The 277,959-nt window shown below is 51.2% G+C and overlaps 13 protein-coding genes and 1 long non-coding RNA gene across 40 annotated transcripts in view; 7 read left to right on the plus strand and 7 right to left on the minus strand.

Moving 5' to 3' along the window:
* Positions 1-2,584: 2,584 nt before the first annotated feature.
* On the plus strand, positions 2,585-27,327 carry ADGRD2 (adhesion G protein-coupled receptor D2). Of its 3 annotated transcripts, none has more exons than XM_077189232.1 (27): positions 2,746-2,876; positions 3,176-3,269; positions 5,103-5,180; positions 5,281-5,341; positions 5,918-6,148; positions 6,291-6,944; positions 7,090-7,188; positions 7,659-7,744; positions 8,109-8,390; positions 8,608-8,719; positions 9,114-9,248; positions 9,555-9,666; positions 10,186-10,291; positions 10,938-10,993; positions 11,851-11,977; positions 12,051-12,181; positions 12,811-12,913; positions 13,125-13,278; positions 14,054-14,187; positions 14,744-14,859; positions 15,774-15,894; positions 19,297-19,338; positions 19,527-19,580; positions 19,902-20,043; positions 20,356-20,414; positions 22,509-22,539; positions 25,776-27,327. In XM_077189232.1, the coding sequence occupies exons 3-27, from the start codon at positions 5,133-5,135 to the stop codon at positions 25,781-25,783; spliced, it is 3,204 nt and encodes a 1,067-aa protein (XP_077045347.1). In that variant the 5' UTR covers positions 2,746-2,876; positions 3,176-3,269; positions 5,103-5,132; the 3' UTR covers positions 25,784-27,327. The 3 variants fall into 3 exon arrangements, with proteins under 3 accessions (XP_077045345.1, XP_077045347.1, XP_077045346.1); XM_077189231.1 differs by lacking the exon at positions 2,746-2,876 and adding an exon at positions 2,888-3,028; XM_077189230.1 differs by lacking the exon at positions 3,176-3,269 and having other exon boundaries at positions 2,585-2,876; positions 12,078-12,181.
* Positions 27,328-28,800: 1,473 nt separating this feature from the next.
* Positions 28,801-44,861, minus strand: NR5A1 (nuclear receptor subfamily 5 group A member 1). Its single transcript, XM_054646422.2, has 6 exons — positions 44,760-44,861; positions 44,215-44,356; positions 40,107-40,747; positions 32,788-32,907; positions 32,143-32,290; positions 28,801-29,048 (listed from the first exon to the last, which is right to left on the minus strand). The coding sequence occupies exons 1-6, from the start codon at positions 44,859-44,861 to the stop codon at positions 28,801-28,803; spliced, it is 1,401 nt and encodes a 466-aa protein (XP_054502397.1).
* Positions 44,862-51,165: 6,304 nt separating this feature from the next.
* On the minus strand, positions 51,166-123,284 carry NR6A1 (nuclear receptor subfamily 6 group A member 1). Of its 3 annotated transcripts, none has more exons than XM_077188911.1 (10): positions 123,076-123,284; positions 111,020-111,079; positions 68,736-68,966; positions 65,682-65,737; positions 64,172-64,329; positions 63,146-63,370; positions 62,501-62,755; positions 59,080-59,201; positions 57,527-57,679; positions 51,166-56,606 (listed from the first exon to the last, which is right to left on the minus strand). In XM_077188911.1, the coding sequence occupies exons 1-10, from the start codon at positions 123,140-123,142 to the stop codon at positions 56,518-56,520; spliced, it is 1,416 nt and encodes a 471-aa protein (XP_077045026.1). In that variant the 5' UTR covers positions 123,143-123,284; the 3' UTR covers positions 51,166-56,517. The 3 variants fall into 3 exon arrangements, with proteins under 3 accessions (XP_077045026.1, XP_054502652.1, XP_077045027.1); XM_054646677.2 differs by having other exon boundaries at positions 63,146-63,373; positions 123,076-123,283; XM_077188912.1 differs by lacking the exons at positions 111,020-111,079; positions 123,076-123,284 and adding an exon at positions 75,416-75,552 and having other exon boundaries at positions 63,146-63,373.
* OLFML2A (olfactomedin like 2A) lies at positions 92,960-131,294 on the plus strand. 2 transcript variants are annotated; one of them, XM_077188910.1, is made up of 8 exons: positions 92,960-93,120; positions 127,644-127,907; positions 128,023-128,130; positions 128,244-128,429; positions 128,643-128,904; positions 129,012-129,245; positions 129,398-129,583; positions 129,815-131,294. In XM_077188910.1, exons 2-8 carry the CDS (start codon positions 127,671-127,673, stop codon positions 130,414-130,416), a joined length of 1,815 nt encoding a protein of 604 aa, XP_077045025.1. In that variant the 5' UTR covers positions 92,960-93,120; positions 127,644-127,670; the 3' UTR covers positions 130,417-131,294. The 2 variants fall into 2 exon arrangements, with proteins under 2 accessions (XP_077045025.1, XP_077045024.1); XM_077188909.1 differs by lacking the exon at positions 92,960-93,120 and adding an exon at positions 123,813-123,973.
* Positions 131,295-137,149: 5,855 nt separating this feature from the next.
* RPL35 (ribosomal protein L35) lies at positions 137,150-138,924 on the minus strand. The gene is made up of 4 exons (XM_054646295.2): positions 138,792-138,924; positions 138,374-138,510; positions 137,966-138,047; positions 137,150-137,356 (listed from the first exon to the last, which is right to left on the minus strand). The coding sequence occupies exons 1-4, from the start codon at positions 138,792-138,794 to the stop codon at positions 137,207-137,209; spliced, it is 372 nt and encodes a 123-aa protein (XP_054502270.1). The 5' UTR covers positions 138,795-138,924; the 3' UTR covers positions 137,150-137,206.
* Positions 138,925-138,936: 12 nt separating this feature from the next.
* On the plus strand, positions 138,937-177,267 carry SCAI (suppressor of cancer cell invasion). Of its 6 annotated transcripts, none has more exons than XM_077189253.1 (19): positions 138,937-139,088; positions 147,324-147,385; positions 148,634-148,740; positions 150,394-150,525; positions 156,408-156,503; positions 157,111-157,197; positions 157,737-157,835; positions 158,486-158,582; positions 159,343-159,441; positions 160,060-160,212; positions 161,041-161,142; positions 161,696-161,797; positions 162,423-162,501; positions 164,555-164,654; positions 165,116-165,197; positions 169,611-169,683; positions 170,219-170,392; positions 170,472-170,572; positions 171,634-177,267. In XM_077189253.1, exons 4-19 carry the CDS (start codon positions 150,419-150,421, stop codon positions 171,781-171,783), a joined length of 1,701 nt encoding a protein of 566 aa, XP_077045368.1. In that variant the 5' UTR covers positions 138,937-139,088; positions 147,324-147,385; positions 148,634-148,740; positions 150,394-150,418; the 3' UTR covers positions 171,784-177,267. The 6 variants fall into 6 exon arrangements, with proteins under 6 accessions (XP_077045368.1, XP_077045369.1, XP_077045366.1 ...); XM_077189254.1 differs by lacking the exon at positions 138,937-139,088 and adding an exon at positions 139,425-139,565 and having other exon boundaries at positions 148,634-148,804; XM_077189251.1 differs by lacking the exon at positions 138,937-139,088 and adding an exon at positions 139,425-139,565.
* A 389-nt stretch (positions 177,268-177,656) lies between these two features.
* GOLGA1 (golgin A1) lies at positions 177,657-193,795 on the plus strand. 4 transcript variants are annotated; one of them, XM_054646193.2, is made up of 23 exons: positions 177,657-177,812; positions 178,164-178,472; positions 179,876-179,966; positions 181,276-181,350; positions 181,839-181,936; positions 182,389-182,421; positions 182,938-183,066; positions 183,335-183,492; positions 183,868-183,979; positions 184,103-184,198; positions 184,418-184,543; positions 185,371-185,466; positions 185,905-186,000; positions 186,258-186,410; positions 186,636-186,731; positions 187,450-187,539; positions 188,340-188,442; positions 188,714-188,871; positions 189,033-189,194; positions 189,682-189,741; positions 190,275-190,439; positions 190,622-190,708; positions 191,532-193,795. In XM_054646193.2, exons 2-23 carry the CDS (start codon positions 178,338-178,340, stop codon positions 191,610-191,612), a joined length of 2,400 nt encoding a protein of 799 aa, XP_054502168.2. In that variant the 5' UTR covers positions 177,657-177,812; positions 178,164-178,337; the 3' UTR covers positions 191,613-193,795. The 4 variants fall into 4 exon arrangements, with proteins under 4 accessions (XP_054502168.2, XP_054502166.2, XP_054502171.2 ...); XM_054646191.2 differs by having other exon boundaries at positions 177,658-177,812; positions 183,323-183,492; XM_054646196.2 differs by lacking the exon at positions 181,276-181,350 and having other exon boundaries at positions 177,658-177,812; positions 183,323-183,492.
* Positions 193,796-194,455: 660 nt separating this feature from the next.
* Positions 194,456-197,409, minus strand: ARPC5L (actin related protein 2/3 complex subunit 5 like). Its single transcript, XM_077189016.1, is given in 3 exon segments — positions 194,456-195,023; positions 196,578-196,754; positions 197,000-197,409. Coding segments are annotated over 3 exon segments (582 nt in total). The 5' UTR covers positions 197,342-197,409; the 3' UTR covers positions 194,456-194,960.
* A 56-nt stretch (positions 197,410-197,465) lies between these two features.
* PPP6C (protein phosphatase 6 catalytic subunit) lies at positions 197,466-200,723 on the minus strand. The gene is given in 7 exon segments (XM_054646198.2): positions 197,466-198,272; positions 198,944-199,153; positions 199,254-199,333; positions 199,729-199,870; positions 200,222-200,287; positions 200,378-200,557; positions 200,559-200,723. Coding segments are annotated over 7 exon segments (1,050 nt in total). The 5' UTR covers positions 200,682-200,723; the 3' UTR covers positions 197,466-198,023.
* Positions 200,724-200,762: 39 nt separating this feature from the next.
* Positions 200,763-203,062, plus strand: RABEPK (Rab9 effector protein with kelch motifs). Its single transcript, XM_054646394.2, has 7 exons — positions 200,763-200,875; positions 201,013-201,149; positions 201,257-201,409; positions 201,501-201,662; positions 201,889-202,038; positions 202,219-202,368; positions 202,538-203,062. The coding sequence occupies exons 1-7, from the start codon at positions 200,817-200,819 to the stop codon at positions 202,798-202,800; spliced, it is 1,074 nt and encodes a 357-aa protein (XP_054502369.1). The 5' UTR covers positions 200,763-200,816; the 3' UTR covers positions 202,801-203,062.
* A 490-nt stretch (positions 203,063-203,552) lies between these two features.
* On the minus strand, positions 203,553-207,567 carry HSPA5 (heat shock protein family A (Hsp70) member 5). Of its 2 annotated transcripts, none has more exons than XM_054646381.2 (9): positions 207,413-207,567; positions 207,082-207,220; positions 206,654-206,885; positions 206,294-206,431; positions 205,933-206,045; positions 205,464-205,854; positions 204,970-205,207; positions 204,612-204,779; positions 203,553-204,427 (listed from the first exon to the last, which is right to left on the minus strand). In XM_054646381.2, exons 2-9 carry the CDS (start codon positions 207,195-207,197, stop codon positions 203,868-203,870), a joined length of 1,956 nt encoding a protein of 651 aa, XP_054502356.1. In that variant the 5' UTR covers positions 207,198-207,220; positions 207,413-207,567; the 3' UTR covers positions 203,553-203,867. The 2 variants fall into 2 exon arrangements, with proteins under 2 accessions (XP_054502356.1, XP_054502357.1); XM_054646382.2 differs by having other exon boundaries at positions 207,402-207,520.
* Positions 207,568-207,620: 53 nt separating this feature from the next.
* Positions 207,621-236,370, plus strand: GAPVD1 (GTPase activating protein and VPS9 domains 1). Of its 9 annotated transcripts, none has more exons than XM_077189006.1 (28): positions 207,621-207,716; positions 208,392-208,440; positions 214,042-214,238; positions 214,558-215,401; positions 216,448-216,534; positions 217,653-217,787; positions 217,894-218,083; positions 218,996-219,076; positions 219,876-220,036; positions 220,815-220,944; positions 221,703-221,828; positions 222,656-222,829; positions 223,145-223,285; positions 223,890-224,024; positions 224,580-224,699; positions 225,149-225,226; positions 225,362-225,735; positions 226,240-226,327; positions 226,703-226,783; positions 227,438-227,560; positions 228,037-228,166; positions 228,525-228,634; positions 229,259-229,418; positions 229,718-229,905; positions 230,573-230,786; positions 231,338-231,410; positions 231,795-231,992; positions 232,681-236,370. In XM_077189006.1, the coding sequence occupies exons 3-28, from the start codon at positions 214,054-214,056 to the stop codon at positions 232,819-232,821; spliced, it is 4,467 nt and encodes a 1,488-aa protein (XP_077045121.1). In that variant the 5' UTR covers positions 207,621-207,716; positions 208,392-208,440; positions 214,042-214,053; the 3' UTR covers positions 232,822-236,370. The 9 variants fall into 9 exon arrangements, with proteins under 9 accessions (XP_077045121.1, XP_077045122.1, XP_077045125.1 ...); XM_077189007.1 differs by having other exon boundaries at positions 207,648-207,666; XM_077189010.1 differs by having other exon boundaries at positions 207,702-207,716; positions 208,392-208,449.
* A 3,534-nt stretch (positions 236,371-239,904) lies between these two features.
* On the plus strand, positions 239,905-248,312 carry LOC129128820 (uncharacterized). Of its 2 annotated transcripts, none has more exons than XR_013184920.1 (3): positions 239,905-240,392; positions 244,783-245,016; positions 247,644-248,312. It is a non-coding gene; the product is annotated as an uncharacterized LOC129128820 (long non-coding RNA). The 2 variants fall into 2 exon arrangements; XR_008535343.2 differs by having other exon boundaries at positions 239,909-240,392; positions 244,786-245,016.
* Positions 248,313-248,453: 141 nt separating this feature from the next.
* The window catches only part of MAPKAP1 (MAPK associated protein 1), an 80,181-nt gene continuing 50,675 nt past the window's right edge, over positions 248,454-277,959 (minus strand). For 3 of the 4 annotated variants that reach the window (XM_054646388.2, XM_054646386.2, XM_054646384.2), the window contains 5 exons: positions 269,276-269,383; positions 264,521-264,661; positions 259,945-260,082; positions 250,801-250,898; positions 248,454-249,038 (listed from right to left, as the gene is read on the minus strand). In XM_054646388.2, coding sequence (XP_054502363.1) covers positions 248,913-249,038; positions 250,801-250,898; positions 259,945-260,082; positions 264,521-264,661; positions 269,276-269,383 — 611 coding nt within the window. In that variant the 3' untranslated portion in view covers positions 248,454-248,912. The remainder of the gene's footprint in view (positions 249,039-250,800; positions 250,899-259,944; positions 260,083-264,520; positions 264,662-269,275; positions 269,384-277,959) is intronic. The other variant, XM_054646389.2, reaches the window with a different exon arrangement.

Consider the following 277,959-nt stretch of genomic DNA (forward strand, 5'->3'; position numbering starts at 1 on the left):
CAGCCCTGAGTCTGGAAGGGAGCAGCTGTTAGAAAGGAATTCATTTGGTCAGCAAGTCTCAAACTTTTTTTCTCCTGGTGCAGGTATTCTTCCAACACACAGGAATCAGGAAAGCCAGAGGAAAATTAGGAAAATCTTTTCCTTGCTATCAGCTCCATGTCCCCAGGATGCAAGTTAGGACTGAGGAGAGATGTGCATGCTCTGTGTGAGGAGGTGGTTGGTACAGGCAGGCTCTTGAGACCTCCATGGGCCACTCTGTCCCCTTGGGGAGGATTTGCTCTGCCTGTGACCTGTGCCCTCTCCCCTCAGCTTCCTGGGGACATATCCATCACCTGCCAGGCCCTTGATGGGAAGCCTGTAGCATCGGGAAGTTTGGGAAACCCTGATGTGACAGACTTGAAAGGAGAAGGGGAGAGGAAAATGAGAGAAATAGACAAATAGTGGCATTGCAAAAGATGTGTGTGTCTGGCCATAAAATCACATCAGTGCAGACCTCCAGTGTGCAGGGTGAGGAACTTGTTTGGGTGCCTGAAGAAAGCTGTGGATGGGAAATGGCAGCTGCCATCCCAGGTCCCAGCTGGGCACTTGATGGCTGCTCCCTGGCCAGTCAGAGGTGGCTGTGCAGGTACAGACCTGTTTTCTAGGCTGGGGAAGTGTGGGGGCCAGGTGCTGACCCTGTGCTGTGTCCAGAGGGGCTGCGAGAGCTGTCTGGATTTTTCCAGGCACTGCTGCTTCTGCCAGCTTGGTCCATGTGAGAGTGGCAGTGTGTGTAAGAGCCTGCTTGGAGTGTCAGGGATGGGATGTCCTGCCCTGAGGGCTCCCTGGGAGCAGGAGCAGGAGCTGTGCCATGGCCTGAGCACTGCAGTGCTGGGTTAATTGCTTCCTGAGTGCTGATGAATCTCCCTTTGTGGAGAACCCGCAGCAACACAGGCCAGCAGCAGCTTGTGAAACATTCAGATGTGTGAAATGGTAAAATAATTGTGCTATGGCAGTGGTGTGACACACTTTCACAGCCCCAGTGCTGGGGAGGGAGGTAAGTCTGCACCTCTTCTACTGAATCAGCCCTTGGGAAACCCTGCCTTGGGTCAAAACTGGTGCTGATGAAACTTTGGGTGACGCTAAACCAAGTGAGGAGGAGTTGGGTTAGAGACACTGTCAGTTCTGAGCAGCAAACAGCAGGACAGAAAGAGACTGGAGGAGAATAATTTGTACAACTGGGCTAGGGGAATGCTGTTTTGAAGGATAACTCTGCAAGGGACAGACTTGCACATGACTGAGTGATCTCTGACACGCTCTGTGCTTTGTTCCATTTCTCAGTGCATCTTGCTCAGACACATGGCTTCGACTCCACTTGGCAAATATTTGATTTATAAAGATTAACATGTTGCTCGCCCATGTGCTGGGAAGGCTTGTGTGAAAGATGTGCCTTGAGGGTGGCAGCTCAGGGTTTACTCACTGCTAAGGAAACGTCCCCTAAAATGCACCTGAGCTGATTTTTTAAATTGACTGAGTGTAAACAGAACTGCAACCTATTCTAAACCAAGCTAACCCAAAGTGACAGCATCACCCAAATGGCACAAAACAACTTGCCCTTTGCTCAGCTGCTTGTTAGAGAGATTTACCAGCATTAAAAGTGCTTTGGGATTTTGCCATCCAACCATCCCAAGGTCGTATGTCTGCTTGCCAAGGTCTTCATGTGCTGGACAGACACCTCTTAACTCTAGGAACTCTGTCATCTCTGATTTATGTTAAGGTGTATGAATGAAGGTGATTCCAGAAGCTGAGTTGCCCTAAGGAGACAGCTGACTGCCTTTGTGGGAATTAGTGCTGATACGGGGAGGAGCTGCCAGCACTGATGGACACGAATCTGCTCCATGGCAGGGAGCAAACAGCTGGCAGTGCCCATGTGGGCACAGAAATCATCTGGAGAGCTGGGAGGTCCAAAGGAACCACTCTTCCTGGGCTGTGCTCTCTGGAGCCTTTTCAGTGTGATTCTAGGTGGAGCCAATGAGATTCCAACTGTTGGTTCCCACTTGCTGGCTGTGACCTTTCCTTTGAAATGCCAGTGGTGCCTTCTTGCCAGGGTCTCTAGAGACATCCTGGATGCCAGCCAAAGCATCAAGTCTTATTTGAAAATTCAGTGTATACTTATGGAAATCAGTTAGTGTTTAAATCCAGGCAACTGGTGTAGGTGAGGTTGGAAACCTGGGTGGCATTCAGTGATCACAGGAAACTTCCCTTCACCTCCCTGCATGTGCACAGAGGAAGGTTTATTTGAATATGCAGAGAAGAGTGAGGCTGAGGGCTTGATCCCTTTTCTGATGCTACCAGAAAACCGTACTTTGTGCTCTTACAAAAGGTGATTCATTCTCTCTAAGACACAGGCACAAAGACCACAATTTTGCTGAGTGCTGGGAAACTCTAACTCTCATTAAACCTAATCCAGCCCTAAATTTGAAATCATTTTGCAGTTTCCCTCGAAGTTCTTTGGCCTAAAGCTGGGCTCTGCCTCGTGCCCTTTGCTCTCTCCATTCCCAGGGGAAGCAGGATCCAGTTTTGGCCAAGCCTCGGTGGGCAGCAGAGCCTCCTGCAGGGCTGCCATGCTGCTGGCCGGCCCTTGGCGCTCTGTGCCACGCTGCCAGGGATGCCAGGCCACTTCCAACTGGCACCTAAGCTCCAGAGCAGCTGCCTCCAAGGTCCATTCTTCTGTAGGAGATTTATTGCCAAGAGCAGAGGCGTTGGGATGGGAAAACTGCCTTCATTCCCAGACGAAGACCCTGAAGAACAAAAGCCAGTTGCTGGTGAATCCATGGTGTGATTCAAGCATTTCCTGGGACAGGAGGAGTGGGAACTGTGTGCCTGTTGCTGTAGCAAAGGTGAGTGGGCATCAACCAAAGGAGCAGCTCTGGCTGGTGAGCTGGGGAGTGCCACAGCCATGGGGGTGACCTGGACCCTCCGGCCTTGGCATTCCCCCCGGGGCAGCTGCAGGCTCTGGTGGGAGGAAACACCGGGATGCTGAAGCTGCTGGGTGAGGACATTGCACCAGGAGCCCTCTGGACATCTCTAGAGCTGCCCCTCTTCAGCTGCACTCCTGGGCTGTTTGGGGCTCTCTCTGCCGTGAGGATCCCGAGTCACTCCCCCACTCCCTGATTTCTTTGCCATGATCATGCGCCAGGTTTTCTGGGAAGGTTTACTGGACATTTCTATGGAGCAGTGACCGCCAGGGAAGAAGATCCCGGCGCTGCTGGCACAGCGGAGCAGGGAGGGCTGTGAGTGCTTTGATGTCGGCGATGGGGTGGGCTGGAGGGGCGTCCTGGGGGCCGTGTGGGGTGAGGACGGGGGCAGTGGGGTGCGGGTGCCCAGCAGCGCTCCGGGAACTCGGAGTCACCGTCCCGCTGCCCAGCGGGCCCTGAGCGGGGAGCGGCGGCACCTGCGGTGTGCGGGGCCCGGCGGGGCTGCGAGGGGCGGCGTGCGGGAGATGTGCGGAAAGGGATGCGGAGAGGGTGCGGAGAGGGATGCGGAGCGGGTGCGGAGCGGGTGCGGAGCGGGTGCGGAGCCGTGGTCCCTCGGAGCGGAGCGGACCGGCCGCGGTTCCCGCTCTCCGCCGCTCCGGACACCGCAGCTCCGTGCCCCGCCCGGCTCTCGCCCTTGTCCCGCCGTGGCCGTGCAGGAGCTCGGCCCTGCCCGGGCTCCCCAGGGCGGCCCCAGACCCGGGGTGCCCTGAGCCACCGGGCTCTCCCTGCTGGGACACCGGGCTCTCCCCGCATGGACACCGGGCTCTCCCTGCTGGGACACCGGGCTCTCCCTGCATGGACACCGGGCTCTCCCCGCAGGGACACCGGGTTCTCCCCGCAGGGACACCGGGCTCTCCCTGCTGGGACACCGGGCTCTCCCCGCAGGGACACCGGGCTCTCCCCGCAGGGACACCGGGCTCTCCCCGCAGGGACACCGGGCTCTCCCTGCTGGGACACCGGGCTCTCCCTGCATGGACACCGGGCTCTCCCCGCAGGGACACCGGGCTCTCCCTGCTGGGACACCGGGCGCTCCCTGCATGGACACCGGGCTCTCCCTGCTGGGACACCGGGCTCTCCCCGCAGGGACACCGGGCGCTCCCCACTGCCCCGTTTTTCTGCCCAAAGCGGGTCCCAGGTTTCGTCCGCACCGTCTCCAGGGCCCTCCTTGGAGAAGAGGACACCTGAGGCTACGGGTGCGGGCTGAGGAGAGGGAGATCGGCAATGCCATGGCTCCCTCTCACCCATCAGATTTATACTTTTCCCTGGAGGGCCAAGAGCTGTGCTGGGTGTTTCCAAAGTCTCCGCTGAACTTTGGAAGTCTGTGAGCCCAGAGCCCGGGCTGCAGAGCGGATCTCCCAAGTCCCTTAGCAGCAAAGTGCTTAAAAGCGCTTTTACAGCGCCAGGGGAGAGCCCGCGGGGAGCAGAGATCACTCACAGCCGGCGGTGCCGGTGCCGGAGCTCCGGGGCTTGTTTGCATTGGCGTTGCCGGTTTCCATCCTGTGTCTTTACGTGCCTCATCTATGATTTTACTGGGCTTTTTACTGTCTGCACTCGGAGTTTGCTCCCCCTGGGGCAGAGGTGGGGAGATGTGGGATCGCTGCCGAGCCCTGAGCTCCCCGGGATGGCTCCGTGGTGCTGGGCTCTGTGTTTGGGCTCACCGAGGCTGGATTTGCTGCTCTGCAGGGTCTGCTCTGCTGCTCTGGGCCTGCAGGTTTTAAAGGCAACAAGAAAAGCTGACGGTGATGCAACACAGTTTAATGATGCCATTTATGGTGGCTTTTTTATTTAGTTAATGCAGATGAAGAGGCTCTGCGGTCTTGCCTGTTCCTTGATATCGCACATCTCTATGTTTTATGCTTAATTATTTTATATGCTGCAAACAAATGTTAAACTGAGACCTTAAGGTCTTCGAGAAGATCTGGGAATTCTTTGGATAAGATACTATTGAGGACAGGTATTTCAGAGGGAGTAATTTTCTCCTTTTTGTTTTGAGGCTTTCTGAGGAAAGCAGCATTGCCAGGGAATGCCATTTCTGCAGAGTGCTTCTGTCTCCATGATGCATCTCCAGTAATACTTTATTTATTCTAGCAAAGGGTGAAACCTTCCCAGCTGGTCAGCATGTTTAGGAGAGACTTGAGACATGATTCTTGCTTCTTCAGCTTTCTGGTGAGTATTACTGGGTTGTTTTTTTTTTTTTATTCTGGGTATTTGGGGTTTTATTTTATTCTGGGTTTCCCTGCATGTTACAACACGTCCTCTCCACCAGGTCAGTCTGTCCAGGAGTCTCCTTGCCTTTGCAACCCTTGCCAAGAACCAGACTTCTAAAGGTTAGTGTTTTTATCAGCACTCTCTATGTGTTTTACAAGCAATATCCAGCACAGAGAAACAAAAGGTGTCTTGGTGGTGCAAACAAAGGTAAAGAAACTTTTTCTGTTACCCTGTTTTGTGCCTAAAATGCTGTTTGCAGAGCTGGTATTTGCCAGGCTGTTTGCTCAGCTGCTGCTCTGTGCCCCACTGCAACTGCAAATCAAACAGATTATTTTGTGCCTGAAAATTGCATCTGCAAGTGCAGAAGCTGAGATGAGCTTTTTGGGGATAAAGCAAGTGAAGTTGTTTTTGCATAGTTGCTTTGAACAAGCTTTTCTGAGGGCCATCTCCAGGCATAGCAGAGTGAGCTTTTCCCTTGTGCTGAGCATGGTCTGTGTGTCCCACAGGCGTGTGCCCAGCCACAGCACCCCTCAGTTCAGGTCCCATGTGGTCTGAGCTCTGTCACACTGTGCCCAAGGGCTGAATGGGGACCTGAGCTCCTGCCAGCAGCTCTCCCAAGGTGCACGAGGCAGTGACTTTAACTGTGGGCTGGAGAGGTTTCTGTTTCCCCAGGCTGCGTGTGTGTCTTCCTCCAGGTTTTGCTCCTGTCACAATTGAGACCCCAGGACACACATATGAATATGTGGGCGCTGCTCTGGACTGGTGGCAAGCTGACAGGTACTGTGAGCAGCACTTTGCCCAGCTGCTCCTTGAGCCCCAGGACAGTGAACGAGGCTCCTTCAGCAAACTGCTGCAGTCCCACCACATCAGAGGCTCTGTCTGGCTAAAGGAAAGGGACAGTGTGCTGCACAAAACAAAGAGGAGACGTGAGTATAAGTGCACATGGGCTATTGAGAGGTGCTTTCATACTGAAAAATATGACTGGAGAAATTGTCCCTTGGTTTTTTTTATTGTCACTTTATTGGCCTATGCTTCTTCCTTTCTGCTGACTGAAATTTCTCCTTCTAGGTGGCCACACTGTCCCAGTCCTGGTATTCAGAGACAAAACAGACACCAAATATGTGAAGGTTCTCTCTGACTTCCCGGCCCTGCCTGCTGTCACAGCCTGTGCCCACCTGCAGTGGGACACCAGGAGCCAGGAGATCGCCACCATCTTCTCCTACGCCGTGCCTGCTTTCATCAACGAGTTCCAGCTGCGTGGCTTTGTGGATGAGGAGGGCTTTGTTCGGTTTGCTCTCATTGTGCACGGGCACCATTCCCCCTACCTGCCCGTGTTCCGTGCTGATGGGCAGTGGCATCACTTCTGTGTGACCTGGCAGCAGGACAACGGGACCTGGGCCATCTATGCTGATGGGAAGAGGAGGGCAGCAGCCAGTGGTTTGTGCTCCGTGGGACCCTGTGCCCCCCAGGCCATCTCTGGCCAGGGCACCTTCATCATTGGGCAGGACCAGGATTCCCTGGGGGGCACCTTCAGGGCAAAGGAGTCCTTCAGTGGGAACATCACTGACTTGCACATCTGGCACAAAGTCCTCAGCACCGAGCACATTGAGAAAGTTCGCTCCTGCTGGGTGGTAGAGCAGGACCTGGTTTTTGGGTGGAGCTCCAATGCCCTGGAAGTGGAGAGCACTATCCAGGCAGTGGCCCTGCAGCTTCTTTGCCCAGGTAAGTCTCAGTGTCCTTGTGGCCGCTGTCCTGGCTCTGCAGGCACAGCCCAGAGCGTTTGTTGTGCCAGGGCTTCAGGAAGGGCAATGCCTGCTGGGGATGGCGTGTCCCTGGGAGACTGCTCTGTCTGCGTGTGTTTCCACAGGGCCTGTGGAGGAATGCAGAGTTTTGGAAGTTGGCAGCAGTGGATTCAGTTATGCATCTTGTTTGCAGCCTTTGCCTTTCATCTGTCACTACAGCAAGGGTACAGCATCTGTTAGTTATTCATGCATTGCTTCAGACTCCTGGAGGTCCTGGCTGGGCTGGTGGCCAGGGATGGGGAGGCCCCTGCCCTGAAGGGGTCACATGCAAAACCCTCTGGGGCTGGCACTTTGCTCCAGCTGCCTGCACTCTGGCAGGGGGTTTGGCTCTTCCCCAGCTGGGCTGGGCAGTGGTGGCACACCCTGCATGGCTCTGGGTGCAGGGCTGTCAGTGCCTCCCAGCCCAGGCATTCCCAGACTCGCTGGCCAGGGGAGAATGGGAAAGGGAGTGTGAAACTGTCTCTCCAGATGGGATCCTGTGCTAAAAATAAAATGCAGCTGTGAAGTCTCCTTGTCCTGCCTGTCCTGCAGACTTAGCCACCATCTGAGGACCATTGCCCAGGCTTTGAACGTGGCATGTGTTAACCACACTGTGGGACACTCAGCAGTGGTTGTGGTTCTGGTTTGTCCCCAGATGCATACTGGCAGCTGAAAAGAGCTCAGCTGGAGTCCAGCCACTCGCTTGCCAGCCGTGTGAACACCCTTGCAGTGAGGACTGTGGTGAGTCCTGCAGCCCCAGCAGGGGCAGCTGGCACCTGGGGCAGGCAGGAGCTGCTGGGGTGGGTGTGTTGGCACCTAGAGCTGTTTGAGGTCACCTTGCCAGCAGTTCTGCCTGGGACCTTTCCTGAGCTGCTGTTGGAGATTGTGACCAACACAGCTGTAACTTCTGCTGTGATCAAACAAGCAGCGTTGCTTCAGATTGACTCATTGCACAGAGGACAAGAGATCCCTTCCCCCAGGACATTCCTGCTTGGCCAGACAGGTCCTGGTGCCAGCAGGGGCATGCAGGGCATTGCCAAGGCACAGCTGAGGATCAGGGAGAGTCAGGGCTCTGCACTGGACTAAACCCTCTTTTCCATGACAGATTCCTGACAGTGTCTTCACGAGTGGTGTGCAAGACATGAACCTCTCTGTGGCTCTGGATGCTCTGGATATCTTGGCAAGTGTTCTGAGAGAAGGAGAAGTGCCCGTGCTTGAGCCATCTGACCTCCTTGCAGTCCTTCAATTACTAAAGCAAGTTTCAGATTTGGAAATCCAGGAGGGAGATGAGCTGGAGATGCTGGAGCAGTTGGGCCAGTATTACATGGAAGTAGCAGAGTTAATTCTGGAAGAGCAGAACACTGGAACGTGGTCATTGATCAGCCAGGTACTGGTGTCACCAGTGTGGTGCTGTGTGCCTCACCTGCTCCTCCTTGGCCTGCTGCACCACCACGGGCTCTTGTGCTGTCCTTGAGCCTTGAGCCTCAACTTCTCTTTTTTTTTTTCTGCCAAGGACCAAATGTTTAAGGAAACTCTTGTGAGCTGTGGGGAGGGAGGGCTGATGGTACAGGTGCTGATTTCCATTGCTCTCTCTGCCTTTGCAGGTTATCAGGGGGCCCATGGCTGTGGTTGAGCTCTGTGACAGAATGGTGTCACTCTTGGTGCCACTGCTGACCACAGAGAGGACAAAGATCACGATCCAGCATGGGAATATTGGTGAGTGGCACTGGAGGGCATCTCACCAAGACCCAGATCAGTCACCCTGTCTGGTTCCCAGCCCAAATCCACTCCTGGCTCCTCTGCTCCTCTGGCTCACTCTTGCCAGCCCTGCAGCCTGCTCCCCAATTCCTCTGTGCAGAGTGTCACAGTGTGAGGGCACCTCTCAGGCTGTGGATTGCAAGAGCATTGTAAGAAACCCTTGGGCATGGGAGAAGCTGAGCCCAGATGCTCTTGGTTTGCACAGAAAGGAACCTGCCTGCTGCTGCTGCTGCTGCTGTGGGTCCTGGCTGGCCTTGGCTGGGATCACAGTGTCCCTGTGGTACTTTGCTGCAGCAGTGGCTCTGGAGGAAGGCTGAACCCTGGTTCAGCACCTGATTTGACCTCTGCACAGGGATGGAGGTGAGGGAGCTGGAGCTGAGCGAGCAGCAGCTGAGTGATGAGGCCTACATGGTCCAGACCCCTGACAAGGGCAGGCACGACTTCATTGAAGTTCCCGTGGAAGAAATGCAAAGGCTGAAATCCAGAGGTTTGTAACCACACCTGAACCCCCCCTGGTACCTCTGCATGGCCTTCCTTAGTGCCACAAACTCCTTACCTTGGCCACATGAGGTCTGGAGAGGCGTGGGGAGGGGACACTCCCGCTGAAAGGGAGATGGGCTGTGGGGGAGAGGATCTGCACAGCCCCTCTAGAGACACAGCTCGGAGCTGAGGGCGTTCTGGACCCCCAGCATCACCCCCAGGGAGGGCAGGGGTGTCCAGCACTGCCCTGTGCCTGTCCTTGTCCCTGTCCCTGTCCCTGTCCCTGTCCCTGTCCCTGTCCCTGTCCCTGCAGGTCTGCACAGAGTCACAGTGAAGAACATGTGGTTTGGCTACGGCTCCCTGCAGCGCTGCCTGTCCAGCAGTGCTGTGGCCCAGGACACGGCTGCCCCTGATGGGGGACAGAAGTGAGTGAAACTGAGCCCCCCGCACCCCAGGGCTGCCCTCAGCGCCACGGAGGGGCTCGTTTTCAAATCTGCATTGAGCTGGTGCCTGGGTTTTGGGGTCAGCTTCATCCCGATCCATCTCGGCCCTCGCACCGGGGCTGCCCCGTGGGGTGTCCTGTGTGCCTTTGGTCCCGCGGGTCACCGGCTCTGCCGGGGTGCGGGGCACGGAGCCCCCGGGGGCTGCTGCAGGTGCCCCCGGCTGGCACAAGGTGGCCCTGGACGGTGGCTCCGGGCTCGCTGCGCTCCCGGAGCTCCGGACGCTAGGTGGGGATGGCCGCCCGCGCATCCCGCGCACGGCTCAGCCGCTCCGCCGCAGCCCTGGGGATGCTCCGGTACCCGCCGCAGTGACGGGCAGCGCTGGGGCTGTGCCCGGTACCCCAGGGTCCGCTGTGCCCCGTGCCCGGCCCTCGGCAGCACCCGGATCCCCGCAGAGATCCCGTTCGTGCTTCCTGTGCCTGAGAGCGGCTCCTTCCCCGGCAGGTACCTGGGCACCTCGGTGGGCACAGCGGTGATCTCAGCCACCCTGCTCAGTGACCAGCAGGAGATCAGCACGGCCGTGCGCTACCGCCTGCAGCACCGTGCCCAGGTACCCCGGGCTGTGCCCGCTGCCAGCGGCGCCGCACGGCCCCGCCCGGCTGTCCTGGCACGGCCCCGCCCGGCTGTCCTGGCACGGCACGGCCCCGCCCGGCTGTCCTGGCACGGCCCCGCCCGGCTGTCCTGGCACCGCACGGCCCGGCTGTCCTGGCACCGCACGGCCCCACCCGGCTGTCCCGGCACGGCCCCGCCCGGCTGTCCCGGCACGGCACGGCCCCGCCCGGCTGTCCTGGCACGGCCCCACCCGGCTGTCCTGGCACCGCACGGCCCCGCCCGGCTGTCCTGGCACGGCCCCGCCCGGCTGTCCTGGCACGGCCCCGCCCGGCTGTCCCGGCACGGCACGGCCCCGCCCGGCTGTCCTGGCACGGCCCCACCCGGCTGTCCTGGCACCGCACGGCCCGGCTGTCCCGGCACGGCACGGCCCCGCCCGGCTGTCCTGGCACGGCACGGCCCCGCCCGGCTGTCCTGGCACCGCACGGCCCGGCTGTCCTGGCACCGCACGGCCCGGCCCGGCTGTCCCTGCCCCGACTCTGTGCTTGTCCTGCTCTGGCAGAGCCGTCACAGCCGGGGCAGTGACTGCGCCCCGTGTCCTGCAGGGAGTGCCTGTGTGACCCCTTCTCTCCCCTCTCTGCCTGCAGGACCTGCCCAATACTCTGGTGGGGCCCGTCTGTGCCTTCTGGAACTTCAGCCTCAGGTGCCTTGTCTCAGTTCAGGTCCCTAGATTTATGAGCTTTTTATTTGCACTGGAAAACCAAACATCTCAATATAAATGTAATGGTAAGAGTAGAGATCTGGAATTTTTCGCCTCCTTTGCATGCTGACATCCCCTGTCTGGGGAGCAGAATGCTTTCCTGGGAAGATTTCCTTTGGAGAAGTCACTGACAAGCAAGTGACCTTTAATGAGGTATATCCAGCTCAAATGGAAAGCCCTAGTTAATTATGGTTGTTGCCTGTGGCAAAGAAGAGTCAGCCCAAGATACACGCCCCAAAGACATGCAGGACTCCCAGCCTCATAAATCCTGCCTGGCACTGGGAGGTGTTTTTTGCTGGATGTCACTGTGGTGAGAACACTGAGGCTGTGATATATTATAGATTGGTAATTAAGTCATTCAAGTGAAAAAAATCTTGGGCTGGGACAGGCCTGTCCTGGGGAGCAGGGGCACCATGCTGGGTTTGGGGCAGGCTGAGCTGGTGGCAGAGTTGGGCACAGCCAGCCCAGGGCTGCTCTCAGTGAAGGGGCTGTGCAGGGAGCCCTTCCCAGAGCCATGCAGTAGCTGGGCTCTGTTTGAAGCTGTCGTGGCTGAACTCCACTCTTTAATGCACACATTGACACCAGATCTGTTTTCATTGTGTGCCTGCGGGGTGAGGCAAAGCTGCTGAGACAAAGGGTGAACCAAAGGGAAGTCCAGGTGAAGACCTGTTTCTGATATCCTCATCTTCCTGCTTTAAACTCGGCCTTTTCTGGGACACTGCAATTCCCATTGTGCCCTGGCTTTCTGTGGAAGTGAAGGGGAATTTCCCTGTGTTTTCTCTGCTTTTGCTGCACGTTAGCCCAGATGCTGGTGGGATGTGGTCCACAGCTGGCTGCTCTGTGGCCAAGTCTCTCCCAGACTCCACTGCCTGTTTTTGCAACCACACCACCAATTTTGCCATCCTGCTGCAGGTTTATGAGATGGAGGTGAGTGAGGAGCCTGGCTCTGGGTGGGTGCTGGCACTGCCAGCTGGTGGGGTTAACTCAGGAGGGATTTGAGTCTTCTGTTGTTTCATGTGTGGAGCAGAGGACCAGCAAGGAGGAGTTCACCCTGCAGACTTTGACTTTCATTGGATGTGGAGTTTCCTTCTGTGCCTTGATGGTCACCTTCATTTTGTTCCTGGTAGTTGGGTAAGAAAAGCCTGGGCACTTGCAGCCTCCCCTGTATTTTCTACTTGATATTTTCCTCCTTTCTGAGCCTTTCTCAGAGTGTCTTTGTCAGCGTGGGCTGGGGCAGGTATGTGGGAAGAGCTGGGAGCTGCTCCGTGGTACAGGGGAGTGCTTGTTGCTGGCTGGAGAGGGGCTCAGCCCCGGCTGTTTCTGGGGAGATGCTCACTGATCTCACCTGCATGTCTGTGGCAAGGTTTCTATCAATTACTAATGATGTTTACTATAAAAGCTGCTCTGCTAGAATTAATTTTTATAAAATAAATGGAGCAAGGACTATTTCTTTGATTGCCAACCCTTCTGTGTCACTTGGCAAGCACAGAGATCTTCCTTGTGAGCATGGCAGGGGCTCCCTCCACCTCTCCCTCCCTGCCTGTGCCCTGGAGCTGGCCAAGGGCTCAGCAGCTGCACCCAAGAGTGTCCCCAGCACCGAGGGCTGGCACAGCAGGGCTGTGCTCTGCCCCTCTCACTGTCATCTTTGCAGGGAGTGGCAGAGGGACCGCAAGGGGCCCAGGCAGGCCTGCACAGCCCGAGGGGACAGGGAGGAACCTTTTGTGTGGCTGCAGCTCAGGGCTCCCTCTGTCCCTCCCCAGTGTCCCCAAGAGTGAACGAACGACTGTGCACAAGAACCTGATCCTCGCCCTGGCTGCAGGGGAAGCTCTGCTCATGGTCAGTGAGTTGGCCAAGCCCAACCAGGTGAGCTCAGCAGGAATGGCCCATCCAGCCCACGTGGCCAGGCTCCAATGCCTCTGCCAGAGCAAGAGAACAGAAGTGTTTATTAATTCCCTTAAATGAATTAAAGTCTAATCACCTTACCCTTTTATTAATTACCTGTAACTGGTAGAAGTGTCTCTCTGTTCGGAGATGCACAAATATATATTGTGCAGTGTGGTTTCTGTCCCTCCAGGTGCTGTGTTTCATGGTCACTGCCTTCCTGCACCTCTTCTTCATGGCAGCCTTCTCATGGATGCTGGTGGAGGGGCTTCTCCTCTGGAGCAAAGTGGTGGCAGTCAACATGAGTGAAGGCAGGAGAATGAAGTTCTACTACGTGACAGGCTGGGGTATCTGCACACTCCTCTGCCTTGGCTCCTCAGGAAAATATTCTTTTCCTTTTCTAGTGAAAGTTTCAATAGGAGATATACACAGTTGTTTGATTTAATTTAATATGAGAACTGGGTGCCAGTGCCCTGCAGAAGCTCTCTGGAATTATTTGTCAAATCGCTAGTCTTAAAATATAAGTTGAGCAGCATTTCTGTTATACTTCTAAATCCAGGAGTTCAGTAAAAAAAGAAAAAATGGAGGAGGAGATTTATGGTAAGTTCTTGTTCTTGGAGAGCATCACTGTTGTTTGATAGTAATTAAATATAAATGTGTTCCTCACTCAGCATCTTTTATTCTGAGTGAGCCCTTTAGGGACATAGAATTATATGAATAAGCTGAGATTTGTGTCAAAGAGGGGCCTCTTTAAGGATGTGCTGCTCAAGGAGCACACACCTCGTTGGACACTGGGCAACCACTTCAAGTATTTTGGATTGGTTTATGTCTTTGATTGTCCACTTTGTTAAAAAAGCAATCTGAGGAATAAATTGCTTTGGTCAGGACTCAGGACTTGGGATGCTTTATACCTCAGAGACAGATGCTGACAGCTTGTAAATCTGGCTGTGTTGAGCCAGGACAGATTTCAGCTGCAGAGGATTGATGTTGCTTGTGGGGTTTTGGAGGCTCATGCTGAAGTCTGTCTGGTCAGGGGGGTTTTGAAGCAATTGTCTGGTGCACAGCACCCTGCATGGGGCATCTCTGCTTTTCCCAGGGTTTAACCTGTGGGTTTTTCTGCAGGGCTTCCAGTCCTCATCGTGGGGGTGACCCTTGCCAGTTCCTTTAACAAGTATGTGGCAGCCAACCACTGCTGGCTGAACGTGCAGACCAACGTCATCTGGGCCTTCGTGGGGCCTGTGCTCCTCATCCTGGCTGTAAGTGCCAAACCCTGCTGGGAAGGGGGGACTCCCTTGGGGCTGCTCCCAGAAAAGCAATGCAGAGTCAGGGGTGCAGCTCGTTCTGCCTGCTGCTTTTAGACGAAAAGTGTTGTTTTGCTTTATATAGACTTCTGCAGTACAAGTAAATCTCTTTAATCAAAAAAGCTTTTTGATAGGAAAAAGTGCTTTAAGAAAATTTTGCTGACCAGTCCTTGGTTGGCTGTTCAGTTAGGAATGTGCTGTGTGACACTGCCTTAGCTAAGGGTCTGATTTTAATATAGGAATATCTGCATCCTTGAAATATACAAAACACAGCAGCAGAAAAAGGTCCAATGTTCATGGGGTCCAGAACACACCTTTAACAGGGAAGAGCCCTGTAGGAGCAGTTTTGGGATAAGTTTCCCAGATTTCACACCTGTGCAGAGAGCTCTGTGAAGCCTTTCCTGGCAGTGACATTTGTCCCCGAGTTCTGACCCCAGTCTCCAGCAGAGGAGCCTCCCCCAGTGGAGCTGAGGCTGCAGGATGTCAGTGAGCCCAGCTCTGTCCCTGGCAGGTGAACAGCCTGGTGCTGCTCCGCGTGGTGACCGTGACCGTGGCCAGCGCCCGCAGGAGATCCAAGATGCTGACACCCAACAGCAGCCTGGAGAGCCAGATTGGAACACAGCTCTGGTGAGCAGGGAAGGGCCTGGCTCTCCCAGCTGGGCTGCCCTGGGTGTGAAATCTGTGAGGCAGTGTTAGATACGTGGAAGAAATCCTTTCCAGTGAAGCTGCAGAGGCACTGGCACAGGTTGGCCAGAGAGGCTCAGGCGAGTGAGAGACAGTGAGCTGTGAGAGCCAGAGCAGCAGGGGCAGAAGGGATTCTGTCCCCCAGGGTAGCTGTGTCCCACCCAAAGACAGCCTCTACCCCTAGATGAGAAGCCCAGCCAGCACCTTCAGCTTAGGGAAGCAGTGCTGGTCTCCATCTGCACTCACACTCCTGAATCTCACCCCTTTGGGACAGGAGACCCTTGGCAGTGCCTGCAGAAATCCAAGCCTGGGACTTGGTGGGTTGAAAGTAAGGCTGGTGGGGGTTACACACACAGGGGAAGAGGCAGTGGGGACTTCTGTAATCAGTCAATACTGGGAGACCTCTAAAAAACTGCTGCCTGAGTCATTACTTTATCACGCTCTGTGAATTTTTATTGTTGTTAGCTGGCGCCGGATACCCCTGCTAGACACGCATTGTTCCCCTGTAGCATAAATAAATTTTCCCAAATTTACAGAAGCACAAAGATAGGGCATTGCTGGAGGGCAGGGTGACATCCATGTGCAAATAAAACAAATAGAGAAACCCTCCTTGTAGCAGAAATTGGGGGGAAATAGCTGTTTTCTCATGGCTGATGACGTCAAAGAGCTCCCTTCTTGCTAACTTGCAGTGATAAATGAGGAGCAGGGCTGGCACACTGGGGTCTGGGAGGTGAAATATTTGGTTTTTCCTGTCTAAACTTATTTTGTTTGCAGAGGAATTTGTTCCACAGCTCCTGTCTTGCAGCGTTCCATCCCTGAAATGTGCCCGGGTAACCCTGAGCTCTCCCTCCCACCAGGGCCACGGCCAAACCCGTGCTGGTGCTGCTGCCTGTGCTGGGGCTCACCTGGCTCTGTGGGCTCCTGGTGCACCTCAGCATCGTCTGGGCCTACGTCTTCATCGTGCTGAACTCCCTCCAGGTGAGTCCTGCCCCACGTGGGTGCCCGGGGTGCCAGGGCACGGCCAGGCTGGCACCTGCAGGGCGCTCTGCCTGTCCTTGCAGCCAGGGACACCTGAGCTCTGAAGCCAGCCCAGCTTTCCCCAGCCACTGGGCCATTTTGTCTGAGGAAACTCATTTCATCCTTCCAAGATACAAGATATGACTCTGGAGACCTTGCTCGGCCCTCAGCACCAGTCTCTGCAGGGTCCTGCTGGTGCCACGGGTTTCCAGTTCAGGTTTTGTTTCTTGTGCTAGTTTTTCTCACATCAGCGTGGTTCCAAATTGGCAGTTACAAACTCATTAGAGTTTTATTTGCTCGTATAATGGGTAATTAACATGGTACCTGTGCAGCCAATGGGGCAGGCATCCCTCCTGCAGTTTGCACTGGGAATGAGCCCCCGCTGCGGGACATGGCTGGGCCTGGGGCTGTTCCAGGGCCTGGGGATATCTGAACCCAGGGACACGCGGTGACAAAACCTCCTGGAACGTGTGCTCAGCACCTGCGAGCCAAAGCATCAACAGAGGCCGGCAGACCTTGAGAAAAGGGAGCTGTAGATGGAGCTAGAGAAGCACTGAACGCCCCTGAACACCCCTGAACACACCTGAACATCCCTGAACGCCCCTGAACATCCCTGAACACACCTGAACATCCCAGCACACCCATGCACACACCTGAACACACCTGCACACTCTGGCACACTATTGCACACCCTTGCACACTCTTGCACACCCTTGAACGCTCCTGCACACTCTTGCACATCCCTGCACACCCCTGCACACCCCTGCACACCCCTGCACACTCTGGCACACCCCTGCACACTCTGGCACACCCCTGCACGCCCTTGCACACCCTTGCACATCCCTGCACACCCTCACACATCCCTGCACACCCTCGCACGCCCCTGCACACCCCGGCACACTCCTGCACACTCTGGCACACCCCGGCACACCCCTGCACACCCTTGCACATCTCTGCACACTCTTGCACACCCTGGCACACTCCTGCACACCCCTGCACACCCCTGCACACCCCTGCACACTCTGGCACACCCCTGCACACCCTTGCACATCCCTGCACACCCTGGCACGCCCCTGCACACCCCTGCACACCCTTGCACACCCCAGCACACTCCTGCACACCCCTGCACACCCTTGCACGCCCCTGCACACCCCTGCACACCCCTGCACACCCTTGCACATCTCTGCACACTCTTGCACGCCCCTGTACACCCTCGCACACCCCTGCACACCCTGGCACACCCCTGCACACCCCTGCACACCCCTGCACACCCTTGCACATCCCTGCACGCCCCTGCACACCCTTGCACGCCTTTGCACACTCTTGCACGCCCCTGCACGCCCCTGCACACTCTGCACACTCTTGCACACCCTTGCACACCCCAGCACACTCCTGCACACCCTGGCACGCCCCTGCACACCCCTGCACGCCCCTGCACACCCCAGCACACCCCAGCACACTCCTGCACACCCCTGCACACTCTGGCACACCCCTGCACATCCCTGCACACCCCTGCACACCCTTGCACACCCCAGCACACTCCTGCACATCCCTGTACACCCTCGCACACCCCTGCACACCCTTGCACATCTCTGCACACCCTTGCACGCCCCTGCACACCCCTGCACACCCTTGCACATCTCTGCACACTCTTGCACACCCCTGCACACCCCTGCACACTCTTGCACATCCCTGCGCACCCCTGCACACCCCTGCACACCCCGGCTCCCAGCATGGTCTGAGGGGAAGGGGGAGTTCTCAGCAGGCAGGTGGGAGCAGGGAGGGCTGAGCACGGGGCAGCCCAGCCCTGGGGCTGGGGCTGAGCCTCACCAGAGGAGCCCACGGGCACTCCCTGGCCTGTCACGGCCCTTGGCACTGCGTATTCAGGGTCCCTTGCCCAGTGCTTGAGGGCAAATCCTTCTCCAGGGGATCCAAGCCAAGGGAGCAGCTGGGCCCTGCCCTCCAAACCACTGGGATCAGGGTTTTGCAGCCCATCTCCCATTTTCCTTCTGTTTCAATAGAAATGGGCCCCTGTTGTACCCAGGCCTGCAGTGCTCCCCTCTGGCACCCTTGGCTGTCTCCAGGTGAACCCCAGCCCGTGGTGGCCCTGTCACCATGTGCACACATCCCCTCATTACCAAGTTCAGGACAATCTGCAGATTGCCCCAGAGGAGAAACAAATGCTGGTGAGCAGCTGCAGAGTTGAGAGAAAGCCATCCTGTTTCAGCCCCTTTGCTTACTTCCTATGGATCACTTGGAATTTCCTTTGAGGCCAGAGCGTTCCTTCACTTGTGGGTCCTGTGCAGTTGCTCTGTGGCTGGGGTTGGCTTTTGTTTGACTCTTTTCTGTTTGTCTGCAGCAGCCCCAGCCTGACTTCAGGGCTGCTCTGTGTGCTGGCAGCAAACATGACAGCTCCTCCTGCAGCCAGGCAGTGCAGGAACCCAGAGAGGGCTGAGCAGCAGGAGGGAGCCCGTGGTGCTGTGGGGCAGAGCAGGGGCATAGCAGGGGCAGGAACAGGGGCAGGAACAGGGGCAGGAGCAGGAACAGGGGCAGGAACAGGGGCAGGAACAGGGGCAGGAGCAGGAACAGGGGCAGGAACAGGGGCAGGAACAGGGGCAGGAGCAGGGGCAGGAGCAGGGTGGAAGGGGAGGGGGCAGGAGGGGCTCCCCCAGAGCCGCCTCTCTGCTCCCAGCCTCGGCTGCGGCTGGGCCTCCTCTCCTTCCTCCTCTGCTCCCAGCCGCCCTCCCCGCGGCCCCTCCCCAGGCTCATCCAGAATGATTCCTTCAAGGAAGACCTGCCTTGCAAGGCTGGCCAGAAATCTGGTCTGGGGGAGTGAGCAGCATTGCTGGCTGAAGGACAGGTCAGGGCACGGTGCCAGGGGCCGCTGCCACGGCCTGCCAAGAGCTCGCAGATGAGAGCCGGGCTCGTTGCAGACAAGATGGATTGCATCTCCTGCTGCAGCTGATTTATCTAGCTGCGATAACAAAACACCCACAGATACAACATAAATCTGGTGGGCCAGATAGGGCTGCCTTAGGGCCAGAATCGTGGGTCTGGAGCTGTAATTAGCCCCAGGCTGTGGCCCCAGGCAAGGCTCGCTCTGGGCACGTCCCTCACACAGCTGTGCCCAGCGGTGCCCAGGTGCCACTGCTCTCTGCCCCTCTCCTGGCGTGTGACAGCAGCTCTGTGAACAGCCTGGTCTCAGGTGTTGGAGGCTTTCCCCGCCTGGCTGTCCCTGCTGGGCTGTGCCCACCCTCTGTGCCAGCCTCACCCACCCCAGGGCTCCTCAGCCCCTTTGCTCTGTGCAGAGGAGCACAAACCAGCCGTGCATCTCTGACCCTTCCTCTGCTCTGTCCCTTCCAGGGCCTGTACATATTCCTGGTCTATGCTGTCTATAACAGTGAGGTAAGAGATGGGTTCAGTCCCTGTCACAGCAGCTCTGTGTTGGCACTGGGGGGAGCTGGGTTCTGGCAGTGGCAGCACAGCCCCATGTGCTGCTGGAGCCCTGGCTGCTTTTTCTCCATGACTTGCTGGAGCATCTCCAGCTGTGCTGGAGCTGCTGTGGCCTCTCTCATGTCCTTGCTCTGCTGCAGGTGAGGAATGCCATCCAGAGGATGAAGGACAAGAAGAAAGCCCTCTCATTCACAGTAAGTTGGGAGGAATCTCTGCTGCCTCTTCATCCATCAGCCACCCACCAGAGGAGGGTCCCAGCTGTACTGTGGGTCTGCTTTGAGGAGAGGATGATGGAAAGAAATCTTATTTTTTTATTTTTGTCTGCCTTCTTTGTGGTCTTGTTGGACACCACAGAACCTAAGATAGCCTACTCCCTATTAGGCAGCATCCTGCTCTGCCAGGGTGGGATGGGAGCCAAAGCAGTGATGATGAAATCCATCTTTGAAGTCAGATCTGGGTGTAGCAAAGGCTCATTGCAACTTTCACTGTCCTGTGTCTCCTGCCTGTCATTCCAGAACTGCTCTCATCCCATCAACTACTTATCCAGCCCGAGGAACACGACCTCCTGGGACACGGGGAGGCTGAGTCCTGCCCCTGAGACTGCCCTGCCAAGCCCTGTGCACAGAGACCCTCCAGTGAAGAGCATCACCAGCAGAGGTGAGAGGATTGTTGTTAGCCCAGGCTGGGTGGTCTCATCAGCATCTTAGGCAGCGTTGCATTCTCCTGAGGCAAAAATCCATCTCAGCATCTGAAAATTAATTTTCTGGAGGAGAGGCAAAGGTGACAGTTGAAAATAGGGATTTTGGCTTTGGGGCAAAAAGGTTTTGCATTTTCCAACCAGTTTGTGGGTGCAGTGATGCAGAAAAGTCTCTTTGCTTCAGTGGGGGACACAAAGCACCAAGTTCTTGGGAAAGCAGGAATATTTCTGTTCTCTGGTCTATGAACTCAATGTGCTGCTTCACCCTTTAGGAAATTTTGGAGCCAGAATTCCCATGGGCATTTCATCCATCATGTCACCTGAGAGACCGGTATGTAACAGCTCCTGTTATTCACCTGCCCCCTGCCAGAGCACAGCAGTTCTGTGGGGACACCACCTGAGCCTGGGCAGGGGGACAGCAGGGAGAGAAGTGGGCCCAGAACACTTCTGTGTCAAATTCAGCCAAATTCCAAGGCAAAGGCTCACCCTGAGCCCATGGGGAGCCCGGAGGGGGCTCAGAGCAGGGCCCTAGAGGAGCACGAGGTGCTGCTGAATTTGGGCCATAGAGCCCTAGGCTGGGGCTGGTATGGATCGAGCAGGAGGCTTTCCCAAGGACAGCAGATTGGATCAGGCAGTGGGGCAGGTGCCATGGGCAAGCCTCACCTCTCCCAGGAGGGCTGTGCTGCCTGCATGGGATGGAGAGCTCAGCAAGGACGGCCTAAAGCAGGGAACAATTTAAATTTGACTACTCTGCTCCCACTTCCATCTCCTGCTTTTGAAATGATCATCAGTCCTTGTGTACTTGACATACAAGAGCTGTAATTCCCTCAGAATAAAATCCAGCACTACTTTCATGAGTCTCTCACTGAAGGATCTCTCTTTCCCTCTCTAATATTTATCCTTTGAAAACCTATGTCACATAGACAGCTCTTATTTATCCAATAGATAATACTTCTACAGCTGGCATATCGTTCTGGAGCCACTCAGTAAAATCCATATTTCCATCCCTCATGATTTATATTGTGGTTAATGCTGCAGCACCAGGCCCCCTGTGCTGTAAAGGGTCTCTCTCAGGTGATGCTTTTCCCAGGCACAGGTGCTGGCTGGGTGAGCCAGGGTCAGGGTTAGCTCCTGGCACAGGCACAGGACGTGGGCCCCAGGGATGAGCCCAAGGACCCGAGATCCCTGAGACAGGGGCAGCAGGAGCAGCAGATCCCCTGAATGCCAAGGCCGTGGCATTTCTCAGCAGGCACAGACAGAAAGTGCTTCCCTCCTGTGAGGGTCACTGGGGGCTTTGCTGTGCACAAACACTGCATTTTTAATGTGCTGGTTCCCTGCTTGGCCAAGGCAGGTGCTGCAGGGCTGGGGCTGCTCCTGGTGCTGCTGCAGCTCCCAGGGCAGAGCTGGCAGGGCCCGTGAGCCCTGGGCAGGGCAGGGCTGGGCACAGGGCTGGGCACAGGGCTGGGCACAGGAGAGGGCTGGGCATTGGGAGAGGGCTGGGCATGGCACAGGGCTGGGCACAGCACAGTTCTTGGCATGGCAGTGCTGGACACAGCAGGGCTGGGCATGGAAGTGCTGGGCACACAGAGTGCTGGGCATGGCACAGTTCTGGGCACGGCAGTGCTGAGCACACACAGAGTGCTGGGCATGGCATGGTGCTGGGCACACAGAGTGCTGGGCACACAGAGTGCTGGGCACACAGAGTGCTGGGCACGCCTGTGCCCTCTGGGTGTTCCCTGTGCTGCAGGCGGCTGGGGCTGCTGTCAGTGCCCTCAGTTATGTAAGCCAGGCTGTTTCCCTGCTCCCCGGCTGAGTCACGGTGAGCAGCACACTCAGAATGTCACTGGCAGCTGCACAATAGTTTGGATGAAGAGAAGATGCTACTTAAAGGCGTTTGAAAACACTTAAAATGACAAAACACTGAGCAAATGGAGATACAAACACAGACAAGATGTTCTTCGTGTTTCAGCTTTTGTAAATGTTGTTTGGTGATCTTTGTTGTTGTTGTTGGACTGGGAGTAGGAATTTCACATCTCCCAGAGCATTACCACCCTTTGAGCAGGGAGTGCAGACTGTGTGGGCTCTTCCCACTGCAGCACAGGGGTGCCCTCATCCTTTCCTGGCTTTTCCTGTGGTGTCCAGCATGGCATCCAGCCTGGTGGGTGCCCGCGGGGCTGGCAGGGTCCCCAGAGTGGGTGTTAGGAGCAGGGTGTCAGCTCCTCACCCTGAGAGGTGCACCTGGGTCCGGGGACCCTCTGCTGGGTGCCCGTCCCTGGGGCTGGGACGAAGGCTCTGGTTCCTGGGCAGGGACAGGGGGTGGGTGGGCTCTGGGGAGCCCTGCCTGGCCCCAGGGGTGTGTTGGGGGCAGCCAGCAGCAAAGGCACCAGAGCCGTACCCTCTGCTAACACCTCCTCTCCTCTTCCAGGCCGTGGAGCTGACGGCGTTCAAATGCTCAGGTAAGGTTTGCCTCCATCACGTTCTGTGGTTTGTGTTGGTGGTGCTGGTTCCTGTGGCTGTGTGCTGGAGGGCAGCTGCTTTCTGCTCAGGCTCCAGGACAGCATTGTTTCCAAACTGCCCTGGTGGGTGCTGTCCTGGCCAGGCTGTGGGATCTGTGTCCCCTGGGCAGATGAGGGACAGGCTGTGCAGCCCCAGCAGCCCTGCCAGTGGCACTGCCTCTCCTGGCAGCACTCTGGATCAGCCAAAGGTCCCATCCCAGGGCCCCTGCCTGCTTTCTGCCCATGTCTCTGCACCTTTCTTGCTGCCCACCCTTGTCTGCCCCAGCTCCTGGGGGACACAGGCAGGGGCAGGGGGCAGAGGGGCCCTGCAGGCTCCTGGTGCTGAGCTCTCTGCCTGCCCCCAGCCCCACTGCTCTGGGGCAGGGCCTGGGCTGTCCCAGGGCAGCAGCTCTTTCTGCCCTGGGCTATTTTAAACCAGCAGCTGTGGCAGAAAGCACTGGTGGGTGCTTCCCAAAGAAAGGAAGCTGGGTATTCAGACAGGGCTGGATTTATGAGCTTAAAAGCAGCCATTTAGCTTCTTCTGTTTCAGGTTGTAGAAAGGCCAATGTCACCATGGAGGTGGGTAGAATTAAAACCAGAAATCCCTCCTAAGCCCCAGCCCTCTGCTGGATGGCAGCTCCCTGCCACCTCCTCAGCTTCCCAGCCTGGCTTTGGGCAAGTCCCCAGCTCCTCAGAATACAAGTGCAGCATATCTCACTTTATTTTCTTTAAGAACCACTGCTGGGTACTCCCAGTGCTGCTTCTGGGTGGGGACCCTCAGGTGGACAGTGCAGTGAGGACACACCAGGGGTGCCGTGATCATATTTTTTCTGCACGGTGACATTTTCTTTTGTCAAGGCAAGCAGTGCATTAGCAGGTCTCTGATTTTGTTCCACATGAAGTGTCTAAGCAGGGCATCCTCAGGCTATTTTCGAGACGGTGGCACCCAGCAGCAGTGCAGCTTTCCTCCCCACACTGGACACATGGGAAAGGCAGAAACACCCAGGGTAGCTGTGCAGCTATTGGAATATTACCATGCTGCAGCGGCATTTCGGGCAGGAGTGGGGTCTCAGAGACAGCAACACCTGCACCCACCACGGCCATTTGTGCTCTGTCCACCCACCCTCACCTTCTGCTGCATATCTTATAGCCCACGTGTGTTATTAAACTCCAGCTGTGCAAAGATGTGGGTTGTCTAGTTTGGTTTTGTTTCCTCAGGTGAGCCCTCAGTGTGTTTTTAGAAGCCCAGGTCTGCACAGAGGGCGATGGAACACCAGGCTGGGCTCAGTGCCATGGGAGTGCCAGGGGTGGAAGGAGTGCAGTGCACCCCCTGAGCCCCCAGGCTGTGCCCAGGGTGGAAGGAGTGCTGTGCACCCCCTGAGCCCCCAGGCTGTGCCCAGGGTGGAAGGAGTGCTGTGCACCCCCTGAGCCCCCAGGCTGTGCCCAGGGTGGAAGGAGTGCTGTGCACCCCTGAGCCCCCAGGCTGTGCCCAGGGTGGAAGGAGTGCTGTGCACCCCCTGAGCCCCCAGGCTGCCCCCGGGGCTGGGCAATCCTTGAGCCCAGGCTGAAGGAGAAGGTCTCAATGCAGAGGAGCTCTCCTCTCACTCTTGTGTTGGTGCAGTGGTGCTGCCCCCGCTGCTCCAGGCTCTGCCAGAGAGCCTCCAGCCATGGCAGCAGATAACAAAAGGCTGCAATGCCCAGCTGAGGGGTGCTGGGGGGCCCAGGGCAGCTCAGCCTCACCCAGGCCTGTGCCTTCACATTCTGCTCACACAGCAAAGTGCTGCAGAGCCCTCGGGTGCCAGGATGGGGACAGACCATCCCAGCACAGACACTGTCCCCCTTCTGTTTGTTCTCTCCCAAACAGTTTAATGAAAAGAGATGTGTTTAGCCCCAGATATCTTTATTTGAAAGCTGCCAGCCAGCTGATGAAAATGGTGCTGCTGCCAGCAGGAGCTGTGGCAGACACAGGAAAGGTGTTCCCTGTTCCACCTGTGTGTCCCAGGAAAGCTGTGCTGGGTCTGGGGAGGGGTCCAGCACCTCTCTGCTCCAGGGCCTCAGCCACACTCCTGTGAGAACCCTGGGTGTTGCAGTGGCTCCAAGTGGAGGGACAGACAGGGGGTCCATGGGGAGGTGGGAGGTGGGATGGGTGAGGATAAGGGTGGATGAAATCCAGGTGAGTGCCAGGCCAGAGCCAGGGAAATGGGGAGTTTTGCAGCGTGGCTGTGGCAAGAGCCAGGCAGGGCCTCCCCCCACAAGGGCTCAGTCCATGGAGCAGTTCTGCAGTAATGAGCTCCAGGCAGCTGTAGGGAGCTGCTCTGTGCAGCCAGCCCTGCCTGCCTTCATTACACACATTTTGTGAGCAGGGCATGGCTGGGGCGGTTCACATATTTGCACAAACAATAAGTCCCATCTTCCTTGTCTTGACAAACAAGGGCTCCAAGAGGCCTCCACATCCTCCATCTCCTCAAGTGATGGCTGCTTTGTTTCCCCACGATAATTTCATTATTCTGTTTGAATACATTTATATGTTGCTAAGCCACACATAGCAACATGGATCTTGTCTGTGCAGCCCAGCCTTCCACTGATCGATACTGAGTAATTCTGCAACTCTCACCATATTGTGTTCCATAAGCTTGGATTGAAATAATAAGGAATCTGTGAGTCTTTGGGATTCAAAGCCAGAAAAGCACCTGAGTGTCACGGGGAGAAATGGACCCTGTCCATGCCAGCCCTGCTGGGTGACCGTGGTGGGATCAGCCCTGGTGCCAAGGCCCTTCCTGGGCAGTCCCTCGTGTACCCTGGGGAGGAGCAGCAGCCCACGGGGCATTCCTGCCACAGCAGAGCTGCTGTTGTCCCTAAATGCCATTTAAAGCTCATTGTCCCATGCCCCCAGCACTGGGTGCTGTGCTCAGGCTGACAGGGGAGAGGAGGTTTCCCTACAGCCATGGCCCCATGCATGGAGACTGCTTAGGCTCCCTGTCACAAGGAGCCCCAAAGGGACAGGGGGTCTCTGGGGTGGCAGAGCTGTACCACTGGCAGGCAGGGCTGGCTGTGACAGCCCATGCCAGCTGCACCCACAGCTCTGCCCTGTGGCAGGTTTGGGCTGTGGGGTCCCACCAGTTCTCCCCCAGGCCTGGGAGGGACCCCTGCCCTCCCCTGCTGCCAGCAGAGCTGAGACCTTCTCTCTTTTGCTTTAGGTTTCTGAGAAGTTTCTGGGTGCTGAGCCTGCAGTGCAGAGGCTCCTCCAGCAGGAAGGATGGCAGGTTGGAGGAGCTGGCTTCCCTTGGAGAGCTTCCAGCCCAGGCAGAGCTGTCACCCTGCACTCCTTCCCAGCCCCACAGGCCAGACCAAGGCAGGGCCAGTGTGGGGTCTCACGGGGCTTTGTCTGCTGCTGATGACTGCCCTGCTCCTCCCCCGGGTGGGTACTTGTGTTCTGGGCTCCCCACGGCTCCTGCAGCCCCTGGCAGGGCAGCCAGGGCTGTCCTGGGCAGCGCTGCCACTCCTGTCCCTGTCCCTGTCCCTGCTGGCAGCACTGGCACTGCAGGGCATGGCTCTGCCACCCCTGTCCCTGTCCCTGCTGGCAGCACTGGCATTGCAGGGCATGGCTCTGCCACTCCTGTCCCTGTCCCTGTCCCTGTCCCTGCTGGCAGCACTGGCACTGCAGGGCATGGCTCTGCCACCCCTGTCCCTGTCCCTGTCCCTGCTGGCAGCACTGGCACTGCAGGGCATGGCTCTGCCACTCCTGTCCCTGTCCCTGTCCCTGCTGGCAGCACTGGCACTGCAGGGCATGGCTCTGCCACCCCTGTCCCTGTCCCTGCTGGCAGCACTGGCACTGCAGGGCTGTGGCTCTCGTTGCTGCTGTTGGGGCAGCTGGAGCAGTGGGATGGGGACAAGCCCAGCTTTGCTCAGGGCAGCCGTGCCCAGGCAGTGCCCACGGTCCCACGGTGGTGGGGATGGGAGCACCCTGAGCTGGGGCAGGGCTGGGACAGGCACATGCACTAGGGAAGCCAGCAGCTGGCCCCAAGCCTTTTCTGCACCAGCTGACATCAATAGCATCTTCTGCTGCTTAGGACAAAAATCCTCTCCCTGCTCCTGCTTGGGTTCCTGCCCGGCTGGCCTGGCCCCTCTCCAGCTGGGTGCTGCTTTCCTTCCCTCTCCTCCTATTACCTCTGTAGAGTTTAGGACACAGAAAATGTGGTGGGTTTTGCTGATTATGGCAACAGTAAATGCTGATTTTAAAGACAATCTCCTCTCCTTGCTGCACTGTGTCCAAGGGAAGGGGCTCATGTCCAGCTCTGTGTGGCTGAGCCCAGAGATGGGGGTTTGGCCATGGTGCAAGGACCACTAATTGCCCACAAATGTTGCTGTTCCTGCACTCACTTGCAAAACATTTTAAGAGTCACTGTGGCAATTCCCAGGAGCACTGTGAACCAATCTGGGGTCCCCAGTGCCCAGAAGCAAAGGCAGCAGCAGCCCCCTGCCACAGCCATGCTGTCCCAGTCCCACAAAGGCAGGTGACACCCCAGGAGTGCACCCACAAACACCCAGCCCTCCCCATGCCGAGCACCAACCACCAGGGTTAGAAAGACAGCCAAAAAATACAAAGTTTGCCATTTTAAATGAACTGCAAAATTTATTACAGTGGTTTGCTCCTGACAAGGAAGTTGGTAACCTTCTGCCTGGGAAGGAAGGGGGAGGAGTGGGGAAGGGCAGGGATGAGAGGGAGGAAAGGATGTAAGAGACAGAGAGAGACACTTAAGGACACTTCTCATTTTCTGAAAATAAAACTTCTTTTACCTCCCAAAACATTTTCTCCAGTTAAGTTCACAAAAAGAAGAAGGTGAAACCAAACCACAGACTTCAGGAGGAAAATGCACAAATGTGTTAAAGCAGAGACAAACATGCTCTTTCTTCTGTGTCTAACAAGCTTCACAAACGGCTCCGGGCGCAGCCCCTGTGGCTCCTCAAGGCACCGGCTCTGCAGAGCTGCAGTGGCCCCTGGGCACCAGCACAGCCCTGGGAGCAGCCCTGGACAGCCCCAGCCATGCTGCAGGACCCCCAGGGCTGGGGGTCTGTGGGGCAGGGGCTGGGCCAGCCCCAGTGGTGGGGCTGAGACCGAGAGAAAGCAACAGTGAGAGTCCAGCACGGCCCAGCTTGGGGGGGTTGAGACCCCAGTGCTCCCAGTCCTGTCTGTGAGCCCAAATCCCATGATGGGGGAGGAACAGAGAGCTCTTTGCCTGTGGCTGACAGCATTTGCTGTCCCCTGGGGACATGGCAGAGCAAAGGAGGGGGCCAGGAGGCCCAGCACGAAGTGCAGGTCAATCCTTATTCCTCCTTACCCACTCACTCAGCAGATAAATGCAGGGGGACACTGCAGAGCTCCCCAAGTGTCCCCAAGATCCTGAGCACATGCTGGAGCTTGCCCCTCCCTCCTGCTCTGCCACCACAGCTGTGGGCAGGACTGAGCTGTGCTGCCCGTGGGCAGCTCTGGGCTCTGGGCACTGTGGCTGGCACAGAGCTGCTGCCTCCAGCACCAGCAGGCACTAGGAAAACGCTCCTCAGCTGAGGATTCAGCACTGCCCAGCCCTGCCTGCCCTGTCTTGGCCAGGGCAGCTTCAGGACAGAGCTGGCAGCAACTGGGACCCGGCATCTGAACCTTGGGGTCCTGGCACTGCTGCATGGGGCTGACATCTCCAGCACAGCCCCCACATTCTGTGTGGATTCCTGCAGAAATCCAGCACCTCTGTGTGTTCCCTGGTGCCTGGAGACACCTCAGCCACCATAAACCCCCAGCCTGGAGGGGTTTCACCTCCCCTCTTTCCTGCCCTGTGCACGAGGGGCCCTGAGACATGGGCAGGGTCGGGGAGGGATGGCGGCAGTCAAGAAACAGCTGGTGGGAGCAGCAGGAGGAACAGAAATAGGAGAAGAACCGGGACAGGCTTTCCCCTTCCTTGGTGCTGCTGGGCCAGGTTGGCAAGTGACAGGTTTGGGCACCGGGTGTGTGGTGGAGCTGGAGGTCAGCACTGCCAACGGGGCAGTGCCCAGCCACGGCCCTGCAGCCTCAACTGTCCTTGCTGTGTACAAAACCTGCTGGGGCGTTTCCAATAGCAGAGGTTAAATAGCATGGCTGAGGAAGGCAGGGTGGGAGGCTCCTGCCCGCCCCAGCACCGGCCCTGCCCCTGCTGGAGGCACTGGGGTGCTGCCGGCTCCCGCCCTGGCCGCTCAAGTCCGCTTGGCGTGCAGCATCTCGATGAGGAGGTTGTTGCAGGGCACCTCCCCGCTGAGGTGCTTGTGGTACAGGTACTCCTCGGCCTGCAGGCTCAGCGCCCGCACCTCGGCCAGCCAGAGCAGCAGCTGGCGGAACTTGTCCGTGGAGTGGGGGTAGTGGCACACCGTGTACTCCAGCAGCGCCGCGTTGGCCTTCTCCTGAGCATCCTTGGCCAGCGTGTGGTTCTCCAGGTACTTCACGTCTGCAGGGGGGAGCATGGGCATGAAATGGTGCCAAACTCACGGGTCTGCCCCCTCGGTGCCACACCGTGCTGGCTGAGCCAGGAGGGACCCACGCTCCTGCATGAAAACAGTGCAGGAGGGTCCCACACCCCATCCCTACCCAGCCACGGGCTCTCCATCCCTACCCTACTGCCCAGGTCTTCCCTGATGCTGGAGACAGATTCCAAACCCCCTGGCAGTAGGGCTGGTGTCTCCCTGCCCTTGCTGCCCAGGAAGCTGCAAAGCCAGAAGGTGCTGCCAGCTGTGCCGACATTGGGAGCTGCTGCCGTCAGCCCTCTTTAATTCCTGAAGGTCGAGGAAGCGGCTGAATTAATTCCCTGATAAACCTGGTCTTTCCAATGTGGCAACCAGGCTCACCAGCCTGGAAACCCTAATCCTCCATGCCTGGCCAGGGCCACAGCAGCTTCCCATAATCCTGCTGCCAGCTCCGGTGCCAGCAGGGCAGTGACAGCTCAGCAGGGCAGTGACAGCTCAGCAGGCAGCTGCACCAGGGCAGGCAGGGTCAATTGCCCCCGCACACAGATTTCAGTGGCTTTAGGAACCAGTGCTGGGCACTGCCCCATCACCACCTGCACACAGCCAGGGTCCCACACACCTGCCCAGCAGGGTCCTCAGGAACCCTGGCACGGTCCATCCAGGCCAAGTGGATTCAGTGGATTCACTGTGCAGGATGAGGTACTTGGGAGCACTGCCTCACTCACAGCCCCCTGGCTGTGCTGCACACAGAGCCTGATGTGCCAAATCCCCACTCAGTGGCTGCAAACGGGGAAATCTGCTCAGGGTCTGGCCAAGCAGCTGGGAGTTTGGGGTCCCTTGAAGGGATTGAGGCACCCAAGGCTGCTGCAGCCCAGCCGGGAGCAGAGGTGTGGCCGAGGGGATTGAGGAGCCCCAGGGAGGGGAGGCACAGCACAGCCAGGGCCGTGCCCACGGCCACGGGCACTGCGGGGGCAGGCACAAAGGGCACAGGTTGTGCCAAGATGCAGAGGATCAGATCACCCTTCCCTTTTCGCTCTGACAGCACATTTGCTCCTATTGTCTCCTGCTACCCGGGTTGTTGTTATGAAATCTCTTTATCTGCATAAGGTTATTGTGCATGTCATTAAAAAAAAGAAGTTATATTGATAAATGTCAAATCTATCCCCTGAGTTGGCTCAACAATAGCTAGTTCTACTCGATGAACTCACCTGGTTCTCTGAAAGACCCTATTCACTGTTTAATTGAATATTTGAATAATCTTTTCATTCCTGCAAGGAATAAAGAATGTTGTCCAAATAACATTGACTCACTTCATTTAGAGACACTGCAGCAGTTGCAAAGACTGTCCTGTGACAAAGCCTCCCATCACACATACAGATATGCCTAGGATTATTTCTATGCCCTCAAGTGTTCTTCCTATTCACAGCTCCTTTTGTTTGGGAGAAGCTGCTGATAAATTGCAAACGCTTAAGGGAATGTGGGCTATAAAAGCCTCTCTTCCTCCCCTCCCCAAGAGTAGCTGCTTCATGAATGTAAGTCATGAAATCGAATGATAGGTCAATCCATTAAGGCTCTATTAAGCCCTTCTGTAGAACAAAGCTAACCTGTGCCGTCCTCATAAATATTGCTATTTTGAGAAGCCCTAATTTTAATTAAATCTCTTTACCTGCTCAGGAGAGAAATCTATTTAGAACTCAAATGGCAGCTCTTGTGAACAGGGCTTGGCTTTGACTGTGCTGTGGCAGAGTGGTAAATGTGGAAATTCTCTTGTTAAAGGCAATTACATCCTGCACATAATACACAATCCCGTCCTCTACAGCTGAGCCTACGAAGGGCAAATTACTCCAAGTGAGCTCTGCAATATGGAGAGAAAAAGTTGCATTTGGGGCAAAATGATGTAAGGGAAAACACGGCTATTGGATTCCACGCCCTCCCTGAACGCCGCTGCTCTGGGGAAGCCATCGGGGGGGGGACACTCGCTGTGCTGTGCTGTGCCGTGCTGTGCTGTGCTGTGCTGTGCCGTGCTGTGCTGTGCTGTGCCGTGCCAGGGGGCACAGGGGGACCCGGGCGGACGGGGGGACCCGGCCCTGCTGGTGCTGAGCCCGCGGGGCAGCAGCCGGGGCAGGTCCTGGCTCGGGGTCCGAGCCCCCCCGGCTCGTTCATTTCCCAGCCTGGGCACTGTTTGTGCCACACCTTATCACTGCTTGAGCAGCCAATTATCGCCTCTCGCTTCTCTGGGATTCCAAACAGCTCCAGGGGAAAGGAAAGCCGAGGGAGGAGATGCTGCAGGTGCAGAACGGGGCAGCAGCGCAGCTCCCACCGCTGGTCCCTGGGCGGGACCCCGCGGGTGCAGAAGCGCAAGCACAGAGCCAAGGCACTGGAACGGGGACAGGGCGGGCGCAGGGACAGGGATGGGGACAGGGGTGGGGATGGGGACAGGTCTGCCACGCACGGCGCTGGGCTCACCATGCTCACTATGCTCACCGTGCCAGCACCAGCGCTCGGTGACACCGGGATGGACCCCAGGGGCAGGAGCGGGCTCTCACCGGGATGGACCCCAGGGGCAGGAGCGGGCTCTGCCACCCCGGGCGCGTTTCGGGCTCTGGCAGCAGCGCGCACGGCCCCGGAGTTATTTAGTCTGGCTGAGGTGGGAGGTGTGAACGCGCCGGCTGTGCCCGACCGCAGGCTCCAGGCTGAGCCTAATCAGAGCGCGGAGCTGAGCCCAGCGGCTCTGCCCGGGCTCTCTGACGCAAATCCCGGCTGATAGGGCCGGCCCGGCCCGGCCGCCTCTGTCAACACGCCTGTTTTCCGCGGCCGTATCAGCGCTTGTTTCCCTGCCCGCTGCGATGGGAGAGCCACCAAAACAGGCTCCCCTCGGCCGGAGGGTGACAACGTCCCCTGCAGCTGGAGCAGAGCCCGGCCCCGCAAAGGGAGAGGTTTTGTGTCCCGGGCCAGGAGCCAGCTCTCGCTCCCGGCTCCCCGTTAAAGCCCCTTTGTGGCACAGCCGGACCCCGGGCCGTGTGTGCAGCACGGCCGTGACCCCGGAGCGCTGCCCCCGTGCCCCCCAGCTGCACTCACCGAGGCTGAAGAGGATGAGGAACTTGAGGCAGACAAATTCGTGCCGGTCCACCTGGAGCGAGTGCAGATGCAGGACGAGCTCCTGTGCCCGCAGCACCAGCGTGTTCAGGATGGAGCCGGCCTGGGCTGCGATGGCCGACATGTCCACCTGCCAGGAGGACAGGGTGGCATCAGCCTTGGCAGCCCCAGTCCCCCCACAGCCTGCTGCAGGGCACCTCACACGGGGCAGGAGCCAGGTCCAGCCCTGAGCACTGACTGAGCAGCAGGGGTGTCAAAAAAAGACTGAATGGTGAAATGGGAACACCATTTTAAACAGGGTGCTGGAATTGTAGGCACCACATCTCCAAAAGCCACCTCCAGGGAGGGAAGGGGCCCCTCCTCCCATCCCACTGCTGACAGCACAGGTGGGACTGTTGGTCTTCCTTAAGAAACATTATTCTCCAGAGCCAGAAACCGTGCAGCAGGATGGGACAGGATGGGACCTTCTGCACAAGCAGACCCAGAGTGTAACAACACCCCCTGCCTGCCCGAGTTGGCCACACTGGGATGAAAGAAAGAAAGAAATCACTCCATTCCCCCATGCAGCCCCTGCCCATCCCCACTGCCCCTCCACAGCACCAGCACAGTCCCGAGGCCATTCCTCACCTCCTGGCCAGTGACCAGCAGCACGCTGTGCTCCTTGCCGTGCTGCAGCTGCCGGTAGATGTGGTCAAACACCAGCAGCTCACTCCAGCAGTTCTGCAGCAGCTTCATCTGGTCACCCACCTGAAAGAGAGCAGGAGCTGACACCCACTGTGCTGCAGTGCACAGCACCCACCCTGTGCCTAGCAGGCATCCCATGGGAGGGGAATCCCCTGGGGTGAGCATGGAGAGCTGGAGCTGCACCCCAGAAAGGGGGACCCTGGGCAGGTGGCTTTGCAGAGCTGGCTTCAAAGCAGCTCAACATGTTTCAGTGGCACTTGCTGGCTGTTATCAGCACGGGTCTTCCCCCAGCAGGCACAACCTCCTCAAATCGCGCACAAATTTTAACAAAATGACTGCGGGAGGAGCACGCGGTGGCTGCACAAAGAGCCTGTGTGTCCAGACAGCCCCTCTGGATACTTTAAAACGAAAGAAGGCAGTGCCCATCCTGAGTCCTGCCAGGATGGCAGGCTGGGGGGCAGCAGGGCCGTGGGGGAGCCGCCAGGCGTGGGACATCGCTGTGCCCTGCAGCTGCCAGCCCGGCCCTGCCCACGCACCAACACACACACTTGTGACCACGTGCCCTGGTGCACATGTGCCACTGTGTGTGTGTGCCCAGAGAAACACCTGGGACTGTCCCTGAGAGGGGCTGAGCCAGGACACTGCCTGGAAGGGTCCCCAGAGGTCTCACAGGGCACTGGGACTGCAGGCAGCAGTGACTGGTGGGGTGAGCTGCCAGAGCCAGCAGCTGCAGAGCCATCACACTGCCTTCCCCACTGTCCTGCCAAGAAACACCACAGGTCACCAGCTTCATCCCCTCAGCACTGCTCTCCAATGAACCCCAACTCCTTCCCACAAAGAACTGAGCTCCTGCCCTGCCTGGACTCCCCTCTGCTGCAGGGCCGGTGTAGGGAAAGGGTTGGGATTACGGAACTGCCTCCACCACCACCCCGAGGAGCAAATCCAGTGCCAGCAGCCGAGCTCTGCAGGGCCATTGTGCTCCCCCGTTAATAGAGGGAAGACAGATGCAGCATCACAGGGCTGGATAATGCCCTCGTTCTGCTGAAGAGGCTGCAATAAACCCATGCTGGGAGATTGCAAAAGGAATAGAAGCCAGATGAGAAAGAGCTTTATGGTCTCAGAGCTGGCGCGAGCCGCCGGGATTTGTCTCTCGAGGGTGGTGGGTGGCAGAGCTGGGAGTGTGGCAGTGCAGGGAACCAGGTGGGGTGGGAAGGCAGTGACTGCTGCCCACCTGCTGGGCCATGGGCACTGTGACCGGGCTGTGGCACCGCTCCTGCCCACCTGTGGGGCTGCCCCTCATCCCCCAGCCAGTGCAGCAGCTGCTGTTCGTGGCCCAGCACTTCAGAGCGTGAGGCTCCTGGTCAGCTGCTCGACAAAACCCTGGGGAAAATCTCATTCTGCACTAAACCAAAATAGAGACTTTCTGCACCCCTGGTGCCCCCTGCCAGAAGGCAAGTGGCCGGCTGTGGCAGTGGCCAGCCCGAGCAGGGAGCTGTGGCTAACCCGAGCAGGGAGCTGTGGCTAACCCGAGCAGGGAGCTGTGGCCAGCCCAAACAGGGAGCTGTGGCTAACCCGAGCAGGGAGCTGTGGCCAGCCCAAACAGGGAGCTGTGGCTAACCCGAGCAGGGAGCTGTGGCCAGCCCGAGCAGGGAGCTGTGGCCAGCCTGAGCAGGGAGCTCTGGCTAACCCAAGCAGGGAGCTGTGGCCAGCCCGAGCAGGGAGCTGTGGCCAGCCCAAGCAGGGAGCTGTGGCTAACCTGAGCAGGGAGCTGTGGCTAACCTGAGCAGGGAGCTGTGGCTAACCTGAGCAGGGAGCTGTGGCCAGCCCAAACAGGGAGCTGTGGCTAACCCGCGTAGGGAGCTCTGGTTAATCCGAGCACGGAGCTCTGGCTAACCCGAGCAGGGAGCTGTGGCCAGCCCAAACAGGGAGCTGTGGCTAACCCGAGCAGGGAGCTGTGGCTAACCCGAGCAGGGAGCTGTGGCTAACCCGAGCAGGGAGCTGTGGCCAGCCCAAACAGGGAGCTGGGGCCAGCCCAGCTGCACAGTCCTGGACAGTGCCGAGCGCCTCCGCTCTGGCTCAGTCAGGGTGTTGTTTTGGAAGTTCTTTCCTGTGCCTCATTCCTGAGCGGGATGAGCTCCAGAAGAGGCAGACAGAAGGTTTTGCCTTGAAAACCATTTTAAAAAGTTAGCTTTTCCAAAGAAAGCACTTCAATAATTCTGAAATCTTATTTTCTTCCCTTAAAAACTACTAATCAGCTTCTCCCAAACTCTGAGGAGTGTTTGGCTGAAGCCTGAAGCCCCTCAGCAGCACATTTCACCCTTCATGGCTGCTGCAGGGCTGTTCCTTTTCCAGCACGCTCCAACGTGCCGCGGTGTTTCCTGGGAACGTCGCAGTGCACCAGAGCCACATGGCCATGGCACGGGGGAATGTGATGGGGTGGGCTGGGGGCTCTGTGGGCCGGTCAGGGCTGGCTGGGGTCTGTGGGGTTGTGCCCAGCACCAAGCAGGGTGTGCCCATGCCCAGGCTGGGTGGCAGCAGGCAGCTCCCACGGCCCTGCTCTGGCACTGAGGCTCTGCTGCAGGGGGCTCAGGCTGGGGGTCTCTGGTGCACCCCGCCCTGGCCTGGCTGAAGGAGCAGGGGCTGCTAATGGAGGGCACTCAGAGGCAATCAATCCTCCCAGCGAGGCGGCAGCACACACGCTCCCGTTAAAAGTTAAGCAAAGGATCTTCCTCTTTTAATGTCAAGGCTTTTCCTCAGAGTGCTTTATCAAAGGCCTGATGCTAGCTGTCTTTGAGAGGCAATCCTTATCTTTTTTTGAAGCGAGCATTTAACCCATTCACAAAACACGTGGTGAAACCCTCCCCACTCTGGAAGAGCAATCCCTGATGGGCTGCAACCCACAGAAAATGCAGTTCTCTGTGGGAAAGGTGCTGGAGGGGAGGCAGGGCATGCAGAGGCAGGGATGGTGCTGCCCAGGAATGGGAATGCAGGACCTGCATGTGGGTGTAGTTTTTCATCTTCTGCATCCTTCCCTGTGGGTTCATAGGTACAAGGCGAGGGAGCCCCTGCGAGTGTTGGGGCTCCCAGAATGTGCCCAGGCCATGCAGGGATGGTGCAGCCCCTCAGTGCTCACTGCTCCCTGCACGGCTGGTTCAGGGCAGCCTCACCCTGGGTGCCACTGCTTTGGGAAGGAGAGTGACCCACCAGCAGCCCTTCTTTGGCAGGAAGCCCTGAGCTGGTGCCAGGACATCCATCCCCAGCCACGGGCCCCAGCAGCACTCGGATACCCTCGACCCGACCCCGCCACACAGATGCCCCCTGGGCTTCCTCCCAGATCTCAGGTGCAGGATTTGCCCCACACCCTCTGCCAGGTGTGTGGCACATGCCAGCGCCCCGAGCAGCCCCAGCAATTCCTGAGTGCAAGCAGGAGCCATCACCTTGGCTACTGAGAAGTGTGAAAGTGGATTGGTGTCCACCAGCCACCCGCAATGGCGAACCCACTCACGTCCAAGGTGTTAATGGTCAGTGCAGGTCCACATTACCCTGCCCAGACACCACCACAATGTGCATCTTAAAACAGATACCCACCAACATCAGTGTGGCTAGGCCAGGATCCCAGCTCCCTGCTGGCTCCCGGGCTGCTGCAGCCCTGGCTGCACGGGCACCACGGCTCTGCATGCAGGGCAGAGTCACATTTCCCCCAGTGCATGGGATGCTAAACATTGCTGCAGCATCCACCACCAGAAGGAGATTTTAAATCTGCCAAAAACACTCTGGCCATTGGCCAGGAGATGGGGTCAAGATGACCCACATGTTAAAGGCAGAGGAGCAATTGACTGCAAATAGGCTTTGTCGTGGCTCTGGGATCTCTGAGCACAGATGAGGGAGGGCAGCCCGGCAAACAGACCCAGTGACCTCAGGGACCCCTGGGTCTGTGGGAACCGTGCTGCCCTCAGCATGCCCCCATCCCTGGAGCTTGCCTGTGGATGGAGGGTGGTTTGCCCCAGGCCCTTGGCACAAAAGGGCTGAGGAAGGGGTCGGCACCATCCCACACCCTGCGGCTGTGCTGTGCCCCTCCAGCGCCGCAGGCACCCGCTGCACACCCAGCCCTGCCTGGCCTTCGGGCTGAAACCGTGGCAATTTGTTTAACATTCCTGGCTGCTCATCCCAATCTAAAGGTCACAGCAACCCTGTGTTCACGATATTGATATGTAGGTATGGCAGTGACACCTATATAAGCCAGGCTGTGCAAGACTCGTGTGTATAAACCTCACCAAAACCAGACACAATGTGAGTGTGCAAAAGCGCCTGCGTGCGCGCACATCCCTCTGTCTGTCTCTCCATATACATATAAAAAAATTACATCTGAAAGGACAAAGTTGCCTGAGACTCACAACCCAACAAAATATATTTCACCCCCGGCCTATATTTTTCTTCCTGAAAAGATGCTGCAAATCTTCCCTCAGTCCTGACACATCTCATCTAGACTCAGTTAAAGTTCGTATTTATGGGCGTCAGCGCTGACCTCTTCCCCCTCCGCCCGCGCGGCCTCGCGCCGCGGCTCTGGCCGGCCCTCGATGAGCAGGCGGGCCCCCAAATCCCCTCTGCCCAGCAGCGTTATTAGTCTTGCCTCCGAAGGCCAGCGCAGTCCGTAATTCTCCTCCTGGTGACACGGGATGAGCGCCGCGACATCAGTCTCCCGGCGGATTGGCATGGGGACCCTCGTTTGTCAGTGGCAGACTGACAGAATTACTGGCCCTTAAATGAAACGATATATCTGGGAAGTTAAATCTGTTTTCAATCTGACTGCCCCGCGCCTGCGGGCGGACGTGGCGTGCGAGCCGATGTCAAGAGGCCATTAGCCCGTGGCCCCCCTCCTTCCCCGGGCGCAGCGGTGGAGCCAGGGGGGCTCTCCCCGATGTCTCCCAGCCCAGCCACCACGCCAGGAGTGTGGAGACAGCAGAGCACCCATTCTGGCCCTCGGCAGATTGCTAGGGTGGGAATGGGAATGGGAACTAGACTGGCCAGCTCCAGGGGAAACTGCTCCCACTCTCCCTGGGCAGGCACGAAAGGCTCGTCCTAACCAGGCGTGTGCCAGCAGTTGCCCCTGGAGATTTGCTCCTTCCTCTCCAGGCTCCCTGTGAGGCCCTGGGCAGAAGCCAGGTCTCTGCTAACAGCCCTGTGGAAGGAGCATGGCAGTGCTGGGCAAGCTCAGGCAAGGCAATCCATGATGGGACAATCTGCCCACCCCTCCCTTCTCACCTGCCTGCACCTCCTCCCATGCAGTGCCAGCCTGGCACGATGCCCTGGAGAGGTGTCCCGGCACGATGCCTTTCCAGCCTGGATCCCTGCTCTGGCCTCAGCCAACCGCCCTTCCCTGCTGGGGCTGGGGGCCGTCACCTTCACAGAGACCTTCCCAGGGGATGGAGAGGGCTGCTGCAGCCCTGCCTGAGAGCCCGAGCCCCCAGCAGGGACTGCCAGTGCCATCGATCCCGGAGATTGCGATGCTGCTCCGTGCTGGCTTTAGGACAGAGCCATAAACCCTGCGCTAGCAGGAGTTCATTTACCGCCCCAGCGCCGCTGCCTTTTATGTGCCAGGCAGGAGCAGGAATGGGGATTCAGGTTCTCAGAGCTGCTCCTGCTTCCCACTGGCTGCTCTCCCATGCCTGAGGAAAAGCCTCTGCCCTGGCCAGGGAGGATGAGCTGTGTGGGGCGGGCAGGGCCAGCCCCCGGTGGGGGCACTGAGGATACCAGGGCTGCTCTGTGCTGGGCTCGGAGCTGCCCAGGGCTCTGTGTGCAGGAGGGAGCCAGGGACAGCCAAGCCTCATTCTCCCTCACCCACTGGAGCCATTGTGGGCTCTGGGTCCTACAGTCCCCAGCCCTGGGAGATGCTGGGAATGCACCCCACAATCACCATGTGGATAAGGCAAAAACTTGAGCCCCCAGGATGTCAGTGATGGATGTGGACACCCACTGAGCACCAAACCCCCTGTCCTGAGCATGGCAGGGCACATGCTCTGCTGCCAGCAGGACACTGGTAGCTCTGCCCAGGTGAGGCCTGTGGCACTGCTGTCCCCCTCAGAGTCCCACGGAGGGAGCAGCACCCGCCAACACCGATTCACACAGGAACAGCCTATTTTGGTGGCACAATCACGCTGACAATGGAGTTACAAGGCTACACAGCTATACAGCTGGGAACTGAATTTACACTGTTTACAATATCTCCTGCAAAACAACAACCACCCTGTTCCCAAAATCCAGGCAGGACACTGATATGATTGAAACAAGCCCAACCCACCCCCACAATGCCATTTCCTGACACTGTTCTGAACGATGGGGGCTATTTTGAGCCATGAGGCTCAGCCACACTCAGCCCCATGGCGCCCATGGCACAGGGAAGAGCCTGGTCCTGTCCTACAGCACAGTCCCACTGGAAGAAGGTGATTTTGGCCAAAGCCAGGCAGCACAGTCTCATCCTGGAAACACAAGAAAGCACCTGAGTCTCATCACAGCTGCCCCAGGATGTTGCTCTCTGGGTTTCAACCATGTTGCAAAATTTTCTCTCCTATTTGGGATCACAGGTCAGCCCAGAACATGAATGGAAATTTTCTGAAAGCTTGGCAAGATATGCAGGATGGCAGAAGCTGCTCTAGCCCTGCTAGCCCCCCTTTGGCCACAGTAAATGTTCAGGGACATTTGCTAGAGGGGATGTCTTGGCAGGATGGAGGTCAGCTCCGTGTCCCCCAGCCGGGCACACTCGTGGGCTGCTGGCAGCAGACACGGCTCTGGAGCAGGCTCGGGCTGCCCCTGCTGCCTGCTGCTAATAGCACCCACCCGAGCACATCGATTTTCCTCCTAAAGGCAGGGGAGAGAATTGTCTCAACTATAATTCCTCAACGTTACATTTTTCAATTATGTCTTGAGCTTGACACCACAGTCACTCTGCCAGCAATTGCCTCAACAGCTGCCCCTGCTGTAATGAATCTGAAATCATTAGCCCCACACAGAGTGGGAATCGCTCCAGCACCACAGCCAGGCCCTGGCACCTCCAGCCCTGCAGGAGCTGGGAGCAGGACTGGCACGTGTCAGCAGATCTGCAGTGATGGCCCCAGGCCTGTGCCCACGGGTGTTTCCCCATCCTCACAACATTTCACCTCAATCCTGCCCACAGCCACATCCCATCCTCACATCACAGCAGCCTCAATCCTGCCCGTGTCCCATTGTCCCCCCGGAGCAGCGCCCATCCCACTGACAGCTCCTACCTCCAGCTCCTTGAAGAAGATGCAGCTCCGTGCCCACTCCACGATGGAGAAGAGGGTCTGGTCGGCCATCTTGCACATGAGGCCGAAGGTGCTGAGCTTCTCGTGCCGGCCTTTGCCCTGCTCCTGCTGCAGGCAGGACAGTATCCGCGCCTTCACCTGGGCCTCGTCGGGCTCCAGCTGCAGCAGCTTCAGGATGAGCTCGGGGATGTCGGGGGGGGAGCTGCTGGGGTAGGTCTCTGGGTACATGTAGGCAGGCACGGCCTCGTGGGCGGCTGGGTAGTGGTCGGGGTACTCGGACTTGATGGTGCGGTTGGGGAAGGAGGGGTAGTGGTAGCCGGGCAGGGGCGCGTGGCCGGGCACGGCCATGCCCAGGGATGGGGTCCCGTAGGGGCTGCGCTCGTAGTCCACGGGCGTCAGGGCGGCCGGGTTGGGCGGCAGGGGCTTGGACATGGCGTGGATGCTGTGGATGGTGGAGGACAGGCTGTAGTCACTCTGCACCGGGGACATGATCTGAGGCACGCTCTCCAGCTTGAAGCCGTTGGCTCGGATCAGAGCTTTCTTCTGCTGCTTTAAGGCACGGTCCCGCTTGTACATGGGTCCAAACTTGTTCCTCCCTCCACGCATCCGGTCTGCACGCACAGCTGGAGACAGAGAGAGGGCAGACACTGCAGTGAACCCACATGGAGAGAGACCAGGGCTTCCACAGGGCTTCCACAGAGAAAATGCTGGGGGACACGACTTTGTGGCAAAAAGGGTTTGGGGAGCACTGGGGAAACCTTCCCAGAAAGACTGTGTCACTCCCAGCCCAGCCAATGTCACCCTCAGAGCCTCTGGGGATTGCAGAAAAGGAAGAGACATTTGGCTTTCACTTCAAAATGAGCTGGGGGAAAAAGCAGCTTTCATTCCCCGTGGGTTGAGGGGACAGCCCTTAAAGCCTGAGCAGAGGAGGGGATTTGACACTCACTTTAGTTTTAACAACCCGTGTCACTGGACCGGCCCTGGGATTTCTTTGTCCCTGCAGAGCCTGGGACCCCACAGTCCCCTCAGGACTCTGGTTCCCTCCATCCAGACTGCACGTGCTACTTCTCATCAGATCTCTGCCCCTTTTTTGGGCAGCACGGCTGGGATGCACTTCACCCACCGGCCCTGGGGATCCCAGCCCTGGCGAGGGCTCCGCTGGAGCATCCCGCTGGCAGAGTCCTGACGCTGCAGCAAAGCAGATGTTCCCACCAAACCAAAACACCCCAAGGATCTGCCAACGTGCGAGGGAGCAGGTGCTCCTCTGCAGAAGGAGCCTGTCCCGCTGCCTGCCCTGCCGTGCTCCGGGGGCTCTGCCCGGCCATCCCCTCGGAAGAGCCCCAGATCGCTGGAAGGCAGGAGCGGGGGCTGGACGGCAGCGGAGGAGTGCGCCGGCGAGAGCAGCCCGCAGCGAGCATCAAAGGCAGAACCCCTCCGCTATCTCGTGTTCCTGCTGACAGCCAGCGGGCCTTGCTTTGCCTCTCAGCTGTTACCTCTGCCTTTCTTTCGCCTACTGATCCTGGGGCTCACAGCCAGCCCCCCCCCCCCCCGGAGAGCTGGAGCACCTCCCCAGCGCTCCCAAGGCAGGCTGGAAAGGCGGAGGGTGGCCGGGAGCAGCAGCATTTCCAGGACGAGCAGGAATGCGCTCCCAGGAGAGCCGCCCTGGCTTCCTCCCTCATTCTTTATTCATGAAAACAGCATCTCGCTGGGAGCGGGCTGCCAGCGGCAGCCTCTGAAGAGAGGGGTGCTGTGTCCCCGCTCCCCAGAGCCGGCCCACGCCCCTCTGGGCCGCACGGAGCTGTCCCGGGGCAGCTCCCGGCTCGGGTCCCAGGGAGCGGCCACACTCAGACCTGTGCACACCCCGGCTGGGGTCCCACACAGGCAGAGAGGATGGCAGTCCAAGCTGGCACACGCAGGTCTGGTAGCCCTGGCCACAAACCTCAGAGCGCACCAAAACCCAAATCGCACAAGCGCTCGAAGTTATCCCAGCACTGCCCGAGGTCGGGCACACCCAGGGACGGCATCCCAAAGCAAACCCTGTGACCCTGGCAAAGGTGCACAGGCAGAGACCCTCCTAGGGCTGCCTGCACTCCCACACACAGCGAGAGGTGCTCACAGCCTGGTCTCACAAGCCCTCCAGAGGCAACTGCATACACCTCCTCCCCTCTCCCAGCAAGAACACAAAGGGAGAAAAGGCCTTCTAATTCCCTCCTGCCCTGCTTTTCCTGCCATTTGTGCTACACTTGGGACTGGGAGCAACTTGCCATTTGCTGTGTCCCGGCTGACAGCTGAGAGGTAGATGATGCATCCTGACCTCCGGGGCAAGGGGGCTCAAGTGGAGCCACCCACGAAGTGCTTGCACCCCCAGCAACAACCCCAAAACCATCTGCAGATGGCCCCCGAGGCACACACCCAGACGGTGGCAGGAGGGGTCTCCAGCACCCTCAGCCCCCTTCCCACCTGCACTGCCTTGCCTGCTCTCATAGCAGTGCAGAGCCCTGGCTGGGGCAGGCTGCTGGCCAGGCTCTGCCTCCCTTTGGCCACCTTTCTTTGCCTGGGCAGGGACGTGGAAGGTGCCATGGGTAGTGCCCCCAGGGCTGTGGGCAGCCTTCGGCCAGGGCTGTGCTTCTCCTCCTGCTGCCACCTCCCTTCAGGCACTCTGAGGGGTGCCTGTGTCAACACTGTGTTCCCAAAATCAATCACCTCGGGGGTGCTCTTGTTGTGTGGACCTGTAGACTCACCTCCAAAGCATCACCTCAGATGCCTTGCCCAAAAATACTCGGAGCTGAAAAAGGTGGTCTCTTTTTTACTACAAAAGAGACGGTTCCATGGAATATCGCCTTTGCTGGGTGATTGCCTCATCTGCCCAGCTCTGCTGAGGAGCCAGCAGCAAGAAAACACACACGAAAAGCCTGTTGGGACAGCTCTGGGATTAAAGCACCTCCACACGTACACGACAGAAACTGCTGGAAAGGGACAAATTGAGACCATGCCTTTTTCCCCGGGCACTCCAAGCACTGTCCCTGCCCTTCTGCCGTGGGGTCTGCAGCCCCTGCCCAGCGCCCAAATCCCCTTGCGACATCGATCAAAACAGCCAGAGCATGCACCGAGGGATTTAGGGCACCAGTAACCCCAGCTCAGGGAGGAGAGTGGAACTGGGATCTGTTTTGGAAGGCAGCCCACGCCGGGAGTTTGCAGGGGCTGAATCTGCAGCTCGATGTTGTGTCTTACTCCTGCGCTTCTGCTCGCAGGCTCCCACCCCGCTCCCGGAGCGAGCGGCCGCCCTGCCAGAACGCGAAGGACTTTGCGATGAACCGCGCTGCGTCCCGAGCAGCGAGCCCGGCTCAGCCCCGCCGGGGTCGGGCGGGAGCACTCAGCCCATTCCCACCCGCTGCAAAACGCAAACGATTTCAGGGGAGGTGTGCGGAGGGGGCGGCCGGCTCGGGGCTCCTCTGCCCCTGCCTTGGCTCTGCCATCCCGTGCCGGTGACCTGTCCCCTCAAATACGTTTCGTTCCTGGATGCTGAGCATTGCAGAACCCGCGGCACGGACTGTCGGGGCCCGACTCTGATGTCGGGATCCTCTGCGCCGACATCAGAGAGAGGCGGCGGCTGTGGGGCTGGAATCGTCCCCCCGGGGGTCAGAAATCCGTTATATTAAATGTCACCGAGAGGAAAAATATAATTCGTGGTGGATCTGTGGCAGTTTTATTGCGATCCCCATAATTTTTAACGTTTTTCCTTAAGTCTCGGCTTCTGGAATTATGTGCTTAAGGAAAACAGTAATTTATTTGCTATTTCCCAACCTTCCTGCCAGTAAAAAAAAAAAATCCTGGAAAGTTGAAGCCGTAGCAGCGGGAACCCCGGGGAAACAAACAAAATGAAACAAGGAAAAGAAGGACACGACGCGAAAAAACGATTTTTTTCTTAACTTGGGAGGGAAAAACGGAATCGAAGCGGCGGCGGGACTGACCGATCCGGGGAGGTGGCGGCGGCGGGGACAGCGCGACCGGTCCCGGCAACCGCACAGTCCCGACCCAGTCCCGTCCCCGCCGCCCCCCGCCCCGCCGTGCCGTGCCGTGCCGTCCCTACCTTCCAGGCGCATCCCCACGGTCAGGCACTTCTGGAAGCGGCAGTAGGGGCAGCGCTTGCGCTGGGTCTTGTCGATCTTGCAGCTCTGGCTCTCGGTGCAGGTGTAGTGCTTGTTGTTCTGCACCGTGCGCTTGAAGAAGCCCTGTGGCGGCGGGCGGCGGCGATGCGGTGGTCACCGACACCGGCATCCCGGCACCGACACCCCGTCCCCGCCACCCGCCTTCGGCAGAGGCTCCCGCCGCGCTCGGGGCTCCCGTCGCGGCCGCGCTCCCCTCCCGCCACCGGGTGCGAATCCGCCGCTAACGAAAACGGGCGAGAGAAGCCCCGCGGCCGGTCCCGCTGCCCCGGCCCCTGCAGAGCCCCGTCCCCGCTCCCTGCACAGCCCCGGACCCCCCGTTCCCGTGCAGCGCTCTCCCCACAGCCCCGGCCCCACAAGGCGCCGGTCACGCCGAGCCCCGGCCCCGCACGGCCCCAGCTGCGTTTCCCCGGCCCCGCACGGCCCCGGCTCCGCAGCCCCGACCCCGCACGGCCCCGGCCGGTCCTACCTTGCAGCTCTCGCAGGTGAGCAGCCCGTAGTGGTACCCGGAGACCTTGTCCCCGCAGACCGGACACAGCTCGTCCAGGTCTTCATCATAGGAATAGTCCATCCCCTCCAGCGGCCCTGCTGCGGGACGAGCCGTGGTCAGCGGGACGGGATGGGACGGGGAAGGGGACGGACGGCGGCCCCAGCCCCGGCGCTGGGTGCGGACCGGGAGTGGGCGCGGTGGAGACCGAGCGGCAGGTGCGGGAGCCGGAGCTCTTTATAGCGCCTGGAAGAGCATCTCCATGTTGGTGCGGGCTCACGGCCAGCCCCCCGGGGCTGGGGAACCTCCTCTGGGAGAGCGGGCGGCTCGCGGCGGCAGGGACGGGGCGGGGGCGGAGGGACCCGCCGGCCCGGGGAGCGGGGACACCACGGCCGGGCTGGGGAGCGGCTCGGCCAGGCCTCGGCAGCATCGGGGATCCCCCCGGGGACTCCCCCAGGGACAGGCAAGGGGCACCGCTCTGCGGGAAGGGGCGTGAGACCCTCCTTGCTCCCTCACACCATCTATGGGGAACGACAAGTCCCCCAGCCTCTCTGGAGGGCACAGCCTGAGAGAGGCAGGACCTGCTGAGAACCAGGAGTCTCAGGGCTGGAGCAAAATTCACCATGCCTGGGCAAGAGCCTGCTCTGCTCGGTGCACAGCCCTGGACCACCAGCTTTGTGAGAAAAAAATCACCCCCACCAGCTGCTCCTGCCAGCCCCAGGAGAGCCGTGTGGGGAACACTGGGGTGTGCAGCAGCTCCTGAAATCTCCCCTGGGGCCACCACTGAGGAGATGAGTTTGGACCTAGCCCTGGGCACCCCACCAGGAGCACCCAATGGTGTCCCGGTCTGCCTGTCAGACAGCAGGTATTGAATCCATGCTTCACAATGAGGGTTTCTTGATGAAATGAAATGACGGCAGCAGGCCAGCACAGGAGCACCCTGGCTGCCAGCATGTCCTGTTTATCAGGATGCCCCCGGGCCACACACCTCGCCTGGGACTTGGCTACGGGGAGCTCAAGGCTCCAGCTCTGAGCCAGGCACTGGAGCTGAGCCCATGCTGCAGGGCTGACCCATCGAGTCAGGGACCCTTCGTGGCTGGTGCAGAGCCTGTCCCAGCATGGTGGGAGCCTGCTGCCAGCACAGCAGCTCTGGGGCCCGAGGCTCTGTGTGCCTGGAGCCCCACACAGCTGGGGACTGAGCTGCTGGCAGTGCCCCGCAAAGGAAGGGCATGGCTGACGGCCCCACACGGCTGATCCTGCCAGGCTGACCCTGCATGGTTTGTCTCATCATCCCACAGATCTCCTGCCACCCAGCTCACCCCACACACAGCTGCCCACGGGTGCAGTGGGTAGGAAGCAGTGCTGGCAGGGAGAGCAGCAAGCAGGAAACAGGCTCAGTGGAGCATCACTCCAGAGCCACCAGCAATGGAGCCCGGGCTAAGAATAGCAGCAGAGCGCTCTGCAGCGCGGGTCAGCCGCTGCTCGGCCGGGAAGGAGCGCTCCCACCGCCGGCACAGCCCTCAGCCAGGGCCCCCACAGTCACCACAGCTCCCGGGGGAGCTGCCAGGCAGCCACGGAGCAGGACCTGCCATCCTGGAAAAGGAGCCCGGGAGGGGCTCTGAGCTGGGAGAACTGAGCAAACACTGCAAGGAACAAAAACAACTCAGGGCTGATGAAGGCTGTGATCCCTGCCATTGTGGGGTGGGGACAGGACACGGGCTCAGCCAACCCCACAAGTCAAAGGGTCTCAGATGCCTCCCGTGCCCACTCCAGGGTGTGGAGGCTGCCTGTGCTCCAATGGGCAACTCCCAACCCTTGGGTGACCGGGGACCCCCAGGTACTGCCAGCTGGGCTCCCAGAGCCCCTCAGCAGCCCGATCTGTCACTTCTGAGCAGCAGCTCGGCCGTGGGGCCAAGGCTGTGGTGAGGCCTCGCTCTGCTGCCCGTGATCTGCAGAGCCGCCATCCCCACGCTCGCCGAGGGCCGGGACGGGAAGCGGAGGCCCACACACAACTCCCGCTTCCTCACCAAGCCCTGCCGCGTCCCCAGCTCCGGCCTTGGCTGCCACCATGGCGGGGAATGGCGGCCGTGGCTGGGAGATGGCCGGGATGGGAGCGGATCCCCCCACGGACACGTACTCACCGCGAGGCGGCTGCACGGCTGCTGCGCGTGGGGCCGGCGGCTGGGAGAGCCTCGCTCGGCCACCGGCCAGGAGCTGCGACCCGAGGAGCCTCCGTGGGGCGTGGGTACCGTGCCCTGTCCACGGCAGGCCGGGGGATTTATGGGGACCTGTGTCTCTTGGGAAGGTGTTGGGGCTCTGGCTGCGCACACGCCGCCCCGGGCAGGACACCGGCCAATCTCCTCCCCATGGGGGCCAGGCTCAGCCAGGATGGACCCACTTCGGTGCCTTATTGGCTTCTGGAGCCACGTGACCATGCTGAAAAACATCATAATTAAGCTACAAAACGCTGCCCATAAACTAGCATTAGAAAGTGACAGCGAAGATAAGTGGAACCCCTGGAGCAGATAAGGTGCCCCGGGAGGGAGACCCTGCAGGGAGGTGGGGGGCACCAGAGTGCCCCAGCACCCAGGGCCACCCTGATTTATGGCCCAGGGCAGGAGGGAGGCGGCCGAGGGCACGGGGCAGGACACCTCTGGGAGGAACGAGAGCTCACCTCACCCACCCAGCATCGGGATGCAGCCACGGCCTCCTCGGCCCTGAGAGTCTCCTCTGCAGGGGAGGATGGGAGGAGGCTCCTCCACACTCAGGGCCCCAGTCACAGGTCCCTGGGGCTCACTGTGCCCATGGGCAGCAGCTCTTCATTTGCCAGAACAGCACTCACAGAAAGCCAGTGCTCCTCCTGGGCCTAGGCAGCCACGCCTTGGCTGTGTTTTTGCCATGTGTGATTCCCCACATTTCACTGCCATGCTCCATCCTATCCACAGGCACTGTGCCGGCAGATCTCAGCTTCCAATCGCCCTGTGCAACACAGGAACTGCAATGCCACGGCAAGAGGCTGCGTGAGAAACCCTTCCATCCTGCTAGAGCAGGGATCTGCTCTCACTGCCAGCCCCATGCTCCATCCATCCATCGCCACGGTGTCTCCCCACATGTTTGCAGTGTCCTGCTCTCTGCTTCATCCCACAGTGACAACAGCCTTGAGAAGAGGTGGCTGCCTCAAGCCCCACACCAGCCCAGCAGAGGTTGTGCCACGGCTCTGCTCTGGCCAAGCAGCTGCTGGTAACCAGGGTGGAGCAGCAGGACCCACAGTTCTGGGCTCAGGGAATCAGCACAGCCCCGACATGGTGTGACAGTGAGGTGCCCTGCAGTATTCCCATGCAGAGTGAGGGAAGCAGCGAGCCCCGGGTGCTGAGGGGAGAGGAGTGGGAGTGCGGGCTGCACAGCCCTGCTTGTTTTTTCCTTGCTTTGCAGCTGAAGAGAGGAGAAAAACTAATGAAAACAGAGCTCTGGAAGAAGCGCCAGGCCTGGAGTGGCTTCCGCCCTGATCCCCAGCAATTATCAGCCTCATGCCAGATGTTCCGATGCGATGCCAATGTCAGAGAAAATAAATCTGTGTCAGGTTCAAGGTCCCTGCCGGGCCGGCACACAGCGCTCGCGGCTCAGCGCCGCGCGAGGCGGGACAGGGCTGCGGGCCGGCCGCGGCCGCTTCCTCCTGCCAGGCATTGTTCCCCTGGGAAGCCCCGGCCTCACACCGGCCACTTGCTATTTTTGCAGCAAGGTGCTTTCGGGGGTAAATACGTCCCTGCCGGCCTTGGGCACTTTCCTCTGCGCGGGCCCTGGCCAAGGCTGTGGCCTGGCTCCTGCAGTGGGCGTGCGGCCATGGTCAGGGCCAGCGCACGGGCCCGGCGCGGCCTGGCCGTGGCGTCAGGGTGGATTTCTGAGGGTGGATTTGGGAAGGCCGTGCTGGAGTGGCTGCACAGACACCAGGTAGAGCCGGCTCCCAGCAGCCTTAGGGGTTCCTCGGGACAGTGAGGAGGCACAGACAGGCGACATTTTGGAAGCCACAGCACACGGGAGGGAAGGATGAGGTGGGTCTGGCTTCCAGCAGCATGGGACGTGCTGGGGAGGGGATGTTCAGGGCTGGGGATAGGCCCCAATGCTGCTGCCCTGAGCAGTGTTGTCCTGGCCACGGGAGCAGCACAGCTCTGTGCCCTCGATGGGCCCAAGCACTGCCACATCTGTCACCAGAGCTCCCACTGTTGGTTTGGAGTCTCCTGGTCCCATCTCCTTCCCTGACGGCTGCGGCGCAGCCGGAGCCCATGGACCCACACCACCCGCGGCGGGCCGCAGCGTGCTTTGGCTCCTTGCTGGTGCTTAGCCTTGATGCTCAGCAAAGCATATCTCCTGCTCGGATTTTATCTCCATCCACTCAGCTTATCGGCGCGGGGCAGCCCTCCTGCCTGCGCCACGTTCCCGGAGCGTGCCTGCAGCAGGTGGGGCCAGCACTACTGTTTGCCAAGCACCGCTGCCTGCCCGCAGTCCCTGACTCCGGGGCCCGCGCTGATAATGTGCGTGCGGCGAGGACTCTGGCGATAGCGTTCCCCATGACATTACCTTGTCCCCCGCATTCTTCCGATGCCACACACGCCTGTGCTCGGGGCGCGGGCGGCCCGGCCGTGGCGGCGGGTGCAGATGCTGTGCCGGCAGCCCTGGGAAGTGCTGGTGGTCTCCTCCCGGGGGGACTCATTGACATATCAGTCACATAGTTCTGCATAATTGGGACTTGGATGCAGCCTCTCTTTATGTTTCCTCTTGGAAGTTGCCAACAACATGAAGCACTCCTGGGTCAAAATGACAGCCTTTTGTTTACTATTCCTGCTTATGTGCCTCATTTTCTTCAAGGATAAGAGCTCTTTATAGGAATCTTTATTGTGATGAGGTTAGCAGAGAGAAGGATTTCTCTCCAGCTTTCTCTCTCTCTTTCACAGCTGATTAGCAGGGTCGGCCCATGAGGACAGTGATGTGGAGCACAGACCCAGCATTTGTCTCAGGGTCCCTCCAGCCATGAGGCATCTTCTCCAGCACAGCCCCAGCCTGCTGGCCCCCCAGTACCCAGCTGCTCCCCTCCTACTCACGGCAGACTGCAGGGAGGGGATCCACCACCCAATAAAGGTACTGAAAATCCCAACTGACCCCAGAAGCTTGGACAGGAGCTTACCCGGAGCACACAAGTCCCCTCCATGGTCTTACCAGCCCATCCATGGTGATGGATATCCTTCATCTGACCTCTGCAGTAGTGACCAACCACATTGGAAGTGTCCGCACTTGGCAACCTGAGATGTGAGAGGTTGTGATGGACCAGACAATGGAGACCCACCAGTCTGCTGCACTCAGAACTCTGGCTTTCAGGTGTGAATTCCAAACAGACTGTGACTGGGGAAGGGATGAGGAGAGATGTGGGAACAGTTGGTGACAAGATGGGGAGAGCTCATAATAGACATGGGCAGGGTGGACATCACTGGAGAACCTTCCCCAGCTCTGGAAGAGGCCTCCCAGGACCATCCCAGCAGATCTTTCACCCACTGCTGGTCTGACTGCGCCACTGCAGGGAGGTGACCCAGCTGACCCCACAGCCCTGTCCCAGCCAGTGCCCATGGGGTGACACTCCTGGGAACAGCCACTCCTGTCAAGAGGAAAGCAGCTTACCCTTGAAAGTTACTTAGCGAAGGTCAAGAGTGGGACTGTGACAGAGCAGCCTGACAAACACATCTCCCTAAGTCCTTGGGCCCGATAATGTATGTCCCATGCAATGTTGACACTAGTGATCCACCAAAGATCAGGTTAACAAGTTTGACGTTAGTGACAGCGTGATTTGTTCCGCGCTGGCTCTGAATTCATAGAGCCGCCGGCCTTCGGTGATAAACTATTGCGCCGCGCACGCGGGGCCGCCGCAGTTGTCACCCGCCGGAGCACCGAGATGAAAAGGAAGCAGAGCTCTAATCAAAATACAGTGGTCAGTAGGGGTTGAGCTGAAAATTAAAAGGTGCTGGTACTTTTCCCACTCCAGCCTGGCTTTCCAGGCAGTGCCTCATGCAAACGCGGGGTGAGGGGAGAGGCTGCCTCGTCACCTCTGCGTGGCTCCAGCTTCCTTTGAAGGTGAGGACAAACCTGGCAGCCCATGTGCACAGAGCATCCTCTGCCACCTCCCAGGGAGCCCCACCACTGCTGATCTTCAGTGCCCCCTCACTGGGAATAAATCCCGTGTGGCACAGTGCCCTTATCCCAGTTCCCAGCCACAGCATCAGCCCCAAGGCCTTCCCCACACCCACAGCCCATTCCAGAAGCACAACAGCAGCCAGGGCAGCACCACCCTGAGACAGAGCCACCACCAAAGCGGGAGGCACAAACAGCCTGGAGACAGCAGCGGTGCAGAACATTTCACATTTATTAGTTCATACAGCTAAACACTCACTAAACATGCATTCAACACTTATTGGTCACATTTCCACAGGTAGTCAAGTCCCAGAGCGGAGCAGCGGAGCAGGGGCGGGCGGGCTGAGGCGGAGCCGCCGGCAGAAACATTCATTTGGTCACAGTGTGGGGAGGGGGCAGCTCCCGGTGCCGTTCCCCTGCGGTGACAGGGGGCCAGGCACACCCTCCTGCCCAGCCCCGGCTCCGAGTGTGCCCATGCTCACCGTGTGCCATGCCGAACATCCTGCTTCCCTGATTTACACAAGGGATTGTGGGAAAAATCAACGGGAGAAACCATCGCTGGGAACATCACCAAGGAGCCAAGAGCTGGGACTGACCCTCTTGGAAACATCCCTCACACCAGCAAGGGGCCGACACTGCAGCAAACCTGACCTGCTGCGTGCCCGGGCTGCCAGGACGGACACACTGCAGGGTCCCAGGTTACACAGGCAGCCTCTGACCAGGGCTGAGCTGGAATGGGCACTGACAAAACCCAAACTGTCCCCAGGGAGGGACAGCAGAGCTCAGCCTCAGCACAGGACACACAGCAGTGACAGGAGCCAACCCCAGCCCACGGGAAGGGAAACAACTCCAGCAATCACGGCCCCTGCTCCTCGCTGGCAACAGACACTGGCAGTGTTTAGTTTTTCACACAATCCCTTTGAGATGATAAACAGGATGTCACACGAGGTAGTTTAGTTATGGAAATTGAGTCAATAATGTTATCAACTATTACAAGACATTTTATAAATTGAAAGAAACAATGAATCACAAAAGGCTTTGTTAAGGTTGATCGTCATCTGGTCTCAATTTCTGTTTCTTTTTGCCCTTGGGGGCATTTCTTCCACTGATCCATGTTGCTTCTTTCACAGACTTGTCAGAGGGCAGCTCACAGGAGCTATTTTTAATTTTTTTTTTTTTCCAAGGGAAAGACACTGCCTGGATTGGCCTCCCCAGCTTTTTGTGAGGCTGGTTGAAACTCAGATTTGCAGACTCTGATTGGCTTACAGCTGCTATGAGTGTCCAAACAGCCCCATCCAGCCATAGACAGAACCAGCACTGAGAGTCAGCAAAAGTCTGAAGGGCTGAAATCCCCTCCCAGCTCCCTCAGCCAGAGTCACACACCAGTGCCTGTCTCAAGCTGTCTGACTGTTCCTACAACCACAGTGAGAAAGCTGTACTGATGAAAATTAAGAATTCATAAGCAACAAAGAGTACAGAGCCCTGCAACTGGCTGCCAGGGACACAATGAGAAATTCCTGTTTCTCATTTTCCATGAACAGTCAAACATTTAACATTTAGCTATGAGGGAATGCAGAAATGGAGCCCCACAGGCAGAGCTGGTCCCCAGCTGCTGGGTGGTGCAAGGACACAGCCTCCTACAGCCCCGTGCACCTTTGGGATGCTCTGCCCACAGCACTGAGCCTTCAGCAGGCAAACTTCCCACAGCCAAACCCAAAGATTTCCCCCCAAAATCCCCATCTGGGGCTTTGTCAGCTCTCCAGGGCCCTCCAGACAAGTTGGGAAAGAAGCAACTGTTGCAACATCAAAACTAGGGTTTCTCTGGGTCACATTTTAAATACTTATCCCTGAGCTTCTGTGCATTGAAACAACACACCATGAACCCAGAGAAACACCACAGCTTGGTACTGATAGCTATGCACTCCCCTCCATTTACACATCATCTACAACTTAAAAATTAGTTTCATACTTTAACTAGTTCCCCAAGTTTTCCCCTTTCTCCTGCCTTTCATGTGGCAGGGATGATTGCCGCTTATTATCCTGAGAAATAACAACATTTTCACAGACACTGAGCTTCACAGCTTCAAATCAAAACCAAGAAAGAAGAAAGAATGAATGGGAAATAGCACATTCACAGGAGAATATTTTTTTTCTTTTTTTTTTCCTTTTAAAAAATGTAGTAAAGATAAAAGAAATTCAAGTGTTGTTTTTTTTTTTTTAAAAGTTGGTTTGAAGGACAAGACTTAAACTCCTTTACCTGAAGTGGCTGTGGGTCTGTGCAGAAGCCTGAGGAGCAAGGGCAGGTCCTGCTGGCACAGGGGAGGGGTCAGAGCAGAGCCACTGGAGCCTCTGCATGGCTGGGGACGGGGCCACCACGGCCCCCCAGCAAGTGAGAGCAGCCACACTGAGGGGTCAAGGCTCAGCTCCTGGCAGGAGCCTGAGCTGAAGGGGGAGAAAACTCACTCACTTTCCAGAAGGTTCTGTTGAGGCCCCAGGGTCTGGCGTTCGCCTGGGAAGCAGCCCTGAGAGCGGGACCCTTCCAGCTGCTCCTCAGCAGCCTCCCCTGAGCACTTTGAATTTATGTCCCAAATCTCTGCTCGGATTAAAAGTAACTCTTCAGCTTTCTATCTGCACAGATGCTTTGAAGGAGAAGAGGGGGTCAGCCAGCCAATCTATCTTTCAAATCGGGGATAAAAATTGACTTGTCATGGCAGAAAATTCTACCAAAGACTATTATTGTTGATAGATTTCTCTATGACAGAAGGTCAGATAAGCAAGAGCAGATAGATACCAAAGATAATGAACTTCCCCCTAGTAGCATTAAGCACAAATAAAATATGAGTCCCTGTAAACTGAATGTTACATGAAGAATGGAACAAAAATTCCAACCTTTCCAGGGTGTCCTTCAAACCAAATTCACAAATACATCTACCTAACGTCTCTACGTCTCTAGCTACATTCCTACCTTCTCATAATACCTGAGTTTGCAATGCAACACATTCACATTACCCTGTTTAAAAAATACAAGTCATTAGAGGACTTGGTGCAGAAGATATCAGGAATGACTGTCCCGTGATTCCATCTGGTCTGTTTGCTGCTTCCTTACCTGTCAGTTCAGGAAGGATTTTCTATTCCCTATGGCAAATGTGTATTTGGGAACGGATACTGCTGCCAATCAACCGTTGTAAAATTTGCTTTCTACAACAGAAAGTGGAACATTCATGTCTGTTTGTCATCATAACTGAATTTAGGTTTTTGGTTGTTGTTGGTACAGCATTAGTTTTTGGAGACTATTTTGGAAAACCACAGATTACCCAATAGATTATTTTTGTTGGGTAGCTGGCAACAAGATGACTGCTTTTATGTACACTAATTAAAACACTTATTCACCAACAGATTATAATAATTCAGTAACCGGAGAATAAAATCACTCCTATGCAATTTTAACAATTCCTTGAGTGTATAAAACAGCAAGCCAGAAATAACCCGTAATAAAAAGATCATATCAAGCTATTTGGAAATTAAACTCAAAAGCTGAGAAATACATTCTAACTCACAAACAGATACACTAAAATCTTCCCCTGAACACGTGAGGTATTGGCTGTATGCAGAAGGCTTTCCTGAGAATACACACAGAAAGTAAATGAGATTTATGGAACCACCTTTGGGTGCGAAGCTGCACCGAGCTGAGCCGCTGCTGTGCCCAGCAGCTGGTACCCGTAACCTCCTGTTAAATAATGGAAAATGAACACTATGGACTTTGAGAAGAGGGAATCGTTGAGCTGGGAGACGGCCCAGCGGGATGGATGCCCGTGGTGAGGCAGCAGCAGGCCCTGGTGTGGTGTGAGCAGGCTGTGCCAAGCCCGCAGGGCACAGCCCCCCTCGGGCTGCAGCCAGCAGCACCCACTGGGACAGCAGGGAGGGAGGGAGGGAGGGACGACTTTGGGGAATGGGATTCTCCTCCTGCTCACCATCACATTCATGCACAGCAGCTGCAGCCCTGCTGAGCTGTGCTTGCTCTGTGCCACACAGCTGCCACCAGGGAAAGACAAGGTAGTGACTCATCCCTCCTACCCTGAGGGAACAAAAGTTGTTTCCACAAGTATTTTTAAATCAGCATTCAAACACTTATCGAGGAGCCACCTTGCTAAGTGAATGCCAGATTTACATCTAAGGAGGCAGGGAAGGAAATCCAGCCAAGGCTGTCTAGGAGAGTGACAGAGTCTTTGAATATTAATTCCTAATGAAGAAGATGAGATCAAGAGCATCTCATCCAACCTCCCCATCATGAGCAGGAAATCATGAGGTCACTCATGAGAATGCCCAAGTTTAGCTAAACATCAGCACCTAGCAATCACTCAATCAGCTAATCAGCTGTCATTAAACCAGTTCTCCATCTGGAGCTGTGGAGAGCCTGAGAGATGGAAAATGTAAGCCTGGCAACACCTATAACATGACAGGTAACCAAGTACAGCAGTAATGTAGTTTTTCCTGGGATTCCACAAGGAACAGGACAGTCCTGGCAGGATCTAACTATGGAACACCCATTCCCTGAGTCCAGCAGAGAAAGCCGTGCCAGAGGACACTGGAGTCCCTCACCCCACTACACAGGCCCCATTTAACACAGGATACAGTAACTGCTCCCAAAATGGGGGTTGCTGCAATGCAGAAGTCTCAGAAGTCAGGTACCATTTTGGAGGAACACATTTAACAGGGACAATCCTGCCTCTTCTCTAAGTAGGTATTTCCTGCTTTTGTAAACCTAAAATGGATTTTAAGGAAGTGATGATAAAGTCCTTGCCATCCTCTAGCAACAGAAGCACCTTTGTGTAATGCCAGGAGCCTGTCAAGAACTGCAGGAACACAAATTCAGAGGAATTGGCAGGTGTTGTGGTAATAGTAAGAGGTCAGCTGGCCAGGAGGAGCTGGGACAGACCCCCCCTGCAGCTCCCCAGAGAGGACAGGGCCAGGGAGCCCCTCAGAGCACTGCCATCCCACTGGAAACTGTCAGGGGAAAAGAAACCAACTGCCTAGACAGACTTCTCCTTCTCCACTCCTGCCTTCTTAAAATTAAAGAAAAAGCTTGGCACTTCTCTAGCACCCACTTCTCCAAAGTCGTCCCTTTGGGATAATAACAGCTCTGTCAACATTTGCTCTCTGTGACAAATGCTTTGGATGCAAATCATGGAAAGAGCAGTGCATGAACAGCATCTTCTCCTTGAGGTAGTCTTAGTCATCTCGGTCCCCAGCCCCAAATACAAAAGAACTAACCCTAACAAACACTGTAACATTAAACATCTTCACATTCTGTAAACTGCTGGAGAATGCATCTGCTGCATTCTTACAGAACCATGTGCATCGTGTTGAAGATCATACATTCAACTCTGTCGTGAAATAAATATATAGGAAAACGAGTAAAAAAACAAAAACAAACAAAAAAGATTCTTGCTACGAGGGCAGGGAGGCGCAGTGCCCTGTCTCCTGCCTGGATGGCCTTTGCCCCTCTCCGGGTGAGCCGGGCCCGGCCCCAGGCTCCGCGTAAGGCACCGGCCGGGGCCAGCTGCGCTCACTCTTTGCTCACACTCGTCTTGCAGGAATGTAGAACGGCCTTAAAAAGGAGAGGCAGCTGCTCCAGAGGGACATTCACCATTTTTCCTGGTAAGAAAGAAACCAGAATTAGCAGCCACAACTGAATCAGATTTCAGAGACACCTAAGCCAGCAGCACTGGAGATGGTTTTACCTTGAACCTTTCGCAGAAACAGTTAATCATCCTACAGCTACATTAGACATTTGATATGCATTTGGGCACAATATGATTTATTCACTGAATAGAAAGCAAAATAAATGGGCAAAGTCAGATCAAAATGATTTCTCCACAATGGAGAAGTATTTATAGAAAGTGGGAAAGGCTAAATCCCATCTCATCTCAAACCCCCTTGTTGATCTCCATGAGTAAATTACAAGAGCTACTCTGAGATTATTATCTAGTTCATTATGACGGAGTAGGATGAAGCATACGGAGCCTTGACACGGGGAGGCAAGCATCTCCCTTTGCCATAACATCCAGGAACAGTTTTAGTAACACTAGGCCTTGGAGATCTAATTAGCAATGCAACTGCAGCTGAGAATTCACCTGAGGATTTCCGAGGTCCAGATGAGGAACCCTGGGGGTTACACTGATCTGGTTGAACTCTGCTGATCACTTTCTGCTCAGTTCAGGGATCTCCCTAATTCTGATGAGATAACTACTCAAAACAGGATTACATCCTTTTGAGACAAAATGCACTCCATCTGGGAGTGAAAGAAGAATAAGGGGAGACTGAACAATGCACTTAAAGGGTGTCAGGTTGGAGCAAGGCACCTCTCCCCCAAGTGGGACTAACCCTGTGCCCACCAGCACCACCAGGACACCTTGCCAAGAGCCCCTCAGACTGGATGAGCTCAGGGCAGCAGGACGGGCTTAAAGATGGGCAGAAGCTCTGATAGGAAATGCTCCACACAAACATCCTGGAGCAAAGCCCACAAGAGTTTCACTGCAGTAAGTTCAGTGTTTTTCAGAAGCGCTCAGAGTTACCTGCGATGTAGCGGATCTCTGGCAAACACATCATCAAATCCGGGAAGCGGTTTGGCTGGTGGGGGTATTTGTACTCTGTGAAGTCCTGGCAAACGTACCAGTACCGCTTGTTCAGCTGCTCCAGCTGGGAGGCGTTGGTCAGACCCCTGATATCTGGAAAGGGATACAATCAGAGCAATGAAAACATGACAAAAACATCTCAGAAGAGCAGCAGACTTACTGCCACTTCTTCATGACAGACTGATTTCTGTCACTCTGATCCGGGCCCCTGCTTTGGAGACTGGCTTCCAGCACCTGGTTAGACCAATACTAAAATGCCCATCTCCCCTCCTGCTGTGCCTGCATCACGGATGTGTGCCTAGATCCAGGATTTCCTTCCACAAAAGGCTGGGAAGAAAACAGCTAATGTCCTACACTGCTCACCTGCAGCTCAGTGAATGCTCTTGGAGAGAACAGCCTCAGCAACCTGAAATCTCTGCCTGGCACAACACAGCCAGGTGTCAGGGTTTGGTCCTCACAGCAGATCAGTGTAACACCTCCTCACACAGGAACACATTGGTTTTAGGTGTATCATCTTGGCTGAGGACAGTGCTCAGCTCTATAATTAAAGATATCATCACATTCCTCCCCATCTGCTTATGAATTATGTCATGGGAGCTTTATAAACTTGTCAAGTTCTTATATTTAAATTTAGCTTTGCCAGTGTCAGGCAACACACACAGAGGAAGAAGGGACAGGCAGGAAGTCCCACTGGCAGCGTGAGCAGCAGCACTGGCAGGTCCTGGGAGGATCCAGCACAGCAGCGAGGAAGCTGCGGAGCGGGCTCAGTGCTGGGAGACCATCTGACGGAAGAGACATTGATCTACTGCCCAAAAGCTGACTTTTAAAAATAAGTCTCAGGTATTTCACATAAAAAATTGCAAACTTCAACTAAAAATAAAAGAAGACAGGAAGTTAATGAAAATACATTTTGGAAAACAATGGAGACAGCTCGAGAAGTGCATTATCCAGTGTCAGGAAACTGCCCAGGGAAGCAAACCGGAACCTCAGCCCGGCACAGATTGAAGTGTCAGCATTATCTCCCTCTGGAAATGAGCGGGGGAGGAGGGAGCCCGCAGCACATTTTTACAGACTGCAGCTATCTTTCACAGTACAAAAGACTTTGGGGACATTTATTTCCAAAATTACAGCTGAACACTATTCACTGAGCATTTGTCTCCACACGGATTTTGAAATGCCCAGGGTCTTGGAGGAGCCTGAACTGCCAGCTTTAATATGCTGCTTAATCAACAGGAGGATACAGCCCTTTCCTAGGATGAATTCATGGCCTGCATATAAATACTTCATTTGTGATTACCTTTCACTGTGAAGAGTCAGATTTAGGTATAGAACCTAAAAAGTAGGAATCCAGCTAAGAAACCTAAGAATATAACCTGAACGTAAACATTTTAATGAGTCTGAAAAACTCTAAAAAGAGAGGAACCAGTCTTACAAATTCATCCTTTGAGGCATAAAAATGAGCAAGTGTGGCTGGTAGCTCCCCTTTGCCTCACCTTGGTTTAGGAAGTTGATGGCTTTCATGCAGGCGTACTCCTCGTTGCTGACCTTCAGCTGGTTGAACTTGCGAAAGAGGTAGATCAAACGCTCCATCACCTCCATGCCCTCTTCACTGAACCTGCAGGACAGAGATCACATCAGCACACACAGCACACGGCCTGGACAGTGAAGGCATGAAGCTCATTAAAGTGACTTCAGAGATTCTAACACCTTGCAAGAGAATTTTTTTAAAAAGTCATCAAAACTGCCTTAAGTCTGCTGGTACCAAAATAAGGAGAAAAATGTCTCAGTTACAAATGCAGTATCATAGTATCATGGAATGATTTGTGTGGAAATTACCTCAAAGCTCATCCAGTCTCATTCTCTTGCCAAGGGCAGGGACACCTTCCACTAGACCATGTTACTCAGAGCCCCATCCTGTCTGGCCCAGGGATGGGGAGCCCACAATCTACAGATATTTTTAGAAAAAAATCCCCTCTTGGTGATTCAGTTCACCACCAGCCTGTTCTAACAGCAGAGAAGGTTTCACAGAGCCAGGAATCTGCAGCAAAGCCAGTGACAGAGATGGGCAGCACAGGGCACACTGATGCACAGGGAACACCCCAAAACCTCCTGGAAAATTGCCTGATGGAGATGTTGTAGGTGCAGAATGAGGTCCTCCTGCTAAAGAGGGTGCCACACTTCATCAGGAGAAACACCCCACATGTGCACCATGAAAAAGCCATGGGGAAGGACCAGGCTGGAGCAGAGTGGGAGGGTGTGGAGGGCTGTGGGTGTCTGCAGGCACCTCCAGACCATCCCACACCTGCCCAGGGCCAGAGCAGCCTCTTGGGAACACATCTCACAGCAACAGCCCCAGCTTCAAAGCAGGCACATATTGCAGAAGCGCTCAGAAGTGGGACAGAAGTGTTTCGGGAAGCTTCAGCGTGCTCTGGCATTGTGCAGCACAAAGAATAAGAGCACAGCCAGCAAGCCATCTCTGAATAGAACAGAAATAGAACCTTTTTCACTGAATAATACCTTATTTTGGCATGTGTGTTTGTTTACTTCAAAGTTATTTGTAAAATGCATGATGGGGTTTGACCTCTGTGAAGTGAAAACAAGCTGTCTGAACTCCAGGTCAGTTCTTCAAGAAAGTAATATTGTAAGCGATGAAAGCCTTGTCGGCTAATCTAAAGTTGTACAAGTTTTCTTGCTCTCCAGTTGACATTAAAAATCTTGCAGGTGCAAGATTGCAAAGCTCAAGAAGTTAATGAGCACAAAGACCACTCAGTCATCTGTGGGGTTTAATTGTTTTTAGAGCATGCACATTTTTACCAACCACTCATCACTTCATAAATCCAGGAGAGCTCTTCTCTCACTCCTGCAGTTGAACTGTCTTACTTTTCTGCACATACTTTCCTCCCCCTTTCAAACAAAGCTGTTCTGTTTTTCACAGCCCTATTTCTTCTCGAGGACTGACTCCTCCACACACTTTTCCTCACAGTTTACACCAGGCAAGTTTCTGGCTGGGAGTTGTCGGCATCAGCTGGGGAGGAGGGGGAAGGGAAGCGCTATCAGGAGTGCTGGGGGAGGTCAGGAGTCTATTCATTTCATATTCATCTTCAGAAAAACAGCACAATAAAAGAAAACATTTGATCTAGCAGGCAAACAGAACGTTTAGCCAGTTGTTAGAAGCAATTAAAACAAAGGAGCTGGGGAGCTCATTCTATGCCTTTGTTTGTCACCTATGCTTTAGCACTGCTCTTGTCATTTTGTTAAGAGCAGAAATTAACTCACAAGTGCCAGACCATCCCTGCTCAGTGACATTTCTCCAACCAGGTGTGAGCTCTAATGAAGTTCCCTTTGCAGTCATTCCTGACCAATGCCAGAGGAGCCAGGGGCACTTTGAGAACACCCAGAAATGGGACACCTCTCCTAAAGGGCCCCTCTCAAGTCCAAAGAGACCAGATATTCCACTAGTGCTTTGGACGGGGAGACTGATACCCATGAACCATCCCACTGCTGCTGGAGACAGTCAAGTCATGGCTGAAGGACCATGAAGACCAGTGGGAGGGAGCTACACAGCTCCAGTCCCTCATCTGTGCAGCTCCCGCTAAATGGCTTTTTGGGTGTGCATTCTCCCAGGTTACTAATGACAATTAATGACACTTGAAAAGCTAAATCACAAGAGGAGACTGCAGAAGCATTCCTTTCCCAAGAACACCTATTTTCATCCATGTGCACAGATCTTCTCTGAAGGACCTTCAAGGCGACCAGCTCTGAATTGCCGGTTCCTGCAGGGCGAGGATTCCTCCTTTGTCTTGTTGTCTTACCTCTCGCTTGTATTTATTACAAACTCAAAATGAAACAAACACTTCTCTAGTGAGGCTCTGACCAGGACAGCAGGAACAAAAGGACAGCTGAATGCAAGAACAAGTGTCATTGTGGTTTTCTATGACCCTCAGTGCTCCTCGCAGGAGCTGCACCAGATGCACGATGAATGGCTGTGTGCAGAGCAACCTGTCCCAGGAAATGAGACACCTGGGGCCAGCTCCCTGCTCCCCAGTGTGGGCTCAGCCAGCCAGTGCCTCTGCTTGTCACAACAGATGCACAAAGGAGCCCCCAGGAACCATGAGACACTGCAGTGGCCAAGGACCACAGCACTGTTGTAAATCTCTGCTCATCACACATCCCCTGGCGACTCTGGCAGCATCGTGAGCCCAGCAAGGGCAGAGAGCAAAGGGCAGGTGTTTAAAGGGAGGATGGGCAGCAGTTCCTCTAAATCCCACCTGTTCTGCCAAAGTATGGTGAGACTGGGACTCTACTACCAAAAGAAGAATCTGTCTGGCACCAAGACTACAAAATAAAATATCCAAACCAAAAAACAACACCCTGACCAACATGATAAATGAAAGGCAGGTTCCTCAGAGCATCAGATAGTCTGTACCATGGAAAAAACAAGAGCTAAGTTGCAACATCTTTAAATTTATCTAATCAAAACAATGAAATAGCAATTAATAATGAACACTTTGATAATACAGACAACCAGCTATGTGAACAACCTTTCCACTGGCCCAAAGGGTTTTTAAATAAGACTTTCTTTCCTGTGTGTCAGGGTTACCCAAAGTGTTGGTCAGTTTTACCCTCCTCATAAATGGTGGTTTGTAAGGCTCTGTTGGAGGACAACAGCATTGCTCCATGGTACTCAAACAGCCCCACATATCACCGTCCCCTTCCCTGCAGAAGGGAGCTGTGATCCAGCACTGACCAACCATGATGAGCTTTCTAAGCCTGGAACAACTGTTCCCTAAAAAATAGAAGAAGAAAACAGCCACAGGCACAGTGACCTGTCCCAGGAGGTGGTCAGAGGACACCTGTCTGTTGGGCTCCCATGGCTCCTCATCCCCAGATCTCCCTGAGCTCAGCCCATCTCACCTGTGCAGCTCATCGTCAGAGGGAGAGTACTTGGAGGTGACATCTGCAAGGTCACCAAAGATCTGCTTGCTGTAAACAGTCAGCGAGGAGAGCAGGATCAGCTCCTGCCACGTAGAGCTGAGCAGGCAGGTATAGTCCTTGATGGAGAGTTCGCAGAAGAACGGCAGCTTCTTGATCCAAGCAATCTGCCTGAAAAGCAATTCATCCGCCAGACGACACAGCAGCGCAAACAGCTCTGCCTGAGTCACTTTGTACCTGCAGGCACAGTTAGTACAAAGGCAGAAAAACCATTAAAAACGTTGAATGACATCATCTGACGGGGAACTTGGAAACAAGGCAAATGCCAAGGGAATTGGGGGTCACCTGGTGACAGAAGCCACAATGTCAGGAGCCTGGGCAGGGGCTGAGGGGAGTCCTCACAGCCCCTGGGGTCACCCACCTGCCCAGCACCCAGCCTGGCCAGAGCACGCAGCCTGGAGCCACTGCCAGGCCCACGCAGCCCAGCCCAGCCCCAGCTCCAGCCCCTGCCCCTGCTCCAGCCAGGCCCACCTACCCCAGCCCCAGCCGCATCCCGGTGGGATGGGCTCTGGTTTGCTGCCTGCCCCGTGGCTGTGCTCTCCCCAGGGCTGTCCCTGTCCCACGCACCCGTCCTCGATGAGCATGGGGGTGCTGAGGGGCTCCAGGTCCTCGGCACACAGCAGCTGGCTGATGAGGCCGTGCGACTGCGGCTCCAGGCTGCGCGGCTGCGGCGCCACCAGCGCCGAGTGCGCCGAGTAGCTGAAAAGGTGCGGCAGGTACTGGTAGTGCGTGGACACCGGCGTGCCCAGGTACTGATCCCTGAGTGCAGCGAAGCCGTTCAGCTCCACCGACCTACTGGAGAAGGAAAAGCTCTTCAGTACACCCCCGAAACTCCACCTGATTCAGTGCAGTGCCACATCCAGCTCCACCAGAAATGTGAACAGAAATAGGGAAAGCAACTGCTGCGCACCCAGCCTGGCTGGGCACTGGTTCCACGTGATGGAGATCTGGGAGCTGCTGCTGAGCTGCCATTCAGGGGCAAAGCAGAAACCCAAAACCCACTTGTGCCCAGCCTTTCCACCCCAGCCTCCTCACAGGGCCAGAATTTAGGACTGTACATTAAGTACTCGCACAGCCAGTGAACACAAACAAGGCCAAGCTTAAGCTGCAACTGAAAGCAGATGGGATCAGGTCTGAAATTTGTGCAGTGTTTGCAATCAAAGGCTGCATCAGGAGGTTTGCACTCACAGCAGCCAACTTTAACATAACACCACCCATTACTAACATAAATGGTTTTATTTTCAGAATCTGAGCAAAGTGCAGAGAAAGAGCTTATGCAGAATGAGCAATGAAAGGTGATCAAGTTCTCAAGATCTGCAGAAAACACAAACAATATAAACTGAGGTATATTTTAAATATAATTGCATCTCAAGATTTCTTCCTTTGCTCACAAACATCTCATTTCCCAGTTCAATTCTTTTCAACCCGGTGCCTGTTTGTCTTAGAACACAATCAGAGACGTAAGAACCTGCTGCATGACCAGTTTACACAAAGATGCACTCACGTGTTTTCCCTACACTGACCCCAAGTATCACTCAGGGAAAGAAATCCAAGATTCCTGTAACACCAAATTCTTTCAGGGGTCATTCCCACCTTGAAGATGGAGTAGAAACAGGTGAAGGCTGGTTGCTCTCAGAAACTCCATTTCCAGGGGAACTATGGTCACTGTCTCCGTTGTTGCTCCATGACATGTTTGCCTCTCCCTCAAATTCTTGCCCAGACATAATTCTCTCAATCTCTTCCTCTGATATCTGTCAAATACAGGACACAAGGGTTGGAAACAGAAAAGCAGAGCCTCTGTTTGCAAACACCCCCAACAGGGCTGAGCCTCCTGCCCCCCTGCAGGTACCACATCCTTCCCCTGCATTTAACAACACACAGGGAAAATTCTATTTACAGGTAATCGTGGTGACCTCCAGCAGCACCGTTCAAGTGAGGGCAGCACAGCAGACAGGAACTGACACATGAAAAGATGATGTCAGATGGACATGGCAACGAGCTGTAAATCAGCCGCTGTCACACCCTGAGAAACCTGGCAGTAATTGAGGCCAGGGCATTGGGAACATCACTCAGGACTGGCAGGGGGAATGGCAAACAGGAGGTGGGGCAGGCTCTGGTTTGATAAAGCAATCAAGAGAGGCAAGGTGACACATATAAAATCAGTCAGGAAAACATTTACACGGAGCCAGTGCTCCCTATTTTCCTCCAGATAAGAACCAGGTAGCACCTGAAGTAGCAATTGAGCACTTAATACTTAAGTTCTAGACAGTAACATACACAAAGCTAAAATAGAGTAAAAAAATTTTTACATTGAGTTCGCTGTAATATAAAGTTTAAAGTGCTGGGCATGATCCTGGAGGAATATTCCACTACTAATGGGGAAAATGCAACAAAAATTTAGAGGCTTTTTTTTTTTTTTTTAATCCTGTGTATGTCCCTTAATGTGAACAGCAGGAAACAGGTTTGTGTGGTTGCAGGCTGTGTCTGACACTGCCCAGCAAGGCAGAGTTTGCTTGGCTCCTCACGCTTTGGGCAGGGCTGAGGGCTCCTTCCCAGGCACTCAGACTCACAGACATTGCTTTCAGTGTTATTTCTATTTTGCTAAAATAAACACTAAACTTTTAAAAGACCCCTCTTCCAGGAGCAAGCTGGAAATGGCCATCATTCCTCAGGCTGTGGCACAAGCTGCTGTGCTGAATTCCCTCTCTCTTTACAAGGCATCTCTGCACAAGCTGGGCCATCAATCAGGCAGACATTTACTGGTGCCCTGCTTGCCACAGCTGGAGGGATTGCAGCAGGCAGATGAGATTTACTGGGAGTCATGGAGGGACAGACGTCCTTGTGCGGCGCACAAAGGACAGGGTGCAGCGAGCCTGTCCGTGTGTCCAGGCAGCACCCAGCTCCACTTACCAATCTACAGCTCCTGACGTGTTTCTGACAGAGCCAGAGCCTGCCAGACCAGCAGGAGGCACGGCCAGGGGTGATGCAGGCTCAGCCAAGCCAGGCCCAGCCCAGGCTGAGCTGCTGTGGTGTGAGCCCAGCCCAGCCCAGCCTAGGAGGCCAAAGCTGAAGGGAACCACAAGGGACAGCCACACGTGCTCACCTGGACAGGTCCAATGCTTTTGTTTCTGCCTCCTGGCATGCCATCCTCCCTGATTGCTGAAAGATACAACCAAACCTTAGTGAGGAACCCTACTGCAGGCTATTTAACAGATACCTATTTATGTTGGAAGAAGTTTTTATACCTTAAAAGATTCTTTTTTTTTTTCATTAAAGAAGTTTACAGAGAAACCTCCAGTGCTTGAGCAGCACACAGCATGGTTCTCACCCCAAAAGGCACAGACACATCAATGGGGCTACAAGCATTACTCAAGGATTTTAGTTTCTTCATGTGCTCCTTGAGTGACAGGCAATGAAGAAATAGCAATCCTTTATCACAATTAATTTCAGCATAATTTGAGAAGTGGAACAGGGTAAGGAACCCTATCTGACCCCTGAAAATAACCCAGTGAATGCCCAGGACTGCTGGAAAATGAGATGTGAGGCCAGCACATCCAACTCCACCACCCACAGCCCTGTGGAGCACCAGAGAGACACCCCCAGTGCAGCCACCAGCACAGACACAAAGCACTGCACTGCTGGCTGCTTCCCCTGCTGTCCCTTCAGAGGGGCCCATCTCCTACAGCCACCACAGAAAACAGAGGGGAGATGTGTGACCCTGCTGGTTGCTTGCAAAGCTGCTGTTTAAAACTCAAGTTACCACCCCGACCTGCACAGCTGCATTTCAGAGGGGCAGCCTCATTTCTCAGCTGCATTTTTAAGGTTCTTTAATCAATTTCCAGAGAGCTGCAGTGAAATCCAGCTAAGGGGATAAACCTGGAGCAGTTTCTGTACCTTGCCCTTGCCTCTGTCTCTCTCTGCAGAGGCCAGTGGCAGCCCTGCTCCCGTGTCCCCCCTCCCAGGCTGCTCCCTGTTTATCAGGGCTTGATCTCTTTCCCACCACGACCTGGCCAGACTTGGCAGGAGGCTCTGCCCAGCTGCACGGTGACCTTGCTGCTGCACAGCCTCACCCTGCTTGGCACAGGGGCTGCAGGAGGCCCTCCCAGAGCAGAAAATGACACAAAATTTGAGCAGAAATGTCTGTCCCACAGAAGCCACGCTGCTGCTTGGTTTGAGATATCCTCAGCTGGATATCCCCTTTATGTTTTTTAAACTTACTGGAATTACAGGAATTCTGAGGGAATTGTTCTCATTTTCCAAGATATTATACCACTAACTGTGATTTAGAAGCTTCCCAAATTGCCTTGGTTGTTTGATTTCAAAGCATAATTTTAGCAGACAATAGCTTACACTTGCAACAAAATGTAGGAATGTTTTTGCTGGTGGTCCATCAAAAATGGTTCCCAAATACAGATGGACTCTCTCTGGAATACCATCCTGGTCCTGGGCTGCATGACAGCCAGTCTCCTCAAAACTGGTTTTCCTACCAATGCTGAGCTCTGCCCCTTATCTGAACGTAAAAATTATTGTATTTAGACCTAATATTGAAGGGATTTTCCAACCCAACAATGCCATAACTTGGGCAGCAGGGCAGGAAGAGAAAGCTCCAGAACCCAACACTGAGGACCTTCAGGGCTGCCTGAGGCCTCCCTGGCCTTGGCAGGGACACCAGAGGGGAGTGAAATTCACACGGTTGTTGGGGGAAGGAGGAAAAAGGGAAGGAGGAAATTAAGGGAAGAGGAAAGGAGGAAAAGGGAAGGGGAAAGGAGGAAAGGAAGGGCAGGAGGGGAGCAGGGAGGGCGGCGCGCGGCCGGCAGGTGGCGCTGCGCCCCCGCAGGTGAGACCGCCCTCAGGTGAGGGACCCGCGCTGATCCCAGAGCCACAGCACAGCCCTGAGCCCCGCGTGAGGGGCTCTGAGCTGTCCCCAGAGCCACAGCACAGCCCTGACCCCCGCGTGAGGGGTTCTGAGCTGTCCTCAGAGCCACAGCACAGCCCTGACCCCCGCGTGAGGGGCTCTGAGCTGTCCCCAGAGCCACAGCACAGCCCTGACCCTCAGGTGAGGGGCTCTGAGCCACCCCCAGAGCCACAGCACAGCCCTGACCCCCAGGTGAGGGGCTCTGAGCTGTCCCCAGAGCCACAGCACAGCCCTGACCCCCGGGTGAGGGGCTCTGAGCTGTCCCCAGAGCCACAGCACAGCCCTGACCCCCGCGTGAGGGGTTCTGAGCCACCCCCAGAGCCACAGCACAGCCCTGACCCCCGCGTGAGGGGCTCTGAGCCACCCCGAGAGCCACAGCACAGCCCTGACCCCCGCGTGAGGGGCTCTGAGCTGTCCCCAGAGCCACAGCACAGCCCTGACCCCCGCGTGAGGGGCTCTGAGCTGTCCCCAGAGCCACAGCACAGCCCTGACCCCCGCGTGAGGGGCTCTGAGCCGTCCCCAGAGCCACAGCACAGCCCTGACCCCCGCGTGAGGGGCTCTGAGCTGTCCCCAGAGCCACAGCACAGCCCTGACCCCCGCGTGAGGGTGACCCCCTCTCCCCGGGGCAGCCCCCACAGTGGCAGCGTCCCCTCTCCCCGTGGCCGTGCAGCCCCCACACTGGCAGTGTCCCCTCTCCCCATGGCCGTGCTGTCCCCACGGTGGCAGTGTCCCCTCTCCCCGTGGCCGTGCAGCCCCCACACTGGCAGTGTCCCCTCTCCCCGTGGCCGTGCAGCCCCCACACTGGCAGTGTCCCCTCTCCCCATGGCCGTGCAGCCCCCACACTGGCAGTGTCCCCTCTCCCCGTGGCTGTGCAGTCCCCACACTGGCAGTGTCCCCTCTCCCCGTGGCCGTGCAGCCCCCACACTGGCAGTGTCCCCTCTCCCCATGGCCGTGCAGCCCCCACACTGGCAGTGTCCCCTCTCCCCATGGCCGTGCAGCCCCCACACTGGCAGTGTCCCCTCTCCCCGTGGCTGTGCAGTCCCCACGGTGGCAGTGTCCCCTCTCCCCGTGGCCGTGCAGCCCCCACACTGGCAGTGTCCCCTCTCCCCATGGCTGTAACAGTCCCCACACTGGCAGTGTCCCCTCTCCCCGTGGCTGTAGCAGTCCCCAGGGTGGCAGTGTCCCCTCTCCCCATAGCCCTGCAGCCCCCAGGGTGGCAGTGTCCCCTCTCCCCGGCGTTACCTTTGCGGTTCATGCCCATCTGCAGGCACTTGAGCAGCCGGCAGTACTGGCAGCGGTTGCGCTGCTTGCGGGACATGACGCAGTTCTTGTCGCGGCTGCAGCGGTACACGCGCTTGTTGCAGATGCTCCTCTTGAAGAAGCCCTTGCAGCCCTCGCAGGAGATGATGCCATAGTGCAGCCCTGTGGCCCTGTCCCCGCAGATCAGGCAGGTTCGCTGATCCACCCGCTCATCTGCAAGGCAAGAGGGAGCTCTGAGGAGACCCTGGCCTGGTTTCTGCCCGGTGGGTCTGGCTGAAGGGCAGCCACAGGGCCCATCCTGCAGGGGCAGCTCCATCCTCCCCTTCCCCTCTGCCAGGCAGGGCCCCTGGGGCTCTCCCCAGCAGCCTCCATCGACCTTCCTGCTGTTCTTAGCAGAGAGGAACAGAAACTCCAATGGGGAAAAAAGGGTTCTGAAATGTCCCACCTCAACTGCACAGAGTGCAAATACAGAAACCTGGCAGACAGCAGTGGCTGTGAAATCCTGTCACATCTCACAGACTCCAGGGGCACCTCTGGGCTTCAACAGCCTCACTGCCCTCACAAGCCACCGCCCAGAACCTGAAAGCATCGTTACAGAAACCATCCTACAGCTGAGCCACAGGGATGTGATTTTACTGGTCCTTTTCCAAATCTTTGAAAAGCCTTTGGATGACTAAAAATGTAAATTTCAGGGCTCTCCACAACAGGAGCTGTCACATTAAATTCAGTATTTTAAGACTCTAACACTGCCTGAGGGAGAAAGCAGAGATGATGCTCGGTTTGGTCCAGACAGGGATGTCAAACAGAAAGGAAGAAAATTATGGTGAAGAGACCCAGGTAGTGCACTCAGAATCTCATCACCTCCTACTGCATGGGGAGGCCTAAACCTCACTTCAACCAAGTCAGCTATGCTTAAAATAATGCCAGCAAGTTGCACCAGCAGCTCTTCCTGTAGCAGATGTTCCACAGCTCAACAGTTTAACCCCTTGCACACCAGGCCAAGCTGCCCCAGCCCCCATCTCGTGTTTTAACCCCATAAAATCCCAACGGTTGCAAACAGATCTGCGCTGCAAAGGTGGGAGCCATTCAAATACATTCAGGGACACACAGCTCTGCAGTATTCCAGTATTCTCCATGGGGTTGCTTTCCCAAATGCCAAACATCACCCAGATGACTGGATCAACCTGGCTGAGCCAGGCACGGGAAGAGAAAGGAACCACTCTGCTGCTTCTCACTCCCTCACACCCTTCCTAGGGACGCTGGTTAAACCAGGCTGTCTGTGGTGTTCCTTGGCCTGAAGGCAGGACAGTGCCACTGCCCACAGGGACAGGAACACCCACGGCCCAGCAGGACCCAGGAGGTGGCAGGGGCTCTGTGGCTGCCTGGGCACAGAGCAGGGCACGGCAGTTCCCTGTGCCCACCACCCACACTGGGAGCCAAGGGGAGCTCACACCGGGCACACACAAACCCACACCATGCCTGTGATGCTGCCCACACCCACTGCTCCTGTCTGCACACAGACCCTCCCCAGCCTATGGGTAGCACTGGCTTGTGAAAATGAGCTGGGTCAAACTCGCTCCAGCACAACACCAAGCCGATTTTCCTCCTTTAGATTTGACCAGGGAGTTTTCTGAGACAAAGGTGTTTATCCACAGGAGGGATTTGTGGAGCAGCAGGAGGTAAGAGTCACAGTGAAGTCCTCTCCAGCCTCTATAAAGCCCAAGCAAGCTGACAAACCAGGGTGTAGCTTCGTACTGCTGCAGCACAAGTGAATGCAAGAGAAATGAATGAGCCAAATGTTTTGGGACCAGAAATTAAACCAGTTTTCTGTTACATAAGCCATGTAAAAATCTAAACCAGCTGCTCCTACTCACAAGCAGCTTTCTCCAGAGCTGAAACCCAGTAGAAACCAGAACCAATCTGTGTTAATCTCTAAAAGGTTTGCTATGCACAGCATGCACATTTGCACTGTTCTGCAAATTTCACTGTTCTAAAACATTAAAATAAAGGGATGAACAAAGGAAATACAAACTTTAAGTGAAGAAACATTCTCGATTTGCACCAAAACATTCCCAGTTTCACATGACAGACCACCTCAGGTATGTGCTGCACCCAAAGGAATGTGGGTACAACCAGGAGTGGGGCTATCTGAGCATCTCTGAAGGGAGATGGCAGCCAAACATGACTTTGTAGGCACCAAGTGCATAATCTCCACCTTCAGCAATCTGATAAGCGCAGGGAGGGGGCCGGGGATTAGCCAGGACAGAGGAGTCCTCTATCTGCAGGGTTTAGCTCAGGCTCAGTTTAACTCCCGGCCCTCCCCCTGCCCGCAGAGCCGTGCCATAAATCCCGGGCTCAGCAGCAGTGCCCGGCTCGGGGGCAGCACCGGGAACGGCAGCGGCTCCCACACAGGGCCAAAGGCAGGACAGGGCTGCTCCAGCCCCAGGGCTCCCTCGGCAGCCCCGGCTGACCATGTCAATGAGGGCTCATTTCCAGGCACAGCTTGTTTTGTTGTGGGAAGAATGGGGCCGTCACCCCGCCAGCGTGGAAAGCCCGGATGATTAAAGCGAGGAGGAATCAGAACCCTTCCCTCGCCATCTCCATCTCCCCAGCCAGGGGGGAGATGGTGTGAATGGCCACAGGAACTGCACTCACCTCCAGCAGAAACTGCTCCTGGGTTTGCAGGTTAGAGCTGGAAACAGCAGCAGCACACACTGGGAACAAAGACAGACCCCAGGGACCACAGAGGTGGCCGTGCTCCCCACAAACAAATGGGAGATGAAAAATGATGGCCTACAGAAAGTCTTAGAGGTTAGATCTTTAAAAAATCCTGCAGGGACCATGGCCAGGCCCACGCTGCTGCCCTGTGCCCACGGGTTTGCTGCTCCTGACCTTTGCCAGTTTTCACCCTGTGTAATGCAGCCCCTGGAGTGGGTGAAGGATGGGAGAGATGGGGCAGAACCACAGGGAACTGCACAGAAATGGTAAAGCACCAGCAAATCTAAAGCAGTTTTGCACTGAGGGTGCTCTAAACTCCCTTAACCTTGAAATTTCACTAGAATATCAAAGCAGATAACAAGAATAGCAATTTTTAAGTGAATAAGCCCTCCCTCCTCCCTGTCACCTCTCATCTCACTGATTCCTCTGGTTTCAAACGATACACAAGACAACACAGATTAGGACACAAAGCAATTGGTAAGAAATTGTTTCAAATACCTGTTTTATTTCAGAGAGAGAGCTGAGGAAGCTTCCCCCTACCCCCCTCCCCAATTTTCCTGACCGGTCTTACATTTAACAAACTCATACACGGGATATTCTGGCTTTGTTCTCCCAACCCATTGTAGCAGGGGCCACTAAATCAAACAGTTGCTGCTACGACAAAAGCACTCACAAAAATCTCAACCTCATCTTGAACCCTGAAGATTTTTATGGCTACTCCCTCACTAGCCCCTCCCCAAAGCCACATTAAAGGATGTATTGTTTTCAGAGGTCATGGTAGGTTTCATACCACATACAATGTAAATTCTCCAAGAATATGATGATGTTACACAAGAATCACAGAAGATGGAGTAAAAAAGAGAAAAAAAGCTCTCCTCATATATATTTTATAAGACAAACAGTAAAAGCAATACATTAAATTTTTCAAGAAACTGCATTTTGCCCTCAGCAAAATGAACAGTCTTGATAATTTTTTAAACAAAATTCCTGTGAATTTCCAAAAGGAAATATCTTACAATCCTGCTGAAACACACAGCAAAGACCCGACCAGAAAGCACTACAGCACATGGATGAGATTCTAAACCACACAGCAAATGAACTGAAGCATGGGGACACACATCCAACACAGCCCTGTCACTGCTCCCGCCTGTGCCAGCCCTGTGCAGCCCGTGCTGGCAGTGGCACTGCCACATTCCCGGAGGGGACCAGGAGCTGGCTGCAGGTCCCCAGGCTGCCAGGGGCTCACAGCCAGCCCTGGACACCCGACTGAAAACTCTACAGCAACTGCAGCTCCCTGGGAGATTCATCTTGGAAACCTGGTGGGGTTTTGGGGCAGCCGGCCTGGGGGATTCTCCATAGCGGTGCTTTACGATGGAAGAGAAACAAAGACTTTATTTCCAAAAGTAAGGCCAAAAGTGAAGGCACAAGCCCTCACCCGAACCCCAGAGCAGACAGTGCTGGGATTTGGCCTGGCTGGAAAGCAAGAGGGAGAACGAGAAAAGCTGCCACAGGCAAAACTTTCCATTTTTATAAGAGAACGTGAATTTACAGCTAAGAAAATCTTTTACGGCTGAAAAAAAAAATTACAGGCAACACTGAGCACTGCAATTCATTAATATATTTAACCTCTTTTCAGCTCTGTGCCAGTTATTTGCTTCTTGATTAACTGACCCTATTGCAGCCCCCTTGAGCTGGGTTTAAATCTCAAGCTGCTAAATACCAGCTGTTTGGGGAGGGGGGCGGAGGGGGAGATCTCACACATGTGTTACTTAAATCCCAACCGCATCTCACTCTCCTCTCGCCTCTGGTGATGCCTCGAACACAAACAAACGTGTTGGGGTTTCTTTTCCCCTTTATTTTTCCTAACGATGTTTTTCGTTGTCAATTTTTAGTTTCAAGAAAACCATCCTGCGAAATTCAAGCCCCAGAACTGGAGGAACTCCCCCCTCAGTGTGGAGCGCTGCATTGTCCAAACAAGCCCACCCCCAAACCAGGCGCCTTTGCTTCAGGGGCCTTTTTTTTTTTTTTTTTTTAACTTATAATCGATGAACACAGGGATTAAATTTTCTGCGCGTTGGCCCCTGCTCGGGCCGGCAGAGCCCGCGGCCGGGCGCACAAAGGGCCGGGGGTCCCGCTCCTGCTCCCCACCGAGCCCGCAGATGGGGGTCCCACCCCACGCTGGAGGCGGGCGAAGGCACCGCGTCCTGCCTGGCCAGCCCGGCTCAAAGAGCAGATTGTGCTGCCCCGGATCAGGCCGGCCGCGGTGAGAGCTGAATAGAATTAACCCTCTGTGAACTAAAACAAAAACATTTGTGTGCCCAGCTGGGAGAAAGGTTAATTTAAATGGACAAGCCTCCTGTAAAAAAAAAAAAAAAAAAAAATAGAGGAGAGCAAAGAGGAAGCCTGCAACCTTATTCCCTGTACTGTAAAAAGATGTTCTACTCACAGAGAGTCTCATTTTAAAAAGCAGCAAGTGAGTACTGGAAAGAAAAGAGGAGAAATGCTGTGCTAGAGGAATGGCCAGTGCATCTCTCTGGTTTCCCTTTCCAGTAATGAAATCCCAAACTCACAGTCTTATTCCACCCTGATTCCGTTTCTGCCCAAGTAGAGTTCAATCAAAAGAAAACCCCCATTAAAACACCCAGAAATCATCAGCTGCTCCTTTTCGGCTCCGTATAAATCAAGAGCGTGCAGCTGATGAAACCCATCACCCTTCCCCTGCCTGGGACACATCTCCATTTGCATATCAAAAACTCATCTGTGAAATGCAACTTCTCGCGGGCAGGGGAGCCCCGAGCGCGGCCCCGGCCCCACGGACCGCACGTCCCGGCGGGCGGGGGCTGCCGAGGGACACGGGGCGCTGCGGGACCCCCGCCCCGCTCCATTGTGCGGGACGGGGACAGGACGGATCCTTCACCCCGGCCGGTTGTTGCACAAAGAGTTTGGAACAAAAGCCCGCACACCAAAATGTGCCCGATGGCCGGGACCGCAGCTGTGGACACGCTCGAGGGTCTCGGTCGCGCTGCCCACGCTCACAGACCGGCTGCGAGTTCAGTCGCTCTCCCAAGTGATCAACTTTCGCTGATCCAATTTTAGCAAAAGAAAGCTCCGTGCGCGGTCCCTGCCCGCTCCGGCGCGGCCGCACGCTCTGGACTAACGACGGGGTTACACCGGTTTGCTTTTATTAATTGGGGCACTACAAAGCGGTAGGATGAAGCCCTGACTTACCTGCCCTAAAACCTATTCTCTTGGCCCTATCGAAGCTGTCTAGATGGGCAGCCACTGAGAAGGATGCTGAATTAAGAAAATCTGAAACTAACCCCACCCCCAGCAGTCCGGGCTGCGGGAGCAGGGCCTGGGCACAACAGAAACAGTGACTTCTCCAGCGTGTGCTGCCCAACACGCCATGCTCTCTCCTGAAATATTTCATCCTTACTCTGAAGGTGAGCTTTACCGCTGTCTTCAGTCACGGAGGGGAAAAAAGGCTGCAAATACCGGGGGGGCGGCGCTGGTCCCGGGAGGGCGGCCGGGCGCTACCGAGCGCCTCCGTGACCCCGATACTATCCATAATTAACGATACTAAAAAAAGCTCCTCCAGATGGTCGGAGGGATTAGGAAGTTTAAAATATAAACAAATTAAGCCACAAAACAAACTAATGCCCTTTTTTTTTTTTTTAATTGCATAATCCTGCTCGCAGCCCAGGGCTACGCTGCCCGGCCCCGCGCCCCGGGAGCCGTGAAAAGGCAGGAAAAGGGGAAAGCCCCGCACGGCTCCTTGTCCCCGCGGTCCCGGGCGGTCCGAGCCCCGCGGACCGAGCCCCGCACGCCGCACCCCGCGGGCGCCGGGACGGGGCGGCCCCGGGCCGGTAGCGGCGGGGGGCGGCGGCCCCGGGCCCGCGCAGCCTCCGGCGGCACCGCCCGGACAAAGGCCCGGCCCCGCTCACCTTCCATGCAGGTCGAGTCCCGCTTCATCCCCGGCCGGCTCCTAGGGCCGCCTCATGGCGGCGGCGGGCGGGCAGCCCGGCTCGGCCATCGCCGCCGCCGCGGGCCGCCCTATGCTAACGACGTGATGTCAGCGCCGCCCCCGCCGCACCGGCCGCGGGGGGGCCGGGCCCCCGCCCGCCCGGCAGAGCGGCTGAGCCACCGGCCGAGTGACCGAGAGACCGACTGACAGAGAGACCGACGGACAGACCGAGAGACCGACCGAGAGACCGACTGACAGACCGAGAGACCGACCGACAGACGGACTGAGCGACCGGTCGAGACTGACCGAGAGACTGAGCGACCGGCTGACAGACCGATGGTCTGACCGACAGACTGACTGACAGACCAACTGACCAACTGACAGACTGACCGACAGGCCAGCTGACCAACAGACTGACCGACCAAGCAAACGACTGACAGACTGACAGACAGACTGACCGCTGCCACCGCCGTGAGGCATGGCCTGGGCAGTGTCCAGCAGGCGTCAGATGCTGGCCATGCCCACCAAGCACTGGCCACTGGCCACCAGCTGTTGGCCACCAGCCATCACTACCAGCCACCCCTTGGCACAGTCCTTGCCAGGGAAGTTGAGAGCTCACTGAGGTGTGAAACAGATACCACTGACACACACACCAGCAAAACCCAGCGATCCCCAGCATGAAGGTTAAAGTTGCTCGGAGCACCTGTGGCTGCTCCATCCCTGGACCTGTTCAAGGTGAGGTCTGCACAAGTGAGACACTGGAGTTCAAATGGAACACAATAAATCACTGATTTAGCTGCCCATCTCAAAGCAGGTACCACTGGCAGCACTGGTCATGGTGAGCTCTTCATCAGACACAGCCACGTGTGCCTGCACCCGAAAATATTCTCATGAAGCTCTTCTGCCCCTTCATTCTCCCTCTGGGATGAACTCAGCCTGGGCTACAGTGCAGCTCATGTGTCCTTAGTGCCCAGTAAACTGTCCTGGTGTTGAGCTGTGTTTGACCAGCCCAAACCAATGCTCACCACACCATTTAAGGGAAGGCCCAAGAGCATTTCTGCTGATGCCCAATCCAACCTGTCATCCAGATGTCTGGATCTCTCAAAACTGGCTCTGCTCAAAAGGCACAGTTTGCTTCTGTTCCTCATCCCGAGGACTGCAGCACCCAACTGTGCTCTGAGAAATGCCTGGCTTAGAATAAACAAGGCTCAGAGGCAACAAAAGAGGTCATATTTCACTCCATCCCAAGCCTGAAATTTTATTGCTTTCTGGTGACATCCAGCAATGCAGGGCAGAGCTCAGTGGTGTCCTCCTGGCAGCCCGGGGCCCCTGCTCCAGCTGACCCTGCTTGGGCAGGGGATCTGGCCACCAACCCCAACCCCAACCCCAACTCCAATCCTTCCATGATTCTCTCTACTCATAATCCTGTTCCTAACCCAGCATTTCTGCACAGCAGGTGCAATTGCAGGAGCAAACTCTCTAAGCTTTGCTGATGCTGTAAATCTGTGCAGTTCTGTGTCAGTGAGACCCTCGTGGGACTGACGTCCCCTTGCCCACAGCCAGCAAGCCCGGGCTGGCTGAGGAGCTGTGCCGCCCTGGCAGCGCATGGCCAAGGTAAGGCAGCCCTGGCTGCACTATTGACACAGCTGTTTGCAATTGTGCTGCTCCCAGAGCTCCACATTCTTCATCCCCTGCGCGCCCTGAGCCGGCTCCCAGCACCCCTCGGAGGAGTGTGACCAGAATGCAGAGTGCTTATTTTGTAAAGCTGCAGCGTGGTGTGGACACAGCAGGCTGAAATGAAGCAACTTAATCTCCAGATAACACAAAGTTGCTCCCACAACTGCTGTTCAGACCCAAAACACAGACACACCAAGAAACCCCCAAAACAAACCCGCTCCCACACCCCTCCCCCCCAGTTCTGAAACTGCAATTATAGACCAAACCTGGCTGGGAAAAAATATAATTGTCCAAACAACCCAAATCTTCCCAATTATTCAAAACTCGCATTAAATACACACGGCAGTTCATCCACATGAAATCCTTAAGGGCAGAAAATAATTGAAATAATTGCAGAGATCCAAAACTATTCTGTAAAATCACAGGCCAGCTGGGAATGGGCAAAGAGATGGGGAAAAAGGAGTTCTGTTGTCTGACCCAAACAGCCACACAGTAAGTCTGGGCAAAAGGAAAATAAAGTAGCTGGTTCTTCTTTTAGCCTGTATCAGCCAATTCCCACCCCAGACAGAAAAGCCTGATGCTACTGTAACCAACATCTAAGAATTTATAACAACACCAGGTCGCAACAGTACAAGCCAAAAGCATGGCCAAAAAGTGGGCAAGTGGCACTGCTGCCTGCAAGGGATTTATTGTCCTGATGCTAAAGCCATAGGGGACAGGCACAGGAAGCAAGAGGAGGTCCTGTCCCTCTCCCTCTGCTCCCTGGTGATGTGCCATGAGATCACCATTCCAAAGAGAAGGAATTCTCAAAAGATGTGACTTTTTTCAGAAATAAGGAGACAAAGTGGCATCATGAGCCATGAAAACGGATTGAACAGTGCCAGGCCAGGCCAGCACAGCTCTCCCAGGACACTCTTTGCCAGTACCATCCCGTGTCACAGCCAATCCCAAAAACTTTGATGAAAACCCCGAATTTGGGCCGAGCGGGGTTGGCAGAGCTGTGTGGCCCCAGGACAGGGGCAGCCCTTCCTTGAGCTCTTGCTCTCCCACCCACGGCCACAGTTCCATAATTCCCCGTGCAGCAGCGGGGCTCTGCCCATTTTCATGACAATCGGGGCTCTGTTGTGTCCCCGCAGTTTGAGCCATCAGCCCCTTTGTGGCAGGAACAAAGTCCGGGCTGTGATAACAAAACCCAGCACATCTCGGCGCTGAAGGCGACAAACCCAGGGCTGCCCCCGCACCACTGAGCCGGCCACGGACCAAGCGACAGCACCGAAGGGGATTTGATTTCAAGCAACGAACAGATCCTAAGGAAATACCCGATCCTGGCTCAATTTTCACGTTACCAACAATGGTGCTGCTGGCAGCACCTCCGCAGTGCCTGAGCCCGCGTGGGTCAGCAGGAACCTGGGGAACGAGACCCAGCAGCCACAGCCAGAACCAGCCTGGTTTGCAAATGTGGCTGAAAAAATGATAAAAATTCAGATTAGCACCTCTCAACAGCCTCGGTACTGTGGATGTTACTGCTTTCAGGCACTGCAGTAAGAGAGCTGGTTGGAGGCAAACACAGCATGTACTTTCCCCAAAAGATCTATTCCACTCATTATGTATGCAGGTATTTCAGAGAAAAAATTTAAAAATTAATATTAAATTGCTTAGAGGAGCTATGGAAGAAACTGCAAGGAATGATAATAAACATCCACCTGATGTCTGAGCTGCTCTTGATAATGGTTTAACAGCAGATCAGGTAATTCCTCTCCTCCCTGGCGTTAAAGACACCACGAGTGTGGTGTTAATAATTCTCGTGAAGGTGGTCACATGGTGCACATAAAATTAAGCTATTTTCTCCTTCTTACTAGTTTGACAGGTCGTTGTGTAAATTGAATCCTTCTATCAATTTCCGGTTTTATCTGTTTATTTATATTTTTATTCACTTGGCTACCGAATTTGCCATCCCAGACAATTGAGTGGTTACGAGAAGCGTTTCATTGCACCTCGCTTGGTGGGTGACACACAGCAGAGAGCAGCTCTGTGTAACAGAGGAAAGGCAGGGGGGAGGTTAAGGGCTCCTCAGAGAGGTCACCTTCAGAGGAAAAAGGGAAAACAAATGGGATTGTAGGCATGGGAAGTATATGGTTTTACTGCCTTAGTGGGAAAGTACAAGAAAGGGGAATTGCAAAGGGAGAAGCTTTACATTTCTATGAGGAGGCAATCGAGCTCCATTCCCTTCCTACGGGATGGCTCCATCCATTCTAAGAGTGCATTTCCTGTGACTCCCAGTAACCAAATCAGGGCACACAGCATCAGGGCACACTGGAAAGCTGGGGACGTCCTTGGGCTGGGCTCTGGCACCAGGAGAGCCTCCCAGAGCCCCAGCACTGCATGGCTGGAGCAGCAGCGGGCCCAGGGCAGGGTCTGAGCCTTGCACCTCCTCCCTTGGGCAGCTGTTTCTGCCAGGGGTCGATATTCAGAGCCCACAGAGATGCAGCAGTGGGGCTTTGTCCTGGTGTGTCCCACCTACAGAACCACACACCCATCAGCCAGCGGGGACACAATGAGCCCAAACTCTTCATCCAAACCCAGGCAGAAGATGATGTTCAGCAGGGTGCAGGGACAGAGGAGAGGCCTGTAGGCCAGGAGGCAGAGAGTATCTCCCAAATTTGAAGAGGTGGGAAAATTCTGTGCACTAAAGTGATCAACTGAAAAGCCAAAAGATGACTTTATGTGAGATTTACACAAACTGCAACCACACAGATACACCCGGCCTGCTGCAGTTGCTGGTGTTTTTAATAATCGCAACAACAGCCCAAGTTTGTTATTATACTTGTAGTTATTTTAGTTCTGAACAGTATTTACAAATTCCAGCTTGGTGGTGAGCAGCAATTTTTTGTATGCCCAGGGAAAAACAAACTAACAGTGAGGACATTTCCTCAAATTTCAGGTCAGATGGCAAAACAAAGAAGAAAAAACCTTCAGAATTACAACTGCAGCAGCTTGGGAAGTTCTTTGGTGTTGGGGAAAGTCCTGTTTGGGAACATCCTGGCTGCTCCATGCCTCTCACACAGCATGAGCCTCGGCAGAGGGACGGGAGGTGGCACCGTGACAGCACAGAGAGACCCTCGGGATGCGATGCCGAGCAGCCCTGTCGGGCCGGGCAGTCACCGGCACAGAGCAGCGCTTGGATGCGTCGGGAAACACCGGCGGATCCGCACCCACGGCTTTACAGCGAGGGTAACCGCGCCCCAGGGCTCCGCTGCCTCGGGGACACGGGACACGGGCCCGCGGCTCCGTGCGGCCGGCGCTGGACGGGAGAGGGCAGCACCCGACCGGGGACACGGCGAGCGGCACGGCGGGACGGCACGGCACGAACACCGGCAACGGGACACCGGGAACGGGACGGCACGGCACGAACACCGGCAACGGGACACCGGAAAGGGGACACCGGCAACGGGACGGCACACCGGGAATGGGGCTGGGCACACCGGGAGCGGGGACAGCACAACGGGAACGGGACACCGGGAACGGGACGGCACACCAGGAACGGGACACCGGGAATGGGATAGCACACAGGGAACGGCACACCGGGAACGGGGCTGGGCACACCGGGAACAGGGACGGCACACCGGAGCAGGGCCGGGCACACCCAGCGGCCCCAGCCCAGCCCCTCCCGGGACACCGCCGGATCCCAGCCGGCTCTGCCCAGGCCGCCCCGAGCACGGCACCGATGCGGGCCCGGTAGCGATGGGGGCCCGGCACCGATGCGGGCCCGGTAGCGATGGGGCCCGGCACCGATGCGGGCCCGGCACCGATGGGGGCCCGGCACCGATGGGGGCCCCGCACCGATGCGGGCCCGGTTTCAGCCGCAGTTTTTGTTGCCTCGCTCCGGCCCCGGCGCTGCTCCAGCAGCCCGCAGCACCCTCCCGTCCCTTCCCCTCGCCTCCCCTCCCGTCCCTTCCCGGGGCCGCACCGAAGGGCCCCGCTCACCGGCTGGAGGGCGCTTCGGGTTCAGTCCTCCTGCAATCAGCCGCTCTGTCAGTAGGAGCAGCTGTTTAAAATGTCCCTTTCCGCTCCCAAACATCTTTAAGTATTCAATTTAACTTATTGAAGTTTGTAATCCTATTTTCCTCTTTTACAAGAAAAGGAAAAGCTGACCTAAAGTGTCCTTCCAAAGTTAACAAAAACGGGAACAAAATTATGGAGGAACTATCTGAGAAACCCTCAGACTTCCTCTTTGTACCCATGTAACCAGCCAAGAATACATCCATGCAGAAAACAGCATATTCCACTGAAAAAAACCACATCACCTGAACTCCCAGCTTCTGTAAGAACCTCCTGCAACACCTCAGCTTGGAGACTGAGTGATTTACCATCTACAACCATCTATAAACAACAATTACTTATTAAGATGAATTCAAGCTTAAATCAAATTGTGAAATGTCAAAATCTATGGAAAATATATTTATTAGAAAGGCAAGGGCAATTGAGGACAACAGCACAGGACAGCAGGAGAAATCACCACATTCAAAAAATCCTCCTCTAGAAAAATGCTCTCATCATTTTAAGTTTCTGCTGCTGTAAATGTGAGGAAAATGTCCCCATGAGCCACACAGTTTGTCCTGGCTGCAAGGTCAAATCTTTGTGTGTCCAGCAGGTTGTGTGCTTTCAGCTCAACGCTGCAGAGCAGAATGGTGCTGGGGAAGTTCTTTGTATCCTGTTCAGTGCTTTGGAGCAGCCTGGAAATCTGGGGCATTTCTGCACTGCTCCCCCCTCCTACTAATATTGGTTCCAATTCTGAACGGGGCAAGAGCTGAATCCTGAAAAAAACATATGTTACTGTCCTCCTCCTGCTAAACCAGATCCTCATGCTTTCCTTCTGATAAACTGGATAATGTATGTATCACCTGCACCAGCAGCTCCCAGGCCCAGATACCACCCACCCCAGTTAGCACGAGGTTCCAAATTAAGATGTACGTGACTGCAAAGAGCCAATTTTATTAGACAAACACTAGGGGAAAAAAAATCTTCCATCCTCCTCTCATTTGTGAAGCCACACAGGGCAAAGTATTCCCATGCCTATTCCTGACAGGGAGTGAGGCTGCCCCAGCACAGGGGCTGCTGCTTTGGGTGTAAAGACTGAATCAAACATGCAGTATTTAAGACAATTAGGTTTTCAAAGAAACTACACTAAACATTTCTTTCATGTGTAATCAAATTATGTTAAAGCAAAACTCATAATTTAAACCATTCCATTGGTCAGCTCCTATTTGTTTTCCCTGCACCCTCATTTTTGCTCCAGATCTGTCACATTACATTAACACCTTTCCTACTCACTGCCTACAGAAATAACAGCCTTCGACATGCCTGCACAATCCATTTGTCCTGCTCTAATTACTTTTTGACATAGCCTCTTCTGCTGTTATCTTGCCTTTTCTGACCTCTGCCTGTATTAAAGCCATTTAAAACAATCTTTACTCTCTGTATCTATTGTGATGTGTCTTACATGATAGTGCTGGAGTATCAGGCAGCGACATTTTGTAAATCAAATATTTAAATCCGTGGTAATACGATAACGTACTCGAGGAAGAAAGCCACAGCATAGTGGTAACAGCTACAACTGGCTGCTCACAACACGAGCCCCCAGGACTGCAGCACATATTCAGGATGAAATTTCTATTGTCATAAAACTGTTCTACATAAGGAAGCTGCTCAAAGATAAACGGGGTTTTCTGTGTACTGAGGAACTTCCCTTGATTTCACAAACAGGGAGGAAAGCAGGAGAAACTGAGGAAAGTGGTCATCCTGCACAAGAGAACCCAAACAACCTCCAGACAAATTGAGCAGACAGGAAGAGGATCAGGCAGGGTGCACCAACAATGCAACCCATGACAAATCACACTCTTCTTCAAACCCAGAGAAGAAACCATGAGTCTCTAATCCCAATATCCCTCTGTTTTCATCAAGCCCATTCAAAAACTGTGCCCTCATTTTCTTTTGTGGTGATTCACAGAAGATGAGCCTCTAATTACCAGCTACTTCCCCAGCTGAAGCAGAGGAGGATCTGCTCTCTGCCAAGTGTCTGCTGGGGAGTCAAGAACTTTTCCACATGGTGGAACTGATTTTCTGGATATCAAGTTGATCCCGACGTATGTATGTCTCACTATACAGTCTAACTACATCTTTACATGCTATTTTCCACATGATCCAGCCTTGTCCTCACTTAATTGGTATCTAGTCAATATTTCACTCACATTTCAAGAGATTCCTTGAACCTACATTTGCTCTGGTTAATTTACAGGTAATTATCCAGCTCACACCAAGTGTGGCCTTCTAGATCCAACCAGTGCAGACACAGGCACAGCTCTGCTGGGAAAGCACAGCTCTACACTTTGTCTTCCAGATGACAGCACTATAAAACCGACGGGGGACAAAACCAGAGTCAATTAAAATACATTAAATGCAACGCAACAATTCTATGATTTGTCATAGAGATTTTATTCCTTTGAATTCCTCTGACTGTGTCCTCAGGACATTAAATCCCACGAATGCTGTGGAAAGCTCTTCCCACAACACTTCCTTATGCTCATTTTTATTTTCCCCTTTCCTGTCAGCAGCCCTGACCACAAACCTCGGCCTCATTAAGGCATCTAAACAGAGAAGGGACCCGTGGCTGCACGGCCAGAGCAGGCTGCTGGGAAAGCAGGAGTGTGAGACGATGCTGTGCTGGAGCAGTGATGGAAAGGTTTTCCAGTGATGGTTTTCCACAGGACATTCAACAGCAGGAGTGGGTCATGCCCACAGGAGCTGCTGCAACAGGGAGGATTTAGGGCACCAAAAGCAACAGACACCAAGGAACCAAGGCCACAGAGATTCCCAAATTTCATGTCTTGTGAGTGAAGAGGCTCCAATTCCTCTGTCCAGTGCACAGAGCAGCATCTCCTCCAACAGGCTCCGGAGCAGCACCAGTCAGGGCCTTAACTCCTTGTGCAGGAACCTCATGCTCAGAGCAGCCCTGTGCTAGGACTGTGATCAGTCCTTAACAGAGCCTCTGAACTGCCTGCTGGAGGAATCCACCTCTCCCCTGACTGCCTGGGGACACGGCCCCGAATTAGGGGGGTTGATTTCCCCTCATTAAGCCTGTCCTGAGCTGCTCTCTGCAGGAACCAGCCTGGCCACAGCTCCCACCGTGGCTCCAGAGACACGCTGGAGCTCCAGACCCCAGCACGGCTGCTCTTCCTGGCTTTGGGAGGGGAAATGGCAGCTTGGCCAAACCAAACTGATTCCCCTGCAGTGCAGCCGAGCCCCACTCACAGCACAGACAGACAGACAGACAGACAGAGCTGCCCTGCTCTCTGCAGCCTCGCTGGCTGCCATAAATCCTCCCCAGTGCAGCACAGCGGGTTTAGCCTGAGGGATCCTCTGCAACGAGAGGAGCTGCAAGAAATCTGAGAGGGTTTGAGAGGAAACATGTAAGATTCAGATTTGAAATTAAAATGATCTGCCCCGACAACAGCGCCTGGATTTCTGCATTAAATTTTTGACATTCCAATGGCATGATATGTTCGAGCTGCTCACCCAAGATAATCCCACGCGTTTTTTTAGGAGTTAAAAATTAAAATCTGCATTAGGGTTTTTATCATACATCTTGGAAACAAGGCAAATAGAAAACTCCCAGTGCTCACCAGCAGGCATCTTATCAGCAAAACTGCGGGGCTCTTTGTGCTGTGTTGTGATGACTTTGCAGCACACGTACTCCTGAAAACAGCCCCTGCTACTCACAGGAGGCACCCTGGATGCTCAGCCCCACAGATCTCACCGTGAGAGACACACATCTCATGGTGTGTCAGAACAGCCCAAATCACACTGAGAGAGCTCCTACACCGGATTTAGCAAACTGCACTTGCACTACGTCCATAGGAGCAAATGTAATATGTTAGACAAGGGCCACACCAGGGTTATACACTCAGTATTTGCTTAAATCAGGAATTAGACTTATGACTTCTAGAGATATGAATGTCACTTAACCAAACAGAACATAAATACCCACAGGACAGCGACCCTCTTCTTTAAAGGAAAAAACATCCAGCTTTTCCTGTGTGAGTCTTGCCAAAGACTAATTGCATTATTGCTTGTTATTTGCAACAAAACATAAACATTTTCCTTATGCCCTGAGACAGCAGTGACAAAGGAACCCGTACACCCTCACCTCAATACACGCTACTCTGATCTAGCCTCATCCACCCACTAAATTGCTCCAAAGTTTGCTTGCACATATTCTCTGCAAGTCCAGGGAGAAGCTGCTTTCTGCACTGGCAGTACAGCAAACAGGGTGACAGTCTAACATGGTGTCCTGCTGAGATCCAAGAATAGCAATGCCTTAAAAGGCAGCGATGTTGAGATCACAAGGAAAAGAGAATTAGGGCACAGCTGTGGAGTTCTGTAGGCTAAAACATAGACTCAATATGTCAGAGAAAATTAAATCACAAAGCTACATGTAATTTCTAGTCTCATTTGGAACTTTGCTGTAGCTGTGCAGAATTTGTGCTCGGGTCATACATGTGAGTCTCTGTGTTTCTGCACACAGAAATAAAGCGTGAAATTAATTTAAAAAGATAAAACAAAGGAATTGAATGCTGCAGTAACACAAACAGCTATGTTTGGAAGGATGTGTACATGCTACTGCAGCTCACACACGGTTCTGTGGGCAGCTCTGGAGGCCAGACAGCTAAGCCCCAGACCAGCCTGTGACACAGCCTCACCTGCAGCACAAAACAAAGGCAAACTGATCTGGCAGATCTGAAAAATGCCTGTTTTCCTGCGGTTATCAGATAAGTGAAAGGGACCCTTCCTCAAAATTGAAGGTACGAAAAGTGATAACAAACTTTAGCATATGCTTTTCCCCTTGAAGATGTTACATTTCTCAGAACAGTCTGTAGATACAAATTTGTCGATATTTATTTATCCTTGAAGCCCAGCACCAGCTTCTACTCTGAAAGCATTCAATATCCAACAGAATACAGTCCATTATCCTCTGCCAATATCTACTATCTCAATCTGCGTCCAGCTAATGAATTTTTGGGATGTCAGGGTCTGTGCCTTGAGCCCGGAGCTTTGTGCCCTCCCCAGTGCCCTCCCCAGTGCCTTCCCTCAACTCCAGAGCTTCTCTGCTCCAGAAGGCACCGTGGCAGAGACCAGCACAGAGGGGTTTATGGCAGGACTGTGGGTTCCACGGCAGTCCCTGGATGAAAAGCTGACCTTTAGGCAGAGCAGGAGGGGCTCTCCCAGCCCAACCTGGACCCACGGAGCAGCCGAGCAGTGCCTCACCCCACAAGAGACCAGGCTTTACCTGACCAGCAAAATTACCTCTTTAAAAGGCTCTGAAGGCCAGGGACAGATAAGAGAGAAGACAGAGGAGATAAGGCAGCTGGCGACAAGGGAGCAAGACTGATTGGGATGAGGTGTAGATAGCCAGGCTTTCCTAAATCCCTGCTACTTGAGCACTACTGTGGTACAGAACAGCAAGAAAGCAGAGGTTGGAAGCTGCACGTAATTACAACTGTGTTTAGCTAAGTGTATTTCCTGTGGAGCTCACAGAGCACGGCTACACTCAAAGCTGGTGTGTTGGTATCAGCCCTCCTTTGTCCCTAAAGAGGGAAATTATACCTCTGATTTGTATATAAAGTTCAATAGCTGCTAATGGCTATGCTTGAGCTGCAGACAGAGCTGTGGGCTGACATCTCCGGGAGTCAATTCCTACGAAGGGTTAGTACATTAAGAGATTTTACAAAGGGGGAGAGCTCAGCAGCCAGGAGACAGGGAGAAGTGAAAACAAGGCAGGGAGGGCTGTGCAGGGGCAGCCCGGTGGGCTCGGTGGGACGAGACCCGCGTGGCCCTTGGTCTGCCTGGTGAGTGCCAGCCCTGCCCACAGCAATGCAGCCGGGGGATCACTACGGTCCGTCCAACCCAAGCTGTTCCACGATTCTATGACCCAACTCCTGCCGGAGTTGCAGAGCGGCGTGCACGTGGCAGTGCTCGGGAGAAGGAGGAATGCACGGCGATAGCCATCACATGGCAGGAGACAGCGCGGCAGTGCGGGTGAGCAGCAGGGACGGGCTGTGTGAGCGCAGCCCGCAGCGATGGACGGGGGAGAGCTCCTCTGGGAACTGCCGGCAGCGGGAAGGGTTAACGGGGCAGCTCCCGGGCTGAACGCAGGGACACACGTGCACACCGCCATCTAATGAACACGGAAAATGCCAAATGCTGCGGGGGAATTGCCTCTCCCGAGCAGACCTGGGTGTTACCTACTCTAGGCACGGCCCGGTTCATACATGTGCGATGTTCTTCGCAAAGAGCCGCGTGGCGCGGGGAGCAATCCCGGGATGAGGATGCAGAAGGAGGTCACGATTCCCCGGGATGTCTCCGGGAGCGGAGGGAGCCCGCACCGCACGCGATCCCCATCCCCGCCCGGCCCGGCCCCGCTGCCCTGACCCAGTTTCCCGCAGCATTTCTGCATAGCGACAGAGGCCCGGGCAGGACAGCGGCACCTCCCAGCCCACGGCTTTCTCCGTGTCCGGCCGCTTCCATTGGATGTGCCCGGCCTTTACACAGGCATTGCACATGAGTGTCAGTAAACACAGGAAGAGAAGGAATTAGAACAACAACAAAAATCCCGTTCTCGTTCACAGAATACCCCTCGGAAGTAGATACAGGGCTGCGAGAGTGGCTGCGTGAATATCCATGCCATGGATCCTCCTTGGGAGAAGCCTGGCAGTTCACTCTGGCCAAAAAGCTCTTTTAAAGGGACTTTGCTCGTTTCTGGCTCGTCTGAGCATTCCTGTTGCCCTGAACCATTCCTGCCCTTTCACTTCCACCAAAAGGAATCCTATTTATTGAGCCACCCAGAAGATTACAATTCCTTCATTACCCCAGCCAAAGCTCTGGTGCTGTGAGGAAATGCATTTTCCCACCCCAAGCCCCACAGCCCTCACGTACTGTCCTATTTCCTACTCCCTCAGTCCCTATGGAATTACAGTGTATTGACTGCAGATATACTGGCAGTTCTGATGTCATCTCCAGGCTTTTTCTTTTAAATTTTTTTTTTCCTAGGTGAAGCATCTTTATTTCTTCTGTTCTGAAATTTTGCACTGAAACTATAACAAGCCAAAAATCTCTTCAATAGGAAATTTCACAAACGGAGGATTATGACTTCAGCTCCAGAATAAGCAGCAGGAGCAGATGGAACTCTTCAGAAACAATGATTCCATTTTCATGCAAATTTCCTTAGTAGTTAAAAAAAGACGACGAAGAAAAAAAACCACCAAGATATCAGAATGGTCTCTAAATGGAAGATTTTTGAATGATGCTAAAAGCAAAGGGCTGGTAGCTCTCCAGAGTCCCAAGCATTTTAGCAGCAGCCAGGGTGAAAAAAAAAAACCCGTGACAAACTAAACCCAGACTCCATCCCCACTCAGAGTCAGGATAAGGGAAAGGGAAAATGGAGTGCATGTGTATTTTAGTTTTATGATTTTCAACATCCTCGCCTTTGTGCTAATGCACACTTCAGAGCTAATTCTTATGCTCTTTAGGAGCACAGGCTTCATTCATGAAGCAGCATGACAAAAATTCTTTATCCACTTGATGACTACAGAAGGTGACAGGCACCGAGAAGCAGCCAGCCACGGGGACCCTGGCAGAGTGCTAACCTGCAGCGTCCTCCTCGAGGACAGCGCTCCCCTGATTGCAGGAACACAGGCATGCATATTTCATAGCCCAAGTGTGGAAACCCAGCCAATTCTTTTGTTATTAATACTGGCAGCATACCTTAAAAAACAAAAAAAACTCAAAAAACAGGGTTAGCAGACCCCGTTTCTGGCTCTTCTAGTGACTTCTTACTCAGTTTTGGTCTTGTGCCTTACTTTCCCCCTTGTGTTTACTCCCCAGGCAAGAGAATCCGAGCTGCTCCCTCACTCAGTGTGGTGAGGACAAGTGGCTGTGCCCAGCAGAGTGACTGTGCCACGCTGTGGTGCCAGCCACTGTCCTGAGGTGCACACAGCACACACACTCTCCAAAGTAAAGGCAGTACTTGGGCAGGCCCAGGGAGTTCCACTCTCAGAGGCCACTTTCACGCTGAGGTTTCAAAGGCAGGAGGATGAGCAGGAATGCAGCAGCCCAGTGCTGTTTGTCAGGGGGAAATTGCAGCCAGGCCCCTCGTGGGCAGAGCTGCAGCCACCAGGACAGATCCCTCGGACCAAAGCCAGGCATCCCTCCTGCCACAGCCGCGCCCTGATGCTGCTCCTGATGCTCTGCAGCGAGGCTTCACAAATGCCCATCAATTCTATCAAACAATTTCTATCTCACTCCATTTCACATTGATTTTTTAAATTAATTTTATCCTTCCTTTTTCATGTAAAAGGGACACAAATTTGGCTTCAAATAAGGCTGCCAAGAGTAAAGGCCTCTGAGCCATGTGTTCAATACCAAGAATACTTCTGTTTAATCCCATTCTACCTACACTTATCCCTTTCATCATGTCACTGGCCAAATCTTTTCACTTTGAATTTGCTCTCAAGCTGAATCTCTTTCCTTCCTCATCAAGTTAGATGGATTTAAGCAATGACAGCTACCAAAAGGACAGGGCACATACAAAATAACTCCAAAAATGGGCTCAAAAGGTTTATTTTCAATCTCTTCCCTTGCTTACTTCTTAGCAGAGGATGTAAAGAAACAATTTCCTCGCTTAATCCCTCCTTGACCCAAATTAACTTTTTCCAAACTATTTTCTTAAATAATTTCTTTATAGTCTTGCCTGAACTAACTTGACAATAGGCACATCTCAGTCTCCCAAGGAAAGGAAGAGAACAGCAATGGGGAGGGATAAGAAGATAATTTAGTTGGTCTGACCAGCAAGGTCTCATTGAGAACGTGCTTTAAAGTGTTTTATTCTGTCCTCCCACACTGGGGTGGTGGAAGGGGGGAGGTTCAGATTAACACTCTGGATTTCTCTTTATTTCTCAATAAAGATGACACAGCAGGGAAAAAAGACATGTATCCTTCAAGCCCCCACTTCTTCAGCTGTTGGTCTTTGTGGTACGAAGAGAAATGAGACCCATCTGCCCTGGGTCTTGCCTGTCTGGATCAGCACACTGGATCTGACCAAACTCATGGGAAGTCTTCCTTCCTCCCTCCCCTATCTTTTCACAGCCTTTCTCCAGGATTGGAACTGCCAGAAAGACTCGAGGATAACTGGGGGAAGCACAAGGCATTGCCTCTCCTTTAAATGCCTCAACAGATCTCCATCGCTTTTCCATTTTGACTTGGGTAAATTCTGAGCAGCAAAATGTAACACAGAGTTGATGACAGCAGTGTAAAATGGCTGAAAGGCTGAAAAGTGGGTCAACCCCCACCTCGTGCCCCCAGCCCCATCAGCACTGACAGGGTCCTGCAGGGCCCAGCTCCGGCTTGGAGGAACAGCCGCGCCTGCAGTGCCCTTGCCTGGGGAACTCGCTCTCCACGGCTGCTCCAGCAGCTCACTTCCCAATGGGAAATGATGTTTTCCATGGATTTAGTGAAACATGGTTCTAATTTAGCAATCTCCACGTTCATCCCACTGAGCAGGACTGAGTGTTTTGAGAATGAGAGCAAAATAATTAGGACGAGCCTCAAAATATTCAAGTGACTCAAACTTTTGAAGATCACCTCTGATGTGGGGACAGAAGGAGGCACCTGGAGATTGGCATGTGGTTGTGCTTATACACTGTGCCAAAACCCTGCTCCCTTTTCCAGACCCTAACATTTCACATTTGAGGACTTCTACAGTATTTCTGCTAATCTTAAAATGGGTTCCATAGCTGTTCAAGACTTTGTAAAGCCCATATTACCCTCAAAAACAATCTTATGGATTCATTTTTATTTTTCATAAATATGATCAAAGATACCATGTGTTTTGCAGTCAGAAGCCCACTCTTACCTCAGCAAGCACCAAAATACATATTTTAACAACTGCATCAACTGTGCTTCAGGAATGTAACTAAATGACTGAAGAAATGAAAGAGAATCCTCAAAAGAGGAGGCAGACAGGAAGCTGTCTGGGAGCTGGAGAAGGCACTACAAGGGTGATTGTGGGCAGAATGGACAGCAGATAGGAGTTATCTCCTTCACACTCATGCCAGGGAGGTGGGAACCTCTTCATCCACATCAATGGCAGCTGCATGACAGTGATACGAGCCTGGGTCACCATTAAAGCAGCATGTCAAGCTTTTTTTTTTCTTTTTCTTTCAAAATTGCTTCCTTTTGGATGAGTTCCATGTAGCTGTCATTTGTTTCCTCATTCCATTTTCATCTTCCATTTATGCATTCATCCAGCCCTTGAGGGGGAATTCTACAGAAATCCGTGTCAAGAATGCCCACAAGGGCCCTCTGACCCACCCCTCCCAGTCCTCGTGTCCCTGCTAATGACATCATGGCACAGCTGAAAAACTCAGCAAACTTGACCAGCAAAGGGCAGGAATTGCCACCGTGGCTCCTTCCCTTCATCCCCCACCTGCAGCTGCCCCAGTGCCCTGTCCCAGGGTGCTGGGGCTGCCAGACCACCAAAGCACAGGAACCCAGAACCAGCAGTGGTTGCTGCAGTGGTTACTGAAAGCATTTCAACAGCAGCAAAACACAGAGAGAGAACAGTGCAGTGTCAGAGAATGAGAACCTGTGCCACGGGACAGGATCACAGGTCAGAAGGGAGCTCAGGAGTCACCCACTCCAAACTCCCATCAAGGAGAGCGTCCAGGGCTTTGGACTCCCCTCTCAAAACGTACTCAGAGAAGAGGAAAAGGTCAGTGATTGAAAAAAACAGAGAAAAAAAGGCTAAGAAACCTGGAAGAGAATGAGAAGAGAAAATATAACAGAGACATTGATTTTTCCCCACTGCTCAGCCCTGGGTTCCCTCTGAGAACACTTGACAGAAACAAAGTTAGTGCATCTTACTGCAACTCCAGAGACATCCCAGTGTCTTGTTTCACTGTCCTAGCTCAGGGAAGGGATGCAGAGCAGTTGTGGGAGCAGCTCTGAGTTGTGTCAGTGTCAAACCACTGGAACTGGCAAGGTAGTGCAGTTCATTCATCATCAGGTGGTCTCATTGAGAACGTGCTTTAAAGTGTTTTATTCTGTCCTGCCACAGAAACGGCAGCGGCTGTTCTCACTGTGCTGAAGAATGGAAAGGAAACAAACACAAGTGGAAAATCTCCTCGATGAACGCCTGGTTGAGGGCAATGCAGCCGCAGGGATTCGAGGGGCTGTCCTGCCGCCCGAGGGGACAACCCCGAGCTCTTCCAGGACCCACAGCGCTCCTCCAAGGCGCTGGAGCCGCTCTCCGACACCTTTTAGATGCCTCACAGTGCGCACCCGGAGCGGCCCCGCGGCGCTGCCCGCTGTGCCCGTGCCGGCGGCGGGGCCGCGCCGTGACCCAGTTTCCCAGTGGCCCAGAGCGCCCGGGGTAACCCGGGCGGGGGCTGGGGGCCGGCGGAGCAGGCCCGGGCACCGCCCGCCGGGGCCGGGTGACAGCCCCGCGGCGCGGCCGGCGGCGGGGGCGGGCGGGGCCGGGCCCCGCGGTGCGGCCGGGGGGGCGTGAGGCGCGGCCGGGCCGCGGGGCAGGTGCGGGCCAGGCCCGCCCGGCACCCAAACAAGCGCGGCCCTGCGCCCGCCGCCGGGGCGGGACGGACCCTCCGGGGCGCGGACGCGGCCCAATCACTGCCCGGCCCCGCGCTCCCGCAGCCAATGGGCGCGGCGGAGGCGCGCACGTGACGGCGCGCGCGGCCGCCCGTCAGCGGGCGCTATATATCGGGGCGGGGGCGCGGGCGGCGGCGGCTGCGGGGGCTCGGCGGGTCCGGCCGCCGCTCCCGCCCCGCCCGCGCCGCGCCGGGGCCGCCGGTCAGCGGCGGGAGCCGCCGGGCCGCCCGCACCGCCGCCAACTTCGGGGAGAGCGAGCCCAGCGCGGAGCCGAACCCGGGAGCGCCCCGCCAGGTAAGGCGTTAATCCGAGTCCCGGCGGGCCGGGGGGAGCCGCCGGGGGGGCGGGGGTCGCGCTGCGCCCCGACCTGCCGCCAGTTTGTTTTTTTTTTATATTATTTATATTTTATTTTTCCAGTCTCATTTCTGCACGTGCTCCTTTGTTCTCCAACAGAAGCGCTTTTTTTTTTTTTATATATATGTGTATATATATATATCCGTTAATGTAACGCAGCTGGAGCAGCCGCTCCCCGCCGGTACCGGGGGAGGGGGAACAGGCGGCAGCTCCCCCTTACCCCCCCCCTCCCCTCCCCGCTTTATTCCCACCTCCCCCGAAGAAGAAGCAGAAACTCGAGCGATTCCGCGGCGCTGGAAGTTGCTCGCGGGTCCGGGTCGGTAACCAGACACGCGTGTCGCCCGAGGGCTGGCGGGGAGGAACTGAGCCAGACGGGGACACAAAGGAGGGGGGCAGCCCCAGACACGCCGTCCCCGCCCCGCGGCGGCAGCGCCCGGCACCGCCGAGACCCGGGCGGGGACGGCGAGCGGGGAGAGAGAGGATGCCCCCGGTTCCCCCTTTTGTCTGGCTCCGGTGGCACCTGCGGGGGCGAGCGCTCGGCCGCCCCGCCCGCGGACCCTATCGCGACCGGCGACGGATTAGCGACAGTTGTGGTCGGGGAGGGCTGAGACGGCCCCGGGCTCGGCGGCTTGGTTCTGTGGCCGTGCAGGGCTCGGTTCCGTAAGCCTCGTGTTAATTAACAAAATCATTAAAAATACAAAAAGAACTGCAATAAAATGAGCCCCGATGTGCAGTATTCCACCAATTCTTGCTCCATCACACGCGGAATTTTTATCGTAACTTGCTCTAAAAGAAATTTAACATATTTGCTCCCAGACTGTCGGCAGCGATTAGCTGTGCCGATTGCAGTGAACTCAATACAATATCTAAAAGAAATTTAATGTATTTGCTCCCCCAAACCATCTGCAGTGATTTACTGTGACGATTGCAATGGGCTGTGTATACGATATCTAAAAGAAATTTAACTTATTTTCTCCCAAAATCCTCTGCAGTGGTGCTTGGGCTTCTGTGCATGATAAAAGATGTTCAGTGTACACTAAAAAAAACCTGGTATTTTCTAAGAAAATACATTTCATAAACTTTTCCTATCATTTCCTCAGCAAAAACGACCCATTATGAAAGCTTTAAGTAGAATTCTTCCACAAGTTTAGCAAGTTGAGAAGGGGATGGTTTGCCCTCCTTGTTTTGTCCAGGAATGCAAGATAGCATATTTTAAAAGTTAATAAGTATTAAAAGCCACGAGGAGCATCAAAAGTGTATTTCCAAGCAGCGTGCCGGCCGCGGCGCGGAGCAGCCACGCAGCGCCTGCAGCTCCACGCAGAGCAGAGGTTATTCACATGGCTGTTCCAGAAACTCCATTCATATCTCTGACTACCTGGATTTGAATAGAAACCAGACAGCAATTCTTTGGTCCCAGCCACTATTCGCCCCGCTGGACAATAGAGATTTGTTAGCACACAGGCACAAGCCCTGGGACACAAAGCTGGAGGCAGCAGAGATAGGGGCTTCACTGCACAGGAAATTACAGCTTTTGATGCACTGTTGGCAGGTCTGTCGGTTCAGAACAGCAACATGCCTGTGCCATGTTTAAGAGCTCCTGACTGCCATTTTTAACCACCTAGAATGCCATAAAAGCTTTATTGTCGCAGTACATAAAATCATGAAGTCCATATGGTTACTTTTCAGCTGCCCTGGGTCTGGAAGGCAGAAGCATGATCTGGCTGGAGATTTTAATTTGGGGGGGTGTGGGGGAGAATTAGAATTTGAGAACAAAAAACCTCAAAGTGTTTATAAAAGCTGAGATTTGTTACCGAGGCAGCTGATGTCCAGCCTGAGATGGGGTGGTGTTCTAATGGACTCGGTTTAGTGGTGGCTGTAAGGGGATGTGGCTGGGCAGCTTTTTTCATCTTAAAAGGTCCAGTAAATTTACTCCATGCAGCTCCAGTACCAGCTGTGGAGAAGAACGTTGTTCAGTTGTGTCAACTTGGCAAACACAAAAATAAATAAGAAAAACCAAACCGCTCGGTGTCTGGTACCTCCCATTTCCCCTACTTTCCCCCCAGTCTGGAGTTAAAATGAGAACTGCTCGGAGACTGGGCTTTAATCTGCTGATTGGAGCCAATGAGCAGAAATTATCGAGATTAGAAAACCAACCAGCAGGTTTTATTAGCTGAGAAGCCAGCCCCTCGCTGTGCGCGGCGCCGCGCGCGGGCTCGGGGCGCTCCTCGCCCAAAGAGCGGCAGCCTTGGGGCTGGTCCTGCTCTCTTTTTGTGTTCTTCCATAAATCCTACCTCCCCACCACCTCAGAGCCAGATGGAATTCCCGGTCCAGCGGGCTTTTGGGCTGTTAGAATTCCGCCAGGCACACGTACGTTGATTTGAGCATGTCTCTAGGTGTGAGTCTCGCTGCAGCACCACTGGCATGACTTGGCTCTTCTTCACCCAGGAAAAACAATGAAAGTGAGAGTTGTGTCCTGCAGCTGGAAGTGTGTGTGTGTTTGGTATGAGCTGCAGCCATACAAAGCATCATAAAATACAGAAACAGACATTGGGCTGTTTGCTGCTGTTAAGCATGTTTTTATCAACACAGTCCTGGTGTGGAGTTTGGGAAAGGGGGAAGAGTTTTAAAGTAAGGAAGGTGCATGTTCCAGGGAGACACCTGAGAGAGCAGTGCTAATGCTCTGCACCAGCCCACGAGGCAGATGATTGTATGATGGACCTGCTTCCACTGGTCCTCTGAGCAAAGAAGGGCAAAAAAAGGCTGGATGACTAAAAGAACACACTTCTAAAAAATGTGCTTCTTGTACGACTGACAAGGGCTCGTACATGTGAGGGGCCAGCTCACGGAATTTTCAGCTGTTATTTAAGAACATTAAAAATATAAATGTGAATGAATGTAAATGCTTTTCACAGGAGTCAGTTTTGTCTGAGTAATTATATAACTTCCTTGAATTCTCTTCCTTATGGAGTACAATGCCTTGGGTGTATTAGTTCTCAGTAGAACTTAGCTTGATTGTAATCTAGCCCAATTCTTATCACCTATTTTGATTTTTTTTCCTTGCTGGTGCTGACAAGCCCCGATGGAACTACCCAAAGTAGGCCTTTGAACAAAACCATTATTATTTTTAATAAATGTTAAGGATATTGATGCTCTATCTACAACACACTTTTAGATGAAATTCCATGGTATTCTTAATGTGCAGCAACCTTTTCTGTTACCTGTACGACTGCTAATACTTAATATTCATCCAGATGCTAATGTTAAAACCTACCCCTTGAAAGTGCTGTCTAAAAAAAAATGTGCTGAAAAGTTAAATTCAGTCCTTGCAATTGGGTCGTAAGATTTTGAGTACCTGTTAAGCACAAGTTCTGAATGGAAACCAGACCATTCTAGGTAGGCAAAAAGCACTTCTGCTGAATCGAAACAGCCACAAGGGGAATGTCTGGGCATGACCCCCCGTCAACATCCGCAGACTCAGCCTGGACACGGCAATAATCCCATCAGGCACATAAGAAAAGGATGCTGATGGCTCTTATCATGTGGCCAGGGTTTATTTAAACTGCACATAGAAATAACAGATAATTCCAAAGTCAGTTTGCACAACTCCAGCTACAACTATTCCAAGGGAAAGCTTCTAAAGCCTGAAGCACTGTCACAAGCACTAACAGCCTTGGAAGTTGCAGCAGATGCAGAAGAGCAGTGCGTGTATAATCCAACCATTAATAGATGGTATTGCATTACAGGGTTGGTTGCCAATAAAAATGTGTCAGGTATGCCGAGATCTCACAATACACTTGGCAATTTAACAAAAAATGTGGAATCCTAAGAATTTCATTTTATCTTAATAATAGCCAGCACATGCTGTAATCGTTTCAGACCCACAGTGTTGATTAACAGTGCTCAACAGTTTCAAATGTTAAGAACTCAAAAGATAACAATTGGGTGTTTTGATATAAGGATAACATGGAAGCATGTGTTTCCCTAAGAAGCAGCACGGACATACAGACGGATGACATCACCTTTTCAAACAGACTTCAGTCATTCCTGCCCTCCCTGAGAGTAGCTCAAACCATCTGCAGCTGCCCTGCTGCATAACACAAAGAAATGAGCCCCACTGCCAGCAGTGACCTGGGTAAAACTGCACATTGCTGAGTGCTGAGTGCTGCATCTCAAACTCAGGAACCCTCTTGCATTAGCAGTTAATTGTGTGGGAATGAATATTGCAGGAAGCCTGGGAATGGGAATTCTGCTGCCCGCTAGCAGGTCCCCTTGCACCACAGCAGCTTTGGGATCCTGCACAGTTTGTGTTTGCAGCACCACGCTGCTCAGCCCTGCAGTTACCCCTGCTCCCCTGGGAAAGGCCAGGCTCCGTGGGACGATGGGCACGGGCAGCACGGGGAGCATTAACGTGTCCCCCCATGGCACTGCCCGCAGCCCAGAGCTGCTCCAGCCCTGGGGACAGGGGCTGTGTGCCCTGGGGAGCTCCAGCCCAGGCAGGGTGAGCCCAGCCGTGGCACAGGCACTGCTTGTCCAGTGCACTGGAATGCAGTGAGTCCAGCACGGCATCAATCCCCGAAATTCTGTCAGTACACTTACTGACTCAATTTGGTAACCAAATCAGTTTATAGTTCTTTTGGAAAATACCTTGTCATATGAGTATTCAAGGCTTTCCTACTTGGCTTTTTCCAAGCTTTGAGCACACATTACTTGAGCATTAGAGCACACATCCATCCCTCTGCTCCCTTCTGCAAGTCCAGAGGGCCTCTGTAAATAGTGCTACATCTTGAGTCTGGTGTCATGAACAAAAAGGATTCATCTGGTCTAGGAGCAGAAGTGGTCAGGGTTTCACCACGCACTGCAATTCCCAGTCTCCCATATTTACATTTCCAGCTGCACGCACGCCAGTGCCCTGGAGTGGCAGCAGCTCCATTTACATAACCAGGGCTGGGTACCCCGGGGGCTCCTGCTGGAGCTGAGCCCCCAGTGCAGGCCAGGAGAGAACTCTCACCTCTCTGAGAAGGCTGCTGGTCCCTGGGGAGGCTGGGGGAGCCCACCAGGGCAGCCATGGTACACAGGGTGCTTGTGTGGCAGACAGAAAACCCTCCCCTGCAACTGGCTGTGACGAGTGGCTCTTCCTACTCACACTATCTCTTTAGGTAGAGCCTCAAATTCAGACTGTTAAGATGATCAACACATTTGGAGACAAGGTTCACATTAAAAAGGTCCTAGTTACAAAACAGAATACATTCAAGTTTGCCATATATTATTTTCTGCTAAAGATTTAAATATCATGTGGCTTTAGCTTTCTTTCTGTTCACTGAATATCAAGGTCAATTAGGAATGATGTCTGGCTAGTACTCTCAGAGCAGATTAGACAGTTGCATCAAAAACTAGGACCATGTATAGGTCATCTGTTACTGTGACCTAGATTTCTGAGAATCTGTTCAATTTGTTTTATTGAAAATGTGATCCTTTCTCAGTTCTGTTTCTCATAGCAAACCTTTCTGTGATAGCAGAAAATAGCTTTATTATATACTTAGAGACATTGCTTACTACTTCTGCTAAGACACAAAGAAAATCAAATCCATGCAGCAGACCTGTGCCTGTCATCCATTTAATTTTAAAATAACTTAAGGTTCTGAAAGGCTTATGCCTTATAATCTAAAGCATTTGGTCCACATGCCAAATACTAAGCAGTCTGAAATACATAATAGCTTAGCTCCAGCTTTGTTTGCCCTATTTAATTCATTTTTTGCCTTCAGTAACCAGTGTGTAGATGCAATATTTCTGCAGTCTACTTTGGAAAAGAAGGAAGTGCTGAAATGTGTGCGTGAGGCTGTTTTGTCTGTACCTGTGTGCTTTGTGGTGCCCTGGGAGGAGAGTTGGTGTGGATTGCCCAGATGCAGACGTCCCTCCCAACCCCGCCTGTTTACTGAGGATAAGGATGGTGCTGTCTGAATCCTGACACTGCTCAGTACATCCACCTATGCTTGCTGGGTCGTCATTCTGAAACCACATAAAAGCAGATTTCCATTTGGAACATTTTAGCCAAATTTCTTCTCCTCTCACAGCTCTTAATTGTTCCGGTAGAAAGCAATTACTAGAACAGAGCCCATGCAAACCCCGTGCTGGTGGTGTAAGTACTGGGGAGAGGGAAGACAAGAAGGTGTATCTTAAAATAATAGAAACTGTTTTCTAAACACCAGCGAGTTCAGCGTAAAAGAAAAACTGTAAAAATCTTGAAGTGACTACAGAACTCGCAATCCAAAGACCACCACCCGAATTTGAGCATTACCATCATCATCAGTCTCTGTGGCTTTATCGTGCTGGAGTACAAAGCACATCTGGAACACCTGTGCTCTCATCACACCCCAGGACAAAAGGTCGGCCATACAATCAAACATCAGGAGAAAGGGCACCAGAAAAAGAAAATATACCAATAGGTTGAGATTCACAAATGAAAGCCTGTGGTATGTCCCTCCCTCCCTCCCTCACACGTCAATCTTAGGAAATCTGTTCCCGTTTTTTCAAAATTCTAAAGCCAGTTCTACCAACTCATCTGAATTTTATACTACTTTCATATTCAAACTTTTATGTGCATCTCACAGCACACTGGGACCAATTTATTTTATAGGCAAGATAAAACCCTGCAATATTTGGTGACGTTATCCAAAGATCATTCTTCTAAATGAACATAAGTACATTTTCTCCTTTTTGTTTCACATGATGGCTGCATTTAAATAGGCTAAATGTATAATTCAGAGAAGAATGGCTGAGTCCTGCCCACCTGGGGGTCATATGCACATCCATCCAATATTTAAAAGCACGCAAAAGCAAAGAAATTAAATATATAAGAGGTGGGGGAGGAAGTCTTTTTCTTCCAAGGAATATTTGCCTGGTAACCAGATAGAAGAGACCGCCTCTTTTTTTACCCCCAAATCACAGTTAGTTCTACAAGTCTTTGAAGACACTTCTATTTTAAATGTTAGCACCTGAAGGAGCAGTTCAAGATGTGCTGAGCCACACACAGTGGGAGGAAAGTCTCACAGAAACACAGCTGAAGCTCTGAAGCCAACACTGCATGTTCAGACCACCATTCAGTAAACAAGGCTGAATGAATTTGGTGTGAGATTGGGAAAAAAGAGCAAGGAAGCACAGGAAATCCATCTGTGGTGTGGATGGGAGCGTGCTGAGGGTGTGATGTCTCCCTGTCAGCCCAGAGCAAGTCCATCCAAGCCATGTGCTACTGCTGGGGCTCACTGGGAGTGACCACAGCCACAAGATGGGAGCAGGACCTTGCAGAGGCTCAGTGAGATCAGGGCACTCGTCCTGTGTGGCAGCACCCGCTCAGCTCAAGGAGGACACCCCTGATGGAAAGAATAACACACTTCCAGCTAAGCCAGATGTGGGCAAGGGAGAAGAAATCTCATGACCTTTGCGAGGAAGATGGGAGAAAGCCACGTAAGGATTCCTTTTCCTGCTCATTACAATGTCATCATAATGTCATTTCCTTTGCTTCAGTTCTGTACAGTTACTGGAAGTAAAATCTTTATTGCAGTGAGTGTATTGTGAAATGGAGTCTTACAGGGTGGCAGCATAAAACTGACCTGGAGGTGCCACATTGCCAAAACTGAGCCAAAAAGAGAGTGAGATTTTACAGGTATTTCTTCTGAGAAGAACTTCAAATCTTGAAGTCTATCAGATGAGAATTGCTGGATCATAAAGATGAAAACCAGGAACTAATTATCTTCAAAGAGACAGTTATCAACTAATCACAAGGAGACATTATGATTATGAAAAGCAAATCCTCCATTTGATCCTTCTCCATCCATACTGCTTCCCAAGCAGATAACCTAAGCTTTATCCATATGGAATTGCTAATATTCCAAACAGGGAATCAAATATAAAAGTCCCAATTACCATACTTTTAAAAACTCTGTATTTTTCTAGTGTTGTGCATGATCAGTGTGTGAAGAGGGACACATGGCAGCAGTTCCATGGGGGTCACGTCCCTGGTCTGAAGTTACAGGAAGCCATCTCAACAAAACAGACCTCAGATTTTCTCTCCATTACTTTGAACCATATTTTCCCCATGTTTGCCCATTACAAGAGCAGGTTCTGGGCACACCTTCAGTATCCCACATGGGAAAACTGAAGTGATTGCTGTGAAACACATGCAGGGGCAGGCATCGTGCTGGGGTGAGCCCACCCATGCACTGCCCACCAAAGCCAAGGAGACCTTCACTCCAAACCCAGGGTTCTCTGACCTCATCCAGCTACATTATCCATGCAGAAACAATGACAAGGGAACCTCAGCAGCAGGAGAACCAGTGCTTCCTGCCCTCCCTGCCCGGGCAAACAGCAAGTCCAGCTCCTTCCAACCTCAGCACAACAGGGCAGTGCTCTGCCACACAGGAACTGATTTTTGTGAAAACTGTCAGACTGATGACTCTGCCAGCAATTTCTAAAAAGCTAAAAGGAGGAAAACAATCTCAGTAACAGAATCATCTGCAGTTAGGATCATCTCTCTCCTTCCCAAAACAGGCACAGGAACTATGCCTGAATTCACAGCTAATGGGAAATCTTTTGATCTTCGCAGACACAAAGCTGCCAGCCAAGAAGAGCAGTCAGCACAGGGGGACCTTCTGAAGAAGCACTTATCCTAAATTCACCACCACCATAAATGCAGCACATCCTGGGTCTGGAGCAGTGCAGTCCTCAGTGATGAAGACCTGTGAGCATGTTTAATACAGCAGAAAAGACAAGGTTATTTATATCTCACAAAGCTGCTTACCCAGCGTTAGATGTGCCCAGCCATAGTGCAGCTGCAGGAATCCATCAGGAGGACACCTGAGATTCCTCTCCATTAAAAGTGATGGATCTAACACAGCCAATCATCCTCGTGGCAACAAATGTTATCTTAAAAGACAGGGGATAAAAGTTCACAGGGAAGCTGTGCAAATTCATGAAAAGAAAAATGCATTCCTGGTGGCTGAACGCACAGAAGTCTGTCTCCAGGAGTCTGTGTGTTGAAAAATGTCTGGAAGACAGGAGATGATTAGCAGGAAATAGGCAAGCTTCTCCTCCTTGGAGCGTTCTCCAAACATCCATTAGCCACTGGTTTGATTTTAAGAGTCAGAACTGCTTTATTGATTACAGCCAACAGCTGCAATTCAGTAGTGGTCCCAGACATCCAAAGTAGTTTTTTCCCAACAAAGACAATTTCTGAAGTTCTGTGAAATGAGATGACGACACCATTACTGAGACATCCTGGCTGAGGTCATTTTGTTCAGGCCAGGTACAAGCAGTTCATAAATGGAGCTCCAAACCCATCCCTGCCACCACCCTTGGGTGCTGGGAAGCTCTTGCAGGGCTGAAGGAGCTCCTGGTGCCCTCCCCAGCCTGCCTGGGTGGGACTGGGCTCAGTCCTTGGGGAATGGGTGTGGGGCAGGCAGGGCTGGGGACATCACGTGCTGATCCCTTCACTTGCACAGGACAGTGAGCTGGATCTAATCCTGTCACTCCTGGCTAAGTAGGTCAGCAAGGAAGCCCCTGCCCATGGCTGTGTCTTCCAGCCTCAAATTTGACAACTACCTCCTTTAGGAGGTCACAGGAGGTGGAGAGTTTGATTCTGAGAGCTTGTGTGTTTGTTCTAGAAACATAGAACAAGTTTCACTTTAAAAAATCCATCTATTTCACCATTTTGATAGCTCAGAAAGAGTTTGGTGAAGCACCTAAAAAAACAAAGGGCATGGCAATACTCAAGCTGGGATGTCACATTGCAAGAACATTCAGAGCAGCTCACTCATAAATGCCTTATTTTAAAATATTTGGGAAAAAAATCATAACCAAAAAAATTTTATTTTACTTTTCAGTTGAAATCACTTGCTGAGCCTTAGCCTACCCTTTTCAAGCATGAATGTCTAATTTTCTTGCAAAATCACATCCCAACAGGTCAAAAAAGCTTTCTGCTCTTTCATATGCTCTTGAAACACAAGTTGGTGCCTTGAGTTTCTGAAGACTCAAACGATTTTTCCTGGCTAACACCCACTGCCAAGGTTCTGCTTCCCTGCTGTGGAGCCAGACCCATTCCCAAAGCCAGGGCAGGGTTGCTGTGCTCTCACTGCCTCAGCTGTGCAGGTGAAGCTGTCAGGAGACATGACAGAACTCCTGACCCTTCACTGGTTTGCCTCAGAGAACCTTATTTTCCTGGTGAACCTTATTTTCCTTATTTTCCACTGAGAACTCTGAGAAACCTGCTCAGCTCAGTGATGTCTTCATGGCAGCCTGTGCCAGAACTGGCTAAAGCCTCCATCCTTTCAGCACTTTCAGGAGAACTAGATGCAGATGCACCAGCCTGTGCTGCTGCTCAGTATTTCATTGTTTGCACAGTAGTAGGAGTCAGATTGTGCACACACATGCAGTTAATTATCTCCATGGCAAGAACTGCTCATGGGCCCAGCCCTGTATCCTCACACATGGTCTGTATTCCCTGTTCCCAAACATGGAACTGTGCATTCAGCTGGACCAAAGCATTCACTTGCACTTGATTTATCCAGAGATCCAAATCTGTGTCACTCTTCTGTCCAAACCCCAAACCTGCTAATATGGGATATACTGTGTTTCCCCCAGGCCTAAAGCCCTGCTCTAGGATGTGGCCATGTCATTCTAAGGCTGCACCAACTGAATCAAGTTCCCACTAGGAATTGCTTTTAGACCTCCCCATTTGTCATTTGTTAATCCTTTTAACATTTGCCACAGCAAATTTGTATCATACCAGTTTAAATTGTCATTTGGTATTAAGTCAAACACCTTACAAAAGTCCAGGCTATGCTGCATCCCAAGCAGGCTTGTCAACTTAGAATGAGATTAAAAGAACTTGATCAGTCCTCCCTAAATTGCTGGAAACTGGTACTAACAGCATTTCTCCCAGGTCCCAGAACAGCTCTGCATCCCTTTTCTCTAGGATCATCACCACAGCACTGTGTTCTAAAAGGGCAAATGGAACAGATTGGTGACTTTGTCCCCCAGTTTTATGTAGCCCCCAGACTTGTCAAGCAGTAGTCCCAAGGAATTTTTGGACATTAAAAATAACCTCCAGTGCTCACTGTAGAAGACTGCTGAATCTGAGTGCAGTTAAACACTCACCCCAATTTCAGTGAAACAGCAATAACTAAAATTACTGGCAGCAATTCCATGCTCTTGTCTCCCCAAGGGGTATTTGCATGCTTACCCTGCTGAAGTCATTTACCTCGACAAAGAAAACACATTTTTATAATACAATTAAAGCTTGTTCCAGGACAAAGCAAATGTGCTTGCACATGGCATTTCTGTGGATGCCCCAGGCAGGCAGGAGGACTCTGTCATGTGCTGAGGACAATCCTGGCCCCAGTTTCCTTCACTGGGGTCACACACCTCCCTCATGAGAGTCACAGCTACAGCACAGGGTGGGAGGAAAAGGGAAGCTGTTTTACTACCAGATGCATATGTAAAATTTATTTAGTGATACTTTAGGGCAGTGCTGTTGGGATTCCTGCCCTGCTAAATAAAAGCCTTATTGTGAGGAGCCAGTAGAGTGATTGGATTAGGGTGTAAGAATTGTTCAGGCCCCATAAATACAAAGAGCACAAGAAACATGCACCAAATTAACTCAGTCCTGAACAGTTACCTCTTACAAACAGGTTAACCACTGTGTTTCTCCCAATGTTCAATACTTTAATTAATAGAAAAGGTCTCGTTCAGCAGGCACTGCCTCCTGCCTGGTGGCCTTACAGGGACCCCAGCTTACAAGGTGTTCATGAGAGAACAGAGTTGGCTCTCAGGGACCCCTGTCAGCATCTGGGGAGGGCCCACTCCATGCTTTTTCACAACAAAAAATAATAATTAAAGAATTACAGTAGAGGTGGCAGCTGTCAGGTCTAGTTTCAGTGCTTCCTAGGTGAAAGAAGTGTGAGGGAAAGGAAGGTATGTTGAAGGTTCGTGCAGACCATCACTTTTGGACTGTGCCTTGCACATATTGCCCATTACAGTTTCCAGAGCGCTATTTTATAATTTCAGAGTTTGTCCAAAAATCTGATGGAGAGCTTTGAACTTTGCAAAGAGGAAGGAGTGTGCAGCCAGGATATAGAAATAACATGTACAGTTTAACTTACAGTAGGAACTCAGGCTCTGAAATTGTGAAACAAGAAGATGAAAGTTCCTACCTTGAAGGTCACTGGAGAGGGGTAAAGGAAGAAGAAGTAGTAAATTGAGAAAAAAGCCTCTCTCACAATGTCATTTAAATATAAACACACTGTTTTGGTTTGTTAAAACCAAAATTTCATGCTTGACTTGAAGTGAGTTTCCTTGATTTATGTTATACCTACCACATGTAGTCACCCTTCACACTGGGACACTCCTGAGGCTTAACACTCCAGGCTGAGCACTGCGTGTGATTAATTCAAATTGTCTTTGTTCTTTCCACCAGCTCCTACTCCAAATGATGGCAAGAAAAAGGTGAGACTAATTTTTGGAGAATTCTTTTGATTTTCAGTATCAGCTGATGTTTAATGATTCCATTAAAATCAATCAGTTTAAGTGCAGGCTACAATCTGTATTCCTGAGCAAGTTTGCTTCAAGTACTTTAGTAGACAATACACTTACTGTTAAATTACACGTATCAGCTCAGGATATTCTGAGAGAAACTGTTAGCTCCCTACAACAAGAGAAAATACTCTGAATTTAAAGCAAGTTTCCAGCATTTAAGCAGTAAATTATCCCCACTGACTCTGTAGGCTCCACTGCACTCACAGCAAAGTTATTTCAGATACAGCAGCACATTTACTTTTTAACAAACAAACTGCAAATAAGTCATCCCTCTGGAACCATGCAAGCCAAGTGGAAAAGGTGAAGATAATTAGATGCAATATAGAGATTTAAAGAGACTAAACCCCTTCTTAGGGTAAAGAAGAGCAGGAACAGGAGCTGTGGAAACACAGACATTATTACTCCACTAAGTAGATCCCCTTCTCTCGCTTTTGTTGTTTCAGCACTGTGGGTGAGCACCCACCCCCAGTTTTTTTCCGAGTGAACTTTATAAAGAAATCTGAATCATTATAAACATCCTTAGTGCTCCTATTGAGAACCTGCATATCCACAAGAGAAAAGGCTTTTCCACAACTGCAACTCCAATATATTCAAAGCTGGTTTAAGAAATACTGAGTGAACTCAGCATCCATAACCAGAGTGTTACACTTCTGCAATTCATTAGTCCTCGAGGTTCCATTCCGTAATTAAAATACTTTGCAGTTTAAGGCTTTACAATAAAGAATGTGCAGTCCTCAGCAGTGTTTCCACTGCCAGTCTATGGAAAACATATGCATGGAAAATCTGTACAGTGCATGTGCACAGCCATCTTTGGATAGCTTCAGTGAACATTCAACGCTGTCGGTGAGTTTGAGAACTAGAAAAAACCATCGACCGTTGACTGTACCTTGAGGTTTATCACAAACCCTCTGTTCAATGGAGAGCCTGAACCTTCAGAGATTTCACATGTGGTTGCCATTAGCAGGTCATGATTTACAGATTATATTAAGAGCTACAGAGGTTGAGTTTTTCCAGTTCTGCTTTCTCTAAAAGTGAATTGGTGTATAAGAAATGCTTGTTTTCTCTTAAAAAAAAAAAAAAGAATTAAAGCTTTATACTAGCACAGAGTTTCTGCAGAACAGAGTATAAGAGATCAATGGAAGGTTTTGTATGGGCAGCACAAAAGCAGGAACGTATCCACACCATATGGGACACTTGGAAACAAATCTGAGCATGGTATATATTGAAAATAGCAGAATATAGGCCAGATCAGGAGGGAAACCTTTCCATTTGGGCTGGCAACTTGAGCTTGGCTGGAGAAAGCTTTGGAATGTCAGTTCATTGCTCCCAGGAACCTGCAGTTGATTCCAGCAGCTGCTCACCGGGCGAGGAGCGGCTCAGCTGCTGCCAGGGCTCAGGCTGTCACCCTGCAGCCAGGGAAGCAGCCTTTGTTTCCAAGGCACACCAGCCAGGGGCTTGGGCACCTCAGTGGCACCCACGTGGAACCTTCTCCAGCCCAGCTGGCTGCCCAGGACTGCAGGCTCTAGCAGCAGGAGCCTTGACAAGGGTGCAGGCACTTGTTCTGCCTGTCCAGGGACTGCAGAATCCATTGAATAAGGCAAGACCCAAAGCAGGTGCCAGGGAATTTTGTCTTGGGCTGCTCTGGAGTGACAGCACCATCACCTTGCCGTGGCATCTTCAGCATCTAATGGCTGCAATCAACATTCATTGCTGTCGGTGGGTTTTCATTGCTATCAACTCACTGATCAATGAATGCAAACTGCGGACCAGCCAGCCAAGGACCTCCTGCTCTGATGGCCACGTGGCCTGTCCAGCAGGAAAAGTGACACCTCTGCCAAAGAAATGCCCTATCCAAGTTCTGCCTCCCAAAACTGTGTAAGACTGAGCCATTGTCCCACCAGAGGAGTTCAGGACACATCATCCAGCTCCTTCATGAGCAAATCTAAGTGCTAATCAAGAAATGCACAGGGATTTTAAAGGAGCAGTTGAGGAACTAGTTCAGTTTTAATAAAAGTGACATCCAATTGGTAAATCTATCAGTAAAGCATAAATCTACAGCTTTACCAGGTTATAGGAAATTAAACTTCCTCCTGAGTGAGCCAAGCTACGGAACAGCACTGGTCCTACAAAGTGACCAGTGAGAGATGAAAAGGGACTGAACTGTGGGGCTTTGGACTGACAGGGGTGAGAATGGGGGGAAGCAAAGCAGCAAACAGTGCTTTAAGGTACTGCTGCAGAGAACATTCTTCAGGGCTGTGGTGGGCAGGGCCAGCTGGAAAGGTGAGGAGCTGGAGCTGGCTGCCTGGGGCAGCAGGGACCTGCCTGCTCTGTGGCTGTGCAGGGAGGAGCAGACACCTCTCTGCATGGCAGACAGACTGACACTGCCCTGAGACACAGGAGCAGCCTCTCAAGCTGCCCTCCAAGTATTCCTGCATGACTGGCGTGACATACCTGTTCCAGAAATGCCCCTGTCTCTGGACAGCGTGGGCAGGAAAGGGAGGAGGCTCCTGTGGGGCACTCAGAGCAGGGATGGTGGATCTCCCTCTGCTCAGCAGTGGTGTCAGTCAATCCCCTGGGCAGTAAAGGCTCCAAGCACTTCTCCTACGCCTTGTTTGCGCCTCCAGTTGCTCACAGGATTATCCTGAAGGAGCCTGTTCAGACATGCTGTGCTGCTATCCCACAGGAACCGTGTCCCTCCGTACAGCTCAAGTCAGAACAACTCACCAAAGACTTCTGAACTCCAGTTTGGTGAATATTCAAAATATATCTGCTTGCTCTGTTCAAAGACTTAAACTTGTTCAGTTCAAAAACTACGCACTAAACAGACTGAACTTTGCAAAAGTGGAATTTTAGGAAAACTCTGCCCTCTCCCTGGGTCTGATAGCCAAGAGCCCTTTTCAGTCACCCACAGCGAGCACTTCACCGACAGCTCGGGTAAGTGTGGTGGCTTGGTACAGGGAATTTACCACAGCAGGGTAACAGTGAGCAGCCCCAAAGCATGCCTGCCAGATTGTTTTAACATTATGAAAACAAGACAAATGACTCATTTTGGATGCAGTTTGACATTCTGCCTTTGAAATCTCAAAATTTTCAGCATGCTTGGCAGACTCATTCGGAAGTGAGAGTGCACAATTTGGATTATTTCCAGAGACATCTTACATGATGTACAAGAAAGGACTTTTGTGTTATTTTAAATAGACATTTCAACCAACTGGTTTTCCTCATGTATACCTGCATGAAAGTAGAAAATACAGAAGCCCTGACAGAGGTGTTCATCTTTACTGTGAGGACATGTGAAAATAATTCACTGCAATTACTCTGAATGAGACATTTCAGACAAACAGGGGAAATTACAGTAAAGGGGCCATTACCCCAGTTTGCCAATGCACAACAAGCCAAAGGCTTGAGCACACATTCCACACCTCTCAAATGCTCTGCATGTTCAAATAGGATTAAAATTTGGGTTCCTACTTGGCTGTAAGAAATCCTCCAGAATTTTTTTTTTTTTGCTTTAATTTTGGCAAGGAAGACAGCAAGGGAAAAAACTAAGGAAAGACAGGCACGTTCAGAATGTTTTTAAATCCATGCTTGGGAAGCTTCAGATGTTTGTGTCAGCAACTGTTTGCTGCCTAGCAGAGGCAGCACCCCGCAGATGTGCCTGCCTGGGGCACATCAGGGTGACACCGAGCACAGCCCACTCAGTGCTGCCACCACAGCCAGGGGACAGCTGGGGACAGTGGGGACCTGCCCAGCAGGAGCTCCAGGGCTCACCCATCCCCAGCAGAGGCCACGAGGGCTGGCCCGTGGTCCTGACTGAGCAGTGGCCACCAGCGCTGAGCGGTGATCGAGAGACAGGGAGACATCAAAAGAACTCAAGGAGCTCGGTTTATTTAGTTTATCAAAAGTTTATATAAATGTCTTCATCGGGAACAGACAAGCATTTTTCATTTTAGCAAAAGATAACAGACATGAAAGCTGTAGCTAGACAAATGCACACTGGCAGTAACATACAGTTATTTAAGGGGGAAGGAGGGTCAGTCAGCTCACGTTGGACAGCCCTGCCCTTTTTCTGCAGAAACATTCTGCTGGGAGAATACTATGGGAAATTTAGTTATGTTTTAATACCTGTCAATGCATAAGAGTAAATATGAGCTGTGTCAGGCCACAAAGGTTCAACAGAGTATTAGCCAATATATCATCATGAACTGTACATGTCTCTAGATGACAAATTATTCTACATATGCATGTGAAATTACCTGTTTCCATATAAAAGTGATAAACTGCATGAAAGCCTAGCTAGATACCAACAAAGATGTGTTTTAATAATCACCAGGCAAATAACTGCACACATGTTCACAGCTCAGAGCCTACCATGCATGCACTCCACAGGGCTGCTCTCACTATAAAGGAAGGATCCAGATTTTCACTCCCATCACACAGGAACCACAGTTCTCCAATAAAAGTCAGTGCAAGTCCACCAGCACGAAGGCACGTGGAAAGGACCGTGTCCTGGCTCTGGGAGGCTTTTAGCAGTTGTGAACATCTGAGCATTACTTTGAAATGAGCTGCCAGTTCAAAGTCTGCCACATTTGAAAAATCCGCAGAGTTCCCAAACAATGAGATGAAAAGTTGCTCTCAGTGAGGGGTTCTCAGCCCTGTGAAGGACACGGTTTCCCAGTCCCACCAGTCTGACAAGGGCCTGTTGCCATCTAGTGGATTCCCACCGACTGGTCCCTCCGCACAGCAAATGCCACTAGATGGAGTGTTAACAAGGAATTCTGAATTCCTCCTTTTTTAGGTGTCCAGCAGCTCAGGTTTTCAAAGTCTCAGAAAGTTACAGGCCCAAAATTACCCTGAAATTGAGGAGTATTTCACCAACTGCTCTCAGTTTCATGAGAAATTTCAGGCTATAGATTTTCAAGTGTTATAATGAAACACTATAGAAAAAGACCCATGTCAACATAATTTACATCACCTCAGGGGTTTCTATCACTCATGCAGGCATCTCCTTCACTGAGATATCTCTGGTGGGAACAGATCTTACTCAGCCTGCATTCTGCTGGTGTACAGACCTGGTCTGTGCTATTTTAGTGAGAAATACCTCATCAGCTCTCAGCTGTGGGAATCCCCACTTCCATAAATAAGCATCAGCTGTAAAACTTCTCCAAGTCTCTACCATGGAGTATCAATTCACGTCTCTGGATTACCTCAGAAATTCTACCCCGTCCCACATGGCAAGAAAAGGGGTACTTACTGCCCACGGAGTTCACAGGGAGGACAGGAGAGGAGGAACTCATCTGCTCCACATCTGTAGCTAATGGGAAAGTGAAAATGAGAAAGATGTGATGTGCATGTTACTGAGAAGGTTTTACTTTGAAAACTTTCATTTACACTGAAATTGAATACGCATGTCTTCAGTCACCCGAGGAAGCTGCTTTGAGGAGCAGGTAATTTTAACAGCATCAGCTTCCCCCTCTCAAGGTATTTCTGTCATACACATTATCTGTAGATCTACTTTTCTCAGCAGTCATATTAGTAATTTATAACTTGTGATGGTTTGAGAATATCAATTCAGAGCAACTTCCAGCACAAAGAAAGTCTAAATTACACCAGGTTTAAACTGTATGCAGAGCATTACTGTGGAATGAAAGGACATGATGATCTCCCATCTGTGGCCAGTGAACCTTCAAAAGATTCCTGATCAGAAGAGAGATCCTCTTCCAAAGGCTGGCAAGCTGCTGGAATTTGATCTGGAGCAGCATCAGAAACAAGTGTCTTTAAGCACAAGGCGCTCCAAAGCTTTATTTTCTAGCAGTGAAAGAAGAAACAGAACTTCCTGCCTGTGTCTGCCAGTGAAAACCCTCAAAGTCAGAACGTGATCAAAAACAAACGCCAGATTGCCCTCTGTGTTTTGGAAAGGATCCACCTTTCCAGGACTCAAACCAGGAGAAAACCATCTTGCACTAACCAGGGTCATTTTTAACCCAAGATTAGGTAAAGCCAAGACGCATTCTTTGGGCTTGATCTCCCTCTCAGCACATCACCACCAACACCCAAGCCAAGCAGCTCAGTCTCCATCTCTGTGATTTTGGTGCTCGTAGGTCCCACATAATTATATATTCTGTAACTCTTGTTTAGCTCTAAGACCCAATAAATGCACACTACAAGTCTGCATTCCTAACCACAGAACACAGCCCCAGAAGCACAACTCCAGCCCACGCCAGGCTTTGCTGCCAGCCCAAATCCTGCCTTTCACATTCTTGCAATTCCCAATTCTGGGGCAGCAGTTCCCTGAGGACCACTGTTTACACTGAAAGTGCAAAGTTCTGCTCTAATTAGGCAAACCACAAACAAAAGTAAACACTTCAGCAGACCATTTTTACAGAATGTGAGAGCAGACACTGCACCACACTGACTAAATCCTGCTGCCATACTTCCATACCACCCTGAGCCTCCTTGGTGTAGCTACTCAAAGCAGCAGCTTTAGTTCACCATGTTAAACACCAGCCATAGCTGAGAACAGCAACAAACACAATTACAGATTTATTCAGCAATGCCCTGGCTTGTTCCTGTCCTACTCCCCACTGGATTACCAAGGCATTTACTGCCTAGAACACCTACACATTAATTTATCATCTTGCCTGGCTCTCGCAGCAGTGCTCAGAAAGCTGCATGTGACATGCTGGCTGCAGACCTCCCAACAGGCTCTGCCTTACACTGCACAGGCCTCTGATGTGCTCAGAGAAGAAAAATTATTTTGCATCTTCCTATTTTCCACCTTAATACTATAGTCTCCCTAATTTAGGAACTAGCAAGCCATATACTGTACATGTTTTGTAAATTTAAAAAAAAGATATTCTTCATATGTAGTACAGCCATTTCAGGTTCCTGGAAAGAGTTTTGTCCTTTTGCCTGTTGAAAACTACATAAGCTCTCACATACATCCAAGTCAAGCCGAGCAGTAAGTGCAGGTTGAAGTTACTCTGCCCTTTGGAGAGGGGTGAGTGAGCCCTGAGCACAGGGGCCTTCAGCAGGCTGAGGGAGCAGCCCAGCAGATGGTCCCTGCTGCTCTGGCACAGGGGTCACTGCCCAGGCCTGGCCAGATGGCACAGGGCACGCACTGAGAGCTGCTGCGAGGGCAGGGCACTTAGGGCAGTAAGCTACACCTGCCAGCATCTGGAATGCTTCATCAAGTATCATTCAAAGAGCAACTCAATCGTGCATGTGCCTTCTGAAGAGGGGTTTCTGAGTGGGAAGTGTTTAGAGAGAGGCAGTGCAATTCTGCAAGTCCTGAAATTTTAGATTGTTCACTATAATGCCACGTTACAGGCTGCAAACAACGTGTTACTATTTCCCAGTCATACTTGGAAATTCCAGTTCATGGCTGAAATTCTGTGTTTTACTGACAGTTTGTAGTATGTTCACCATGCTCACCAGCACCCAGCTGCTCAAGTTTGGGGTCAGAATCCCCTCAATGCCCTGTGCTGCTGGGAACCCGGCAATCCCACAGCCCCTGCAGGAACATGGCACAGCTCTGGCATCCAAGGGCAGCAACACATCAGCATTTCTGGTCTTGTGCTACTACTGGCAGATGGTATTTATTATAACATATTAGTCTCAAAATCACACTTTGATTTTTTTCTAAGTACATAGAAGCACAACTGCTTATTCTACACCTGGCCTTGAAGAGATGGATTTAAAAACTTCCCTCTGTGTAAAAACACAGCTGTTTATGAAACATGGCAATGCTGATCTCTTACCCACAATCCTCCACCCTTCCCCTCCAGCCCTTTTTATCTTCACAATTATATGTAATCCATTAAATTCCTAAAAACAATTCATCCAAGGGAGAGGAGATATGGACTAACAACGAGACTAAGATTCTGGAAAGTGGATTGCTCTAAAAGAGGAAAAGGACAGAAGTCTGCTCAGCTCTGAAGAGCTGCTGCTGCCAATACAAGTATTTACCTCCTGACCTCTCCGCCCACTCAGTGAACAGTGCCAATTGTTTTCCTGTATTATATACTGTTTACAAGCCCTGAGTGGTATGAAAGGAATTAATAATTCAGCTCATGAAGCTGATGACCTTTATTGGGGTACCTCTCTTTGCTGAGCAGGAATCAGAGCAAAAAGCTCCCTTGAAACCACAGGGTTTCTTTTTAAGTGTTTTTCACTTTACAGCCTAATTTTCCACCATAACATAAATCAATTATTTCTCCTGTTTTAAGCAACAGTGCTACCTATTCTCAACCCCTCCATTTCTAACTTCCATTGTATCAAGCCAGGCCCTGTTCTTTGGCTTTTCCAATGGTCTGGTAAATGCACTGGAGAGCTTTGCAGGATCAGGACCACTGGGGAACACCAGCAAAAAGAGATTATGCCATTTTGAACTTCTCTTGACCTTTGCCTGCCCTTGTCCCTGTTCATGCTAATTGAAGGGGTATATGGGCTACTCCTAGAAATGAACTCAGCCTGAACCTGGACTCAGCACTGGACTTGGAGGATGAGCTGTGGTGCCCCCTCCCCAGCATGGAGGAGCTCAGCAGGTGGCACAGGGCAGGTGGCACAGGGCCAGTGACACAGGGCAGGTGACACAGGGCAGGTGACACAGGGCAGGTGACACAGGGCACCCTGAGCACTCAGGGATTCCCAAGGTGGGAAGGAGCAGAAGGTGCTGACTCGGGGAGGGGGCAGGATCCATGCCCAGGATCAACCCCACCTGTGGATCTGTGTGGCACAGCCCAGTGCTGTTTGTGGGGCTGCAGGCAGGAGATGTGTGTGGGACAGGACGCTCCAGAGGTGACTCTGCCATGTCCCACACCAGGCACCAAGGGCTTCTGTCAGCCTCGTGGCCCTGAGCTGTCACAAGCCCAGCCTGACCCGGCTGTGGGGTTCTCCAGGACCCCAGGCCCTCTCTGCTGAGCTGCTCCTCACCCTGCACCATTCCATGGGGTGATCCAGGTGCAGGACTTGATGGTTGTGTCTAACTTTGAAGTTTCAATCAACCTTTTCCTTCAGGTTACTGAGGTCTTTCTGAACAGTGGCTGTGCCCTCCAGAGTATCAGCCTGGTGTCATCTGCAGGCCTGAGGAGTTTGTCCATCCCTCCATCCTGAGGGCTGATGAAATTGCTCAGTAGTGTTGGCCCCAACACTGACTCCCAAGGACAATCACAGCACAATGGCCACCAGTTAGTGCTTGAACTCAACTGAACAAAACAAAACAGCCCAGGTTTGCACCCAAACTGCCTGCTAGGGTGACATGGGAGACTGCATCAGAAGCCCTGCCTAATGCTAAGGTTAATGACAGAATTACTCTCTCCTCATGCATGGATCCAGTCATCCCATCACAGAAGGAATGAGGTTGCTCAGGCATGATCTCTCCCCTTGGCAAACCCATAGCAAACGCTCCCAATTACCTTCCTGTCCTTCAAGTGCCTGGAGAGGCCTTTTGGGAGGATTTGCTCCACACCCTTCCCACTGAGGGGCTGAGACAAGGCTGACCAGCCTGCAGTTCCCCAGAGCAGCTACTACTCAGCAGAGCTGAGCTGAAGGTGATTCATTATCCCTTATCAGCTCAATTTTACTATACAGAGACATTCCTCCCCTTTCCCCTACATTGGGTAGGGCTTGTCTCACCTCAGTGCTGGAAACACACACTGTTTGCAGAGAGGAGTGGGAAATAAGGTCATCTCCTGATAAATATTTTTACTTATTTTCATTTACATGGAACACAATCCCAGTTCCTGCTTACCAACAAAACTGAAAGGAAACCTACACAGAGATGCATCTTCCATGTACCTGCACCGTATTCTTCAATAAAGTCTCTACAAACATTGTTATTTTAAATGCCTGTTTACATTCCAGTAAAATTCTGTCAGCATGCTATCTGATTTATTGATGCCATCAAAAGTCACAGGATTCCTGCCATGCCTCCTGAGGCACAACAATCAAAGCAGAAAGGAGATGCATCTTGCTGTGCTATCAGCATTACCACATACCTTATGGGCTGGGTTTCCAGAGCCTCTGTGATTTCTGGGACAGGGCACAGCGCTCTTTGGAAAGCTGCTGCTTCCCTGAGAGGTTCAGCAGGCTCTGCTCCTGGAAAATGGGGCGCTGTGGAGGGAGTACCCCCGAGCCAGCTCGTGGTACCAGCAAGACTCAGGGCAGCTCTCAGCAGGCTCACTCCTCTAAAGGGGACTCATACACATTTGGCATCTTATTTCAGACTTTTAGGCTACCAAAAGGGAAAACACAGTCAAGCACCAATGCTTTTTAGAAAAGTGATGATGATGAAGAAAAAAGCCTGTCCTAGAAGAAGGTGATCATGTCTCTGTTTCACACCCAGTGCCTCTCAGCACCCCAGCCCACAAGCACACTGCCTTTGTCCCTGGGCACGAGATTTTTGCATCTTCTCTACCTGGAGGACGTTTTGGTTTATTTGGGTTTTGCCTACCAGGCAGCCCAGCCTACTCCAATATTGAAAGATCAATTGCATAATCAGTCTGTAAATCTGGGGAAATTCTTTATTGACTTTTTGATAGCTGATAAAGTGTTGGCCAACATAAGGAATACCACTTCAGCAAAATCCATCTAGAGTTCACTAGAATTACCTACATTAAAAAAAGCAGAATTGACTGATATTACACAAGGGATGCCATTTTTTGAGGAGTTAACATCAACGCAGATTACTACTGATCTCCTGATAAATAACAGCATGTTATGATACACAGAATATGGCAGAAATCATATTCTGCTGCAAATTAGGCAGCATTCCCAGAGGCAAGTGCACTGGGTTAGAACCACCCCTTTAACTGGACCCCTGAACCGACACAGGTGTGGCTCCCATCCTTGTGAGGCCACCTGGACTGGCTGTGGCTGCAGTGACTGCCCAGTCCCTGAGAGTTCAGGTTTCCCCTCCATCACTGATTCCAGCATCTGCCCATGCAGTGCAGCAATCAGAGCCCTGAGCACTCCCCTCTCACCAGCACCAGAATGCCGGGTCTGGCTGCAGTGAAAGGCTCACACTGAGCATTTGGCCTCCCAGGGACAGGGATTACCAACGGGCAGGAATCAAGGGAAATTGGATTCTCTCTCCCCACCACCTCTCTGCCACTGTCTCCCGTGTTTGCAAACCGCATTAGCTCCTGCTGCTTGCAATTCCAGAAACACTTCCCTTTCTCCTTGGGGCTCATGCCAGCCACAGCTGCCTATTGCTGTAATCTCGTTTTGCAGGATGCCACATCTCTTAGTAGCTTTTAATTGTGGTAACACATCTAAGCATCTTAGAAAGCACATCAGAAACTGTCTGACAGACAGAAAAATGCTCTTCAGAATAGAAACATCCTTCCTGACATTTGGATATTTGTCTCCACTTGTACTAGAAAATTACCTTCAATGCAGAAAAATATCTACATTTTTAAAAAGAAGGCTCCTAATCTTTTCAATGAGAAATTAATTTTGGATTGAATTTAGTATACACTGCTGCTCTGAAGAACAATCTGAATCGTAATTGACTTTTAATCTAACTTAAATAATACAGCAGTTCATGTTTTGCTGATTTCCATGAAAAGACAATACACAGTTTTGTCTTTTTTAAAATCTATGTTGGATGACATATGATTACAAGTTTTACAATTTTAAAATAATTGTTACATACATTGCTACATGAAATCTATTTGCATTCTTCCTTTTGGTGCTCCACAGATGGTGGTGTTCTGCTTGGGCAGTGGTGGGCAGGGCTGGTCCCCCTGCACCCCACCCAACCAGGGACCATGGCCACACCTGAAATATCTCACTCTCCCCAAGAAAAATCATCCCAGCATGGTCTGCTGGGCTGAAGGAGATCAGAAAGGCTGTGGCACTGCCATTTATTTTGCCATGATTATGGCATTTCTTATGTAGCAATTATTGCAGAGGTTTTCATAGGAAAAAAAAAAGGTATAAACAGGTCTCTTGTTCCAATTTATAGCAGCTTACTAGAATATTTTGTAGGATTTCTTATTTGAATTTCAAATTATTATTTAAACTCTTACTGGAATTCAAATAATCCCTATCCTACAATAAAATATCCTACAGATGTTGACAATTACAGTTCACTTATTATTGGGCAAAGTACATATACTTCTTTTAGCAAAACCCAAAGATAGAAGAAGAGGTCAAACACCCAGAGGTGCATTTCTTCCCCAGTACCAGTTTGCAATAGAAGCTGTTTCAAACTTATGTTGTTTCATGAAAAAAAAAGAGCAAAATTTTAAAATTCTGATCTTCTAGATAAAAACATGCTGCTGCTGGACCTGCCACTTCAGAACACAGAGATTTGGGAACAGGAAACAAACCCTTCACCTACCAGCCACGGAAAAGAGGTAAATTAAAAAAAATCTAAGGAGAAAACAACTCCACATTACTGCAAACAAAACCGTGAGTGCAGGCTGGAGCAGTGATGCAGCACAGCCCGTGGTGTGCACAGATTGCCTTTTACAAAAGCTGGGTGTAAGTTACCACTTGTGAGTAAGGACCAACGCAGCCCCTTCCCTCTGTCCCCGTGAAGGGACATTTCTGGCAGGGCCAGCAATCCCTGTTTCCCACATCGTGTGATTGATTGCTCTCTCCCCTTACAAGAGCTGATTGGTTTCCTGGTGCCAGGAAAATGATTGATGAATATTTCAGGCCATGGGCCTCTCTTCCTGCTGGGTGTCCTTTTCACATGTCTCCAATGGGCCTGGGGATTTTTTTCAAGACTAGGAAGTGTCATTTTTATGGATATCATCCTGTGATAGGGACAGTTCACTGAGCAGAGCCCTTATGTAAATCCAAGTGAAATACTAAAGGTCAGCTCAAGTGTTAAGGTGATGGACCCAGCTGGCAGTGCCAGGTAAGCAGGAAAACAGAACTGGGCAAAGAAAACTTCTCAAAGCAGCAGCAAACAGGAGGCAGCGAGCAGCCACACCCTGAGCCTGGCACAGCAGCAACCTGGTACCCAACACTGGCACCTCTCCTCAGCTCCCTTCCGTTCTGTACACCACCAGGAGCACAGAAAATGTGCAGGTAAGAATAGCCCTGCTTGTGACCCACAGAAAGGGCATTTCCTCAGCACTGCTGATAAAACAGGCAGAGGATGGAGAGCCTCCTGGCAAAAGCACTCACAAGACATCTGAAACAACATACTTAGGAATAATTCCTTGTAAGTATTGCCAAACAACATAAAGCTACAGCTGTGAGACTGAATGAAGAGATTTTTGGAGGACAAGCTGGTGTTTGGCAGAACTTTCAGAGACTCGGATTTCTTTTACAAATTCTTACTACAACCACGACAGCCATCATCCAATCACTTGGATTCAGGACCTGAGGGCTCTGCAGCAATTCCCACAGGTAAAACCCTGGGCTGCCGAGCAGCAGCTAATCAGAATAAACCCAGCATTGCCAGGAGCCCTGTGCTCATGCACAGCGCAGGGGTACAGCACCTGCAGGCTGGGAGCAGGGCAGGGAGCCCACCGCCCTGAGCCCCTGCAGACTCTGCACCCACAGCTGCAGAGCCTTTATCCAGCAAGAGAATTTTCTCTGAGGGACACCACAGTCCCACAAAATCTACTGAAGGTTCCCCCTCAAGTTTCAGCTGGGAGGTATTTCCAGACAAGGACATCACAGCACTTTGCAGTCAGCCTGGTGTTGCAGCTGGGATAGATTTTTACTGGTTTGTTGTTTTTTTGGTTTTTGGGGTTTTTTTTTAACAAAGGAAAAAAGGGCTTTAAAAAATGAATCTTTCACACTGACCAGACATTTCTCTAAGTTTAAATTTCCCCACCTCTACAAGCCTCCAGCTGGGATGATTAGGCAATGGAAGGTGGACATGTAATTTGTGCTCTCTGAAGGACGCAGGTCCACCCTGGGTAAATGAAACCTCCTTATCAAAGTGCTGGGGAGAACTCAGATACCCCAGGCTTATACTGCTACCAAGATAAGTTATTGGCAATCATTTACCAATAAAGAACTTCACTGAAGCCAGCCTCTGCGTGGAGTATTTCCTCTTTCTAACAAAACCTGTACAGAATCATTTTTATCAACACATAAAATCTGGAAGTCTTCTAATTATGTAATTAGAACTGTAATAATTAAGACCAAAGCTAAAGCTCAAAGGGTCCCCTTGTCCCCCAACTTCCCTTTCTCAATTAACTCTGCACACTGATAACCACTTTGGCTTAAAGGCTAAAAAAAGGACAGGATCAAAAGGCTGGTTTAATACAGCTGGAGGGAAAGAATGCATTTCAGCTCCCCAGCAGCCATCTGATGAAACCCTGGGCCAATTCCCTATGTAAATGACTTAATTAGAATTACCAGATTACACTGCTGAAGGCTTTATTTAAATAGGCAGTTTATCAACAGGATAAACTGTGCTCCCATTCTCACAGAATGCTGGTGTAAATGCATCTGTTCAAAGCTCTACCACCGTAGAAGTTGAACAGTAATTCAATAAACCACTGGCACATTTTCCCCACCAAAAAAAGAAATACCACAAAGGACTTGCCAGAGGCAGGACAGAAACACAGCTATTGCTTCCCAACAATCAAGAATTAGTCTCCCAGATGGGAAAGTTCCCTCATTTTCTATAATTCAGTATCTTTAAATTGTTTTATAGCAAAGCAGTGAAAAAATCTTGTTGTTGCAGTGCCACATCACACGCTGCATCTGCTCAACATACAGCACTAGTCCTGCTCAGCACAAAAAGGCATGCATAAACCCATTTTCCTGATTAATGATCTACAGAAGCCATCAATACCAAATTCCAACTTTATACCAAGAGGTATTTTTCCATCTTTACCATCAAATCAAACAAAGGAGTTAAGTTGTTCCTAAATTACAAGTCTTTCACTTCCCACCACAGTACTGAGAAAATAATGCATAGGGTTCTGAACTATTATTATTTACAAAAGCAAGAGACATCCACATTCAAGAAGCCAACACTGAGCTGAAATAACACTGTAGCTTCTTGTTTATTCAGAGACATTTGACTTCAGCAGCGTTGCCATTCGACAACTCCATTTGTTTTTCTTCCTAAATCTTCAAAGAAATGTTTATAGCAAGTAAACTAAGACCCAACTATATCAATGAAATAGTCTTTGTTAAGCAAAGGCTTATCTCATCAGATGCAAAGCAACCAAGCATAAAGAACCACTAAAAATGTCAGTGTGTGCCAGTAAAGTTTGGGAATGCTGTGGAAAAGGGAAGGGATGCAGGCAAAGGGACTTTTCTTTGAAAACCTTACATTCTTTGTGCTCTGACAACTTTCCTCTCTTCTCTGGTATGAAGTTTATCCAGATCAGTAATCTGCCCATCTGAAACTCTGATAGTTTTACGGGAACACAAAATTCAAGTTTTCTGTTTAGTTTCCTGATAAATCTTGTCTTCCAGACCACAGAACACAACAAAGTGTCCAAAGCTACCTTAATTCTAGCTAATCTGTTGTGTCCCTATTTTAGCTAAGACATTAAATAATTAAAACTATGTAAAAGCCATCATGTCTCATTCACTGAGGAAAAAGATGCCAACTGAAGCTACAGCAAGACTCATCTTAAATGGGACCCTGTTGAGAAATAATTGCTACTACTGCAAGAAAAATGAATGCCTTAATGAAATTGCTTTAAAAAAAAACCCTGGCTTTATGCATGGCTATTGATTTGCTCAATGACAAAATATGTTTCTTACATGGAAGAGGAAGTACTCAAATTGGCAAGGGAAAACCATCATCTTATATTCTAAGAACGTCAAGTGTCCCCTCAAATAATGAGGCTGCAATTGCCTGTAACTGCTGAAATAAAACTACACCCTGCATTTCAAAGTTATCCTGAGGCTTCTCTCACTGAAGGCGCCAATAAACTTGCAGCAGTTTACTCTGGGTTAACACAGAAGCCACGTGCACAGCTTAAGTTCATTAATGATTTTAACATTAACATTTTAACACCAAGAATACAATCTGACTTTTATGCCTCTGTCCTCCTACAATTTTCACTGGTTTTGTTAAGACACTGTTCCTCGAGGTATCAGAAGCACTATGAATCTTTCTTAAGAAAACGAAATATTCAGAGTCTTCATCTGCCATTATCATTTGCAGGTATTTTATAAACCATGAATTAACAACCCAATCTTTCCTGCTCCTCCCCCAGAGGCTTTAGAAAGACTGAAGGTCAAGCAATGTCTCAACACCGCAGCAGTATTTCACATTTTTGAAGGCAAAGTAGCAAAAGGTTGTTACATCACCCATTCAAAAGACTAACCACAGCCACAGGTACATCTGTCACAAGAAACAGCTACGCAAAAAACTCTTAAAGCTAATCTGATTAATCAAAAGAGATTTCCCTCAAAATCCCACATCTGTGGGAAAAACAGCAAATGCGGACAAAGCATTAATATTGTTGTACTTTTAGGGACACTAAAGCAACAGACACTTCACAAATTAAACCAGAAAGTTCAAAAAGTATTAAGGCTATATTAAAGCATTAAGAGTGTTATTAGAGTGTTATTAAAGTATCTAAGAGTATTAAGTGTCTTTCATCCAATTGGACATCTAATTAAGTGAGGAGGAATAAAGCGCTTCCAGGGACAACTCAACGTTACACATCAGGGCGCGTACAGCAATGCCCATTCTGCCGTTCCCACACTGCCTATCTTTTGGTACCGCCCGTATCTCGAAAACCGAGGATGCTGCCTGATAAAAAGCCTCTTTTGTCTGAGCAAACCCTTTGTAGAGAACCCGAGTACCTTAAGATGGTAAAATGCAATTGTAAACCATAAAAATTGGCAGGGACATTCAAGTGCAGATGCGGCATCTGCATACGGGAAGTGTAAAAGGGTCCCAAATGGTGCCCATAAACCCCGGGCAGGGACCGGCTCCAGGGGCTGAGCCAAGACACCCGCGGGGCACCGGGAGCAGCCGCGGGGCACGGCCGGGACACGCCGCCGGTACCGGCACCGCGGGGCAGCCCCGGCGCGCCCGGACCGAGCCGGCAGCGGCCCCGCGCCGCCGCACGCACCCCGCGGGCCCCCGAGCACCGGGGCTGCCGGGGCAAAGGCGATTCCGGCCGGGCGAGCGAGACCCGCGGGGCACGCGCCCCGGCCGAGGGCACCGCTGAGGGCGGCGACCCCCGCGTGCCCCCGAGCGGGTCCCGGCCCCGGCCGGGGCAGCGGGGCAGGGCGGGCACGGCCCTTTGTTGCGCCCCGCGGCCGCGGAAAGTTGCGGGCCCGCATCGGGCAGGCGGAGCCCCCGGTACCGCCGGCCCCGCGCCCCCGGCCCGCCCGGACCCCTCGCTCTGCACTCACCGCTGCGGGGCGGCCCCTTGCTGGCGGCGCGGGGCTCCGGCAGCTCCGCGGGCGGCTCCAGCTCCATGGCGGCGCCGGGGCCGCGCCGGGCCGGGCCGGGGCTCGGCGGTCTCAGCGGCCCCGGCGGCCGCGCTGCCCCATGGCCGCTCGGGCGCTGCTGACAGCCAGGGCCGCGCCGCGCTCGGCCGGGCCGGCCGCGCCCCGCCCCCCCGGGGCACCACGGGAGCCGTAGTCCGAGCGCCGCCCGCGGGGAGCCGGGCCCGGCCCCGACGGCCGCGCCCCCGGCCCGCCCCGAGCCCCCGCCCCGCCCCGCGGGCTCCCCCGGGCCGGTGCACCGGGAGCGGCGGGGCGCCAGGGGGCACCCGGCGGCCGAGCCCCGAGCGTCGCCCGCGGCACCGGGAGAGGGGAACCGGGCACTGGGCACGGGGCACCGAGAGAGGGGCGAAACCGGGCACGGGGCACGGGGCATAGCCCGGGGAAACCGCGCAGCCCCGGTGGGGGTCCGAGCGGCTGCCCGGGGACACCGCCTCCCCCTCGGAGGGGGGGATCGGCCAGGCCGGGGAGGGACGGGCAGCCCCGCACGGGGCACCGGGCAGCCCCGGTGCGGCGGGAGCCCCGGGGCGGGCACGACCAGCCCCACCCGGGGGGAACGCGCCGCCCCCGCGCCGCGGCGCCGCTGCTGGGGCCGGTGCCGCCGCCGGGACGGGGCGGGGCGGGACGGGACGGACGGGCGGACGGGACGGGCGGCTCCTCCCCGCCGCCGGGACGGGACGGGCCGGGCCGGGCCGGGCGGAGCGGGCGCTCGGTGCGGGCGGTCACCGCCGCTCTCGCCATGCGGGCGCTGCTGCTCCCCGCGCTCCTGCTCCCGGCGCTGGCCGCGGTGCGCGGCGCCGCCACGGTAAGGACGGGCCGGACCGGCACCGGCACCGACTGGGGTTGGGACCGGGATCGCGATCGCGGCCGGGAGCGATCGCGGCGGTGGTCGGCAGCGGGCAGGGGCAGCCCCGTCGCTGCGGGACCGGCCCAGTGTCCCCGGCGGTCGCTGTTCTCTGTGCCCGGGCGGAGCGGCGGGGGCGCGGCCCGACACGGGCAGCGGGCGGGGGTCCCGGGAAGGGCCGGTTCGGGTGCCGGTGCTCCCGGCGGGCGGGGGTTCGGCGCAGGGAATGACCCGGGCTGCGGGCGCGTTCAGCGGTTGGACGGTGCCCAAGCCCCGGCGCTGCGGTGATGGGCGCTGCAATGAGCGACTCCGTGCCAGGGAGAGCAGCCCAGACAAGCCTTCCCCGCGGGGATAAGGAGCGGGAGCGGGACCGGGAGCGGGGGGAGCCGGCCTCCCCGTGCGTCCAGGAGCCCTCGGTTCCAGCTGGAAGACGTCTCCCACGGGGTCAGTGGCCGTAGCGCGGCCGGAGCAGGGACACCGGGACCCAGCCCAGAGGAATGGTGGTGGGAGCAGCTACTGCTAGGATCACCAAATGTTAAAAAGACGGGATTTTCCAAGACATTTGGTGGGAAACGACGCTAACGCAGCTGTTGTCGGGCAGCACTTAGCTTGGAACAGATATCCAAAGCCTGGAATGCCCTGTTGCTTGGGCTCCCGGCGGGGTGCCAGGGGTGATGCTGGCAGGACTCAGCGATCCACGCGGTGCCGTCTCCCTCCCCGCAGGTGCTGCCTGCTGTGCTCAGAGGTGTGTTCTCAATGAGATCCCATCGTGGGCATGCGTGTGCCATACAAGCGCTTGGCACGGCTGTGTCCCCGTGACCGACACGGGACACCCAAGCAGCGCCAGCGCCCGGGGCCTGGCCCCCGTCAGCCACGGCCCAGCCCTGCCAGCACCGTTCTGCCTCAGCTGCAGGACGTGTTTGACACCTTGTGCCAAGCCTGGGAGGAGGAGGAAGAGGAGGGTGACATGGTTTCCCTCCCGTGACGGGGACCTGCCTCCCGGCAGCTGTGCCAGAGGCGTGTGGAGCGGCAGCTTATCAACACAGCGTGTTTTCCCCCGAGACGAGTCCTCTGGCAGCAGCCAAGGGACAGCCTAAAAGCTGGCCAAGGGTCATTGTCAAAGGTCCCGCTTTCTCCAAATAATGTCACAAACTCTGTGCTCACATGGATGCTCTTGCAAGAGGTCCCGGGAACCGGGAAAATTACCCAGCTCATAAAACTTGCAGTGAGGAAACCCTCGGCAAAGTGCAGGGACACTCTCCCACACCAGCCATGGGTGTGCAGCCCCCGGGGAGCTGGGACCCGCTCAGGAGGACAGGCAGCAGCCACCTGCCAGCAGCCTGGGCTGGGGTCTGCAGCGAGTGGGGGATCCAGGGAAAGAATCGCCAGAGCCCCTGCAGGGCTGCATCAGCCCCCATCGTGGGGAGCTCACAGATTCCACCTGGAGAAAGCAGAGCAGCACGGGCTGCCTTCTGCACCCGCATCCCCAGCCGCCTGTGCGTGCCCTGGTGTGGGCTGTCCCTGCAGAGCCGGGCACAGCCGGGCAGGGGCTGACAGAGGGCACCAGCCGAGGTACCCCGGACCCTCACAGAGGCTCCCTGCGTGGGAGCCTGGTTTTTAATACTTCCTTGCTTATGGGCTTTTCTGTATAAATAGAGCGTGCAGTTCCTGTTTAGGGAAGCTGGCAGACGGCACGGTGAGGTTTAGTGTTACGGCCCCCTGAAGGTGGGCGGCGGCCCGGGCACGGTGCGGAGGCACCCGCAGCGCGTTTGCCCACGCGGGACGGGCGCGGCCGGAGCCGGGCGGGTCCTGGGAAGGGGCTGGCCCTTGGTGCCCTGGAGAGCTTCTGTGCGCCGGACACCTCCCGGCTGTGCAGTGTCACAGGGAGGGGATGCACAGCCCAGGCTCACCGGCTCCCTCAGGAACGAGCTTCCTGCAGCCCGGCCCTGCAGCAGGCGCTGGGAGCAGGGGGGTCACAGCTGTGCCGGGGTCGGGCTGTGCTGCAGCAGCGGCGCCTTCACCGGGGGCTGCTGCTCTGGGCACTGCCAGGAACGGGGGACCCCAGCTCGGAACTGAAGTGGGCCTGCAGTGGGGAGCATCTCTCACGGGATTCCCGCAGGGATGTGTGCTCAGCGGGCAGCACAGGGATGGACACTGTCCCCCAGGACAGCTCCGGCCGCTGCTGGGTGTGCGGCCGGGCCGGGAACCGTCCTGCCTGTTTGCACAAGCGCCAGTGGCCACAGGAGAGGTCAGGGGCCCCGGGGACGTGCGAGCCTGGCGAGGTGGTGTTTGGGGAGGGGGTCCCTGCCCCGCTCCCTGCTGAGAGCTTGATTAGATTCTGCTCAATTTACAGCCCTTTGGCGTCCTGGTGTTTCCCTTCAGCCAGCAGGACCTGGTTTCCCTTTGAACGAAAGAGGGTTTTTTGAAATGCAAAATGCGTGAGGGTTTGCAGCCCTTCAGAAAGGGGAGGAAGCCCCTGGCCCGTGTGGGCTGTGGGGAGCTGGGGTCCGTGCCCAGCTCCGGGAGCCCCGGTGCCACCAGCACGGCAGGAGGATCCATCCCTGTGCAGCCCTGGGTGCTGCCTTGGGGCAGGACATGGAGCCCGCGGGCCTCTGCCCTTTCCCACGCCGCTCTGTGCTCCGCTGTGGTCCGGGGAGGACCGGGAGCCAGAGCTCGACTTGTTTCCCAGCTCTGCCACCGTTCCGTTTCCCAGGATGAGTCAGAGTCCCTGTGGGCAGAGCCCTCTCCCTGCGGGGTCACCGCACTGCCTCTCCCTGCTCTCCCACCCTCCGGGGTGCTTGGAGCAGGCGCATCCCCGCCCGTGGGACACCCAGAGCGGCCTGGCCATGCTCCTGCCAGCCCAGGGGTCCCCCGCAGGTGCACAGCCGGTGGCAGGGGGTGGGAGGGACTCAGCTCCCCTGTTCCTGAGCACAGCGGGAGAAATGAGCTAAACCAGCCGAAAAGCACCCTGGGCTCTGGAGCGTGAATCAGGGCCATGTGTGGAAACAAGGGAGTCCTTGAGCCTGTGCCTCGGGCCATCGCAGCAGACTGAGGGGCCGAGCTCACCCCGAGGTGGCTGCATGTCACCGCAAACAACGGACCCTGTGTGGGCTCGGAGCCACTGCGGGGGCACAGAGACACTGCTGGGTGTTCTTGCCACCATCCCTGCTCACTGAGGCACTGCTGGGTGTTCTTACCACCATCCCTGCTCACTGAGGCACTGCTGGGTGTTCTTGCCACCATCCCTGCTCACAGAGGCACTGCTGGGTGTTCTTGCCACCATCCCTGCTCACTGAGGCACTGCTGGGTGTTCTTTCCACCATCCCTGCTCACTGAGATCTTGCTGGAGGCTGGGAAGCAGCCACAGAAATGAGACTGAAGTACCTGGGCCGCAAAGCATTGCAGGGATGAGCAGGTCCCTGGGCTTTGTTCACCGTCAGCCCGGCTGCAGAGCGGTGGGACAGGGTGCTGGGGACTAGGCAATGCCTCCCTCCTTTGGGCACAGCCACGAGCCCCAGGGGCACTGGGAGATCTCTGGGCCAGCAGCAGTGAGGGGTTGGCTGTGTTGGTCTGCTGGGGCTGGCTCTGCGGGACACTCGGGTGGGCACCGGGCTCATCGCGTGTCCCGCAGGCGCTGGGGGATGTGGACCAGGTCCGGATGACGTCCGAGGGCTCCGACTGCCGCTGCAAGTGCATCCTGCGGCCGCTGAGCAAGGACGCCTGCAGCCGCGTCAGGAGCGGCAGCGCGCGCGTGGAGGATTTCTACACCGTGGAGACGGTGAGCTCGGGGGCTGACTGCAGGTGCTCCTGCACCGCGCCCCCCTCCTCGCTCAACCCCTGCGAGAACGAGTGGAAGATGGAGAAGCTGAAGAAGCAGGCCCCTGAGCTCTTCAAGGTATCTGTGGTGTGGTGGGACTGGGGGCCAGACCCCCTGCCCATGCTGTGCTGCCGTGTCCCTGCCCCGTGCCCCAGCCCTTAGCCCAGGCCCCATCCCTGTGTCCCCCCTGCAGCTGCAGGCCATGGTGGACCTGCTGGAGGGAACGCTGTACAGCATGGACCTGATGAAGGTGCACTCCTACATCAGCAAGGTGGTGGCGCAGATGAACACGCTGGAGGAGGTGAGCGAGCTCCAGCAGCCCCATCCCCGCAGTGCTCCCCCCTGCACGGCTCAGGAGCCTCTGTGAGCCCCTGAGTGGGGCTCCAGCCTCTCCTCTCCTCTCCTCTCCTGCAGACCATCAAAACCAACCTGAGCAGGGAGAATGACTTCATGAAGGAGAGTGTCCAGCACCTCAGCGACCAGATGAAACGCTACGAGAACTACTCTGACATCATGATCAGCATCAAGAAGGAGATCTCCAACCTGGGCTATCAGCTGCTGCAGAAGGATGCAGCTGCCATCCCTGAGAGCAAGGCACAGGTACCCCAAGGCACAGATACCCCAAGGCACAGGTACCCCCGGGCACATGCAGGCACAGTGGGTGCTGCCAGGCAGGGCCAGGCTCCCCCAGGCTTGTGGAGGATCCTTGGGGTAACCCCTGGGCTGGTGCCTGTGCCCCCTGCCTGGCACGGTGGTGGCAGGGAAGAGGAGGGCATGGGAGGGCAGGGGGGCTGACCGGGCTGTGCCCCCCAGGACACGACAGGTGGCCGGGAGAAGGAGGCAGGACGGTACCCCAGCACCCGCAAGGCACTGGGGGACAGGGCAGCCCCCCGAGCGCCCAAGGAGAAACCACTGAAGCCTGAAAAGCCCAAAAAGGAGAACACCAAAGCCAAGGTGGGGTCACAGCCCACAGCCAAGCCCAAGCCCCTGGTGCAGCAGCAGACTGTGGTCCGGGGCATCACCTACTACAAGGTCGGGCAGGCGGGAGCGGCAGAGGGTCCGGCCGGCAGCCGCGGTGAGTCTGGAGCAGGGCAGGGATGGGGGCCTGGGAGGGCACCTCTCACCGAGGGGGGCCAGGACCTGCCCCTGCAAACGCACTGACCCCCGGCTTGTCCCCTGCAGAGGGCCCTGTGAGAGGGGCAGCCGTGCCAGAGCAGCAGGAGGACAGGGGCCCCCCGCCCCCGCCAGCCAAGGGTAGCCCAGCCCAGGCTGTTGCCCAGATGGAGAACACCGTGCCCAGCAGCACGGCCGTGCCCAGCACCGCCCCGGTGCCCCGCAGCACCGCCCGCAGCCCCCCCGGCCCCGCCCTCGGCCAGGGCACCGGCAGCACCGGGGACCCCGAGACACCGAACAGAGGTGGGTGAGCGGGGGCGGCTGGCAGGGGGCACCCAGCCCCGCGTTCCCGGTGCCCTGCCAAGCTAAGCCAGCAGGAATCTGCCTCGGGGAAGGAGCAGGGGTCAGCCGCCTGGGCAGGGATAAGCCTTCCTCTTCCTCCCCCTCGCACCCAGTGAAGGAGGCGGAGTGTGAAGGCACCATCGAGTCCGTGGAGCCGCCCCGGGAGCACCACAGCTACGGGCGCAACGAGGGGGCCTGGATGAAGGACCCGGCAGCCAAGGATGACCGCATCTACGTCACCAACTACTACTATGGCAACAGCCTGGTGGAGTTCAGGAGCCTCGACAGCTTCAAGCAGGGTGAGGAGCAAGCGAGCGAGTGGGCACAGGGGCCCTGGCTGCTCCTAGGTGGGTGCCCAGTGCTGGGTGACACCAGCTGTGCTGGGCCCTGGGGCTGTGGGCAGCTGAGGGGAGCATCCAGAGGGCAGCAAGGGTGACACAAGGCCCCTGCTGCTGCCAGCATGCTCTGGCCATCGTGCATGGGACCCCTGGGCTGTGGAGGGTCCCAATACCTCTCCCACCCACCCACAGGCCGCTGGAGCAACCTCTACAAGCTGCCCTACAACTGGATTGGCACGGGGCACGTGGTGTACAGAGGGGCCTTCTACTACAACCGTGCCTTCACCAAGAACATCATCAAGTATGACCTGAAGGAGCGCTTCGTGGCAGGCTGGGCGCAGCTCCACGACGTGGTGTACGAGGACACGACGCCCTGGAAGTGGAGGGGCCACTCGGACATCGACTTTGCCGTGGATGAGAGCGGGCTCTGGGTCATCTACCCCTCGGTGGACTACGACTACTCCCAGCAGGAGGTGATCGTCCTCAGCCGGCTGGACCCCGTGGACCTCTCGGTGCGCAAGGAAACCACCTGGAAGACGGGGCTGAAGCGCAACACCTACGGGAACTGCTTCATCATCTGTGGCATCCTCTATGCTGTGGACACCTACAGCCAGAAGGAAGGGCAGATCTCCTATGCCTTCGACACGCACACAGACACGGAGGCAGAGCTCCGGCTGCCCTTCCTCAACCACTACTCCTTCACCACGCAGGTCGACTACAACCCCAAGGAGAAGGTGCTCTATGCCTGGGACAACGGCCATCAGATGACCTACGGGCTCAGCTTCGTGGTCTGAGTGCCCGGGCAGGTCCCTCTGCACTCCTGCACCCACCCTGGCTGGGGCACCCTGACGCAGCCTGGCCCTGGCCCCCCCACTCCAGCCAGGGCTGTGGCAAGAGCTCGGCTTCCACCCCAAAGCCTTCCCCATCTGCTCTGGCCATCACCTGCACTATGCCCACCGTGCTGCAGGGCAGGGGGAGCCCGTAAGAGCAGCCCCCAGCAGATACCCACCCTTGTGACAACGTGGCCCCCGGGCCGTGGCAGCTGGGCCAGCATCGCCTCCCCGGGGACACGGAGAGGAGCCCAGCCCCGCATCCCTCTGCCGCTGCTGGCACCGCCCGCCCGCCCTGCAGCAGCGCCCTGAGCGCCTCCCGCACTGCCCCCAGCCCGGGCACCGTGTGTGCCATCCATCGCTGCCAGCCGTGCCAGAGCCGGGACAGCCCCGTGCCCCGCCCGCGCCCAGCCCCGCGGGGCGGGCGGGCCCCCTCACTGCCAGGCGCCGGGAACAGGTGCCAGTCGCTATTTTAGGAAGTGTGGTTAAGATGCCTTTGCTTTTGCTGATCATGAGTTTGTTATTTAAATGCATTCACTGGAGCCGTGCAAGTCCCCTTCGGCAGCAGGCGTGGAGGAGCCTGCGTGGGGTGTCCTGCCTGCACAGCCACCCGTACACCTGCCCTGTCACCTGCCCTCGCCCCTGCCCTGTCACCTGCCCTCTCACCTGCCCTCACCCCTGCTCTCACCCCTGCCCTCGCACCTGCCCACACCCAGCACTGGACAGGGCAGCCCCCGGGCCTCTCACTCCATGTGAGGCAGAGCGAGGGGCTGCGAGCGCTTGGCTTGGTTTTGGTCATTTTAGACATGAGCAGTACTAAAACATAACAGATGTGAGAGCGGGCTGCGTGTGTTGTCATTTGTCCTGGAGCTGGGCAGGGAGGAGTGGGCAGGGTGGGTGCTCACCGTCCCCATCCCTCCCTGTCCCTGTCCCTCGCCATCCTTGTGCACTGACCCCACTTCCACGGCCAGGAGTCCCAGGGGTTGCTGTCACAGCTGCTGCACACCTTGCAGGCACATCTGCCCAGGGCGGGCACCCCACGCTCCCCCAGCAGCACGGGCACGGTGCCACGGCAGTGCAGAGGCAGGAGGGTCCCGGGACAGACCCGGGACAGCAGCCGGGTCCTGGGGACAGCTTTGGCATTGCCCAGCCTGAGCTGCGGCCCGAGAGCCTTCGGGAGCGCGGAGCAGCTGAGCGTGGGCACGGCGAGCAGCTGCCCCGACGCTGCTCAGGCTTGGCAAGCGCGGAGGGAGCTGCCGGGGGCCCCGGGTGAGAGCAGCCCCCGCTGCGCCGCCCTCCCGTTCCCGTCCGTGTGCGCGGAGCAGCGGCCCCTCGGCCCCGCCGGGCCCCGCACGCTCCGGCCGCTGGCGCCTCGTGCTGCGGGGCTGGCACCGACCGCGTCCCGGGATGCGGAAATGTTTCCCACTGCGGAGGGGGCTGGCTCCCCCTCTGCCGGCCCCACGCTGCTCCCAGGTCCTCCTCTGGCTCACGGCACCACCTGCCCCTGCCCCTGCCCCTGCTCCTGCCCCTTCTCCTTCCCCTGCCCCTTCTCCTGCCCCTGCCCCTGCCCTGCCCCGAGCCCCACGCTGGCCATGCGCTGCCCCCTCTCTTGGCCGTGGGTCCTCGCCACCAAAAAGGAGCCGGCCGACATTTCCCCCCGACTGATCCCTGCCAGGCTTTTATCTAGCGATCCCCAGCAAATCCCTGTACAAACAATACGGATTTCTGACATTTTTTTGTGGTAAAGTAAACTCCCAGCACATCTCTAATTCCAGGGCTTTGTTGTTCTTCTGCAGGGGCTGCTGTGGCTCCGCGCTGTGCTGGGCTGGGCTGCGGACACCCCTCTGCTCCCCTCGCTCAGAAAACACGGGAAGGGAGGAATGAAACCCGCACGGTCAGAGCACTGCCTTGTGTTGGGCCCTTTGGGCTGTGGTGGGAGTCCCAGCAGCCCTTTGTGAGCTGATCCTTGCTCTGGCACTGGCCCCGATGGCTGGTCCTGGTCTCTGGTCCCACGTTCTGCCCCTGGTCCCAGTTCAGTCGCAGGACAAGCCCGGCTGGGGAGGACAGGGGTCCCCAAGTGGGGACATGTGGGTGGGGGCAGGATGGGCTCCCACTGCGACAGGAGCTGCTGACTTCCAGACATTCCTCCTGTGCGTGGCCGGCACCACCTCGGCTCATAACGTGATTAAAAGATTAAAATCTCTCAGTTCAGCAGCAAGCAGCAAATGAAGCTTGAGACAGGGATGCTGGGGAGCTGTGGTGCTCGAAGCCCCCGTGACAGCGATGTGGCGCCTGGGGAAGGGCAGCTGAGGCCATCTGGGCAGGTGGCCCTGGTGCCCAAAATCTCCTCCTGTCCTCGGTGCAGCCGGGCAGCGAGCCCTGATCCCCCCGCCCCCTTCTCAGTTACTGGCCGGGCTGGTTTGCTCGCGGTGGTTTTGCCTCCTTCCTGGCGTCCTGCTCTCGCCACGGTGCCAGCCCAGGGCTGAGCTGTCTCGGGGCTGAGCTGAGCCGGGGGTGGCCACTCTTTGGGTGGGCAGGATGTGCAGTGGGCAGGTGGCATCCTGGCCATGGTTGCAATCTGTTGGCACCACTGAGGGTGCACCAAAACTTCAGTCCTTGTTCCACCCCACCCAGGAGCTGCCTCCACCTGGATCCCCTGCAGCTCAGCTGTCTGGGCGCTGCCAGGCTCCAGGACCAGGGGCTTGGCAGAGGGCTCTGCCTGGGACATGGTGCCCAGCCATGCCAGTCGCCCCCAGGTCATCCCTGGGGATCAGAAGGCTCAGTGCCAGCGCCACAGCCCTCATGCTGTGCCCCCACCCATCTGCTGCCCATGCTGGGACATGTTTGGTGGGAGAACATTGGTGCCACCAGGGCCTCTGGTCAGACTCCAGGAGCTGCAGGGAGGTGCAGGGACGTTGTGTGACATGGGGACACAGGTGCCAAGGCTGATGACCCCAAGCAGCTGTGGGAAGGGCTGGGCAGCGGGTGGTGGCCGGAGGGAAGGGAGGGGAGCCACGGGCTTGGCGGTGCCGCCGCTGACTCACTCACCAGTGGAAACAGAAACCTTTCCCAGGCTTACAGCACCAGCTCCACAGCACCCAGCCTCGCCATGGCAGCCCCTCGGGCTGGCAGGGCTCACCTGCACACACCCCTTCCCTGGCACGGCACGGCATGGCATGGCATGGCAGGGAGCGGGGGGCTCTCATGGCCGGGCTCTGCTCAGCCTGATGCAGGGGCTGTCTCCATCTCCCTAGGGATGCTCAGCCAGGCTGGCTGGGAGCCAGGAGCCCCAGCAGGCAGCAGCCCCCAGCCCCGGGCGCCCCCAGGCCAGCCCTGCAGTGCTGTGTCTGTGTGCACACACTGCCCGTATTCATGGAGCAGCAGGACCGGGGCAGTGCGGGGCCAGTCCTCCCCCAGAGTGGCCAACAAAACGGGCATTCAGGGCCAGCGCGGGCGGCTGCCCCGGGCAGACCCAGGCCATCTGCAAGGCCAGCAGGATGAGGCATTTTCCTGCCAGGCCTCACAGCCTGGGGCTTGTGGTCCCAGCTGCACCAGACATGCTGCTCGCACGCAGGGCCAACTCTGCCAGCACCCTGTGCCAGGCATGGCACACCGAGGGCACCGGGGCGGGCACAGGTGGTCGCTCCCAAGCTCCCTGCCCACAAAGTGCTTGGCATGTCCCTCCATGTCCCTCTGTGTGCAGAAACCAGGGTCAGCCCTGTGGCAGCACTCAGGGCAGCAGCCAAGGACCGTCCTGGAAGAGGAAGGTGACAGGAACGGTGACAGGGGCAATGCCAGGAGCGTTAGGAGACCTGGGGATTGTCCATTGCAGCAAACACCGGCCAAGGGAGGTGGGTGCTAGGCTTTCCTCGGCAATATTTGGTTTACAGTTGGACTCAATCTTGAGGGTGTTTTCCATCCTGAAGGACTCAGTGATTATACAGCTCACATCTGCCTCTGCCCCGTGCAGCCCCTCCTCCCCAGCCCCCAGGCCCTGCCCCAGATGCAGAATTGGGTCCAGGAGTGGGTGCTGCCAGCTCCCACTGACACCATCCGCTCCGGGCCGGTCCTGCTGTGCTGGACAGAAACATCTGGTCCTGTTGGATGTGTTCCAGGGCACAGGGCCAGGGCTCCCTCTGCGGCAGCACCAGCCCTGGGCTGTGCCCTGCAGCCAGCCAGCAGCTGCTCCTCCGTCCTCATCCCCACCCGGGAAATTATTTATTTGTTGAAGAACATCTTTTCCCAGGAAACCTCTCCAGTGCTGAGGGACGTCTTCAGTTACAAGGAGCAAATAAACAGTTTGAGCTTCCAAGGCTCTGCAAACACCGGTGTTAACCCAGGGCTGGCGTGGGCCACTGCGGGGTCAGCGCTGCAGCACGGAGGGGTCCCACACCGACCCCACAGCCTGCAGGGACACAGGGGACAGGGGCCACACAGCCTGCAGGGACACATGGGACCTGCTGTGGTCCCCACAGAGGCAGTGTGACACGGGGGTGCTCTGGGGAGTGGGTGGCCCTTCCCTGGGGGCTCCTGCCCCTGGCCCCCCTCCTCTGGGGACCAGCAAGGCCAGAGAGGCAGAGCCCAGCCAAGGAGCTGTTCCCACTCAGCCCTGACAGCAGGGGCAGCATGGGCACCCTCTGCGGCTGGCTGGCAAAGAGGGAACCAGCACAGACCACCCAGACCCCAGCCAGGACAGGCTCTGCCTTGCTCTCACAGCAGGAACAAGAGTGTTCTCCACCTGTGCCCTGAAGGAAGCTCACCACTTCACCTCCGTGTCCTCTCAATCAATCACTCTGTTGTTCCTGGTCACTTAAAGGGCTGCTTGTCTGCAGGATGTCTCCTGTGACAGGACAGGGCAGCTCTGATGGGAGGGCCAGACTGGCTGGTTTTGTCACACAGCTATGGGTACATGGAGTAATTCAGCCCCAGGGCTTAGTGCAGTGCCAGAAACATGTTCACCTCCTCCAATGGCTACTGGGGGCTGTGCACGAACTGAAGCCTGAGCTGTTCTCCAGTACTGCCTCCCATTTCAGCATGGGGACGGCCCCTGGATGTTCAGTGCCTGCTCAGTTGGGATTTTTCCCCATTTTTGTGTTTCCCACCCTCTTGATTGGCCTGCCAGTGATCTGTACTGACCGGATCCTTGAGACAGCAGATCCTCTCTCAGCAGTGCTCCTGTGGCTGGGGTGGAAGGTGACACCTGGAGCACACCCAGACACTCACCAGTCTCTGCAGGCAGAGTTTGGGCCCTGTTTGCTTGGCTGTGCTGTCAGGAACACTGGCAGAGCTGCCAGGCTCCCCTCAGCCGTGCTGCTGGAGCGGCACAGGGCACACAGCTCTCCCAAGAGAAGCCCAAATGCAGCCAGGCGTGATCTGGCAGCACCACCTGCCCCAGCCTGCCCTGCTCCCAGCACAGGGACCGGCCCCTCTCCCGTCTCCATCTGGCATCAGGCTCCTGGATGGGAGTGTGCAGATCTGGGATCCTCACAGGGTGCTCCTGCTCCTGGGGACAAGCAGCTGATGCTCCCCTGGAGTGCTCTGCAGGCCCCAGCAGGACACACAGACACACAGACACAGCCCCTGTGACCCTGCCTGCCTGCCTGGGAGCAGAGCCCAGCCAAGGAGCTGTTCCCACAAGCAGCCTGCCTGGCCCAGGCTGTGCCAGCCCCGCTCCTCTCCTGCCAGACACGTCCCGTGCACCCCATCCAAACAGGGACAAAGCCAGCACAGCCCAGGTGACATCACAGCACAGCCACCCTCGCAATGCCACCATGTAGGGAAAATTCCCTGCACTGCAGGTGATTAGGCCCCTCTGGATAAAACTAGCTTGAGGCTTAAAAATCCTTAATTGAGGGAGCAAAATTAAGATATTTTTCCTAAACAGAATCTGGATCCAATCTAGGAACTCCCTAATGGATAGGGATTTTTTTATGTTCGAATGCATTGGCTGCACTAATACAAACCATGAGTGCTGCAGCCCTCACGCTCCAGCAGCACTGTGGAACTCTCCCTCACAATCAGAACCAAAAAAGGCTTTTGGAATTGCAGCTCCATCTCTGAGTCCCAAAGAACTCCATGGGGGACAAAGACAAACCATTTAACCCGTGCTGTGCTTTGCAGGTATAAAGAAGTGAGGAATTCTGAGGCCACGGATGCCCTGGGGGTTCAGAGGTGCCACCTGTGGAGTTCAGTTCTTTTTCATACCCCGAGCTCACGTGGCCTCAGCAGCACCCAGACCCGCACAGAGAACACCTGGTCTGACACTATCCCTCCCCCAGGGGGTTCTCAGGAGCTAGGAGCTGCCCAGGGATCTGAACCAAGCGCTGACAAGTTTCCATGATGTCCCATAAAATCCCTCAGCTAACTGTTTTTTTTTCTATTAACCCTTTAACACTGGCACAAGATAAAATTTTAAACTGTGATCAATAGTGATAAATATCGACTGACTACCAACTTTTGTGAAAAGCTTCCATTCTACACCAACCTCAGATTAAATACTTCTTACATGTTTGGATGAACCAGCCTCACAGATCTGTACCCATTCACTGCCTGTTCCTCAGAGGCAAATAAACTGCCAGGTCTGTATTTTCATTAGCAGTTGCACACTTTCTGTGAACCCTCCCATTTCCCTCCATTAAGCTGATGACTCCTTTATGGACTTTTTACCCACCACCCCCAAATAAAGCACCAGTGACACTTCCAAAGCAAATTCCATTTAATGAGCCATCATGCCCCGAGTGCAGCTGGCCCGGGGCTATGCCTTGATGGCGAATTTCCGGGCCGGGTATAAACGTTCCTTTCGCTGCTGCTTCTTGGTCTTCAGGTTCTCCTCGTGCTTGTTGAGCCTGCGCCGCATGGCCCGCGTCTTCTTGGGCCGCAGATCCAGGGGCTTGTACTTCTTGCCCTGTTTGCAAAGACACCCAGCAGCTGAGCTCAGACACTGCTGCGAGCTGAGCTCCTGCCCCAGCCTCGTCTCCTTGGGACTATCACTGCAGCCTGGAGTTCAGCAGCCTCCTCTCCACTGGGAATCACGGCTGCGCTGTAACTTTTGCAGCAGCTCTGACTCAGGTTTAAGTAAGGCCGAATCTTACAAGCCCCACTTATCCAGCACCTCTTGTAAAGATCTTTTTTCCCCACCCAGTAAGATCTAATTCAAACTCCAGGAAGTGATATTCTAAAAATTACAGAGCCATATAGAATTAAAGAATTTCTTGTCACCTGCGAGATGATCAAACTGAAAATAAAGAGTATCTGCATTTCTGCAAACCACATCTCCCAGCAAGTCCACCCCACAGAAGGGATGCTGCCAGAGGACTCTCCTGCAAAAGCAGACTCACACCAAGCTTGCAGAACTCTTGCACTAATATTTAAAAAGCAACCATGACCAAAAAACTTTATTCTGAACATAAATTATAGTTTTTCATTGAGTTTTAAGTAGCAATCCTTCCCACAAACTTTGTAATTGTGAACGGCAAGAGTGTGAAGGCCACTTATGGAAAACGCCTGTCCTTACCTTGTAGAACTTCCTCAAGTTCTCCTTCTGCGTCTGGTTGATGACAGTCAACACCCTGGCAATGGATTTGCGCACCACTCGGCTGCAGGTGGGAAAGAGAGGGATGTGAGCACACCGCGCAGGAGCAGCTCCACGGGCCGAACCCCGGGTACAGAACCCGACTGTGCTCCGGAGCCCTTACACTGAGCCCCACTGCAGCCAAACCAGCAGCGCCCGGCTCAGCTCCTCCGAGCACAGACACGCACCGGCCCTCAGGCCTACTGAGATGTGCTCCTCTCGCACGCGGGTTTTCAGGTTAGTCTTTTCCACAGCACACAGCCACCACAGCCTGCGAGAACGGCTCTCAGGCACGGTGCCCGGGGACTCGGCGGCCCCTGCCCAGCTGCCCTCGCCCCCGGCCCCACTCACATCTTGGACAGCTTGGACGCGGCCCCGCCGGTCACTTTGGCCACGCGCAGCTGCGACAGCTCCACCTTCAGATCCTCCAGCTGCTTCAACAGCTCCTCCTTCTTCTTCCCGCGCAGGTCTCGGGCCTTGATCTTGGCCTGCGGGCGGCGGACAGGCCGTCAGTGCCCCTGCCCGACCCCCGGGCCCGCATCCCGCCCGCCCTCAGCCCCCGCGGCGCGAATGTGCGGGCCCAGGGCCCGGAGGGATGTGGGCGGACTGCCGGGATTCCCGGGCCCGGTGGGATGGGGGGATGCCCGGCGGCCGTTCCCGCGGGATGCCGGTGGATGCCCGGCGGCCGTTCCCGCGGGATGCCGGTGCATCCCAGTGCCGTTCCCGCGAGATGCCGGCGGATTCCCGACGCGCGGCCCGGTTCTCTCACCATGGCGGGCGGTGCGGGGCGGAAAGGCGGAAGCGGCGCAGGGAGAGGGGCGGTGCCGCGGCCGGACCGTACCAACGCGCGCTGGGCGGGGGGAGGAGCCTGCGCGCCGCGCGCCCCCCGCGGGAGGCACGGTGGTCCCGGCCGGGGCGCTGACAGGCAGGGCGGGAGGCACGGCTGGCCCCGGGCTCTGGGGCTGCAGCCCGGCGGGAGCCGCTCGGTGCTGCGGCTGCCGCCCCCGCTCCCTGTCAGCCGCCGGAGCCCGGTCAGAGCGCAGCCGATGTTCTCACGCTGGCCGAGGTGCGGCACTCTTACACCGGCAGTGATGGGGACGTGATGGCGGGCGGGGCGGGAGCGGCCGCCGCGGCACCGCGGAGCAGGGACAGGGGCAGGACCAGGACCGTGCGCGCAGGCGGCCGCGCGGGACGGACAGACGGACACACAGACGGGCCGGTCTCGCTCCCCGCGGCGCCGCCGCCGCCGTATCCAAGCAGCCGCCGCGCCTCACCGGCAGCGCGCGGGAGGGCGGAGCCTCTCGATTGACGGCCAGCGCAGCCAGTCAGAACGCAATCTCGCCGTTAGCCTGGGCGCGCGGCCAATAGGAGCGCACAGGGGCGGGGCTGGCCGGCGCGGACCGGCGCGAGGCGGCAGCCGCGCTCCCCGAACCTCGGCGGCGCTGCGGCCGCGCCCGGACCGGGACCGTGGTCGGGACCGGCGGGTGCGGACGGTGAGCGGGACCGCCCGGCAGCGCCTGTCCCGCTCCGGCCCGGCCTCCAGGTGCGGGGGGCGGAGCGGCGGCGCGGGCGGACGCGGGCGGGGCGGCGGCGGGGGCGGGCGGGAGCGGCGGCGGCTGCGGGCGCCTCGGGGCAGGCCCGGCGGCGGCGCGCCCCTCACCGCGGTCTCGCCCCCGCGGAGCTCCGGGCCCGGCGGAAGAGCCCCGCCGCGCGTGGGAGCCCAGGTAAGGCGGCAGGTGCGGGCGGGGGCCCCGCGGAGCATCCCCCGGCGGCGCGGCGGGGCCGTGCCCGGTGCCGCGGTGAGGGGCGGCGGGGGCGGGAGCTGCCGAGGCCCGGCGGCGGCACGGGGCCGTGCTCGCCGCTGTCTCTGCTGCTAACGGAGAGGAGGAACGCGATGTGACACGTCTAACGCTTAGGCCTGGGCTGGCAGCGTAGCCGGGATAATCACGCGAACGACCCCCGTTATTAACGTCGCCGCTGCCCGCGCTCCCTTCCCGCCCGCCGCGGCGGAGCTGCCGGTGCGCAGCGGCCGCTGACAGGTAGCGGCGATCGGCATCGCCAGGCCAGCCCGTTGGGATGGAACGTTGCAGGGTTTTACGGGAGCAGTCTGTGCCGTGCTGGGTATCCAAGCTGCCGGTTTGCTGGAATCGTCGTGGGTTCGTTCTGATTTTAAACTTCCATCGCAGCAGTTCCCTTGTCACCGATTTTTATTTGTTTTTGTACAGAGAGGTGTCTTGGACAATAGGTGACATGAGATGCCCTTGGGGACAGAAGCTGGATGGTTGTTATGTTGTGTCATCCCCTCAAATTTCTTGTCTTATAAAAATGTCCATAACCTGTTAAAACATTCAAGATCAAGACTGCAGGTTTTCAGCTCTAGATCTAATTTCCTACCACAGAATAGGACTTGTTTTCATCGATGTCTGAGTTGCATGTCTCTCATTTAATAACCAGACTCCAAGCTTCTACACTTTAGCTGTGTCTGGGCCAAGCATTTCTGGTCCTCCAACCTGCAAAATGGACCCCTTAATATAAAAAAAAAATCTGGATTTTGCATGAGCTATTCAAATGCAACCTGTAATTCATGGCATCTTGTCCAGCTAATGCAAAGCAGCACTGTGGGACCATATGAAGACTAAAATGTGAGTGAGTCTCCCAGAATGTGTGTGCTTCCCTGTGCTCCTGCGGGCAGCGGGACTGCTGTGCTGGTAGCAGTCTTTGCCAGTCGTAGAAAATCATCCTGGTATGAGTCTTGCTGTGGGATCTGCAGGGGCAGCTCCTGCCTGGGTCTCCTCACCCCGCCTGACCCTGTGGTGTGGTGGTTGTGCTGTCCCTGGCATGGTGGAGGAAGCACTCTGAGAGCCTGGTGCCCTGCTGGGGAGCATGTGTGTAGAAAAGAGGCTTCATTTTCAAATCACATTAATACAGTCTCATTCAAGATGTTTGGATAAATTGGACCACGATTTATGTTAAATGAAAGAGTGAGTCACTTCACCATGAGCAGAGAGCATTATTCTCCAGTCATCCTGGGCTGCCAGAGCAATACAGACAGTCACGAATGTGATGGCCAGGTCCTTTACTGCAGGATATAGAAAAGCCATTCACAGAAACTATATTGCAGAGAGGGAATATTTTGTTGCTCTACAGAGGAGAATGTGATCATTGTTCTGTCTTGAAATGTAGCTGCAATAAACTATCAGAATTCTGTTGGCAATCCATTACACAGCAAGTCCCTTACAAACAAGGGAATATTTAATCACAACCATATCTAGTTGGGCTTTGCTCTACGTGTAAGAATGATACAAGAACGATACACACATACCGTGTTCTGTGCTCTTTTGAGAAAGTCGATCTACAAGTGATAAAGATGCTGAAAGTGCATGCCAGCGAGAGCAACATGCAGCTCATTGTTAATCATTTCTGTGTCCCTGTTTTATTTTGTGGAGGGAAGTAATAAAAATGGAGCGTACCGATTCAAAGCGTCGAGAAGCTTCTGGCCCGAGTCGGTTCTGCCCTGGGGTCAGATGGGGGTGTCGCTGGCTTGCAGGGAGGGCGCAGGTTCGGGAGGTGGGAGCCGGGGGCTGCAGCTCTCCCGCTGCTCTGTCACATGATGCTCTGCACAGTGCCCTGCTCGCACTGCAGCTGCCTCGCTGCCGTGTGCCGCTCACATCTCCCCTCTGCTTGCATCACTTTCATTCTGGTTTGGCTCTGTTGGCGTTAAATGGAGCTGTTGATGATCTGCTGCGGCACAGATGGATAATGGGCATTCATTGGATTATCTGGACACGTTACTTTGTTGGCTTATCTTTTATTCTGCTTGGTGTGCTTTGGGTAAGGAGGGAAGATCTCTGGTGTGGAAGTCTGTTCTGAGGTTGTGTTACTGCCTAAAGAGCTGCAATGGAGCTGATATGAAACAAAAACCCCCAACAGCCCCACCAGTCCCCTAAAGCACAGTACAGCTATTGGATTCTGACCCTAAAAACCTGGATGTTGATGTCTTTTTACACAGTTCTCAATTTTTTTCATAAAAATGATTGCTTCCATTGGAGCAATCCTGGGAGAAGGACAACCAAGACCTGTACGTGCAGATTTTATAATAATTTTGCTTGGTGTTCTTGCATAAGAACGTTCTGCAGGCTTGGCTTTCATAGCTAAGGTGCACTGTTGAAGCACAAAAGCTCTGTTCAAGCTGTGGAATTTTGAAACAGGCTGGAAACAGAGGTATGGTATGGAGCATTTGTTGCAGCAGGAGGAGACAGTTCAAAGGAGTGGACCAAGTTGTGTGTGGGAGCTGCACTGAGGGTCAAATGGAGGTCTGGTTCTGTAAAGTATGTAAGGAAGTTGCCAACACAAATATTACCTTGCAGCTTACATGTGCTGAGAGAGCGCAGCACAGCCCTGCAGCAGGGATGGAGCAGAGTAACCATCAATCTGGTTCCCTGAGGATGTCAGTCAGGAAAGGAAGTGTGCGCTGCCAGACAGCCTGGATGGAACTGCAGGTTTAGAGGACTTGTTGTTTGAAGTATTTTTAATTATTGCTATTAATATAATGGAACACAGACTAGAAGCTGAGTTTTTGAAATATAATTAAAGCAGGAGTCAGCAGAGGGATTTCTCTGCTGTGAGGCAGCACAGCTCAGGAGCAGTACCTGCTGAGGAAGGTGAAGTCCCAGAGTGGTGATGCTCTCCATGCAATTCCCAAGCGTGCTGGCAGCTCCCACCAAACACTGGTTTGGAGGGAAGAACTGAACTGAAGGGATCAGAAAGCTTTCCCAAGCTTGTCCTGCATTCCCTTTTGTCAGAATACAGTTCCAGTTGGAAGGCAGCCACTGGCACCTTGGCTGAGGATGGGAACAGGCTGCAGAGTGTGACGATAGCTGCCCTCCAGATCGGGCGCTGGCCTCAGCTGCCATTTGGGCCAGCCAGTAAATCATTTGGCAGGCTGGAAGCAAGCCTCTCCATCTCCCCATCCCACTGCTGTACAATGCAGCTCCCTGCTAGCTGTTTCATTTCAAATTAATGAGTGTACATAAAAGAGTTAAAACATCAGTTGTTGTCAGACGAAAGAAAGAAAAATCTTTCTTGTAACTGGGATGCTTTTCAGGAACTTGGCTGCTGGGAAGGCGAGAGGCATGTGCTTTTCCACCCTGCTTTAGGTGATGGCTTAGTTCAAGGGGGCCCAGATTTGGCTCAGTCAACAGTTGTGTTGGCGTCTTGCCATCAAATGTGCATAAAATGGAGCTGACTGCAATTCCCTCCTCACTCTAACATGGAGGGGCAGCGGAGGGACCCGAGGCTGCTCTGCTGTGCTGTGCTGTGCCGTAGGTTGGCTTGGCTGTCAGGGCCACCCTGGGATGTGCAATCCCTGCAGCATGAGCTCTTGCATTGTGACTGGGTCGTTGCTTTCCCGTCCCTGGGTTGTATTTTGGTGGCTTGTCATAACTAATGCATTTCAGTTGTGCCTGCGCTCCCAAAATCTCTCTCCTTTCTCACAGTGGCTCATGTGCTTTTCCAGATGTACGAGCTTCGTCTCTCATTTGTAGACTCTTGCTATGGTTCTGTGGCTTATGCGCATTGCCACAAAATCGAGATAAAACACAACTGGCATTTTAGCTGCTCCAAGAACATTGTGTGTAAATAAACCACTAAATAGTTCAGCCTGTGAAATGTAAATACACACAGCTCACTGCCACAGCTGATGGTGTTTTTCTGTCTCCCTTCTACCCTCCCACCCCTGCCAAGAGTGGGCCAGCCTGATGGTTTTTTTCCTCTTGCTCTTTCATACAAAGCAAATGACTGCTAAGTACCATGTAGGTGGTATGCAGGCACCACCACAGATTCATGATTTGAATTTGGATGAAAAGAAATGCTTATGTCCTCTTCCACATTGCTTCTGCACCATCTTCTGGAGATTCCTAGACTCTGATGACCCAGAAATTCTTCTTTGGTCTGACTTTGAGCTTGAGCCTGTTTTTAATAGCAAACCAGTGAAGTCAGTAGAAGAGCAGAGGCCCAACTGTGATGACATTTTTAGCCTGTGCCCTTTGTTCATCCTATACACAAAAGGTCGTGAACTGCAGTGAAAGAGGGATCACAGAGGGCGCAGAACAGACAAAGCTGGAACAAATTGTCAGTGGCAGAAACATAAAGAAGAGAAGCGAAAGTTTTGTGTTCTGAAGGCGACTGAAGGCCACGTGCATCCCATGGTGAGATCATGTCTCCTGTGTTCAAAGTGATCCGCCCAGAGTGGATTCAGAGGAGGCTGCTGCTGAGGTGTGGCTCCCATGATCTCAGTGGAGGAGGCAGGAAGGGACTGCACGGTTTCCATGGCATGATGTTAATGAGCACCTCCGCATGTTTCTGAGGGGAAGGATGCCAAAACTGCAGTTCTGGATACAGACAGGTGTGCTTCCTAGCAATAAAAGGAATTTTAAATACGTCTGAAACATACGAAAAGCCTGATTCTACAGACAAAGCACTTACTTGAAGTTAAAGTAATGGGATTGACATTGTATGTTGTATTTTCCAACTCATTTGACTCAGAATGGAGTTGAATTTGTGGTGCTGCCTATTTTGCTACAGGAAGTCATGAGACTGTTCCTGACAAGATTTCACAGGTAATGCAGAGGTGGTGGCTCCCCTTAACTCTGAGCTCTTCTCATCCTCTGATGTGCTGAGGAAGGAATGATGCATTCATGTGAGAGCATAAACTTTCAGTTTGCAGTAATAAAATCTGTGTAACTTGTATAACAGTTCTTGTGTAACTGAGTGCCTGCTCTCTGCCACTTCCACTGGCCACAGCAGTGTGCAGCTGGGGAATGTGTGTGCGTGGGTTTATCTTGTTTTCTTATTTATCCCCTGCCCGCTCCTTTCCCTTTTTTAGGAATGCAATTGCATGATCGGGCTTCCTCTTTTTTCTTCTTCTCCAAGCAGCTTTTCAATCCCTTGTCTAATATAACTGTTGTTGTAGGGGAAAAGGTCCTGAAGATTATCTAGTGAGTAGTTTTCACAAAATTCAAAAGAAGTTGAAGTAATGTGTTTAGTGCATCTATTAAAGGGGAGGACAGACAGAAGAAGGTTGTTGTGTTGTAAGAAGCATCTGGCCAGCCCCTCAGAACGTGTGGAGCCCCAGGGCAGTGGCAGCTTGCCCTGTGCTAGGGAGAGCTGGATTTATTGGGATGCAAAGGGAAGGATCAATCCAGGTCGATGTGGGACCAGGCTCCCTGTGCCTATAGGAGCAACTGCTGGCCCCAACTGCTCGTGCACTGGGGTGTGGGTGTGTTCATACACAGGCTCACTGGGGTTTGTGTCTTTTTATTATTTGTTTTAAGTGACTTCCCTATTGCCTGATCTTTAGAGGTGGCAGTATTTTTGCAAGTTAGCTCTAAAAATGTGTACTTTAGTAGGAAAACCACTTTCTTGGAGAATTCCCAATAGGAGGTAGTTGCTAGCCCTAGTTACATTTGCAGGTGATTTTGTCTGCCACGCTGTAATTTGTATATGAAATCAGTAGTTCCTTTCTCCTTAGTGCCCTTTGAAGTAAACAAACATCCAGGCAGAGAGAACATGATTTAACAAATATTATCAGTTAGATACAACAGCAGCTTGTTTCTGTTTCTTAAGCTAAAGTTGCTTGTCATTGTGGCATTCAGACAGAAGTGTCCCCAAAGGCCAGGCTGTGTCGTTTTCCTTGTGCGGTCCATGTGCACAGAGCACTGGGACACAGCGCTCGGGTTGTTCTCTGAGCTGGCCCTGGGCATTGCTGTCCCCCGGGACTGAGCCTTGCCAGGAGCTCAGGTGTGGGCTCAGCCTGCTCCCAGATGCCTCCTGCAGCATCCAGCAGCCTGCTGGAATAGGAGCTGGATGTGTCTGGAAGAGCTGCAGCCACTGCAGTGCAGACGTGCCCTGAGGTGAACAGTGGTTGGTTGGGGTGAGGAATGTCTGTGATTGCTTCCAAATTTTACTAAAAACCTTGGAATCATAAAGAAATCTTTCCCCCGTGCCTACATTTTATGAAGAAATGGTTTGATGTATAGCTGCTCATTGCCATTCCCTCTGAATTCCTGACTCCAGCAGGCTGTGAGGTTTCAGTGCCTGTCTGGGGGAATTGCTAATTATTTATTTCAGTGTTTCTTGGGCAGAACTGAGTGGTGTCTTGGGAACTTCAGGGCAGTGGCTGTTTATGGAGAGTTAGGTATTCTGGCGAGAGGAATGAATTTGGTTTCTAATGCATTTTGTGTTGTCTGAGGCTCTGTCAGGACTAGCACTCTGAGCAGATCACATGGAAACACACAGATGGTTTTCCCAAAACGTGCAGTATAGCGTTGAAAGAAAACATGAGACACAAGGGTGCCAGTCTGCAGAAGAAAAGGACAGGCAAATAGGGTGCCAAGGTAGGCATCCTGCTTGGTGAAGGTAAGATTGGCTGGTTTTTGATAAAGTTTTGGGACATGATGGTTCCAGGCTTTGTGTATGGACGATCTGGTTGGTTTTATCTGTGCTGGTAATTTGCAGATAAGGAATAGATAGATACCAGCTGGGCGCCTGGCTTTGTGTCACATCCCCTCTTGGCAGTGATGCTGTGGGAGATGTGTCAGGATGAAAAGTGGAAAGAGAGCTGGTCTCTAACTCAAGGTTTGACAGCTTCAAAATCCTGATAGACTGGAATGTGTTTTCCACCATTGCTTTCTGTAGAGAGCAGCTCTAGGAAAATTTTCTTTTGGGGAAAACCCTGTATCAACAAGATAGATGAACAAAGTGTGTTTGCTTTTGTTTTTTGGTTACTACTTGTGCCTCTAATCAGGGGTTGGGGAGCATTTGAAAGCCAGTCAAGGTTCCATAACTGAGAAGAAGTGATGGCTTAAAAAAAGGCAGTTGAGTTGTACAAGTGCTCTGTCAGGAGGTCAAGGTGCCACATCCAGGAAACTGCTCCTGATTCTGCCTGTCCTCACTGATGTATGAGCTGACAGACCCCTGACATCCTCCTGTGCCCTCAGGCTACACCACGGCTGCACCTTCAGTGTGTGAGGTTTCCTTTGCCGGCACACGTTGGGTGGGGACCCTCCCCTTCCCAAGCAGTGAATGGCAGCTTACAGTGATGCTGGCTATGGAGCAAATCTGAGAGGATGGAATGCACTTATTGAACATATCCATGCTGGGCTTGCATTGTCAGCTGGATTTCCCTGACCCAGAGCATTCCCTCATGGCTCACAAAGCCTGCCTTGCCTTGCAGGCCTGAATCCCAGGGCAGGGCCAGTGGGGAGTGCATACCATTAACTTCAGCACTCTTTTTCCCTTCCAGCTAAGCCTGGAAAACCTTAGCCAAAAGACAGCAAACCACAGGGAAGTGGAGACGTGTGTGATGTAAGTGACATCTGACTTCAAAATCCTGCCCAGCACCGTGAAACCTCTATCCCTGTCCCATGTCCCTCTCTGCTGCCCTTCAGCTCCAGCTTTAGCTGCCATCCTCTGGGGTGTCTGTGAAGCTCTGCTACCCTGGGTGCTGCAGTGGGATGAATTCAGTAATGTATTGCATTAAGCAAACCCGGAATTGTGTGTTCTGAGAGCTTGTAGGGAAGAACCTGGCACACCAAGTGTGGGGCTTGGCGAGCACAGCTTTTCTGCCTTGTATGGCCTGAGGAGTTGGCAAAATCTTTGAGAGAATAATAAGTTCTGCTGGAAGCCACCATTTTCTGACTTATTTTAACAGTCTTTTAAACCAATGTTTCAGTGTCTCCTTCTGCAGACTCTGGAGAGAATTTTTTAATGTGTTACTTAAGAAAAAATTGTCATTCAAAACATCCCAACAGTTTCTTTTGCACGAAAGAAAGCAAAAAGCATCAAACAGAGAACAAGAAATTAAGTAGGTGATATTCCTGGTATAGTTGAGCTGTCAAAACTGGGAGAACTGTCTGTCTGCAGACGAGCAGGGATCCATGTGATAGCTTCTAGTATCAAAGGGAAGGAGAGGTCCCCGTTGTGGATGTGCTCCTGGTTGCTTTTTATTTACATTGTTCATTTGGAGCTGAGCAGTCCCTTAGGAAAGGGCCATGTCAGGAGCTGTATTCCTCCCTTTGCTGTGCCCACTTGCTGTTCTAATAATAATTCTCCCTCCTGTCTGTGCTGCTGCATTACAACACAGTCCTTAGTGCAGGAGCACCTCCTCCTCTCCCGAGCTGCTCCTGATAGTAGCTCTTCCTTTGTACAGCACCAAATACCACCCCCTCCAGAGCATGATAAGCCAAAACCAGTGCATGAAATAACTAACCAGCTTCACGTTTTTCCAGCCTTCCAATACCTTTCACATTGGCAGGCTATGGATTTTCTTGTGTATCTTTTATTGATTGCATAAATGGCCTCTTCACAGTGGGCCTGGTGAACTCCTTGCATGTGAGAAGTACTTGGTTTTAAAAAACAACCCAGAGCCTAGCTGGTTTTATTTGCCTGTGCCAGGGCTGGCACAGGTTATGTTGGCAGTGGTTGGGGTTGTTGGGTAGTATAACTTAAGGGTGATGTAAAATAAAATTCACTGCCTTGAAATGAAAAGACTGGTATCTAGATTGTCTGAAACATACTTTGCAACTTAAGCAAGCTCCTCAATTTTTGCAAAAGTGTCTGAAGCTGCTCTGGAGTGCCTGGACTGCCACGGTGGAGCGCAGAACCTACGGGCTCGCTGCAGGATTTAGGTCACCCTTGCTGTGGAGCACACAGGACCTGGGGTATTGTCCCTCTTCCTGAAATTCCTGAATCACCTCCTGGCTACTTCTGACATTTGTTTTTCAGGTCTCACTGTTCACTCCAATCTCATATGTTGGTGCTCTGAGTACTTGGTGTTGTTTGTTCTGTGCTGTGTAAATGTGAATGTTCAGAGGTTTCAGGCTGGTGCTCACAGTATTCACATCCTTCTTGCCAGGCTCATGCCAAAGTTTGTGACATCTGGGTGCTATGTTTTGGACTCTGGCACCCATATTGCAGTTACCTGACAATAAAGAGAGACTTTTTACCTTTTTCTGGAGCTCTTCAGCAAGTGGTGTGTGCAATGCCCCCATGGCCTTGCTCTGGTGGGCTGTCACGTGGGTGTGTATAAACAAGTCTGTGTGGGCTGCATCTTGTCTAAACTGGGGAATCATGAGACTGCTTGGTTGGCAGGATGGCCCTGCCAGCCCTTACCCCAAAAGCTGGGTGGAAACTGCCAGTTTCTCCTGCATTTGTTAGGCATGAAGTGTTTGTTCAGGGAAGCATTTCTGAAGCCTCTTTAGTTATTGTGAAGGATTTTTTTGTGCCAGTTGCTGAAAGATGCTTCTGGGTGCTTCCTGATGGCTGGAAAGAGTGAGCTTTTCCATTTCCTGGCTTGGACTGGGACATGTAGGGAATTTTTTGTGCAAATAGCATCCAAGCAGAGGTGCTGCACAAATGGGAACCTGTTGCTTACCAGAAACACACCAGAACTGGCAGAGAAGCTGCTGGAAGTAAAAGCCCTGCATGTGCCCAGTTAGAGGTGTGTTTATCCTGCACAAAAATCCTGAGCAGGGCAGAGCTGAAGACCTAGGAGCCATTTCCAGAGGTGTTTCGTTGTTGTTTCTGCTGCCAAGTCTGTAGCTCATCCTTGTATGCTCAAAAGGATAATTTGATATCTGTGTATGTTTGGAGTAAGATTTTTAAAAGCCACTCTGCCTCTGTAAGCTTTCATATTCCCTTACTCAATGCTACAATTATCTACATTGTATCTTAGTTTTTTGTTCAGGTGATTATTGTACAATATAACATTTTACTCATGTGAAGAATAAAAAGGGATCTGCAGGTATCTTTGTAGGCAACGCAGGCCATGGAATTAAACAGTCATGAAGATGCAGAGGGGAAGGATGGTAGGGTACTTTTTAGCATTCTAGCTAAATTTGCCCTTTTTTAGCAATAGGAGCCATTGAGCTACAGTTTTCAGCAGTAACAGAAGAAAATGAAATGTCAAGAGAGCTGAGGCTAGTCTCTAAATACAGCTGCAGGATAAATACCTCTGCAGAAGGCAAATTTGGAGAGGATTTCTTTGTCCATGTGTGAAACCCAAGTGCTGTTTGTGCTACAGTCCTTTCATTGTCAGTTTTGTGTTTGTGAAGACAGTCCTCGGAGTTATTTTATTTTGTGACTATTGTACCACTGTTACTTTTAATTTTGCTCTGTTAACTAGTGCATTGTTCAATAATTGGTCCCATGCCTTGATTCTCAGCTGTTTTTTTAATGAGTCTTGAGAAAAGTAACCTGTGGAGAACTGCATGCTCTGTGTTACATCCCCATGGAACTGAACATGCATCTCAGTCTGGATGAGTTCATAGCAGCCGTTGATTTTTGAGTAATTATGGCTGTTTTTATCTTCATAGGACTGAGCTTGCCCTGAAAGAAACCATGTCATCAGGGGGAGCTGAAGATGATATTCCTCAAGCAGAGAGAAAAACGGTGACAGACTTTTGCTACTTATTGGATAAATCTAAGCAGCTCTTCAATGGCTTAAGGTTAGTGGATTTTTGACAGTATTCCTTCAGAAAAGCCTCAGAACACACACTGCAGTATGTGATGCTGGAGTCAGTACAGAACATTTCAAACCCAAATCCAGTAAGTTTCTTTAGGAGAGAATAATGCACCCCTGTATGGGTACTTTTGGACCATGTGTGTAAGAATGTTTGTAGGAGCAGAGGTTCCAGTTTATAGTAAACTAGAATTTGGAAATCCCATTAAATTGATGTCATTATTGTGAATGGTGTGTTTGAAGGCCACAATTAAGGATTAGGTGTGACTGTGTGCAGTCCACAGCATGCATGTCTCTGTGGAAAAAGAAAGGAGTGAGGAGGATTTTTCTGAATGGGAGGAAAGTAGGAGAGGGAATATTTTTGGGGAAGAAATTTAGGAAGCAATAAACAGAAACATCAAAATCGTGCCCTGTTATGTGTCTGCTGAAACAAGTGTTTAATCTGAACTGTGGAAAAAGGTAAAATCTACATTTATCTACTAAGCAGCTGCAACAACAGCTGGAAAGTCCAACTGGTTTGTCTGCAGGGGAATACATGTTTGGGCAGTAATATGGATATCCTGTTTATCTCAATATATGCCGAGTTAAACAGCATGTATCCAAAGCTGCTTTATTTCTAAGCTTTGCTGTAGAGTCTCTTAAGTAACAGGGGTTTGAGCTCCTATCTGGTTGGCAGTTCAGCCTCTTCCTGGTCTCTGAGTAATGCTGTATGTTTGGGCCCTTATAGCTTGCTGTTAGTCAAACACAGATGGTTAGCAAAGATGCTTTTAATTCCTCCACCCCCCGCTATTGATAATCCTTTCATGTGCTTTAGAAGTTGATTACCAAATCCAAAACAAACATTTTGTGCTCCAAAATCTGAATGGCAAATGGGCAGTAGAGACAGGGAGCTCTTGGTGATTGTGTTTGACCCCCCCATGAAGGACAGTATAAAGCCAAAGGGCTGAGATCTTGAGACCAGGATTTCCAGCGCTGTATAGGACATTACACTGGCTTTCTGATAGATTTTGCTTGAAATTTTGGCCTGAAATGAACACAGTTCACGTGTGGCTGTGTGCTGCTCCAGTTCAGACCAGAGAGGTGGCAGAGACCCTCCAGCCATTCTGTGCCTCCTGCGCCGTGGAGGGAGGTAGTGCTTGTGTCAGGTTTGGAGATGAGAGATGGAGTTTCTCAGTGTGTCCATGGTACTTTTCCAGAAAGAAACCTTCTTGTCCAGCTAAATGAAAAGAAAATGGAGAATACCTTTGGATGAAGTATGGCAAATAAAACCAGAGATGGGATTAAGCAGCCAGTGCTGCTGTGCAAAAATAGCAATATTGCAGAGCAGGAACCTCTGTCCTTACTGTAACCTGGCACTGTTACTTCTTACACTTGACCACCATTTCACCTCTGAGACTTGTGATTCCCGTGGGCATAATGACAGGATAAAGCAACATTATAATTCTCAGGTATCTGCTGTGTTAGTGCTTGTTCTCGGGGGAGTTCACCTGGAGATGTCTTGGCAAGCATCCCAATTCTTAGTCCAGTTGCTTCATAATAAATGCATTTGATTCATGCCTGACATCTTCTGTATTGAAGATGATGACAGCCTTTGCTGCTGTGTTTTTTGCTATTCTCTTGCCCCTACCACATTTCATAGAAAAGAAGTGATGGGGGAGGGAGAGGACAGCAATGATTTCCTCCCCAAAACCTCCTCTGGGCACTTCAGCTACAGGGAGCTGAGCCTATAGCTGTGTTGGCAGCTGCTTAGCTGTTGCTGCTGCCAAAAATTGCAAGGGCTCAGCCTGCCACGTCTTTGTTTCAGTAGCATTTCCTTCCTCTCTTCCCAATGCAGATGCCAAATACAGCATTTGAGGAAAACATATGATGGTGTGCCAAGGTGGCTGCTCGAAAGTGCTCCCAGTGATAGCATCTCCTGAGGCCACGCTGCTGGGGTGACCCTGGGGGGCTCTCTTCCTGGTGCCTCTAGCCTGGGCTATAACTTAGAATAAACTGTTGATGAAGTGTGTTGCAATGGCTCTCTTCTCCCCTTTCCCCACTCCCACTTGCTTTTTTCTTGGAAAAGGCTGGGAAGAGGGAGGCTGTAAGGAAGCAGTTTGTCATGGTGTATTGTCACTGGTATTATTTTCTTTTAAATGTTAAAAAGTGCTTAAATGTGTTCAGTACCACAAAGAAGCCTGGTACTTTAAGGAATTAAAAGACTTTCAGCAACTGTATTTTAGGGAAGTGATTGTCCCTTAGTACTGGGCACTGGTGAGGCAACTTGTCCTGTTCTGGGCCCCTCATGGCAAGAGAGACACCAAGGGGCTGGAGCGTGTCCAGGGATGGGAACAAAGCTGGGGAAAGTCTGGAACACCAGGAGCAGCAGAGGGAGCTGGGGGGCTCAGCCTGGAGAAAAGGAGGCTCAGGAGGTACCTTCTGGCTCTGTGCCACAGCATTTTTATCCCACTGCTGCTCAGGTTCTGGGAACGGGAGCCTGTAACTACTACAAACCCATGAACATAAAAGGAAATTGTCTCTTTTTATCACCTGTCAAAACTGTGAATGTCTTTAAAGCTTTGAATGTTAAACTGACAGTTATTGTAGCCTTCCTCTTTGAAGCATGCTGCTGAGTCTCTGGGACTTTCTCAGCGTCTTTAATGTCCCTGTGTGACAACTTCCATGTGGTGCTGGCCAAGCACACCTCAGCACCTTTAATTGGGTTTCAGCCAGTATTATCTGGCAGCATGGCTGAAATGAACTCCTGACAGAGAATTAATTATGAGCACATAAGTATTGCTAGCCTTTGTGGAGACAAAGAGTATAGCAAGAATTGGATAAAATTCTGGTCTGTCTGTGAAATTTATCCAGCAGCCACACTAGTGCAGCAGGAGAACCAGTCTTGTGTGCCCTGTGTGAGGAACCCATCATTCTAGAGCATCAGAGTTTGTGTCTTCACGTCCCATTTGGAATGTTCTAAAAGCCAAGGAATTGGAAATGGTTTCCACTTGTTGTTGCAGGCTATTGTCATGTCCTAAATCAAATCTCCAGTCCTTCCTCTGCATTTGAATTTGTTTAGTTGCCCCTTTATCCCTCCTGTAGTGGTGTTCAGCCAGAGCAGTGCTGAGCCAGCAGCCTGGGCTGGGCACAGCCCCCTGCTGTCTTTGTCTCTCCTCACTGCTCTGGTGTCCTCCTGTAGATCTGGAAGTAGCAAAAAGTCTTGTTATAACATAGGTCTTGAGCTCTCAACTTGGGGGTATAATTGCTTCTGGGTCATGTATTCCCCTTTGGTGGGAGGAGCTGTGCTAAAAGCCCACTCTGCAATCTGCTGAGGCTTTGGGATTCTTTTGGGCTGTTTCTCACCAAATAATGCACATCCCCATCTTCTGTGGACTAAATGTCCTCTTCTGCTTATGCATCCGTTTTCTTATGGCAAAATTTCTTGGTACATGGGAGCAGCATGTGTGATGTTCAGCACAGAGCAGTAGAGGGATGGCAGGAAGGGCAGCTCTAGTCTGCAAAAAGCAGTAGTGAAAGCACAGTAATGTATTGTCATAAATGAAGTTTTATTACAGCCATGTCAGAATACTATCAAAAGAACAAGTGCTACTGTCTGTTTCCATGGAGATCCTTCCCGTTCCCTGGGGAGCTGAGGAATCCATGGTGTTGTGCAGCTATGCCAGCTGCAATTAGGCAGGCAGGCTGCAGGAGGAATATCCGTGTGGACAGGCAGCAGTGGCTGCAGACAGCAGTGCCAAGCACACGGGCACTGCCCTGGCAGAGCTTCTGCAAACACCTCTCACTGCCACACACTCACATCTAGTGCAGCACAGCGAGCCTGGGCTTTGTGTTTAGGGTATGTTAGGATGTTTAGGATGTGCAGAGGAAGGTGTGGAAGGGGGAGGTGAAGGTGAGTGTGTTAATTAGCTCACTGATGAGGGATAGATGCATGAGCATCATCAGCCTATACCTGCACCATAACCCTACCTGCTTAATGCTTCGTTTGTGCTGCTACTGGTGTTTGAGAGAAGGGTGCTTTCTTGGGTTGGGGTTCTTCAAGTCAGGGTTGTTAATTCAGGCATTCTATAGGTTAGTGTTAGGGAACTTTGATTTGTATAGTTTTTAAAAAAAATATCCATTTCGGTGTAGTTTTGTAATTATATATATTTTTACATATACTTTAACATTTAATCTTGTGGATGTGCTAATTATATTAAATTAAAGCTACCTCTTGCTGTGTCAGAGTCTGTGCTGTATCTTGGGTGTGTGTTTGGACAGTGCCTTAGCTTCTTTTGTTTAGCTAAAATGTTTACATCTATTACAACGACAGAAGGTGGTGAATTATTCCTTGCAGAAAATGCTTTAAATTTGCATGTGTTTGTATCAAGCTGTATTTGAATGAAGATGTTGGTACCCTGAAGCACATATTTATATTCCTGTTTACCCTTTGCTACACCAACATATGTTGCAAGATTTTGAGCAGCCCATTGCAAGTTTGAAGGGATTTTTTTGTTTTTTAATTTGGTAAAATCCTGCACAGATTCCTTGGCATCTTCATGGAATATCAGCACCAAGTATTGGAATGCTTTTCCAGGCTGGTAAGGGATTCATTTTACTTGTAGTAGCTGAGCTAGGTCCCTTCAAGCTGTGTGGGAAGTACAGTTGGCTGACGAGCAGAAGAATATTAATTTCCTTTCCTACCTCGGGTGCTGTTAAAGCAATTACAGTGAGCAGAAGCAGGCCAGAACGCTGCTCTGAAATGGTGTGTGCTGCTCTGCTTCTCTGGCTCCTTCAGAGGACATGGCAAGGTTTCCTAAGGGTGCTGCTTCGCTTGGTCTCTGCCCTCCAGGCTTGGACGTGGCATGTGCTGCTTTTCTGTCTGCTGAAGGTGGTACATGAACCAGCACAGTGATTCGAAAGAGCATTCCTTGTGGAAATCAATCTTGAATCAAATAAAAGAGGATTCTGTCTTGGAAAAGCTGTTCTACTTCCACTTGCAGAGTTGTGCACCTCCTTTGAATGAGCTTTGGTGTAGATATGTAGGGAATGTGTGCTCAGTGGGACTCGGGGGTTTGGTCCCCTCTGTTGCATTTATTTCAAGATTCAGGTAATTCCTGGGAGATGGGAGGAGCGAGGGTTGAGAGCACAAATGTTTAAAGCCAAAATCCTTAGGAATACATCATAGTTGTGGGGTGGAAATATAGCACAGCGTGGAATTCGAGGGGAAGTAGGAGAGCAGAGCTGAACTGGGTTGGCTGTCTCACCTTGTAGCACTGGAGACTGACAGGAGCAAACCAGAAGTTCTCAGGTTGTGCTGTGTCACTAGCTGTGAGTGAGAGGGTGACAAATGTGGTGATGCTGTAACAGAACCCAGTGAGTTCTGTGCTAACTGTGAGCATCCATATGCTGGCCTGACCTGCTGATAGTGGGGCACTGGTTTTGGTTGTGATGTCATAGGCTCTGTTTCTGAAACATGGCTGTATCCATTTGAAAAGATTCCTTCCTTAGTCAGTAACAATAAATATTTTCAGTCTATATTTACTAACTTCCATCTGCTTGTTCTTGGGTAGGGTTTTTCTGTATTACGATATTTTAAGAGTCCAATTTGTCTTTCTGTGCATATAACCATATAATTACTTCTCTTTTAGCAAAATTGTAAGGTATTTTCAAACACCTGTTGCATGTTCCTACATGATCATTTCCTATTTGGAGAGGTTTTGAGAAACTCTGGCAATCATGGTTCTTGTAGTTCTGGGTGCAGGCAGGATTCTAAAGTATGTGAATGAATCCTGAGCAAAGCAGTTCTGACTTTGAATCAAATGTGCTCCTGTCATGTTGGGCTGACTGGATTCTGCTTCCTAATTCTGCTTTTGTCACTGTCTCTTGCAGGGATTTACCTCAGTATGGGCAGAAGCAGTGGCAATCCTATTTTGGGCGAACATTTGATGTTTACACCAAACTCTGGAAGTTCCAACAGCAGCACCGGTAAGGAAATGTTGTAGGCAGATGTGTTGTGTGGGTTTAAGTGCAGCTTTAATCTCTGGAATGCCCAGAGCCCCAGCTAAGAGTGAGATTTCACTGTGTTGTTCAAGCATGAAGGGAGGGAACAGCAGCTTCCTGCAGTGCTCACAGTCTATTGAATTAAAATGTTGCAGAGTGTTCAGTGGCACTTTTTAAACAAACCCTTTTGCTCTACCTGAGTGTGTGGTGCTTTAATTTCTTACTGAGGAGGTGATGGATTCTGCAGAGCAGAATCTGGAATGGTGTGAAGTCTCTTGCTGCAGCGTGGGCTCTGATCCTTCACACCTTCCTCTGGCTGCATAGTCTGAATGTTCTCCTGGGAAGTGGTGACCTTTTGTTGTGTGTATTTTGTGCAACACACTTATGTCTGGTTCTGGCAAGTTTATGCAAGATAAACGGCCCTTCTTGTGGGGTGTGTGTGCTGCTGGCTCTGTGAGGGGCTGCTCCTGGCAATGCTGCACCAGTAATGAAAGCTGAATTTGGCCTTGCAGTGGCTCTTTGTCTTGTCTGGTGGGATGTTCTGGGAAGTTTGGGAATCCTTTTAATCTTTCTTTTCTCTCTTGCGACATAGACAAGTATTGGACAATCGGTATGGGTTGAAGAGGTGGCAAATTGGGGAAATTGCTTCCAAGATTGGGCAGCTCTATTACCATTATTAGTAAGTAAGCACAGAAGAGGATTCAGTGGGCAATGCAGGGTTAGTGGCAGCTGCATGCCAAATGTCTGGATGCTCAGTCAGGAGGAGTCAGTGATTGGGCTGAGTCACGATGCCTGTTTGTGAATGAAGGCCCTGGGGACTGCATGGGGTGCTGCAGGGATGGGCCCCTGTGAGCCTGGTGCCACACTGCTGCTCACACTGGCACTGCCCAAGGGCTTCTCTCCTGCCTCCAAAGGGTCTTCCACGTGTGCTGCATTGGAATGTTGTGGAAAAATGTGATTTACAAGTTTGGGAGCCTGATGTTCCTGTTCAGTGACGCCATCACCTGTACGTGTGGTGCAGGATGGGCAGCTCCGAATGTTATCTGAAATGGGATCCAAGGTCTGGCACATCCCACAGTGAGAGTCTGGCTCTCCTGGGCTGGCACTTGAGGAGGGAGCTCTGCAGGGAGGCCCAGGCTGGCTGAGGGGCAGGAAGGGAGGGTTTGGTGTGGCTTTTTTCCCTGTGAGGCAGTGAGCTGATGCCCCTGTTCCCCGCAGCCTGCGCACCTCTGAAACCAGCTATCTCAACGAGGCTTTCTCCTTCTACTCAGCCATCAGGCAGAGGTCCTACTACTCCCAGGTCAACAAAGAGGACAGGTATGTCTGAATGGAGGCCCTTGTTTTTTCAAGACCAGAAAGGTGTGTGGAAGCAGCAAGGATATAAACTGTAGGAGCATAACTAGGATAAAATCCATGTTGTTGAAGAAGTTTCTTTTAATCCTTCTGCCACTATTGAAAAATTCAGGATAAATAAGAGCTTTGCTGTATGACTGGAAGAATATTCTGTTACCTGGTCCTGGATAGAAGGCTATTAGCCCCAAAGTTTTCTCATTTTAAATCCTGAGTGGTATCAGTGCTGGGAGCTAGAGTGCTGTGGGTGGAAGATGGGTCAGCTGGGCTGGAGCAGAGGAATCTGTGTGATTCTCATCAGGCCTTTCAGGGGAACAGCAGTTCATACTGCAGTACAGCACGGTTTGAACTGCCAGCCATGATATCTGACTCCCATGCCCCTGTCAAGTAAAGAGGCTGTTGCTTTCTTAAGTTATTTTTTATGTCCCTGTACTCAATTTTAACTAAACCTCCAAGCAGCCAGGTGGCTATTCATCACCACATGAGTTCAGTCAGAACTCTTAATCTGCAACTGTTCAGCCCTGCTGTGGTCTTAAACTCCTCCTCTCCCTTACCCCTGCTACCTGCCTCTATTTTAATCTCAAATTTGGCTGTGGTGTTTTTGTTGTTGTGTCTAGGCCTGAATTAGTGGTTAAGAAGCTGCGTTACTATGCAAGGTTCATAGTGGTTTGTCTCCTGCTCAACAAGATGGATGTTGTAAAGGACCTTGTAAAGGTATGCTAGAATCAGGATAAAGGTGCTGAGGGGTGGGAGGTTGCTGATCCTTACTTTTCTAGTTTGTCTGACATCCAAGATAGGGAATACCTTCTGTCATTCAGACATTTAATAATGACACTTCAGGATCAAATGATTTGGTTGCATTGTTTGAATGAACAGCCAGTAAAAATGTTCCAGTAGCTGCAGCCCAGACAGGGAGGTGCCCTGGGAGTGCAGCAGAGGAACAGCAAGCTGCTCCCCACAGCATATGCTTCCCAGCCCTCTGACAACCTCGCTTCAAGCAGTTCCTGGGCCTGACAGCTTTGTGTAGGTTGCATTGCTGTGTGTGTCACAGCTACCCTGAACTGCAGCCTTCGCTTAGCACAGCTAAACCAGCCACACCATCCCCTTGCTCAAGGTATTTAAAGTTACTTGCAAGCTGAAATCTGAGTCCCTGGTATCCATAGCTTATGGTAATAACCGGTGACATAGCTGTGAGTGGGATAATTATACTTAACTCCAGATATTCTTTGCATTTGGACCTACGTAAAAGACAATTTGCATTGCCAGAACTCCATGTAGCATTGGCATTCTGTCTGCTGAACGAGCGCGTTTTGGCTGGCATGTTAGTCAGGAGTGTGCTGCATATGTTCTCAAGGAATTTATTTATTTATTATTCTTAAAGGCCAGCACAGCTAACCAAATATAAGGTTACTGACTGTCTGTTAAAGTCTGGTTTTAGGAGTGACTGTGTCTATCTCTGAACTGTTTACATCAGGAGCTGTCAGATGAAATTGAAGACTACACTCATCGTTTCAATACTGAAGATCAGGTGGAGTGGAACCTGGTTCTTCAGGAAGTGGCAGCATTTATTGAGGTGAGAATACCATCCCCTCTAGTTGTTTCAGAGTTTTCTGTCTTGTTGATGGAAGTGTTGCTGTATCACCACATTTGTGAGGGAAGCAGGTGTGCCAGTGCAGGGACAGTCCCATAAATCATTGACACATGTTCACAGGAATATTTAAATACTGCCAGAATGGGTGGCACCATTATCATTCACTCTCCTCCTTTCTATTCATTTCTACAAAGGGAAAGCAAGCTAAAATAGGAAAACTACAATTATTATGACTATAGGAATATGTTGTTTATTCTGCATGAATTTGTGAGGTGGTTGATGACATTTGACTCCTCAGGTACAGCGAAGCTGAAGCAGAGTCCATGTCATTGGAGGCAGTAGGCTTTTCTCACTGCTGTACCTTCATGTGCTTGTCCCATGTATTTCTTGCAGTCCCTAAGAACTTTGCTTTTCCAGCTGGGAAGGCTTGACCCTCTAGCCTGCATAGAAATATATAAATACATGTATGGCAAAGTAATTTTAAAAATCTGCCTCATTCGTGAGATGTTTATTCTAAGTGCCGAGACCTGTGGACTTCTCTCTGACTGCAAATCTGTATGCTTTCCTGAATTCTTGATTTATTCTGGTTGCTTTTTTTAGGCAGACCCTGTCATGGTTTTAAATGATGACAACACCATTGTAATCACCTCTAACAGGCTTTCTGAGACGGGAGCTCCGTTGCTGGAGCAGGGGATGATAGTGGGACAGCTTGCTCTTGCAGATGCGCTCATTATTGGGAACTGCAACAACCAGGTAAAGGAAATTCTGGGCACCTGGGTTTGCATCTTTGGAGTCCCCCCCATGACATCCCTTCTGATCATACAACAGGGATTCCAACAGAGGAGAACACTGAAATAATTTTATTGTGATGGTTGCAGTGGTAGCAAGAGGAAGAGGGTTCACAGAAAAAAGACCTAAAAATGAAATGTTAGCTATTAGATCTGTGGTACTGACCTCTTATTGTTTATATTCAACATGTCAATTAAGTAGACACAATTGATTTTCATATACTGAATTATTTGTAACAACATTCAAGCATGGGAGACCTCTAAGATACATCCAGAAAAAGCTTGACTTGAGCTTTCATATGACTCACTCCAGCTTGTTGCAACTTCAGTGGCAACAGGAAGAGGTTTTCAAAAGACATTCTAGGTTCTGTTTTTAGATGATAATGATAGTGAAGTTGTACAAATTTCTTGGCTTCTCTCTGAGCTCTTTTCAGGTAAGCAAGGGAGTTATATTTAAACTACGCTTCATCTGTCTTTGTCAGATTTTGTCTGAATTCATAGTACATAGCCATTTCAGCACCTGATTAATCCACACCCCAGAGAAGCCTGTAATTTGGAAGCAGGGGTCTGCAGTGCAGTGACTTGCCTGGTAGATCAGTAACAAATAGACTCTGTTTTCTGTGAGCTCTTCTAGAAGTCATTCACAGCTCTTCAGAGATTCAAAGATGACACTGACAGATCCCTGAGAGAGAATGGCCTCTCTGGTGTGCAGTGGAGTCTCTCAGCTGCATAATTCCAGAGCAATTCTGTTTAATGTGTATCTGGCAGAATAAACTGTGTGACTCTCTTGCAGGTCAAGTTCAGTGAACTGACAATCGACATGTTCCGAATGCTGCAGGCTCTGGAGAGGGAACCCATGAACTTGGCATCTCAAATGAACAAACCCGGAATGCAGGTCAGTTCCACTTCAAACAAACCTGGCAGCACATCTTAACTGGGTTTTTTGTTGATTGATTGCTTTTATGTAGTGTACTCCTTCAGTATTGTCACTGTGCAGAGCAGGTTAGCAAAGGTGGTGTAACTTCCACTAGAAATTAGTGAAGAGTAGCTCAAACCCGTGGATTCATCAGATTACTGAGTCATCTGAAAGTTAATGTCCCCTTCAGAGAAGTATCAAGTCTTCTATCTGGGGCCAAAAGAAAATATGGAGATTTTTCATTTATTTAATTGGGATGAAGTGTGAATTTTGTCACTCATTTCTTGGGTGATACTTGAGACACTAAGAAAGATTTAATTCACAAGTTTCAGTGAGGAATAATACAAAGTTATGGTTTGAATACTGTGCATCCTGCTTTACTATAATAGGAAATGCAGAATGGGCAGACCACTTGTGTGGGTAGTGTGTTGGAACATTCTAATAAATAGAAGTTTAGAGGGTTATGAGACTGCTTTGATAATATCTGGTTGTTGGGGTTTTTGAGTAGTATTTTGTTTCTTTCTTTTAACAGGAGTCAACAGAGAAACCAGCCAGGCGGGAAAACCCCCATAAATACCTACTTTATAAACCAACTTTTAGCCAGCTATATACATTTTTAGCAGCATCATTTAAGGTTTGTGAAATCGGTGAATTTATTTGTAATAAAAAATATCCAGGACTGTTTGTGAGAGTAAATGAAATGTGGATCTCCACTGATGTGGAGAATAGAAAAATCTTAAGAGTATTCTTTCATTTTATATCATGCCAAGCACAAACCAAAATGGGGGAAGTGCATCAGGAGATTGTCGCTCTCGAGCACTGCACAGCTACTGAATCTCCAGTCCTGTATCCCACTCAAACTGTAAACAAAGCTTCCCTTGTGCATTGTCGGGGAGTTGGGCTCTGCGTGGATCTTGGCAGCTTTTGGGTTCCATATCTTGGAGAGCCTCAGATCTGCATAGATAGTGAAGGAGTCTGTGTGGAGGCAGGTGCTTTGTCAGTGCTGTTGGAGCTCTGCTGCCAGCCTCGAGGTTTGTGTGGAGACAAGTTCAGACATTTCATCAGTGACACTCTTGGTCTGTTGGAAGGGGTGTCTGTGCTGGGGCAGGGCCAGTCCGTGCACCAAGGGCAGAGTGGAGGGGAGCCAGAAGCAGGAGTAGCACAATTATAATGACAGTGTGTTCATGGAGGTGATGATTCAGTACTAAAATAAACTTGTACCTTTCTTCCCTGGCCCTGGTCCCCTGTTTGCATTGCAGGAGCTGCCTGCCAACAGCGTGCTGCTGATTTACCTGTCTGCCACGGGCGTGTTCCCATCAGGTCGTTCGGATAGTGAAGGTACAATAAAGGAATGCTCCCTGTCATGAACAGGGCTTGAATTCTCCTTATGTTCCAGGACAAGTGACCAAGAAAGATGTCACAAAGCTCCTTTAAAAAGACAAGTCAATTAGATTCTCCTGTCTGCTTAGTAAGATAGCCTTTATTTTCCACGAACAATAATTAAATCTTTGTGTTTTAATTAGTGTGCATTAGCCTGAGAACTTTTCAAAGGACACATCCAGTTTTTGATGCATCTGAAGTATTAAAAGCCTCCCAATTTTGAAGACCACGTGGCTCAGTTGATGCATCAGCACAAAGTTCATAAAATGGCTCCATGGCACTCTGATCTTTCCAATGCCCAGCACCAGGAGAACGTGTGGCCAGGACATGGGTGGTGGAAGGACTCAAGCAGCTGCAGGGACTGGTCTATTTGCACGCTCATTAACCTGACAATTCAAGCCCTTCTCATGATTTTTAACAATTCCCCTCACCTCACCCTCCTGTTCTTTTCAATCTAGCAGAATATTTGGATGCAGCTGCAATGTAAAAGCTGAAAACTAGTTGGCTGAAGTAAACACGGTCCAAAGATCTGTTTATATAATTCCAGAAAAAAAATCAAAACAATTTTTTAACATCCTAAATATTGTAAAAAACCTCATCTGTTTGAGACTTGCATTCCTTTATAAGATGCATGCTTTGTCCACCCCTGTGCATGATTTATAGAGCTCTCAAAATGTTAAAAGAATAAAGAAAATCCCTGTCAGCTTTGGACAGTGGCAGTGATTTTTTAAAAATGCTTTTAACATTTTACTTCTTGCTGCAGCTTGGTGATAGGTCCTAACTGCAGTGTGTCCTCTGAGGCCTGTGGTGTGTGCCCCTCTCTGCATGTGTTGTTTCAGCTTAAGAGCTTGTGGCAGAGGCATCCAGGCTCAGTCAGCTGAGGAGCTGCACCCCAGTGTGCAGCTTTCACCAAGGAACCCATCACAACTGCATTCCTTTAATAAGGTGGTGTGGCCTGCACACAGTTCTGCCTTATTAAAGGGGAGAGCAGCTGCAAGTTGCACTGTGCATTGCCTGCAAGCCGTGTGTTTGGCAGACCATGTGAGGTGTTTGTAACAGTGCTAAATTAATGTTTGTCCTGTTCCTGATTTTGTATCCCCAAAGCTTCCCTTAAATGGAAAGGCGCCTTGTATCCAAACCTGAAAAAATTGCATTTGGTGGCCAAATGTGGGTCAGCCAAGTCTGCAAATGTGTGACAGAATGAGGAAACCCTAATACTTTATTTTACTAAAGTTAGTGACATTTCATTCCCATACCACTGGCAGAAATATTTCTTGGTATCTTGTGGGATTTGATCTTTTTATAGCCATTGCTTTTGTGTTTGCTCTCCATCAGACATTCAGGGGGTAGCTCAGTTTTGCAAATTTAACAGAATATTCAGCTTACAGTGGGAACACATGTTCAGGGCGTGTGTATGTGAAAATTGCGAATTCTGACTTCGAAATCTTGAAATACATTTGATACAGATTTGAAATCTGGTTAAAGCTGTTTTGTCCCTTTGTCATTCTCTGAGTTCTCTCTTCTCCCCTTTGCAGTGTTAGAACTGCAAATGACATTAGTATTTCTAGTCTTTTTGATTCATTTAGCCTTTTTTTTGGATCAAATTGTGAATCTGGAATATGCAAACTTATACAGTAATTCTACAAAGGTATTGATTTTCCTGGATCAGCCGTGTAATGAGTTTTAATCTTTTATCTCTATGGTGTAACAAGAGCCAATATTGGGATAATTTGAATTAATTAATGGGTTAATAGTGAATAATTAAATTACAAGTTATGAAATTGCATTCCTTGCTTCTATTTGATAGATACTGAAATTTCTACAAAAGCATAAAAAGGAATGTGCAGTTAGTGAAGTCTCCACATTCCCCTCTCCCCTCCTTACAACTGCAGCAGTTCAGATTCCCCTCGTTCTCTGGGATTTGTTGTTGCTTCCTCCCTGTCATGTAGTCAGTAGCTGTCCAGCAGGGGTGAGTTGCCCCTGCTGATTTGAGCCCCCTTTCCCCATGAAGGTCCCTACGATTTCGGGGGAGTGCTGACCAACAGCAACCGCGACATCATCAACGGGGACGCCCTGCACAAGCGCAACCAGGCCTACAAGGAGATGCACTGGTGAGTGTGCTGCAGCCTGCAAACCCACAGCAGCTTGTCTGCAGTAGGGGGAGATGCATCAACACCTCGGGAGTTCGCACTCCTCGGTGCAGAACATCATCGTGGGGATTGGCTTGAACACTCAGAAGTGGATGAGCAGCTTTAAATGATCATTTAAACACTTCAACCTTACTTACGTAAGTCAGTATAAGTTCTTAATTACTGACAAACTTCAGATCAGTGGTGGATGACTTCTCAAGAAGTTAAACATCTCCTGGACTAATGAGAAGTCCCACAGTCCATATTATAGACAAATATAGACAATAGTGCAGCTGCCCTCTGAGTATGAATCTAGGGACTGCAGCGTGGGAAATCTGTCTGTTTTTTATCTGACTGTGGGCAGCTCTGTGGCTGAGACACTGGTGCAGTGTCAGAGCTGTGCAGCACTTGTGGTGCTCTGAGGGGTCCCTTTCTCTCTGCAGCCTTCACCCTGGAGATCTCTACCCTTTCACCAGAAAGCCCCTGTTCATCATCGTGGATTCTTCCAACAGCGTTGCCTACAAGGTAAGGCCCTTGGAGGCAGTTCCTCCTGTGGTAGGATACAGTGCCAACCCCTAGTTAGCTTACACTTTTAACAGGCTATTTTTTTTAAACAGTTTGTATTCAGTCTTTCTTTTCTTTTGAGGTTGTGCATGCTAGTCAGGATCTGACCCTATGAATAGGAACAAGAAGGAGAAGCACATGAACAGCCGCTCATTGGAAAGTAATAAATCCTCCTGGAGGGAAAAAAGGTTCAAGATTTCCAAGGTCTCTGGTGGGAGGTTTACTTTTGTTTTATACCAAAGACAAATCTCGGTGTGTGTGCATGGGGGAGGGAGATAACTAATGTGCTTTTCTTTTTTCCAGTCATCCAACATTCAGTTACTTTTAAGCAACAAAAAGGAGTCAAAGCATTGAGCCTGATCTTAAAAAACACGGGGTGTCTGTGTCTGAAAAGTGTCTGAACCAAGGAAGTAACAAGCCTCAAATTAGCATCCAGTGTTACTGTAGAGTGGTGTTTGCTTGGACACTGAGCCTCCTTCCTAGGGTGCTCTGGACTTACAGTAGAATTGCTCCATGCCAAATCACCTCTGGGAATCTGCAGTTCGGGTAATGCAGAAGCAGGCATTGCACTCGTGGTGGCCAGTTGAATCTGGAGAGCATTACACATGTATTTCATTCATGAATGGGGTAATAAGAGTGTGCTATATCTGGGGAAAGTGCCACTTCTTCTGTGTTCCTTTTTATAGCTCCATTATGTGCAGGGCGGGAGGGAACATCCACAGCTGCGTTTCGGAGGAGGAACAGGGACGTCTAGTGGCCAGAGGAGCTTGTGCCTTGCTCAGTGTCCACAGGCTGTGCTGTTTGTTTGGAAGGCATGTGCTGGCCAAGGAGAGGTACTAAATCAGTGGTCAGCGTGAGCCAGGGTAGTTCTGTATTGAGCCAGGGAACTCCTGCCTGACAGCCAGATAATGATCTGGCCTCTCGGTTGGCTCTTTGGTTTGCTGTAGCGTAATGTATCTCAGAGGGCTTTTTAAACACCACTTTATTTAAATTCACTGCACTGGTTTCAGAACAAATCTGCTTTTTTCTTGAATTCCCTTCCCCATTTAAATGGAGGGAAACACAATTAGAGTGATTTACTTGTCTTTCTGAGAAAGTGAGCATTTGGAAGGGATTTATTTCCCTATGCTCTTTCCTGGCATTCATTCCAGTATAACATCAGGAGGATTGGTTTTCTTTCAGGGGAAAAAGGTATGGCTTGTGTTGGGTTTTTGGTTTGGTTTTGGTTTTTGTAGCACCTTCCTCTCTAATAGAATTGTTAGAAGATGTCAAATGGATCAGCTCTGTAAGAGAGCAAAGGATTCCAGCTCTGGGTTCTGTGTAAAGCTTAGAGCAAAGAACCTGTTTGGGGCAATGGATTTCCACATGTAGATTTGTAGGTCTTGTGAGAATAATGTCAAGTGTTTACAGTAGAATTTGCTTTTTGTATTGCATTTAAATTTGATAATTAAGTTTTCTTTGTTTTGTGGGCACACAGTAAGCAACTCTGTAACCTCCACTGAGTTTCTTTTTGTTGTTCTGCAGTGAGCTGGCAGGGGTGTAAAACCCAGCAGTCTGTTCAGCACAACTGGTGGGGAGCATCCATGTGAGATTGGGAAGTATTTCAGGACAGGATTATAGAAGTGGCTGCTAGGAGCACTGACCCAGATCAGAACAGTGTGGGCACAAATGCGAGGGACCTAGAAAGAAATAAGTTCAGCATTTCAGAAGTGACATTCACCTTCCCCATCTCTTGCCACTGAGCGCAGGCAGGCATGTCAGGGGACAGGTTTGGGTGTCTTGTGTTGTTTTCCAGTGAAGGTTCATGGCAGAGCTCTCAAGCAAGGTCAGTGTTCCAGCCCTTGTACACTCCTGCCTGTGGTTGTGCTGGGGTCCTTGTCCCCAGAGAGCCCTGGCAGAGCTGTCCTGTGACTGTCCCCTGTGGGCTGGGAGGTGTCTGGGGCTCGGGTGCTGCCATGAACAAAGAGCAGCCGTGTGAGGAATTGAAGTCAATAGTGACTTTTTTCCCCGTGGCTGCTCTGATCCTCCCTGATAGGACAGGAGCTATCCTGACATTTAAATGTCACTGCCAGCAGTAGCAGCAGGAACAGCAAATGCTCACACATCCTTTTCTGCAGCCCGTCCCTGCTCTCCTGCACGCATCCCCGTCCTCTCCCCCTCTCCACAGGACATAAATGGTGATGACTGAAAGTAAGTCCTGCCAGGAAGTGACTTGCCAGTTTGTCAAATCAGCAGCACTTGAACAGCTTCCTCCCCTGTATATTTAGCTGAAAGTGGAAGATAACTGCAAATCGAGCATATCTACTGAAAGCCGTGATTTTTTTTTTTAACACTTCCATTTAAATATAGCTGTCTGTGTGTTCTTGAAGGTTACCACTGCATATGTGGATGAAATAATATTTTTAAATCAATATCTTCCTGTAGCGGTTGTTGTCTAGGATCATGGTAAAATGCAAAGTCTTAAAACCAAACCAAACCAAAACCTCCAGCCGGTAGGAATGCAAGGCCTTTGACAGTGATGTGGTATAAATACTCAGCTTAGCAAAACTTAAATGTGAAGTGACTTCTTTTGGAGATGATGGGCAGTTCTTTCTTGGAAGGAGATGACATGCATTGTAAAAATCAGCAATACTTCTGTTGAAACCTTGAACACTGAAGTAAAAAACCAGTCAAAATTGAAACAAAATGGAGTTTATCCTCTTTGGAGTTGACCATGCACTGAAGGGAAGGACATTCCATACCCAGACCTCCTGTCAGCACTGGATTGCAGGGCAGCTTCTCCTGGCTTAGCCTCTGCTGAGGCAGAGCCCAGAGTGCTCTCAGCCAGTGCCTGAGACCCACGGGTGACCCAGGGGTGCTCTTGGCTGTGGGGCTGCAGGGCTGTGACCCAGGGGTGCTCTTGGCTGTGGGGCTGCAGGGCTGTGACCCAGGGGTGCTCTTGGCTGTGGGGCTGCAGGGCTGTGACCCAGGGGTGCTCTTGGCTGTGGGGCTGCAGGGCTGTGACCCAGGGGTGCTCTTGGCTGTGGGGCTGCAGGGCTGTGACCCAGGGGTGCTCTTGGCTGTGGGGCTGCAGGGCTGTGACCCAGGGGTGCTCTTGGCTGTGGGGCTGCAGGGCTGTGACCCAGGGGTGCTCTTGGCTGTGGGGCTGCAGGGCTGTTGGCACTGCTGGCCCGGCTGCTTGGGTCTGGACCTGAGTGACACACAGTGGAATTCATTCCACTGGGCAGCCTGCTCATGGTGCTGAGAACACCATGAATTACTGGAGAAGGTAAAACCTTGCCAGTGTGTGCACACTTCAAACCAGCCGTGCCTGGCTCCTGCAGGCTGAAATGTTTCTTTCACCAATTCCTGGGCTGACCTCTTGTTACTGTCTGCGAGGGAGTTGTCTTTGTTTCTTCCTTAGAGACCAATCCTTAGTATCCAGCATTATCATCAGTCTTCCCTGGGCTCCTAATGAGCTGGAGGGGTTTCTAGCACTACTCAGCATTCTGTCAGAGATGGGAAATGTTTTATTTTGATTAGACTAGATTTCTGTCTCTAGTATTTAGCAGATTTAGATCAAATTAACTGTAAAACTAATATAACTGAAATATACTGCCTGGAAGGGAAAGTTAATTTGAATTATGCAGAAAGCAAAAGGAATTAAAAAACTAACTTTTTGAGGATTCTTCACAAGCAAATACTTGTGGTGTTGTATGTCTTACAACTGCAGTTTTAAGAATCTAATCTGCAGATGTGTGTGGCACTCACATGCTCTGGAGGCAGGGTTTGAGTCTGTGCTCTGAAAGGATGCAGGCACAATCACATTTTCTATAGCTTTGCAAGCCTTCAGTTTAAGAAAGCTCTTCTGGTGACAGCTAATGAGGTTATGTGCATGATTTTTGGCTTATTTTCCCAGGTTATGACATACTTACTTTAAAGGAAACTTACTTTAAAAAACTTTTCTCTGGGCCTGTTTCATCAGACATAGCTCCTCCTGATAGAAAGAAAAGGGCAAAGAAATGTTTTGACTGGGCAGTTCAGTTGGTGTTGAGGGAAGACATTAAACCCAATTGCTTTCACTTTTACTGCAGAACACGATTTTTTTATTTTCAAGTAATGTGTTACTACTGAAAGCCATATTTCCATGAAATTAGTGTCTGCCATCAGTAGCAATGAAATGAGATAATTGTAATTAATTTAAAATGTAGTTGGTTATATTCCTTCTGTGCTGTGATCTCTGACTAAGTGAATCTGTCAGGCTCATTGCCAGTGCTGAGCTGTGTGAGGGGCATTGGTGTCTTCTGTCATTAATATGATTTGTACCCTTGACTTGCTGAATATTCAAGGCAAGCAAAGTGACCATCAATACTTCAAAATTCTTATCTGTTACAGAATTTCACAAACTTATTTGGACAGCCATTGGTGTGCTTGCTTTCTCCAACAGCATATCCAAAAGCATTACAAGGTATGTGCAGTATTGCATTTCCCAACAAGCTGCAGTTCCTGTATCTGTCCCAAACAGAACGTGGATTCCTCAGGAAAAGGCAGCTTTCCACTACTGTGTAACCCCTAAATCAGGTTGCCAGTCCCTGAAGTAGTATGATAAAGTTTAGCTAGTGTATGTGGTAAATAATCAGTGCTGGTGACATTTCTGCAGATGGCTCCAACAAGGGCTGGAGCAAAGGCTCTCCTGCAGGGAGACTGAGGCACGGCCAGCCCAGCGAGGGTGACGGTGGTTGTTACAGCTCTGGGCAGCATTACTGCTCCCAGAAAGGGAGCAGAGCCAGTTTAGGTGCCTTGGGGTTAATGCATGTCTCCAGCAAGCCTTTATGGCCAGTCAAGGATCAGGCCTGCACAAGGGAAGGTGTAACTAACACCCAGGAGTAGCTCCTCTGTGACGGAATTTAGCGGGTGAGCGACTTCGTTGTGTGGCAGGGACAGCGTTTCTGTTTCATGTGCCAAATGTATCCCTTTGTCTATTGATTTATTTTTTCTTTTAGATCAGTCTCAGCGGGGTAGCCTCTTCACACTCTTTCTGAACAATCCCTTAATGGCATTCCTGTTTGTCTCTGGATTATCAAGCATGCGCCGAGGATTGTGGGAGAAGTGTCAGGATTACCTCCGGAAAATCAACCGGGACATTGCCCAGCTGCTGACCCACTCCCGCTCCATAGGTACGGCCTGGCCAGGCGCAGCTCAGCCTCTGGGGGGTCTGAGCCTTTCTAAACTGGGCTTTCTCTGCCTTCTCTACAGATCAGTCCTTCCTTCAGTTTTTTGGGGATGAATTCCTTCGCTTGCTTCTCACGAGATTTATCTTCTGTTCGGCTACGATGAGGATGCACAAAATCTTCCGGGTATGCAGGGATGTGTGTGCTTTGTGGGAGCTCCAGGCCTGCAGAGCTGCCCTGGTCAGGTGGGAGGGCCAGGGTGACCTCAGAAAGGGACTGATGCTCACATGCTGCTCCTGCAGCTTGCACTGAGGCTGTGCCTTTGTGTCTCTCCAAAGGCACGGAGCCGTTGGCTTGCAGGAGCCTCATCCTGCACGTAACACAGCAGGCACACTCCAGTTCAATTATGTCACTCTGGACAGCCTTGTCTGCTAGAAAAATCCCTCTCTATAACTTGAGATTATTATTTCTACACAACCAAAAAGGTATAGAGCAAGAATATAAGGGGAAGTGGGGAGGAGTGGGTCATTATTTCTGGAATGTGTTCATGTGAATGGGTTTTGAAAGGTCTTTGAAGTGTAAATGAATACACTAAATAGGAAGATGGTATTTTTGCCTCCCTGTTGGTTAAAGCTGTGCCAGCAGAGAAGTCTGCTCTGGATCTACACCATTTTATGTGAGTGTTGGCATATAAACTGCCTGATCCATTTTAAATGCTGCAGGGAAAAATGGGGCTGGAGCTTTGAAAGGTGCAGTATTCAGTTGTGGAACTGCAGATGTCCAGCAGCTCTCCAGGCCTAAGTCAGCTACCTGGGCTGCTCTGATACCAGGGAAAAGAAATAGGTCTGTGTCAGTGGGGAGAGATTTGCCCCCAATGTCTTAGATATTTGTTTTAGGATGAGATGAATCTCCCACTGGAGATGCTTACATGTCTGTAATTTCAAGAAATGAACTCCAGCCTAGTAGGTAAGTACAGGTGAATATTTTTTGTCTCTTTTAGTGGTTTAATTTTTTTTTTCCTGCAAAGCCTCAGTGAACATACCAATAACTATCTGAGATGAGCAGGCATTTGTATTGCCACTGTGACCATCTATGAATCAATGGAAAGAGAAAACTGAAAATTCTAGAATGTTTTCTGTCTCTGCCATACTGAATAGATGAGGTTGAAATTGGCCTTTTGCAGTCTTCTTCCTAGAGGGTGTGAAAGAAATGAGTGTCTGATTCTCTTTGTTTTCACTGTCATCTAGCAGGAGACTCGAAATTATCCCGAATCTTATCCTCAGCTGCCAAGAGATGAAACGGTGGAGAACCCTCACCTCCAAAAGCACATTTTGGAGCTGGCTTCCATTCTGGATGTTAGGAATGTTTTCCTGGAAAACACACTTGATGACTATTAAAAGAAACTGTCTTACTGCAAAGGGGATTCCCTGGCCACAGATTTTGAATGGTGCAGTTTTATAATGTGAAAATCATAAAAGGAAGTACTTGATTTTATTTTTAAATTTAGGGCCATTATTTTAAAAAGTAATAATAAACAGCTGTTAGTTGAGCTGTTCCATTCTGTATGGGGTCAATTTTATAAGCGGAAGTTTTCATGTCTTTTAAATGTTAAACTAAAGAATCACTAGAGGTTTATTTCTGGTCTTGTGGCTGTCAACCACATTTCCAACAGCTGATCCTAAGCATAGAAGTATTATTGGTTACCTTTAGCCCACATTTGTGGAAATCCTTTATTTTTATACAATTTTAAGAAATTGGAAAGAAAAAAAATCAACAGAAAAAAACCAATATTTTATCCCCAAAGAGTTTGGATTTGAAATGGTAAAGATGGAACCACACAGTGCAAACCAACAATAGCAATAACAGATTCCTTCATAACAAATATATTTTTTCAGTCTTAGGCAAGCGAGGAGACAAAACTGTGGGCAATTAAATTGCATTTGGAGCAGTGTTTTGAAGTGAATTTGTAAAGATACTTAATGCTCCCTATAAGATTGATGCAGCAGTTTTCTGTATGAACTGTACTGCTGGCCAAGGACCTGTCTGGGCAAGGGGTTCAATAGTGAACAAACTGCAAACCCTGAAGGTCAGCCCCCACCTCTCAGTGTCATGTGAGGCATCCTGCCACAGGAGGAGGGGGCACTCTTCAGTTTGAGGTACTTTTAGAAATTCCAGCATTTCCAGCAGGTGTGTGGATGGAATGTGTGGCTCCCACAGCATGAGCAGTCCCTGGCAGAGCTGAGAGGATGTCCTGCACAGTGCTGTACCTGTCCCTCGTGTGTCTGACCCTGCTGTGCACAGCCCCAGAGAGGTGCTGATGTTCCCTTGCAGGTGAAGCCAAGTGGGAGCTGCCAGAGCCCCCTGGATGTTTTGCATGCCCCCCCCCAGGCTCAGTCCTGCCCTCAGGAGCACCAGGGGCTGGAACTTGGCAGCACCATCACTCCCCAGCCCAAGAGCTCGGCTGAGTGGGTGTCTGCAGGAGGACAGTGGCCTCTGGGAAGGGGCTGGCTGGAGAAGGCTCTTGTGGCTGCTGGAGGAGGGCTGGCAGGCTCATTTGGGACTGCTCTGGCAGCTCCTGGCAGTGCAGGGGAAGCAAGGATGAGGGAATGGAGATACTTTAAACTATTAAATGGAAAAGCCAATTGTCACTGTTCCGTGGGCTGCTAGGAAAGAAGTGAGAGGACAAGTCCAGCCAGTGCTTTTTGTTTAACCCCAGCCATGCCTCTGTGCTTAGGTGGAAACCGTGCAGAACTTGGTGACTGTTGCAGTGTCATGGCAGTCCTGGGTGCAGAGCATCACCCAGGCTGTGGTGTGGTCAGCCAGAGCAGCCTGGTGGATCTGTTCTGCTGAGGGAGCACAGTGTGGAACAGCAGGAACGGCTGCAGTGTAGCTGGGGAGTTTGCATGAAGGTTCTTTGTAGCTGGGCTGAAGCTTGCACCATCCATTCTTTATTTCCCAAGTGTACAAAACCCTGTGAATGCTTTGTTTGTCCTAAGCAGTTGTGAAGCTGGTACATTGACACCCCCCACCCCTTGGTGCTGCTCTTTGGACTCTGGCAGGACTTCCTTTGCCAGGCTGTGGAGTCTGTTGTGATGAGTGTGTGTTGGTGTGTGCATGTGTGTGCTCGGCGTTTGTGTGTGTATGTACAGTACACATGCATCTACTGCCTGGTGTAAATTGTAAATATGTATATATGTACAGGTACTTGTATATGTATTAAAAAGAATGAACCACTACGATGTCTATATACAAAATTTATATATACACACATACGCCATGTTGGGTGGATTCCACAAGGTGCTGCAGATCATTTGTGGTTGTACTAAAGGTTATGGCTCTTCTGCCACTGTAATTTGCTGTTTCCAGGGACTTACCCTTGGACCTTGAAGTAATTGATAACTGATTCCAGGTACAGGAGCCCTCAGTTAGCCAAGGGAATGGTATCCCTGTATGCATTACAGTGATAAGATCCATGTATTACTGTGAAGCTGATCCTGGCTTTTCTGCCTGGTAGGAGGTCCCCAGTTGCTAAAATGTGGGATTGTATGTGGAGGCAAAAGATGCAGGAAGCCTTTAATGCAGCAGCAAGTGAGAGGCAGGTTATCTGTTGCCCTGCCTGCTGTTCCTCTACCAGCAGCGTTCAGCTTGCATGGAAAAAGGGAATTGAGTTTTCCCCAGCTCACTGCCTTCCAACCAAATGCTTTTGCTTTGCTTTAGCTTTTGCTTTGATGAAGCTATTCCTTTTTTGGTTCCATCTCTGTGGAAAAGAAAAGAGTATGCTGTTTCCAAGCATAGGAGTGATGATGATGATTATTCCACTCGTGTGGGCTGGTGAACCTCTGGGATATTGCTTGTGAACTGACTGGGAAAGCCTTGGTGGTCCTTACCTTTGTTTAGGCTGAAGTGGGGAGTCCTTGCTGGTGACCTGAGAGGCTTCTACCATTTGCAGCCCTTCGAGGAAGTTCTGTTTGCTTTTTGCCAAGGTAGATCTCATCAGAGAAGAATGCACTTTTTAAAAGAAGAAGCTGGAATGTAGGAGGAGAATATAGGCCTTAAAAATTAGTTCAGAAGCTGAACTAAACAGCAATGACTGTCCAAGTGAAAAATTAGTTTTTGAGGTTCCTAATTCTCCTCTTACCCACTGATCTTTGTTAGAAGGTCCAGTGCTGGGATGTTCAAAGATAAAGATTTCACTCCTGTTGTGTTGGGAGGAGTATGGAATTGTACTGTGGAAGCAGAGGGCTCATACCCTCTGTCTGCTCTAGCTGTAGCTAGGACAAGTGTCTGCTCTTGGATTTTGAGCCAGCCCCTTCTTTCCCACCCAAAGAACTGCATTCAATATGAAAATGTTGATATTTTCCCCTCCAAGTAAAAGCTTGTCTTGTTTGAACTAAGTCATTCTGAACTTGTGCTACTGTGTGCTCTGTGCTATGGTCGTAGGTACCTCTCGGTGTATGCTTGTGTGTACTGAAGAAAATCTGGTTTTGTATCTCGCAGTCCTCAGTGTGGAAGCCAAGCAAAGACTGAACCATTTTAAAGTGAGAAGAGAACAAATCCTTTTCTTCTCAGGCCTGATGCCTTCCCTCTTGTCTCGCTCTCCCTTTCTCCATGTATCTTTATTGCTTATATTAGTGGAGAAGACTTGCCAGCACCAGGCAATGCCAAATTAAAGGGGTAAATTCTGCATGTAAAACATTGAGAGGACAAGGTGAACTGGACCAGCTGTGTCCTTACAGGACTGCTCCTGCCTGGCTCCCTACTCCCTGCATGTGGTGTGCTCAGATGAATCCTGCTCCCACAGTAGGTTTGTGCTCCTGCTCAAAGTGGCTTTGGAACATCTCGCCAAAGTTACTGCTGTTGCCTTTTTTTCCCCTTTGACTTCTCAAAATAACAGTGTCAGGGCAATGCAGGGTTATGAGTCTTTAATGCTCTGTTTTTTCATTCCTCCTGGGATGTGATGTGTCATTTTGCTTTGTGCACCAGCTAAATGGAGCACTAACTTCCGTGAGCTGTGCAAACAGGACTTGCTCCCTGGAGTACTTTCTTGAGAAGTTTCAGGACCTTTCTTTGAGTAGTTCATCAAAATAATGTCTGTCAAGTCATGACTGACTAAACCCCTCAAGACTGTTCCCCAGGGAGATGTGCAGAGATGTCTTTAAAGGATCATAGGAAATAGATGGGGGCAACAGGAAATCTGGCTTCAATTAATCATCTTCAGAAGCTACAATTTGAGTATCTCTGGTCAGGCTTCTCCCCTCAGGATGGGATGGAAGTGCTGTTCCATAGGCCACCCCTGGCTCGAGTTAGGAAGTACCTCCCCTGCCTTACTGCCTCCCGTGTCCTGTAACCATGCTGTGCTGCAAGTCTGCTCTTCCCAAAGCTAAAAATCTTGGAATCTGTCTGAACAAGTGTTTTGTCTTGAGGTTTCTTTTGTAAAAGCTTTACCTGTGTTCGATTCCTCAGTAACTGTCAGTGAGTGCAGCTCAGTGGTGCAGCAGCGGCCGAGCCTCACTCAGTCCTGGTGGTGTTGGGGGCTGCTCCTGGGGCTGAGGGAGCTCTGCAGGCAGGAACACTTACATGAACTGGGGAAAAAAATTCATACAGAGAGCTGAAAACTGCTCTGTGCGCCTCGTAAGGTCAGACTGGACAGAGCAGCCAGGCAGAGCTCTCCAGAGATGATGATACGCTGCTGAAGGGGCTCTCCTGTGTTTGTAACATTAGACTTTAGAGCAATACTGTTCTGTGACCAAATGTATTCAGATGCTTTGAAGATCAATAGAGATCTGCTCCCTAGAGCAGAGGATAAACATAACTGCTTCAGATTTAGGAGTGACAACCACTTTTTGTTTTCCCGTTTAAGCCATTGCCAAGACTGAGGAGAGTTAGTTCAGGATTTCTGAATCTGACATTTTTTGGGGTTAAGGACTGTCTCTGAATTGTGCCCAGAGGCACGCACAGATGTTTTGTTCCTGGTTTGATTCCCGCTGGGAGCAGACCCCAGCACAGCTGGCTGGCCTGCAGGAGCCCCAGAGCAGAACAGATGTCACCAGCCCAGCCCCAGCAGCCGCTCTTTCCAGAACAAACCCTGCTGGGAGGATCTGCCCCTTGACTTCACAGATCGTTTTTGGCACGTGTTGTTGATCGTTCTGCCATTGAACTGGTTTGTTGGGAGCAGGATTCTGCCTCGTGCAGGCTGAAAAGCACAAGTGGCTTCTGCCCTGGGCCAGGCCCAGCGAGAAGAGGAGGGGAGCGCAGGTGGGAGCGTTCTGGGAATGCAGAGGGACCGTGCCTCGGGCAGCCCAGCTGCAGAGGTACGCGGAGCGTTTTGCCTCTCTGAGAATCAAATTATTTATTACCAAAAGTAATTTTATAGTGAATTGGTTTAAAGTTATTTTACAGCTGTGTGCCTGTATATCGTATTTTGGTAAAAACGGATATTTTCCTTAAAATATATAGAGATATATAAATAAACTTTTTTTGGAGCAAATGGACTTTTTTGCAAGGGATCTGTAATCGCCAAAGCAGTGTGATGCCAGAAGCGACTCTGCCATTGTTCGGGGAGGGAAGGAGCGTGTTTGTGTTACTGCTGGACACTGCGGGGAGGAGCGAACCGCGATGGACCCGGGCCCCGCCGCCTGTCCCGCTCCGGCCGGGCACCACCGACCAGCGCCAGCCCCGCGTCCCGCTCGTCACCGCCTTTCCAGCCTTTCCAGAGACTTTGGAGCAGATTTCCGTTCGCTTTTGTCCCCGCCGCGCCGGGGCCGCTCCCGCCCGGTGTTCGCGGTTGTGCCGTGTCCGAGCCGTTCTCTGTCCCTGTCCCGGCCGCCGCCCCGGCCCCGCCGGCGGACTGTGCTGTCAATAAACTGTGATAAACGCTCGTACCGAGGCGCCTGCTCCGCTCCGGGCGGGGACTGCGGGAGGAGCGGGGCTGAGGGACGAGCCGGGCCGGGAGGGGAGGGAGAGGAGCGGGGCTAAGGGACGAGAGGGGCGGGAGGGGAGGGAGAGGAGCGCGGCTAAGGGACGAGCTGGGCCGGGAGAGGGGCAGGAAGAGCGGGACAGAGGGACGGGACGAGCCGGGCCGGGAGAGGAGCGGGGCGGAGCTCGGTCAGGGGGCGGGGCTCGGGCTGAGGGCGGAGCGGCGCTGAGGGAGGAGCTCGGTCGGCGGGCGGAGCCGGGCTGGGAGCGGAGCGGGGCCGGAGGCGGAGCGGGGCCGGGGCGGAGCGGGGCCGGGGGCGGAGCGGGACCGGAGGCGGAGCGGAACCGGAGGCGGAGCGGGACCGGGGGCGGAGCGGGACCGGAGGCGGAGCGGGACCGGAGGCGGAGCGGGACCGGCGCCGCTTCCGCCCCGCGCGGCGCTTCCGGGTCGGCGGTGTCCGGGGAAGCGGTGGCGGCCGCGGGACCGGCGAGGCCCGGCCGGGCATGGGCGGTGAGGAGCGAGGGGACGGAGGACCGGGAGAAGAGGGGGCAGCCGGGCCGGGGCTGCGGGAGAGCGGCGGTGACAGGCCCTCGGTGCCTCGGAGCAGAGCAGCCTCCGCGGGCCGGGCCGGGCCGGGCCGGGCCGGGCTGGGCTGGGCTGAGGGGACCCGCCCGCTCCCCGGGCCCCGGCCCCGCCGCCGTTTGGGGCCGTTGGTTTGGGGCTTTAACGGATTCTGCTCCGGGAGACCCGATTTTTTAACGTGCTGTAACAGATGCGATGTTAAAAGGCTTTCTGTTACCTTTAAATGATTCATGCCGGTTGGATTTTTTAGTGTGGAACCCATTTCTGTTTGATTTGCAGGTACTGCCAGGCCTTGAGGGCTTCAGTGGCGCTGGAGATGCAGTAAACCAGTGCATGAGGCTCAGAATTCAGTCTCAGCCTTTGGAAGCTTTAGACAAGAGTGTCAGCGTATTAAACGTTGGCGGTCGTGGCTTTCTGAAGGAGCTGGATATTTCAGGGCTGTAGAGCAGTAAAATGTTTGCCAAATTGAAGAAGAAGATCGCGGAGGAGGCAGCGGTGGCTCCCAGGCCCGGAGGAAATGCCCGCATGCCCAGGTCTGTCAGCAAGGAATCGATCACGTCTGTGGGAGCAGACTCCGGAGACGACTTTGTGAGTTACACCTTGCTTTCAAATCTCCTTTCTCTGACAGTATTTTCATTACGGTTTTGCAGACAACCATTTAAAGTCTAGGGTGTGATTTGAAAACGTGCTCCGGTGTCTTTGTAAGTGTATCTCCTAATGCATAAATGCATCATTAGCTTGAGTGAAATTAAATATTGAAGAGAAAACGTTTGTTAAGCATAGTAGTTGCCAGGAGGCTTCCATTCCCATGTAAACAGTTTTCATTTTACCTCTGGGCTTCCAAGTACTCTTCCTACCTGAGACATTGTATATGTCTCTGCTGAAAACGTGTGCAGTGTTGTTGCAGTCAAAACCATTGTAGTTCCTCTCTTCCACGATAAAACATTGTTTAAACAAGTGGTGAAGTTCCAGGAGCGCATGGGTTAAGTGAGACCCTGGAATGCTCTGGCACCTCTGCCCTGCATGGCTGGCTGTCACATTTCTGAAAGCCTGGATTAAGGCAGTGTCACCCCACTCTGGAGCCAGCAGGACCCACTGCATAGCCAGCAGCAAGTCCCTGTTTGGTGTCTGCAGAGTGAAGAACTTGTTTACACAGTTGGGCTTTAAATAATTTTTTTTGAAGCTCAGCTGAAATTTCAGTTGTGTCAAGCAGAGAGTTGGAGCTCTTAATGTTTAGATGCATTTTATTGTGGAAATATATTAGTCTTGTGTTTTTCTGAATTTTTTTTTCTTCAGCACTTAGGAAATTCTCATGTAGAAATTCCGTTTGCCGTCTTGCAAGTTTGTAGAACAGAAAACAAATAATGGCAAACAAATAATGAATTGGCAAAACAAAATAATGAAATAATGAAATGGCAAAACAAGTAACGAATTTGAGTGGTCTTCAGAAAACCCCCAAGAGTTACTCGTTTTATCAATACTCGTTTAACTGCTCTTGCTGTTGACTTTTATGGAGCAAAACCCACCATAAGTCAGTTATGCAGCAGATTTTGTGTGGACAAATTGCTGCATCAGGGCATCAGTGAGTTTATCCCACCTGAAAAGCATTACTGCTTCTCTTTTAATGACTTTGATTTTCAGGACTCCCTCTTTGACCTTTCCTGGTGCCTGTGCTGTGGAGCCTGATTTCCTCCCCCTCAGTGATTCCATTCCCCCATCTCCTCAGTGACAGTTTGGACAAACAGGTCCCAGCCCCAGCCCCTTCCCAAGCTGTGTGCTCTGGGGAGCAGGCAGCCTGGCACTATTGAGCCTTGCTGGTTTTCTCCTTCAGCATTTCTAACACATTCTGCTGTGCTAGTACAATTTTCCCCTCTATGGGAAAAACAAGAGCTGTTCCTAGGCAGGAGAGTGGTTATTATCCCATTCCTAATGTATGGCAGGATTACTTCTTCTGAATTTTGTAAGTTACAGAGTGTTGCTTTTCTCCCTAGGCTTCTGATGGAAGCAGCTCCAGAGAGGATCTTTCATCCCAGTTGTTGAGAAGAAATGAACAAATTAGAAAACTGGAGGTGAAGCTATCTGGTATGTGCCCTGATACATATAAAACTTGTTATTTTAGGAAATGTTTTCCTTTGAATTTACATGGTTTAATTTATTAAAAATCCATGGGGTTGGGGTCTTTTGAAAATTGATTTGTAGCAGCCCTGTTGATTGACAAGAGGGGAGCATCCAGCATCATTAATTTTTTATGAAGGCAACTGGGTCTTTGCTGATTTCAACAATACATTTATGTGATTGCTTGGAACAGCTGGGATAGCTTTCTGTCCCATGTTTCAAACAGCATCTGTCCCCACTTGTGTGTATGGTTTGTTTCTGATAGGGTTTGAGCTTTCTGACAGTAACACAGTGCCATCCTTAAAGAAGTGGGCTTGGGAATGAAGAAGAAACAAAGAATTCAACATAAAACAATCCTGAGGGTTTTTCTTTCTAATTCCTTGTTCTGTAAAGCTGTAGTGAAGGCTGGCACTGCTCCCCATCCCTGTTGTAGGGAAGGGACCAGGGACTGGGCTGAACTGTGTTACACTGCTGCTTCCCAAAGCTCATGGGAGGCCTTGGAAAATTAGGGAAGGTTACAGCCAGATAAGGATTATTTTGATTTCTTCTGGAGACTTATCAGGCTTCTGGTCAGTTCAAGAAAATATAGGCTTCAGAAATTGTTTCACATGGAATTCAAAAGGCCCAAGTGCTCATCTGCTTGCACAAGGTAAACTTAAAAGTGCTGGCTGGGGCTTAACACAAGAGAGGGGGGCTCTGGGTATCAGGAGTCTCATGCAGGCAGGCAGCCAGTGAGTAAATCCTCTTCTCCATCGTACAGGACCCTCTCCAGGGTGTGCGTACACTTAGTTTGGTTTATATTCCCTCCGGGTCAGTTCTGCTGAGCGAGGGTGAGGGCAGTGCTGTGGGACTGCAGCAATGAGCAGATGGATGCAATGGCCATGAATTAACCCTTCCCTGCACCCTGCAGTGCCAGACACCTTTCCTGAGCAGAGTGAAATGTGTCAGTGTTCTGGATTGAAGTGAAAAGGGAGAGACAGTTGTTCATTCTCTGGTTCTGCTCTTGTCTGTGTGACTGACACCCCTGGGACAGGCCCTTCTGTTTGTGCCAACCCTGTGGACAGTACAGAGCTATTTGCTTGTGATCATTGTTGTTGTCACCCAAGTTTTCCTCAGCAGGAATGATTTTCTGATTGAGAAAATCATTGTCATTTGCCACTCATCCTTTTTTCTCTTCTTTTTTTTTTCCTTTTTTTTAAATTTTTGTGTTACCCTAAAAACGTCCTTCCCCAATGTCTGTCCATTCCTGGTCTGTTCTCCTCCCTCCTCACACAAGATTATGCTGATCAGATCCGAAATCTGCAGAAGATAAAAGAGAAGCTTGAAAATGCATTAGAAAAGCATCAGGATTGTACGTATTTTTCTTTTTTTCCTTTTTGTTCAGTTCAGTTGAAAATTGCTGTGGTTGGAAGGAAAGAGGTTTGGTGTACAGATGTGCTAATGATTTCCTTTCAAAGTGTGCACCTCTGTAGTGTGAACAATTAGAACACAAGTTGTTACCTTATTTACAGCATAAAAAGCAGCAGCAGTGTGTTGAATGAAGTTGTTATTATACTCCTTCTGCCAAATTTGGGGCTCACATGCAGGAATGACCTCTTGGAAACCTGCAGCTTTGTTCTAATCCAGCAAGGAGCAGTATCCCTGTCTGCTGTTAGCTTTGGCCCTTTGCCAGCCTGCAAGCAGCGTGAGGGAATGAGTAGCACAGCGCTAGTGCTACAGTCAAGACGGGGCTAATTACTTGCAGAAGAAACTCTTTAAAGTTATAAATAACTTACAGGAAAGTGAGAAGTAATTTTAAAAGATGAGTTTTTAATATAGCTGGTGGTTCTCTGTTGATAGCCTCCATGAGGAAGTTTCAGGAGCAGAATGAAGCTCATCAGGCCAGTCGAGCCAAGATGGCTGAAGGAATGGCTTTGGCCTTGGAAAAAAAGGACAAGGTAAGAGAGCTTGAGCAGGACTTTAGACTCTCATGACCCTGATATTTTAAGCAGGTGCTACTATTAATTAAAATAATTGTTCAGCCCTGTGTGTGAGTGTGCCAGTGCTGAGGGAAGGAGGGAGTGCTGAGCTCAGTGCCAGGAATGGTGCAGGACTTGTCACTGCTCAGACTGTTCCGACTGGTTTTAACAAGAGCCCACAGAAATTCCTAATGAAAGGTTAAGCTTGTGCTTGGATAAGATTCAATGGCAGTAGGCCTGTTGTCACATTTATTTTACTTGCATAAGACTTATGTATTCAGGTAGCATGAATGATTCCTCAGCCTTTATTCAAGCACTGGCTGTTACTGTACTGCTGCTGATTTATTTTTTTTTAACCATAATTGCTGTCCTTGAAAGTCTGCAAATAGATTTTGATATCTTTTTTTCTCCTTTCTTTCTTTCTTGTTCAGGAGTGGATGGAAAAACTCACTCAAGTTGAAAAGGTAATTAACCTTGGATGTTTTTCTCAGGGGGGGTAGTGTAGCTCTGTGTGTATTTGCAAACACCATCCTGCACACTTCCAACTCTATCAGAACTCGACTCTGTTCAGCCCTTTTTATTATTTGGTCTTTGTTCAGTGGGAGAGGCCAATCATTTGCTTTTTGTTACCAGCCCAAATGCTTGGGGAAGTCTTTCTGGTTTTGTTTTTCAGCGGGGAAGTGAAGAACGATGGGTTGTGATGGGAAAGTTGTCCTTCTGTAAGGTGGAACATTGTCCATTTTTAAGAGTTCAGCTTAGATAGTCATTGGTGGCATTGTGATGAATTCAGATTTCTTTTTTTTTTTGTTGAGTTTGGTAATTTTCACTGTGACATGAATCTGAAAGGATTTCTAGTTCTGTAAGGAGCACCATCAGGAACTGTATGGCTGCAAGACAAGATTTCTTTCTCAGAGTTTACCTGAACTCCCATTAACTTGACATGAGCATACAGATATCCTTTGGTTCTGTTCATTTATCAGGAAAAAAAAATGCTTCAAACACAGTTACAAGAAATGAGGGAGCAGAGTTTGAACCTTTTCCAAAAACGAGATGAAATCGATGAACTGGAGGGCTTTCAGCAGCAGGAAATTGCCAAAGTTAAACACATGGTAAGAATATTTTCAACTTTTTATTTCCTAAATTTTTTACTAGGATATTAAGTTAGTGGTAGCCCAGCATACATTTTTTCAGCCTTTGTGCTTGTACACAGATTTGGTTAGTGTCAAAATCCCAACAGTAGGTACTGAACACAATATTACATAGTCTGTTATCTTCACAAATTAGTGAAACAGGCAGGTTTCAGTGAAAAGGTTTATCGGTGTTACTGGTCATCTGTAATGCCAAAGATGATCTTCTAATGTTCAGCTTTTGAAAAAGGAAGAGTGTCTGAGCAGGGCGGAGCAGGAGCTGGAGGCGCGAGCGCAGGAGCTGAGCCGGGCGGGAGCGGAGCTGCAGGAGGCCAGGGCCGAGGCCTCGGGGCTGAGCAGGGACCTCCAGGACTTGCAGCAGCAGTTCCTGCAGCTGCAGGCTCACAGGTATGGAGCTGAGGCTTCCACGGGAGCAGTGGATGTGTTTCCCCTGTATTTTTACTTCATGCTCACGTCTGTCTCTTTGGAAGAGTTTATATATGTAGGGAGTTGACTGAATTTTTGCCTCTGCTATGGCCATGGGGATGTAAATGCCAAGCCAATGATAGTAATACTCTTTTTGTAAATTATTTCCTTTTTTCATAGTTGGAATGCTAACTGTCACTTTGTTTTGAAAATGTATAATCAAGCAGTGATTGATGGTGGCTGGTTTTAGCACAAGAAAATTTTGTTGATGTCCATTTTCATAAGCAGCAGAATTATCTGCCAAAGATTATTTTTCTGGAATGCTATGTCACTTGTTTTTATTCTCTTTCTGTGAAGAGATGAACTAATGACAGCTGAGACAAATGCAGAAAATAAGATCACTGCTCTGGAGTTAAGAGAACAGGAGCTACAAACTGTCATTCAGCAGCTTTCTGTAGACTTGCAAAATGTAAGTTTGAGCCAAGTGAGATTTGATTCAAAGAGCTCCATGTCTGCAGAAGTTAGATTAGATATCAGCTATGTGGTGTTGGAAATTTAAGTTTCAAAGTAAGTAATTTCTCAAAATGTTTAGGCTCGAGTGGCTGGTTCTGGTTGTGAGAAGAGACTGGAAATGTTACAAGTGGAGCATGAATCTCTGAAGGTGGAATATGAGCAGGAGAAGGAAAAGGTGAGGTGCTTTCAGATGCATGTGCTGCTCCTGGTATGCACATTTGGGTAATGTACAGCTTTGTGTAGTTGGAAGTTTGGTGTCCAGAAAGTGTTCCAGGATTAAATTATCTTTTTAAATAGGACTTTCCTTTCTGTTGGTATTTCCAAAAGTCAAACCGCAACAGATCAGCTGAAAGCTTCATTACAAAAAAGATTCTGTGATTTCTCATTCTCACAGATGACTTTTGAACTTGCTGAGAGAGATAGACATACTGAACAGCTGCAGGAAAAGGTGTCTTCCCTGGAAAAAAAGCTAGAAAGGAATCTCTCAGGAGATGAACATGTGCAGGAGCTGCTCAAAGAGGTAATTGCACAGTTAAAGGCTGCTTAGAGGTACAGTATTAGTGAGTTGTTTGGTTTGGGTTTTTTAGGTCTTACATTACATCTCACCCATGCAAAGAAAGCTGCTGATGTCACACAGCCACGTTTGTCCTGGCAGTGTGTTTTGGCACACTGTGCTGGGCAGAACATGTGGGTGGCTGCACTGAGCCTGTTTGTGTAGGTCCTGCACAGATGTCTGTGCTGGCCTTTCTGCATTGTCTGTTTGGGCACTGCATCTGACTGCTTAGAAGGAAGAGAGCAGCTTTCTGCCATCCCCACAGGAGGTGGGACAATTTGGGAGTTTTTCTAATTAATCCTCACAAGCACAGTGAGTGCTTTTCCTTGTTCTTTGGAAAGGCCAGGGGCAGGGAGGGGAACTGTTTGCACATAGGTGTGCAAACAGAATTTTGCATGCTGAAAGCCTCAGCCTCAGAAGTGCTGAACAACAGCTGGAAACAGAAACTTAGCTGTGGTTAATCCCCTTTCTCTCATTGCTTCTTGATCTCTTTCTCAAGCACTGATGCTCCTGCTCAGAATCAGCCTGGAGCAATGTTTCCCCAGATGGGTCTTGGGGATGTTTGCTTTTCCCTGGTCAGGGTGCCTACAGTCACATCACCCCTGTGTTGCTGTGACAAAAGGATTTGGCTTAGTAAACTCAAGGCAGTTTAAAGTTACCTAGGGGTATTAAAACATTGTGTCCCATTTTAGTTTGACCTTATAAGTGAAATAAGAAGGAAAATTTTTATTACTCCCCCAACTTATGTCTTTGTCCATCCTTGCTCATGTTCTTCACCTCAATGTAACCTTCAGAAAGCTGCTCTTGAGCAGAGGCTGGAGGAGAGCAGGCAGCAGGCACTGACAGACAGGACACAGCACAGCCAGGCTCTGAACCAGCTGGAAACACAGGTGAGCAGTTTCTAATTTCACCACAGATTGCCATTCTTTTCATCCTCTGTGCCCTACTCCTCCTCCCCTCACTGCACTCCCTGCCCAAGGTGAGACTCACATTTAATCACATTTAGTCTTGAAAGGAGAATAACTGATCAGTGTCTCTGGGCATCTCCCCACGTCATGAGTGGAGGAGGGCCTAGAGGTCAAGACAGAGGTTTTGTGCAGATCCTCCCTGTAGTAAGAAACAAATAACTCAGGTGCAAGCACTGCTGGGGCAGTGCTGTGGTGAAGAATTTCTAAAACCTGCATGTGTCAAATAGGCAGCCTCTCTATGTCTGTGGCTTCAGGGATTTAATGTTTACCTTCCCCTCCTGGGCCACTCTGTACTATGCAAACTTTTAAAATAACATAGATGCCAGTGGATAAGGAATTTAATTAATGGTGTAATTTTAGAATAAAGAACTGCAAGAGAAACTACGGATTGCAACAGAAACACTGAAAAAGAGCAAAGAAACAGCTGCAGACCAGGATCTGAAGATCCAGAAGCTGGTGAGTCTCCTGCATGTTTCACTGACCAGAACTGATCAGTCTTCAGCATCCCCAGAGACAATCACTTCTCTGTTCTGTTATTCAAATGTTTGTTTTCTTGCTGTTTGTCTGCTGAACTCCGCTCTGTGAGTACATGACACTGCTGCCAAAGGAATGGTGTTCCTCAGTTTGAGAGTGTCTCATGGAATGGGGTCTGATCTTGTCAGAATGATGTCAAAATACCATTCTATTAATGTGGTTTTCTTTATTCTCTTAAGCAAACTGATCTAGAGGATGAAAGAAAACAACTGCAGCAACAGATTTTAAGTGAAAAACATCAGTATGATGAGAAAGTTACTGGGCTGGAGTCTCAGATTGCTGCTCTTGAAAAAGCTTGGGAATTGGAGAAAACAACAACTCAGCACAGGATTGTAAGTACAGAAACTGTCTGGTGGGTTGGGAGAGTCTTCACAACATGATTTTAGCACAGCTTGTAGAGCTTGCTTGTTTGGATGTTCTTATTAATTCCTGGCATTATAACAGAAGATATCATACTTTGAGGCACTAAATATGAGCAAAACATTAGATGTGTTTAATTGTTTAAACAAAGCATTAGAATAATTGTACTGTGTATTTAAACACTCTTTATTTTACAGAGCCAGTTGGAAAAGGAAAATGAAAACCTCAAGGGAAGCAAAGAAGAGTGTGAGAGTTCATTAAAACAACAAGAGTCTGAACTGAACAGGCTAAAGGTAAGGGCTGGATGGGAACTGGCGTTGTCTTGGGACAGAGCTGAGGCTGGGGAGCAATGAACACCACTGTGGGTTACATTCAGTGCTTGGAGGCCTGTTCTGTTCAGGTTGCAGGTACTTGGAGCTGTAAATCATCTCTGGTACTCAGCAGAAATGTGTTGGAGAAGCATTACAAAGGGCTGACCCTTTTCTGAACCAGAACGTTTGGGTCTGCCTAAATCAGGCAGAAATAATACATTCCCATATTGTCAGGGATGTGAAGAGCTTGGAAATCCTGTTAGCAGTAGTGAATACAGGATGGTTCAACATCAGATTCCACTTAGAGTGTTCAAACCAAAAAGTTAAAACTTAAATTAGTTGAGTGTTTACAGTTTATCCAATTTTGACTGTGATTTTAGATGGTTGAAATTTTTTTCATAGCTACTCATGGATGCACAATTGGAATAAAGATCTGTTGTAGCAAGGAGCTACTTCTTTGTAATAGAGACTTCAAGCTGAAAGATCTTGTAAGCATTGGGTTTGTTTGGGTTCTTACATCAGTTCTGTGCTGCTCTTGCATATGCAGAGAGCAGCAGTCAGTAAAACAAACCTAACTCATTTGGAAAATGTAGTGTGTCAGAACACTTTACTTGTAGTCCTGGTGGATTTGGGGTTCAAGATGAGAGACTGACTTGATTTAATTGTCTCACATAACCTCTCAATTAATTCTGGTTTGCAGAATGAGATGAGCAGCAGAGAAACTGTCAGTGTGGAAATTGCCAAAGCATTGGAAGAAACAAGGAAACAGAGAGAGGAATTACAACAGCAGGTTGGTTAATAATGACTGTTTTAAAATGTATTTGAGACATCCCAACCTTTCAAAGAGCAGACTAGGTTTGGATTTATTTATCCTAACATGCAAGACCCTTGGTCAGAATCATACCCACAGCATGTGAGACAGCAGTTGTTGCCTCAGTAAACCTGAGACTGTTTCAGAGTCCTGTCATCTGTGAGGTGTTCCTGTCTCAGTGCACTGGCCATGGGGAGCCTCCTACATCTGGCAGCTTCTTTGAGAGAAACCTGTTTGTTCTGGTTAGTTCCTTTCAGTGCTGTGTCACATCTGGGTTCCTCTGGAGCAGAGCAGTGGTAAAATTGTACATTTCCTCACAGGGAGGAGCTTGTATCCAGTACCAAATGTCAGTTCTAGGAAGTCTTGTTTTGCTCTTCCTGTATAAAAAATAGTGGATAATGTGAGTTTGTGTTTGCTTAAAGTGGGAACTGTCAACTGAACGTGTTTGACTGGAGTTAGTCCCATCTTTTGGTTTCTTTATTCTTCTGGCACTGCTGTGGATCTGTATTTGCTGGGCCAGATCTGTGGAGAAGGGGTTTAAGGCCATCTCCTGTTTTGCTCAGGGGCCTTGCAGCTGCCACATGCTGGCTGTGACAGTCTGATGGTGGCACAGAAGCCAGGTGGGGTTTAGCTCTTCCAGCAATAACTTCAGTGCTTGTTCCTGAGGCAGCATTGTGGAGGTGATGCCTCCTGGGCCTCTGAAGGATGTTGGAACTTTCAACACCTCTTCCTGTTTTATATCTTTAATGACTTCTGTTCATTGTTTTCCTGCTTTGAAGGTTTCACATCTGAATACCCTAATAAAGGAGAAAGACCAGCTGATTGATGAAAAATGTGATCTGCTGCTAAAACAGAAGGAAGAACTGAACCAACTCAGTCAAGGTTAGACCAAATGAATCTTCTGCATCCCAAACAATTCAAGTAGAGCCTCTAGTTCTGGCCTTGCCTGGTAGATTGTAATTTTTCTAGATTTCTCTTTCATATTTAATCTTTTAGCACTTTCAAAATGGTTTATTGTTCACTAACAATTGGACAGTCTCTCTTCTGTCTTTCTGTTTCTCCCCTGGCTTTCTGTCTTCATGGCAGACCAAATGGATTAGAATCTCCCATCTGATGTGCAGCACTGATACTAAGCAGGTCTCTCCTTTCCCAGACCATGAAGCTGTCTTGCTGCAGGTGCATCAGCTACAGCTGGACATAGAAGCAAGGCAGAGCCAAGCAGTGGAGATAGAGGAAACAGCAAGAAAAGAAATTGATGAGCTGAAGCTGCAGGTACAGGAGTGCCTGTTGGCCAGAGAGCATGAGAAAAATGTGAGTGCAGTTCAAATCCATTCTCTCAGGAAAAGAGGGAGGTGTGCAGGAGCCCCCCAGTTCTGTCCTGCCTGGAGAACCAGAAAGAAGCCTGGCTTTCTCCCTGGGGACTGTTCTTGGGCTGCAAATGTCATGATACCTCTCCATGTTTATTTTTGTAGGTTTTAGAACTGGAGGAATCGACGAGGGCCTTGAGCAATGAGCATTTGCCTTCTCCAGAAAACTCTGTGGTGGAACAGAATGGAGAGGTGGCAGCTGCAGATGTTGTTCAACTTCAGAAGGATAACAGAGAGCTGGAACAGCAAATTGCTGAGAAAAACAAGGTGAACAGAAACAACTGGTAGTCTTTCCCCTTTTAATTAGGAAGCCAAGTAATTGGTGCTGCCTGTGCTGCAGCCTTAAAAGGACAGGCCTGTTCCATTTGAATCCAGTATGTTGTGAGTAAATGCTTTTCTCTGGATTGCACAAGTATCTCCCAACCATGAATAAAAACTGCAGCCAGAGCTGCATGAATCCTGATGCATTTTGGCAGAAAGATGCACCCAGTGATGCTATTCACAGCTTTGCTGCAGAGCTCTCTGAGTGAACTGGGTTCAGTTCCACGGTGCTGTCACCTGACAGCCCAAGTGTCCTGTCACATGCCTGCTGCTGTGTGCAGCTGGCAAGGCAAGGCTCTCAGGTGCTTCTTCACAGCTGTCAGTGTTGGTTAATTATCATTTCATTCAGTATTTGTTTATCATGGGTTTTTCCAGATACCTGGGGGTCCTGACAATGAATACTGTGTTAAACTCTCCTTTGCTGTGCTTACAGATGATAAAGCAACTTCAGCAAAGAATGACAGAACTCAAGAAAACTCTCCAGAAAGAGCTGGTAAGGATTGTGTGTTTTCAGTCTCTTCAGATGGCACTTACTGGCAGGTACTTGCACTGTTATTCCAAAAGCTTGACTGCTAACTCCCATTGCATCCTCTGCAATGGTTTATCTCTCCAAGAAAAAAAAATTATTTAAAAGAAAATTAACAGAGGTTTTAAAATTGTTGGTTTTGCTCTGATGCTGAAAATTACTCTGAAGAAAGCCCATGTTTGAAAGGCTCAGAGCAGGTTAGTGATAGGAGAAAATTACCAAGGGACAGTTTCCACCATGGAGCCAATTCTGTGCCGGTTTGGGTAACGTACACAGAACACTGACATCAGCCAGCTCCTGTCCTGGGGTGTAGGGACAGCTGGAGACCCTTCTCTGCTGTGACCCCATGAAGGATGAGGAGCTGTTGATGCCCAGTTTGTACCCACCTGTGGGTACAACCCTCTTTAGATATCCTCAACCCAGACCCCTCCCAGTGTCAAGCTAACAGCATCTGCAATGTACCTCTCTTTTTCCTCTGTGGATTTTTTATTTTTCTGTAGAAAATAAGGCCTGACAGTGAGGTACCTGAGCTACGTGCAAACTCTGAAGTGCCTAATGCTTCTGTGACTGTCACCAACAACTCTGACTTGAACGACTCCAGGGAGATAAACTTCGAGTACCTTAAACATGTTGTACTAAAGTTCATGTCCTGCAGGGAGTCTGAGGTAAAGGTGCCACTTACCTTCTCTTTCTACATCTGTCTTTCTCTAGAAATTGCCACCTGTCACCTCCTTAGGACACTTCATGCCAGTTCGATAATTTACAATTAAAAAATGTACAGTGGGGGCAATAAAACAAAATAGCTGACAGCAACGTGTTTGGAACACAACTCTGTGGTTTCTTTCAGGCATTCCATCTCATTAAAGCTGTGTCTGTGTTACTGAATTTTTCACAAGAGGAAGAAAACATGCTCAAAGAAACTCTGGAGTACAAGGTAAGGTGCCATTAGGTGCCATATGGCTATATGTGGTCTTTAATGAGACAATTAAAATTCCTAGATGCTGAGAGATTAGGAAAAGTGGCTTTTTTCCAAATGTTAGGTAGAATAATAAATGTAATTTATTATTAAAATGTTAGCTGACCGTATGCATGCCAGGAATTGTCCCTTTCAGTGAGGGAAATAGCAGCTTTCTGGTGCTCAGAGGAGTTGGAGCACAGCTTTGCCAGTGGACTTGATCTGAGGGGAAAAGCTGGGAGCTCCTTGCCCAAACAGAGTCAGTGTTTAACAGTAGAGCCTAACTCTGGGTTTGTCCTTTTGACCCTGGGCTCAGACACCAAGATCTGTGTCTCCTTTCCATGAGCTGAGATCTGCCTGGCCCTGGCTGTGTGGTGTTGAGGGAATATTCAGCAGTGAGTGCTGCCTCAGCTCCAGGTCCTGCATCATCCCTGCCCACCCAGGAGTTGGGATGCTCAGTCTGCAGATGAAGAGATTTCCTCACCATCTGGTTCAGGGAGCACTAATGCTACACTGACTAAAGGCACCGTGTTTAAATGACTGTAGAGTTCTAATTTGAAATTATTTTAAAGGAATATATGTAAGTATAATCTTCATTTTCACCTGTGGGCAGTGGGTGCTGTTCCTTCCAGATCTGATTGTGTGAAGCTGCCTCCCCTTGTTCAGTCTGGAGTCTGGAGCATTCTGAGTTATAAATAGCTCTTTCCATCAGATGATGAGAACATGGCTGTGTACCATGTTGTTTCTTTCACCCCTTGGAGGTGTGACCCTGTGTGATGTGTGCTGTGCTGTTGTGTCCTAGATGTCCTGGTTTGGGTCAAAGCCATCCCCCAAAGGCAGCATCCGCCCGTCTATCTCGAGCCCAAGGACTCTGTGGCCTTAAGGGAACCCGAAGGTGGCAGGCAGTATCCAGGCACTTCTTTCTGTGAAAAGAATGCTGAACACACTGGTCCAGGTGTGTCTTAATCACTGTCATTGCAGTATTTTGTACAAGAACTTCTGGCTCTGTTTACAAAACTAATACTGTGCAAGGAGACATTTTCACTACAGACTGGAACAGCTCTGGGCTGGAGTCGGGAGCAGCTCGGTGTCTGTGCTGGGAGCAGCTCCTTGTGCTCAGCACTCCTGGCTCCTGGCACCAGAGGGTTCTGAGCACCTCTCTGGCTGCCAGCTCAGTCTCTTGGGATGCTGATTCCAGCTGCTGTTCCAGGGTGCTGCAGTCCAGTGACTCTGGGCACAGAAAAGCTGCTTGTCTGGCTGTGGGAAGCCAGCAATGAAAAATGTGTTGGCAGAAGAGTGTTTAGAGTGGGATGGTTTGTAAAGCCTTTCACAGGACAGGAGCAGGAGCTTTAACCAAAAAAGAACTCTGCCTTGCCTTCTAATACTGACATTAACTAATGGTTGGCATTTTTTCATATCACTGTGTAATTTAAGGTGCATTTATCCTGGCCTGCAGCCCTCAAGGCTGCATGTTGATTATTTAATTTGAGAGCACAACTTTAGAGTTGTCTGATTTTACTTTTCTTAAAGAAAAATAATATTTAAAATGGTCTTAATTATAGTACCTAATCCTCAGTCGCCTTTAAAACTAATCCATTAGCCTGTTCCATGGGTTGTTAGCAGTGGGAAAAGGGGTAGGAAACCATTTTAAATTTTTGAAGCTGAGTTCCAGGTATTGTAAATCCACACTGAAAAATACCATTTATTTTAAAAAAATAAAAATCTAGTTACAAAGGGTGAAGAATGCTGGTACTAAACATTTTGATTCATTTTTTTTCTTCCAAGTCTGCTAGCAACAAATCCTTATAACCAGGATCTGCCTCTTTGGTTGTGGTTTTCTGTACTTCAAATACTGATGCTTAAAAACTGTTATGAATATGTTAACTGTTAACTCCTGACTATTACAGTAAAAGAAATGCTGCTCATGAGGGGTTTGAGGGCAAAATTCAACTCTTAGTGAACAAGTTGTGGTTCCAGCAGCTTGTTTTCTTAATAAAATAAGGACAGGGGACCAAGGTGGCACTTCCTCCCTGGAAGCACAATTTTGCCCAGAGTTATTAACACCACTGCAAAATCTGGATCCAAATGGGAAGCAGCACTAAGTGTGATTCCTGAAAACTGAGACCTGTTTCCAAAAATCTGCACATGTATGGAATTCAGTGAGCATGCTGCAGTTCTGGGAATTCTCTTACAATTCTTCTGTTAAATATATTCAGGGCAATTCAAGCTTTCTCCAGTGGAGCTCCAGCAGGAGGTGAATGTGCTGATCCAGAGGATCCAGAGCCTGCTGGTCTCCCAGGCAGCCCCACCTCAGACACAGGTACTCCCAGGAGCTGTCACTGGGCACAGGTGCTGCTCCTCACTTAGAGACAGGTTGGATTTGTCTGAAGTCAAGAAAACCAACAGAATTTTTTGGTACTGTCCAAACAGTCTTTAGTAACCAGATTCATGGCACTTCCAGACAGGACAGAGCATGGGAGGGTTCAGCCCTGCTCTGCTGTGAAAATAGACAATCAAAAAGTACATTTATTTCAACTGTTTCTCTACTGAGATACAGCAGGGTGGAATAACCCTGGGAAGATTTTATTCTCTGAGATATTTTCCTTTCTAATGTCCCTTTGCCTTGCCCTGTTTCTGTGGGACCAGGGATCAGGACTCCCTCACTCCCCTGCTCCCTGCTGAATGTCTGCTGGGTTTATGCTGATCCTGGCTTCAAAGGTTACTGAACAGCAAGGAAAGCAGGACAGGCAGCCTGGAACGGAGTGACAAAGTAAAATCTTATGTTATATATTCACTAACAACTTCAGTTTCAGATCCCAAAGCTCATAAAGGATCAACTTACCATAAACTAGTTCTTAAGTGTTGAATTTTCGTTAGGTATCAGAGCAAGACTGGTGTGTATACATGTATTAAAAAGCTAATGCACTTTCCCTTGTCTCAGAACAGTGGTTATACATAATCCTTTCTATCACCATTGGACTTCTTTCCTTCTATGCTGTAAATATGGATTGTATGATGAAACACTATGAAATTTGTGGTGCAATACATTTTGGATCAAACCCCTAATCTTGATTTCTTTCTTTTTATAGTTCTGGTTATCTCCCCTGGGATGCTATGACTATTTTAAATTGACTTTTAAACCATGACCCAAGCCCCACCTTTGCCCAGGGTGAGGATGGGTGTGCCAGCTGTGCCACCAAGGCCTCTCAGAGGGAGTTGTGTCACAATGAGTTGTGCCACTGCTGCTTCCAAAATCACCTCCCACCAGGACCAGCTGCTGCTGCACTTTGAGCAGCTGGTGGAAGTGAGGACTGGGTGGAGCTGGGGCTCCCCAGGCAGCTGCTCCTTGGTGCCAAAGGGCAGGGAGCCCTGCCAGAGGGGCCAGGGCACAGCCATGGATCCAGGAGCGCGTCCTGCCTGGGCAGAGGACACACTCATACTTAAAGCACAACTCCTGAAGTATCTGCTTGACTTTCTAGCGTGGACAAGAATATAAAAATCAAACTCAGGGTCCTTACTATGTGTTCTATTCACTACATCTTATAAGTCTTGATTGGGACAGCTGAGCTTGGTCTCACTCCCTACATCCAGGACAGAGCTGGATTTGAGGACAAATTCTCTAAGTTGCTGGAGTTAGGAGCAGTCCTAAAAGGTGGACACTGGGTTGGACTGGGTTTTTGCAGGCCTGCTTTGGAATAAGTGTCAGACTTACAATTTAGCTGAAAATAAATTTAACTCACGTGATCCAAGACCTTTATTGATGCAGCAGGCACTTCACTTTACATGACCCCAAGCCCAGAGTCCAAGAGTCCTTCACCCACACGTTCAGCCGCCATTCCCAGAGCTCTTCTCCCACCCTCAGCTGCAGGACCTCAGCCTGGACACAGCTACCTTGGGACTAAGCAGGACACACGGGAGCTTGTATCACCACACCTGGCTAAAGCAGCATCTGAAATACCTGTTCACTTACAGCAGAGGAAGCAGGAGTGTGCCTTCTCTCTGCCTGTTAAAGAAGGGAGCAGGAGAATGTCTTGGCTCCTATATGTGATAGTCGGAATATGCAGGAATACCTTTACTCTTCCCCCACCTTTAAGGTTAAAAGCATTCCAAGAGGAGGTTACTGTAGGATTTCAGTAGATTGCAATCTCTAATAGATGGACCAGTGTAATTTCAGCTCATTCCTTCTTCTGAGTCCAAACCTGACCGTCACCTCTGTCCAAGTTAACAGTCTTTACACAGTCTTTCTTGCTGTGAGAACTCTTATTATGGAGCCCAGGCCTCCTACTGCCAGTGCCTGTGGGAAAGGAGAGAGGTTACAGTGTCACCACGCCCCACACAGAACAAACACCGAAGAGTTCAGCCACAGAAGGGACTATGGCTCTTCTCCAAAGCTAGAAACTGTCATTCTCCACAATCTAACCAGCTTTTGGATCTCGAGGGCTCCAGTGTTGCAGAATGTCCACCTCCCGTAGCCCTGAGGAGAGGAGGAGGGGCTCGCTTCGGTTTCATTTGTGTCCCTCAATGTGAACAGTGTTTCCTTCTGAAGTCTAGAAGATGGAGGTGATTGTGAAAAAAATATTTAAGCTGACTGCTGGAAGTGGGGCATTTACTTTGGAGCCACAATCCAACAGAGCACAGGGTATGAGAGCAGAGTGAGACGTGGCACTGGGGAACAAGGCTGGACAAATGCACAGCACCCACCTCGAGCAGGACTTGACAGGTAAATGCTCCTGAGCTCCCAGACCTGCCACAGGCCTTTTCCAGAGGACAGACTGGTACTACCACTGAGCTGACTCTGCTCTGAGCAAGCCACACATCCTACCAGTACTGCCACAAAGCAGAACACCAGGCTGTAAACCCTGCCTACTCAGACCCGCCTTGTTCCTTTCACAACAGAGAGGACGAGATGCCTTTCATGTCCCTGCACGCTCTGAGTACCAGTCAGGGTGGTGCTGTGTCACCTCCCACGCTGGGAGCACCACCCACCTCACCTGAAAGCACCTCAGTGGAAACACCAGGAAAAAAACCCAAAAAAACAAGTAGAAACATGTTCTTTGCTGTCTCAAGAAATTCCCTCCTCCTCGTCAAGGCTTGGCAAAACTGGTGACAGCAGCAATAAGTGGAGTCATGGTACACCAGCTTTATGTACAGCAGGAAAAGCTCTGCACCTTGGGAAAAGGACGGCAGCATTCACAGCAGCTGCCCTGCACAGGGAGCTGCAGCATTCCCAGGGATCAGTTTTCCTTGGAGCACTGACAGCCAGGGCTTCAGCTGAAACCCCTGCAGTGGGGGAAGATCTCACTTGGATTCCTGCCCGGGGGCAGGGGCACCCAGCAGCTGCCTCAGCCACCACAGACAGGGAAGGAGGCTCCACAGGCAGCTGCTGAACACATCCCACACTCCCTATTTCACAGCTGACATTCCACAGAAACAAGAGGCCCCTGCTGGTGCCCAATGGAATCTCTGGAGACCTCAAAATCCTCTCCTGGGCGAACCAAACAGGTTTGCTAAAGCCTGTGACTCAGCTGATGCAAACTGCCAGCCTGAGCCCCCTGAGCTGGGCCCCGGAGGAGGCTGCAGCTGCCCCATCCCTCCCGGGACATCTCAAGGGCAGCACGAGGCTTTCCCCTGCAGGGAGAACTCCCTGCCCCGTCCCCTCTCCCCATGGCAGAGGGCAAGGTTTGAAATACAGGCAAAGGCTTTGTGAATGCAGGCTCAGAGAGACCAAAGATGAAAGAAAACACTGAGCTCCTCAGGGATGAGGCTCTGCCACCACCTGCTTCTCTCCTGAAAGCACTGGCCAGGACCCTGCGAGCGTGGCTGAGCCAAGAGTGCCCCTAGCACGTACCTTTTCATGCCACTGAAGTAATATTGCACTGCTGTTTTCTGTTGGCTTTTCAAATCCTTTATAAATGTACTTCATTAACAAATCAACACCGTTTCTGTCTAAGGAATTCACCGCTTGTTCTATTTCACTGCTTTTAAAAGATGTGAGGACTTTCAGCATCGTTCCCTGGGCCTGCTCCTGGGAAGACAAGGCAAAGAGAGAAATGTGAGAACGAGAACAGCTGGGAACGATCCAAGACTCGTGTTTGGCAAGAGATGGGCGCGCTCCAGGCTGGGTTATTTCTGTAAGCGGGGTGAGCAGAGCTGGGGTTAGAGGAGGAAGGGGCGAACGCAGGGGGATGCCCATGCAGCACAGGCTCGCTGAGCGCAGCGGGTGCCGCTGTGCCCGGGTGCCGCTGTGCCCGCAGCCCTGCCCGGCCCTACCTTCATCGCCTGGCTCCTGGTGTTGCCCGGGGAGCTGCGGATGGCCGTGTGGAAGGCCCGCAGCGCCTCGCCTGTGCGGCGGCGGTCAAGGACTTAAACCGGGACCTGCGGGACGCGCAGCGCGGCTCCCGGGCGGCCCCGGCCCGAGCGGCGATCGCGGCCGCTGCCCGGGACTCCCCGGCCCCCCCGGCCCAAAGGATATTGCCTGAGCAGCGCTTCCACCTCGGGGCTGGCATCGGGCTCGGCCGCCGCCGCCTCCTCGGGCTCCTCCACGAAGCGGTTCTCGTCGTACTGGTCGATGTCGAGGCGGCGGAAGCGGGACGAGAGCGTGCTCCGCGCCATCCCCGCCGCCCGGCCCGCGCCCGCCGGAAACGGCGCCGGCCCCGCCGGAACCGGAACCCGCGCGGCCGCCGCGCCCCGCCCCGGCCCGCGCGCCCCGCCACTAAAAACACTACAGAGCCTGGGAAAAATCCGAACAATGACTTTAATGTACAAATCCCGTCGCTGCAGCAGTTCGCGGGTTTAATCGGGATCCCGAGGAAAACGGAACAAACCGGGGATGGGGAACAGCCCTTGGACCGCTTTATTGGGATCCACGGAACACTCGGAAAAGGCTGGCTCGGTCCTGCGCCGTGACCGCAGCAAGGGCAGCCCCGGCCCCGCCGCGCACCGGGCACTGACTTTGCTGCTGAAATTTCTTAAAACTTACCAAAAACAAAAAGCTGAACAAGAGAGCGGCCCGAGCAGCTCCCGCAGCGTGGTGGTTAAAGGAATCGGTTCATCTAACCCAGGACTAGGCGAGGACTACATGCAGTAGTACAAATCTCAAGAACATATTACAAATACTCTGAAATTAATCTAGGGGTGGGGAAAAAAAACTTGCTACAGACACCATAATACACAATAAATTTAGATAATTTAAAAATAAAAAAGGCAAGAGGCAGCATTTCAGCAGCAAAGTGCTCAATAAAAAGTATATTGTAAAGGGGCAGGACAGGGAGAGGTGACAGCAGGCGGGCGGGGCTCAGAGGAAGTACGGCGTGGTTGTCCTGGGAGGAATGACACGCTCTGAGTCTGGAACTGCGCGGAATAACTTTGGTTCTCTTGTATTTACATCTTTAAAGACCATGATGGACGCGATGTTCCCGCAGCGGTAGCAGTAGTTGGGAGCTGACCATACCGTTACCAACTTCTCATCAAACATGAATTTGTATCCTTCGTGGACGAGCTGGTGTGCTCTGCAGATCAGCTTCAGGTTGTTGATGTGAACAAACTGCAAGGGAAGGGGGAAGGTCAGCTCAGCGTGGCCCGAGCGCCGCTGCCCACACCCGTGCTGCTCCTGGGCTGGCCCCACAGCAGGACAGAGAACACTGCAGGGCTGGGGACCCAGCACTGAGACACCCTGTGACATACAGGTGCCAACACCCGAGCACTGGGAACAGCTGACACCCAGGCAGCAGGGCTGTGCTGTCCCCTTCCTGAACGTGCTGTGCCAGGGCCACACAATAATGCACCTGAGCCTGGCCAGGTCCGAGCCTGGTGAGGCCACTGGGTAGAGCCCTGAGGAGTCTGCTCAGTGCAGACACAACAAAATTAACTCAAGAATTGCTTAAAAAAGGGTATTTTTCTCCTAGATCCTTAGGAAACCATTCCACACAGAGCCCAGGGACACTCGTGAGTCCCACCATGTCACTTTTCAAAAGCAAGATGGGTATTAGTACATCTGGCAGTTAAATTTGTGCTTTTAGGTTCAAGTGGCTCATTTTTTCCAGCTGGCACAAGCCAAGCTTCCCCACCACACCACTACGAGTTACTGGCAGAGGTGTGACAGGGCAGTTCAGTATCCTGCATTGCCCTTGCTCCACCCAAACCCCACATTGAGCCAAGCCCCTCAGCTCCCCCAGCCCCCACTGGGCCGTGTGGCCCTGAGCAGCAGTGAGTTACCTCATTGGTGACCTTGGCCCCGAAGAGCCAGCCCGCCCCACGGGGGCTGATGGCCCACGTGTCCACGTCCTCGGGGTCTGACCACACCAGGTCGCAGAAGGCGCCTTTGTGAGGGATCTCCTGGTTGCGCTCAATGGTCCGGATCTGGTCCAGGGTCTTGATGTCTGGGGAGAGGCCCCCGTGCACACACAGGATCTGCTCGTCTATTAACTGCAGGGGAATGACACGAGCACCCTCAGCATGGCTGCCAGGGGAGCCCCAGCTCCCAGCTCCCATCAGGACAGCGTGTTAGCGTGGGGTTTGCACTTACAGCTGCTATTGTGAGCATGTCAAAGACTTTGGTGCAGTATCTCCAGGCGTTCGCGTTCCCGTATTTGGTTTGGCACTCGTCTGTTGGAGAGAAAGCTTTTATTCCTGGTGGATCAGAGGAAACAGGCAGAGAAAACACTGACAGCAGAACCTGCACACCCAGGTGTGCCACACGAGCCCTGCCAGGAGACCTGAGCTGGGTCCTGCTGCTGGCCAGCACCAGCACCAGCAGCAGGAGGGACCGAGCACCTCCTGCTCTGCCTGTGCCTGAACGTGGCACCACGACACAAGCAGCAACCCCACGTGCCAGAGGAAAAAAGCAGCAAGATCTGCCTTAAACACATTCCATTTCAGAAACACAATGACCATGTTACCAAAGGACAGCCCTGGAGCCCGTGTCCCCCCCAGCCCCCGGGCACTGTGGCCAAGCCAGGGTTTCCCGAGACAGAGGAGCTGCAGCCACAGGCAGCACTCACCGTAGAACCCGTACACCTGGGTGATCTGCCTGCTCTCGTGGTTGCCTCGCAGCAGCGTGATACGGTCAGGCCACTTGGCTTTTAGTGCAAGGAGGTACGTGAATGTCTCGAGGCTGTAATACCCTCGGTCTACAAAGTCCCCCTGAAGGCAGAGAGAGCCACACATGGAGAAAGGGCACAGTGACACATCTGCTCTCAATCCTCACTGCCACAAAGGAACCTAGCGCTGGAGGGCACCGGGACCTGCTGGGACCCGCGGCGGCTCCGGGCACTGCGAGTGTCGGGTGTGGGCTGGGCACTCCTCTCTCCGCTGTCCTGACGTGACCCCGGGACACCCGGGCAGGGCAGGACGCTCTGCCTCACCCCGCGGGGCTCCCGGCGGGCAGGAGCCAACACCGGCGCCGGGCGGGGCGCGGAACTCGGGAGCCCCTCGGGATTTCAGCCCCGGCCCCTGTCAAACCCAGCGGGGCCGCGCCGCGCCCGGCGCACCTACCATAAAGATGTAGTTGGTGTCGGGGACCTGCCCGCCGGTCCGGAACAGCTCGCACAGGTCATAGAACTGCGGGAGGAGAGAGGCGTGAGGGGGCACCGGGCATTGGCACCGACTCCGGCCCGGGGCTGCACCGGGAGCGGCCCGGCCCGGCCTTACCTGCCCGTGGATGTCCCCGCAGACGGTGACGGGCGTAGAGACGGGCTGGACGTTGGACTCCTCCAGCAGCAGGTCACAGACATAGTCACAGAGGCGCTGCGGGACGGAGCGGAGCAGGGTCGGGGTCAGCGCCGGGACCACCGGCGCCGCCCGCTCCGGCCCGCCCGGCAGCGCCCACCCCGGCCCCGGCCCGCCCCGGCCGGTCCCGGCCCCGCCGCCGCGGCCGCACCTTGAGGTCGTTCTCGGGCAGGTACTTGCAGAGCCGCGCGATCTCCACGTACTTGTCCAGGTCCAGCGGCGCCATCTTGGCACGGGTCGGGCAGAAGCGGGCCCCCCCCCGCCACTTCCGGGCGGCGGAGCGCGCCGCCGGCGCGGGCGGAAGCGCAGGGCACTTCCGGCGGCACTTCCGGCCGGCCGGCCCGGCAGCGGCCCCGGTGCCATGGCGCCGCGGGCGCTGCCGCTGCTGCAGCCGGGGCGGCGGCCGCGCCCGGGACAGTGGTGAGCGCGGCGGGGGCACCGGCGGGCACAGCGCTGGGCGGGCGGGGGTGATGGGGGGATAGCGATGAGCGGGGCGGGGAGACCGGCGGGAGCCCGGGCCGGCCCAGCCCGCGCTGAGCGCCGCCCTTGCCCCGCAGGTACCGGCTGAGCCCGCGCGGGGAGCGGCCCCGCGGCCGCGTGGGACTCGGCTGCCTCCTCCTGCCCGGCCGCGTCCTGCTGCTGGGCGGCGCCGACCCCGCCGGGGCCTTCGCGGACGCGCATTTCGTGGAGCTTGGTGAGGGCCGGGCCGGGCCGGGGCTGGAACCGGGACCGGGACAGGGACCGGGACCGGGACCGGGACCGGGACCGGGACCGGGACCGATCGCCTGTCCCCGTCCACAGCCCCGCTGCGCTGGGTCCCCGCCGGCTGGCACGGACTGCGGCCGCGCTACGAACACGCCACCATGCTGCCCGCCGTTGGCCCCCCGCGCCTCTGGGTGTTCGGCGGAGCGCACCCCGCCGGGAATCGCGGCTGCGTTCAGGTGCTGGACCCCGGTGAGTGCCCCAGGGCCGGGGTTCGGGCTGCGAGACGGGCCCGGCCTCCGTCCCCGTGTTGGTTGTTCGGTTAATCAAATGTCTTAACTAGAAATAGGAAGGTGGGAGAGCCCTGCAGTGAGGGGGGAGCAGCCGCAGCCTCGGACATTCCACACGTCCTCGGCGGCCATCGGGGCCCGGCTGTTCGTGTTCGGGGGTGGAGACAAGGGAGCGGAGCCGGTGAAAGACCAGCGGCTGCACGTGTTCGACACAGGTACCTCCCACTGGGGCACGGGAGCGCTGGAGGGCTGGAATTGCTGAGCTCTGTTTGGAGAGAAGTCCCACGGGATGGGTGGCTGTCCCTCTCTTGACAGGCTCTTGTGTTCGTGTGGGAGTTCAGACCCCGTGGCTTGGGTGGGAAGCCTCGGCAGGGCTCTGGGGTTGCTGGTCTGTAGAATTGCCATAGTTTTCTTCCTATGCCCGTGTGTTCCCATTTTTAGCCACCCTGGCCTGGTCCCAGCTGGAGACTCATGGTGATCCCCCTTCCCCTCGGCACGGACACGCCGTGGTTGCAGTTGGGACCAAACTCTTCATCCACGGGGGTTTAGCTGGAGATGTTTTTTACAATGACTTGTACTGCATTGACACAAGTAAGTGTGGATGGAGGTACTGCAGGGCAGTACCTGTGAGCTGTGCTTTGATTTGGGGGGATGTTTTTTTCTGAAATACTAGTTCTTAAGTGCTTAAAGTATTACCTTCTTTGTTTAAATCAACAAACTGCGTGGGGTTTGTGTAATGCATAACCCTGGAGGTGTTGTTTCCTGCACCAGATGACATGAGATGGGAGAAGATCCCAGCCACTGGGGATGTCCCTGGAGGAAGGGCATCCCACTCCTCGGCAGCATTCCAGGACCACTTGTACATTTTTGGTGGAATAGGTCCAGATGGGACACTGGATACTACATACAAGTATCACACAGGTAGGGAGGCTGCTCTCAGGGGTGCCAGGGAAGATGCCAGGCAGCTGGGGAGCATGGTACCTGCTCAAGCCCTGGAGTTACACCACTGCAGGACTGAATGCTCAAAACTTTGAATGAATGGTGCCTGGTGTGTGATATTTAAAGCTGTGACTGTGTCTTTGCACTGCAGGAAGGCAGCACTGGACGCTCCTGCAGTTTGAGTCTCCCCTGCCCAGCGGGAGGCTGGACCACGCCATGTGTGTCATTCCCTGGCAGGCTGGGGCACAGGGGGACACAGGAGAGACCCCAGCAGCTGACAGAGCTGAGCCCCTCCAGCAGGGCCTGGGAGAGGGCTGTGCTGAAGACACCTCTGTCCATCTGCTGTTCGTGTTTGGGGGCATGGACACCCAGGGGCAGATACACAGGGACTGTCTGGTCACCCTCATCGAGTAGAGTCCCCACAGCACCAGCCTCGGCCCCTGGGCCTAATTGTGCCCCCTAAACATGTCCTTACCCTGGGGCAGCTGGCACAGTGCTGGCACCCCTGAGGGACAGGGGCTGTGCCTGAACAGGGTCTTGCTGCAGCCCCAGCCCAGGGAACATGGCAGGAGCCAAGGTGTTTTGAGGGACTGCTGGAGCTGGCACCAGACAAGGTCATTCTGGACAATCCCATGGATTGGATAAGGATCAGTTAAATAAAGAGACCAAATTTCAATTAGGCTTCTTTTTTTCTAAGAACCTTTATTAGGTGTAAACTACTTTTCACTGTTCAAAAATCTGGTCTGTTTCATATGACACTTTATTAAAAGCTCTGAAGTTTTAATACTGCAGGAAAACATAATTAAGCCAAGCTCCTCCCCCACTGCTTGGCACCACCACTACTGCAGGCAACGGGTTCTGGTGGATAACCTCCCTCTCCCAGCTCAATAAAAGCTGCCCCTTCAGCAGTTACTCAGGCTTGATCCCCCCTTCCTTATCAGGATCTCTTGTAAAAGTGCAGTGAGGTCCAAGTCCATCCTCTCCCTTCAGAAACTGAACCCCAGTTCACCCCAAAGGAACAGAGGCCCAGCTCCTGCTTTCAAACCTCCCACCCTCCATGATCCCATGAAAGGTGACCTTGAGGGGGTGAGTTGCACTCCATCCTTCAGGGTTAATCCAGATCCTGGCTGGAGCTGGGTAATGGAGATCACAGAACCAGAACAGAGTCCAGTGTAAATAACAAATTTATTGTGGTCACTCCAGGTAGAAAAGCTCTACACCAAGTTCACATGACCAAGTTGTTAAATAGAATGTTCCACTGCCAATACTTCTAAACCCACATTTACACTCCCACCCCGCTCCCCTCCCCAGACATCGAGCAACTGCTAACGAAAAGCAGGATACAGCCACGTCGGGCTAGCGGTTCCAGCTCCACTCACGAGTGAAGATTCAAAGTTACATTCCAAATTAAGAGTTCAATATTTTAAACAAGTGTTCCTGAGTCCAATATATACACACACCACATTCGGGGACACCGGTATCTACAACTCGTCCTTCTCTGCTGCCTCCTCCTCGCCGGGCGGGGGGCCGGCACTGCCGTACAGCTTGCTCACGATGGGCTGAACCACCTCCTCCAGCTCCTTCTTTTGTGCTTTGAAATCTTCTATGTCCCCATCCTGATGGCTTTCCAGCCACTCGATCTTTTCCTCCACTGCTTTCTCTATTGTCTCCTTGTCCTCAGAGGACAGCTTCCCACCCAGCTTCTCCTTGTCCCCAATCTGATTCTTCAGGGAATAGGCGTAGCTTTCCAGCTCATTCCGGGCATCGATGCGTTCCTTCAGCTTCTTGTCTTCCTCGGCAAACTTCTCGGCATCGTTGACCATCCTCTCGATCTCCTCTGGTGTCAGCCTGTTCTGGTCGTTGGTGATGGTGATCTTGTTCTTGTTGCCGGTGCCCTTGTCCTCGGCCGTGACACGGAGGATCCCGTTCACATCAATTTCAAAGGTGACCTCGATCTGGGGCACACCCCGAGGGGCAGGAGGGATTCCTGTCAGATCAAAGGTGCCCAGCAGATGGTTGTCCTTGGTCAGGGGACGCTCACCTGCAACAAACAATGACACGGGGTTACTTTCTTGCCCAGCTGTGGCCTGTACTTTGTGAAACCATGAGTGACACAGTTCCATGAACAAAGTACCTACAGCCTTTGTGACAATCAGGAACAAGAATGAAAACCCTACAGCAGACAGATTCCAGCTGTCACATGGGCCACCACAGCTGACACCCACCTTCATAGACCTTGATGGTCACAGTTGGCTGGTTGTCAGAAGCTGTGGAGAAGATCTGAGACTTCTTGGTGGGAACAACGGTGTTTCTTGGGATCAGCTTGGTCATGACACCTCCAACGGTCTCAATGCCAAGAGTCAGGGGACAGACATCGAGCAACACCAAGTCACCTGGAACAGATCAAAGGCAAGACTGTGACACAACTTCAACACAAAACACAACGCTGCAGACAGGATCCTGAGGCCGCGGGGGCACAGAACTCCAAGGACTGGAAAAGATCCAAGTTTGTCTGCATTTGCTTGTCAATGCCCAACATCCACTGTTGAGTCAACTCTTAGGTGGCAGTGAAGGTGCCATTACCTGTATCCTGGTCCCCAGAGAGCACCCCGGCCTGCACAGCTGCACCGTAGGCCACAGCCTCATCTGGGTTAATGCCCCGAGAAGGCTCCTTCCCATTGAAGAACTCTTTAACGAGCTGCTGGATCTTGGGGATGCGAGTTGATCCACCAACCAAGACAATCTCATCAATATCAGACTTCTTCAGGTCAGAATCTTCCAGGACTTTCTGAACAGGCTTCATAGTGGAACGGAACAGGTCCTGCAAAGACAAAACCCCAAGGATTGTGAGACTGTATTCCCAGCACACCCCATTGTGCAGCCCCAGAGGTACAAAGTACAACCACTACAGAGCAGAGATGCCAAACTGTCTGAGGCCCAGCTCCCTGGCAGGAACAGCTGCCTACTCACACGGAGTTATTTATACTCCAAAGTGCAGTGTCACAGCATGAGATGCTGCACATTCCCCAGTCCCAATCCAGAGCTGAGGCTGTGTAACTTTACCTTTCTAAACTTACCATGTTCAGCTCCTCAAACTTGGCTCGAGTGAGTGTCTCCGAAAAATCTTCTCCTTCAAAGAAGGACTCTATTTCAATCCTGGCCTGGTGCTGAGATGACAAAGCTCTCTTGGCCTTCTCCACCTCCCGCCTCAGCTTCTGCACAGCTCTGTTATCCTTCCTAACATCTTTGCCAGTTTTCTTCTTGTAGAGCTTGATGAAGTGCTCCATAACACGCTGGTCAAAGTCTTCTCCACCCAGGTGAGTGTCTCCATTAGTAGCCACAACTTCAAAGACTCCGTTGTCAATTGTGAGGAGGGACACATCAAAAGTTCCACCACCCAGGTCGAATACAAGGATGTTCTTCTCTCCCTCTCTCTTGTCCAGTCCATAAGCAATGGCAGCAGCTGTTCTGTAGAGGGAACGGGCTGTCAGGGCTGGGGGTGGCAGCCCACAGCTCCCCTGGGGCAGGACAGGGTGGGCTACTCACGGCTCGTTGATGATGCGCATCACGTTGAGCCCCGCGATGGTGCCCGCGTCCTTGGTGGCCTGGCGCTGGGCGTCATTGAAGTAGGCTGGCACCGTGACAACAGCGTGGGTCACCTGAGCAGGGAGGGACAGCTTTGTTACAGTCTGTAAGCAGTACCAGCCACTCTGAGCACTGCTGGAACAAGCAGCCCATTCTCAGAGATGAAGAGCCAGCAGCAGCTGAGCCCATCGGACAGGGCTGCTGCAGGGGCCTGCAGCACTGACTGTGGTTTGGGATGGCAAGGTCAGTCCTGGCTCAGCCTACCCTTCTCCCATTTCCTAAAGCTAATTCAAGTTGTTACCAGTGCTTCCTGTGCACTTACTTTCTTCCCCAAGTAAGCCTCTGCTGTTTCCTTCATCTTTGTCAGGACCATTGCAGAAATTTCTTCAGGAGCAAATGTTTTTGTCTGTCCACCTCCAACATCAACCTGAATATGGGGCTTGGCTTTCTTCTCGACCACCTGAGGAGAACAAAGGATACTGTCTCATTCAACTATTTCAACTTGTTCCCATGGTTCTTTCTAAACAGCAAGCCAAACCTCTATGACAAGCATAACCTGAGCACAGCTAACACCAGGAACTGTTGTTTACACACCAATCCTCCCATGGGGCACTGTGAGCAGATGCCTCTTCTGACCAGAACTGTAGTCCTCCCCTCCAGCCCCCCTGCACTCGGGACCCACCTTGAAGGGCAGGTACTTGATGTCCTGCTGCACGGAGGGGTCATTCCAGGTGCGGCCGATGAGCCGCTTGGCATCAAACACGGTGTTCTCCGGATTGGACGTGAGCTGGTTCTTGGCAGCATCCCCGATCAAGCGCTCCCCCTCGGGGGTGAAGGCCACGTAGGACGGTGTGATGCGGTTCCCCTGGTCATTGGCGATGATTTCCACGCGCCCGTTCTTGAAGACGCCCACGCTGGGGTTGGGGGGGGGAGCGGAACGGTCAGGCGGGGCCGCGGCCTGCACACATCCACACCCCCCGCCCCCCCGCCTCCCCTTCTGCTCCTCCCCGCGCCCTCCCGGGCCCGCAGGCGCTTCCCACAGCTCCCGTGGGCCCTGCCTGCCCAGAAGGGCCCGGGCCCCCGCCCGCCAGCCCGGCCGGCCCCCCGTACCAGGAGTAGGTGGTGCCCAGGTCGATGCCCACCACCGTGCCCACGTCCTCTTTCTTCTCCTCGTCGTCCGCCCAGACGGCGCCCAGTGCCAGCAGCGTCAGCAGCAGAAGCCTCATCCCGACCGCTCACCTGCGCCCACCTACCGAGAGGCCGCCGGTTACACAACGGAGGCGCCACGTGCGTGGCCGCCCCCCTCACCCCTCCCCGCGCCGCAACCACCCAGCCCCCACCGTGCGGAATCACCCCGCGTCCCCGGCCCATCTTTCCGTGCCCTCAACCGCCATCCCCCCCGCACCGGCCCAGCCCCGTGCGGCCCTTACCGCGCCCTCACCGTGCAGAAGCGCCGCGCCCCGATCTCCGCTGAGCCGCCAGGCCGCGCCGCCCGCCCTTTTATACCTTCCGTTACCCCTTCGTGGAGCCTCTCCATTGGCTGCCGCGCCCTCGCTGGAGCCTCTCCATTGGCCGGCTGCTACCAAGCTGGCCTCCCGCGATTGGCGAGCACCGCGCGGCCGTTCCGCCGTGCCCGGCGCGCCCCCCTCGCGCCGCCCCATTGGTTCCACCCGCCGGCCGCGGCCACAGAGAAGCGTGAGCCAAGCGGAGCGTCCCCATTGGCTGGGCGGGACCACGGCCGCGGGGTGGGGGGGCACTTCTGGAAGTTTCCATGGTTACCGGCCGGGGGGGGATAACCCGCCGGTGGGGGGGGTGCCGCCGCTCCCGGGGGCACCGGGGGTACGGGCGGTACCGGGGCACTGCCGGGGGGGGAGGCGCGGGGAGGTTGGAGCGGGCCGGCATCATGGCCGGGCCGTGCGGGGTCTCCGGGCAGAGGCCGTCCCGCCCCCGCCGGGGATGAGGTGACACGCGTGTGCCCAGCGCCCCGAGGCGACATCGGGACCCGTCCCCGGGCGGCCGCTGCCCGCCCCGCCGCTGCCAGCAGGTCGCTAGGCCCCGCCATGTCGCGGCACCGAGCCCCGCACGCACAAGCCGGGGCCGGGCGGAGCCGGGGCTGACGGCGGAGCGAAGCTCCAGGAGCGGCCCCGGCTCCGCCCGGCCCTCGCCCCGCTCCGCCTCGCCCCGGCCCCGCTGCCGGTGCCGGCCCCGGGACTACAAGTCCCAGGAGCGCCGTCGCCGCCTGCGCAGTGCCGCGCCCGCCCGGGCCGCAGCGGGAGCCGCCGGGGCGCTGGCCGGGTAGGGACACGCTCGAATCCCGCGACAGCGCTCGGCTTCCTCCCCCGAGGAGGAGGAGGAGGAGGAGGGAGCGGTGGGAGGAGGAGGAAGGCCCGGGGCCTGACAAAACGCTTTGGTTTTTCCAGGGCAGCGAGAGGGAAGGCGGGCAGCCGAGGAGAGACGGAGCCGCGGAGGGTATGTCGGGTGGGTTTATCGCGATAGGGCGCTCGGGAGGCGGGGGAGCGGCGCGGGGCCGGCGGCAGAAGTTGTCGGTGCGGTTTGCCGGGGGTTCCTCCGTGCCCTTCTCGCCCGGGCCAGCCCTGTCCTGCCCGCCCGGCCGGTCCGGGCACCGCGGTCCCGCTGCGGGGGCACTCGCAGAACCGGAGCCCTCGGAGCGGGGCCCTCGCGGCGCCGGGAGCCGCTCGCTGCCGCCGCTCCTGCGTGGCTTTTGTGTCGGGCAGGTTTAAAACTTGAAACTTGACCAGTGCGGTGACTTCCCTTTTTGGTCCCTCGCAGACCCCTGAGGCTGGAGAGCTCCATGCAGGCTGTGTCGGGTTTTTTCTTGCAAAGTCATGATACCGCGCTCCTGAGAGCTGTTGGGATGGAGCTCTCGGAGCGGGCATGTGACACTTCACTTACTGATAGGTAAAGTGCTCTTTTGGCGGACGATGCAGTTGACTCACGAGTAGAAGCTGCAATTTGAAGAGGATGAAGTGGAAATGGCAGGGGCAGTCCATGAAATCTGAAATACTCTGCAAAAGCAGCAGGATGGTGGCTTCAGGAAGCACTTTTCAACTGCTGCTGCTGAGGAGGGTTCCAAAATGTTTAAGATGCTCAACACATGGATTTTGATGTGATATTTGTCAGATAACGGAGAATATGCTCTCCTCAGCAGCAGCTGCCCTTCCTTGCAGATGGGAAGGGAGCTGCTCTCAGGAGGACAGGTTGGTTTTGTCAGTCTGAACAGCTTCAAGTTCTGCACTTGCTCTGGCTGGAAGTCTGTTAATGTGATCCTCACCTGAAGGGAACTCCACTTTCTGGAATCACAAGCAACTGGAATAGATTTTAGTGTGGCTATGTGCTTTTGCTGATTTTATGCAACACGGCAATGCCATTATAGATGGCATTGGCAATGCCATAATTTAGTGGCCAGCTGATCCTGTCCTTTACTGATGAGTTCTGTTATTGGGCATGAGAAATGAGGTTCTCCTCACATGTGGATGGGCAGTATGTCCAGGGCTAGCTGAGAGCAGCCTCTGGGCAGAAACAAAGGGAGGGGATGAGTTTCTTATTAATGACAATTAGACAGTGGACCTGCATTTTGTGTGTCACACATGTTTGAGCTGGTGGGTGCTGTAATGTGAGGGTTCAGCAGTGAGCCCTGGGTCATGGTGAACCATCCTGCTGGAAAAGGGCTCTGCTAGCTCAGCTGGGGGAGATGGGCAGTTAGCTTGTGTGGAGAAATAAGGCTTGTGAGAAGCTACTATAAATACTAATGAGGGAAGAGGTACTTCATCAGGGCTGAATTAGCTTGGAAGCCATTCAGGCTTGCTTAGGAGTTATTTTTCAGTAGGATGGAGGGATTTTGCCTTGCCCTGCCCTGCCTATGTTAGATGTGCCCAAACTTGCTCTGGAAGTTGAGGCTTGCATAGCGAGACTCCGGAGGAGCAAGAAACCCTGAGCAGGAAACACAGGAGGAGGAAGAAGGATCTGGTGTACCAGCAGCGTTCACCACTTTACCCAATCTCTTTTCTGTCACTGAATCACAGAAACATGCAAGAGAGATGTGTGTTCCTGTATGCCACAGGACAATCCCAGGGACATTGTGAGGTGGAGCTCAGCACCTGAAGATTCAATGTCATGTTCTCCAGGACTTTAAGAGTGGGAAACAATCTGTGTCCTGTGTTCATCAAAGGACAGACTGCCTCAGGTTCTGAACAAATGTGTGCTGCCAGCAGGGCAAGGCATCTGGGATGCTGTCAGGTCATGCAGCCTTTGTTGTTGATATATGGAGCATCATGAAGGGAAATTGTCTGAGTTGTTGTGCTAAGCTGCTCTTACTGTGTCACAGTTACTTGTAGGTTCCTGAGTAGTCTTGAAATAGCTGACAGAAAATGGAAATGTTTCCATATCAACATGAAATCCCAGGGTTGAAAAGTAATCTGCACATAGCACAATTTTACATATCTGTTGTTCCTTCAGCCACAGCAGGCTTTAGATATTTAGGATATCTAAATATCCTAAAGGGACTCCTTTATATAGCTGTGTACAGATATCTGCTATTTCAGGTGTTGTGCCTGGTATCATAAACCAGATTGCTGGGTAATTACAGGCACCTTTTTGTTTATGAGCAGCTGATAAGGTAATCTGGCAAATGAGGAATCAGCAGAGGCTCTGCTCTGGAGCTGTTCCGTGGTGTGTCATTGAGTGTGGCTGTGGCCAAGTGCTCTGGAGTGCACCTTGTGGAGCCTGGTCAGGGGATGCAGCTGCTGTCTCTGTTCTGCTGTGAAGGGAAGAGGTTTTGGGGAGGAGCAGTGTGTGTCAGGTAGGTGTGTTAGTGGTACAATAGCCTGTTCTTTCAGGACAAGCTTGTTGGTAATACCAGTGTCTGAAGAGAGGAGTAGTGTCTGCACCTTGCCCAACTGGGTTTTTTGGGTGCTCTTCCCTGAGCCTTGCTGAAGTGCATTGTGTGTTAAACTGCTGCTTTACATCCCTGCTGTTCCCAGGTGTCTGCCCGGAACCTCAGGTGGAGACAGAGTTGTTTGTGCTCTTGCTTGCTGTGCGTGTGTGGCTTCAGAATAATTGATTTAAAAGCTGGTGGAAGGCAGTGATGAGGTGTTCCTCTCCACAGAGCTGGATCTCAGCAACAGCCCTTGCAGTTGAGCCACTTTGATTTTTATGGAGGTTCCCAGGCTGGGGAAGCTGCTGATCCCATTTTCTTGTATGAAAGCTGCTGTCATGCAGCTGTCCTGTGGATTGACAGAAAATCCTGTGGATTTTCACAGCTCTTGACAAAGCAGTGGCACACAGTAACCTGCTGTGCTCAGTTCTGAATCAATTCTGCTCTGCTTTCGTTATTTCTGCTGTTCTGCAGCAGAGGCAGATAAGACACACACGTGGGTAGTGGCCAACTGATGGGGTGTTATCAGGTAGTCACAGGACCAGTATATTTAGCAGCACAGATGCAGCTAAGGGTGCTCTTTGGAGCCTTGTTTTGGGCCTGGAGTTCAGATAGGCAATTAGTTTTAAAGGAAAAATCAGAATGCATGGCAGTTGGCACCTTCCCACAGTTTCTCAGGCCTCAGAGTCTGCTCTTCGTGAGGAGGTGCCCAAGTTGTTCCTCTCTTGGGTGCTCACCTCACCTTCCAAGCAGGGTGAGGTTTCTGCTGTCAGTCTTTTTCAGCTGACATCACAAACAGTACAGGAGTGCAGGAGTCTGAGCTCTTTTTGCTGGGCAGGTGGATTAATGTGTGTGTCACATCTCTGCACTCTGTGGGGCTGTGTGGACTTCTGCTGACAGGGCTTGTGGAGCTTGCTCTGACCCGTGGGCCGAGGAGGAAGGAACAGAGCATCTTCCTCAGAGGCTTCCTAGGGAGCTTTGCCCATCCCTGGTGCTGGAAACATCTAATAAACAAAACCAGAAAAAGACCCTAAGTGAAATTGAGAGAAATTGCTTGTAAGTGTAGGAAACACCTCAGGAGTTCTTAAATCAGCTTGGCTGATTGCTCTTAAATGGGTTTGTAACCAGTGACACAAAAATAGAGTCTTGTTTTGAAATTTGGCCAAACAAAGGACTGTAGGCAGGGGCTACAGGCTGTTCCTAGGGGTACTCCATGGGGGTCTCCCCTTCCTTCCCAAACTTGCTTAGAAGCAGGAGATCCACTTGGAGTGACTTTCTGTCCAGGAAAGTGGAGACTGGGGTTGACACCTGAAAGTGGAAAATGCCAACTAAAACTGTTCAGTTTGATAAAATATGAGCAGCTCTTGAGCACAGCCCTACAGTGGGAAGCTCTGAAAAGGCAGAAGGCAGCTCTGCAGGTCTTGTTTGTGTGTGCTTTTATGGCTTCAACTTCTTTTTCCAGGCTGATAGCACTACCTCACAGCCTAAAGACTGGTTACTACTGTGTTTGCAGGCAGTAGCAAGTTTACTGCTGGTTAGTTGTTTTGTTGGTTTTTTTTTTGCAAGCTCTTAAATTCTGAGACTAAAAATAAATTTGTTGCAAGAAGTTATTATTTGTTTCACAAAGAACTTTGGCAGCAACAGCAATGTTTCTTCTTCTAATCATTTCTCTGAGACTGTCCCAGTTAAAAACATCTGAATTAGCACATCCTTCAAGTTCCTGTCGTAATCTCATTTTTGGATGCATCAGCTGTAGCCTCTGGTTAGGGTAGCTGAATTTGGTTTGGGGTCTTTTTGAGTTTGGGTTTTTTTTTAAAGAGCTTTATACCCTGGTTTCTGTGTTTACTAGGAATGGCCTTTAAACCTTTGGGTGTAATAAAATTGCAGTTTTTTAATGCATTGTGACAGCCTCTCTGTTCACGTCTGGTTTCTGGTTGTGAGGTTAAAACTATAGATGAAAGGACTTAATTACAGAAGGAGCAGTGATGGTTGTCAGTGCACCTGGTTGTCAGGCTGCAAAAACCCAGCAAATGGGACACCTGTGCCTAATGAGGGAGCTAATCTTTATTCTTCAGTGAGGATCACCTCCTGCTCTGCTGAACAGTGAAACACAGATCTTTAAAACACTAGCAGGGGAGAGCACTGGGCCAGCACGTGGCATTCCAGCACATTATTTGTAGTTTCTCAAGCATGCTCTGAATGGGTTTGTGAAGCAAGGCTTGTCCAGAGTCACTGCAGGTTGTGGGAAGTAAGTTTTTGTTTTGACTGTAGTATTGCTTTGAAGGGCTCCTCACTGGAGCCCTCTGACATCTCCATTACTGATACACGTGACAGGTATATTATGGTCTGTTACAGGTGGAATCTGCCTCAACCCTTGTCCTTCCCAAATTAGCTGGTGTGGCTGCTAGTTCTAGTGGGGAAGACGTGAAGCAGTTAACCATCAGTTCTGAGATTCCAACAGCCAGGTCCTTGGGCAGTGCTGGGTTGTGTGGATGGGCTTTAGGGTGAGGGAGTCTGTTCCCCGGACAGTGAGTGGGAATGGGGCTGGTCTTCATCTCCCTGAACTTGTGTCACCTGAGCTGTTGCCAGGCCCACATGTCCCCAGGTAAGGCCAGGTGCACCTGAGGTGTGGTCAGGGCTGTGGCAGGGCTGTGCTCCTGTTCCTGCTCACCAGGGCGAGCTGAAAATACCTTCAGCTTCTGTGCCAGTGTCCCTGCTGTGTGCCAGACAATGGAGCTGGCACTGGGAACCTTCATGCGAGCAGGGTGGGATTGAGGAGGGCACAGCAGCGTGCCCTGCCCCAGTGAGCCTGTGCCCACTGCAAGGCTGGCAGGGCTGTCCTGCTGTGCTGACCCACACTGCTCTGTGTGCCAGACAATGGAGCTGGCACTGGGAACCGTCACTGTGTGAGCATGCCTCAGCAGGGTGGGATTGAGGAGGGCACAGCAGCGTGCCCTGCCCCGGTGAGCCTGTGCCCACTGCAGGGCTGGCAGGGCTGTCCTGCTGTGCTGACCCACGCTGCTCTGTGTGCCAGACAATGGAGCTAGCACTGGGAACCGTCACTGTGTGAGCATGCCTCAGCAGGGTGGGATTGAGGAGGGCACAGTGAGCCTGTGCCCACTGCAGGGCTGGCAGGGCTGTCCTGCTGTGCTGACCCACGCTGCTCTGTGTGCCAGGGCTGTGGCACCATGGTGAAGCTGGACATCCACACGCTGGCCCACCACCTGAAGCAGGAGCGGCTGTACGTGAGCTCGGAGAAGGCGCTGATCCAGCGCCTCAACGCCGACGTGCTGAAGACGGCGGAGCGGCTCTACCGCACGGCCTGGATCTCCAAACAGCAGCGCATCAACCTGGACAGGCTCATCATCACCAGGTACTGCACACCCTCTGCCAGCCTGCAGGCCCTGCTGTGCTGTCATAGCAATGCGGGGCTGTGAACCAAACCTCAGCTGGGGAATCTTACACCAAAAGGTACTTGTTGGCCATTGAAGCAATTGGTTTTTTAATACCCATGTTTGTTTTGCTTCTATTCATGAGAACAAGCTATCCAGAATTTGAAATAATTTGTAATAACTATCTGGAAAGACTTTTTCCTCTGTGGCAGCCTGGTTTATGGATAGATCACGTGGTATCTCTTAGCAAGTTTGTTTACTTAAGAGTTACTTAAAGTGTTTCAATGTTTTTCTTTAAAGTGCTGAAGCTTCTCCTGCTGAATGTTGCCAGCACGCAAAAATCTTGGAGGACACGCAGTTTGTGGATGGGTACAAGCAGCTGGGATTCCAGGAGACTGCTTATGGGGAATTCCTGAACAGACTGAGAGAGAACCCCAGGCTGATTGCGTCCTGCCTGGTTGCTGGAGAGAAGCTCAACCAGGACAACACCCAGAGTGTCATTCACACAGTCTTCACCTCCATCTATGGCAACTGCATCATGCAGGAGGACGAGAGTTACCTGCTGCAGGTGCTCCGCTACCTGATCGAGTTTGAACTGAAGGAAAGCGACAACCCCAGGCGGCTGCTGAGGCGAGGCACCTGTGCCTTCAGCATCCTGTTCAAGCTCTTCTCTGAAGGACTCTTTTCTGCAAAACTTTTTCTTACTGCTACCTTACATGAGCCAATCATGCAGCTTCTGGTTGAGGATGAAGACCACCTGGAAACTGATGCAAACAAGTTAATTGAGAGATTCTCCCCAGTACAGCAGGAGAAGTTATTTGGAGAGAAAGGCACAGAAAAGTTCAAGCAGAGAGTCCAAGAGATGGTTGACTCCAACGAGGCCAAGCTGGTGACCCTGGTCAACAAATTCATTGGCTATCTCAAACAAAACACGTACTGTTTTCCCCACAGCTTGAGGTGGATTGTGTCGCAGATGTACAAAACGCTGTCGTGTGTGGACAGGCTGGAGGTTGGCGAGGTCAGAGCCATGTGCACAGATCTCCTCCTGGCCTGCTTCATCTGCCCTGCCATCGTCAACCCGGAGCAGTACGGCATCATTTCTGATGCTCCTATCAATGAGGTGGCAAGATTTAATCTGATGCAGGTATGATTCACAAAGGGAGCCTTGAAAATATATAAATAGCATTTTTCTTCCCTCTAGAACTGATGCTACTGCTGTACAAGTGAAGGTATATATATTTTTTTCCTGTATCCCTTAAAAGAGTTGCAAATACCCTTTATAAAAGCTGTTTTAAGGGTTGGAAGCTAAGGCATATAAATGACTAGAAGGTGAATTCTGGAATGTGTGAAAAAGAACGTTACGCTGTTCTTGCAAATGTTAAATATTATACCAGGTATTGCAAAAAATAATGAAATACTTTGCTGAAAACCCCTTGTAGTGTCCAGTGCTCTACTTGGAGCATTCCCCAGCCCTCATGACCAGCTTTTGCCATTATGCAAACACTTGGACAATTTAATGATGTTACATAGAGGAGTCATCTGAAGGTGTTGAGCAACACTTGTCTGACTGAGGATGTTCCTCCATGTGAGGAACAAAACCTGCTTTTTACTGCTGTCTATAAAGTGGGCAGGGAGTGATCCTTACAGTGCAGTCACGCTGGGGAGTTTGCTCAGTGTTTCTCTGACATCCAGCAGCAATCCTCTCCTGTGTCACTGCTCACGTGCTGCAGCAGAGCACTTGGCAGCTCTTTAAATTGAGGGTTGCTTTGCAGGTGGAGATGAATAAGGGATATGTGCTCTGAAATAAAGGGTTAGCCCTCCTGCTATTTCTCCTTAGTAAAATATATGCAGCCTTTGAAAATCTCTAGGTTTAGATGACCTAGATTCAACTCTCAATTCTGACGTGTTGCAAAAACAAAACATGCTTTGTTCCTGGCAGGGGGAAGTATGGATGGTCACAGCCTACTGTGTGTGCACATTTTCTTGTTAAAGGCAATGACTGCTTTTTTTTCCTAAAGCTTCTTGCATTTTTTTCTTCCCTGAAAGCAAGCACAAATCTCTGTCCACTCAATCAGAAATATTCCTTGGAGTATTAAATGAAAAAGGATTTAGAATGGAGGAGGTTTTGTGAATGTTTTTTATAATCAGGTCCATGAAAGGCTTATTCTGTGTACTTCTTTTTGATTTCAGGTTGGGAGACTTCTGCAGCAGCTGGCAATGACAGGCTCTGAGGAGGGAGATCCACGTACAAAGAGCAGCCTCGCTAAATTTGACAAAGTAAGAATCCAGGCTGAAAAAATCCAAGACTTGGTGAATACGTCATCATCCTTCTGCAGCCTGCTTTCTCAGACTTTGCAAAGGACTACTAAGTGTTTAATTTCCAAGTTACAAGTAATGAAAAGCAGATTAAATCCTGAAAGAAGCTGGGGAAAAAAATCGTGAATACTAGAATTGAGGGTTGAGGATTCTTGCTTCTACTCTGACCTAATATCTCTTAAAAGAAAATATTTTAAAAATTAAATTAAATGGTATTCTCAACTGAGCACTGTAAGTGTTTAATGCCAGGTTGGACAGGGCTTGGAATAACCTGGTCTAGTGGAAAGTGTCCCTGCCCATGATGGGGGTTGGCACTGGATGGTCTTTAAGGTTCTTCCACCCCAAACCCCTCTGTGCTTCTGTGAAACACTGAATTCCTATCTGTGGCTTTTCAACTGAACCTAATGAAACACTTTGATCTGAAAACAGCCTCAGTATAACGTCTGTCTTAACACCAAGTAATTTCTTAGTGCAAGTAACTTCTCTTTCTTTTTTGCATAGTTTTGCTTTTTTTATTCGGCTTTTCCTGGTAGTATGAATCCATCTGTAGCCATAGAGCAGGTACCTTCATCAGAGCAGCAGTGAAGCTCATGACCTTTGATAGATTGTCAAGTGTTTAAAAACCTGTTGGCATCCTTGGTAACCTTGTATCTGTCCAGGTTTTGGTAATTCTAGTTGTTACACAGTCACCACACAAAGCTACACATTTATTGTAAAGTAACTTTTTCACTCAGATTAGAAAGGGATGTCGTTGTTGCTTCTTTGTTTCATTTTCAGTCTGTGCTCAGCAGATCCTTAGGAAGGGCCTGTTTATTTCCGTTATTTTTCCCTTAAATTGTAAGAGGACACTTAAGTATGTAACACTTTGGAAAGCAGGAAAGGAACAAAGGAAATGCTAAAAGTACCTGCACACTTTCCTCGCTTTTTCTTCAGTGACCTTAAAATTTCTGCTATTTTATCCCAGGATTGCAGAAGTAGGAAGCGAAACTTTAATTATTCTGTAGGCTACTTAACTCCTGCCATAAGTTTCATCCCAAACTCTAGGGAGGGTGTCTCATTCCTGCTGTCTGCTCTCTCAGAGCTGTGTTGCTGCTTTCCTGGACGTGGTGATCGATGGGCGCGCGGTCGAGACTCCGCCGATGTCGGCCGTGAACCTGCTGGAGGGGCTGAGCCGCACCGTGGTGTACATGACCTACAGCCAGCTCACTGCCCTGGTAATGCCTCCTGCTGCTGGAAAGGACCTGCTCCCTCCTGGCCCACCTTGGCCAAAGCAGGCTGGTCTGCACTGCAGCTCTCACCAAAACCATTGTCTGTGTTTAGGTTGGCTTCATGCGGAACGTGATGTCAAGCGATCAGCTCAAGGAAGATCGGATGGCTTTGGAAAACTTGCTGGCAAATTTACCCCAGAACAAACCAGGGAAAAGCAGCAGCCTTGAAATGACTCCATATAACACCCCCCAGCTTTCTCCTGCAACTACTCCAGCCAACAAAAAAAACCGACTGCCCATAGGTAAGGAGAGTGAGCGGAGCTCCCGCCGGGTTTCTGACACCTCGGGCATTTCTGTGCCAATTTCTCAGTCATCTCTTGGCCTTACTCTTCATCTACACCTTCAATTCCTACTTTTTCTGTGTAGATGGTGAAGAGTTTTTCTTAAACCCTGGTAACTTCCTTAGTGTCTAATGCAAGTGTGGTGAATGACCTTCATCACTCCAGCCTGAACTGGAGGAAATTTCTGGAGTGGTTGGGAGTTGTAATGGTTGTGATTGGCAGTGACAATAAAGGGAAGGTTTGAAGGTGGGAAGCAGATCAAGGGGCAAAATTGCTTAGTAAAGTAGTAAGATGGAAGCAGAGGCATTTAATTAGTGGGATTAGAGTAAGTTTAACATTTTTGTTAGAGGACAAATGGACAGGAGGATGAGCAAGCAGGAGCAGGACTTTTAGAGTATGTGAAGAGAAGAGAAAGTTTGTCCTTTCTCCATTCCTTGCCTGCTCTAATTCCAACTGTCAGTATTCTGGATGCAATTTTAGGTTGGTTGGGTTTTGTTTTTTTTATAGGATTTCTGGGTCTAGATTTTTTCCATGTTAATAATACTTTAATACTTTCCTTTAAAATAGGAAGTGTGGTACTCTTCTTCAGGGCATATTTATGTGAATATGACCATGTGGGATATTTTTGTTCAAGAGATTTGGTGTTGGTATGTAAAAGGATGAAAATATACAGAGGCCAATAAGTGGCAAAAAACCCCAAAAAACCACCCCGAAAACAAACCTGTCCCATGTTGGTTTAACTCTGCTTTTGAATGGTTCTGGTCTTACACCTCTAAAGTAGTGGCACTTTACAGCATTTATTTTATGGTATAAAATAGCTTTTGCTCAAAGTTTTTGTTTCTTTTGTTTCATTTTAATGCTTTCGAACTCCAGGACAGCAGTTGGCAGCGATTACTGCCTGGGATACCTCTGCTACCAATCTGTCAGCTCACATAACTCTAGTAACCCCTTTTGGTGGGTAATGCCCTCTTTCCATTCTTCTGTGCAACTCTGACTTGTGTCACATCACTCAGCATGCCTTTGGGCCACCCTGGCAGATTTCTGCAGTATATGAACTTGTTTTGTGTGCATGTGGGTTTTAAAAACCCCTCTGCCAGATAATCAGAATCTGGCTGCCACTTCTGCACACTTCCCTTGTTTTCCTTGGGTCAAATGAAGTAGCAATTGGTGTCATGCTGCCATTCTTAGAAGCCTTAATTTCATGTGGGTGTTTTTATTTCTGTGGAGCCAAATGTGGGAATCTGAGGCCAGTTGAAAAGGGGACATAAGAGTGGAAAAGTAATGAGAGCAAACCACCTGATGTTGTATTGTGTGTCTGGGTTTGAGACACCTGTTAGAATAAGATTTTCTACTTCTTAGGAGAAAAAGCCTTTTAAACAAATTAATTAGAGTTTTAAACCACAGAAACCTAGACCTTTTTTTAGTAACAAACTTAATTTTCTCATATAATGTATAAAAGGTCTCTCTGTGGTTGGAATAGGCTGAATTGCTGTTGTCAAACAAGTCACAGTGTACCTTGTTTTTCTGCTTCTCAACTTTTATGTTGAAAGTTTCCTTTTCCACAGGGCAGTACTCAAGTTTAAACATCAGTTCCATCTCTCAAAAGTTTAGTAACACTTTGATTTTGAAAATTTACTTAGTGTGTGTTGCCAATTAAAACGCTACAGTTCTGTATTTCCATTATGTTGTCTTTTTTCCTCCTTAAACAAAAGAAAAAGCTTTCTAATGTGGATATTTTGAAATATTTTCTTAGCCACTCGAAGCAGAAGTAGATCAAACATGCTAATGGACCAGCATGGAGATCATGAAGGATCCTCCCAGGAGACTATTCCAGAAGTGCAGCCTGAAGAAGTGCTGGTGATTTCTTTGGGGACAGGGCCACAGATTACTCCAGGAATGATGTCAGAAAATGAGGTACCCAGAAATGATGACATCTCAGATGTTTTGAACCATGCAGCCTCTGTTTTCCCTAATAGCACAGCAGGGAGGGTGCAAAGCTAAGTTTGGTAATAAAGCTGGAATGGGAGTTTAAATCCTTGCTGCGTGTTACTGAGCTTGGGGGTTGTAGCTTCCAAACTGGCCTTTGGTGGTGGGTTTGTTCCCTCACTTAAGAAGCTTAAGAGCAACCTGAGCTCTTGTTTCTGAGCATTAAGAAACTGCTGTGTCTCTGCATGCCCTGTCCTTTGGCTCCAGGGACACAGTGAATGGCAGAACTGGAGCACTGATCCTGATGCTTTTGGCAGCTCATGAAAGGCACAGGCCCAGGTTCTCATGGGGGCAGAGCTGAGCTCACAGTGCCATCAGTGCCTGCAGACTGTTCCTGGGGCAGGGCTGGTGTTCAGCCTTTTCCTTCTCCAGCTGCAGCACAGCTGCTGCTTCCAGCTTTGCTCCCTGCCTGGTGGTTGGGGTTATCTCCTCTGGCAGCCTGGTGCAGATCCTTTCCATGCTGCTCTGCTCTGGGGTTGATGAGGGAGCTGTGGCTCCCTTGTTATCAGGACATTCCCAATGTCCATGGGGTGGTTCCTTGCTTTCTCCCTAGGCTCTGACTTGAGAGGTTGCTGTCTTTTTTCTAACAGAGTGTAAGAAATTTGATTGCTCCATTAACAATACAAAAATGTTGTTTTATTTGCTGTTTGTTATCTGAAAAATAGATGATTTTAATGAAGTCCTGTTTCTCTCTGCCACCCTGCAGGTGTTAAACATGCAGCTTGCAGATGGTGGGCAGGGAGATGTCCCCATCGACGAGAACAAGCTCCATGGCAAACCTGACAAAACCTTGCGCTTCTCCCTCTGCAGTGACAATCTGGAAGGAATATCTGAAGGTGAAGGGCTGCTTAAGACTTGAAGAAGTTTTGTTGCTCTGTTGGGTTTTTTTTTCCCCTTAACTGTAAAAGGAAGGTGTGTTAAATACAGCATCTTGGCTTTGCTGATTTGAAGACTGTGCTATTTCACTCTGAGAGCCTGTCTTCTTTCTTAGTTCTTCAGAGAATAAAGCCTGGAGCTAAATTTTGACCTACAAAGACATAACTGATTTTGAGAGTTGGGAAGAAAAAGACTAAGTGTGTTTAAAAAGAGAAAATAGAGGGATTTTTGGGTTTGTTTTTTTTTCTGTTTTAAACTTAAGTGCAGTACTAGTTATTAAGATAATCTAACTTAGCTCTAAACTTGAACCTCTCAGACTTATTTTTCATCATATCCTATTAGCTGTTACATATCTCAGAATAGTTTCTGCCCAACTCCTTTATATGAACCTCAGACATAACAAAGCACAGATATCTGTGGGACGGAAGAGGTTCGATCACTTTTGCATTATTATGTACAACTTCCATAACTTAGTTTTTGCTCTATCTCCTCAAAATAAGCAAACAAATTCATGAACAAGTAAATAAGTTAAAGACAAAGACTTTATTGGCTTTTAAGTTCCAGCCAAGTACAGTAGTGGTGCAATTCAATATTTTCTGTTGGAACTGCTACTTCATTCCTTGTAATTTTTCTGGTGAGTTTTGTGTCCTGATTTGTTAATGCTGTATATGTAGGAGCTGTTCTTCAAATGAGTTCTAAAGTAAATCTGTGTTCCCAGGCCCTTCCAACCGCTCCAACTCGGTGTCCTCCCTGGACCTGGAGGGGGAGTCGGTGTCGGAGCTGGGCGCGGGCCCCTCGGGCAGCAACGGCGTGGAGGCTCTGCAGCTGCTGGAGCACGAGCAAGGCAGGTGCCACTCTCCTCCCAGGGCCTCAGCTGCTGGGCATGCTGAACCAAAGTCTTTGTGGAAAGAGGTTGCAAAACTGATGAATTCAAGGAAAAAAAAATAGACCTTTTCCTTGTGCAGCTGTTCTTGTATTTATTTGTGGTTTTGGTTTTTTTTCCCCCTAGAAATTTCCTTTGTAGTCTGTTGTTAGGAAAAGGAAATCACCTGGAATTTTGAGACTTAAGTCCTTTATAGGAAACTGTAAAGTTTTGCTTGATATCAAGCTCTTCCCTTCAGGAATGGGGTAATCTGGATTGGAGTAGTCTGGAAGTATCTGGACAATTTTCTCTTTAATGTCCCTTTGTCAATCACTGAACAGGTTGCCCAGAGGTTGTGGTGTCTCCAGCCTAGAGATGCTCAAAATATGACTGGACATGATCATGAGCAACCTGGTGTCCTTGACCAGGGTAGGGGGTTTGGGCTGGAATGATCCCTGGAGCTCTCAGCTTTTCTGTGATCCTGTTCCTCTACAGGAATTGTATCAGTGTCTTTGTAGCACTACCTTTCATTTATTTTTCTGTCAATTTAGTTGATAGATTGCCATGTGTACTTCCCGATTTTTCTTCTTATGTCTCAATTTTTTTTCAGGCAGCGTTTCCTGAGTAGTGTAATAGTGCTTTACAGGCCTTCCTTTAACCACTGCCTTGCCTGACAGAATTAGGGGACTGTTTGTTTGGGATTTTTTTCCTAATGTACTCTTACAGGGTTTCACTCTGAAATAATTGGAGAAGTCTGAAATAATTGGAGAAGCCTTTCAGAAAATCAAGAACTGTTTCTTTTTCCACAGCCACAACTCAGGATAACCTGGATGACAAGCTCCGTAAGTTTGAAATCCGTGACATGATGGGTTTGACTGATGACAGAGACATTTCAGAAACTGTGAGTGAGACCTGGAGCACAGATGTCTTGGGAAGTGACTTCGACCCCAACATCGACGAGGACCGGCTGCAGGAGATTGCAGGTAACGGGTGTGCTCTGGGTAGGTCCTGTGCTGCTCTGGAACCTGAGGCTGCAGAGCCCTCCTCCTCCTCCTCCTCCTCCTCCTCCTCCTCCTCCTCCCTTCCCCAACAGGGGCATTTCCACAGATTCCACTGGAGATTTGCTCTAGGAGGATTTTTGTGTGCATGACCTGGACTGTGCTTAGTTACTGGTTTCTTTTCACCGTTGTGTTTCCTGATTGCTTTACCAAGGCCACTTAAGAGGTGTTCTTCCTTTTCTCTCTAGAGCTGATGCCCCAGCCCAGCTCTAGCCATACGCTCCGGCTTTACTTTTGCAGGTGCAGCTGCAGAGAACATGCTAGGCAGCTTGCTGTGTTTGCCAGGTTCAGGATCCGTGTTGCTTGATCCCTGCACAGGTTCAACCATATCAGAAACCACAAGTGAGGCGTGGAGTGTGGAAGTATTACCAAGTGACTCAGGTCAGAATCGGGCAGTTTTTGCATATTTCTTTAGCATGATTCTAAGACTCTTCCAGAGGCATAGAATGCAAAACAGCAGCCTCTTCCTCTTCCTCTTTCTTCAAGAAATTACTGTCCTAGGTTTAAGTTAGTTTTTGCAAATACTTCCAGGATTAAAAGGACAAAATGCTCCTAGACAGAACGAAGATGGAAAGCATTGGGAGAGACTTCTATTACCTAAAAAATTCTTAAGGTCTGAAGGGGAAGAGAAGGGTTTTCAGAGCAAATTTGTGCTTGCTTTCCTTCCCTATGGTAGGACCTATCCAGGACCACGGTTTACTTTGGTTAGTGAAGATGTGACTCTATCCTGTTGTCTAAGACATACAACAATTAAAACAGTAACACTCCTTAGCATGCCTGTGCAGACAGAGCATTGCTGTCTGTGCAGAGTCCTGCCTTCTGTACCAAAGGATATAAGAAAACTCTTGCTGAAATGGTTGAGTTCCCTAAAAACTTGATGCACTAAATCACCCCCACCCCTTCCTTCTGCTTGTGAATGTTGAGGGAGCATGGCATTGAGTGATGACACTTTCTCTCTCTGCTGTCCATTGTCTCCCTTTTGTAGAGGCTCCAGATTTAAAGCAGGAGGAGAGGCTGCAGGAGCTGGAGAGCTGCTCTGGGCTGGGTAGCACGTCTGATGACACAGATGTGAGGGAGGTCAGCTCTCGGCCCAGCACCCCCGGCCTGAGCGTTGTGTCAGGTGTGTGAACTGTCTGACAGTGCTGCTCCATCGCAGCATGGGCAGCACTCGCTCTGCTGCTCGTGCTTTATTTATACATCACTCATAAAACAATTTCCTGCGCTTGTTCTGGAATTTTCAAAGCTGTGATTCTTTGTTCACCTCACAGAAGAAATAAAAAAGGCAGCAGAGAGGTGGATGCCCTGTGCTGCAATAGCAGTGGTTAGCAGAGAGTGTTGCTTTGGAAGAAACTCTAAACTTTCTTGCATTTAAAACAACTTGTTTTATTTAAATAAATCGTAGCTCTAGTTCTTCATTTTCTGCCAAGTATATAAGAATGGGATGTCTTTCTAATGCCTCTTGTCAGAGTCTATTCATGGCTATGGTAACACTTTTGAAGATGTAGAGCAAAAATAAACTGTTGTTTTATGAGTATAGAATTTTGTAATGTCTGTAGGTGCTACTGTGAGTTGGAACTTGATTACTCATTGTCCACCAAATATTTTAACAGCCTCAGAATTTTGCTTCCTTGCTCTTTGAAAGATTATTACAGATGCTTCTTTTGTTATGTGTAAGGTATTAGTGCAACATCTGAAGATATTCCTAACAAGATTGAGGATCTCAGGTCGGAATGTAGCTCTGACTTTGGGGGCAAAGATTCTGTAACAAGTCCTGACATGGATGAAACAGCCCATGGTAAGTTACTTATCTGGAATCTCTGATAAAAACAAGTGACATTTATGGAATCCTTGAATTTTACAATTTCTCCCCAATTTCAAAGTGCTAGTGAATAAGCTTAATATTTTCCTTATTTGCCAGTACTGTATTTGTTTGACAAAGAGGCTCCAGTGCTTTGCTGTACTAGAGCTTGAGTACTAGATCTAAGATGCCTAATTTGGTTTGATCACATTGACTCTCCTCTTGCATTTTGGAGCTGGGCTGCTCCTCAAGAATTCCCCATTTTTTGTGATGTAACTCTTTGATCATTTCAAGGTACTACAGAGATCTTCCCACACAGAATATCTTTACAAATACTTTGCAGTACAAGTTTTGTAAACTTTTGTTGCTGAAGTCTGTTTTTCCAGCGTCTCTCACGTTGGAGGCAGTTTTGGCATGTCACTAACTTTGCTCTCTCTGTATTTCAGGAGCCAGTCACTTGACATCTCCTCCTTCTCAGACAGATTCCTTGCTTGCATTGTTTGACCCTCTGTCCTCAAATGAGGGTGAGTTATAAAGATTAAGCTTTGTTTTAAAAACAGGCATTTTCAGTGCTTCTATGTTAGTAGCAGGTAATCAGGTAATTTGGAATAATATTGAAAGAAATATGTGTGTGGCTTCTCTTCTGCTTGTGAGCCCAGGTGTGTCAGCTGTAGTAAGGCCTAAAGTGCACTATGCAAGACCCTCTCACCCACCTCCAGACCCGCCCATCCTGGAGGGAGCTGTGGGAGGGAACGAGGCCCGGCTGCCCAACTTTGGCTGCCACGCCCTGGTGCCGGCGGAGCTGGAAGCCTTCAAGCAGAGACACTCGTACCCCGAGAGGCTGGTGCGCAGCAGGAGCTCCGACATCGTGTCCTCGGGCAGGAGGCCCATGAGTGATCCTGGCTGGAACAGGAGGGCTGGCAACGAGGACAGGGAGCTGCCCATGGCCTCCAGCAGCGCCGGGGCAGCGGCGCTGGCGGCCGCCTCTCAGTCGTCATCTTCATCTCCCAGCAAGGACTCCTCCAGGGGAGAGGTGAGGCTTCTAGTTAGCATTTTATTTGTGTCTCTCATGCCCACTTTAACTACACATCCAATGCCAGAAAGTTGGAATTAAGTGTCTTTAGCTAAGGAATTACAACACACTTTTGTTATCCTTTAAACATTGGCCAGTAACGTTTTAAAAGATAAAGCTGCAGATGTTCAGAATGGCTTAAATGGATCTGGCTTTTCTTAAATTTACTGGATGAGGTTTACTGGTGGTACTTCAGAAATGGATTCATTGTAGTGTTAAATTGCAGCAGCCTGAAAATTAATTTTCTTTAAAAAAGAAATAAGTGAAACTAAGGTTCTTTGAGGCTATGGGTTTGCATTTTTGGGATGTCTTCTTTAGGAGAGATATTTCTGACTTAATCTGCTCTTTGTGCTCTGCAGTAGTTCTGTTTTTACAGCCAGTGTAGCAAAAGCTGATGTGAAGGAGAAATTTTCTCTTTACACTTGATTTGGTAAATGCTCAAATGTAGACTCTGCCCTTCTGCAGATTGAGGAACGGAAAGACAGTGATGATGAGAAGTCTGACAGGAACAAGCCCTGGTGGAGGAAACGTTTTGTGTCTGCCATGCCCAAAGGTAGGATCATGTCTCTCTAGGTTTGGTACTTCAGTCAGAGTTCACACTGCCTTTATTATCTCTTTAGTCGCCTTTATGGTTAAAGTATAAATAAATATGTAAATAAAAATAGGGAGCTACCTGACTCCCTTGGCAGTAGCTCCCTAGAGTGTGCTGTACCTGGAAGGCAAAACTGTTCTGCCTGACCTCACGTGTGTTAAAGGTGGAGCTGGCTGTAGGTGATGACAGCACACTTCTGCTCTACCCCATGGATAAGCTTATGCTTTTATGGAAGTTGATTTGATGAACATTTTCTGCATTAGCCCCTTCCTTGAAGTTTCTGGTATTTGGCCATTATCTCAGAGTAGTCTTTGATGAGGTACCTTGCATTTTCAGCTCCTATTCCATTTAGGAAGAAAGAAAAACAAGAAAAAGACAAAGATGACATGGTGCCTGACAGATACGCAACGCTTCAAGGTATGTGAATAACATCATCATAGTAATTTTCTCTCAGAGTGTGCCTCCTGGAGCTCCAGAGTGCCCACCAGGTAGCTGTTGACAGACAGGTACATGCTGTTGTAGTTCGTGTTCAGAGCTGACATTTTGAATAAGAAAATGGATAAAGATTTCCTGACTTGAAGGCTGTTTTTAAGTTGTCACATGTCTGTCTGGGCATGTAGTGGATTCTCAACTCAAGTCCTCACTTTTCCCCCACCCTCATTATAGAACTCCTGTCCTTGTCACAGCTGAGCTGTAAGGATAGCTGTACACACAGTCCTGTAATAGTTACTTAAGTGTTAAATTAAACATGGTTTGAACCTGGGTGTTTCATTTTCTGTTTGCCTGATCCTTTCTAGAAGTCTTCAAATACCCAAGAACCATTTGTGTATGCAGTATAAATGTGCTGAGGATCTGCTCAGGATCTGACTTCATTTGTTCCCTTTGATTGTACTGTTTGTTTTCTGATTTGCTTCAGACTTTATAAATACATTTGAATTTAGGCTGCACAGGACACAAGCACCTCTTTGTTTAATCTGGCTAAAAACAGAGTCCAAATGTGTAGGCTTGAGTTTTTGTATTTGCATTCAGTTGGCCCAGGGTAACTCCTGTTGTTTTTTATGGTCCTTTCAGATGATCCCAGCCCAAGGCTCAGTGCACAGGCACAAGCTGCTGAGGACATTCTGGACAAATACAGGAATGCAATCAAGAGAACGAGTCCCAGTGAAGGAGCCATCGTGAACTACGACAGTGCAGGTGAGAACCTGGCTTTGGTAATCACCACCAACATAGCTTCTGCTCCTTAAAGATAAAAGCACTTCAGTATTCTAGACCATGTTAGTATTAGCAGCTGAACAATGTGAGCTCTGAACAAGGAATGTTTTGTCAAATAATCTGTGGGACAGTCCCTCAGAGGCTGGGAATTAAATCAGTATTCCCAAGGACAGCTCTTTTGTGTTGCCATTGAGGGAGCTGGGTGTTGATAGCACATCTCCTACCAGTTTTTTGTTTTGTTTTAAATGGCACTGAAGAAGTGCCTTCCAAAACTTTTGCAGTTTTTTCTTAGGAGCTTCTAGGTTGTATGTTTTAATGTGCATTTTTTCATATATCCAGAACAAGCTGGTTTATTTGCTGTCTCCATTCTCTCCCTGACCTTAGAATGATGAGCAGGAAATTAGTCTGGTTTCTTCTCTGAGTCCTCTCTTGAGGTGCAGTGTGTTTTTGGTTTCCAGAGGCGATTGGGGATGGTGAGAGCATGCACGACTCCCCGCGGGATGAGGCTTTGCAGAACATGTCTGCAGACGACCTCCCAGACTCTGCAAGCCAAGTAGCACAGCCACAAGGTTCTGCTTTCTCCTATAGGTAAAGACATTTCCAGGTTTCATCTTAACCACAAAGTAGAATTAAAAGCTGAAGCTGTGTGACTGGTTCCCACAAGAATCTTAATGCAGATTCATTGTAAACTGATGTATCTCAAACTGTCATATTTCCACTGGTGGAGGGATATTTGTAACCAGAGAGGACAGATTCAGTGTGTAGAAAATCCCTTTGAAAATGGTGCTGTATCAAAAAAACCTGATATTCTAAGGTCTTGACAATGCTGTATATTAAAATGATGTTAAATAACTTCTAGGCATAAATAAAAAAGAAAGTAAAGATTTCTTATTGAAGAAGCAGACCTCTCATCAACTGTGTTAAGAAACTATTTTTCCTCTTTAAGGGATGCAAAGAAGAAATTGAGATTGGCTCTTTGTTCAGCAGATTCTGTTGCCCTCCCGATGCTGACACATTCAACAAGGAATGGTCTCCCAGACCACACAGACCCTGAAGGTACAGGCTCTTTGCACTGTGTTTGTCTCTCCTTGTCCCTGTGTAATAGCCCTTGTACTGCACCATTTATGGTCCCTTCTCTTTGCCATAAATATTGAGGGCACAGGCTGCCTTTTGCCCCCAGAATGTTTTCATTCTTACTCCACAGGCAAGCTGCCATCTCAGCCTGCTCTCAGATTTTTTTGTAATGAAGTATCACAGATACAGTGCAGGTTAGAGCCTGAAGCTATAGAATAGACTCTGAAAATACATGTGCTGTTGGGAGTCGTGCCACTTGAATGATTTACTGGGTCTTTATGTTGATTTAGTATAAATGTGTTGTGTTGTATCCTTTCATTCACTCTGGGTTTATTTGCAGACAGGTGAATATGTCACCTCATGGGGTCCTCTTCACATTTCAGAATGGTTCTAAAAGCTAGATAAGATAGTGATATGGAGGCTTATCCTCTGATAGCTGGAAAATTCAAAAAGGCTTCTTAAATTGTTCTAAAATAGCATTTATTCCCTAATGTACAGAAGTTTTGTTTTAAACCATTAATGTGTTTCCCATATTCAAAGATAGTTTTTTTTTTTTATCGTGCCTACGTTTCTTTTCCTTAATGTTTTTCCTTTGTTCTTTATTAGATAATGAAATTGTGTGCTTCTTGAAAGTTCAGCTGGCTGAAGCCATCAACCTGCAGGACAAAAACCTGATGGCGCAGCTGCAGGAGACGATGCGCTGCGTCAGCCGCTTCGACAACCGCACCTGCCGCAAGCTGCTGGCCTCCATCGCCGAGGACTACAGGTACCTGGCCAGGGGCTGCTCAGCTGGGGCTCCCACTCCGTGTCTTTATCCACCAGAAGGTTGGGAAGATCCCTTTTGGTTTAAGTTGTACTTTACCAAGCCAGGTTATTGCATCTCTGCTTCCCCACAAAAGGATGCGGTTGTCTCACCCGTGTGAGGCAAACTGCCGAATTCAGGCATTGTTTTGTTTTAAAAGGAACAGGTGGAAGAACCCTTTGCACTCTGACTCAGCAGTTTAGTTTATAAAGCTGTTAGCCTCTGTCTTTGTTGTGAATCTGACACAGATCTCTGTGCTCTAGGAAAAGAGCTCCGTACATCGCTTATTTAACGCGCTGCCGCCAAGGCCTGCAGACCACACAGGCGCACCTGGAGAGGCTCCTGCAGAGAGTCCTGCGAGATAAAGAGGTGGCCAACAGATACTTCACTACAGTCTGTGTGAGGCTACTGCTGGAGAGCAAGGAAAAGAAAATAAGGGAGTTCATTCAAGGTGAGATTAATGCAGACAAAGGTTTTATAATTCTTTACTCTGTTTTTAGCTGCTGACTTGGGTTAATGTTTTAAAATACGTCTTTTGATCTGAGGAGTAGATTCCTAAAATGATTTTAATTTCAGATGGTGAATTAATGGCTAAACAGACAGATTACTGTGACTTTACAGTATGTTGTGGTAGCTAAGCTATGGTAATTGTCTGCATTTTTCATGGGCTGAGAGAATGAAGGTAATTTGGCCTTACTTGGCCAAAAAAGTTATGCTAAATCACATCATCTGCCCCATGGCAGAAGCATGAATACTATTAATTATTTTATATCTACTGATATATGATAAATTAAGTTGCAGCATTCAGTTCTTAGTCCAGAAACGATGGCTGCACCTTAGAAGATATGGGGGATAGTAACAGTGTGAATCAAGTGAACGAAAGATTCAAAAATATCACAGCATAAGAGACACCAGGAAACTCAAAACAGCCCCTAATACCAAACTGGTTCTATGATCTCTGTGCACATATCTGACTAAATGAGGCACATAAGGAATTTGGAGTCAGTTTTTGCTCCTGGAGCATGTAGTGCTGCACATTAAATGTGCCTGAAAAACTTATCAGAAATAGGATTTTTTTACTTAAGTGAATGTTTTTTCTCTTCCTCCTTTTTTATCAGATTTCCAGAAACTCACAGCTGCAGATGATAAAACGGCCCAAGTAGAGGATTTTCTGCAGTTCCTGTACGGGGCTATGGCTCAGGATGCCATCTGGCAGAATGCCAGTGAGGAGCAGCTCCAGGATGCACAATTAGCCATCGAGCGCAGTGTGATGAATCGCATTTTCAAACTCGCCTTCTACCCTAATCAGGATGGAGATATTTTGCGTGACCAGTAAGTTAAAGGAATTCAAAGGACTTGTTTTCTCTGGTGCAGTTGGTGCAGTGGAAGCTGTGCAGCCCTCCTGCCACAGACTTGTCTGAGTCAGCCACATAAATTCATGTTTTTGTTCAGAACATTTTGTAAAAGAACGAGGAAGGGCTTTAGGATCATCTGCAAATGTGTTTGCAACAAACTGCTAGAACAGAAAAAAAAGTTGTAAGTGTGATGATTTGGGGTACAGACTGTCAGGTCTGCAAGTGTGTGTGCTGAGAGAATGATCAAAACCTGGTTCAGAACTGGACCTAGTCCATTTTCTGGTTTCACTCAGTATTTTCCATGCATTTGAGGTTCCTGTGGTTTAGAACAGATGCTGTTGGAATGCTCTAGAGGACGTGTGGTTGTTCGTGGCTGTACAGAACAATTCTCTGCATCTTCACTGACCTGGTGTCCATAATCTGTAGGGCCACATTCCTGAAGATCTTTCTTGTCCTATCAAACATAGAGCAAGTTTCCTCAGCTGGCTGGCTGCTGCTTAATTTTCACTCTTGTTTTTTGTGTTTCAGGGTCCTTCACGAGCACATACAGAGGTTATCCAAAGTAGTGACTGCAAACCACAAGGCACTTCAGATACCTGAGGTAACAACTCTTTTCCTTTGCTTCTGTATTATGTGTGTTGGGGTTTGGACTGGGATTGGGATGGGGAGAGGATTGTTCTGTTTTACACTTAGAAGGGTTGCTTTGCTGCCTGTGACAGCTGAAATATCCTTCAGGAAATTTCACTGTACCCCTGCTGTGGCTGTACCCAGCTGCAGCTTCTCTGGGCACAACCTGTGCCAGGGCCTCACCATCCTGACAGGGAAGAATTTCTTCCATATCTGTAACTTAAATCTCCCCTCTTTCAGTTTGAATTCACCTTGCATTAAATGTTCCCATTTCTCCAGCGCCTGTGAGCCTGTGGTGGCTGAGCTGCTGTGCCCAGCAGAGCTTGCCCAAGGAGGGCTGGTTTGGTTGTTTCCCCAGGTGTACCTGCGCGAGGCGCCCTGGCCGTCGGCGCAGTCCGAGATCCGCACCATCAGCGCCTACAAAACGCCCCGGGACAAGGTGCAGTGCATCCTGAGGATGTGCTCCACCATCATGAACCTGCTCAGCCTGGCCAACGAGGACTCCGTGCCTGGGGCTGATGATTTTGTTCCTGTTCTGGTCTTTGTTCTCATAAAGGTGAGTTCTTTTGCAGAGATCACAAACCCCAGTTAATCCCTGTAATAAACAAGCAAATTTAGGAGAGATAATGCCTGTGGGTCACGGGGAGCTGGCCAGGCTCAAACCCAGATCTGATTCAGCAGGGTTTGAATAGGAATGTCAGAAATGTGATCAGTTACGGTTTTTGAATCCAAGCAAACTTTGTATGTGGAACCAAGAATATTGGGGTGCAGATGCTGTGTTGGGAGTAGTTTGTTTGAGGTATGTCCACAGCATCTGTCACCTGTGCCTGCTTCATGCTGTCCTCAGGACCAAGATGCAGACCAGGACTGACTTGGGTTGTATTGCTGGTCTTCTTTGACATGAGTGGAGAATGGTCTGACGTGTAAGATATGGAAACAACAGGCTTTACATGTGTGAGGTCCTGATGACCTTCACAGATTGTGGCAGCGTTCCCCCTCTTTCTCTTGGACTGCTAGTCATTTTTCCTTGTTGGAAAAATGTTCCTTTCATCAAACCTGATGCCTTCTGAGCATGTGAAGTGGGGCTGGTGAGGATAAACAGTCCCTACCCTGCAGGCAGGTTACACACTCTGTAGGATGAGGATCACTGCACAAAGGGAATTGTGCTTCTGTTCTGTACCTGACAGTGTTTGTTGATGCTGGGCTTTGCAAACAAGCTGTATCTCTCTCTTCTCCCACCCCAGGCAAACCCCCCTTGCCTGCTGTCCACTGTGCAGTACATCAGCAGTTTCTATGCCAACTGTTTGTCTGGAGAGGAGTCCTACTGGTGGATGCAATTCACGGCAGCCGTGGAGTTCATCAAAACTATCGATGACCGCAAGTAGCTCGCACAGCACAGGCAGACTGAGCAGGAGAGGAGTTTCTAAGAATGTACAACAGCTGCAAAAGCTGAAGAAAAGACTTTCCTTGTAAAATACTGTACAGAATTGAGGCATTTTAAAACACACCTTTGCTAATCTAATTAATTTAACAGATTTTCCTCTTCTCTTTGGGTTGCGTTTTCCTCCCCTCTAGATACTGGCACTGCAAAAGGGACCACAGTTTTCAGGTATTTTGGAATCTCAAAACATTCAGAAAATTCTTCATGCTTTCTCCACCACCCCTCTTCCTGAATTCTTATTCACCTGAATAATTCACTTCATTTAATTTCTAACGAAAAACTGAAACAAGAGGAAACAGGGCAGCCACGTAGTAAACTTTCTAGTTGAATACACCTTTTATTAAGAAAACACCAGCCACACTGAAAGTTTGTAGTAGCTGACATCAGTTATTGGTTATATTTCACCTAAATTTAAAATCTGAGAGGACAGTGTAAATATTATATAACTATATTTAATGCATTGCAAGTATCTTTGGACTTACTATCCTTTGAATAAACAAGCAGAAGCCTCTCTGACCTCTAACAGGTTGTGACCTACCCTGTTTTGGTGACAAAAGGACTTCCTCAAAAGGCTAAGATTTAAAAAGGGCAAACTGAACTATTTATTAAGATGTAATTACTGAAATTTCTAAAACTGGAATTTATAATAGGGCTTATTAGCTAGCTGAACACTTCTTGGCTAGGGCATTAGGGTGTTTCAGAGGTTTGGATATATAGAGGAGAGGGACTGTAAGTTACAATAGAAAAGTCTAATATAAAAAGGAGAAATAAAATACCTTACTGTAATATTTTTTCTGAGCTATTGTGTATACTGTACAAACCCCAAACAGAGATCCTTAACAGAACCTTGGGCTGTAATATATATTTTGATTAGTGACATTAAATACATATGCCAGGGGGTTCAGTGAATGTTTTTACTAAATGTTCTTCGTGTTGTCTGCTATGCAGCAGTGCAAGTTTTACTGTTCATAAAAAATATTTTAAAATAATATAACACTGTTCTTTATGAAACATATCATGACATCAGTTCAGGGTGTTTTATAGATTTCTCACCCCGCCTTCCCCTTAAACTGACAGTTATCAATTTAAGGAGGTTTTTATGCACAACACCACATGGGTTTTTCATGAGTGAAGTGGTCTGGGGCATGTTGGCTGTATATAAGCACTCGCTGCTCTTTTTCAGCTTCAATGCACTGAAAAAGGACAGTGAGCACTGAACTTTTTCATGTCAGTATTATTTCTTGCTCTTTCCAGAGTGTTCATTGCACTTCTGACAGAGGGATGTGGTAAGACTTGGTGTCTGTGATTGGTAAAGAAAACAAAATCTTTCTCACATTCTTTTCAAAACACGATTGGTTCATTTTTGTGTGTGTGTGTGCATTTTGATGATTAAAACCCGTAAGCAACTAGTACTTGGGAAAATCATGTGGTCAATTGGAATTAGAGCAATTTATGTAAAGTATTGAGTGCTTAATTTGGCTGTGCTACTTGTCAAGGCATAATCAGGAAACTCACTTTTTAGGGCTCTCAGATATAACTCAATCGAGCAGTTTTGCCAAACTGATCCCAGGTGAGAAGGTGGGATGGTAACCTTTTCCTTTTCTCTATAGTCTTTCTCCTCTATTAGAGACTCAGTTGTGTGGAGGAGCAATACTCAGTCAAAACAGAATTCTTCTGATCTGCCTTACTCGGTGTCTCAGTCTGTGTAGCATTGCAATATTCTGGTTATTTAGCCTTGATGGGTTTTTGGTGCTGAACATATAATTCAATATTGCAAGCACAGCCCTGCAGCAAAGCACAAACATGCCCTTGAAGATATGGCCAGATCATATCAAAAAGCAATATAAATTCATTTCTATTGAAGTGTCCTGTAATATGTAATCATTACTTGAATATCCGAGATGTTAAGACTGATGTGTGAAAGTTCTGCAGTTTGGGTGTTAGTTGAGGAGGGTATTTGTGGGATCCCTGAAGAAGGCACAAGGACACAGGAGGTGGTGCTCACCCCTGTGCTGCCCCTCTGTGCTGGTCTGGCTCACAGGGTTTGGGTCAGCACCATCGGGGCTTTCAGGTTCACTCTCCTTTATGGAAGGGGCAAGAACCATTTCCTCCACAGCTTCTATCACTTGGTTTCTCTGCATAGAAAAATACTTAAAAGAACTGGAGTCTTTTTTTAAATGTTACTTAGTTATTTTAAAACCAGTAGGTGTTTCAGTGAGCCCCAGGTGAGCTGAGAGTTTTTGTAGCAAGATGGTCCTTTGCTTCTTTTTTCCAGCCTACTCTGAAGGTCCTTTATTAGTCTTGATAGGTGTAGTTAGAGAATTAGGCTTTCCAAAGAATTAAAAACCTGCCTGTAATGTCCTTTTACTGTTTTCCCCTGCGTCCCATAATGTTTTGTTTTAAAATGCTAAATTCCGTGTCTAGGAAGTGATGTTGTTAGGTTTGATGTGCAATAGCCAAGGTGGAAAGACACTGCATAAAGGACCAAAAGTAGCAGAACTGCTGCCAAAAGGTGCCAGCCACGGGCCTGTTGCTGTAATCTCGGTGCTTTCTGTGAATTTAACTACTTGAGCCACTGGAGGAGGAATGGAACATTTTGGGCAAAGTGGAGCAGGGCAGGGTCCTTGGTACCAGGTCACAGTGTGGACTTCAGGCTTGGCCGTTGTCTCAGCACTGATCTTGGCACGTTCTGAGGAGCTGCCACGTTAAACAGTGGCATGTCTGTGCCTGGGAATGCTGCAGAGGTGCTGGTTTCCTTTTTGGGCAGAGGAGGGAAAGGAAAGCAATGGGGTTTTCATCTCTAGGAGATTCCTTTGTGCTCCTAAGTGAGATTTCTCTTTAAACCTTTTTAAAATCCTCTTTAAGGAGAATCAGAATGTGTCTGGCCTATCAAGGATTTGAGTTTAAAAGTTTTTGTTTTGAAGATCTTTTACTACCAAATGCTGAATGTAACTGCCATAAACTTCAGGAAAAAAAGCCACGAACATGATGCTGTTTCCTGTGGGTGAGTCTGGTGAGCACAGAGTTGGTTTGTATTGCTTGGAAATGTTCTTGTTCTGTTGAGCCAAATTCTCACAGAAGTGGGGAACTCACTGCTGTGGGAATGGGGTGGGGCAGGGGTAGGAGAGGGGCAGAGCTGCTGGCAGCAGAGCTGTGTGTTGGCACCAGAGGGGCAGCGTGCCTGCAGAGCTGGAGCAGCACAGGCAGCGCGGACGGGGGAAGGATGCTCGTGTCTGGGTACAGCTGGGGACGTGGTTGAGCCTGTACTACTTGAGAATTAACCTCTGCTCAGTTAGTAGTGTGTGTTCTGTACCTTTTAATTGTGCTTTACCTCTATTGAAAAGCTTTGTACTGCCTCTCCTCTTTGGTAAAGCCTTTATAAATCTAAATTAACGAGCTTGCACAATCTTGTATACAGGAACCCCATCTTGTCTCTTAACGTGATTATTAATGTATTATTCTGTAAAAACTGATTAAAAGGAGAGCAGTTTAACCACCTGGCTTTGACGTTTCTGCCTTGTTCCAGTGCCATCAGCAGTTGTGCTGGGATGGCCGTGCAGGTGTGAGCACTTCCCACTAACTCTGTGTGGTTTGCTCTGGGCATTGCTGCTCTGCTCCATCCTCACACCACCCATGGAAGGGACACTGGCAAAAAAGAACCAAAGTCCAGTAAAGGGGAGAGGAAGCTCCGCTGCACTGACTGCTTAACACAGAGCTCTTCAGTTATTCTTTTGAATCTGCAGCTTGGCTGTTCTGGTTGCTTGGAAGGAGAGAAATATCTCTGCCTGCAGCAGGACTGTGCCCGTCCCTCTGCCGGCTGCTGCTTGATGCCTTGCTGAGAGTGGTCAAGTCCAAAACTGTTATGGTTGGCGTCTTTTTTCTTAGGAAATGCTGATTTTTCCTGACGAGACCGGAGGGTTTCTTCAGCTGCCACACACCCACCGGTCCCGGGGCAGGCGGGGCGGGGCCGGGGCTGCCTGGGCTCGGTCCCCGCAGCGTTATTGACCTTGATTCTCTCTCATTTGCATCCAGCATTTTTCATCCTCTGGAATATGGTGTTTGGGGACCTTTCCATCATTAAGTGGATTTACAGCAATTTCCTTATGTGTTTTCTCCAAGGGATTCTGTTATGAGAGGCACATTAAATCTCCATTAATACCTCATTATCCGACTGATAAGATTACCATGATAATGAGGCAGAAATTCTAATTGTTTCACTTCTTATTGTGCCTTTCATTAAATCATATACCTGGAAGTTGCTGTCAGAGTGGGGATCTCCAGCCTGCAGAGCCTGGGAGGTGACCTGGTCCTGTGCATCCTGTTCTGTCCCATGGTACTCAGGGGATCCTGGGGTGTGCTGGCCTTTTCTCCTGGGCTCCTGTGCCTCCTGCCACGGCCTCTCCTCCATGGCCATGGCACCAGAAGGGCTTCCAGTGGCCCCAGGGCCCTTGGCAGCCTGCACTGGGGGCATGGATTTGGAGAGACTGTTCCACATGGCCCCGTGAGCTGCCTGCTCCTGAGGGTGGTTAAGCACAGGGGTGTGCAGCCTCTGTCGGAGCTGTTACAGCCCATCAGGTCAATGATCCATGAACTAAAAAGTCTCTAAGAAAGAGCAATTATTGTCTATCATGTGTCAAAGGCGCCCGTATTGACCCCGAGATGGAGCCATTATGGCCTGTGAGGCAGCGATCCATGAACGGTCCGTGGGAGCCGAGGTCTGGACACAGCGAGGTGAGGGGGCCGGGGGGGCAGCACTGGGGCCGCTGCCATGGGCAGCCCGGAGCCAGGCTGAAGTGGGGAATGGCTCTGCTGGGCTCCCCAGGGGATGTCCCCTGCTCCGGCTGGGGATTCCCTGTGACCAGCGGCACAGCCGCCATCCCCACCGGGAAACACCAGAGAGCCCTGCTTGGCGCTGGGTGCAGCCTGGAGCAGAGACGCCCCTGGTGCCCATGGGCACAGGAGCCCGCCCTGCGCGGCTCCTCTTGTCCCTGCCGGGGCTCCCGGCCAGCGCTGCCCGGTCCCGCGGTGAGCCCGGGGCGGGCCCTGGAGCGGGCGGGACCGAGCGGCCCCGGCCCCGGCTCCCCAGAGCAGAGCAGAGCAGAGCGGAGCCTTTCCCTGCTCGGGGGGCTCGGGCTCCTCCCGCGCAGAGGAGGCGATGTCTCCATAGAAACTGGCACGTTCGGAGGGCAGCAGGAGCGGGGACCGAGACAAAGCCTGAGCGGGAGCGGCCCCGGCACGGGGACCCTCGGGCGATGCCAGCCTGGGCCCCACTGTCCCCGCTGCTCCGGGAGGACACAGGGGTGGCACTGCCACGGCAGCGTCCCCTGCCCTTGTGCCGGTGTCACCCGTGTGCCAGGGTGGCTTTTGGACCAGCCTGCAGAGCCAGAGCCAGTGCGGTGCGGCGCCTGGGCCGGGCAGGGCGGCGGGAGCGGGCGCTGCCCACCCTGCCCGGCGCTGCCCGCCCTGCCCAGCACTGCCCACCCTGCCCACCCTGCCCAGCACTGCCCGCCCTGCCCAGCACTGCCCGGCGCTGCCAGCCCCGGGCTCAGCCACCTCGCCAGCAGAGTCGTTGGGCTGGGGTTAATCAACATTCATTCATGTTTCCAAGTGTAAATTGAGCATTTGTTTAATTATGTGTAAGCAGCAATACATTCTGGCCATTATCTAAATCACTATTTTATTTCCTGGATGTGGTTTCATAATGCTGGGTTTGTGCTCCAGCCTCTGCATCATTAACAGAGAAGAGTTAATGAATATAAAAGCGTAAAGGCTAATTACACTTTAATTTACAATCATGGTCTCATTTTGGGACCACATGAAATCTGTTTTGAAAACAATTAAAACAAAACAAAAAAAGCCCAGTGAAGGTCTGGAGAGCGGAAGGGTTTTGGCACAGAGCGGCGCCGGTGGCCCCCGGGGCTGGCGGGGCCGGGGCTGCCCGGGGCGGGTCCCTCGCTGCCCCCTCGGCCCCGCGGGGTGACGGCCCGGGCTGGCAGCGGGAGCCGCGGGGCTGCTGTGGGGGCCGTGCTGAGGGATGTAAATTGGAGCCCGAGAAGAGCACAGTTCACTGGAAGGAGACAAAGATTTATTGGGCTGCAGATGTTGAAAGCAAAATTCAGCGATAGTGCTGACTCCAGCACTTTGCAGCATTTACCACTCCTGGGGAACCTGTTCTGTGCCTCCTGCAGGTGCCTGGTCCTTGGAGGGACGGTGGCTGCAGATGAGGTGGCAGCAGAGGTTTTGTCCCCTCGGGTGTCAGGGCAGCTCCTGCAGGAGCCCCTGGCTCTGCTGCCATCATCCCTGGCAGAGGCCATGGATGTCCCAGAGCATCAGGGCACTGTCTCAGCTGATGCCATGTCCAGGCCCAGGGCAGGAACCATCCCCTCTGGCATGGGATGGCCTTTCTGGATCTGGCTGTGGGTTCCAGGTAGGATCTGGGGCTGTGGTGTGGGCTGGGAGGAGAGCAGGGCCCCAGGGAGCAGAACAGGAGCCTGTGCCCCCATGCTTTGCAGTGGGTGAATACCTGTTTGCATTTCCTTTATTCTGATTCCCTCAGCAATGGGATAAAAGCTGTGCTGGGACCAGGAGGGAGCAGTGGCCCCGGCACCAGAGACTTGTTCCCTTCTCTGGACTGGCTGGCTGTGGCCAGCAGAGGATATAAATCTCCCTGAGAAAACCACTTTGTTCACACAATTCCAATCCAACAGGGCATCGTGGCATCACTCATTCCTTGTTTTATTCAGCTGATGTCCTTTTACTGGGCCAGTTGAGCCCTGCAGCAGCTCGATGCCTTTACAGGTGCTCAGAGCTGGGGGCTCATGGGCCCAGGCACTGCGAGGGCAGCCAGTGGCACCACAGGGGCGAGACCTTCATCGCCTCCTTCATCACCTCCTGAGAAGTGTGATGCCCAGCCTGTGCTGTGGGGATGCCAGGGCTGCTGAGGGCTCCAGGTACCTGGGGGTGTTGGCTCTGGTGTGTTGGTTCACAGGAGGGCTCAGGGTTCATTCAGGACCCTTTGCAGTGGCACTGGTGGTGGGGATGCTGCTTGTGCAGGGCATCATCAGCTCCCCACAGCTCCCCCTTGTCAGCGTTCCCACCTTCCCACTAATCCTTGTCATCCCAAATCCTATCAGCACTGATTTGATATTTACCTCCAAACCGTGGATGAACATGTTGAACATCATCATCCGATGATGATTCCCCATTGACAACTGCTTTTTGAGACCTGTCAGTCAGCCAATTCTTAATCCTTCTAATGTGAGCTCTATTGATATTATATACAGCTAATTTTTTAATCAAAACGTCATGTGCTATTAAATCAAATGCCGAACAGAAGCCAAAGCACACTACTGCTCCTCAGTTACTTTTATTAGGTAAACTTTTAAATTCAAGGAATGAAACCAAATTTTTTTACAAGCCCAGTTTCTCATCCAGCCCCACTGCCCGCTCTGGTTTCAGCCCCCCTTGCTGCCGTTCCAGCTCCTCAGCCTTTCCCGGGATGGACACGACCGGAGGGTGAGTGTGGGGCCGGGGCTGGGCGTGCCAGGGGAGGGCCGGGTGCTGGGTAACTCCACAGTTAAAATCTTGGTGGGGAAATGGGAATTTTCCTCCTGTGCTGGATGCAGCCTCTGACCTGAAAACGCCGGCCCAGCCTCCCCGGCTGCGGCGGGGGCAGGCGAGCAAATGCGAGACGACAGCGCAAGACGCACCAATCTGGTCACCAGCTGTCCGGCCGGCACCGGCACCGGGCCGGGCACGGCGGCGTTCCGGGGGAGGAGGAGGGCAGGGCAGGGCCGGGCTGGGCAGGAACGTGCGGGCAGGCACACGCTGCCCGTGCCAGGTCCGTGCTGGGCTGGCACCGGCGCTCCTCAGCCCCGGAGCAGCCCGCGGGTCCCACCGCGGTGGCCCTGGGTGGGCCCTGGTGCACTTTGGGTGCCTGTGCCATCGAGGCTGAGCTCTGGGGACCCTGCCCAGAGCCAGGTGAGCCAGGCTGCTGGCAAGCCCCCTGCCTGGAGAACCACAGCTCCTGCCCTGCTCCATCCAGCACAGGGATGCCCGGCTCTGTCCCCTCCAGCTCAACCAACCCTTTGCAAATCTAAATTAATAAGGTTGCAGAGCTACAGACACAGGAACATGGGCTGTGTCTTGTCTTTGTCGATCAATGCTTTCTATCATCCCATAAAGCTGATTAAAAGGCAGAGCAGTTCATCTCACCAGGTTCCGCATCCCAACATTATAAATTTGATATTCCAGTCAATGATTGTCAGCGCTGGCGGAGGACACGGAAGCTGGTCAGTATTTGTGGTTTATAATTAATATTGGAGCACTGGGTTTATATGTAATATCGGAGCATTGCTGCAGAGGGCACCAAGGAGGAATCTGGGGTGGTTAGGAATTTATTATCCCTAAAATGTCAAAGAGCAAGAGCGATGCAGTTTGTGTGTCCAGCAGTGCCCGTGCCAGAGGCACAGGGAGTGACCAGAGTGACCCGTCACGGTCACCAGCTCTGCACCGTGTCCCCAGTGCTGCTGGCAGGGCCAGCCGAGGGGGTCAGCTCCATGCCAGCCCTTCCCTGTGTCCGTAGGGAAGCTGCTCTGAGCAGATGTCTGTGCCCGGCTCTGGACAGGGGATGTCGGTCCCTCAGGCTAGGCGGTGACCTGGTTGTGCTGCCAGCTGCTTGGGAGCCGTGGGTGGATGGCGCTGCCGCCTGCCTGGAGCCCTGCCGGGGCCTCGGCCCCTCCAGGCTGCGGGGCTGGCCCTGGCCAGCCTTGGGGCACGGAGCAGAAAATGACACCAGAGCACCCCACAGACCCTGCTGGGCCAGCACAGGGAATCTGGGGCTTGCTCCAGGAATAAGAGACTCGACCCCAAAGGAATGTCCTGAGCTGTTTCCCTGGGACAAACCCCATAGCCTGACCAGATCCCCAGGGTCAGACAGCCTCATGTCCTGGACTGGTGAAGTGCAAGGGAGGGTTGAGGGGGTCACTGGCCCTCCGGACAGGAGCAGGGACAGGGGTAGGGACAGGGACAGGGGTAGGGACCGGCCGTGGCAGCGGTCGCGCAGCCTGAGCCGCGCCGGAGGCTGCGATCGGCGGCCTCAAGGTGGCACCGTAAGAGTGGGAACAGCGCGGCAGAACAAAGACACAGCCCAGAGACCCAGAACAGAGCCCAGCTCAGAGCCCCCAGCTCAGAGACCCAGCTCAGAGACCCCAGCCCAGCTCAGAGCCCCCAGCACAGAGCCCAGAGCCCCCAGCCCAGCCCAGAGCTCCCAGCCCCTGGACAGAACAGGGGAGTCCCGATGCCCTCGGCAGGAATGGCAGCACTGATGGGGAAGATGGGGTCATGGCAGGGGCAGGATTAGGGGCCTTGGGGCACCCACAGCCCCCGGCCAGCACGGGCAGGAGCCTCAGGAGCCTCAGGAACTCCAGTCTGGGGCTCTGCATGTCCCGGGGCTGTGCCAGTCACAGCTTGCAGGGGACTGAGCTGATGTATGGGTCAAACACCCCGTGTCTGCAGGGATTTTGGGGGCGATTGTCACGTTTCTGTGTTTCTCCAGGCACAGGAGGGCAGATGCCGTGTTGGTGTGGGGCTGGCGCCCACTGCAGACGGTGGCATGGATCCCCCCGGGGCTCTGGTGCCAGGTATGATGCTGGCATTCCCAGCTCACTCTCCCTTGTGCAGGGCCGGGGATGCTGATCCTGGAACGTTGCCCAAACCCCCTGGGGTGTGTGGGGTCCTCCTGCCCGGCTCTCCTGCGGGAGGGCCCCTCCTGCTAATTGGAGTGAGCTGAGGAGGAGCCGCTCAGCTCTGCCTGCCTTGACACTGGGACCTAAACTTGCTGTAAAACCAAATGGATACACACACCCACATCCACCAGGCTTTTAGTTCAGCAACAAGTGAATCCATCAAAGCCCAGCACCTAATTTAATAGCAATAATGAAAGGTGTGCGTCACTATTAATTTAAGCACTCCAACATTAGCCTTGCACTTAGAAACCAGCAAGGCAAAGCTATTTACAAATGAATGTACCAGGGCAATAAATTGAAAGGACTGGTCTGACCTGCGGTGGCGGCTTTCTTCATTTATACATAGATATATTTCTATAGATGCATTTATTCCCATCTCTTTAGCGAACTCTCCCTAATTAAGTTGAAGTGGCAGTGGAAGTGTGGCAGTAAGTGTGGAAAGAAGCTGCTGAAAACGTATTTAATTCATTATAAATAATCTTTGATACCGTGAGGTTGCATAAAGGTTTCGGTATCAGAGCAGGACACCCAGGAAGGCCAAGGAGATCATGGGCACGCAGCGGCAGCGCCTGCATCCCGCGGCTCGGGGCTGGCGGCGGAAGGGGGAGCGCGGCCGGCGGAGGCTCCGGGGCGGCGGGAGCGGGGAAGGGCCCGCGGGCCGTGCCTGCCCCCGAGGGCAACGCATGCGGGCAGGAAGGTGTGTGTCACCCGCATTAGAGGAGCTTAATGTGCTCAGAGTCGCGTTTCTGTACCCTCGCAGAATACATTATCTGCACGCTGCCTTTACAGGCTGTCACCTCGCAGGGAAGCTGCAGAGTTCCTGGAAACCATTATCAGCCTCTAATGATATTATCAAAATTGGAGCACTCGTGGCATGGTGGGGGGCGGGGGTTCATCCCTGCTCTGGGAGGGCCCACGGGAGCAGCAGGACAGGACAGGACTGTGGCTCTGTGGATCCTGCTCTGGGGTCCCGTGGGTGATGTGCCGAGGGGTGCAGAGCCCGTGGGGACCCTGCGAGGGCTGCATTGGGGTTAGGGCACCTTGGGCAGGGGCACCTGCCCGTGCCCCGTAAGCTCCGTGCAGGAGCCAGCCCCAGGGCACAGTGCCCACCACACCCCGTCCAGGGTGCCCTTCCCAAGGCACCGCTGACCCCGAGCGCTGCTCTGCCCTCCCTGGCTGCTGGCACCACAGAAAAACAGATCCGCCCTTTTTTGGCGTGTAATCTCCCGCCTGCGACAAGGAGCCACGCAAACTGATAAATTGCAGATTAAACGAGTGCCACACTCCACTCCAGCCCTGGCTGTTAATTCCCCTGTTGTGCAATTCCCGGCTCTCAGGGCCTGTCAATTCCAGCTAATCGCAGGAGGCACTAAAACACTCTGCCCTGACAGCCCCGGATCGAGGCACCCCTGACTCCCGGCTCAGGTGGATTGCACGCATCACTTATGCACAAATCAGCAATATGCCAGCAGGGAGGAATTATGTCCGATGACAGCCCAGACATGAGGTACATATTGCAGAGCCGGCGAGCCCCAGCCGCCGTGACAGATTGCGGCGCGGGGCTGCGCTGGTGCGGGAGCGGCTCCCGCTGCACCGGCCCCGAGCGCACCCGGAGCCACCGGCCCCGCGCCCGGGCTGCCGCAGGACGGGGCGGCCCCGCAGCCTGAGCCCCTCCCTGGCCCTGTGCCTGTCCCTGTGCCTCTCCCAGGCCCTGTCCCTGTCCTTGTGCCTGTCCCTGTGCCCCTCCCTGTCCCTGTGCCCCTCCCTGTCCCCGTTCTTGTCCCCATCCCTGTCGGTGCCACGGCCCAAAGGGGCAAAGGGAAAGGAGGAGAGAACAGGGCAGGAATTGGCACCGTGGGCACAGGGAGGGCCCCCCGGGCTGAGGGGTGCCAAAACACCCTGCTGTGCCCAGCTGGGGTGGGGACCAGCCCTGCTCAGCCCAGCCCGGCTCTGCTGTAACATTTAACTTGTCGTAGTCTGTGATCCTGAAAAGCTGAAATTAATGACAGCCTTGCAGTTGCTCATTAATAATTGCTTCATTACTGTACGCAGTTGCAGCCTCCTGACAATAATGGGGTTTGCTGGTGTATTTCTAATTATCTGGCATTTCAGCTCCCTAATAGAGTCCCGGTGCTCCCTGACGAGACCTCTCTCTCCAGCAGGAGCTCAGCCCAGCCTGCTCAGCCCACAGCAGCCCGCCTGCTCCTTCATCTGCAGCTCCTGGGAACGGCTGAGCTGCCCTGGTGGGGCCCACGCAGGACCGGGGGCACCGAGACCCTCCAGGCCTGGGCTGAACTCTCCCCATCCCCGTGGCACACCTGGGGCTCGTGCTGAGCTCAGACTGGGAGCAGCGACACCGTGAGAGGAGCTGGGAGCTCCAGTGCCCTAAGCAGGTACGTGCTGGCAGTGCTCAGTGTGCCCACACCACAGCTGTGCCCATGGCCACACCATGGCCATCCCCTTGGCCACACCATGGCCATCCCCATGGCCACACCACATCCATCCCCATGGCCACACCACAGCTGTGCCCATGGCCACACCACATCCATCCCCATGGCCACACCATGGCCGCCCCCATGGCCACACCATGGCCGTCCCCATGGCCACACCACATCCATCCCCATGGCCACACCACATCCATCCCCTTGGCCACACCATGGCCATCCCCATGGCCACACCACATCCATCCCCATGGCCACACCACATCCATCCCCATGGCCACACCTTGGCCATCCCCATGGCCCTGGCAGCCCCAGCAGCCCTGGCCCTGCCCCTGGGCTCTGTTCCAGCCTGGGTGAGCAGGGCTGGAGGAGGTGCCAGAGCCTCGGTGGGTGCTGGGGCTGGGCCAGGCTGTGGCTGTGGCTGTGGAGTGGAATTCCAGCTCCTGGCAGAAATCCGCCCCGCAGTGGTGGCAGTGGCAGTGGCAGGGGAATCGTGGCCGTGTCCCCACGCTCCCAGCCTGGAAATGACCACTTGTGCCCCATTCCAGCCCTGCCACCAGCTCCCAGCCCATTACAGCACACGCGGGCCCCGCGCTCCCACCTGGGGAGGGGGCTCATTTGTAGTTAAAAATCTATTGTGACTTGTCAGAAAAATGAATAAATGAGCACATTATTTTTTCATTTTGGAGCTCAGCATCTGTTTGTCTAATCAAGAAAGAGAACTGGGAAAGTCAACCAGGGCTGACGCACACATTTTATTTAACTTTTCCTCTGTCAAAGGAGTTTAAATGTGTAATGAACAGGCCATGGTGATTTGAAATATAATCCCATTACTCTGATGAGATTACCCAGGCTGTGAGAGTTCACAAATCATGCTTAGGGTTTTTAGAGTGAACAACACCCTGTTGAGATTTTTTTCTCTTTTTGCATTTAAGCAGAGGTGTGTGGGGAGAATAAAACATGACAGTGCTTAACCCTTCATGCAGTGGAGCAGAAGCATGGGGCTGTGCCCAGGGCCAGCCCTCCTTGTGCCCGGTTCTTGGTGACCCTGAGCTCTCCATGGTCACGGCAGCGATGCAGGGAGCACACCTGGCCAGGGCACGCTGCTGCTGGCCCAGCTGGCCGTGTGCCACCGTGCCCACACCTTCCTGTCCTCGTGGCTGTCCTTGTCCCAGTGCTGCACGGGGTGGCTGTGCTGGCTGTGATTTAAGAGGCATTAATTTCAGCAGCAGCAGCAGCACCCAGCCCCACCCGCCACCACAGCAGCGCATTTCCATGGATTCATGGGCCCATTACAAACATGTCTCCATAAATAACTCCCCCCATTAATCTCAGGGCTGCACCCACGGCTGTGCCATGGGTTTTGCTTGCTTGTCCTGGTGCCAGGTTCTCAGCCTCCCCTGAGGGGCAGCTGCAAAACCCAGGGATGCACCAGACTCCTGCCAACCCAAAACCAAAGGTAATTCTGTCTGGAATTGGTGCTCTGGGAGCTCCTGGCAAAACCCTGCAGAGCCCAGGGAGAGCACCCAGTGCTCTGGCCTTGGGTGCCAGCATGTGCCAGGGTGCCCTGCCTGTCCCCTGCTCAAAGGTCTCTCTCTGGTGTTCCCCTGTGCTCTGACAAAGCCAAGGAGCTGGAGGGGAATTGTCCCTGTGGACAGGAGTCCTCTGACAGCAGGAGTCAGAGGGAGTTGAGGGAATCTCTGCTGCCTCCAGCAGCTGCCTGCGTGCGCAGGCCGGGCCGCGCTCTGCTCTGCAGGATGGGGGAACAGCTTGCCTTGCTGACCCAGTTGATGCCCATCTGACTCAATTACATCTACAGCTACCGGGGAAAGACCAGCCCGCGATGGCTCCGTGCTCAGCTGTGCACACTCTGCAGCCACGAGCGCTGATTTAACTCCTTCAGGGGCGCTGGGCAGCAGAAATGCCTCTGCTGGGGCAGGGATGCTCAGCTCCTGGAATGCTGGACCTTTCCAGGGTTTAAGGAAGGTTTCCTGTGGGCCATGTATCAAACTGAATCTGATCTTTGGAAGCAAATTTGCTTTTAAATTGTCGGTGGCTCTTTTGGAGCAAATAAACTCTGGGCTCCAAAGCTCCCTGCTCCTCACCCAGCCTTGGAGCAGCCTCTGTCTGTCCATCTCTGCCTGGGTCCCAGGACACCCACACCAGGAGCAGGAAGGTGACTGACAGGAGGCTGTGAACACAGCTGGTCTGGGCAAGGGACTCTGCCACAAATCTGAGTTTTTTAGGCTCTCCTGAGAGCAAACCTGCACATGCTGAATCCCTGCTGATAATAAATACACGTGAGGGGGTGGCGACAGCACTATGGCCATGGAAACAGGAGATTGCTGCAGATTATGGTACCAAATAGGCAATTTTTCAGTTCAGTTAAAAAGAATTGAAACTGGGTGGCCAAAGAACATTCACAGAGCAACTTTAATGTTAAATATTTCACAGAGTTGGTTAAAAGAGTCATTTACATCGAAGGGGCTTTTCCCATTGTATCTGTGCTGCATTTGCACATAGAAAATATTAAAAAAATTAATAGAATACTATAAAATAGTGTTTCTCTTGTTTTGCAGATATCATGGAAGACTGTACAGGGAGGCCTGGCCTCGGTGGTGCAGGGCCAAGCTTCTGAAACCCAGAACATAAACACAACAGGTGAGACCCAGGCCCTCCCTCTGCCCAGGGCTGCCCCACACGCTGTGTTAAGGCTCAGGAAGTTTTCTCTGTACAAAAGCAAGGTGGGAGGCAGGCAGAGGGTGGGCAGTGCCCCAGGGAGCTGCCCCCAGCCCCATGGGGAACCAGGGCAGTTCTGTGATAGTGTGTGCAGAGCTCCAGTGACCTGGAGAGATGCAAGAAAGACACCTCTGGTGAATTCAACCAAAAATGTGGCTCTGGGTGCCAGCATCCATTCCCGTGTTCCCTGATGTGTTAAGGATGAACAAGGCCAAGATAGTTACAAATCCCAGTACAAAGTAGGTCTTAATTTTTATTGTTAAAGAATAATATTGAGAGAAGGTGAAGGCATTTCCCGGTCCCCAGGGACAAGGTGCCCCAGTGGATGTGCCAGCTCCAGGGGGGCAGCAGCTGAGGGTCCTGGGCAGGAGGATTCTTCTCTCCACCTCCAAGATGTGGATTTCCAACCACCGTGCTGCCTTCAGCAAGGAACTCCCGATAAAGCATTTGCAAAGCTGAAAAGCACAGTTAAATAAAAATATTTTTGAACAAAACAAACACAACAGACTGGACTGTCTCAGGGCTCCCTCGCTAAGCGCTCCCCTGCCACGGCTGCTGTTCCTGGCTCACGGATGCCTCCTGCACTTCAGCAACAGAAGTGAAACCATCTGGGACTGCAGCCTCCCCCCAAAAGAACTGTGCATCATATGGACCTTGAAAAAGATTACATCTGTTTATTAATAGTAAAAATGGATACATTTGTCCTACATTTTGTTTTTAGAAATTTGATCATGTCACAAGCAATACCTGCGTGTACGTGGGTGGATTACAGATGTATATAATTTATTTTAACCAGGCTGTGAAATAATATGTAATCACATCTCTTCTTGTGATTGTACATAATACAGTAATTAAATGATGCCAGTCTACGTCATTCTCTTATTTCTAATCAAAGGAACCTGAAGCGTAACAGTCTTCTTTCCGGCTGATATGGCTCTTTATTTCTGTCACAGGGGAGACGTCCCACCGCCGAGGAGGGACAATCTTCCAGCCGTGAGAGACGGGATGGTTCAGATTCCCGGCCGCCGCCCGCCCCGAGCAGGGGCAGCGCTCCCGGCCGCCGCCCGGGCGGAGCGGCTCCAGCGCCGCACGCAGGCTCTGCTCCAGGCTCACTGCTGCCCCGACTTCTTCTCCTTCTGGAAGCTAAAGCTTGTTCTCCTGCTCAGTTTTCTTTGTTTCTGAGCAAAATAATCTGCTCTGGCTGTGCTTGCTCGCGACTCTAGAATATAGTTAACCTGCAAGACACGAGGTGGTGTTAATGTCACCCGAGGCCGGGGGACAGCCCGGGTGGGCAGGGACCCCCAGCCCAGCCCCTGAGCAGGGCTCTGGTCCAGCTGGTCCCATCCACTGGCAGGATGATGGCAGAGGGAGCCCAGAGTGCCAGGAGAGCCCTGGGTGTCCTCCTGTGTCCCTGCTCCCGTCCCGGGTCACCCAAACCTCTGGGGAAGGCAGGGAGCTGTGCCGACCCTCCAGTGCTGGGACAATCAGCAACGAGCATCAATAAAGGACCTTATCAGCCTCAGAAAAAAGAATTCTTCCATTATGATGTTTGCATACTCAGCTAATCTCAGAGTTTCCCTGTGTTTTGGCACATTTTACTTGATGAAAGCATTTTAAAATTATATTTAACAAGCCTGCTACTCCCTAAATTTATTATCTCCAATGCTTTGTGATAATCTCAAAGATAATTTTAATGGAAGGTTAATGCAAGAATCAAAAAGATAAAAATGCCCTTTGGTCTGTCATTAGCTGGTTAATATGCTGTGGCTTAAAACTTGCACAATTTTATGCACTGTAGAGTGTTTCACTTTCATTGCATATTACAGCTTAAGGCATAAAAATATAGGGAATTTTCATGGTCAATAAAGTCTCAGTCCTTCTCACTTGATCATCTAAAAAGCCTAATTTGAAAAGTCTGATTTTTCTGCGCTCCCTAATGCTGATGGAATTGAAAACAAACCAATGACTTGTGCATGAAACCAGAGAATGTTCTTTATAAACAAACTTCAACTTGGGAAAAAAGTACTGCTCAATATTATTTCTCTCTTGAATATTCATGTTATTGACAGTAAACCATTTTTTTAGCCTTTGTTTATGACCAGACTCGGATGGGTGGAACTGTTCAAAACCCAAGGAGATGTGGCATGGGGGTATTTGAGCAAAGGTTGGACTTGATGACCTTGGAGGTCTTCTCCAGCCTTAATGATTCTATGATTCCATGATTCTAAGTGTTAGGGATTGCAATAGCTGATCTAAGATAAAGTGGGAACAGAAGAATTGGCCTAACAGCCCACAGAGCAGAAACCCCTCAAACACACTGACCTCCTGTGTAATGAATAAAAGTTATTTTATCGCACGTCAGTTGTTTAACAATCCTCTAAACTCCACACAGCCAATAAAAGCAAACATAACAGATGGTTTGCCAAAATTACTGCTTTTGAATTTTGACTTGCTACGAAAGATGAACTTGTGGAAAATTCCATTTAATTTTTCAAGAGTGTAACAAAAATTTGTTTCCCAAAGCAAGGGAGTTTGTGTCTGTACAGGGCCCCAAGGAAAGCAAAGAGTCCTGAGAGAGGATGAGGGGAGAGAAGCCCCTGTGTGCTGTGTGGGGACACCTGAGTGTGGGGCAGAGCTGTGAGGGGCAGGAGCACCAACCCCTGCATGGCACAGGGCTGCTGACCACGTGTCCAGAGGTGGAAACTGGGCACAATAAAATCTGGTAGTCTCCTATAAAATTCCACAGAACATGGTGTCTCTATTAGCTAAAAAAAAAGCACAAAAGAAAATGCTACACACAGACAGGCAGTGGCTGCGTGGCTGTTGGAAGGGTGAATAAAACAACAGGCATGGAGCAGCCATCCTGGCAGGTTAAACACACCCCAGTGGTCCTCAGGCACGGCACCCTCGTGTGTTTCCAGAGCCTCCTGAATACTCACATGTCTAACAAGTGGTAAAACACCAGGATTTTGGGTCACGTTAAAATTTAATACTCACCTTCAGTACAATTTCATTGACAGTAGCAGCATCTGATTCAAAGTAAAGGTGTTTGTAGTCATGATTGCTTAGATATGTAAGTTTAAATATTGCATGACCTGCAAAGATAAGAAAAAAACTGCTTAGAATATTCCTGTAAAGTTTGAGCAGAGCTCGTTGCCTGACAGAAGAAAACCACAGATGGTGATCTCAGCGTACCATCAGCACGACAGAAGGAAGCAATGAAATGCTGACAGGCTTCTCATGTCATTTCAATTTAAGGCAAGTGGTGGCTTACAGGAGCAGCTGAACTCCAGTCAATAAAGTTCCTTTTCCCATCACATCCCCACTGCAGGAAATGCAAAAATCCATCAAATGGCTGGTTAGCTCTGCCCGGCCGCGACGGCGCTGCAGCCCCGGCACCGCGTCGGGGCTGCTCATGGGAGGAGGGTTGTGCTGAACAGAAAATGGCAATTAATCCCAGAGCCACCTCTCCAAACCCTCCTCCCAAAGCACCCAAAACACCACGTGAGCCCAGCCAGCTGCTGGTGGCCCCAGGAGTGGCACCAAGTGCAGGGCACCGAGGGACGCGGCCGTGCCGCCACCAAACCCGCTCAGGGCTGGGATGGCCCTTCCCACACCAGGGAAAATCAAATTAAACTCTAGATGTGACCTGCTGGCACCTTCCTGGCACTTGGGCCTCTGTCCCAAACAGAGGTTCCATGTGCTGGCCCTGTGGCTGCCCTGGCACAGTGTCCCTGGACTCCAACACGTGGTGCCAGCAGGAACGACTTGGACACAAAGGCCTGGCACAAAGGAAGGCAAAATATCCTTCACTTGTATGGATGCTGATGGCTTCAAAATTAAAATTAAATGTATTCTATACATGATACTTTTCCAACGGTTTTCTAATTTATTCTGTTCAACAGTCAAAGTTAGCAATCCATAAAGTAACAGCCACATTACTGTAAATCCAGGTCTTTCCTGCAGGAAAGCTAATTGGAAATCTTATTTACATTATCTAATTCTCCAGATTTCCAAAAAGTGACTGATATATGCTCAGATTGGTGGCCAGGAAATTTGAGATGCAAGTATTTTATTGTGGCATGTTAATTAAACACCATTATGATGCACTAATCTGGAATATAAATTCTGTATTGAAAAATTGGCTAATAATAATAATAATAAAAACCCAACCCTTTAAATCATTTGACAAATGATGCCTCAGTGGTACTAAAAATGCGGAATTCCAAGCTGGGAGCTCATCAGCATGTTAATGCATGCAGCTTTGCCTGGAACACAGCATCTTAATGATTCCAAAAGTGCCAGTGCACCACTCTGGGGCTGGGACACAGCACCGTGCTCCACCAGCTCCCACCATTCTCCTTGGGCATTGAACATTCCACACTGGTTATCAGAAATGTCACTGGCACAAAACAGGGTCAGAGGACCCCAACGAGCTGCTGCATTTTGGGTTTTGGAAGTTCTGGGTAATTCTTGCTGTGGATCAAGACAAAACCTCTCCAGGTGTTCCCTGCTCCCCGGGAGCCCAGCCTGGTGTCACCACGTGTCCCTGGGGCACTGCCCTGCCCAGGGCAGCCCTGCCAAGGGCACAGCTCCTGCTCCCACGGCACAGAGGCTGCTCTGGGCCTGCCCAGCCGGGCACTGGCCAAGTGTGGCTCTGCAGGGGCCCTGGGGAGCGCCGGGGACGCGGCGCCGATGCCAAACCTGCGGCTGTGCAGAGCTCACAGCCCCTCCAGCTGGGACTGGGGACCCAGTGGAAAGAAGCCAAGAAGACTTTTCCTTAGAAAGCCCCATTACAGCATCATGTTTATGGGCTCCAAGTCCACAACACACTACTTACAGCATGAAATATGAGTGCACTGAAATCCTAACTGGCACTTTGCTCTGCTACTCTTCTAGCCAGATGGAATTTATGAATTGTGAGATTGATTTCCATTTCCAAGAGTGCTTAAATATGTGATGTACCTCTTTCCAATAGAGCACCACCCCTGACAATTCTGAGATCAATAGGAGCTTCCATGGTTTGATGTTTCCGTGTGAGAGGATCTGGTAACAAACAGCAGCAGCTCGAGTGGCTCCTGCTGCACGTGATGGGGGATTTAAAGCAAATGCAGATGCTGCACAAGCAGCTGCTACCATCACTCCACACCACCAGTGTGGTGGCTGGGTGTTTGCAGGGAACCTCAGTGCCCCGCAATCAGGATCAATCAGCTGCACAACAACAGAAAATCCACGTTATTCCCAACTACATTTGTCTGTTAAAACAGTTATGGAAAGCAAGAGGAATGACAGAAACTCAGCTGCTACCAGCAGCTTTTGTCACAGGGCAGGCACAGCCCACGCTGAGCTCAGCACAGCCAAGGGGTCTCGTGCCAATGTCCCTGGTGCCCCCGAGCCCCAGCCATGCCACGGCCCCACAGCAGAGCAGCCTCTCCCCCCTGCTGCCCCTTGGCCCCAGCTCGGAGCACTGATAAATCCTCCCCAGCCCAGCACTAATGGGTTCCTGTGTGGTTACTCCTGGAGAGGAGCCTACAGACGGAAGGGCAGGATGCTAATTCACTGGGAATTCACCAAGGAGAGCTCATTTACTCCTTCAGCACCACGTCTCACGTTCAGCTGCTCACCCCATCTCCTGATTTTTAGCACCACTGCACTGCCAACGAGGCGAGGGAAGAGGCCCTGCAGCGCTGCAGCTCCCGGCTCTCCTGGCCCTTCCCAGGGCTCTGCAGCTCCTCTTGCAGCCTCCGCCCTGCACAGCAGCCCCCAGCTCCTCCACGGCCCCACAGCTACACACAGCCCTCAGAAACCCTGTGGGATTACAGCTCCACAACTACACCATAATGTGCTTGTACAGGCAACAGTAAATCTTGCGCTAATTCCTGCAATCTTGGGAAAACATCCAAACCCTTGGTGGGCCTCATGCTGCACCTGACACAGGTAGAAAAATAATCACTCTAATCTAAGTAATAAACTCTTTTTATCAAAGTCCAAAAGATAGATTTTTCTGCTTGGAAAACAAGGATATGAATTTGCACAAGAAAAGATATTTTTTTACGAATCTGCTAAGACTAGAAAGCTTTTCTTCTTTCCCTCCCACCCCACAATTCAGCCCTTATCCTTTGCCAACTCTTTAAACAGAATGGAATTAAATCACTAATTAGACAGAGGATGAAAAGAATATTCATGAATTGGACAAAGCAGAAAACAAACAAACACTAGAAATGCAAATTTATGTTAATTTTTCAATATACCTTGATGATTGCTTTGTCATTACAGGGCCATAAGGCAGAAGTCAACAATTAAGAGTTATTAGTGGAATAAATAGCTGGAGAAGGACTCTCTGAAGAACAAAGCACTTATGGACATCGTTTGACATCACTGATTCTCACTGCTTCAGAAACTGTGACCTCAACAGGCTCAGACCCTGAAATCTCTTCCCATGGGCCCAGAGAGGATGCAGGATTAGAAATACACCAGTAAAAAGCAAGGAATGAGGATAGTAAAATACACATCAGCAATACTTCTGTACAAAGGCACATTTCCTCCAACCCTACATGAGATGGGGGAGGCTCTGCTCTGCAGCCACTGCTGCATTTCACCCAAAGCACTGGGGAGGGGCTCAGCTGTCTGAAATCCTCGTGTGATAGCCCAGGAATGATGCTGTGACCCTGGAGGAAGGCCTGAAGAGCCTACAAAGCTGCAAGAGTTGTGTCAGGGTTAAAAAACATTCAACACCCTTCCTGACACCCTCTGGTAACAAAAAAAACTTCACAGGGGAGGTCACAAGTTGCAGCCAGAGTTGGATTATCCAGATGTGGCACCAAGCTCGGCTAGGGACAGACAGAATAGGGATGTGGACCTGTGTGTACAGGTGGGGTTAATCCCATTTAATGCAAGGGATATTTATCCCAGAGGTACATGAGTTAGAGGCAGCGAGGGCAGTCAGCTCTGGGTGAATTCCTCACCCCACTGATGCCAGTGGAGTCACTGCTGGTTCGGGCTGCCCACCATGAACCTGGGGTGGATCTCCTCAAACCAGGGCAGTACTTAAGTGGGAACAAATGATAAGACTGTTAAGGAAAAAAACAGCTGTGGTCCAGCTGGCTTGCCCCATTCTCTCAGGCAGCAGCATATTCCATGATCTCTCTTCCTCCAACCCTTTATATTCCACTGTAGGCTTGCTACTCAGCATTGCTATTAGAGGGTGATGTGGGTCCAGATGTCTTGAAAACAGAGCTGCAATTAAAGTGCAGCACACACCCACTTTTGTGTCAAACTGTGGTAACTATTCACACATCTGGATTATTTTCCCTCAAAGCCTTCTGTTTCTTTAAATTATTATCAGAGGCAGAATACCAATAAAGATTTTTGCAAAAATGCTGAAAATTGAGGTGCAACTCAGGGTTGCCCAAAACCTCTTTACCAGCAACCTTGTTTGGGGAAAAAAGATAAATAAATCAAAATGCAGTGTTTCCACATGGCAATGGGCTCCTCCACTGCGTCTGCACCTCATCAATCACGCATTGTCTGCCGGAGAGGCGAGCCTTGTAAATGTCACATCCACTCAGGCCCGAGGAGAGGCGAATCAAAATGCAGCGAGGAGTTTTAATTGGATAGTGTAATTAAACTAAAAAACCCCAGCAGAATAGCTTTGACAGGATAGATGAAGACCCCTTTTAATAGGGCTACAAAACAGATTTGTTAAAAGGATGAGGCAATGCGCGCTCCTGATTGCGCTCAGGAGAACTTTTATGAGCGGCTGTTGGAGGGGCTGCAGTTAATCAGCACTGCAGTGCCCGGCTGCTCCTGCCCCTGCCAGGCCTGGGGACCCTTGCTGCCAGCCCTTCTCTGCAGGGACAGGTCCTGCTGAGCGCTGCCCTGGCACACGGAGCCATCTGTGCCCGCTGCCAGCCCTGCCTGCACAGCGTGCCCAGGCTGGGCCCTGCCCTTCTGTTCCACACTCGGATGTTCCCTTCACTCCCAGCCTGAAGTTTGGGAACATTTTCTCTGCTGAACCTGTTTTTTACCTTCTGGTCAGAACCTGTGACTAGTCTCCTGTTGAGTAGGAATTTTACTGTGTTTTTTCTTGCTCCGTTGCAGGAGCAGGGATATCAGGAACCATGATGTTGTGATATTTTGTGCACCAATTGCAGAGCACACACTCCCTCTGCTCTGGCCCCACTGCAGGCTCTGAGCAAACCTGCAACAGCTCTGTTTGAGCCCCCAGAGAAGCAGGAACCCAATGCCCTCCCAACACTTCCTGGGTATTTTCAGCCCTTCCACAACCCAACAACGAATTCATTAAATTAGTACTACCCAATGTGCATAATCAGGAGAAACTGGACACTGAATTAAAACATCAAACACCTTTAGCTTTAAATGAAAACTACATAAAGGGGGTTCGGGAATGGCTCTGGCTATCACTTGCAGCCAGGGTGAATACTGCTGGAAAAGCTATTTTCGTGCAGATGTGGAATTCAATGGGAAAGACTGACTCGTGTAGCAACATCAATCAAAACGTCGGCTCGGCTGGCAGCTCTCGACAGTAAGGCAGGTTCAAAGGTCACGGGATAAAGAAAAAGCCAAGCTCTGGTTCAGCTCTAATATCTCCTCGCTGGAAGTCTCACCGAGGTACCTGCCCCCCTTCTGGACTCGCAGCTTTCATTAATCTTCTTGCCATCTTTTTTAACTAGTCATGCAGAACCGCTCGATAGCGAGACATATAATGGGGAGGCCCTGTGCCTATTACCAGGTTAACACTCTGTTAAGCCCCAGTGCAACAATGGAATCAGAATTTAAAGGAAATCTTCAGCTGCAGGGTGCAAAGCGGGCAATTAAATTACAAACTGAAGTTACCCATGTACTCCGTGACCTACGGAACACCTTTGTTTACACTTACCTTCATACTGAGGGTATTTTGACAAAGCAACTGAGATGTCTCTGCTTCATGAAAACAAAAAAAAAGGCAGATAAAGGATCACAGAGAATGTTGCTTCAGTGTTTCAAGTAAATTATCAAATAAATCCAATTTCTGCAGCTCCTGTGAAGCACAGCTGCCTGGGAGAGCCCTGGGCAGGCTCTGATCAGGTGTGGTGGCACAGGGGGCTGCCCTGGGCTCTGCACTCCCTGCCCAGCTCAGCTGTGCCCAGCAGCCCTGGGCATCCATCAGGGCCACTCGGGCCACAGAGCACTGCACACGGCAGTGGGCAGTGACACTGAAGTTTCTCCCCTGTCCAAGTAATGTAAGAGACATTACCAGAATCAGATTTCCTTTAAATTACACTATTGCAAAGGGATATAATTGTATTAAACGTATTATGTTGCTTCCTTAAGACTTTATATTATGTATACTTAATTGAGATACAAAGCTCTTTTCAGCTATAAAAATGACAACTACTTTATTAAGGCTTAAATCTTATTTCTACATGATAGGATGCTTCCTTTCAAGACTCAAAACATTCAGAATCTCTCATGATAATCAGGCTGAACCTGATTTAAAGAAGATGTTCGTGCCCAGTGTTGTCAGGTTCTAATGGCATCGAAGCAAGCCAGCAGGGCCATTAACTCTCCCCTCAGTCTAAATCCAGGGAGTCTGATTTAATTTACAAATAAAACTTCAAATTCTGACCCAGGGCTACTACAAGGGCAAACAAAAATCATCAGCCATCCCTGCCTACAACCCCCCCACTAATGGCAAATGAGATGCCAGAGCTTTCTGTTCTCATTTTCTGCCCTCACTGAAGGCAGCTCTGAGTTCTGTGAACTCTCAGCACAGGAAAACTCAGTCTGTCCAAAACAGCTCCGAGATGTCCATCAATATCCCCACCACATCAGCTCTGCAGCTGCTGAGCCCTTTCACACACACACACAGGTGCCACCAAAGCTTCTCTGCAGGAGCCAGTGCAGGGGGAAGCAAAGAACACGAGCACGAGGCTCCACTGCACCCTCACGCTGGTCCCAGCACTCAACCTCCACTCCCAACACCCCCTGCCCTTACTAAAAAGCAGGAGGCTGGTCCAACCCTTCAGCTCTTCAGAGTCACAGAGCCCAGCCCAGCCGAGCCCAGCCCAGCCGAGCCCAGCCCAGCAGAGCCCAGCTGGTTGTAGCCCCAAACCCCGAGCCCAGCACAACGGGACAAGCACGAGCACTTCTGAAAGAGGAGATGGAGCAGGTTTGTGTTACAAGAGATAAAAACATGAAAACAAAATATATTGCAGAACTCAAAGACCTTATCTGTACCCAGCCTCTCTTTGCAATAATTCATTCAAGAAAGATCCGGGAATAATTTTTGATGTAAACTCTGCTACAAACATACATCACCGTGCTGATAAAAATCACAGACAAAACTTGTGAAATACAGTGAGTTTCATTCCTTTATGCTACTAAAATAACTTTTTTCCATTTAAAATTCAAGAGATACTGATCTGCTGTTCAGTTCCCCAAAATGCATCATTCTGAGATGTCACACTAAAAGTCTTTTCTGCTGGCCTAAAATAATGACTTTTGGAACATCTTTAGTGAGTTGGGAAAAGGTCAGCAGTTTCAGGAGGAAGTATTTTCTCCTTTTGGAACTGTGCTGAACCATTATTTAGTAGGAGAAGTTTAAGATGTTCACACAAAAATGAGCAAATAAGCCCCTCAGTACTGTCATGGTTGCCTTGGTTGCAACCTGTCAGTGTCCTCTGCAAAGCCACCGTGATTCTTCACCCAATGGTCCCCATGGGCAGGCACTGCCCTCCTGCACCTGGGCTCTGTTTGGGGGTTGAAACTCCTGGGTTGGCAGGATTTGGGTATGAACATAACTCCCACAACAGCAGGAGGTGCCTCTGGGGCTGGAGAGCCCCATCCTGCAGGGCGAGGTCCAAGCTGTCCAGGGATGGTCCCTGGTGTCACAGCAGTGGAAACCTCAGGTTTCAACTGGACTTTCAAATACAGCCTTGTTTTGAGGGCACCATTTTATCCCCTCAATGTCGGCATTGGCAGAAATGTGGGTACAGAGCAGAGGTGTGACAGGATTTACCAGCACAAACTGCCCCTTGCACTGTACACAAAATCCTCACGTGTTTCAGACTGCCAGGTCATTGGGGAAGCTTCTCCTTGGGATTGTGCCTACCCAAGGACCATGAAATCTTGATGGAGAGACAGAAAAGGAAGACAATGACTAAACCAAGAACATGGAGTAGGAAGGGGTAATGAAGGGGAGAAGGATATAGTTCAATAATTGCTGATAAAATCTGTGGCAGCCATAAATTTACTCTTCCAAGAGAATTCAACAGATCATTACCTCTGTAAATATGTATCACATAATTCTCCCTCTCTGTCACCTTGCAGATAAGTACTTAATACCAGCATCTCACTACCCTGCAGAGGCACAAGTGCAATAAAATCCATCTGAGCCTTTGAACTGCAGTCACTATTTGATAGTAGACGGTTCCATTTTGGCCCCACTGGGAGCCATTGCCCAATTCTCCCAGGGCCTATCCTGTGCTTTTTAAAACAACTTTTCCAGACAGAGACTCTCATTCCTCTCCTGACACAAGCAGAAGCCCTTGCTTTTGGAGTTGCACTCCACAGAGCCAGCTCTGACCTGTGGGCAGTGGCTGAGCTGGGCTGTCCAGCCTGTCCCAGATCTGGCTGTCACTGCTGTCCTGGCCCAGTCACCACCACAGCATGCCCAGAGTGGCACCCTCAGTGCCAGTGACCCTGCAGCCATGGCTGGGGCAAATCCAGGCTGAGCTGACACTCACTGTATGTAAGAGATCTTCAGTTGCACCAAAGACATTTAAAACCAGCCTGGAAGTTAAAAAGTGCCCAAAAATTGCAATTATGTTGAAACATGGATTCGCTGGCTGTGCTGCAGGGCTGGAGACAGCTGGGCAGAGCCAGTGTTCCGTTGGTGTCACAGTGGGCAAGAAACACTGAGTGATGCCATTAGCTGAGAGCAGCATCAGAGGACACTCGTAAAATGTGTGTCTGTTTATGCTGTGTTCTCTATAACAGAACTGAGTCAGATTAAAAACATCCTGTAATGAAAAAAACACACCTATAGAAAGAAAAGGACATGGTAGCAATAATTCTTTGGACATGGAGCACATCCAGGGAGGCAGAGAAGAGAGAACATAAATAAAAAGGACTACTCACTTGGGCTTTTTTCTTCCGCAAGGTCACAGGCACAGAGGAGTTCAGAATCGATTGAAATGGGTTTCTGCTTAATCCAAAACTTAGTGCTGGCCTTCTGATTAGTAACAGGGTCTATCTCTACCTTGTCTCCAGAAATACCTGAGATGAGAAAGAATAGAGAGCCACAAGAGTGATCTGTTTAACCGATTTCATATCAGCCATTTGACACACTTTATAAATCTTAAATGGGCTGAAGGTATATTGTCCTTCTGGGCTTTCTGAAAGCACGGGAGCTTTGGAAACCAGAAGCAAATGGTTATCAAACTGCATTGATAATCTGCATTTTATTCTCCTGCATAAGCATACCAAAAGAAAGAAATATCACAGAAAAGATTCTCCTAAACGCATACAGAGCTCTTCTGGAAGCAGTAGCTACACGAGCTGTGAGATTTATAGGAGATAGTGCTGGTTTTGCAGTCACCACTGCTCTGTGTAACAGACACTATCACCACCCACCCCTCTCCATCTGCTGTACAGCAGACATGCAATCATACAAGAACAGAACCAGAGGTTCAGAATGTGCTGAGCTGGGAGGGACCCATCAGGATCATAGAGCCCAATGCTGGCCCTGCACAGGACACCCAACAACCCCCCTGTGCCTGGAGCACTGTCCCAACAGTGCCTCCTGAACCCAGGCAGGGCTGATGCTTTCCAGGGAAGCTGTTCCAGAGCCCAGCCCTGCTCTGGGTGAAAATCCCTGTCCTGATATCCAGCCTCAATGTCCCCTGGCTCAGCTTCAGCCACTTCCCTGAGTCCTGCCACGGTCACGAGAGCAGAGATTGGCCCCTGCCCCTCTGCTTCCCCTTGAGAGGATGCTACAGCCCCCAGTGAGCTCTGACCTCACAAAGCACCCTCATCTCTCCTCATGACACTTCCCCTCTGGACCCTTCCCCACCCCATGGCCTCCTTTGGATGCTCTCTAACAGCTTCGTGTCCTTTTTACCTTGTGATGCCCACAACTGCACACAGTACTCAAGGTGAGGCCACACCAGGGCAGAGGGGATCCTGCTGGAACCAGCTCAGGAACTGAACTGAGCTGAGCAAACTTCCAGGCAGCTTTCTACACCTAGGTGTGCAGAGCCTTAAAAACAACGATGTGTCTTCAGGCATGAGTTACAGCATGAAGCTCATGAGACATCCACAAAAGGAATATAGGAAAAAGGTATTTAAATAGCATTTAACTTTTGCATCTCTGGAAAAAAAAAAAAGCAGAAAACCTTCTCCCTCCTGAGGGCCCTGACAAGGAGGAGCCTGGGGGGCTCTGGCTGCAGCCCCTGCCCTGAGACAGCCTCACCCACCCCGTGGGTTATGGGAACACCCCTCTAACCCAACCATGCATTAAACACACCCCACATCAGAGAGATCACATTGCAATTAAGCATTGTATCAAGAGTCCAATTAACACCCAGGCTCCTGGAACTCACTAATTTGAGTAGGCTGAGGCTGTATCTGGAGCCCATTTTGGTTTGTGATTTAATTTTGGACAGATTACGTAAAATTGGTGTTGGTATTTCACTGTAATGGTTCATTATTCCAAATGGTATTTGCTGTGGTTTAAGGAAAATATGGAAGTTGATGATACAAAGTCTCATTTTCTCACTAAAAAAAAGTTAGGGGAAGTTCTAAAAATAAAGGTGCAAATTCTTGATGTGTGAGGGCTGTTCCCCATCCCTTCCTCTAAGAGCATCACCCCTATAAATATCCTCAAAAAAAATGTCAGTGTTTGGTCCTGCAACTTCAGAATTCACAGTCAGTCAATACTGTTAATGCACCTTGTTAATTTGATAGGATTTGTCAGGTAACTCCACTGGAAAATTATATAAAACTGTTCCAGATGAACAGATGATAGTGACATGAATTAAAGTGATAGAACAATAGTGGAATATAAACCAGAAATGACACCCAAAGTGGCTGTTGATTTATTGCCATCCTGAGTTTGGTTCTGGGCTTCCATGTATATTAGTGCTACAAATCTGGGTCCATTTAGCAGCGAGATGCTCATACATACATCACCAGCTCCTGCTCCAAGCCAAGGTCACTCCCCATTGCATCAATCTTCTCAGCAGAGGCTACTTCACCATTTTGTAACCATCTCAGATGGAACAGACTTCCTCCTCTTTCATCTTTTTTTTATCATGTAAAATACACTTTAACTTCTATTATTTTTATCTGCAAATTGTTGCTGTATACTTCATCCATTATTTCTGTATCTCGACATCGCTGGCTGAAGCTCACCCACATCCAGAGAGTACATTGACAAAGAATGTTGTCTTTTTTGTGTTATTGTTCTCACAATCTGGATGTGTTGAAACCTAAAATCAAAACAGTATTGTGTCTGTGGCTTCTGCAGTCTCTGTCTCACAGCACAAATCACTCATACTCAAAACCCAAGTGAAAATGCTCCTTCTACTATTTTTTAAATTCATTCATTTTGTCAAAAGGAATGCCAATAATGTATGGGTCCTGCAGCAGTGTTCTGTTCTTGCTCCCTTTGTTGGGTCTGCCATTGCCCCCTCCCCTCTCTGAAACACTTGCCAGCAGTTGTTTTCCCAGACAATATGCTCCTGTTAGTTGTGCTAATGTAATACACAAGTAAATGTGTCTTATTCCTCCAGAACACGATAGAGCCTTTGTAAAACTGCTGAGAGTGCTGCTGTGTGTGCATTACCCTGTGATATGGGCTGAAACACAAACCCCAGACCTTAAACTGCCACCTTAAATGCAAAAACCCCATCACTCAGAGAGCTGGGCACTCCTCCCATGGCCATCCACATATCACCTTTTACTACAGAGCTACACACAATGTACAGAAAATCAAATTTACTCCCATGTTTTTCATAAACCTTGTCTCAAGTTCAATGATCAGGCCTGAAAACAGCTAAAACATTTCAAAAAGTGCAATCCACTCCTGCACAGCCCCTGACACCACTGATCTGCCAACAAGGAGCAAAGGGGTGACAGAGGATTTTTGGGGTCCCTGAGAAACACTTGCCCTGCTACAGCTGCTACACAGAATTGATGGCACAAAAAAGCTGCAAAGAAAAGTCTTTGCAACTCTGGCCATGACCAAACTGCTGGAGAGAGCTCCCAGGCCAGGCACCTCGACTGAAGACAAAAAATCAGCCCCTGTTTTTTGCATTCCAGGGAGGAAGAAGCAGTCTGTCACTCACAGGTAACGTGTAACACACTCATCAGCCCAAACCCACACGGCCCCTCAGTCCTTGATTTGCCAATCTTGATCTCCTAATGTCTTTAAAAAATTCAGGAGAAAGCCCAGCAACTTACTCAGACTTTATCAAAAGGTTTTGATTTTCTACATTTGCCCAAGGTTTGAACACCCTGCTGGGGTTTTCTTTGATTAAAAAAACCCCAACTAGATTATAAAGCCCCATTGTCAGTGCACTGCCATCAAAATCACACAAGTTCACAGATTGTTATAAAAGGGAAATTTTATGATCCTTACAGCACTGGGCAGGGTCAGCTCCTCCACTGCTGCACAAGTTAAGCCATTTGTTTCATTTAACAGCTCTTCTCCCTTAACCATTTATCTTTAGTGATCTGTCATGACCTTTTCAAGCTCTCATTTCTGACACTTCCCAGATACAGTGAGTCAAACTTCACTGGAAGCAAACTATCACACCCCGAGAGTTTGCTCAAGGCAGCAAACAAGCCCAGCACTGCCCTGCTCCAGCACCAGAGATAAATCCTGCCTCAACTAGACAGCTCAAAATAAACCAAAAAACCCCCTTCTGTGAGAATTTTACACACACATACTCTTACATGTGCTTCAGGATGGAGGAATGAAGGGACTGTAGTGACAATAATACAGGAGTTGGTATAGTTTAACAATTCTGAATTCTACATAATAAATGTATTTTGTAAACATTATGGCACTTAATATCTTACTGCTGAATCATTTCTTTATGGAAGTATTTGCAGGAATGTCACAGGTCACCTACCAATGCATCATTAATCAAATTTTCACAATTTAAACACAAAGATAAAAAGCCATTCAATCATTTTAAAAACAGTAATGGGGCTTTTATAATTCAGGATTCTGTCAGCCCTTGGCCTTCAGGTTTTCAAAAGCATTCAGCGAGCCAATAAGGACAATATAAAACCTTTAGAGAATGCTCATTTATTTTGTTCCACCTCAAATTTCCACTAGGTCGTTAAAAATCTTTCAGTCTCAGAAAAGGAAAAACCCAATAACTCCCAATTTTGCAAAGCCTCATTTAAAAATAACAAAACAGTTGGCAAGAAGCTTTCCATTAGGAAGCCTAGACTGAAAAAAAGAGACGAGGTCATTAAATAATGGCCTTCCTTCAGAGGCAACATGTGCAACTGATTGGGGATAATAAAAATACTGAAGTATTTTCAACGGAAAGCAATATTTTTAACTGCTGAAACGCCAGCAACACTTTCAAGTGCTCCATGAGAAAATGGCCCAGAAGGTGATAAGGGTTGGTCAGAGAGGCAGAGATGCCAGGCAGTGCTGGCACAGCCCTGGGCTGCCCCCGTGGCAGGGTGGCTTTACCTAACTGCACGTCCGTGGTGAAGCGCAGCCGGTGGATCATGCTGACTTTGAAGGACTTGTAGTGGTGGCTGCTGAGCATGTCCTGCACCGTGGCAATGTCGATCTGGGGGTCCTCCTCTGACACCTCCTCTCCTCTCGAACCTGCAAGACAAAGCCCAGGGCTCCTGAAGGGAGCTTTGGCTCGGGGCACGCCCGGTGCCCAGCACTGCAACACCTGGGGGCTGCCCAGGGCTGCCCGGCTCTGGGAGCAGGAAATGCCACCCTCCACCCCAGGGCAGCCACCGAGGCACTGAGGCCACCGTGGCTCAGTGGAGAGCAGCACACCATGCTGGGGCAGCTCCCTGGCAGCACGGGCAGCCCTGGACCGTGGGCACCCAGGGGATGAGCAGGGGACCCTGCTGGCCACCCACCCTGTCCCCCAGCAAGGAGCCCAGAGCAGCCCAAAGCCCATCCAGAGGTGTCTGTCCCCAGAGGTGTCTGTCCCCAGAGGTGCCCCCTGGATGCCAGCACAGATCTCCCACGTGCCAGCAGCAGTACCTTGGGCATGCTGATGTGAAGCTGCACTTTATTTACTGATTAGTATTCTCATTACCACTGCAGGTACTGCCTTTATAAAAGGCAACAACTCATTAAGCCAAAATGCCAATTACTGAAAAAATATAACACACTTTAAAGATTTTTTACATTTTATGACGTTGGATTAACACCAATTTCAACATTACTATAATGTGATATATAATTGCACAGAGTAATTTCGATGCCAGCTGCTAATAAAGCACCTCAGCTCGAAATGATCATTCAGATGCTGGTAGATAAAGTGGCATAAATATGTTTGAAAACTGATTTAGCTTCTTACAGGAGATCCTGAGGAATGACACGTTTTGTTTAATATCCTGGCTAATGTAGTCCTAAAAGCTGAACCAAATGCCAGTTCAGAGAACTAAATTTGCTGCAGGAGATTAATGAAAACTCTGTTTTGCTGAAATTTTAATAATGGGAAGATGAGATGATGGAGTTTTAGTACAGATCTTAAAGCTCCAGCAAAGCAGGTACCAACTTGTCAGATTTTTCAGCATTAATTTTGCTTGAGACTTGTACTGTTGGAGTGGCCTCAACACTCACCACTGTAAGCATCTGCTGCTAAATGAGTCCAAAGCCACATGGGGAGCATAAAGCAGGAGATTCCCAAGACACAGAATTTCACCACAGCTCTCCCAGAGCTGCCCTCCTCACACACCACTGACCCTCCTTTGGGGAAGGGAGACACCAAAGGGTTAAGCTACAAATTGGGCTGTGCCATTCGACTTGAAAGGATTCCAGAAATCAAATTAAACAGTCTCCATGTGAATTTATGCAGAGCCATCTTAACACTGCAAGCACTCCATGCTCCAGAATGACAAGATAAATTGTAATGGCTCCTTCTGAGACATTACAATGCATTTTGTCACAGACCCCTGTGTTAATGTCTCTATACTATGGATTATCATAATGTATCATGTCAAACCCTCATGCTGCACTACTCCAAAGATACACTGAGATATGTCAAACTTTTTGGTGCACTTAAAAGCATCTTGAGGGGCTGTGGTGTGGCAGAGCCTGGCAGTGGGGCAGGAGGGTGGCAATGGCACTGCTGCCCCCCTGCCCAGAGCCAGCCCGGACCCTCTCCAGGCTGGAGAGCAGTGCCCACGGCCCTGTCCCCACACTGAGTGCTCACAATGGCACCTGTGCTGGGACAGGAGCTGTGACAGGCAGCAGTGACCCCTCCAGCTGACCCTGGGCTGCCCACACAGCCCCAGGACACACCTGAGTCCCCGTGGAGCAGAGTGAGCTCGGTCACTCGGGCCCATCTCCTCACTGGAAACTCTGATTTTCCAATGAGACCAACAGCAGTGGAAAAACAGCACCAGCTCCACGAGCTGGAGGTGAGGCAGGAGCCAAAGCAGCAGCCTCCTCCCACGGGGACCCAGCTGAAGCAGGAGCTCCTGTGCCAGCACCGAGCACCGACAGGAGCGGCGCCGCGGGAGCAGCACCGCACTGCAATCCACGGCAGCCTGCTGCAGAGAAGGGAACCTGCACTTCCTCCATAAAACAACAAAACACAAAGCTAACTGCACTGCAAAAATGTCCCTTATTACTTTAATGTACTAGAATATTGCTTAATGAAAGTTCTTAATTGCAATACAATTAATTACATACACAGAGTCCCCAATTACATTTTCCAATAAGCCATTGGCTTTGCTATAGGTCTAAAGGCACTAAACCAATTTTAATATATTAAGACCAATTTCCCTTGAATACTAATTACTATCTAATGATAAAATGAGAAAGAGGAACTTTCCAGAAGTAAGATGGCAAGAATAAAACTAAATTAGCCATGAACGGCTTCCTACCACACATAAAGGCATTTCACATTACAAAGTGAAGCTCTCAGTTTAAAGATAAATCTTTGTGCAAGTTAAAAGTTCTGCACACTGGCAGCAGTTTATTAGCTTGAATGCTATTAGTAAATGCTGGCTGGAAAGGGGATTTCTCCATACATATTTCTTAATAATGGAAAGTTTTTGTTTCATTTAATACCCTGAAATATAAACTTTCTCTTTGCCCAAAGGAATGTGGCTGCTCTTCTCCCAGGAGATGCTTGCCATCATCCATATATATATTTATAAATGACTATGAGACTAGGAAGAGCACATTTACAAGTAATAGCTGTTACAACAGAGTTTTTTCTGACTGGCATATCAAAGCTAAAAGTATTTCAAATCAAGACAGAATGCACAAAGTGAATATTTCAGTTTGCTGATAGGATTGTCAAGCCATTATTTTATTAATAGTGGAAAACTGTCAATATTTCTATTCTAATGTCATGCCAAAAGATAGCTCCTAAGCACCCCAAAATCCATTTTCTGACTGCAGGGGGGAGCCAGGCTCTGCCCAAGGCAGGGACAGTGAGTGATCTCACAAACTGGAGCCCCTCTGTGCAGAGACAGGGCAGGGTCACCCTGCCTGGGCAATCCCCACCCCAGCAGGGCTCAGAGCATGCTCCTGGATGGGCACACAGAGTGCCAAAGAGGGCAGGGGTGCTCCCCAGCCCAGGGAATTTGGACCCAGCAGCCTCAGGGGTCCATCCCACAGCTCTCCAGGGCTCTGTGCAGGGGCAGGGCTCCCTTTGGGGTCCCTGGCCTGGGAGGGAAGGGGAGCAGTGCAGCACAAGGACTTCAGGAGCAGGGAAAGGAGTCCCCTCAACACTGTGACTGACATTCATTCTGAGCCAAGGCTCCTGAGGCTCTCCTGGAGCAGAGCAGACTGACTGCCTCCTGCCACACCACTTACAAACCTCCACCAGATTTACTCCTGCAGCAATGGTGCAACCTGAACCCAGTCACTCATGAGAGCAAAGACCTGCAGGGGATACAGCTACAGGACACAGCCTGGATTCCTCCACAGATGATGAAAATACATTTAAAATGCAGTATCTACAGTATTCTTTTAATTACAGAGCCTGGGTTTTAAAAAATGTTATTTTAAATCACAAGCAAAACCCATGGAAGTATGACTAGTGAGGATCATTTCATAGATTAAAAATCAATACAAAAATAATAGGTGGGATGCAGACGTCGGGGAATTCTGGCTTGTGGAAGAGCACAACTCGATTAGTGAGGCCAGAATTGCTCCATTTCCTCAGCACAGCCCCCCTGCTCCCTCTTGCCAAGGTCTCTCCTACAGTTTCTCAGAACCACTTTGTGCAGAAATGAACCAGGAGCACCAGGAACATTTTGGGAGCAAGTCTGACCTCAGGGAGAGCAGCAGCCAGAGCTGAGAGTGCCAATGCCAGCCCCAGCAGCACCGGGGGCTCAGGCTGCTCCTGTCCCCTGTGCTGCACCCAGGGATGCTCTGGGGATGCTCTGCTGCCCTGCTGGGATCACATACAATTGCTGTGGCCAAAAAGCACCCATTGAAAGGTTTAACCTTTGCACAGGAGGAACAAACTCTTCCACTGCTTGAAGCAGGCTCTTACAATGTCTGTGCAGCGTTCTTGGCTGAGGGCAGGAACTGACTGGCTTTACTCATTAGTACAATCAACACTTTTACACAAAATGGAATGAAAGAACACCAAACCTGAGAGCATGGCTGCTGTAAAGAATGAAGAATGGATCAAAATCCCATGGGGAACAAACACAAACCAATGTTAAATGTCTTTTTTCAAAGTTTCATTTTGTTTCAAGTAAAGAAATAAATCAGGAAATAATAATTAGGATAATTAAAACAGTAATAGAATAAAAATATTTGAGCAGAGCTGGAGAGAAGATTATTTGTCTGGCACTTCAAAAATCATCAAACTGCTGCAGTTATTTCTGCATGGCTAATTTCTTTAAATTGTATTAGAAACCCCCAGTGCCTCTGACAGCCACACTGACAGGGCACAGCACCCTGCAGACCAACCCGACTCACTCAGCAACGTCTGCAGCACAGACAGGTTCATATTTCGTGTTTTTCAGGGTTGGTCATAACTTTACAGAGCAGTTTAACAGCAAAAGATTAATCATGAAGTGATAAACAGGATGCAGACTATTTGCTAAAGGTATGAAATCCATCATTTCCCTCTGGAATATTGTTTTGGCACCACGGAGAAGTGCCTCGGGACAGAGAGTCTCGTCACAAGGTACTTGCCCAGACAGTACAGCTTGTGTTCCAAAATACATAACTTATGTGAGTTTAAGCAGTTTACAAGAGCAAAAGTGAAAAGGGGAAACATACTGTTCTCCCGGACAAGGCAGAATTCCAAAGTGCTCTGGCTCTCCAAGGTACAGTCTAAATCTACTGGGACATTAGGTTCACTCTGCTTCTCCAGCCGATACTGAGGACCTGCAACATAAAGTAACTTGTAAAATCATCTGTTTTCTAACAAAGTGATGGCTTAGCACGTTCAACTCACACGAGGTTACTGGCAGCCCAGGAGCACAGCAGGTGGGTGAGGATGTCCCAGAGCCCTTTGCCAAAGGAAGGGCCCTGTCAGCAGCTGGAGGATGGTGCAGAAGGAAGGAAACAGCACATTCCCGCTGTCTCCAGCTGGCCTTGCCCTGCCAAACCCCTGTCCAACACTCCCACCTTGTCCCTGCACAGGTGAGGCTGCACCAAGCCCCTGCCTGGAGTGGGAAACGCCCTCGGACCTCGCTGTACACCCTGGGGGCATTTTTGGGGCATCTTTCCTGAGTGAAGAAGCCCCCAGTGTTTGCTCCCTGCTGCCCATCCCTCTTGCCTGCACAGAGCACTGGAAGCACCTGGGAAGGAAATCAGCCCTTCCCTATGGACTGCATCACACAGAGGGACAGATGCTGCTGCTGCTTTGAATGAATTCTTTTCACATTTTAACAGTAGATCTTGAAGGTTCAGGTGCCAGCTTCTTTCTTGCCCAACCAAACCCCCAAAGTAAGGACAATACCACTTAAAAAGCTGTTTTACAGCTACAGAAAATGTATAAAAAATTGTTTTTACAAGAACTAGGCCATTAAAAAAATCTTCTAGTTGAATGGATCCTTAAACTACATGGCTTAACTGGAACAAAACCAGGACACTCTGATCCAATTCCAGGTGAAGCCCCTGAGCCAGTTCCAGCCCTCCTGTCCTCACACCACTCCTGCTCACACCTGAGAGCTGAAGTGCACACCAAGTTCTCAGCTGTGTATTTTCCATAAACAATAATTTTCCATAAATAATTTTCCATGATCCAGTAAAATAACCTGAACAGATACCTGAAAAATCATAAGTGATTCAAAACCCCTTTAACCAGGTCTCAAAGTAACAAAGAACTGAACTAACAAAATCTGTTCCCTCTTCAGCACTACTTAAAAGATTTCTGTTTGCTGACTTTGAATTACGAGCATATATATGATGAAATATTTAAAATATATAACAAAAATTAAGTCTTTCAGCCTCAGATGGTATGCCTAAGGAATGGAATTTGTTGGCCAATTAATTTTAAATTTACTACAGCAGAATTTCAATTACAGCTGCTCATTCCCTCTCCCCACAGCCGCGTGAGGCTCTCGCTGCTTGGCCGGGCGCGTTCTCTCCCTGTGGAGCACGGGGGACTCTCCTTATTCCCAGTGCCACTCAGAGCAGATGCAGTGCCAGGCTTTCTGCAGGGCACAGGAGCTCCCACCCTGCCCAGCACAGCCCCTGGTGGCACGAGGAGCTGCCAAAGCATCAGCAGCGCAAAGCACGCAGCACAGAGAAAGGCAAACAGACCCAGCACCAACACTGCTCCTCTCCCAGCTACTGGAAATGTGATTAACTATTTAAATTTGAAATAAATTAGATAAACAGAGGCCTGCTTGTTAGGCAGAAGCAAAATATACTGAATTGAAACAAATCTCAAAGCAGTAAATCAACTTGGATTCAAAATCTGGTGTAGGTTTAAGAACAGGACCAGTGAAAGCAAAACCCAATGGCTTTGTCTGTTCATCCCAAACACCTTCCAGAGATTCCTGAGCTACATCCAAGGGCACTGCTGGCACAGATCTGAACATCTGTGCTGTTGGTACCCAGTCCCAAAGCCCTGCTCAATGGGAGCAAACCCTGACACGATGGAAGGGTCAAAGGCAGGCAGGGTTCATGGTCCCTCTGTGAGGATCCGATTCCACCAGCTGGATCCACCCCAAAAACATCATCCCCATCAGAAACAGTCCCCATGCTGCTGAACCCTGAGGGCAGCCATCACCCCTCAGCACACCCTGCAGTGCCTCAGGGTCATTTCTATCTGGAGCAGCTGAAGAACCCCGTGACCAGGTAAATTGTTTTACCCAGTTTGTGTCAAGCCTGTGTTAACTCTGCTAAGGAAGCAGGGAAATAGAGCTCCAGAGCAGGAACCAGGTCAACCTGCCTCATGGATAAGTCCTTAAAACCAGAAAATACTGAGAAATTAAAAAAACAGTAAATACTGAGAAATGAATAAAAAAGTGCAAATGGATTTTCAGAGAATATCTACTCTTCAATTATGCTTTAAATATCTGTCCACATTTACATGACCTCTGCTTGCCAACAGATGAAGAACGTTAGGCTGAGTCTGTGGAGGAGTTTTACTATCAGGCTTCTCTCACAAGTTCAAATGATGTCACTGTAGTAGGAATATTGGATAATTTAATGGTTCCCTAATGGAATCCTGCTCTGTGAATTTCAACAAATTTTCAAGTGGCAATACCAAAGATGGATTTTATGGATTTCTGTAATCTCATGCAAATGTTCAATGCAGTTGTAAAATAAACCTTTAAAATCCTGGCACGGACTGTCCTGGCCAGTGTCCCAGGCCAAGCCTTCCTGCTGCTGGCAGCTCCCAGGGCTCCACACCCCTCCTGGGGGTGATCCTCCATCCCACACATCCCTTCCACCTGAATCCCTGTGGAACCACTCTCACCATGGAGTCTATCCACAGATACCCACCTGGCTATTTCAAGACACCCCTTTAGAGACAGGAATGTTCATCAGGAATTAAAACCAAGACCCCAAGACCCACAGTTCCCTATGAGCACACAAAGGTGCCTGGGAAGAATCCCACCCTGTAATCAAATTAAGGGTCCCCCTTGCAGGGGGGAACAGCCACCTGCATACCAACAAACCAATTCTGTTGCCATTTAAGCTGCAAAGCTTTCAGAAAGGGCTTTTGAAAGCACGACCCATCAGTTCTAATTTTTAAAACTTATCCTTTCAGTCAAGACTAGAAAAAGGCCCATTCCAACTTTTATCTCCACTACAAAGTGCTGTTATCTTGGGCTGTTGTCAGGAGCTCTCTCTCTCTTTCTGCTGACAAGCAGAGACTAGAGAGATAAGATTGGGAACGAATCTCACTTCTCTGAGTAAATAAATAATCAATACTCATCTAAATGTAAATGAGAAAGTATCCCCCTCTGATAACAGGGCTCTTATCAAACAGCCAATTTTCTGCAGACATTTGGCCTCAACCAAATCACCATCATTCAGCCCCAGCCTAATGGCTAAAAATCGTAACTAAATTGAACCGATCACCAGAGATCAACTAAGTTCAGCCATGGCTACTATGGGTTCAAATGTTTGGAATGCAATTTTTCCCCCATTAACTTTCAATAGCAATGAAGAATGCCACGGTCAGGGGTGAATCTGCACAATAAACAATACTAACACTGCAACAGGGAACCAGGCTTTGAACAAAACCCCAACTAAACCCCCTCCATCTCCAAACTAGTTACCAGGGTGAAATAAGCATTATAGAAAGAATATTTAATGTTTGTGGAGTTGTCAAACCTAAACAAAAAAGACCAGTATCAACAAAAACACTCAAACTGTTGAAAACTGAGGCTATATTTTACAGCATTAGTCTCTGCAACAAAACACATCCCTATGCCTGAATATGCCTCTCTTCACCTTCAAGAGCTCCCATAATCCTCACCAACACCCCAGTTCCACCTGTGCTACATCAGCTCTTTCTGTTCCCTTTACAGTCATGCATTTGTCCAAAACACTTCTGAATTTCCCATTTCCATGACATTTACCTCCTGAATTTATTACACCGTGTGAGGAAAAGTATTCCTCGTGTTCCAATGAGCCATTGCCACCCCAGTGTTTGGGGTGAGCAGCTCCTGTCTCTGAGCTACCAGGATAAAACCTTCCCAATTCACTGTCCCCACCACCTGCACTTCACAGACACCTCTTGTACCCAGCTGTGCCTTTTCCACACCAGAAAAGCCCTTCCCTCCCAGCATCTGCTCCTCATTTCATGTGCCTGATCCATTTCCATACACATCCCTTTCTGCATCTCTTCACTTCTCTTTTTTGAGACAAAACACAACAATTAGGATCTGGGTACATTGGGATTTATGGACTCAGTTCCTGATGCTCCATTTGTCTTTCTGCCTGCTCCTACACGGAGCTGAAGTGTTCAGAGAACTACTGTGATGATACTGGATACTTCTCCTGACTGATGGAAGGTAATTAGAGCCCATCATTGTACACATATAGTTACAGTTGCTTTTCACCATGTATATTATTTTGTACTCATTGACACTGACTTCCCTCTCTCGTTTTATTGTCCTGTCACTCAGCACTGTGGATACCTCTGCAGTGCTTCACAGACAGCTTTTATTTGCACTATTCTTACCTCTTTTGTATCAACAGCACATTTTGTCACATCAGCATTCACATCCTTTCCATGCCCCACATTAAGGAACAATGCAGGTTCCACCAGTTCCACTGGAGCTCCACCAGTAACCTAGTTACTAATCACCAAGGGCCATTATTCCTATTCTTTGTTTCCTGTCTTTTAATCAATTATTAATCCATGTGAGGATCCTCCTTCTCATCCTGTGACAGCTTAATTGCTTTATGAGCCTTTGTCAAATCTTTTTTGGAAATCTAAGCATGCCATGGCAAACCCACCATCCCTTTCAGATGGTCTCTGGCTCCCTCTCAGCCTGCTGGAGCACAGCCTGCTCTGCCAAAGCCATGCCCCTGTATGCTGCATTTGCTCACGTGTCATCCATTAATCCTGCTCCTTGCTAGGGGTTCCTGTTACAATTTCAGTTTGCCTGGTGGGCAAACCTGTCTGTCCTTGAGCTCCTTCCACAAAGCCCTGCAGAGCTGGTGTGAGCAACACCTCACCCATGGTGTTCATGGGGCAGCACCTCCACCCTGGCCTCCAGCACACCCAGACACTGCTCCTGCTCACAGGGCTTTCTTTGCAAGCACCACGGAGCCACAGAATGGCTCAGGCCAGAAGGGAACCTCCTCCAGCCCCACCCCTGCCATGGCAGGGATGCCTCCCCTGCCCCAGCCTGCCCAGGCCCTGCTCAACCCGGCCCTGGGCACTGCCAGGCATCCAGGGCAGCCACAGCCTCTGGGGGCAAAGGAAATAACAAAGGAAAAGAAAAAGCAACAAAGAAAATAAGAAAGAAAAGATAGAAATGTGGGCAGTTAGGCAGCCACAGCCCAACAGCCACGGTGACAGATGCTGGGCAGGAGGGAACAAGCAAAAGGGAACTGAGCACAGGCAGAAGGCAGCAGAGCAGTCAAAAACCCCTGTTGATAAACACTTAACACTGATGTCTGTGGGACTTTCCATTTCAAGTCCCTCCTTTCACAAGGATTCGTGATTTATTGCTTTGCTGCTCCATCCCTGGGCTTTGAAAGCACGATTCCGCTTGAGTTTAAACTATATTTATATTTATTTTTTTGTTATCGCTTTTTTATTATTGCTATAGAAAATATTTGCTGGAAATATGTTGCAGCTATTACAAGGTCATAAAAAAGAGGAGATTTATGTATTTCTATCATTTCAAATAGTCTGTCAGAAAGTATCAGTCGTGCTAAGTGTAAGACTGCTGGATTCCAGTGTTCCCTCTGCCACCACATGGGCAGCAGATGGAGGAATTAAAATAGCTCAGTGTGGAGGCTCCTTGGGTGCTGGCTGGGAGGAGGGAAATCGAGGCAGCTCCTCGTCCCTGGGGAGGCCTGGGGGAACCCTGGTCCCCCGTGGATGCTGGACATGGCCCTGGGCCAGGGCACGAGCACTGGGCCATAACCAAAAGGGCAGAGGGAGGAGCAGGGTCAGGGCACTGAGGAGAGCAGAGAAAGTGGGAACAGGCAAAGGGCTCAGGAGCCTTCTCAGAACATGACAGAAGGGGCAGGATTCCATTGTGTGCTTGGCAATGACAATAAAACAACAGAAAATATGTAAACAGTGAGAGAGGAACTGGCTGCAGAGCAGAATGTTTACATCTCCAATCCTGCTGCTGCGAGGACATCTTAAATCTGTTTATCTGCTAAAAATCCCCAAAGCCCCTCAACACCTCTGAAGTGGAATAAAGATTTTATCATTACAAATGCAAATACTGGTTAATAAATAAAGATATTTAAATAGTGAAAACAAACTTTTAACATTATGCACAAGCACAAGAGGTTTTTTTTTAGCCCAATCTGTTTTTCCTTAACTTGCACTGTTGTGACATTACTGAATTTTACACACAGTTATCTGCCGCTCTCCACAGAAATACAGATGGTTTTTGTAGAAATAAACAGTCATTTATATGAAACAATTGTAAAATAGTTTATGGAAACCAGTGGTGTAATGCATTCAAATAAATGCCAGGCCTGGTTGATGGAGAGCCAAGGTGTTAAATCACACTGCTCAGGAATTCAGCTGTGGGAAACAGATAGTAAATCCAGAGTGACAGAATTTCCAGTGATGGCAAAGGTTTCTGACATCTAGTCCAGTACACAAAAACTACAGCAGTTCAAACCTATTTTACTTAACACTACCTTGACAGCAAGTGAAATTAAAGAATTTAGTCAAAAGCCCCTTAAAAAGAAACAAACACTTCATTTCTGGATTGCTTTTCTGGGGAACAACAAATGTGCAGCACGGCCAGCAGCAACCCGGGCTGTGCACAGCTCAACAGAAGGGTTTTACTTAATTGCTACCTTTTTGCATTAGCAATGTGCAGCTCTAAAAAAAAGCTGAGACAAAATCATCATGTTTGATCTATAATGTAAAGCACCTACAGCAGAAATCCAATACAGAGATTTTATTGTAAACTCTGCAGCTGCCCCGCGCTCAGCCTGGCCCTTCCAGCACCTGGAATTGTCCCCAAGGGACTGTCCTGGGGCCAGCCCAGCTGGGCATTCCTGACTGACCAGTGCCAGGGCTTGTCACTGCCGGGATTTACAAGGGACAAAGGTGCTTTTCCCTGGCTATGAAGGCACCAGTGATTGTTCTGCAGTTTTGGGCAGCACAACCACAGTGCACTGGAGGGCTCAGGAACACAGAGCAGGGAGGAGCTGGTCCCGTGAAGGTACCAGGGACCAGCACAGCCTCTGTTCATCACAGTGGGTGAGACAAACACAAAAATCTCAGTCACCCAAACACTGAGCTGCACAGTTTAAAATGTCACCTTTATTACAGCATTATTCCCAATCCAGAAGAACCAGTAACCACATGGATTCAATACCAACAGATCCAAAACCGATCAATATTTCACCTTCATTTTGGAGGCTGGGCATGAAAAATTCTCCTGGGCTGGTACCCAGCCCCTCACCAGCCCAAGGCACAGAGCTAACAAGCCAGTGCTGCTCTGACCAACGATTCACACACTTTATTCCTGACGAGCGGCTCCCCGTACACCAACACACGGGGTCTGCTCAGCATCACGGGCTGGGGAGAGGGAAAGGGTGTGTGGAATAAATAAATCATCCTGCTGCAGAGCTGAGCCGGGCTTGGGCAGGAGGAAATCATTCCCAGCAGCTCCATCGCCCCTCTCTGCACCCAGGGGCTCTCCCTGCTCACCCCCCTGCTCCAGGGACCCCCCAAAACCGGGCAGGGAGCAGCTCTGCCCCATCCAGCATTGGCTCTGGTGGGGAGCGGTGAGGGAGCCAAGCACAGCCCCGGGAATGCTGGCACAGCTCTGGGAACACTGGCACAGCGCTGGGAATGCTGGCACTGGGGCTGAGTGATCCCAGCCCTGGGAATGCCAGCACAGCCCTGGGAATGCTGGCACTGGGGCTGAGTGATCCCAGCCCTGGGAATGCCGGCACTGGGGCTGAGTGATCCCTGCCCTGGGAATGCCGGCACAGCCCTGGGAATGCCGGCACTGGGGCTGAGTGATCCTTGCCCTGGGAATGCCGGCACAGCCGTGCCCGGGTAAGGCAGAGCCCCCTGGCAGCAGCAGGGATCCCTGAGGTGCTTGCAGGGATCCCTGAGGGGTTTTCAGGGATCCCTGAGGGGTTTGCAGGTAGAGCTGAGGTGCTTGCAGGGATCCCTGAGGTGCTTGCAGGGATTCCTGAGGTGCTTGCAGGGATTCCTGAGGGGTTTGCAGGGATTCCTGAGGGGTTTGCAGGGATTCCTGAGGGGTTTGCAGGGATCTCTGAGGGGTTTGCAGGGATCTCTGAGGGGTTTGCAGGGATCCCTGAGGGGTTTGCAGGGATCTCTGAGGGGTTTGCAGGGATCCCTGAGGTGCTTGCAGGGATCCCTGAGGTGCTTGCAGGGATTCCTGAGGTGCTTGCAGGGATCCCTGAGGGGTTTGCAGGTAGAGCTGCTCATACCCTGCACCAGGCTCTGCAGGGCTGCTGTAATGATCCAAAACAAAGCACTGGGAGCCAGAGCCACTCACAACTACCATTAAGCAGAAAAGCATGAGTGTGAACACAAGGAAACACAAATTAATTGGCTTTTCACTGTCACAGATGCTGGGGCTTCCATCCCAGAAAGAGTCAGAGCAAACATATGCATCGCCTACTCGAACATATTTACTTTTAAATTTAAACTCCTCAGTTACCATCATTCCATGACAGTATCAAACTTTAATGACAGTTTATTCTAACTGTAGTTCATCTGTTAGAAGTGCTTTAATCCACAGGGCTGCAGCTTTACATAGTTTATCTTTTTAATTCTCCTTTTATAAAATGTATAAATAAATACA

This window comes from Agelaius phoeniceus, chromosome 21, assembly GCF_051311805.1.
Source record: "Agelaius phoeniceus isolate bAgePho1 chromosome 21, bAgePho1.hap1, whole genome shotgun sequence".
In the NCBI taxonomy this organism is placed as follows: domain Eukaryota; kingdom Metazoa; phylum Chordata; class Aves; order Passeriformes; family Icteridae; genus Agelaius; species Agelaius phoeniceus.

Coding starts and splice junctions, on each gene's coding strand:
- ADGRD2 (XM_077189230.1), top strand. CDS start 2,601: ATGCTGCTGGCCGGCCCTTGGCGCTCTGTGCCACGCTGCCAGGGATGC. Junction 12,914..13,124: donor AGTTGGCCAAGCCCAACCAG/GTGAGCTCAGCA, acceptor CTGTCCCTCCAG/GTGCTGTGTTTCATGGTCAC. Junction 14,188..14,743: donor CTGTGCTCCTCATCCTGGCT/GTAAGTGCCAAA, acceptor TGTCCCTGGCAG/GTGAACAGCCTGGTGCTGCT.
- NR5A1 (XM_054646422.2), bottom strand. CDS start 44,861: ATGGACTATTCCTATGATGAAGACCTGGACGAGCTGTGTCCGGTCTGC. Junction 32,908..40,106: donor TCTTCTTCAAGGAGCTGGAG/GTAGGAGCTGTC, acceptor GCTCTCTTTCAG/GTGGGTGACCAGATGAAGCT. Junction 29,049..32,142: donor CCTCATCCTCTTCAGCCTCG/GTGAGTGCAGCT, acceptor TCCCCCCTGCAG/ACGTGAAGTACCTGGAGAAC.
- NR6A1 (XM_054646677.2), bottom strand. CDS start 123,142: ATGGAGCTGGAGCCGCCCGCGGAGCTGCCGGAGCCCCGCGCCGCCAGC. Junction 63,374..64,171: donor GTTTCTACTCCATCTTCAAG/GTGGGAATGACC, acceptor TTCCTTCTCCAG/TAGGTCGGTGGAGCTGAACG. Junction 56,607..57,526: donor AGAGATCCGCTACATCGCAG/GTAACTCTGAGC, acceptor CTTTCTTACCAG/GAAAAATGGTGAATGTCCCT.
- OLFML2A (XM_077188909.1), top strand. CDS start 123,908: ATGCGGGCGCTGCTGCTCCCCGCGCTCCTGCTCCCGGCGCTGGCCGCG. Junction 123,974..127,643: donor CGGTGCGCGGCGCCGCCACG/GTAAGGACGGGC, acceptor CGTGTCCCGCAG/GCGCTGGGGGATGTGGACCA. Junction 128,905..129,011: donor GGGTCCGGCCGGCAGCCGCG/GTGAGTCTGGAG, acceptor TGTCCCCTGCAG/AGGGCCCTGTGAGAGGGGCA.
- RPL35 (XM_054646295.2), bottom strand. Junction 138,048..138,373: donor GCGTCCAAGCTGTCCAAGAT/GTGAGTGGGGCC, acceptor TCCCACCTGCAG/CCGAGTGGTGCGCAAATCCA. Junction 137,357..137,965: donor ACTTGAGGAAGTTCTACAAG/GTAAGGACAGGC, acceptor CTTTGCAAACAG/GGCAAGAAGTACAAGCCCCT.
- SCAI (XM_077189253.1), top strand. CDS start 150,419: ATGTCATCAGGGGGAGCTGAAGATGATATTCCTCAAGCAGAGAGAAAA. Junction 150,526..156,407: donor CAGCTCTTCAATGGCTTAAG/GTTAGTGGATTT, acceptor TGTCTCTTGCAG/GGATTTACCTCAGTATGGGC. Junction 161,143..161,695: donor TGAACAAACCCGGAATGCAG/GTCAGTTCCACT, acceptor TTCTTTTAACAG/GAGTCAACAGAGAAACCAGC.
- GOLGA1 (XM_054646191.2), top strand. CDS start 178,338: ATGTTTGCCAAATTGAAGAAGAAGATCGCGGAGGAGGCAGCGGTGGCT. Junction 182,422..182,937: donor AACTCACTCAAGTTGAAAAG/GTAATTAACCTT, acceptor TTCATTTATCAG/GAAAAAAAAATGCTTCAAAC. Junction 187,540..188,339: donor GAGAGGAATTACAACAGCAG/GTTGGTTAATAA, acceptor CCTGCTTTGAAG/GTTTCACATCTGAATACCCT.
- RABEPK (XM_054646394.2), top strand. CDS start 200,817: ATGGCGCCGCGGGCGCTGCCGCTGCTGCAGCCGGGGCGGCGGCCGCGC. Junction 200,876..201,012: donor CGGCCGCGCCCGGGACAGTG/GTGAGCGCGGCG, acceptor CTTGCCCCGCAG/GTACCGGCTGAGCCCGCGCG. Junction 201,410..201,500: donor CGTTCAGGTGCTGGACCCCG/GTGAGTGCCCCA, acceptor TGTCTTAACTAG/AAATAGGAAGGTGGGAGAGC.
- HSPA5 (XM_054646381.2), bottom strand. CDS start 207,197: ATGAGGCTTCTGCTGCTGACGCTGCTGGCACTGGGCGCCGTCTGGGCG. Junction 206,432..206,653: donor TCAAGTACCTGCCCTTCAAG/GTGGGTCCCGAG, acceptor TGTTCTCCTCAG/GTGGTCGAGAAGAAAGCCAA. Junction 205,855..205,932: donor ATGCGCATCATCAACGAGCC/GTGAGTAGCCCA, acceptor TTCCCTCTACAG/AACAGCTGCTGCCATTGCTT.
- GAPVD1 (XM_077189006.1), top strand. CDS start 214,054: ATGGTGAAGCTGGACATCCACACGCTGGCCCACCACCTGAAGCAGGAG. Junction 215,402..216,447: donor CAAGATTTAATCTGATGCAG/GTATGATTCACA, acceptor TTTTGATTTCAG/GTTGGGAGACTTCTGCAGCA. Junction 230,787..231,337: donor GGAGATATTTTGCGTGACCA/GTAAGTTAAAGG, acceptor TTTGTGTTTCAG/GGTCCTTCACGAGCACATAC.